At 49.8% G+C, this 239,834-nt stretch overlaps 8 protein-coding genes and 2 pseudogenes across 42 annotated transcripts; 4 read left to right on the forward strand and 6 right to left on the reverse strand.

The window, feature by feature from the left end:
* Window positions 1-597: 597 nt before the first annotated feature.
* On the forward strand, window positions 598-55,513 carry PARD6G (par-6 family cell polarity regulator gamma). The gene is made up of 3 exons (XM_081078628.1): window positions 598-705; window positions 17,580-17,802; window positions 52,944-55,513. Exons 1-3 carry the CDS (start codon window positions 634-636, stop codon window positions 53,762-53,764), a joined length of 1,116 nt encoding a protein of 371 aa, XP_080934754.1. The 5' UTR covers window positions 598-633; the 3' UTR covers window positions 53,765-55,513.
* A 15,148-nt stretch (window positions 55,514-70,661) lies between these two features.
* ADNP2 (ADNP homeobox 2) lies at window positions 70,662-88,343 on the reverse strand. 2 transcript variants are annotated; one of them, XM_081078277.1, is made up of 4 exons: window positions 88,228-88,343; window positions 81,601-81,721; window positions 79,422-79,511; window positions 70,662-75,571 (listed from the first exon to the last, which is right to left on the reverse strand). In XM_081078277.1, exons 2-4 carry the CDS (start codon window positions 81,706-81,708, stop codon window positions 72,299-72,301), a joined length of 3,471 nt encoding a protein of 1,156 aa, XP_080934403.1. In that variant the 5' UTR covers window positions 81,709-81,721; window positions 88,228-88,343; the 3' UTR covers window positions 70,662-72,298. The 2 variants fall into 2 exon arrangements, with proteins under 2 accessions (XP_080934403.1, XP_080934402.1); XM_081078276.1 differs by lacking the exon at window positions 88,228-88,343 and adding an exon at window positions 83,157-87,815.
* Window positions 88,344-95,867: 7,524 nt separating this feature from the next.
* On the reverse strand, window positions 95,868-110,335 carry RBFA (ribosome binding factor A). Its single transcript, XM_081078629.1, has 7 exons — window positions 110,158-110,335; window positions 108,788-108,830; window positions 107,959-108,135; window positions 107,289-107,401; window positions 102,629-102,713; window positions 101,171-101,244; window positions 95,868-100,126 (listed from the first exon to the last, which is right to left on the reverse strand). The coding sequence occupies exons 1-7, from the start codon at window positions 110,316-110,318 to the stop codon at window positions 99,751-99,753; spliced, it is 1,029 nt and encodes a 342-aa protein (XP_080934755.1). The 5' UTR covers window positions 110,319-110,335; the 3' UTR covers window positions 95,868-99,750.
* A 1,233-nt stretch (window positions 110,336-111,568) lies between these two features.
* Window positions 111,569-127,468, reverse strand: LOC308510090 (glyoxylate/hydroxypyruvate reductase B-like). The gene is made up of 6 exons (XM_081079012.1): window positions 127,354-127,468; window positions 121,449-121,833; window positions 119,893-120,064; window positions 118,383-118,561; window positions 116,513-116,609; window positions 111,569-112,119 (listed from the first exon to the last, which is right to left on the reverse strand). The coding sequence occupies exons 2-6, from the start codon at window positions 121,828-121,830 to the stop codon at window positions 111,963-111,965; spliced, it is 987 nt and encodes a 328-aa protein (XP_080935138.1). The 5' UTR covers window positions 121,831-121,833; window positions 127,354-127,468; the 3' UTR covers window positions 111,569-111,962.
* A 1,163-nt stretch (window positions 127,469-128,631) lies between these two features.
* LOC308509938 (cofilin-1-like) lies at window positions 128,632-130,984 on the forward strand (annotated as a pseudogene). Its single transcript has one exon. The product of its transcript is annotated as a cofilin-1-like (transcript).
* Window positions 130,985-131,136: 152 nt separating this feature from the next.
* Window positions 131,137-155,987, forward strand: TXNL4A (thioredoxin like 4A). Of its 14 annotated transcripts, none has more exons than XR_013995277.1 (6): window positions 131,137-131,834; window positions 132,232-132,404; window positions 139,820-139,923; window positions 144,449-144,659; window positions 151,649-151,766; window positions 152,859-155,987. XR_013995277.1 is itself a non-coding variant. In XM_081078616.1 (5 exons), the coding sequence occupies exons 2-4, from the start codon at window positions 132,252-132,254 to the stop codon at window positions 144,618-144,620; spliced, it is 429 nt and encodes a 142-aa protein (XP_080934742.1). In that variant the 5' UTR covers window positions 131,137-131,834; window positions 132,232-132,251; the 3' UTR covers window positions 144,621-144,659; window positions 152,859-155,987. The 14 variants fall into 14 exon arrangements, 10 of the variants coding, with proteins under 10 accessions (XP_080934742.1, XP_080934738.1, XP_080934737.1 ...); XR_013995278.1 differs by lacking the exon at window positions 151,649-151,766 and having other exon boundaries at window positions 152,859-153,014; window positions 154,236-155,556; XR_013995279.1 differs by lacking the exon at window positions 151,649-151,766 and having other exon boundaries at window positions 152,859-152,890; window positions 154,236-155,556.
* Window positions 155,988-156,014: 27 nt separating this feature from the next.
* On the reverse strand, window positions 156,015-156,393 carry LOC308509942 (protein dpy-30 homolog). The gene has a single exon (XM_081078627.1). It carries the CDS (start codon window positions 156,300-156,302, stop codon window positions 156,018-156,020), a length of 285 nt encoding a protein of 94 aa, XP_080934753.1. The 5' UTR covers window positions 156,303-156,393; the 3' UTR covers window positions 156,015-156,017.
* Window positions 156,394-162,760: 6,367 nt separating this feature from the next.
* Window positions 162,761-190,543, forward strand: SLC66A2 (solute carrier family 66 member 2). Of its 17 annotated transcripts, XR_013995292.1 has the most exons (8): window positions 165,369-165,497; window positions 165,874-166,192; window positions 170,667-170,800; window positions 174,576-174,626; window positions 181,338-181,554; window positions 183,010-183,041; window positions 183,877-184,736; window positions 186,148-189,078. XR_013995292.1 is itself a non-coding variant. In XM_081078840.1 (7 exons), exons 2-7 carry the CDS (start codon window positions 165,990-165,992, stop codon window positions 183,978-183,980), a joined length of 741 nt encoding a protein of 246 aa, XP_080934966.1. In that variant the 5' UTR covers window positions 165,369-165,497; window positions 165,874-165,989; the 3' UTR covers window positions 183,981-189,078. The 17 variants fall into 17 exon arrangements, 15 of the variants coding, with proteins under 15 accessions (XP_080934963.1, XP_080934964.1, XP_080934966.1 ...); XR_013995291.1 differs by lacking the exons at window positions 174,576-174,626; window positions 183,877-184,736 and adding an exon at window positions 189,093-190,543 and having other exon boundaries at window positions 186,148-186,277; XM_081078840.1 differs by having other exon boundaries at window positions 183,877-189,078.
* Window positions 190,544-192,232: 1,689 nt separating this feature from the next.
* KCNG2 (potassium voltage-gated channel modifier subfamily G member 2) lies at window positions 192,233-234,130 on the reverse strand. Of its 3 annotated transcripts, XM_081078826.1 has the most exons (4): window positions 234,006-234,125; window positions 224,373-224,510; window positions 197,757-198,430; window positions 192,233-193,254 (listed from the first exon to the last, which is right to left on the reverse strand). In XM_081078826.1, exons 2-4 carry the CDS (start codon window positions 224,404-224,406, stop codon window positions 192,430-192,432), a joined length of 1,533 nt encoding a protein of 510 aa, XP_080934952.1. In that variant the 5' UTR covers window positions 224,407-224,510; window positions 234,006-234,125; the 3' UTR covers window positions 192,233-192,429. The 3 variants fall into 3 exon arrangements, with proteins under 3 accessions (XP_080934952.1, XP_080934953.1, XP_080934951.1); XM_081078827.1 differs by lacking the exon at window positions 224,373-224,510 and having other exon boundaries at window positions 234,006-234,130; XM_081078825.1 differs by lacking the exon at window positions 234,006-234,125 and having other exon boundaries at window positions 224,373-224,619.
* LOC308509750 (large ribosomal subunit protein eL34-like) lies at window positions 224,701-225,052 on the reverse strand (annotated as a pseudogene). The gene has a single exon. The product of its transcript is annotated as a large ribosomal subunit protein eL34-like (transcript).
* Window positions 234,131-239,834: the final 5,704 nt, after the last annotated feature.

Below are 239,834 nucleotides of genomic sequence, written 5' to 3' on the forward strand. Positions count from 1 at the left end.
CTCCTTACCGGCCGTGCTGGGGAAGCGGGGCGAGCCCTGGAGAGAGAGCGCGGGCACGGCGGCGGGATGAGGTGCCCTGGGTCGGGGGAGCGATGCGTGTTTTCCAGGCTCAGGATTGCACGGAGCAGAGCGCTCAGCCTGGGGGCGGGTCCTCGGAGGCGGGGCGGAGCGCGTCCTCGGGGCGCGGCGCAGAAGGGGCGGGCCCTCGGGGCGCGGGGCGGGGTTTGGAGGAGGGTCCTCGGGGCGCGGGGCGGGGTTTGGAGGAGGGTCCTCGGGGCGCCGGTCCTCGGGGCTCGTGTTGCGGGGGCTCGGGGGCAGGTACTCGTGGGGCGGGTCCTCTGGGGGCGGGGGCTCGGGGCGCGGGGCGGGGATTGGCGGCGGGGGCTCGGGGCGGCGCGCGCCGGCGTCCCCCGCTCCTCTCGCGCGCGGCCGCTGAAGTCCCCGAGGCGCGCGGCCAGCCCAGCTCGGGCCGCCGCACTCCGAGCAGCCCCGCGGCCGGGGAGCGCGGGCCGGGGCCGGGGCCGGGGCCGGGGCCGAGGCCGAGGCCGCGGCGGGGCGCGCCGCCCCCAGCGTCGTTCCGCGGTCCCTGGAGCGGGGGGCGAGGGCCAAGACGGGGTGCGCGGGGCCGGAACCATGAACCGGAGTTTCCACAAGTCTCAGACCCTGCGCTTCTACGACTGCAGCGCCGTGGAAGTCAAGAGCAAGGTGAGCCGGGGCCGGCGGTCTGCGCCCCCTGCGAATGAATGGGCGCCCGCGGGGCTCGGGGCGGTGCGGGGGCGGCCGGCGTCCGCGACGAGGCAGGCGCGCGGGCGCCATCTGGGAGATGCAGGGTCCCGCCGTCTTTCCCGCCCCTCTGCGGACACAAAGCCCGCAACCCGGTGAGGCCAAGGCACCCGGAGGGCCAGAGCCACCGGCCGGGCCGCGCGGGCTTCGGACCCTCCGCGGGAGCGGCTCTTTTGTTCCACGGGCGGGAAGCGCACGGCGAGCCGCACGGTGGCGGGGCCTCGGGGGCCCGGGACGGGGGCGGGCTCTGAGCGCGTCGCCTCCCTGGCGGAGAAGCGTCGGAACCGGCGCGGGGAAGACCACAGGCGGCCCCCGCGCGCCCCAGGCCCAGCCTCCCCGGGCGCGCGGGGCCGACGGCTCCTCCCGCTGCCGGCGCCCGGCCCGAGCGTGCCCGAACTTGCGGGCAGCTGTGCGCGCTTGGGCTGCTGGCTGATAGGATCTGGCGCTTCTGCTCTTTGCGGGGGCGGCTCCTTCGCCCCAGACGCTTTTGTCTGCAAGGGTCTCTGTGGGGTACCCCACAGGCAGATAAAAACCTGCAGTTGTTTGGGGTCCTGGAGAAGGGGGCCCTGCGGGCCTTGGGCTGACTGCTGCTTGGAGCCGGCCCTCCCTTCCTCTCGGCGCCCCCTGCCCGCCGTAAACCTGGGCGGAGCAGCCTGAGTGCTGGGAGGGCGGGGCCGGACGGTGGGCTCGGATCCCACCTGCGCGCACCCTGGAGACGCCGCGGGGGTGTGTGTACCTGACGGGTCTCTGGGGAGAGGAGTCCAGCGGCCCCCGGACCTGGGCTGCCCCTTCCGGCATGGCGGGGTGGGGGTCCTCCGGGTGGGTGTGTGGGTGTGGGTGTGGGTGGGTGTGTGTGTCAGTGTCAGTGTCAGGGGCGGGGGGTCGAAGCTGCAGTGAGTTGCTGGATTTCATTCTCATCTTCACTCTCACGGATTTTTTATGAACCCCTAGTTTCTAATAAGGTCGCACCGTTCCCCCAGTGCTAATTCTGTGACCCTCGCCCCCCCTTTAGCCCGGGAGTGCCCCACCCCCCATATCACATGGGCCTGCTGAGTCGCGTGGGAAAAGAACCGCCAGGCATGAGTGGGAGTCCTAAATAATTGTCTGTTTCTTTAGCTCTGTGGGAATGTGGCTTCTTAGAGCTCCTTGTCCACTACAATAGCCACTGAGCACGTGCGGTGATTAACTTTTTCACTTTTTACAAATTTCGAGATCATAGATTCCCAGACAGTTGTGGGAAGAAAAATAGGGAGACTCCTCAAAGGTGACATCAGTGTCAGACCCAGGATCTTAGCGGACGTGTTGGCATGTGCTGAAGTCAACACTTTTGTCGCATGCACATTCCTGTTGAGAGACGAGGGCTTCTGTCACAGTGGCCACCTGATTCCAGCCTGCGCTCAGTTGTCGTAGCCACATTCCCGCTGCAGTGCAGCTGCCTGATCAGACGCACAACTCCAGGGGATAAAGGTGGAGGAGACGCCCTTCCCAGGCCTTGTCAGGCAGCTCTGGACTGCTGGCCCCATGCAGGCCGCTGGGGGCTGGAGAGTAAGCCTGTCTTTGCCTCTCCTTGGGGGCTGGGGGCTGTGGGTGTGCTGGTGGCCCAGTGGGGTGTCTCAGGACACCCTGATCCGGGGTTCAAGTTCATTTGCTGTGAATGCTCCCCTGGAGGTTGAGTAGCAGAGCCAGAGTTTTAGTTGAATTTGGGACCACCCCTGCAAGGGCCACAGGGTCCCGCCCTTGCTAGGCTGCTTGGTTCTACATCCCCTACCCCTTTTGGAGGATGGGTTTGCCTTACTACGTATCCATAGGGTTCACATGGCTCTTCCCTTGGTAACACCCTTCCCCAGAAACTGTAAGAGCTAATATTAGCTCCCATGCAGTCCATCTCTGCAGGGATCCTTTACTTCTGTTGTCAAAATACAGGACGCAAAACTTTACAACAATGATGTGTTCGCTTAACCTAAGTGTAGCTCCATAACACATTGATTTGTATGTAGGAAAATGGTGCTAGGGGGCTGAGTCCAGATGGTTCTGCTACCCCTACCCTTGTGAGCTTTCAGGCAAGTCATTTAACTTTTCTCAGCCTCGGTTATTCATCTGTGAAATGGGCATGTACCTGTTCTGCTCCCTCCCAAGACCAGATGGGATGACGGGTGTGAAAGTGCAGCACCTACAGTCATAGAAGTGACTCACCTGTGTGTGTCAGCTACAGGTGGCTCAGGGCTCTGCTGAATTTCAGAGCAGTGAGTCTGAAAAATCACCTCTGATTCTCTCAGAATGTTTGGTGTCAGCCGTCTGACAGCTGGTCAGTTCCCAAAGCCTTGGGGACATTATCTTGACCTGGTTTCTCTCCACCATCGTGTCACTTCTTACACTTCCCCAAACGTTTCTGTCTTACTCGCTGCGATCCCGATTCTGACATTAGGGCCACCATTTCCCCATTTACTTTGTCTTCAGCCTCTGCTCCGGGAGACCTGCAGTAGGAGGAAGGGGCTGTGCAGGTGTCTGGGGAGAGTGTTGCAGGCCAAAGGGAGCAAGTCTTGGCCCACCAGAGGGTGGAAGGAAAGCCAGTGCTGGGGGAGGGTCTGCAGGGGTGGAATACCTGGGGACGACTTGTCATTAGAGGAGAAGATAGAAAGTGACACAGTGGCCCTGAGAATTTGGCCAGCCTTAGCTACATGAGTGCCTGGTCAGCCTCACCAGCGTCTGCGCGGCCGGAAAGCTACAGGGAGGTTGTCCTCCCGTCTCAGCAGTGTGCTCCACCCGGATCCACCCTCTGCTTCGGGCCGGGGATTTGGTCCTACACCGATCTCATCCACGGTCCCTTGCTGTCCCCAAAATGCTTTGTCTAAGAGTTTTCCTGTCCTGCCGACTCTCTCCTGCAAAGCCCACCCCATGCCTTCCCCAGGCCGACTTCCTCTGTCCTCTGACCCCATTTCTATGTTTCCCTCATCTTGAGGCTCTTGTCACAGTGCTGGCACAGGGTTGTTTTTCAGAGCAGGGACCCAGGACCGTGTTTACACTCACAGGGCTTGTGGCTATTGTGTTTGGGGGAGAATAGCACTAATAGAAGGTTTTAATGCAGGTTTTGTTGCTTTGTTTAAATAACGTTGGAGGCTTGTTTGGATTCTAAACAAATACATTGTCCATTGGAGAAGTATTAGAAACCATTTCAGGCGCAAAGGGACGTAATTCTCCTGTCCAAAGGTGAGTCGCTGTGCAGGGCTGCCCCGTGTCCTCTGCACCCTTTTCATGCTCTCATCTGTGTTTTATAGAAACAGGGTCAGATATCGTAGGCGTGTTACTCTGTGGCCCTCATTCCCCCTTCAACTCAACAGTGTAGTGCAAATGTTTTCTTCTGTCGTAAATATTTTTAGAAAACATATTTTTAAAATGACTACATAGTATTCCATCTTACATGTAAACCATAATTAATTTAACCAATATCCCATTTGGGTTATTTCCAATTTTCTCTATAATAAACAATGCTGTGAATAACATCTTTATATTTAACTCTTTATATAAATATACAAAGTATATAAAGAATACCGATTCTATTAAAGCAGTGCAGAGCACACATTCCTAGAAGTGAAATGACTGGGTGAACAGTATGCGTGTTTTTAAGGCTTTGAATACACGTGGCTGAGTTTTCTTACAGAAAGTCTCTCTCACGGTTTATACGCCCCGTCCCGCACCTGTGCCCCCGTCTCTCATCTCCCTCCAGCACTACTTTTCCGCTTCTTTCCCAATCAGATCAGTGAAACGCTGTCCCGTACCCTTGATTTGTATTCGTGTGTACGAGAATTGAACGTTTTCATGTCTGTTTCTTCCCTGCCCCCTTCCTTCTGTTTGTGCTCATGTTTTTTCTGCGTTCACGGAGCTGCTTGTCCAGTCGGTACAGGTGCTTGTAAGTCCGTGTGTCCCCCGTCCCAAGTCTTGTCTCTGGCTGAGGCTGTTGGCTGCCTGGACACGCCCTCTGTCAGGTGGGGTGGCTGCGCCCTTGCCTTCTGTGGGCGGGTTGAGAACTGCCTGACACAGTTTGACTCACCTGTGTGTGTCAGCTACACCCTTTTAAGGTCACGGTTTTCTTGTATCTGTGCATGTCTGTGTTCAAACAGGTTCGGTGACTATATTTGGGAAGTTGTACCCTAGGAGACCACTCAGGGACCAGGTGGAGGTGTCATGTGGGCACTGCAGGGGTCGCTGGCAACCTCCCTGGCCTGTGAGCAGCAGAAAGGCCTGTGCAGCTTCCTGGGGGCACCCCAGCTAGCCAGCAGTTCCAGCCCTTTCCTGGGACCCATGGTATCTCAAGTCTCCCAATTTTAGGGAAGGGAAGGACTGTCAGGAATTGGAAGATGCGACCATTAAGGTATGAATCACGTCCAGAAGGAGCAAAAAGGGAGAGTATCCTGACCCTTTCCCACGAAGGACCTCCTGGATCTTTAGGGGAAGCAGGGAGGGGCTGGGATTGATGACAGAAGCACCCACGGCAGGTGGTCAGGTGTCCTGAGGGGTCTGGGAGTCACCTGTGTCCAGTTGGCTGTTGACATGTTGACTGGCTCCCCACTTCCTTTTGGCAGATTTCTAATGGCAGCCTGGGGCAAGGTGGGAGCTGCTATGCCCCTTTTAGCCCCAACACACACCCTGTAGCCCTCCCCTGAGGCTGTTCCTAGGTGTAGAGATGGTTCACAAGTATTTCTTAAAATTTTTTTAACCGCCCACTCCAACGTATGTATTTATATGCCAGGCACTGTTCTAAACACATTGTGAGTACAGGTATAGTTCATTAATCCGTGTCACAACACCATGATACAGGTTCTGGGGTCAGTCCCATTCCACGGGAGACAGCCATGACATCCAGGGCATCTCACTAAGCCACCCAAGGCAGTGTGGATCCAGGCCTCTCCACAAACTGCCTGCAGCCCCTGACCACGCCTCCCCAGACAGCCATGGAGACCCCAGCTCACGCTGCGTGTGAGACCCCAGCCGTCTACGTCTGCCACCATCTCGCAGCACGGCCTGAAGGCACGTCTTCTACCCATCAATCGCTCTAAACGTCTGCTCTACCATCCAGTCTTTTATTCACTTGCTCAACAAGTGCTATGCACCAGACCTGGGCCTCATGCTGGGCTGCAAAGTGGCCAAGACCGACAGTGTCCCCACCTTAAAAGATATGGTCCAGTGAAGGTTCGCTCGGGAAATGACCACATTTGTTGGTTAATAAATCAAAACGAATCAGGAAGAGACTCTTGGCCTCACAGAGCGTAAGGTCCCCACCACTGACGTGTGAAGGGCTCTCAAAGGCGTTTGACGCTGTGGTCTGAATCGCTGCTCTCCTTCTGTGCTTGGCTTTCCTCTGTCCATGCCAGCTGCTGTGGGCCCTGATGGTGGCTGGTGGGCCAGGCAGCGAGGAAGGTGGAAGCGTGGGCCTGGTGCTAACTGACAGGTTGCGGGACTGATGACGGTGGGCAATCTTCCCTTTAAAAAGTGCCTGAGTTTCCCACGTGGAGTGGAGACCACCACCCCCAGCAGCCTCAGGCGTGGTGCATGTGGAGACGCGTGCAGCCTGGGAGTTGGCCTGTGTCACCCGCAGCTCACACCTGTGCACACCTAAGCAGGTTGAGGGTCACTGTGCAGCGGACTCCTGCTGAGGGAGCGTCACACTGTGACTCTCGTCGGTCAGACCAGGCCACACAGCTCTCTGTGCCTTTACTGCTGAGGCATGACATGGAGTACTGATTGGTCCAGACGTTCCCCCTCGAGTCTCTTTTGGGGACATGTGCTGTTAGTTGTGGAAGAGCCCACAGGTACCCAACAAGGGCTGTGGGAGAGAGAACTGAGGGTCGTCCAGGTGGTGAGCTGTGCGGGAGGACTTTGGGGACTGGAGTTATGTCAGCATCCTGTTTTCCATGGTGCCCCATCCACAAGTCCTGACCTCACTTCCCTCACTGGTCTGGACCGATAACGGGGTGTTGCTATGGGAGAAAACAAAACTCTGCCGGTAGGGGGTCTGTCACATGGTGGAGGAGGTAGCACTTGGGCCCTGGCCTGAGCTCTTCTCGGGCCCACCAGCAGCCCACAGGTGCAGGCCTGAGAAGGATGCAGGTCCCAGCTGCACACGAACGTGCTCCCTTCATGTGCGAGCTGGCGCAGAGGCTCTGTGTCTTGCCACACGTTGCCCAAGGAGTGCTTTTGTGTGACACGTGTGCTGGGCGAGCCCCACCCCACTGCTCCCTGTGAGCTCAGTGTCACCTGTCCCATCCACCCCTTCCCAAGCTGGGAGCAGTTTTGCAGGGACATGGCCACACTGCTTGTCAGCGGAGCTGTTCTCAGCCCAGGCGGCCCTCAGCACCTGTCCCTTGAGAGTGGACGGGCTGTGTGTGTTTCTGGGCACACAACCGCTGCGTGGAGCATGGTGAAAGCAGCTGCCCCCGGCTCCCATCTCGTGGAGCAGATGCAGGTGGTACGACCTCTCGTCTGTCTCAGTGACGTGTCACGGCTTCGTTGCGGGGAGCATCAGTTTCAAGCCGGGCTTCTGCCAGCCATGCTTGATGCTGCGGACACCTCACGCCTGGGCTGTGGAGAGGCGGCCTGGCGCGTGAGCAGGCTGTCCACTCTCCTGAGCAGGGTGCCAGCTGTAAGTGGCACAGCCAGGTCTCAGACCCTCGGTGCTCCACCTGCTCCATCTCATCCTCATGGTCCTGGGACAGACAGCACCTACCTGCTCCAGATACGCCCTGAAGTCTCGTCTTGACTCCCTCCACCTTCGTCCGCAACCCCCTCGCCCCCAACTCCTGCCACTCCAGGTACCTCTGCCTGAGTAGGTTTCTGCTTCAGGACTGTCCCCTGAAGGCAGCTTCCTGTCCACCAGCGCCCCCCTCACAGCACTTTCCCCCTAGCTGCTAGGTGTCCCAGCTCTGGCTCACACCGCACCCCTACCCCCTGGCCAATGGCCTCTCTGCCCATGCTGTCAGCTGTCCCTTCCCCCATGGGGTGTCCCTGCCCCTGACCTCCCAGTTGGAACTCTCACCCCACCGTTGCAGCTCTTTGGGTTTCATCGGAGTCCCTCCTCTGTTAGCCTCAGTTTCCCTTCACTAGCCTTTGCTGTGGCAGCTTATTGGATCATACGAGGTCTCAGGCTCCTGTTTTCTAAAGTGGTAACGGGGCCACCTCTGGTTGCGTCTGTTGGGGTTACAGACCAGCATGCAAAGCCTGCTGCTGGTCATGCCTCTCCCAGAATGCAAGAGGCCACAGACCATGTTCCCAAAGCTGTGCCCTCCACGCTCAGCCTGCCCCCCACGCCTGCAGTGCTGGGTCTCTGGGTGCAGATCACACGTGTGCCCATAGGCAGCCTCTTGCAGGACGTGGGGCTTGCCTGAGCAGTTCTACAGGTGCTTACGGCTGTGCCATCATCACTCTGCCTCGCGGTGGGTGGATGGGCACAGCAAGGGGCCAGCCCTGCTGTGAGCCCCACCCTGTCTGACTCACAGGTCTGTGGCCCGATGTTAAATTGTCCCAACGTGTCAGCCCGGAAGTCATCCCATGACAGGGTCCCACGCTCCGACAGATGCAGGTGCCTTGTTGGGTGGCAGCCTGTGCTTCCTGATCGTCCCCTAAAGGGAGGTCATTCTACAATTCTCTCTGTGGCGTGGTGTGCATGCATGCTCCTTGGCCCTGTCCCGAAGCCGTCCCAAGGTGCTGGTGTTGACCTACAAATTCACGCTCCTTACATCTTTTCTGATTGGATCCATCCCCCTTTCTGACAGAAGCCCCGACCCTGCTTGAGGTTGCAGGGCTCTGATGGTCTCAAGGGAGTCCATTCTCTGCAGTGATTTGTTCAGAGAGGGCCATGTGACCCGCCCCATTGAGAGGGAGGGTCCTCTTCATCTGACTGTTGTGATCCAGGAAGAGAGAAACATCAGAGCTAACAGCCCACAGAACCATCCAGCACTGTAGTACCTGACGACCCAGAGGCACAGTGAGGTCCTGCTAGTGTGGCCATCGCCCTCGGCCCTGCTGTGGGGGAACTGCTCCCACCCTCTGTCCTTAGAATCCTACCTGTGTCTTGCCGTCTCTCCGTTCGTAATTGCACATTTGCACGTATGATTGCTATTCACCATCGGGCTTTCAAACCATCAGCCCCATGAAAACACCCAAATTAGTGCAAGGCCCTGCCCATAAAATTCTGTTGAATGAATGAATCCTGAAAACTCGCCCATAGCGTGACTGCTGGGTAGGGAGCTGGGCCAGTGGAACGGAGCCTGGGCCCAGCCCCAGATGCCCCTGCCTCCCGCCCAGTGCCTCCCTGGGCTGCTCTGCTGCACCCAAGCATTTGTCGACCTAGTTGGGATCGCACTGTAGATTCAGCTGTAGATTCAGCTCCGTGTCCAAGATACAGCTTTCACTTCCTGTCCTGTACAGGCTTTCTGAGGCATTAGCTCTGTTGGCTTCATCATATGTCACCCCGGGAATGAGCCCCGTCTGTTTGGTGAGATTTTACTGTTTCCATTTTCCACTGTCGTAAATATTTGGATGAACATTTTCCATCGGAATGCCTGTGCTTCTGATGACCTACTACGGTTGCTCTCACCTGGCAGGCTGGAGCTGGGGCTGCACACAGTCGCCCCGTGGGCGGGAGCCTCTGTTGGGGCTCGGCCTTGGTGGGGGCGGCTGGCGCTTCGGGTCGGGGCTTCTGGGCCGTTCTCCCAGCAGCGAGGGCTCGAGAGCTGCTGCGGTCCCCAGAGTCACGAGTGTGCGTCACTGTAGCCCTGTGTTGTAAGACAGACTTCAGTTCCCGGGGCGTCCATGTGAGGAGGGCCTCGCAGTCCCCTGAACGCCCCTCGGGAGCACCTTTTATCCGAGATAAGCACAGCCTTTGACAACCGGGAGACCACCCCAGGAATCCAGTGCCCAGGCCATGCCAGGGAGCAGTCGGAGGGTATCGGAACAAGAAGATTGAGTGTCCAGCACCCTCCTTGGCCCCTCGAGATTAGGGCAGTTTCAGGACAGCTGGGAGGACTCTAGCCCTGAGGACTTTTTAAATAAAATACTGCAACCCCAGGAATTCTGTGGGGAGTCAGGACCAGCTGTGTGGCCGTTTGGCAGGCAGTTTCCTGAAACCTCATGGCACGGGGCTGCAGGTGAGGTAACAGGCCAGTCCCCTAAGCCCCATAGCAGTATTGCGGAGGCAGCCCTCCAGAACGTGCAAGGAGACCCCGGTGGCCCTGTGTGGTGATGGCCTGTGTCCCTGGCCCTCCCCTTTCCCCAAGCACTTACCACCTTCTTCCTGTATGATTAGGTATTCGTCGCTTTTACCGCTTATTGTGTCTTCCACACTAGGCTCTGTGCACTGAGGACAAGCGATTTTCTGTTTTGTTCACTCACTTGCCCACTGTGTAGAATAATGCTGGTGCTTAGAGCCCTTCGGTCAAATGTGAGCAGGAGTGAAAGCAGGGTCACAGTTTGCACTCACCATTCCTTCAGCAAATGTCTTTAGACCGCCTCCTGCATGCCAAGGTCAGTGGGGGTGACATGAAGACCACACTTTTCTTTTACAACCGTAAAGGCCCGCACAGGCCAGTGTCGGAAAGCATATGGTCAGTAAGTTCCTTCTTGGCAGTGTGGAGAAGTGAGGTCAAGTAAGAAGACACATGTCACTTAACGCGACACTTTTGTACAAGTGTAATGGTGCTTTGGTCGTTCTTGGTGTCTCATGTGATTACACTTCCTTCTTGGGAAAGTCATTTGGAAACAACCTGTTTTTTTTTTTTTTTTCCAAGAAAATTCTCAGCACCTTCAGGTAGCCACTGAGTTTCATTGAGACCATGTGAGCCTTTGTGTCTTTCAAACTGGCACTTACGGTGGAGTGGTGATGTATGAAATGAAGTCACAGCCAGTGCCCTGCTGGCTTCCTGCAGACAGTGGGGTTTATAAGCTTAAAGATCCTCAGGTCACCCGTTTGCTCTTCTGTTCACAAAGATTCACTGAAAGCCTTCTTGGTTGTGCCTGTGAAAACATCTTCACTTCTGTGCTGACACGTGGCATTTGCTTCAGATTGATGGGACCAGGCGGACGTATGCAGAGCAGTGAGGTGCTGGCAGGTGCCGTCCCTGACGCCATGCTCACGTCTCCTGACTTCCTGTTCTGTGACTGTCAGCCAATGCTAATCTATTTAAACCATAGAGTTCTATTTGAAACTGAGGAACAGAAATTTAAGTGGTTAATTCCTTGAAGATTTGAGTGCTTGCTGTATACCAGGGCTGCACCTGGCTGGAGCCAGCAGGCTGCTCTCACTGGCGGGTCCAGCCGTGAGCTGTGGCAGCTGTTCAAAGAGTAATTCAACATTGCTGCTGCTTGGGGTTGGGGAGGTGTCGTAGAATGACCCACTTACTAAGTAGATTTTAACTGGTAAGGGCTCTTCCGTAGTGCCTCGCTCCCGTGGCCTTGCCTGGTGAGTCACCAGGAGCCAGGTGACTTAACCTTTCTCAAGTTTAGAGCATCTGTGAGTCAAAGATACCTTCTCCCCAGGAACAAGAGCATCCAGCAAAAGGATGTTTTCAAAAAATAGCCGATCAGTGAAAAACTCAGCGTAGAGTGGTGAGGACAGCATGCTACTGGTCATGTAGAAAAGCTGATGTACAGATATGTACACAGCTCACATCTGTAGTTTCATGTGCAGCGTGGGTTCCTGTGGGGAGGGCGGTGGGGGTCTTAACTGAAAAGCTTTTGAATTTTGAGCTGTGCGGTTCTATTCCTACTCAAACAAAAAAGAGCTGCCCTAGGTGGGACTGAAACGGCCCCAGGACAGGTGAGCTCTGGGCTCCAGATGGCCCCTTAAGTGTCATTCCAGACACTAGACCTTGTTTTTCTTCCTGGTTTCCTTTTTTTCTATCACAAATCCTCCTGGTTTCTCCAGGCTGTGTCCACAGACACATGTGCTCAACTTTTCTGACCTTGGTTTGAGTGCAGAAGAAAGAATGCTTTTTTTGAAAACACCACAGTAATTCGAGGAAGTGACAGAGGAGGATAAAAACTCAGAGTTGGAGGTCTTTCCTCCTCTGGTTTGATTCCGTTTTTCTGTGAAAATCAGCGTGAAGGGGGAGGTGAGCTGAGGGCACTTGTCTCAGACACTGTGGCAAAGTTGACTGCGAGTGATTTCACCTGTTGGTTTTAGTTTTGGCTGTGTACCTTCATGAAGAGGACAGTTCATCTCTCCCAAGAGGTTTGAGATTACAAATGATGTGTGTGTCTCCTGTCCCCAAGTAGCTGTTAGAAATACAACCACGTGTGAGCGTTTAGTTCTCGCCTTTTCCTCAGGTGACAGAAACAGTGATTAGTTGGTGCTCCCAACCCACCTTTAGGAAATCAAGGGACATCACATGGGGTTCAGGCCCTCAGGGTCCTCCCTAGTTCCAAAGACAACAGTGAAAGGACATAAGTAACAAGAAAATACTATTTATGATTTCCCTCCTCTCCCCTTTGATATTCGTGGGACAGGAGGAAGGCGGCTGCTTTGGCTAACTCAGAAGTGGCCCTGCAGCCTCCTTGGGGCTGGCACTGGGAACGTCTGCATCTTAATCACCACACATGTGCCTGCCGTTTTATCGTTTGTATGTGAGTGAGTTTAAGAGGAAACCTGGGGACCATTTTTCAAATGGAGGATGGACCTTCGGGCTGGCTAGGAGTAGGAGCAGCGTCATGTGCTGGTGGGGCACTAAGCTATTTCCAGCTTGAAATGCAGGAGCTACCCGGCCCTGGACAGGTGTGCCCTCTCTGAGTCCACACGTCCAGCGGGGCAGCTTGGGGGTGGTCGTGGGCATGAAGACAGTGGGTCAGATCTGACATGCGCACAGACCAAGCCTTTCCAAAGTGGATTTGCTTGAACATATGGGTAAGTGGAGAGAGACTTCCTGAGGTAGCAAGGAAAAGAAAAGTTTGCATCCTTAGTATTTTTAACCTGGAAATAAGAAGTGATCATGGTAATGACTCATTCCTGGCGTCACATGACATTGAATGATGAACACAGGTTTCTATTGCTAGAGCCTTGGGCCTCAGAAATAGTCATCTGAAGTTTTAGTTCCAGACTTGGACCAGAGGGACTGAGGCCCTTTTGCACTTTGGGGTCAGGGCGGAGATGGGAGTGTGAGAGAAGGCACCTTGTACGCTGCTCGGAGCGCCTGCCCTCTGTCCTCCTTAACCGTCAACACTGTGGGACCAATTGGAACTGGAAAAGCTTGCCCTGCCGGCTAGGACTGCTGTCACTTCCTGTTTGTCCTCTGCAAGGCCCAGCGGTAATGGGGGGCCTTCCCAAGTCCTTCAGTCGTCGCCTTCTAAACTGATGTGTGCTGACAGCAGAGGGTTGTGTCCTTGGTCCTCGGGGTACCGTTCTGGAGACACAGCAGCTCCTCTGCCTACCTGCCTACCTGCTAGGGTTCCCGTGTTTCTGATGATGGCCTTCAGTCAGCCTTCAATTGGCTATTGCAAAAAATTATTCTTTAAGGTGAAAAATGGAAAAAAAATAGCTCTGTGAGCTCTAACTGACATAAAATAAAAATTATCCCTTTGGAGTATAAACTCAGTAGTGTTTAGTACCTTCACAAGTTGTGTGGTTGTGGCCATGGTCTAATTGTAGAGATTTCCTTTACCCCAAAAGGAGACCTCGTACCCATTAGCAATCATTCTCAATGCCTTCCTACCCCCGCCCCTGGCAACCACTAGTCTCCTTTCTCTGTGGATTTGCCTGCTCTGTACATTTCATAAAAATAGAGTCACACAACATGTGGTCCTTTGTGTCGAGTCTCTTTCACTCAGCGTGACGTTTTCACAATTCATCTTGGTCGTGGCGTGTGTCACTGCTTCATTCCTTGTTCCTGCCAAATAATATGCAGTCATAAGGATTCACCATGTTTTGTTTATGACAGGAGGTCATAACCTCATTGTTTTGCGTGTAGGTATCAAGCCAGCACCAGTTGTTAAGAAGACTTGTTCTTTTCCACAATTGAATTTTCCAGGCATTCTTATCAGAAATCAATTGGTCACAAACGTAAGCTTTTTCTTTTACAGACTCCCAATTTGAACCTAGTGATTACATGTGTATTAATGCCAGCACTGCACTGTAAGGTTTGAAACTGAAAAGCGTGAGTCCTCCAACTCTGTTCTTCTTTTTCAAGAATCTTCTGAATTTTTGGGATCCCTTGCGTTTCTGTAAAAATTTTAGGAATAGCTTTCCAATTATTGCAAAAAAGACAGCTAGGATTTTAATCGGTGTTGAATTGAATCTGTGATCAAGCTGGGGAGCATTCCATCTTCACAATATTAAGTTTTCCCATCCATGAACATCAAATACCTTTCCTGGTTTTAAGGCCTTCAGTGGTCCTTCTATTCCCTGAAGACATCTGCTGGTATCTCGGAGGAAAGTACTTGGAAAAGGGGACTTACTAGATACCTGTAGTTAGTATATTAGAAACGAAGAGTGACATGGCCAATATTTTGACAGGTTTACTTCGTGAATGAAAGGCTGTTCTGTTTTGGTTTATCCTGCTCAGATGTCCGCAAATGCACTCACATCATTTAGGATGCCTTTCATTTTTCAACAATGTTCTGTACTCTGTAGTTTTTAGTGTACAAATGTTCTCCCTTCTTTTGTTACATTTATTCCTAGGTATTTTTATCCTTTTTGATGACATTTTAAATCATATGATGTGACAACTCTGGAAATACGAAAATGGAAACACATACCAGACATAATAGACTTTAAAATAAAGGCTATAACAAGAGAGAAAGGACGTTTCATATGCAGTAGCCAAGATGTGGAAGCAACCTAAGTGTTATCCATTGATAGACAAATGGATAAAGAAATTGTGTACACACACACACACACACACTGGAATATTACTTGACCATAAAAAAAGGAATGTTACCATTTGTGATAACATGGATGGATCTACATAGAGGGTATTATGCTGAATGAAATAAGTCAGAATGAGAAAGACAAATAGCATATGATCTCTCTTATATATGGAATCTAAAAAAACAAAATAAATGAACAAACAAAACAGAAACAAACTCAAATACAGAGAGCAAACTGATGGTTGCCAGATGGGAAGGGGCTGGGGGGGTTGGGTGAAAAAGATGAAGGCATTAAGAAGCACCAATTGGTTGTTACACACTAGTGATGGGGACGTGAAATACAGCCCAGGGAACATAGTCAGTAATATTGTAACTCCTGTGTGTGCTGTCACATGGGGCCTAGACCAATCAGGTGGGGGGAATCACACACAAGTTACGTAAATGTCTAACCACCACACTGTATACCTGAAACTAAGTATAATGTTGAATGTCAACTGTATATGGAAAAAAAAAAGCAGTTTAAAGGAATGGTTGAGGTGGTAAATTTTATGTTGTGCATATTTTGGTACAAAAAGAAATTAGGAAAAAAATGCTTGTAGCATATCATATTTCACACCTTGCTCCAAGCTTTGGAGCTCATCAGGAATGTTCCCTACATGACTTGACTGACAGAGCTGACCTCATTATCAAGCAAATCAGAAGTGCTTTGTGTCAGGAAAAAGTCTGAATTCGTTTTCATTTCCAATCACTAGCTTGCATGCCTCAAACTAATATAACCAATATGAGACTGTATGGCAACTGAACTTCAATTTAAAATAAACTTGAAAAATTAACATGGTAAGGCGTATTTTCAGGAAAATTATGAAAAGAACTGAGAAACAAATTGAGGTGCACCTTAAATCAAATGGCAAATGCAGTTGTGACGAGAATATCGCAGATCTGAGTTATTTAGTGATCGCCGTTGGTCATTACCGAGGTTGCAGGATGTGACACAGGCCTAGCAGACGTGTGAGGAAGAGCGGAGGGGGCTTGTGTTCCTCATGAGAATGAGTGCATTGTGCCTATTTGGGGAATCAACTATGAAGTGTGTTTAAAGTCAGAAACACTTGCTAGTTTTATTATGCTTGATTAAACTCTTTAGTTGTAGTGCAGAAGGCACATACTAATAAAAAACGAATTGCTGTGGGAGTGAGCATGTACAGTAGTACCATGGTTTTCGAACGTCTCTGTTGAACATTTCAGTTTACGAATGCCGTAAACCTGGAAGTAAATGCTTTGGTTTCCAACACGCCTCGGAAGTCGAAAATGTCACACAGCTTCTGCTGAGTGCAAGATCCTGAGGCCTAGCTGTCGGCTGTTTTTGAACGTTTCAGAACTTGAAGGTCTTCCGGAATGGATTACGTTGGAAAACCGAGGTACCACTGTATTAGATATATGACACGGGAAAGGAGACAGTTGACTGTCATTGAAATTAACATACATGATGTGAATGGATAACAGAATCTGAAAATAGTCACACTGAACTCATTTGTAGGCTTGATCTCTTGTGTCTTGAAAAGTTCTGCAGCCGTGTGGGCCAGCCAGTGGTGCACATTTGTGATAAACGCCGAGAAGGAAAATGCTGCTTATCTGAAATCATGGAGGGCTCTGATGTGTGGCGCGCGCACACACGCCCTCTCCCCTTAGCGCAGGCAGCCTTCTGGAGCTGTGGGGAACCTTCTAAGTGGCTTTTCCCAAAGCAGTACTTTACCTTGTCCTAGGTTGTGTGCCCGGGGCATTGCAGGGAGGGTGAGGACTTTGTTTCATTTGCTTTTGAAAAGGGGCAGGGACTGGTTCTCAGACCTCTGTGCCAGTTGAGGCTCAGAACTCGGCTGCCTGCCCTGAGCGGAGGGCCACGCCAGCCTGGTTTGAGTTGACTTGCCCTTGACTGAGTGGGATAATGTACAGATGATATAGTGACTAGATATGTGTAAACATTAAGCATTTCATTTTTGTGTATTTTGGAACCAATAGAATTGTTTTTAGTTCCACTGACAAGCACAGCATCTGTCCAGCCTGGTGAGTAAGGTCCCCGTTGCCAGGTGGGGAAACAACAGTGGGGCCTGAGCCAAACAGGCTGAGTTCTTGGTCCCTGGAGAGCTCAGCTCGTGGGAGGTGACCAAGGGTCCTCGCGTCACAGGAGGCCGAGGGCTCTGGAGGGAACTCCGTGTGCATCTGGGCCAGGACTGAGCGTTCCCCAAAGCAGGAAGAGGGCACTGCGTTTTTGGAGAGCCCAGCTCTGTGTTTGGGGCAGTTCAGAGACCAGGCTCAGGTCTCCCTGATATCCGTGAAGCTCCCTGTTTCCAGGTTCCTTTGGGCTTTGTGTGTTTTGCTTGCACAATGATCCTTTTGAAGTGCCACTACTTGGTCCTTTTTAAATGCAAATCATATCAAGTTTCTTCCTTACTTACTATGTTTCTCCAAAAATAAGACCTAACCAGAAAATAAGCCGTAGCATGATTTTTTTCAGGATGACATTCCCTAAACATGAGCACTAATGCATCTTTTGGAGCAAAAATTAGGATAAGACCTGCTCTTACTTTTGGGGAAACACAGTAAAATTGTTCCAGCATTTCCCTTGCCCTCAGCAAAAACTCGGAAGTTCTGATGTCCTTGCTAGTATCCTGTCTCTGGGGATCCGACGTGCCTCAGGGTGCTTTGGACATCTGCCCTAGGGCCCTCAGCAGGTGCTTGCAATTGCCTGTGACCTTGCTCCCCGCAAAGTGTCCTGACCTCAGGACGTGCTGAGTGAGCTGTGCTCTCACCGTTGGTCCCTGGTGTGCTGGCATGAGCTCCGTGAGGACGGGGACGCTGGTCGCTGCTGTGTCCTGGGCCGTGTGGGCTCAGGACACACTTTGTCTCTGGTGGCCGTCCCCGCTGCTCACTCACCCCCATGTCTTGCGTTGTAGTTTGGGGCTGAGTTCCGAAGGTTCTCCTTAGACCGACAAAAGCCGGGGAAGTTCGAAGACTTCTACCAGCTGGTCGTGCACACCCACCACATCGCCAGCACCGAGGTGACCATCGGCTACGCGGACGTGCACGGCGACCTGCTGCCCATCAACAACGATGACAACTTCTGCAAAGCCGTTTCGAGTGCAAACCCTCTGCTCAGGGTCTTCATCCAGAAACGAGGTACCTGCCCAGGGGGCCGGGCGTGCTCGCGTCACTGCCTGAGTTTGCAGTCTTGCCAGCAGAGCCTCACGGTTCTGGGTGTCGCCTGTGATGAGGGTAGAGACAGTAACGCTTGCTGGGTCAGCATGAACCTCTCAGGAGGGCTTACAAATACCTCGCTGATTTTCCACTTAGATAGTGTTGACTTGTGATTTTTTCGGTACTGAAGAAAAACAAATATTGATCCTTTCAGTATTTTAACTACAAGCAGCTTAATTCGGTAACCCAAAAATGCCAGTAAGTTTTGCACTGTCTTCTCAGAGTTGGAAAAACATGTTAGCTTTAAATTCTTCCTTTGGTTGACGTTGGCTCTGACGCCCAGTGTGCTCTAAGTAGCAACAGAGTCATCTTACGTGAGAACCAGTGACAAAGTAGGTTCCTGACTGAAAGGAACCCCACTCTGCTGTCGTGGCAGAGTGGGGCCCGGAGCTGCTCAGAACCACATTCGAGACTCGTTTTCTCATCTCCAAATTCGGAAATCCTCCACGTTTCAAAATAACACAGTTGACCCTTGAATAACAGGGGGGCTACGGGTGCTGACGCCCCCCCCCAACACAGTCGAAAATCCATGTATAGTTTGACTCCCCAAAAACTGAAGTTGTCCCTGGGCACCCTCGGGAGTGGGTTCCAGGACCCCCCCAAGGTAACCAAATCCAAGTGCTCAAGTCCCCACAACCAGTGGCGAGATCAGAGCATAGTCGGCCCCCCACGTCCGCGGACTCCCAACCACAGATCAGAAACACACAGGTATTTATTGAAGTGAGCACGCGTACCCGTTCAAACCTATGTTGTCCGAGGGTCAGCTGTACTGAGGGAAAGAACCACCGAGGTGAAGCTGGATGTTCAGAAAGTGGTATTTTGATTGACGTGCTGATGACTGTCCCTCCTGTCCCCGCTGGCCCTCCAGGAGCACAGTGGCCATGGGGACACTGCACAGCGGCAGTCACAGTACCGTAGTCACTGCTGGCAGGAGGGAGACGGGTCTCAGTCTCTCTGGGCAAGCAGGGTGGCTTTGCAGAGGGACAGCCTGAGCAGGGACTAGAAATAGCTGCAATGACGTCCAGGTGCAAGGCCCTCGGGAACGTGAGAGACGGGCCCAGCCTGGGAAGTGTGTGGAGGCCGGGCCTGCTGTCCATTACCCATTCACCTGGCAAGTCCCCATGAGGCGAGTGAGCGGCTTCCACAGGGCGCCCAGGTGGTCTGGCCACTGGTCAGCGCTCTGCGTGCTGGTCACTGCTGTCCTCTTGTTTGTGCTGATGGCAGGGAAAGTGCAGAGAGGTAACGGCTGGTCCCTGACCTCGCTTTAGACTGTTCTCTGGCACAAGATCAGAGAGCTTTGCATCTGCCGTGCCAGCTGAGTCTAGCTGTCCTGCCGATGCCACCGAGACATCGACACAGCTGTGACTTCCTCACAGAGGCATCAGGACCCTCCCCTGCCTGCACTGCAGCTTCCGTGCCCCCTATTCTTTTCCACATCCCCTGCTGCCCTCCCATCACGTGGGCATGTGTTCACTTGCCACCCTCTCGGGAGGGCCTAGCACCACTGAGCTCGAGTCCCCTCTGCCCGATGTCCTTTACATTTATTAATCACTCTCAGGGCTGCCTTGTCCCCTGCCCCAATCCTGCGTCTGCAGCTCTGCCCTAGCCACCCCAGCTCATGGCGCCTGCTCGTCAGGGCCGTGTCATCTGTGCTGCAGAAAAGCAGCCTCCACTGCATGTGGGGCGCGACAGAAGGTGCTCTTTGCCCTTGGAGAGGACTTACTAGTGACACTTGGCACCCTGTGCTGTGGATTCACTGAATCTGAGGGGACACAGGAAGCTCTAGGTTTGTGTTTGCAAGGGTGACTGCGTTAGCTCCCCATGGACCGCTCAGACCACGCAGCCCCTCCAGCGAGGCCCTGCACCCTTTCCTCTCTAGTGACTTAGTGACGTCCCTTCCTTCCTATGCCATCTGGGAAGAATCCCGAAGTTCGGCGACCTGACTGATGGTTCCTCACCCTCTTGTTTTCAGCATGAGCCTGTCGCTTCCAGCCCCTGCCTTTCTCTGTCACATGACAGCCAGGAGCTTGGGAGACCTCAGGTCAGACCTTCCCTCTAGCACCTTCTCATTGGCTCAATGAGCAATGAGCCCCATGTTCTCATCTATAAAATGGGAGAGCAGCACCTTCATCAGGGTGTTTTCAGGCTTAAATACCGTTTCCCCAAAAATATGACCTAGCCAGACAATCAGCTGTAATGCGTCTTTTAGGATAAAAAAAATTAATATACACCCGGTCTTATATTTTAGTAAAATAATTCTGGGTCTTATATTAATTTTTGTTCCAAAAGACGCATTAGAGCTGATTGTCCAGCTAGGTCTTATTTTTGGGGAAACACAGTACAAACCAAAGTTAAAGTAATTCTAGATTAGAGAATAATAATCGTTTGTTTCTTTAAATTTGCTAATTTCTTAAATCATGTAGAGGACAAAAAGTGCAGTTCCAAACCACTGTTACCATAATACCGGCTTTTGTAATTGCCCAGGTATTTGCCTTTACTGAGATTTTTATTTCTCCAGTCAGCTTCCAGTTACTGTCTAAGTCCTCTCATGTCACCTACGAGACTCCCTTATGCATCTCTTGGAGGGCAGGTACAGTGGTACAGACTCCTCAGTTTTTGTCTATCTGGGAATGTCTGATTTCTCACCTACTTTTGAGGGACAGTTTTTCTGGATGTAGGATTTGTGGCTGGCAGCTTTTTCTTTTCGAGCTTTTTCTTTTCACATTTTGACTGTATGGCCCACTGCCTTCTGGCCCCTAAGTGTCTGATGAGAAATGGGCAGTTTGACCAAGGATCCCTTGTATGTGATGAATTGCCTTTCTCTTGCTGCTTTCAAGATTCTCCCTTTGTCTTTGTCTTTTTGAAAGTTTGGTTATAGTGTGTCTCAGTGTGGGTCTCTTTGAGTTCATCGCACTTGGAATTTGTTGAGCTTCTTGGGTTTTATATTCACGTCTTCAGTTTTCGAATGTTTTCAGCAACATTCCTCAATCTCTCTGCCCATTTTTCTCTCTCTTCTCCTTTTGGGACTCCCACAATTCACGTGTTGTTCCTCTTGATTTTCCACAGATCCCTGAAGCTCTGTTTATTTCGTTTTCAATCTTTTACTTTCTGTCCCTCAGCTTTGATGATGTCCATTGTCCTATCTTCAGGTTCACTCATTCTTTCTTCAGCCTGCTCAAATCTGTTGGAATCCCTGTAGTGACATTTTCATTTCAGTGATTGTAGTTTTCAGCTCCAGAATTTCTTTTGGATTTCTTTTTAGGTTTTCTGTCTCTTTACTGATATTTCCATTTTGTTCAAATGTTGTGTTCTTGAATTTCTCCACAAGTTCCTTTAATTCTTTGTGTACCTTTGGAACATTGTTTTAAAGTCTTTGTGGATATACCTGCCATCAAGTCTTTTTCAGGGACAGGTTCTTTTTGATGTGGCCTCCGGCTTTGCGCCTCTGTGACCAGAAGCAGCGGGCAGTAATCACAGCACAGGCCCCTGATACTTGGAGAACAGGGTCCTTTTTGCACCCCATTCCTGCAAGCTGCTCCAGGACACATGCATGGCTGCCTTCCACAGCTGGGTGAGGGGACAGGTAGCTGCTACTGTGGTAAAAGCTGAAACTGACCAAAATTGACTAAAATTACTGTCCAGTTCTTCCCCTGGACATTGCAAGTCTTCAACAGACTCCTGAGTTCAAAAATAGTTATATCAGACAAATCCAACCCCTGCACGTGCTGTCCAGGTGGGGGGGGGGGAGATTCATGGTGCTTGCTGCTTCACCATCTTCCCAGAATTCTGTGCTTTTCTTTGTGATTTCACTGTGTAAAAGGCCCCCCAAGCACAGGGCTGGAGTACTGTCGAGTTTTCATGAGCACAAGATGCATGTGATTACACAGAAGAATGCTCTTGGCTGTGAGTCAATGTTAATTAATCAATAACACATACTAAAGAATTGATTGTCTTTAGCCAGAAACACACATGGTACAAGGTTCTGTCTTCGTGGGTGGATGGACGTGTAAGCAGAGGCTCGCAGAGAGCTAACCCTGTGTCTGTCCAGGAGCCATGGTTCAGTGTTCAGTAATTTAGTGTCCATGGAGACTGTAGAACAGAACTGTGCTAAACAGTGAAACGTCCTGAATGGGCAAATCCACAGACTGGAGCAGATTTGTCGTGATGGGCAGGGAGGGGGGTTGGGAGGTACGTTTCCTTATTGGATGATGGACGTGTTGTGGAATTTGACAGTGGTGCTGGTCGCACGGCTCTGTAAATGTACTAATAACCATTGAATTATTCTGCTTACATGGGTGAACTTCATGGTATATAAACTAAATCTCAGTAGTGCTGTTAACACAGGAAAAGAAGATTCAAACCTGACTCTCTGAGTCTGAACCTTTGCCCTGGATGAGGTCATCTGGGCTCGTCTCCAGCCTTTATTTACAAAATTCAGCTATTTTAATATGTATGCATACTTTGACTTTTTAACTAATTCATTTGTTGAAAACTTTTTAAAAAATCATCTCTTCTCCTGGTAAGAAACTTTCAGTGATCCCAGCTGTGAGCCGCGCCTGGTGTATCAACATCAAAACTCGAAACAGCACTCAGTACTCTTGAGGGGCTTCTGGTGAGGGAGGGGGACATGAACACATTAGGATTGTAAGTGGCACTGCACAGTATGATTGGCAGGACCAGGAATTAGTTACCAATAGAAATCATAGATATTTTCACAGCGTGAAGTAGTGGTAGCCAGATATCTTGAATATCACTTACAGTCAGTCATTACTTTAAAACAGTATTGCAGATTGTTATTTAATGTATTAGTAAGAACGCACATATGGGCAGTGGGTTCCGCATCCACAGATTCATCCAACTGCAGATCAAAATATTTTTTTAAATGTTACATTGTTGCTTACCTATACTGTGTAGTTAGCCTACAGTATTTCGTGCATGCACTAAACATGTGCAGACTTTTTTCCTTGTCATTTTCTAAACAGGACAGTATAACAGCTGGTTACATGGCATTTACATTGTATTGGGAATTATAACCTAACGTATGTGGGAGGATGTACGTGGGCTATATCCAAATGCTACACAATTTTACACGTAGGGCTTGAGCGTCCTGGCACCAGTACCCCCCAGATACCAGGGGACATTATTGTGTACACATTTGGATTAGTATTGTGGTCATTGTTTTCACAGTGATTTATTTTCTCTGTACTCTCATTCTTTACTCCTTTAAGCATGTTATTCCCAGAGGAGTACCCCAGCGTCACATGGTAGCTGGGGGTCGAGGGGCATTCGGCGTTAAGAATACAGTTGTAGGCAGTCTGCATTTGGGCGCTCAGGCAACAGGCCAGGAATGGTTTGGGTTCCTCCCTCCAGGAACCCAGTCAGGGGATGTTTCCTGAGGACATTAGATGGCGTTTCTGAGGTGGAGACCACACCTAATTGAATTTCAGTTGCTCTTCTTGCCCTGGGGTAATCCCGCCCAGGGTGTCAGAGGAGCCTGACGTCTTAATCGTACCCAGAGACTTTCAGGACAATTAGAGCACTTTGAATTGTTTACTTTTCAACTGAACATAAATATTGTGCACTTGCATGTATCTGTTAACTGTTCTGGACTTTCTGGCATACATTTGTGTTTCTAGAATGAAAAAGACACGTTTGTAAACTTTCTGATTTATCAGAAGTTGCATGATTCGGAACCGGGGTGGGAAGGAATTGCTTGTGATTTCATTTAAGTGAGTTGCCAGGAAAAGTAATTAAGGCGTTAAGGGGTGTTCTTCAAAGAAAAAGTTAGGTTTATTGACAATTTGGTTATAGACCTTTGCGGAATCTTCAGGTACCAGGCAGAAAAATCCAGTTGTGACTGCTTTAGTTGGACTCCTCATTAAAAGTAGCAGGAAGTGTGTTTGGTTTTAAGTTAAGGATTTACTGCGTAGCAGAAAGTGCTCAGGGTGTCTAACTTTTTAAGCTGCCACATTCAGTGTCTGTATTTTCTGCCCGTTTTATTCTCTTTCCTCAGAGACTGCCAGGGTTTCAAGGCTGTGTGGGTGGAGGGCAGGAAAGGTGTAGCTTTGCTGAGTGAGCCTCGGCTGTGTCCCACTACAGACCTAGGCCCAGGGGTTTCACACCTTCTGCTTGTGGAGCTTTCACGAGACTCATTTGCTTCTTTAATTGCTGGGAATTCCTGGAAGTTTGTGTGTTTGGAAAATTGCCTTTTTTTTTTTTAATTGGAAAAAGAGGGCAGAAACTCTCCCACTGCTCTACCGTGGGAACAGAAAACAAAATGACTGAAGCCTCATTCCCCCTGGAGTGGGAGTGACAGGGAGAGAGAATGTGCTGAATCGGCTCATTAAGAGGAAAACAAAGCCGAACCACACAGGGTCCAGAAGCTTCCAGGGGCACCTCCTGCAGGCTGGGTCTGCACCTCCCCTCCAGCTGTTCATTCTGTCCCAGCAGCACACCTGTGTTTACTTGATAGAATTGGGCTCTACTTTTATTAATTTTCTATACATATGTACTTTACATGTTCAAGCCCATAGTTTATTTCTAATTTGGATTGTTGCTTTTTAAAAACCTACGGTCAAAACCATATCCTATGTTATTAAACTCTTTGTAAAACTTTGTTATTAAAAAGTACTTTCGGGTCGGCCCGGTGGCTCAGGCGGTTAGAGCTCCACGCTCCAAACTCCAAAGGCTGCCGGTTCGATTCCCACATGGGCCAGTGGGCTCTCAACCACAAGCCAGTTCAATTTCTCAAGTCCTGCAAGGGATGGTGGGCAGCACCCCCTGTACTAAGATTGAACACGGCACCTTGAGCTGAGCTCCCCGATGGCTCAGTTGGAATGTGTCCTCTCAACCACAAGGTTGCCAGTTCGATTCCTCGACTCCCGCAAGGGATGGTGGGCTGTGTCCCCTGCAACTAGAACAGCGTCAACTGGACCTGGAGCTGAGCTGCGCCCTCCACAGCTAAGATTGAAAGGACAACAACTTGACTTGGAAAAAAGTCCTGGAAGTACACACTGTTCATCAATAAAGTCCTGTTCCCCTTCCCCAATAATAATAATAAAAAAAAATCTAAAAAAAAAGGAAGTATTTTCTGTTTATAATATATTTGTAAAAGAAAACTCAGACAACACGCAATTAAACAGCCCCACCATCCTGAGGTGACCACAGTTAGCATTTTGGTACAGGCATAATTAGTTGGACATATTTCACAGAAACAGAGTCATAATACACGCACTGTCGAGATTATTTTAACCTAGCATTACATTTTTTACTTTTTGTATATGTGTGTAGAGACATACCACCCTTTTAATGGACATACCAGTTGTATGGATGTAACAAAATGTAACCAATTCCTTATTAGTTTGTATTTAGAATTACACATTATTACAGAGTGTTGTGCACTTTTTTTTTTTTTAAGATTTTGTTGGGGAAGGGGAACAGGACTTTATTGGGGAACAGTGTGTACTTCCAGGCCTTTTTTCCAAGTCAAGCTGTTGTCCTTTCAGTCTCAGCTGTGGAGGCGCAGCTCAGCTCCAGGTCCTGACCTTGTCAGGACGTTAGAAGACTGACACTTGAATTGGATCTTTTAAACACATCTTTGGAGGCTGTCCTTGAGTGGCGAGCAAATGGGTGCGCTTTGAATTTACCTACTGAATGAGGTAGTGAAGGCCGGGAGGGTCTGGCCCAAGGTGGGGGGGGAGGGCTGCCACCCAGCTCAGGCCACGTGGAGCCGTGAGTTCAGGAGCTCAACCAGTCCTGCGGGGACTGTCCTCAGACACCTGGGGTTTGGCTACTGCCTTCAGGGAGCTGTCAGCCTGTCCCATGGGTGGGTCCAAGGTTTCTGCAAACCAACCAACCCAACCGGCGGAATCGACTTGGTTCCATGGAGGCCCCGTATGTGTGGCTGAAGCGATCCTGTCACGGCAAGGTGGCTCGCTGGGATGCAGGGTTCGCTTGGCTGGCTGGGCTCGCTGGCACTGAGGGTGAGCTCAAGGATTTCAGGTTTGATGGGAGATGAGGCTAAATATGGGCTCAGTGTGGGGCCTTCTTTGGCCAGCGAAGCTGGTCCTCCCTAGGTGAGGGACTGGTCAGGCCGCCTGTGTCTCTCTCTGAGACAGCAGCGCCCCCCTCCCAGGGCAGCATGCTGTGTCTGTTCCCAGGATGAGGTGGCATCACCTGCTTTTAGAACCTGGGGACTCTGCAGCTTCCCGGGAAGTGAGTGCCCCACACCCCGTCCTCCCTCTGTGGTGCCTGGAGCTCGGGGCAGCAGGGACACAAGGGCCTGGTCCCCACCTCCCCTGAGGGCCTGCAAGCATCCCGTGCTCCTGGGCCCCCGATCCTTACACCCTCCCATGTGCCGTGGCAGGCAGATCAGCTCCATTCCTGCTGTCTGACCGTAGGCCTCCCTGGGACGTGGGACCTGGGGCATCAGGTGCGGCCCAGGGCGGGGGGCAGCAGCATAGGTGGGGCCGGGGCCTCTGCTGAGTCTGATGGTGACGATGGGGCTACGAGCCCAGGCTCCTGCGGCCAGACGGTGCTTCCTCAGGCCAGGCCCCTGCTTGGCACCCTCGCATACATGGCCGGTTTGGAGGCCTGCTGTGCCCGCAGTGGGTGGAGTAAAAGTCTGAATTGATGTTTTATTAAACCTCATTTAAGGCTGGCAGAAGCAGGGCTCTTTGGTGAACAGGGGCTGAGTTGGGCTTCATGGCCCTTGTTGGGGGTGGGTGGCCACACTTGTGAGCACCGGGTTGTAGGCTGTGATCTGCCTTTTGGCGCCTTCCAAAAGTCAGGTCCTCGCTTGCTCCCCCTGGACCTGGATGATGGTCCCTAGTTCAGCCAGCGCTAGCTTTGCACAAGATGCAGCTCCCAGGCCATCATCCACTCGGCAGCTCTTTGCTACTTTTCTCATTCGGTTAATGTGACTCGTCGATGGGCTCCCCAAGCCTGCGTGGCTGTGCCCCTCTGCCTCGTACCTGGACACTGAGCAGGTTTAGTAGGACAGCCAGTTGTAGGCTCACCTCGCTTACAGGCACCTGTAAGTCCTGGGGACACAGGACAGGTCATGGCTGCTGCCCTCAGGGCACCTGCAACCCCACATCCTGGTGGGAAAACCGCGACCCCGGAGGGGATGTGCCGTGGGGACTGGGAAGGCCTGTGTTGGACATGGGCCCAGGAGGGCTTCATGGGCAGTGGTGCCACAGCACGGAGTCCTCTGGGGCAGCTTGGAAAGCGAGTGCGAGTCATGGAGAAGCGAGTGGTCGGGCTCAGTTTGCAAGTGCCAGGCGAAGTGTGTGTGGGGAAGAGGTGCTGGGGAGTGACGGGGGGCTGCTGCGGCCCCTGCAGGCCTGGTGCTTGTGTGTCCTTACCTGCGAATAGTAGGTGCTCACTGACTGCGTTGGGAAGCCCCTGGCAAAGGGCCTGCAGACAAAGGATAGGGCAAACAGGAGATTGATAGCGCTGGTGACTGTGTCACATGTCACGGGACACCTGTATCCAACTTGCCCTGAGTGGAGACTTCAGCACGTTTGCAGTGGCTGGCGAAGGCACCTTCTGTGTAGCTGAGAAGTAGTTGGTGGGCATTAATTTTAAGTTGTGTTCTCTTAAGCATTTTGCATTTGAGGTATCTTTGCTAGAAAAATGCACCAGGATGGGCCAGTCTGAGTCTGATCTTAGGGTTACCAAGCTGGGAAGCTGTTTACATTTCTGTCATTTTGAGCCCAATTATTTGCCATTCCATTCAGAGGACAAACTTTTTGGGAGAGAATGGAGGCTTCTGGTGGAGAGCCTGTAGGTGGTGTTGGCCCCGAAGAGGCCCCCAGGAGGGGAACCTGGCCCACAGCACACGGACGGGCTCACAGACACCCTCCTGGGACAGGCTCCGCCAGCTCTCTGTGGCCATGGCTGTGTAAAGAAAGGGTTTCTCATTCAGATGACAGCTGCGGAGACGCAGGGTCTTCAGCTGTGCTGCCTCAGCAGGAGTCACCGGACAGGCAGCTGAGAGGGAGGGGTGCGCGTGTCAGAGATGCTGAGTGGGGCTGCCCTGCCGCCTCCCGGCCTCCATGCCAGGCCTCCAATCGCAGCTTCCATGCTGGCTTCCTGGCGCCTGTTTCCCTCCCTTCACTGCCCCCAGCACTGCCGACCGTCCACCACGTTTTGCTCACATGTCCCCCTGTTGCTGAGCTGCACTGGACCGCCCGTAGGACGCACGGTGGGCGAGCAGGTCTTTTGTGGCCCCTCCCCCTGCACCATGTCTCGTTCCGGTGCAGCCTGCACACCCACTGACCCTGCACACAGCTCGCCCCAGTGTCTCCACGTTTCTGCCGTTCCCAGCTCAGTGACTGCGTCTCGTTTCCTCTGACACCCACCACTCCCTGAGGTTCGCCGGCCACCACCTGACTCCAGGAGCCCTTGGCCATAATTCCCACATGGCCCCAGGATGGAGGGCTTGGGGGCCAGGGTTGGGGTCTGGAGCCAGAGCCCTGGGGAAGCCCGTCCAGTGGCTCCTGCACATGGGGCTTACGAACCACGGCCTGACACTCATATTCCCCCTCCGCTCAAAGACGCGTGCTCATTTCACTTTCACTGCTCACCGAGGACCTTTCAAATTATCATGGGACTGTCATAACAAAGCAAGTGGTAGAGTTATTCTCATATTGCACGTGATGAACGGAGGCTTCAGAAAACCCCACATGGCAGATACAGCTCTGAGCTGCTGCCATTGAAGTCCGCTCGATGGAGGCTGGTAAGGCAGGGCCCTCCCAGCACCTCACTGCAATGATGCCATGTGTGGCCGACGAGCTCAGAACCAGGTACTGGGTCAGCTTTGGGGACTGGACTCGACTCACAGGACGAGCAGACAGGATGGCCTGCTCAGGACACGGGGGACCCCATGATTCCTCCTTCCATCCGCGTAGGCGGTTTGCTGAGGGGACGATTTCCCGCGCGTGTTTGGAGTCCAGACAGAAAAGTTTCCACATTGACCTTTTTCTTTTCCAGAAACGGAAGCAGATGTGGGTTTCCTCTTACACGGGGGTCTGTCTTCCTGTTTTTGCCTGAATCTCTGTCTGTTCTTTCCATCCTCTCCTGTGGGAAAATGACTCAGCCCGCGGCCCCACTGGTACCCCGCTTGTCACAGACCCCAAACATTCATGGCGTCTAACAAATGCAGATAGACAGTTGGACTTGGGGCCATTTGCTCCTAAGCTGTTTCTTGTGGGGGCGCAGCTGCCTGGCCTCACTCTGCCTCCCCTGGACCACAGGCTGGAGCTGGGAGTATTGTACCCCGTGACTCTGTGAGGGTCAATTTGTACAGTTTATATAAACAAGTAACAACAGCATTAATACAATTTAATGAACCAATAATGACAGTGTTAATACAATTTACATGAGCCGATAATGACAGTATTATACTTTATATGAAGCGATAACAGTATTAATCCAATTTATATGAAGCAATAATAAATGCAAATTTTTTGTTGTGGGAAACATAGGTAAGAAAATTTACCATTTTAACCATTTTCAGTTGTGCAGTTCAGTAGTATTAGGCACACTCAGGTTATCGTGGAACCACTATCCATCTCCCGAGCTTTTCCATCTTCCCAACTGAAACCCAATGCATTAAAACATTATATGTTCTGGTGAGTTAAATTAGGCTCCAAAAGTACCTCTGTACCTGTCAGTATAGATTCCGATAGAATGCCCGTGCGCACACTGACAACCGATAAGTGTCTGTAGTCTTGTTAGAATTTTCAAATCAAAGGGTGAGAAGTTACACTTTTTCCAAAAGCACATCATTCATGAAATAATGGTCTCTTGTGAGTGGAGTCTTCATACTCCTGCCGAGACGCCAGACCCCTGGCTGCTCACTTCTGGTCCCTGCACTGACCACACCTGGACCCGGCTGGCCGTGCTGCTCGGACATCAGGTCGCCTGTGGTGAGACTCCAGTTAAATTGCCCAGGAACAAGCCCCGCCCAGCTCCTCTGAACACGTTGGGCCATCAGCAAAGACTCTGAGGGATTGGTTACCCTAACCTGTCCCCCACCTGCGTGAAGTACAGAGGGGAAGCACGTTATCTTTTTGAGATGCCAGCTCTCGGCTGTATATATGTGTTGGGGTGGCAGAGCCCTGACAGCTCCACGTGCAGCAACAGAAACGCTGCAAATCTGCTTTCCTCCAGACATCTCTCCTTTCTCCTGGTGAGAGGAAACCTGGTGATGGCCCAGCTCCCACAGTCCCCTCCCTGCACTGGTAAAGCCCAGGAGGTTCTGTGCTGACGCAGGCAAGAGCAGAAAAGTGGGGAGCCTTGGGGTTGGCAATCCCCTCATCCCAGGTGTGTGCTGGTGGTGTCGCTTTGTCCTCCCTCCCGCCCACTCGTCTTGGCGCTTGGTGGGCCCTGTGCCAGTGGGTCCCATGGCACATCCTGTGTGCGTCCTCACCGCCAGCCACGCAACCCCAGAGCCAGCTCTCAGCAGGGTTAGACCTGCTGTCCCCTGGCCTTGGCTCACTTGGGTGCTGGGCTGCAGGGGGGCTGGACGGTGGGTCGGGGCCTCTGTGGGTTCACACACAGATTGGCCCCACACGGCCCTCGCCCATCCACCCTATGACCTCAGTGGGGGTCTGCCTCAGAGACCCCCGCAAAGGAGTGTGTGTCCACGCTGCTTGCCTTTCAGGAGCATATGCCTGAGCAGGGCACGGTGTCTGCACTGTCTCTTCTGTGCAGCAGAGTGTCACAAAGGGTTTCTTTTTAGGGTCATGAGAATTCCCGAACCAGGCAATGGTGATGGTTGCTTAGCTGTGAATGCACCGAAAGCTGCACGATTGTGCACATCGGCGAGTGGACTGGTGGTGGGTCAGTGGTGCTCCACGTGGCATCTCGATCCAGCTGTTCTGAATGTCCTCTGGAAGCCGTGCTCCCCCTGGCTCAGCCTCGTCCATCATGAACACTAGAGGAGTTCTTGGTGCTTTGTTCCTTCTCTGGAAGGAGGTGGGAAAAGAACCTCTGACTGAGGGGTCTCCAGGGCTGCCAGGTGGGAGCAGAGGCAGGGGACAAACAGTGGGCGCCGAGTGTGCTCGGGAGCCGCCAGCCCAGGACGGAAGGTAGCTAGGGCTGGCGGGATTCCCCGGGGGCTGAGAGGAGCAGACATATCTGCCCATCGCCCAGGGGCCTCTCCTTGGGAAGAACCTGCCCCTGTGTCTGTACTGGGCTCAGCTGACGGGCGCTAGGCACTGGTGGTGCTGAAGAGGCCCAGCACAGGCGGAGCCCTGGTTACATTGGGGAGGGAGGAGGAGCTGGCTGGCACTCCGCCGGGCCTCTGTGGGGTCCTGCGATCTCCTCTGAAAGGAAAGAAGATGGTTGGTTTGCTGTGCTGGCTACGCAGGGCTGCTAATGTCAGCCGAGAGAGTGGCTAGAGGGTCTGCTCTAAGTATGGGTTTTTCTGCCAACAGTTATTTCCAGCTGCTTGGATTACAGTTTTCCTTTCTGGTTACCACCATTGCATCCTGTAAATACAGCCCAGGCTGTGGAGTCAGGGCTGGAGGGTGACACGTGGACAGCCCCACTCCTCCTGGAGGTGACGGTGGCCTCATGAGGCTTTAAGTAGAGTCTCTGAGGAGACAGCCTGTGGAGGCTGTTCTTCCCACAGCCTCTGCTCATTTACGGAAGTTGCTTGTATGAGGCCCCCTGTGACCGGGGGACACATAGCTGCAGAGGTCACACACTGCCCTGACTCTCCGACGACCCTCCAGGTCTGAACTCATGTGGGGACAAGCTGCCTTTTACAAAATGCCTGTCATCTGTTCTGCCCCCACTCAGCAATCCCAGACAGAATGAGGAGGCAGTCCTGGCAGGCTCCTGAGAGGCCATGTGAAGTCTATCCTGCATTTTCGTGGCAAACTGGGGGGTTCACATTACCTTTCTTTTCCCCATCTCCTCTCTCCTTCATCATAAAAAAGATTTAAGTGTGAGACAGTGGGACATGGAGAGACCTCTTGGCAGACTTCCAGGAAGACTGGTCAGCAGGGGACTGAAGCGTCCTTAACCACCAGCAGCTTGATGGGCTGGTGAGATGAGAGTGGTGGCTTTTGGGAATGTTGTGCCATGGCCATGGGACCACAGGCCAGAGCCATGTGGCTTGCTGACTTCCCAGGTGGGGAGGGTGACAGGAGGAGCTGCTGAGCCCCTGGATTTCCTGGCCTGTGTGCCCTCGGGTCTAGATGGCAGGACCTGGGTTCGATTTGGGACAGACACCACTGTGTCTGCTAGCCGCCCACGCGGGCTCACCAGCAAGGACTCGGACCACGAGAACACCTACGGGAGCTCACCTTACTTCCCAGGATTACTGAGTCTGGGTCGGTGACTCAGGGTAAAACGGTGGTGACTTGGCCCAGCACAGATCGGAAGACGCAGCCACCCTGTGAAACAAGAGACGTTGAGTGAGGCCAAGGCATTCACTTCTGGCTCTGAGTGTTGTTAGTTAAGCTTATTGTCTGAGATCAGCTCCCAGAACATGAGTTTCATTCCATCTAGTTCCCTTTGAACCAGCAGCCCTCTGTCTCCTCGACTGCTGTGGTCCTTGGGCGAGGCAGGGGTCAAAGTGAGCTGGTTCCCCAGCTCACCAGCCACATGGGCTGTGGGTATAGGAAGAGGGCTGTCTGGTCTTTCAGCAGAAGCAGGGAGGGCTGGGGTCCACTGCCCAGCGCCTGCCCTGAGAGCCCCGAACGCCCCTCACAGAGGCTGGTTGTCAGGCACACAGAGGCGTTGTCATGACCTGTCCTGTCTTGTGTCCTGCTGGTGGTGGGACACAGTTTCTTCCACTCTGGAGCAGAAGCGAAGAGCACGTAAGCCCAGTGCTGCGCACTGGTTGTCACTGGTTGTCACTAGGAAGGAGTGTGCTGTGCACAGCCTGAGCCAGTCCGCCGGCCGTGCAGGAAGCCTAGCGCTTAACAATAACTCTTGTGGGATTCTTCCTTGATTTCTTAAGATGATTCTGAAGACCAGAGAAGATGAAGACATTGGTCATGAAGTAGATTTCAGGGATTGAGGGTAAAATTTTGTGTGTTTTACGAGGGGAAGGAGTAGCAGCTACAGATGAAACGCTTATAACGTTTGATTTGACATTAAGGGTCAGTGGCGTGTGTACATGTGCGTGTGTGTGTGTGTGTGTGTCCCATTGAGCCCTAGGGTCTTTGGTGTTGTGCCTGGAATAAGTTCACCTTGGGCTGCTGTGACTTTGTCTTCAGATTTATCTAGATAGGAAACCCAGTGAAAGTTAATATACTCTTATTAAAATCAGGCTTAAAAATCACTTCTTCCTGATGCAGTAGAAGTTAAATCACCTTCCGAGGCTATAACTGGCCATCCCGCATGGATTTCCAAGTGGCGACTCTGTGACTGTGTCACCTGTACGGTCAAGGAGATTCCTGCGCTTGGCGAAGCCGTTCAGCACTTACTAGGCTGTCAGTCAAGGCCAGTTACTGCACAACACATAGGCCCAAGCATGGTGACTGCGGGACCTTGTGGTCCCTCGTAGATAGGATTTTCTAACAGTACACCAAACAGAAGAGTTTCCTTGAGTCCAAAGCAGAGCGGGAGGACAAGCCCTCTCTCGACACCTTATGTTCTCACGCAGCACTCTGCGCTTGACCGTGTCCTCCGACCCTTGTGCAGGGAGGTCGCAAGCGTGGCTGTGTCTCTTCGGCTGCGCAGCAGGGAAGCTGCTGTCTGATTGGGTGTCGGCTCTGCCTCTGCCGCTCCTGCTTTCTCACCCATCTGGTGTCCGCTGGGTCAGAGGGTCTCAGTAGCAGCCAGGATGAGTGGACAATGATGTCAGTGGGTGCAAGGAGCAGGCACAGGGCCTCGGGCTCCGCGAGGTGACAGAACTTCACTAACTGTGAATTCAGAGGGAACAGAGCCCTTGTCTCGTTTGCAATCATCGTCCAGACTTGCGTCAGCTGCTGCTGTGTCACCGTAACCTCTGATCTCTGCAGAACGAAGATGAGATAACTTGTCGGTTCTTACCAGATAAAGGCACTGAGTTAATGAAATACTGTTGGCAGAGAACCCTGAGTTTCCGGGAAGTGAGGTCCCATTTTTGAAGGGTCACTGAAGCTACGACAATTGGCAGGCTCACCCTCCACTCGCCTCTCTTTCCGCGGACTGAAAATGAGGGCGGGTGTTTGGGATCACCCCTCGAATTGCTGCTCCTTCCTCTGCAGAGCCTGCATCATCCTCGCTGTGACCACCCAAGAGACCTCACAGAAGCCAGGACAGGAGTCTTCAACAACCACAAGCTCCACATTTGTAACAGAAATGAAAGCAATTCAAAATAGTCAGGAAAAGAGCCACCAACAGAAATGGACACATCACAGATGAGTTCGGTTGTGATTCGTGGTGCATCAGTGGTCTGCAGTCGGCCAGGACACCACGGGTAGTGGTCTCGGGAGCCCAGGGGGACCACCGCTGTCCCTGCCCGCACGGGGCCCTCATCTGGGACACACGCGCCCATTGTGAGCCTGTTCGGAAATGGAGACCATGAACTTCCCTGGGATGAAGCTAGGCGTGTGCTGGATAGTGTGGAACAGGCCAGACCTTTCAGGCTTTCACTCATTGATTTTGGTGTCGGCCTGATCAGGGGGAAGAAGAGTGTTGAAAAGTGGGGGAAGGTTAGACTCACAAATCTCGCTCTTAAAAGACATTCTGAGCTCGCAGCAACTAGAAAAGCTCTGTGCCATCAGGTCTGTGGGAACTGCTGTTTCTTTTTGCTCCTCCCAAAGCTGGAAGGAACCATTTTATTTATTTTAATGAAAATTTTATTGAGATGTAATTCATATATAATATAATTCACCCACTTAGTGCAGTTGGGTGGTTTTCAAAGTGTTCAGAGTTGAACAACCTCAATCAGTTTTAGAATATTTTCATCGCCCCAGAAAGAAGCCCTGAGCCCATTACATAGTCTCCCCCAGCAACCACTGGTCTTTCTGTCCGTGTGGATTTGCCTGTTCTGCACACTCCACGTAAGTGGAGTCTTACGTGTGCGGTCTTTGGCCCCTGGCTTCTCTCACTCAGCATAACATTTTCAGGGTTTGTCCTCGCCATCTGGAGTGTCAGTGCTTTGTTCCCTTTTGTGGCCGAATGATGTTCCACTGTGTGGATCCACCACATTCTGTTTATCCATTCCTCAGCTGATGGGTGGTTTCCGCCTTTTGGCAATGAGGGTGCCGCTGCTGTGGAGGGGTATGCTCAGTTCAGTCTGGCAGTTCCTCAAAACCTTAAACATAGAGCTGCCATGGGACCCAGCAGTTCCATCTTGGACATCGTTTTACATCTTTCTTTTCCACCTGGATGCCTGTCTTGTCTTTTTCTTGCCCAGTTTCCCTGGCTGGAACCTCCAGTGCAGTATGAAGGGAAGATCAGGCGTCCTCAGCCAGTGCTGATCTTCGGGAAAAGGCACCCAGTCTTTCATCAGTGAGCACGAGGTTTGCTGTGGGTGTTTCGTGAAACCCCCATATCAGTTTGAAGACCTTTTGTTTTCTTATTACGTGAGGGGCAAATACATCTGGAGTGTGCTCTTAATTCCATCTTGTTCGGGCCTTAATTAAAAAGACCAAAAAAACAGAGCCACCTGACCACTAACGTAGTTATACCAAGAAATCCCATTAAAAACAAGAGTTGAAGCACTTTTAGCCGTGTCAACATTCACTGCACATGTGTTGTTGGAATTAGAATTTCGGTTTGTGTCTGTACATGCAGTTTCCCTGCGTGCCATGTACTCTCAGCCCACACTGGGACTCAGAGTTGATTTCCTGACTTGGGGGATTTCAACTTTAGACTACAGCTTCATTTAGAGGATTTGTTGTATTTTCCATTTCTTTTTGTTAAGTTGCATGAAACGTCACTAAGGCTGGCTTGGATATAGAAAGCTCATTATGACTGGTTTTACTAAGTCCGTGTCTCCATGATCTGGGGAACAGTGGAGTGCTAAAGCTGAAGGAATGTCTGCAGAAACAAATGAGGGGTTTCTCCCAGCTTCTCGGGAAGTGCTTGTTATTCATAGCACAGAGATGGAGGCAAAAGATGAAACAGACTCCTACCCAGATTTGCCTGATGCCGGGGTTTGTGTGTGAGAGCTGGCTCAGCTGTGAGTGGGGCTCGCTGGTCAAACCCTGCTGTGACTGGGTGACCAGCATGCTCCCTCAGGGCCACTGAGTTTTCTGACTGTAAAATAAAGGAGGGAGAATGATGCTGGCAGTTTTTGTCTTTGGATTGTTTCAGTTTAATTATTTAGAATCACCATTGGGAAGACCAGCATACTTTTCCGTCCTGGCTGTTATGTGCACCCCACCTACCCCCCATTCATGGCCTGTCTCTCACACGGCTAACTCTCCCTTCTTCCTCAGTTTCCCTTCAGATGCCTCCTTCAGATAGAGAGCTCGTAAGGGCCGGCTGCGGTCTTACGAGCAGCCTCGGTCTTGAGTGTGGTCCTCCCGTCTGTGAGGGAGGTCTCCCAGGCACCCAGACTGGCACCGTCTGCCCACCTCGCGAACACCTCTGGGAGGCTTGGCCACCAAGGCAGAGGGAACTCTGGAGGGAGGACAAGGTTCTTCAGCTTTTTGGCACATGTCACATTCAGCTAAGTGTCAGCTAAGTGTCCAGCCTTGCACCCAGAGCTGAAGTCTAAAAGTGTGACTTTGGGTGAAAAGGTCTCCGTGGACGTTTGTCCTCCCAAAATAGCAGTTGTGATAGTTGAAGGAATTAATCCATGCTTGGTCAGCTCTGTGAGGGTGCATGTCCGACAATTACTCATGCAGAATGGACTACGGCTGTGTGTCATCTCCCGGATGATATTGGGTCATTGAAAAAAGTGTTGGATTAGTACCTTTATTTTCCTGTAAAAGCTATCCGAATGCAGTTTATACTTGTCTCAGAACGCTTTGGCTAAAAAACGTTACCTTAAAAGATGAATTAATTTTTAGTGTGTATTTTCGGATGTTATTGGAAATAAATTCAAAGTTGAGGTGCCAACACCTGGGGATTGATTCCTCAGCCATTAGCAAAGACAGGGACAGTGTTTATTATCAGTGGACGCCACTGGTTTTTGGTGCAACCCCGCAGTGCAGAATTGGCCACCAGCCGTTGCTGCAGCTCACACCTCGCCTGCTGAGTTTCTGCGTGTCCTGAGGACAAGGGACGCAAAGCGGGTGGCAGGGGCTGCCGTTCTTCTTAGCCCTTAAACAGAGGCTGCCCAGGTGGTTCGGGTGTTTCAGGAGAGGGACACAGCAGTTCAGGGTCAAAGGTGATGTCACATTGTGAATGCAGCAGGGCCTTGGGGGCCTAGGTGATGCCGGACTCCAGCCTCAGTTTCCCTCCTGACCCGGGGCAGAGGCGGTGTCAGGTGTGGTGCATGTGTACTCCAAACCCCACGGGGCTTCTGGCCGTAGGTGCTGTGGCTGCAGGTCGTGCACAGGGACGTGGGCCAGGCCAGCTCTGTGAGGCCCTGAACCCACGCACAGGGCCACTTCGCTTCGTTCTGCGCAAGGCGGGAGGCACAGCAGGCAGCCAGCAGCCCCAGCGTGTGGAGCGTGTGGAGAATGCCAGGCCACACGTCCCGTGCCCGTGGCCCAGGCTGCGCAGGGCTCTGGGTGGGCAGGGTCTGAAGCCACGAGGGGAACACTGGGATAGAAGGGTCACTTCTCCAGGCATCCGTGTGGGAGCTCTGTGTCCCCAACCAGAACCGGGGTCGGCAGGCTCAGAGGTCTGGTGTGACCCGGTATCAATGTGCCAATGCCCGTTAGCATCCAGCCAGCCTCTGGCCCCCCACCCTGCGGGGCTTCTGTCCGCTGCAGACGCAGTGCAGGGGCGGTGCTCTCACCCCCGCCCGACTGCCAGTTTGGGTGGATGGCTCTTTGCCCTGGGGCGTCCTGAGCACTGTGGGGTGTTTCTCTGCACCCGTGGCCCCACTCACATGATGCCAGTAGCACACCGAGTTATGACAACCACAAACGTCTCCACCATCACCGTGTGTCCCCTGGGGGTCAGAACCTTGGGGTCAGTCATGGCTCGTCCCAGGGCTTGCCTTCCCAGGAAAGGCCACCCTGGGGGCGGGGGGCGGGTAGGGGGTTTGAGGCATGTGAAGTGTGCAGTGAAGTGATAACAACTGGGCCAGACCTCCTTCTTACCATGTTCGAGAGTTCCTGTCACCCTCGGCACCCCTGTCATTGGTGTGACAATTAAGCTTATAACTGAGATGACTTTTCTGGAAATTTCCGGGGCAGCTGCAGGCCCCAGCCATTGGGTGGTTCCCAGCTCTGCTGCAGTTAACATCACAAGAAGTTCGTGAAAAATAAGGACACTGAGTCTGGCTGGATAAGTCTGCCGGCGTGGAGGGTATGTGAGGGAGGCAGTGCCAGGGCAGCAGGGTACGGACCATGGTGCAGGGTCCCTCTTGCTCTCAGGGCTGTTCCAGGACCTCACAGAGCCCACTCTGGGCCGCCAGCTGTAGTGGCACACAACCCTTTAAGGAAAGGAATATATCCCAGGGCCAGGCAGCGTGGGCAGAGGTGGCCAGCACCCCAGCATGATTTCGCTTTGCCTGACTCAGGCAGAGAAGTGCCTGAGGCTGCTTCACTAAAACACTCCTGAGTGATTTCAGCTCCCGGGATTACAGAGTGAAAATGTTCCTTCTGGTTAGAAATATATGACTGCAGGCATCCCCCCAGGCCCTTCCCTTTTAAGGCACTTGGGCCACGGCTCCTGGGCCTGGCCGTGGGCACAAGGCCGGGCTGTTGGCAAGAAGTCCTCCCACGTGGTCTTGAGGTGGGAACCATGGGTTCTGATTGGTGCTTTGTAATCGGCACCCCCTTTGTGGCTTCTGCAAAAATGTAGGAAATTAGATGGTTGGCTCTCCATTTCCCTTGACTCGGCATGTTACCCATTAACTGTCTGCCCAGGTTGGCTCTTCCCTCATTCCTTCCAGGAAGAGGCACAAACAGCATGAAACCATAAGGCTGTTTTCCATTCATCCTGATCCCGAATGTGGGAGGGACAGAGCTTAGGGACTGACATTCAAGGAAATCATGGTAGAGGCCCCAACGCCAAAGACGGTGGCCCTCAGCTTTTGTCCTAGACCCACGTCCCTTTTGAGCGGCACAGAACAACCAGCCCCTAGCACCCTTCCACAAACCCCTTGCCGAGGCTGGGTCTCCATCCACCCACAGTTGTTGACTTTTGTTTTCTGCTGTGTGTATTATGGAGATAAAGACTCTTAGGTTTCCCAAAAGTGCCGTGATAAGAGGGTTGTGCTGAAAATGATGCTTCTTCCAATGAAGTGCCCTATCCTGCCGGCCCCCTTGAGTATCACTGTCCCTGGGTGGGCTAGGCCCTGGCCGGAGCCTGTGTGGTGTGATGTGGGATGCAGGGTGGGCTACAGTGCTCCTGGAAGCGCCCTGGGCTCTCAGCACCTGAGCTCGTCTGTGCGTCCCAGGGAACAGAAGGTCTGGGGGAGCGTCCTGCCGTGGGTGCAGCGGGAGGACGGATGGGGTGGGGGCCCCGCAGTGCGCTCAGACTCACCATGGAATCTGCCTGATGCCCCAGCCAGAGCAGAACTTACTGGCTGCCTCCCCAGTGGGTGGGCACATGACAGCCCCTTTGAGCCGGGGTGGCGATTTGATTGAGGTTGTTTTTCGTGATGATTGCAGTGGTCAGACATCATACACAGATCCCTGTGTCCTGTGCCCAGTTTCCCGCAATGGTGACGGTTCACAAAGCTGTTGCCCAGTATCGCACACTTAAGCCACCTGCCATGTCACTGAGCTGCCCCAGTGCTACGTTCACTCCGTCCTGTAGTCATGTGTGCTGGTGTGGTTTTTAGAAGCAAGTCACAGCAATACCTGGCAAAACTGTACGCAGAAAGTCACTCCTTCCCGTCTCATGGCAAGATGTGCTGTTTCATCAGACTGAGGTATTTCCCGTGCATGTTTCCTGTTTTCAGAGCTTGGTGAAGGGCTACTTACATGACTACATATTTCGCCTGCGGCCCAGCCTCCTGAGTGCCTTCCGCCACGGGGGACGGTCCTGGGGTCTGGATCCCACAGCCAGCGGGTCTGCTTCTGGAAAGACCACAGCAGAAGCCCAAGGCTGACGTGGGCTTCTCTCTCATTCTCCTCCGGTCCCCTCACCACCAGAGACTACATAGGGGCTAAGATGCCACAGCAGTGGCCGGTTTTGTTTTTTGGGGGGCACTGGGCATTTTGTTTTCAGTTCTGAAGGGAATAGGAAATACACATTATAAGTAGGGTAACTGGTTCTGAAAACAAATTACGTTCTAAGTTCAAACTTAACATATGGGGCACATCCATCGTCTGTTCTGCGTGTGTGGAAGTTTTCCAGGTGGGGACATTAGAGAACCGTGGTTAAAAAGGGCGTATGCACTATGCACATGCTATAAGACTGGCCAGGTGTCTGCTCACATTTCTGTTTTCACCTGTCCCGTTATCCACTATTCCTTCCTCTTTCACATACTTCTGTTACTAAAACTTTCCAGGTAAAATGGGAATTCCGACAGTTTCGAGAAGTGTCCTTTAGCCCCCACCCCTCGTCCCCTTTGACCTCCTCTCGCCTTTCTCTCCTCGTCATGACTTGTAGCTCTTCTGCCCTCCTCCACCTTCTGGGCGTAAATCACCAAGCCTGTCCTCGTCACAAAGTGCCACCTCTAGGAAGTCTCTCGGGATTTACTGTCCTCCGGCCAGAACATCGCCTCATGTTGCTGGGGCTGGTGAGCAGTTGGAGTCACTGCATTTGGAGAATTGTGCCCAGAAATAGGCTTGAGAGTGTCTCGTCCTCTATGCTGACTTGGGCCCAGCAGCCCCCCTCCAGGAAGAGCCCAGCCAGAAGCATGGGCACACGATGGCTGGCAGACAGGGCCATCCTGACATGGAAAGTGCTCACGGTGCAGAGATGGGGACGGCTGTGCCTGCAACAGTGCTGGACTGAATTGTCCCACCGTCTCCCCTGAAGCGCTGACTCCAGTGAGGCTGTTAGGGGCATTTACGCTCAGATGAGGTCATGAAGGGCTGTGTCCTTGGAAGAGGAGGAAGAGCCCGTGTGATTTGCCATCTGCCTTGAGGACACAGTGAGAGGCTGCGTCCGCAACCAGGTCTGCAGCCAGGAAAAGGCATCGCAGACCCGGCACCCTGCGCGTGGCCTCTCCGCCCCCAAGGTTGTGAGACGCACCCAGTCTGAGCTGTTGTCACAGCCGCTGGAGCTAACTAGTCCTATCCCAATTCTGCGACAAAACCTCTATTAAACTGCTATTGTATACATTATCTGTCTACGAGGCTATGATGGGTAATTGCAGGTGTCAACCTGACTGGCCCAAGGACGCCCAGATAGCTGTAAAACATGCCTTCTGGGTGTATCGGGAGCGAGTTTCAGGTGACGTGAGCACTGGACTCAGTACACAGAGTACAGCAGGTGGGTGTCCCCAAGGAGCTGGGCCCTCATGGGACAAATGGTGGAGGGAGGGTGGGTCTGCTGTCCACCCTGGCCTCGGACGTCGGACCTGCTGTTCCTACAGCTGCAGACGGCAGCTTTGGGGCCGTCTCACTGGCCATGATGCCTGAACCAGTTCAAAGGACACGTCCCTGTTGGCTCTGTTTCTCTGGAGAACTGATGAACACATGTGGGAAGAGCAGGATAACTGGGGCATTTTGCTGCTGTTTGGCTTGTTTAACCCATTTGACCCACTCTGTTTACTGCTCTGCCCTGACACATGGATCCAAGCATCTCCTCATGTCCTTCCGATCACTGAGTGGTTTTCGCCATGACACTCACTTTCCCAGGAGCACACGCCCTTTGGCGTTCTGCGTCTCCCCCAATGCAGCATTCCGAGCTCCTTGGTCATCACCTTACCTATGCTGCCCACCTCTCGTCTCAGTTTCCCCATCTGTCACAGGATGGTGTCACTGTCCTCAAGGGCCGTGAGGACCGAGAGGAAGGGGGTTGGAGGCTGTCACCTGGGCCCAGCTTCCAGGAGCTGTGTTCTCAGCCGACTTTGCCTTAGGGCCCCAAGGAAGTCCAGGAATGGCTGCCAGACCCTGCATCTGCCCTTCTCCGGGGACTTGGGGGGATGCTGGGCTGGAAGGTGGGCCCCGGGCCACTGCTGAGCACTCAGAGTGGGTTATGGTTGCAGAGGCCCATCTGGCGATGAACTTGCTGCCAGGCGGCATTTGCAGGCATCGTTGCGTTTCGTGCTCAGGAGCCCAGGGAGATGTCACGAGCGGCTCAGAGACAGGACCAGGCTTCTCCACGTCTCCTGAAGCGAGAAGCTGTGAAGAGCAGATTCAATAAGCCACCCATCACTCACCGAAGGGGTCTCCCCAGCAACCAGCACCCTGAATCTCAGAGCATTTGGGGGCTGCCCAGGAGCCTGCGTTTGTCTCTGTGCACTGTGACAGAGCTCAGCAAAGCCTTGGGGAGTGGCCGAAACCCCCCAGTACTTGGGCACAGCTTCCTGTGGACAGAGAAGGATACTGCAGAGTGGACTTTATTTTTACTTTGAGGTGCTTTCAGGAGAGATCTGCTGTTTGAGGAAACTTAACAGAAACAATGCCGATGGGTTTGTGCTTTCTCCCCGGGCAGGTGGTGTCTGCCCATCCGCCACCCTTGCAGGCTGCACTGGCTCCTGGGCATTGGGTGGAGTCTCGTCTTCTCCATAACAGACTGCAGCCCAGAAGCAGCATACGTCCCCGGGGACTGGTGGCAGGTACTTCATCTCTTAAGTGAGGACTTTCTACAGTGAGCAGTGTGTGTGTTTTTACATCACGCTGATTCCAGACGAGGTCTATTGACGCCTGGTGCTCTGGGGGTGGGCCTCTGCTGCAGACACAAACTCCTGAGACCAGGTCCCAAGTGCATACTGTTGTTTATATTTCTGGTTTTTTAATACTGGGGCCACAGGTACTTCTGTTTGCCACTTTACCTAGAAATTCACAGTGATGTGACCTTGGATTAGGTGATGGTTTTCTAAATATAACACCAAAAGCACAAGCATCGAAAGAAAAACTAGATTAGTTGGACTTCAATCAAAATTTACAACTTGAGGATGTCACAGGACAGTAAAGAAGGTGAAAAAAACAACCCACAGAACAGAAGAAAACAGTTTCAACACATGCATCTTATAAGAACTTGTGTCTAAAACATACAAAGAATACTCACATCAACAATAAAAATAGAACAGTGGCAAATGGGCAAAGGATCTGAATAGATATCTCTTTGAAAAATATGTACCAATGGCCAACATGCAGGTGACAGAGACAAACAAAGGTTGAGAGTATGGAGAGGGTGGACCCTCAGACACTGCTGGGGGGGCATGACACTGCAGTCACCGTGGAGAACAACATGGGTTCCTCAGAAAGTCGGAGTGACCACGTGACCCAGCAGTTCCACTTGTAGGTACTCACCCAGGAGAAGCGAGCACACATCCACAGAAACCTGTGCACAAACTTCCATGGCAGCACTACTCACAATCCCAAACAGTGGAAACAAGTCAAGTGTCCATCAGGAATTCAGGGATAAACAAACTGGTCCATCGACACACACAACACTTCAGCCATTAGGAAAGCTGACTCTGGGTGGTGAGCACACAATGTGAGATGCAGATGATGGATTACAGAATGTACACCTGAAACCTATGTAACTTGACTAACCGTTGTCAATCCAATAAACGTAAAAAAAGAAAAAGAAAAAAGAACACTTCTGCCATGACAAGAAACGCTGCCCTGACACTCGCTGCACGGACGTTGAAAATACTGTGCTGAGCAACACGGCAGAACCAGAAGGCCATACGGCATGTGATTCTGCTTCCGTGGAAGGTCCCGCAAGGGCTGCGCTGTTGAGAGGTTAGTCCTGCTCTGGGCCGCTCTGAGGGCTGCTAAGTGCCCCCAGCCTGCCCGCCCCGCGCTTCATTCAGGAGTGGTCGGGATGCTTCGGGGCGACCGGGCGCCTGCAGGGCCCAGGACGGAGCGGTGGGCTGCCAGGTCTTACACGTTTCCTTTGTCGTTGGAGCTGTTGCTGCCAGAGGTCCTAATGGACTGGCTGGCCTATGTTGTATCCAGAACCAGCCCTGTTAAGAGCAGCCACAAAGCAGGACACGCATGTGGAGCCACTTCCTGAGACGCGTAGGCCCATGTGCCATGGGGAGCCTCCCAGTCTCAGGCAGCACAGCCGAAAGCCTGTGCTCTGAAGCTGGGAGAGAACTAACCCAGCCGCCTCCTCAGAGCGCCACCCTCATGCTGAGACCTACAGCCGCAGGGGACACGGCTCTGACGCCCATGAATCAGAAGGGGAGGGGGGGCTCTGGTGGCTCCAGGGAGTCTTCTCCTCCCAGAGTCAGTGTCGGGCACTGTGTTGACTGGGGGTTTGAGGGGAAAGCAGTATGGACTCAGGTCGTAAGACTTCAAGACAAAGTTGGGGGAGAAAGCAGACTGCTGGGAGTTTTGGATTCCTTTGTAAAACATGGCACATTTTGTTTTTCAATTTGTGTGGCAGACTTGAATAATGTAAACGTTTCCGGGGCCTCTCAGAGCACAGTCTTGTTCTGACTTGTTTCTGAGCCTGTGGAGCAGTTCTTCCAGGATGTCTGTGTGTGTGCGTGTTTGTCCAGTTACGGGAAGGGACAAGCTGAGAGCCGCCGGCAGTCCCCTGTGGTGCAGATCCAGTGACAAGCAGTCCTCCCCTTCTCTCCTTTTTTATTTCTAGAGTTCTTTGCTTTGAAGCCGGCAGCCATTGCTTGCACCACTTCCTGTGTCTTGGCCCCGTGACTCTCCCAGGTGACCCGGGGGAGGGGCACCCAGCGGCTCATCCTGTGACCCTGAAGGAAGTTTGGCTGATAGTATGCTCTGCTTGTCTTGCTGATGCTCGAAGATCAGCCAGCTGGCCCTGGGAGGCAGGTCCCGGCTCGGCAGCGGCGGGTGGGTTGGACATGGCAGGCCAGGCCAGACGGAAGACAGGGGGCCTGTGGGGCCATGTCCCCCTGCTGCCCTCCTCCGTCTGGCTCTATCAGAAAAGCACTGGGGCCCTGTCGAGCACCCGCTCCTTGGTTTCTGCTCGTCCAGCTGCAAGAAGCAAGCATGTGGGTGCAGCACTGCCTGAGGGTGTGGCTTGGCCAGCTGTCACTGCCCTCCGCACCCTGGCCACCACGCAGGGTGCCTTGCCGGCGTTTGCTGTCCTTCCACACAAATCCTGGCTCTAAGCTGTCGTTTCTGCTTCGAGCTGTTTCTTCTCAGTTATGACAATTGATGTATACACACGACCATTCCTGTGATTGCAAATTACAGCCACTGTGGGTGCCATTTTCTCATGGCCGTCTTCATGTTGTCCCCGGTTATAAAAATGTGCAGGGTGCAGGCGCACGTCCAGACTGCAGTCACTTTACAAAGGACAACGAGAGTCCCGATGGTGCCTCACCAGCTGGCCGTGCGAGTGCACGTCTGGGCATCGGCCTCAAGGGACCAGAGCTGTTCACACGGAGCCGAGACCCGCACAGCCACCTCCCTGCTGGTGGTCAGACTGATGCTGAATGCACAGTGGGTAACTAAGCGGCTGCGAAGCTTAACGTTGAATACATTCAGGCAGATCCATACATTGGAGCCACATGGAGGCTTTAAAAGTCCCTCAGAGAAGAAAGTTCACTGAGCACATGTTGTTACTCTGCAGCAGTCCTGGGAAAACCATCACTCCAGACACACTGCCTGACACACTCATGCACACACGCACGCACGCAAACACACCCTCAACCACACATGGCACTCACCCACACATGCATGCTCTCACACATATGCACACTCACGCTTGTATGCTTTTACACACAGGCAACACCAAAAGGTCAGAAAAATTATCCCAACTGATAGGGCCAGATGGCTTTGTTACGTGGTGTGCAAACAGCTTGGAAAATTGAGCAGTGAGCTTGTACTATTTCTGAGGTCGGAAGACACATTTCACCTGCATCCCAACCCACAATGATCCAAAAACAGGACTGCCCCAGGTCCCGCCTGGCCTGTACACTCAACAACTGAGCTGAGTGAATGGTGGCCAGGAGTCAGGCGACAAATATTCCAGGTACACGCTCTCAGCATTAAATCCCCGTGTTCCTGTTAACTCAGCAGTTACTCAATTTGTAAAGTTCAGACTTTCTTTGACGTCCCAGCCAGCTCCTGTCGTTGCAAATTGTGAAACAGATGTTTAAGCAGGAAGGTGCCTCCTGACTGGTGCGGGTGACGAGCGTCTGTGGGTACTGTGACTGAGGTCTCATCTCCCGTATCCTGTCGTGGAAGCGCCTGATACACCTGGGGAAGCCATGCGGGGGGCCCCAGTGTGCCCCTGTGTGCAGGCAGAACCGCCACCTGTCCTGAAGCATCCGTGGGATGAAGGGGAGACGTTCGTCTCAGTCATTGGCCCACAGGCATCATGTTTAAGCAGGTTTGCGGTCACAGTGTAAGTAGTGTCCCCGTGCTGGCGGATGTGAACTAGGAGGGAGCAGGGGCCGCTGGGAGCTTCTTCCAGGTACCATGGAGTGACCGCGAGGGGCATGGCCATGGAGCAGTCACCACCCACGGTCACACGGGAGGCGCAGCGGCCAGGGCAGGCGTCTCTCAGGCAGCCCACCCGTGGCCTCACTTCTCTTTCCTAGGTGATTTTTTAACTCACCTTATTTCAAAGGTCCATCTGGATCTTGTTTCATCAATCTGGAATAAATAATGATGATTTTGTTGGTTGATGGTGTGATCGACTGATTGATCGATTCAGCTGAAGGCTGACACCGGGTCCTGGCTCCAGGGCCGGGTCCTGCCATCATCTTGGCCTGCAGCCTGTCCCAGAGGGCCTCTCACCGGCCTCACTGCCAACTGCTCTCCACATGGAAGTAATTCTGGGTCTGAAGTCCTTTCCCGAGCTGTGACCATGTTCTCTTGAAGAAACGACAGGGCGGGGAGCCTGGCGCCACCCAGCGGCCCTGGGGTTGTGTTTATAGGACTACATCTGGGCAGGACCAACGTGGGCCCTTGGGAGGGCGTGTACTGGGTTCCTATAATAAATCCCATTTGGTCTTGGTGTGTAATCCATTTACTATGCTGCTGAATTCCTTTTGCTAGAATTTCGTTGAGAATTCTTGCATCAGTGTTTATTTATAGGGAATACTAGTCTGTAGTTTTCTTGTGGTGTTTTGTCTGGCTTTGGTGTCGGGGCAATGCTGGCCTCAATTGTTCCCTCCTCTTCAAATTTTGGGAAAAGTTTGAGAAGGATTGTTATTCTTTAAATGTTTTAAAGAATTAACCAGTGAAGCCGTCAGATCCATGGCTATTCTGTTTGGGGAGATTTTTGATTACTTAACTAATCTGCTTACTATAGGTCTCTTCAGATTTTAATGTATTTTTTTCCTAAGTCCACTAGTTTCTAAAGTTGTACAGTTAAGTTGTTAATTGGAGATCTTTCTTGGTTTTTAATGCAAGCGTAAATTTCCCCCTTACTACTGCTTTCACAGCTTCCAATAAGTTTTTTGCAAAATTATGTTTATGTTTTCAGTCATCTCTAAGTATTTTCTAATATCCCTGTGATTTCTTTGATGCATTGGATGTTTAATAGTGTGTTGTTTAGTTTCCACATTTTTGTGAATTTTCCACTTTTCTTTGTGTTGCTGATTTCTCACTTCAGAGAAGATACTTTGTATGATGCCTATCTTTTTTAATCTACTGAGACTTAATTTGTGCCCTAACAGATACGCTATCCTGGAGGAAGGTGTATCCCTTGTGCACTTGAGACACCTGTGTACTGCTGCCGTTGGGTGGAGTGTTCTGTGAGCTCCGATTTACATGGTCCATTGTATCGAGTCCTCATCTCCTGTCTGGTCATTTTATCCATTTCTGTCAGTGGTGTACTGAAGACTAACTATTGTTATGGAACTGTTTCTCCCTTCAGTTCTGTTAGGTTTTGCTTCATATATTTGATGATCTGTCATTAGGTGTGTAAATGTTTGTAATTGTTATATCTTCTTGGTTTATTGAACCCTTTTATCACGCATAATGTCCTTCTTTGCCTTGTATAATTATTTTAAATTTAAAGACTAATTTTGTCTGCTATTAGTACAGCCTCCCTTGCTTTCTTTCGGTTAATTTTGGCAGGGGATGTCATTTTTCCCCCCTTTCAAACACTTCTCTTTAGATCTCAAGTGAGTCTCTTGTTGACTGAGTACAGTTGGATCATTTATCCATTCTGCCAGTCTCTTTTGATTGGAGAGTTTAATCCATTTACATTTAAAGTAATTACTGATTAAGGAGGGACTTCTGTCATTGTGCTATTTGTTGTCTGTGTGCCTTATAATTTTTCTGCTCCTCATTTCCTGCATTCTTGTCTTCTTTTATTTATTTGGGTTTTTTTCCCCAGTAAAATGTTTAACTTCCTTTCTCATTTCTTTCTGTATGTATTCTATCACTATTTTCTTTATTACCATGGAGATTACATTTATCTTCCTAAAGCGATAACGTTCTAACCTCAATTTATAGCACCTTAACTTCAATAACATACAAGAACTCTGCTCCTTTACAGCTCCCTCCCCACCTCTTCCAGCTGTTGATGTCACAAGATTACATCATTATACAGTGTGCCCCAGAATATACACTAATAATTTTTGTAAATGCATTTGTCTTTTATGTAGAAAACAAAATTTTAAGTTACAGACCAAAGTTACAACAATACCACTTTTTAGCACAATGATTTTTGCCTTTTTCCTTATATGTGTGTCTCTTAAATCATGTAGAGAACAAAACGTGCAGTTCCAAACCACTGTTACCGTAATACCAGCTTTTATAATTACCCAGGTATTTACCTGTACTGAGATCTTTATTTCTCCAGTCGGCTTCCAGTTAAGTCCTCTCCTGTCCCTTGAGCATCCCTTGCAGGGTAGGCCAGTGGTACAGACTCTTCAGCTTTTGTCTATCTGGGAATGTCTGATTTCTCACTTACTTTTTTGGGGGGTGTATATTGGGGAACAGTGTGTTTTTCCAGGACCCATCAGCTCCAAGTCAAGTCGTTTTCAACCTAGTTGTGGAGGGCACAGCCCACTGGCCCAAGTGGGAATCGAACTGGCGATCTTGGTGTTATGATCTAACCAACTGAGCCAACCGGCTGCCCTGATTTCTGACTTACTTTTGAGGGACAGCTTTGCTGGATGTACGATTCGTGGCTGATAGCTCTTGTTTTTTTTTTTTCCGCACTTTGAGTGTATGGCCCACTGCCTTCTTGCTTCCAGAGTGTCTGATGAGAAATGGGCAGTCTTAACCAAGGATCCCTTGTATGTGAAGAATTGCTTCTCTTTCTCTGCTTTCAAGATTCTCCTTTTGTCTTTGTCTTTTGAAAGTTTGGTTATAATGTGTCTCGGTGTGGGTCTCTTTGAATTCATCGCACTTGGATTTTGTTGAGCTTCTTGGATGTTTATATTCACTTCTTTCATTAAATCTGGTAAGTTTCAGGCATTATTTCTTCAAATATTCCCCTCTGCCCTTTCTCTTCTCCTTCTAGGACTCACGTGATGTACATTTTAGTTTCATTTACCTAAAAATAAAAGGCCTTTCAAAGTAAGAAGGAAACAAGCGTTCCTTTGAGATCAAAGAACAGCTATTCGGGCAGCACTGATTCAGGCAGATGCCCAAATAATGTTCCGATGAGGAGACAAAGGCAGTGGGTATTTATGAGAACGGGAAGGGAGACAATTACATCCATGGAAGGAAGGCGTTGCTATTGGTGGGAATAACATAGTGATGCTGATTCTAAGCAATGTTTTCAATTTTCAGTCTGGCAGTCATAATATCTGCTTTCTTGTTATCTTTGCAAATAGTTCTTTGAGCTCAAGGTTGCTTAGATCCAGTCCAAAGATTATTTTGCCCTGTTTTTAACATCCCAAAAGTTTTAGGCATCAGATGTGCCAGGAAGTTCTTCTGGGATGGCAGCTCCTGCTCCATTTTAAACTGGCTTCGTTTTTATTGTTTACAGTTTGCTCACTGGTGTCACACAGGTCCTTTAGGCTCTATTCACTCACTTTTTTTTTTAATTTATTAGTTTCAGGTGTACAAGACAAGGTAATATTTAGACGTTCATCATTTATATCCCTCACACTGTGAACCCCCCTCCCCTCATCCACTATCCCTCCGACCTCACACCGAGCCATCACATTATATATATAAAATTATAGTTGGCATTCATTAATGTTTATCTATTCATTCACTTTTATTTCTTTTTCTTTTCTTTTGGTTTCTCAGACATAATTTCCATTATGCTATCTTCAACTTCACTGATTCCTTCTTTTGCTTGTTCATATCTGCCTTTGAATTTCCCTAGTGAATTCTTCATTTGCTATTGTACTTTCCAGCTCCAGAATTTATATTTAGTTCCCTCTTAGGTTTTCTATTATTATTTATTTTAAAGATTTTATTGGGGAAGGGGAACAGGACTTTATTGGGGAACAGTGTGTACTTCCAAGACTTTTTTTCCAAGTTAAGTTGTCCTTTCAATTTGTGGAGGGCACAGCTCATCTCCAGGTCCAGTTGCCATTGCTAGTTGCAGGGGGCGCAGCCCACCATCCCTTGCGGGAGTTGAACCGGGAACCTTGTGGTTGAGAGCCCGCACTCCAACCAACTGAGCCATCCGGGAGCTCAGCTCAAGGTGCCGTGTTCTATCTTAGTTGCAGGGGGCGCAGCCCACCATCCCTTGTGGGACTTGAGGAATTTAACTGGCAACCTTGTGGTTGAGAGCCCACTGGCCCATGTGGGAATCGAACCAGCAGCCTTCGGAGTTAGGAGCATGGAGCTTCAACCGCCTGAGCCACTGAGCTGGCCCTACTATCTATTATTGATATGTCAATTTTGTTCACGTTTTTCTTGTCCTGTTGTTTCAGGGACAGTTCCTGTTTTTTAATGGGCCATACTCTCCTGTTTCTTTGAATGTCTTGTGATTATTTTTCCTGAACACTAGACGTTTGTATCTAATAACATAACTCTGGAAATCAGATTCAACCCCTTCCCCAGGGTTTGCTGGGGGTTTCTTTGTTTTGTTTTTTGTATGTTCTCTCTCTGCCAAGGATCAGCCTGAGGTGTACAAGGTGAAAGTTTAAATTTTAAAAAATACAATAAAAGACACATTGTCATTAATTACCCCTCACAATACTCCCCGTCACTTCGAACACACTTATCTCGTTGTTCTTGCCACTTTCTGAAGCAGTTCTGGAAGTCCTTTTTCATTACGGTCTTTGCTTCATCCTGCATCATGACAACACTCCGTGTCACACATTACTTCTTTTTTTTTTTTTTTTTTAAAGATTTTATTGGGGAAGGGAAACAGGACTTTATTGGGGAACATGTGTACTTCCAGGACTTTTTTCCAAGTCCAGTTGTTGTCCTTTCAATCTTAGTTGTGGAGGGAGCAGCTCAGCTCCAGGTCCAGTTGCCGTTGCTAGTTGCAGGGGCCGCAGCCCACCATCCCTTGCAGGATTTAAACCTGCAACCTTGTTATTGAGAGGATGCGCTCCAACCAGCTGAGCCATCCAGGAGCTCAGTGGCAGCTCACCTCAAGGTGCTGTGTTCAATCTTAGTTGCAGGGGGCGCTGCCCACCATCCCTTGCGGGACTCGAGGAATTGAACTGGCAACCTTGTGGTGAGAGCCCACTGGCCCATGTGGGAATCAAACTGGCAGCCTTCGGAGTTAGGAGCATAGAGCTCTAACCGCCTGAGCCACAGGGCCGGAACACACACATTGCTTCTGATACAGCAATTTCTGTAGAATAAAAACGTTGCCGTATGTCCTCATCCACTTTATTCATTGGATCTGGCATCATGTGACTTCGGGCTCTCCCACACTGTCAAAACTACCGTTTAAGGTAAACATTTTGAATTTATTCCGGACATCGAGGCAGTCATGACAGTGCAACTAAAGACACAAAAGAGGACTTCCAGAAGTGCTTTAGAAAGTAGCAAGAACGATGGGATAAGTATGTTTAAAGCAAGGGAGGTGGGGGGCATTTTGAGAGGGATTAATGGCAATGTGTCTTTTACTGTAATAAATTTGTTAAATTTAAACATTTCGCCATATTTTGTGGTCACACCTCGTAAAATAAATGTGTCCTCAGGTTTTTTCTGAGCCATTCCCTGGGCGTGTGTGGTCACTTCCTAATTTCCCCTATATAAAGTTGGTTTTGAATGTCCTAGTCTTTAATATCTGGCTCCCAGTGGGGAAAAAAGTGACAAATGAAGGTGTTAGAAGGGACTGGTCCTTTAACTTTCCTGGAAGTACTTGAGCCAGAGGGGGAGGGGCTTGCTACAGTGTGTGGAGATGCACCAAGGGCTGCCCACCTCTTTATCTGCATCTTGTGACCAGCAGCAATAGTCAGTGATCAGAGCACAGATTCTCCAATATTTGGAGGATAGACCTTTTTTGCCCATGTTGGCTCCCACATTCTGTGTACAAGCCGCAGCAGGAACACGTGCACAGCTGCCTGTCTGGTGCTTCCTGCTCCACTGTCTTCCCACAGTCCACTCAGGCACTTTTAAACTTTCCATGCATTGTTAGTTCTCTGTATTGCAGTCTCTCATTCCTACCTGTTAACCTTTCAGTCCTGTCATTGGTGGCTGGGGGTCAGTTTGGAGATTTCTAGAAAGTGACCTTTAGGGAGGCAATCCCAGTGGAACCGGGCCTCTAATTCGCCTGGTGAATGCTGCTGGGCCCGGTCAGCAGTGGCACCATCGTTGTGGGCGCAGTGACACAGCTGCGTTTGTGTCTCACCCCGGAGGCTGTTTGATACTTTGCAGAGCAGTGAAGTGTGAGACAAGGGGTTGATGCTTCAACTCCTGGGCGGGGAGACCTGTAAATAATTCCTGGAAACGCGACTTGACGGTGGCGCGCACCACGTGAAGCTTCGCCGCGCTCGGTCGGGTGCGCGCCCCGGGCCGCCCCGGAGCCGCGGGCTCCCAGGAGCGTGTGGCCGGCGCCCCGCCTTGGCGCCCGTGCTGACCGTCCCTTGGCCCTTGCAGAGGAGGCGGAGCACGGCGGCGCGGCGGCCGGCTCGCTGTCCCGGCGGAGGAAGGCGCTGGCGCTGCGCGAGGAGAACCCGCGCCGGCGCGCGCACCTGCACATCGGCCTGCCGCGCGACTTCCGGCCCGTGTCCTCCATCATCGACGTGGACATCCTGCCCGAGACGCACCGCCGCGTGAGGCTGTACCGGCACGGCTGCCAGAAGCCGCTGGGCTTCTACATCCGCGACGGCACGAGCGTGCGCGTGGCGCCGCAGGGGCTGGAGAAGGTGCCCGGCATCTTCATCTCGCGCATGGTGCCCGGCGGCCTGGCCGAGAGCACCGGGCTGCTGGCCGTGGACGACGAGGTCCTGGAGGTGAACGGCATCGAGGTGGCCGGCAAGACGCTGGACCAGGTCACGGACATGATGATCGCCAACAGCCACAACCTCATCGTGACGGTGAAGCCGGCCAACCAGAGGAACAACGTGCTGCGCGGCGGCCGCGCGCCCTGCGGCTCGGGCCGCGCCCCGGACAGCTGGGCCGGGCGCCACAGCCTGCCCGCCGCCCCCGCGCCGCCCGGCCCGCCGCCCGAGGACATGGACAGCGACGACGAGGCCGACGTCGTGCTGGAGGCCGAGCCCCGCCCGCTGCCCAGGCCGCCGCTGGCCAGCGCCGCGCGGCTCAACGGCGCGGGCCCGGCTCCCGCGCTGCTCGGCCCGGGCCACGAGGGCGGCGCCCGCGCGCAGCGCCTGCTCAGCTCCCTGCGCGCGCACCCGCGCCACAGCCTGGCGCTGCCCCCGGGCGGCGTGGAGGAGCACGGCCCCGCCGTCACCCTGTAGGCCTGGCGGCGCGGGGGCGGCGCGGGCAGCTGCGAGCGCGCCACGCGGCCTTTCCGCCACTGCCCGCCCCACCCGTGTGTCAGCTTGGGGGGGATGACGATCCCCCTGGCGGAGACCCCCACGAGCCCGCGGGAGGGACGCGCGCGCGCCGGGCGGCGCAGGTCCGAGGGCCTTGGCCACGTGGGGGACAGGGTCTGACCGCGCGCAGAAAAGACGACTTTGAAATGTTTAAAAGGCTGCATTTTTCAAATGAAGCTGTCGAATTACTCTCGGAAGAGTCGGGTCGCGCGTCCAGCCGACGCCGGGCACAGACGCCCCGTGGGGGGCCAGCGTGTGCACCGGCCTTGCACGGACCCTGCGGCGGAGGGAGGGTCCCACAGGTGGGCCTGGCCTTAGGAACGGGCCCCGGACCTGCGACAGGGCGGACCTGCGACAGGACGGCCGTGGACCACGCACCGCACACGCCGCGCTCCTAGAGCCGAGCTCCCGGGGGCTGGGGACGCCGCCGGCTCCGCCGGCCGGAAGGTCACGCTCCGCACGGCCGCTCGTGACCAAAACCCGCTGTTCACTCGACACGAAAGCGTCTTCGTGACGCGATTGACTTTGAGGGCCGTTTTTAAACGTTTCCACGCATGGATGGGTCGGCCCACGGCAAACTTCTGGCCCACCTCTGGAAGCTTAGCCATCAGGGCGGGCAGCTTCTGTTACCTTCGTTTTAAATATCGGCCCATGGACCTTGACGATTTTTAACACGTTAGATTCATTGTCACTTCTCGTTGATCTCCCAGCAGTATTTGCATACTGAGTAATTTTCAATGTTTATTCATGTTTGTACCAATTAAATTTTATATGAAATGTATTTTGTTTGAATCCGATGTGGAGGCAAAAGTGTTACACTTATATTTTGAGAACTAAACTCCGACCAAATAAAGCTTTCCTGTGAACACAGGCGAAACTACTTTTCTAGGTGGCCTTTCTATGCAGCTGCTTCTCTGTGGTGCGGGGCCCCTGCTGGTCAGTGGCAGAACTGTCCTGACTTCATGGGCGTCGGGCCGCTCCCAGCTGGGAAACGGCCTTTCCGTGTTTTCATTGTTTCCTGAATTCGTTAAGTGAAAACCAAATTGTTTTACTTTTGTGCAGAAACTATTTATTGTTCATAAATAGCGTTTATTCAGTAGTCGTGGTTTCCTGCGCCTCTGTTTATGTTGTTATTTGAATGCCAGGCTCTTTTGTCTGTTTTGTTCCTAGCACAGGGAAAACCAAAGATGCTCCCTCTTTGAGGTCTGAGCTCACACTTCCAAATTTGCGAGCTCCAGAAACTGTACCAGCATCGTGTTTGGCACCACAGCAGTTGGAAGCTTTCTTTACTACTACGAGTATTACAGAAGCAGAATTCTAGTGCTAATTTACTATCACAGAGGAAATGTTCGTTTACTAAGTTATTGCTGGTTAATGAGTGTCTTATTGAATAACTGGGTCTGTTACCAAGAAGGAAAGTTATATTTCTTACCATGTTTTAAGTTGCCGAGCAAATGTGAATAATTTTCTTAAAACAAGACAGGCTTGCTCAGATTTGTGCGCTATTGTTCATAAGTTTAGGATCATGAGCTGCTTGGAACACCTGCTTGAGTGTATTTTTCTACCCAGGTCTACACTTCTGCCATTTCTTTCATAAAACAAAGACAGAAGCAATGTTGTATTACATGGTAAAGTTTTCTTGGTTTTATATATCAAAGAATAAAGATGGTTGCTTCTAATGCCATTTTTCATTTGTGTCCTAAATAACGAAGAGACTGTCATTGCTAATGATTACAGGTCAGGATGGAGAGCCTGTAACACCAAGTGCCCTTCATGTGTCATCTTTTCTCACTTAATCCTCACACATTCTCCATGAGGCAAATAGTAGTATCCCCACTTTGCAGGTGAAAAACTGGGCCCAAACTCAACCACGTAGTAAGGCATTTTAAATGACCAAATTATAGTCATATTTGATGGGTGATAGATGTGTCTTAGGTTCTGTTTACCATGTTTCCCTGAAAATAAGACCTATCTAGACCATCGGCTCTAATGTGTCTTTCAGAGCAAAAACTAATGTAAGACCCAGTCTTATTTTAATATAGGACCAGGTATAATATAATATAATAATATAATAAAAATATCAGGTCTTACATTTTTGCTCCAAAAGACGCAGTAAAGCTGATGGTCTGGTCTTATTTTGGGGGAAACACAGTAGCTCCTTTTTAGAACCTTCTTTTGAAGTATTTTTGAAAAAGCTTTTCTGAATACTTACTATACAGCTCTTCTTAAATATACCCTGGTTTCCAAAATTAACACTCTGTCCTCCTGAGATTATTGCAGAGCTTCACCAGACACGCAATCAATAAATTACAATTTTATGGAGATTGCAGGGAGCGCCAAGAACTCCTGGAAGGATCAGGTACACGTAATGGACTTTACGAGCATTCATCACCCACTCGGTCCCCTCGATGACACTGAGCCATAGGCAGCCCTGTTCAGTTTCAAGCTGGGGAAACAGTAGCTGGACAGTTATCGTCACAGTTGGATGAAATGGTGCTGAGGCAGATGGTCAGGTACCAAAGCTGGATACCTGCTCTCAACTCTCGTGGTGCAGTCAGGTGCACACCCCTGGCTGCTGGCCAGCTGCCACACTCAGACGAGCCGGCCATTCAGCGGCCGATGGGACTGTACACAAATCAGTAAGGTACTGTCGTATCTCTCAGTTTCACACAGAGCGGTCACAGACAGGGAGTGGGTTCTCACAGCAAGTTGCAAAGGCATTTGAAAAATGCTGATACTAAAAAAATCCAGCTGAGCCACAATTTTGAGGTAAATCTCTCAACAGAAGCTATTAAATTCCTTTCACGTATCCATCAAATTTTTTTTTTAAATGACTGAAAGATTAACCAAACATGGTAGAAATTCCCCTTTCTAATGCTTGCATGAAAAAATAGCCCCTGTAATGGATGATGGCAGGTTGTTTTGTGGGTGAAAACTCCATAGCAGGAGTTAGGACCAAGTTTTCTGTGGCAGCATTAAAAATCAATCACAACGGCCTGAATAGGGCAGCTTACAAGTCAGGCTGAACTAGTAGCCCAGTCCTACACGCACAACAGTTTCTACAGGAAGTACCTCCTCCTTAGCTGACTGCCAACTCAGCTTATCTTCCAGGGAGCTAAGCTGCTCCTCTAAGCTCAAGTACTTCCCATTTCACTCGGGCTGGCGGGCGCTCTCTCATCTTGACCCCAAATTGTGGGTTCTGTCACAATCAGCCAGAGTGTCTGGCCTGGCACCCCCAGAGGCTCGGACTTAGCTATTCTGTGGATGGAACTTGAGGGTCGTCAGTTCTAACAAGTTCCCAGATGATATGGAATCACACTTTGAGAACCATTGGCTAATTCCCCTAAAAATATGGCCAAGAAAGTTACAGAATTTACCTCTGAGCTTGGACTTAAGGAATGCAGGGACCAAACCCACAGGCAGATGAGCTGGCCAGCAGTCAAGGTCTCCAGCTCCTTGGGACGCTGCGTGCAGGCGAGCAAGCCTGCAAGGTGATCCTCCCGTAGAAGTTCTCTGTACCTTTATAACCTCGCTGCTTCTCCGCCTGTGAGCAGAGCGCCGCCCCTCTGGCCAGCCGCCCCACTCAGTAAGTATCAATAAACCTATGTCCACGTGCAGCTACCTGGTGTGCTCTTTGGACTGGTGGCGTCTCAGGCAAAAATCTTGGAACAACTGAGACTCTGAACAATGACCAAGGTTCCAGGATTTTCCTCTGGTCTACCAGGTACCCGTATTGAGACATGAGGTGACATGAGGTGACCTAAGTAAGTATTTCCTGATGTGCAGAAATGCAGTCCGTGAATCTTCTTATCCCCCCTAAACTCTACTCCTATCTGCCTCCATCAGCCTCCTAAGGATTTTACCCGGAAGACATCCTAAGTCTTTATACACATCGTTTTTTTCCTTTCCTCATTTTCCTTGTTCTACTTTATCTTCATAAAAAGAGAACTTTTGCCAATGAGAACTTTTCATTACTGACCCACATTTCCAAGGAAAGGTATCAAGTATTATGTTAATAAAAAGCAAACAAAGTGACTCAGCATTGGTCACCCCAGCCCAGGAAACAAGTGCCGTTTCCACACTCCCTCCCCAGTGAGCTTTGAAAGTAAACACATTATTTGTGACCTGAAGCCTCCTGACCTCAAGCTAACATGCCAGGGGAAGAGTGCTTTTTTAACATGAGTTTCAGCTTTGGAGCCCATCACACAGTCCACTAAATGTGTGTGGTGCTTCATGGCCAAGGCGGTCCGAGGGTCCACCCTCAGCTCCAGACCAAGTTATGTGGCCTGTGTGACGTTCTCCTGAAGCCCAGAACCCAGTCGTCCCCACAGAGCCCCTGCAAGGCCCTGGAGGGAAGCCTGCAAACCCTGCTTGGCGTCATTGGCTGCCATTTTGGTTTTTTGAGTTTTGTCTCCGAAACCAGCAAAGCTCTTTTTTCAGAGGTTACGTTCTCTACCCTCTGTCCAGCTATTATTCAGTGAGTGTAAGCACACACACGTTTCCATGGACCTTATGCTTCAAAAACATCACAACAGATGAGGACACCATGCAGTATGTCATTTGCCAATAATGACTATGTACAAAAACAACCGGAAGGAGGGTATTGTAAATCTTGACCATTACTTTTCAAATGAGGAAATGAAAACACTGATGTTTCCAGGATTCCACCGCAGTTTTCAGAGCCACAGTTCACACTGTGCTGACATCCAGGACTCTACCCACCTGCTTCCAGAAACGCAATGTCTGTCAGCACACTTCTGGCCAAAGAAACACACCCCCTCCTGCCGTGAAGTACGCGGGAGTGGCTATAAGCCTCCATTCTGTCTGACAGGATTGTCATCCAGCAGGAGAGACTTCGCATACGTGAAATGAAGGGCTGCTCCCTGTGAAGAGTCACTCAAATGGCTCTTTGAAAATACTGAAGGGCAGTTCCCTACTGTGGCACATTGACCCACAGGAAGGAGACAGTGACTTCTCACCTTTCTCCTCACTTTCTCCGAGTCGTGATTCTCGTTTGTGAAAGTATCTTAGAGAATGAATGCTGCTGCAGTGGGAACCGGAGCCAGAAGTCTCGTTGTGCCTACCAGTAGCCAAGCTGCCACGACTGGGCTGTGCCCCCGGCCACATCCCCCAGGGCCCCTGACACAGGAGTGGCTGTCACCTGATTGAGAGCAACTTGGCAAAGGCTCCCAATGTTGAACAGCTGTACTTACTGTGAAATTTAGACAAAAACTAAGTGCCCTCCCTGTAAGCACTGCACATTCTTGCTAGTCTGTCTGCTTCGGCTGCTGTCCTCTCATTGCTTTGTGAACACCACTCCTAAAATGCAGTGTCCCAGGCTGAACTCGGTACTGCATGTGCTGTCCGGCTGATTGGAGCCCAGGGAAGGCCACATTTATGGTCCACAGGCAACATCGTGCCACGGCAGCCTGCAGCATCAGTGCCGGGAGCCACCAAACTGCACACAGGCCACGCAAAGCCCAGTTTCCCCAGCCCTGCACTTGTACAGCTTGAAAGTTTTTAGACTATAAATTTAGATTCCAGTAGAAATTAACATCAAAGAACATGAGTGCATTAAACAACACAGTAACTAAGGATGCATTCCCAGGTCCTAGTGCCCTCCTGCTCCCTAACTTAGAAAGCACACGGGCTAGTGAGCGACGCCTTGCTAGACACAAGTAGAGGCCAGCTTTGTCCACACTGGTAGGCAGCAAGCGACTTCAGGGCCCACCAACCACACTGAGCACCGCTGGGTGGTGGGCCTGGACCCTGTACAAGGGTCCACTGTCCCTGTGACAGGAGGACAGGTCACCTGGCAGAGGGACGACTGCGTCTGCTACCTGGCAGGGTGGCATGACTACAGGGAAACTAGCACCACCGTAAGTTACTGGTGGTTCGCCCCCACCCCGCCGGTGACCTGTGGTGCTGAGGTAGGAGTGCCAGCTGCTGAGTCCCAGGACACTGGCTCTCCTGAGGGCTGTGCCAGGAAGAATGGAGGATCCAACCTCTTGCCTCAGCAGCCTGCCTCTGGGCAGGGGCACCAGCCATCACCACCTGTCACTCCAGCAGCCCTGGGGGCATCTGCCTCAATCTCTTTCCTCTGTGGATCCCAAAACCAATGCAGTCAGTTCTCCCCATTGAATTTCCTTCGTCTGAGACATACGGCAGTTTTCATTTTCCTAACTGGACCCTGATTGACAGATAAACACGTGTGCAACCCGGAGTTGGGAGTGAGAAGAGGATGGGGGCGGGGGAGAGTGTAGAGGCGTGCCATTGGTGGGGGGGGGGTGCATGCACAGAAGCAGGGCACTGCCACAGAGGCTGGCAATTCCTGGCACCCCCTTGGAGTGCCCAGCCTACTCTGAGCTGAGGGAGGAAATGGTGCTGGAGTGGGGAGCGTTGCTGTCCCGGGATAGAGGCCTTTGCTTTCACACTGCACCGCAGCTGTTTTTCCGGCTTCATTTTGGTTATAATAACAGCTCACAACATCCATCAGAAGCCCCCATGGACAGTGTGACCCTCACAGCACCTGTGAGGAAGGTGGGAGACACAATTCTGCTCAGCCGCTTGGCTGCTTGCAGCTAACAGACCGAACCAAGGCTCCCAGACCCCAGGTTCACATTCTGCTCCTGCGCAGAGATAGCACCAGCTGGCGCCCTAAGAGAAGTGCTCCCTGCCCCAGCTCCCACACAGCCTCTCCAGGTGTCCAGCGGGCCCGGATGCCAGAAGAAATGGTAACCAGCACCCACCAGAAGTCCCCACCAGGCTTCCTGGTCCCTGATGCACTTCCCAGGTACACTCTGCTCATCCCCTTGACACATGCACCCACCCAGTAACCCACAGAGAACTTTGGAAAGTGTGACCCACGGAAGTAGGATCCTGAGGAAGACCTGGGCATCTGGACATTTCAACACGAGCAGACCATGAAGCATAGACCCCTAAAGGCACAAAGGCCGTGACAGTGGTTGTCAGGGAACGGGCTGACAGACTTTCCTTTCTAACTCTTTAAGATTTTCAGAAAAATGCAAACAACTAATTCTGTAAGCAGAAAAATATAGATTCTTCCATTTTAGAAACACAGTAAAAATGGGGCAAATGAGGGTGATAGACATAAGCCCTGAGAGTACCAGGCCATACGGGGTCTGACGAGTGTCCTAAGGCCTCGAAACCTTCGGCAGTTTCCAGCAGACAATACGGTTGTGTGTTGTTTTTAACCTTAATTTTGTTGTGACTATAAAGTTCATAGATGCTCATTCTGAAATTATGAAAACTATCGGGTGTATGAAGAAGAGAAGCGCCCACAATACCTTCCTACCAGGTGGTCACTGCTGCAGGTTAGGTTCCTGCTTAGACGCCGTGGGACAGTAATGCAAACACGCCAGGTGAATACACACCGTGACCATACATCTCACTTTCTCAAGGAACTTATCACAGGGATTTTCCCATGGCCATAAACATTCTGCCAAAACTGTATTTCTAACAGCTGAAAGTAAAACGTGGATATGCCTAAGTTAAATTTGGCATTTTCCTGATGGATAATGGGTTTTTTAGAGTATTCATATTACAAAAAGCACAGAAGCTTTATGCATAAATCGGGTTAGATTTCTGGTTATTTCCTTAAGAAACAGTCTTAGGATTGAAATCACTGAATCAAGGGCTAGGGATATTTTTGAAGTTCTTTCTTCTTTTTGAAACACTCTCACAGAGAAGTACAGTCAAACGCTTCAGAATATGCTGTCAGACCAAGGCCCCAGGACCCTCAGTTACACTGTTGCTACGAACAAGGACCGCTGTCCCAGCCAGAAGCAGACCAGCAGACTCCAAGCTCACCTGTTCCCGAAAACCCTCATCTCCAGCTGCTCGGGGACAGTGTCCTGAGTGGTACCTGCAGACTAGCTGTACAGCTGCTTCATGCACACACACCCGTAGACGAGAGCCTACCAGGCCAAAGGGAGGCTAAGACTCAGGCACCAAACACACGCGACCGCAGTCAGGAAGGACCCAGAGTCCTGTGCAAAGCCTGTCTACTCTCCCCCGAGCCACCCCACTCCCTGCTCCCCCACACGCACGGCCTGGATCAGGGCTGGGCATTCCCACCGGGCATCACCCCATTTACTCCTGCTGCATCCCCAGCATCGGGGGGCTCGCACGCAGTGGGACCAGTGGACAGATGGAAAAGACATCACGAGGGTCACAGTTTCAGGACAGACGGGACCTGTGGCTCTGCAGGGGCCTGGGCCAGCCAGCAGCTGCATCAGTGTTTTTGTCAACAATCAGAAACCAATATGTTTGATGTCCTCTTGCCCTTTGCCTGTCCCAGGGCCACTTCCACACCCCCAATGGCCCCCATGGGTAAGGGCAGGGGTGGGCACGGGGGCGTCCCCACCTCCATGGACAGCCTGCAGCTGTTGGGGGTTGCTAAATGTAAGCAGAGTGGGAAGAGAACAGTTCAAGAGCTCTTTCATGAGGCCCTTTGGCAGGAGGACTGGCTCTGCATGGCGCTGCGTTATGCTTCCTTGCACTTGAGCTTTAAAGGTGAGAAAGACATTGGATCCATCTGTTGACCCTAGAACTTGGCTTTCTGTGCTGTTTGAACTACAAGCGTCAAACTTGTGCAGTCGAGCAGCAGCTCATTTCAGCAGTGACAGCCACAGCTCCATGAACACTGATTTAGTGGGTCAGCTGATAACACTGTTAGATGACACACACTTATATATTTTTAGAGAACTGAGTAAATACACATTCATTTTATAAAATTTGTAAAATACAGAAAAACAAGAGAATGACTCCTGGCCTCCCTGCAATGTGGCCTGGGGCCTGCCTGCCCGTGTTCCTGTGACACATTCCCCTCGTGGCTGAGCCACACTGGGGCCTGGGCGTTCAGAGCATTAACTAAAAGCAAGTGAGCACAACGGTTCACAGCGTGTTCACACAACAGCTGTCCCAAAGGCCAGGATGTGGAAGAAACCCAAGTGTCCAGGCATGAGTAGGTGGAGAAGCCGGTGTGTGCCGTCTACACAGTGGAATATTACTCGGCCTGAAGGAAGAAGGAAATCCTGGTGCTGCTGTGTGGACGAAGCTGGAGGACCTTGTGCTAAGTGATAGACCCCAGACACAAAAGGACAAATGCTGTGCGATTCCATGTATGTGAGGTCTACAGTCGTCAACATCATAGAGACAGGAAGTAGCTGGCGGTGCCAGAAGCTGGGGGCGAGGTGAGGGACTGTTTAATGGGGGCACAGTAGCAATTTGGAACAACAGAAAGTTCTGGAGGTGATGGTGGTGACGGCTGCACACACTGAACACACTGAAGGCTACCGAAATGGACACATCAGTGGTTACGATGGCCAATTTTATGCTATGTGTATTCTACCACAAAAAAAAAAATTGGGGAAAAAGCAAATGAGTCCAAACATCCAGCTGTAAGCACTCTGGAAATACATTTTAGATTCCTACCTGATTTGTTCATTGAGGTCCGTCCCTCTGCTCAGGGTGCCGTGCACAAGCATTGCTTTGCACACAACTGTCTTGTGGTCTGATAACCCTCAGCACCCAGTTCACATGGGGCACAGTCCATGTGGGGTCTGTGTTTGAATGGACCCTAAAGCCCACGCACCAAGCCTTGACGCTCCGTGGTCACAGGCAGACCTTGCTTATGGTGCTTCGCATGAGCACGCTTCGCAGCTGTTGCGTTTTTCACCAACTAAAGGCAAGACCCTCCACCAGCAAACAAAGATCTCACTGTGTCCCAAGGTCTGGACAAGAACCGGGACAGCTCTGAGGCTGCCCCGCATTTACTTCTTGCCGGCATCCCAGCCGGTCCTTCGTTGCAAGAAACACAAATGACTCGGTCATCTGAGTGAATGTTGCAATGGGAACGGTGAGGGCAGTGGGGTCGAGACAGCACTAATGTGAACATCGTGTTTTCTGACCCAATGTGAAACCAGTCCCCAAAGGAGACACAGAGCAAACACTGCCCCTTCCACAGAGACGGGCCCCAGGCACCGCTCACCAGCTGGGGTTTGGAGCCAGGGACACTGGCAGGGGACAGGGGCGCACCACTTACCTGGGCAGAGCAGCCAGACTTGCAGAGCCACGTTCCTGGCTTCCAGAAGCATTGGAGGGCAAGGCAGGCAGGCTCAGCGCTGTGTCCCCACAGCATCACTGGGGCCCTCACAGAGGTCCCCACCCTGACTCCTGCCCGTTTACTTTCTAAGTGGCTGAGAAAATCCTGAGCTACGCCTGCTGCGGCCTGTAGCTATAGCTGTGGACGCTGGCTGATATGCGACAGCAGCTGGAATCATCTGGGCTTCAGGACTGCCCGGCTTTCCAAGCGCCTCTCTCCAAATCTCCTTATCTCGCATTGGCTTTAATTCTCTTCTACAGGATCTTCTGTGTGTCCCAGGTTGAAAGGCTATCGGAGAATGTGAAAACCAGCACAAGCTGAGCTTCTGGTGGGGCCACAGCCACCCGTGGCAGCCCGTCACCACTCCCGACACCAGCTGCCCTCCGGCCAGGATGCCCTTGGGCTCTGGATTGATGGCATTTAAGCCACTGTGGCTGCCTGCCCCTTCCTTCTCACTGGGGAAGTGCTCACCGCATAGCTGAACCCCCCACTCTTCCTTAAAGACTTGTGTTTGCGATCATGTAGACAAGAAGTCAGTCAATCCTCCGCCTTCAACTTGGGTCTGGCTTCTCAGAGCCACTGCTCCACGCTCAACGCCATTTAACCACCTGAGCGGGTTTGCGTGTCTGCCCCTCCCAATGGATCGACAGGGATGAGATTCAGGTGAGCAGACTGGGTAAACCAGACGAACGCAGACTCCCAGAGGCCACATTCTGTTGAAACGCCAGGACCACACCTGCTTCAACCACACGGTTGCCGGTTCAATTCCTCGAATCCCACAAGGGATGGTGGGCAGCGCCCCCTGCAACTAGGATTGAACATGGCACATTGAGCTGAGCTGTCGCTGAGCTCCCGGATGGCTCAGTTGGTTGGAGCACGTCCTCTCAACCACAAGGTTGCGGGTTCGACTCTCGCAAGGGATGGTGGACTGTGCCCCCTGCAACTAGCAATGGCAACTGGACCTGGAGCTGAGCTGCGCCCTCCACAACTAAGACTGAAAGGACAGCAACTTGACTTGGAAAGACTCCTGGAAGTACACACTGTTCCCCAATAAAGTCCTGTTTCCCTTCCCCAATAAAATCTTTAAATTAAAAAAAAAAAATGTACTATACGACCCAGCAATCCCTCTCCTGGGTATCTACCCAAAAAATCTGAAAGCATTTCTCTATAGAGACACGTGTACTCCAATGTTCATTGCAGCTTTGTTTACTGTGGCCAAGACATGGAAACAACCAAAATGTCCTTCGATAGATGAATGGATAAAGAAGTTGTGTACATATACACAATGGAATACTATTCGGCGTTAAGGAAAGATGATATAGGAGCATTTGTGACAACATGGATGGATCTTGAGAGTATAATGCTAAGTGAAATAAGTCAGACAGAAAAAGCAGAGAACCCTATGATTTCACTGATATGTGGTATATAAACCAAAAACAACAAAAGAACAAGACAAACAAATGAGAAACAAAAACTCACAGACACAGACAATAGTTTAGTGGTTACCAGCGGGTAACGGGGTGGGTGGTGGGTGATGAGGGTAAAGGGGGTCAAATATATGGTGATGGAAGGAGAACTGACTCTGGGTGGTGAACACACAATGGGATTTATAGATGATGTAATACAGAATTGTACACCTGAAATCTATGTAAATTTACTAACAATTGTCACCCCAATAAATTTAATTTTTTTAAAAAAATTGCTTTTAAGGAAGGCTCACTGACCACCCAAAGTGGCAGAAGCGTGAGTGCCCCACACCCACCTGCATGAGGAAGCCCAGGCGGAGCTTAGGAAGGAAAGCTGACCGGTCAAGGAGCAGACCTGTTCATCAGTGTGGGGCGGCACTGCGGGCACCAGACCCCGCTGAGGCTGCCATCAGCCAGTGTCACGGCACGTGAATAACTGAAGGAAAGGGAGGAGTGACAGCACAGGGCATGAGTGGCTATCACCATCTACCATCCCACACCTAGCCAGGCGCCTTGCACGTCACGGACATGGCTTGAACGTGTGCACTTTGCAGTTAACACACGTCAGGAAGCCCCTTGGCCGGGGCTTCAGGGCTACTCTCAGGTTTTACAAATGGCAGTAATAGAAACAAGGAAAAACGAGTTAATCACGTTGAATTCATGGTTACTTCCATTAAGCAACTTCTGTCAACTTAAAAACATAAGTATTTCTGGGCCTGCCCGGTGGCTCGGGTGGTTGGAGCTCCATGCTCCTAACTCCGAGGGCTGCTGGTTCGATTCCCACATGGGCCAGTGGGCCCTCAACCACAAGGTTGCCGGTTCAATTCTTTGAGTCCCGCAAGGGATGGTGGGCAGCGCCCCCTGCAACTAAGACTGAAAGGACAGCAACCTGAAGCTGAACAGCACCCTCCACAGCTAGGGTTGAAGGGAAAATAGCTTGACTTGGAAAAAAGTACTGGAAGTACACAGTTTCCCAATGAAGTCCTGTTCCCCTTCCCCAATAAAATCTAAAAAAAAAAAAAAAAAAGTTAAAAAAAAAATAAAAACATAAGTATTTCACATGAAAATAGATTTGCTATTCAAGTTATCAACTTAATAATCAATGTACTCTTCTCAAAGCTTTTAAAAAAAATTATGCATCAATTAACTTCACAAATATAGTTATTCGTAAACTAAGGTTTCTTTTTGCAGCCCAAAGCTCGACATGAGTCTCAAAGACCTGACTGGAGCTGATGAGTTTGTGGATATGTTACATACGGTGTTTGGTGTTTGTCCCAAACATCGTCGTGATTTAAACACTACCATGGAGTCATATATTTGGATTTTTAACTATGCTGTGCACATATTCAGATGCCAACTTAATCTGCAACAGAAAAAAATCTATTTGATCTATTTCCTGTCTTTTCATTTCAGGTTATAATTTTGTAATTAGCACCTGACAAGGGATCAAATGTTAGAATTAAAGTTTTAGGGCGGTCCATGCTTTCGGCCAATAGCAACATCACAGCAGCTCGTATGTGGGAACTAGTGAAATCTGAGGACAAAATGGGGGAGGGGCTGAAGCACCAGAAACAGATCCAAGTCACACATACTTGTGTGTACCCTGCAGCCTCCAGCGAGGAGGGACTCGGTCATTTGAACCGTTTGGTGCAACATTAATGACTAAATTTGAAAAATTTGAGAAATTTGGACTATGTAATGCAGTAGTGAAGGCCACAGTTACCCCAAATTTTGTGCAGACAGAGCTTGGGGATCCTGCACTTTGGTTTCAGACCCCGAGAAAGCGAGTTTGGCAGAAGAGTCACGCAAACGTCTTGGTTTCCCCGAACACACAGCAGTTATGTTTACACTGTGCTGCAGTCTATCACGTGTGCGATAAGCATTATGGTTTTTATGAAGTACATACCTTAGTTAATAATGCCCCATTGCTAAAACCGTCAGCTGAGCCTCCGCCAGTCGTCACCTTTCTGAAGGTGGTGGAGGGTCTCGTCTCCATGTTGAAAACACATCTGAGAAGCACGACCAAGAGAAGCCCAGTAGGCAGAGTAGCTTATTGTAGCCGCACCCTCCTTTTAGCTTTTAGAGTTGTGGTGACTCTGCACATCTTGTAAATTAAAGCCGTTGACATGAGGCAGATGTGAGCTTGGCAAACTTGAGGCTTTGATACATTCTGAAAGATTCACGTGAACGGTTGACACCAGTCAACTCACAAGGAAGGTGCTCAACAGCTGAAGTGAAGCAACTCACCCTGTTTTATTGGTTCCCAAGCTGCCCTTTGTGGTTTTTTTTAAAATAAATTTTATTGGGGAATATTGAGGAATAATGTGTTTCTCCAGGGCCCATCAGCTCCAAGTCATCCTTTAATCTACCTGTGGAGGGGACAGCTCAGCTCCAAGTCCAGTCGCTATTTTCAATCTTTAGTTGCGGGAATTGAATCGGCAACCTTGTTGTTGAGAGCTCGCGATCTAACCAACTGAGCCATCCGGCCGGCCCCTGCCCTTTGTATTTTTATTAGCATCTTTCTACCCCTGGACATGTCATCTAATTTGGAATCACCTTTGAGAGGCAGACAAATGTATAGAACACATTCCAGGGAAATTTGGTCCAAAGATACTTTACTGCTTTAGCAAGAAAAGTCAGCAGAGTTATCTGTATGGTGAGCTTTTTATAAAACCATTTTGCTGATAATTTTAAGAGGGTGCACACAAATTGTGTTTTACTTTAATGAGAAACAGGGCGCTTACATAATCTCCAAAGCCTTCCACACAGTTACAAAGGGGAGAGGAGCAGCCCGGCAGACACCACAGCCAACAGAGTGACCCAGGCAAACCTCAGCAACAGACACATTAGCAGCATTTCACTCAGGGCATTTCAAAACTCCCTGCATCACTTACTGCAAGCTGTCTCACTGGTGTACCTAGTCACTCTATTTAGTTACTCAAAAAGTATTTATAAAATCTACACAAAATTAATTTTTTAAAAATAACCCCAAATGACCTCCTCTGTAAAATGCAGTTTCTTTAAAATGATCTCTTTGGAGTTTCCCATTGTTTTCAGAAGTCTTCCACAAGAGAACAGCAAACCGTGCACGAGAAGACCTTAACTCGAAATCTGCCTGAAAACTCTTCCCAGCATTCATAGGGAAATTGTCTTCAGAGAAACTGCTGACTCCATTAAAGCCTTATTATCATTCATTGCAACCAGTATTCCATTTTCTCTAGTTTACCTTTAGGTAAATGGTAAATTATTTAACATTAAACTGTCCATATTGAGAATTATAAACGTTAAGGAAGTGATTTCTGAAAAAATACATTCATTCAACTAATTCTGAATTTGTATTTGAAAGTATAACCACACAATTTTACTTTATTCACAGCACACACGCCTATACGGTTTCTGAAGTTTGATTTACAATTTCAATATTAATAACATTAATATTTTTATGGGAACACTTTCCTTCTAAAAGGATGTTACGTATTTTTGGTTTAAAAGTAAACAATAACAGTGCTGATTTTTTGTTTTGATTGGAGAAAACGTGGTTTAATCAAAGGCAAACCCGATTTCTGCAGCTGCAGCTCTTGCACAGACCAAAACAAAACAAAGCCCAAAAGAAAGCTGACTATACAAAACCTGTTTCTGATGGATCCTCCTGTCCCTCATACTCTGAGGATGAGGGGAGGAGTCTCTTTATCCTCCCAACATAGAATTCTCACGCAGAAATGGGGTTGCAGATGGACCTGGGAGCTTCTGAGAGTGAGATGGGAACCTGGGTAGCTGGTCTAGGGTGCAGGAATGTACACTGCTCGTGATTTGTGGGTGGGATACAGAAAAGAGGTTTGAGGAGCCCCTCCCTTAAAAGTCTGTGAAAAACTAACCTTTGATATTATTTAACAGCATTCTGCACATATTGTTTCCTCTCAAAATGTGTAGCTACATCATTTGTGTGGACGACTGGTATTAGAGTTGTTTGCAAACAAATCTACAATATGGTGGATTTAAAGATCATCATCAGATACAACAGAGTTTTCATCTATTTTATAAGGCGGCCCTTCCAGATAGCAGACCCTAACCAAGTGTATGATTTAGACTGTTCTCATGTGTCATTATCACAAGTCTTTGAGGGGGACAGTGCAGGTAAATTCTCATCATACTGTGAAAAATCTAATAGTAATTGAAACAAACACTTTTTTCGATGTTTACACTTTTTACTCAGATGTTTCATGTGTCACAAATTAAGAAACCTTTAGAATCTGAAAGAAAGTAACCATGGGCAGAACTATGTAACAGCTTTATCGCTCAAATGATTTTGATACTTGTAGTTAGTTACTATAAAGACTAAGTAGTAATGAGTACAAACTATCAAAAATTAGTCTAAAGCTGCACTTTACTAACTGCATAACAGAAGTCTGAATCCCAGAGTTGGCAGTTATGCTACAAAGTAAAGCTTCCTGTTGAGGAATGTGTGACATCTAGCTGTTTATTGTCACCAACACGGAAAGGGAACTGGTCTGAGAACATTCAAGTTATAGAAATCAGTAAGAGAATAAACCTCAGCCTAAGTTTTTAAAACTAAAATGTTTTATGGCAGAACGAAATTTTCATTCCCAAATCGATAGAAGTTCAGCTTATATCAAATTTTGCCTCAATTTGTAAGCCTAAACAATTTTTTCATTACAATTTTTTTTTCTTTTTTTTTTGTTGAGAGCCCACTGGCCCATGTGGGAATCGAACCGGCAGCCTTCGGAGTTAGGAGCACGGAGCTCTAACCACCTGCGCCACCGGGCCGGCCCCAACAATTTTTTAATAACCAGTAATTAGCATAATCTAAGAAAGCTCAGCATCAAGAGTGGAACTACAGCTACAATACAATTAGATCAGAATTCCTTTCACAGCAGTACTCGTCTGGCTGATTTTACCCCCCAGGGACACTTGGCCATGACACTTGCGGCTGTCATGACTCACAGACTTACGGGGAGAGCAGGTGCTGAATGGGGAGCATGGGACACTGCTCCAGTCCTGCAGCAGCCAGGACAGTGACCCCCACAAAGAATGATCAGGCCCCAGATGCCAACAGAAACCCCCTGATTTGCATGAATACAGGAAGGTGGAAGAAACCAGGGACAGCCACTCCCTGTGCTGGGGCAGCCCGACCTGGCCTCCACTCAGGAGCCCAGCCTCCGTCCAAAGGCAAATTCCTTTTTGACCGTTTGGGGGCCACGGTTACAGACTCGAAAGTCTAGACACATGACCCTATTTCATGACCCTGGTAATTAATTAGCCCTCTGGAGCGATGCTGACTTATCTTCACAATGACAAATAATGTTTTTGAGAAAACAAACATGGCATCTATTTCCAACTTGAGATTATTCCTATGAGTGACAGTGACGTTTTAACTGTTAAAAGAATTAAACAGTTCTATTTGCAGTGGTATAACAAATTTTAATTCAAAATAGACACTCTGAAAACAATAGGTAAAAAAAAAAAATAAACTTCAACAAGCTCTTTTTGAATTTACAACAGAGTACACCAACAACCACAGACCAGGTTCACAATTGATTCAAAAATGCACATTATAGCAATCACATGCAAGTATATTTTTAAATCCATAGAGTAGCATTATCTTATTTCCCAGAGACAGTCATACCTTCTGAATACATCGCACAGGTGCCTCTGTGTATCCCAGCAGTGATGTAAGGTCTAAACTGGCTGGTTTCCATCACTGGTTCTGGCGGTTTAAGTTATTTTATATTGTGTTATTACGTGAAAGAAGTAACAGAAAACGAGGTGTAACGGCCCAAAGAACGCTAACACAATGGAGTCCGTTAGCCTGACACCGGGCTGTGTGGATGCCTATTTACCCACACGAACACGCTCACTTCTAGAAAACCATCAAAAATTAACAGACCAACCATGGAAACTTCCTCTTGCCCCAGAAAACCTATGCTTACATTTCAGCACCCACACTCAGGGGTAAAAATTTCATTCCTGAGTAACACAGTTCTTCCCTTTCACTGGTTCTGAACAGTTAGGTGAGGAGGAAGGGTGTGTGTGTGTGTGTGTGTGTGTGTGTGTGTGTGTGTGTGTGTGTGTGTTCAGTGTTTATTCTAAAGGCACTAAAGATTTGCTGTCTTACCTTTGACTGGAGAAATGACTTAATCACCATATCAAAAAGAGGGGAAAGTCTACACTGAAAAGTGTTTCTGTAGCTACAGAATTAATTTATTTGTAAAACAACTCTTGCCTTATGAGCTAAATACTGGACTTCAGGTTCAGTGTATTTTTTAACAAATGAAAACGTGGTTTTTTATGAGTGATAATCAAAAACAGCTGTTAGGTCAAACCTGAAAAAAAGGAAAAGGAAAATCAGAGTCCAAGAAGCAAATATCTTACAAAGAAGAAAGCAGCCTAAGTTACTGCAGTGCGCACTCGCTTCTCTAAACATTTACTGTCTCATTTGCAGCTACGTGGGAAGGGAGGGAAGGGAGACCTCAGCTCTCATGTGCAGTTCATTAAGTATTCTGAAACAAGCTGAGATTTCCTTAAATGAAAAAACAAATATACGTACATTTGTTTTTATCGTATGATACTGACACTACTGGGAAAACAAGGCGTGCATGAAATATCAAAAGATTTGATTTACCTGACCGAGGAAAAGACTAAAATTAATTATGTCAAAATCAAACCGCAGGAAACAATAACTTTGAAAAAGAACTATCACTTCTTCACACGGAAGTCCTGCAGAGCACCTGAAATACATCTAAGGAGCAGCATAAAGACCACTGAAATTGATTAGTTCAACATACAGTGAGGAAAATAACATTTCTTAAATCTCAATTGAAAAAAACTACTAATATCCTACACTTTTTACGAGTTTTGTGGTTCGTACTCAAAGTTCAATCTGTGTTTAACATTTTTAAGTTCAGACATATCAAAGCCTAAAAGCACAGAAGGCTTGTGATTTCTTATTGCTTTCATGCAAATGTACCTCCTTTTTCCAAAAAATGAAGCCACGTCAATTTTCCACACCCATAACAGTGAAGATAACAGTTCTATTTCCTTTTTACTAGGATATGGCCTCTTGTGGAAGTAATCTCTGAGGAACTGCTTCTTTTCTTCATAAGAACGATCTTCGTATTTTTTGGGGTTTAACGCTAAGATCTGAAGAGCGTCATCGTTAACTGCCAGTGGTCCTTCCGTCCTGCTTTCATTCCTTTGTCTTTTGAAGGGCATGACGCTGGTCGTCTTTTCGGGAGCCGGGTCTGCATCGGTGTTTATGACCAGAGGCCGTTCCTCCACAGCCCTCTGGTCTTCGGGCCCCAGGTGGCCATCAGGCAGCTTCCTCTTCACAGAGAAACTGGTGTCGTGTATGACCTCGCCGTTGACTACAACCAGGTCACTGTTGTCGATGAAACTCGGCTGCGAGTGCAGGTCAGGGCTGCTGTCCTTCGGGGCACTCCTGCAGCGCAGCAGGTGGATGGCGATGGCGGCCAAGGTCATGTTGCCAGTGTAGACCCCACAGCAGTGGATGCACTTGAACGCCGGAGACTTCAAAATCGTGTGCACGGTTGGCGTGATGTGGTGCCTGTCCTTCAGGTGCAGCTCGTAGGCCTCGGGCGTCCCAAAGGTGCCAAAGCAGAAGGGGCAGGTCAGCGCCCGCCGGCTGGGGCTCCCGGAGGCGCCCTCGGGCTGGGGCCTCACGCGGATGTACACGGGCCCCAGCGACTTGGTGTGGAGGCCCGCCAGCACCGCCAGGTGTATCTCCCGCTCCCCGAGCTCCTCCCTGGGCAGCGTGGTGACAAAGTCCAGGTGGGGGAACAGCAGGTTGCCGTTGGCGTCGACGTCCAGCTGGAAGCCTCGGTCACTGTACTCCGCAGGAACCTTCTTCCTCCCCGGGTGCATGGTCCTGCTGTGCTCGCAAAGGCCCCGGAGGTCATGGAAGGTGCTGGGGCAGAGCAGGCAGCCCAGGCCATGCATGAGCACGTGCTGCATGAGCTGGGGTTCCGACACCGGGCATTTGCAGGACAAACAGCGCACCGCCTTCTCCCTCACCCACTTGAGGAAGGGCGCGCAGGCGGCCAGCCGCTCCGGCTCCGGCTTCTCGGCAGGCTGCGCCTCGCTGTGCTTGTGTGCCACCTCCATATGCACCTGGTACACGTTGGAAGGGAAGAGCTCGTTGCACACCGGGCACGTCTTCCACTGCTTGGCCTGTCGTAGTGCCTGGCCCGCCTCTGCCGCCGAGGCGGCGGCGGGAACAAGCGCGCTCTGAGCGGCACCGACCAGCACCGGGGGCGAGGGCGCACCAGCCACAGAGCCTGCCACCTGAGCAGCTGCGCCCGACGGCAGGAGCTGAATGGGCACCTGTGGGGGGGCAACGGTGGCCACGCCCGCGGCTGGCACAGGCAGAGTGACAGACACCGGGGCAAGCGTGTACGTGGGGATGCCGTTCACTTGTTTCCCTGTCGGAATCAGCTGTCTCAGAATGGAGCCCGACGTTAGGAAAGTTGTGTTCTGGGAGGCGCCAGGTCTCACTGGCTGGTTTGCAGGCAGAATGCTCGGATTCACAGACTGGTGAAGCTGCAGGACCCCGGGCCGCACCGGCTGGCTCACAGGAAGGACTCCTGACATGACAGGCTGGCCGAGCTGAACCACACCGGAACTCACACCCTGGTTCACAGGGAGAATGCCTGACGAGACTGTCTGGCTGGGCGAGAGCAGCCCCGGCGGGACCACCTGCCCTGCAGGGAGAACCCTCAGGGGGACCGTCTGGCCAGGAGGGAGAACCCGTGATGGCACCGTCAGCCCCGGGGGCAGAACTCCCGATGGGGCCGTCTGGCCAATGGGGAGAACCCCTGACTGCACCATCTGGCCAGCAGGGAGCACCCCAGAAGTTGCTGTCTGTCCCGAAGGGATCACCCCAGCAGGGGTCGCTTGGCCTGCAGGAAGAACACCCGACGGTACTGTCCGACTCACAGAAATCAGCCCTGGTGAGACCGCCTGGAGAACCCCGGGGGTGACTGCGGGGCTGACGGGAAGGATGGCAGAGCCAGCAGGTCTGTTCACCGAGACAACTCCAGAGCCAGCAGGTCTGTTTATGGGCCCAACAGGCTGGGTGAAGGGTGGAGCTCCTGGGCGGATGGTTGGGTTCCTGGAGAGGACTCCAGCTCCAACAGGCTTTGTGACAGGCCCAACTGGTTGCGTCAGGGGCAACACAGGAGGATTTGCTGACTGATTCAGTGGGACTCCGTGAGAAAGAAAGACAGGTGGAGGGGCTGCGGGCGGCAGAGTGAGGCTGCCTTGGCCAACTGCCAGGGGGCTGGGGACGAGAGTCACGTGGGGCTTGGCCACAGCAGGCGGGGAGGGGGCGAGGCTTCCAGAAGCGCCTGAGGCCACCGTCACGGGCTGGATCGTGCCCTGGCCTGGCGGGGCGGCCGCTTGGCTTTGACCACTCTGAGGCAAGGCAAGATGAAAGCAAGGGGATGTGGCCGGGATGCCCGGGGCACTGCCATTTGGTGGTGTGGGCACTGCTGGTTTGGGGGCAATGTGCAGCTGCTTCCAAAGCCCGGTCTTCTTAACGTGCTCCGAGATCACAGACCTCAGCTTGTTCTCCAAATCTCTGTGCACGTCTGACGTGAGGAGGTGATACATCAGCGCATCCTGGCTGCTGGCGCTGGCCTCGCACTTCTTGCAGTAATACCTGTCGGGAGGTGGTGTCTTCTCGGCAGAGAGGGTGCCATCGGCTTTCGGTGGCTCAGCCAAGGCCTCAGTCCGAAGGCCGAAGTAGGAGCTGATCAGGTGGTGAAAGTGGGCAACCAGAACGTGCTTCTTCATGCTGTAGTACAGGGTGTTGGAGAAGTTACACTTCAGGCACGTGAAGCTTATCACATCGCCCCGGGACGAGCGGGTCTCGCCCAGGATGCTCACTGTGTAGCTCTGCACCTTCCGCACAGGTGCGTGGAACATTCTGAAGTGCCTGCCCACAACCTTGGGCTGGGAGGAAAAGACACAGTTTGGGCAGGGGATCAGCAGCTCCTGGTCAGCCTCTTCCTCATGGTAACGATGCAGGTGGTTTTTGAATGACGTAAGCACTTTGGTGGAGTACTTACAGAGGCCACAACAGTATGGCTTCGTTCGGTATCTCTGTTAAAAGAAAAGAAAGTCACACATAGTTTAACACAGTCACTGGATGGACATCACTCTGACAGTTCAGTGTTTGACTCTTTCTTCGAACGTGCGACAACCTAACACCATCACTCTCAGAGAACATCTGCTCTCAGCCAGGGCAAGCTTTTTCTTCAAGGGCCACCACTGAAGAATATTCTAGGCTCTGTGGGCCACCCACACAGCCTCTGTGGTGAGTCCTTGGTGCTGCCACATTAAACTAAGCAGCGCAGATGATACACACGTCCATGAGCATGGTTCTGTTCCAATAAAGCTACAGACACTCATTGACATTTCAAGCAATTTTCACGTGTCAGAAAATGGTATTCTTTTCACATTTTTTATTCGCAAACATTTAAAGATTTAACAACTATTCTTAGCTTGTAGTCCATACAAACATGAGGTGGGCCAAAATTCAGTTTGCTAACCCATTTTCCAAACCATCTGCTACAACCACAAATCTCGTTACTTAGTACTACACTTTGAGTTAACCTCACAATTAAAATAAACTTGCTTATTCTCTGCAAGACAGTTATTTTCTCCCCTTCTTGTCCTATTTCTCCACTGTTGTTTTTAATCCAAATTCGAGAATCTCTAGAGTTCATCTACAAATAACTTGCAAACTGTGAAAGCCATCATTACTATTTTTTACTTCCCCCATTATAGAAACTTGTTAGGGAAGGTGAGAGCCAAATGGACAGTGCTTAGCACGGGTAAGTCCAGCCAACTCTGAAGCTATGTGACAAGCAGTAAAGAAAGAGGGGCTGTGCCTGAGTCACTGTGAAGAATCTGGAGCTAAGATTCGGAATATAGCACTGACAGTCTACAATTTCTCTTTAAAGCAAGTCTGGGGAATTCAACAAGCAGGAGGCATAACAGACACTGGAACCACAATTGGCCACCTGGGGAATGAGCCCGTTCTAACATCCAGTACACCTTGTTGGTCAGTGACAATGGAAGGGAGTGAAGTCTGTGGTCCCGTGATAGTCCCCAGACCCTGGAGCCACTCACCAACAACACAGCTGGCCCTAGTTTCCTTTCACAAGGACAACAGTGAGACCTGGACAGACGAAGCACACACCCGTGTCCCCAACAAGGCTGTACCGAGGTCGCCCCACACTGGAACACTGCTTCATTACACAGTGGCCACAGGTCAAGTCCCACCCTTCCAGATCTGCGCTCTGATGATCCGTCTCTCTCAAACACCACACATATATTCCCATTCTGTGACTGTCACCCAATCTGTCCAGGTCATGCAGGTTTTCCTCTTGGGTCACAGGTCAGAGAAATCATCCAAACACATTCAATAGCATGTTGCTACCTCTGAGCAGTTAGGCTTTGGTATTTCTGGTAGGATCTATAACAAACCTACGGCAACAGCAAACCACAGGCTAAAAACCCATATTTCAATGATTCTGACCCATTTTTTTCCATACTTTAACACCTCTGAAATCTAGGTATACTTTACAACTGATGGCTCCGTGGTACCGTTTAATTATCACTTGAGTTTTCTTAGGGGACCATTAAAAAATGGTGTGTCTTAATGAAATACTGTACTGAAAACCAGATACTCAGTAAAAATTACACTCAATCAAAGAGCAGACAGAACCTACCAACAACTGCATGTTATTATCTGTTAGTATTGAATAGATCTTTGGGTTGGGGAAAATCTTAACTGTGACACCATAAACATGATCAGAGGATAAAATGACAAATCGGACTTCTTCAAAGTCTGAAAGCTTCTGTTCTTTGAAAGACACTGTTTAAAAAATAAAGATAAGCCACGAGCTAGGACACAGTATTTGCAAATCACACATCTAATAAAGAGCTCGTGTCCAGAATATAAGTTATGGACATGTTCAAGTCAGTAAGAAAACAAATGACCCAATTTTTAGAAAACGGACCAAAGATCTAACACTTTACCAAGAGGGTATTGGAGGCCAACCAAGGACATGCACAGATGCGTCGCACCCTCAGTCAGTGGGGAAGTGCAGACTGACTCAGCACACTACACACCTACTGAAACGGAAATAAACAGCTGAATCCGCAAGCACCCTCACCCGACAACAAGTCTGGCGAGGCACAACTAGAGCTCTCACATTGCCAGTGGGAAAGCTAATGATACAGCCACATCAGGAAACAGTTTGCTGTCTGTTATAAAGACAAACATATGCTACTTCCCAAATACACCCAGCAATCTCACACCTCGCATTTACCCAAGAGAGATGGAAGCAGAAACCTGGATGCAAATGTCCTAGGACGGCGATGGATCCGAAGTGACATGAGTGTGAGGCCGTGGCTCCCTGGTGAGGGACACAGCCAAGGAGAGAAGCAGAAAGAAGTGAAGTCGGGTACTGGGCTCTGGGAGAAGTCTGGCCCAAGAAAGTATGCTGCCTCTGACAGCGCCGTCACCTCTGGTAACCTCCGCATATCTCTGTCCCCAAGACTCGAAAGGCTAACATCTCATTTCTCTGAGCCCCTAAGGGTCTCCCGGTACCACAACCAACAGAATCCAGTGTGGTCACCACAACTTCTCTGCTGTGTGGCCTGACTGTCTCTGCTTGTAAATCATGGTTTCCCACAACAGCAGGCAGACTACCTGAGGAACACAGAGGAACAGGAACTGAAGGAGCAGGCCACACGGTCTCTGCCACACCAGACCACAGCAGCTTTTTCTGCATACAGTATCTTAAATAGAAATTCCAATACAAATTCACTCTCTACTGTCTACTATTTCATATTGTCAGTTAACATTTGAGGTCTAGGCCCTATTCACCTCAACAAAAAACAAACTCCTTGAGGAAAAGAACCCTCATTTTTATCTCTGGATCAGGCACTCAAAAAGTTCTACCTACTTTTTATAGCAGGATTTAAAACAAATGTTTGTGGATGAAAAGCACATAATTATATATGATTCTGCAGGTGATATGTTTTAAGAACTGAGATGAGAACAGCCGGTGAGGCCTGAGAAGAGATTCATGAAGTTAAGGTTGTCCACACGAGGCCTGCTGCATAGCCACAAGCTGTTCTGAGAACTGTCACCACACCGAGGGGGCTGCAAGGACTCTGCTTCTGATGGTCACCGGGAGTGTGAGGGCAGGGAGGGCAAGACTACAGGTGGGACGCCAGATGGGCAGAAAAGCAGCTTCAGGAGGACTTCAGGAGGCTGATCACAGCAGGTTTGGAAAGAAAATTTTGACCGAACAATGATGGACGAGTTACAGGAATTTTCTTTAAACCAAAATTTCCACGGCCACCATGACTTGAACCAATAGGAGGGGGAAAAGGGAACGTTCAGGCTGAGTGTGACACTGACGAAGGTGCCATCCTCACAGCTGCGTGGCAGGCAAGGCTCCCAAGAAGACACTTCAGTGAGGAGAATCCAGCAGTGTTCCACATGCCTTAGCTTGAACTTGCTCAGGTTTGAGGTTTCAAATTATTATAAACTGTGTTACTCAATTCAAGATCCGTATTTCCATTTTAGTTTCTGAAACCAGGACGCACCTGTATTGCACAGACTTAATGTCACGGCATATCTTTTTACTCAGAATAGTTATAAATCCAAGGCCCTTCTTAGATCAGTCATAGTGACATGCGTGACAAGTAATAGTTTCATTGTTATCACTTAACTTTATATACAGAAAACTCTCAAAGCAGCAACAGTCCTTTACCACAAAACATGTAACTTTGTTTTCCTTTGTTTCCTGAACGTTTACACCTCCCCATTAATGCATCAGCAACCCCAACACGTGTGATGTTCCTTAGGATTAAACTGACCCTCATCCCCAACCTTTGAGGAACCATGAAAATCAAATACAAAAATACATACCACTTTCTTTCCAGAAGGTTCCCAGAGAGCAATATCTCCCCACGATGTGTTATAAAAGTACTTCTCTCCTGGATCAAAGCCTTTAAGGTCCTTTTAAAAAGGGAGAGAAAGAAAAGAAATCATTATGCAATTTCAGAAGATAAATATTGAGTTAGAACCTGATATGGTTACTAGTCCCTGTAAAATCTACGTGGTAAAAATGAAATAAAAATGCCATCCATAGGCAGACTGTAGGAGAGAGCCCACTAAGTATGAAAACTGAGGAAAAGGGTGAAATGATCCAAGTTAAAATTAGGTTTATAAGAAACAAACATGACATTTCCCACAAATAATTTTTGGAAGAGGGAAATGGCGTGAGTGGACACCACTGCTGCCTGAGGGTTCTGGAGGAGAAGTTTGCATAATGAAGCATCAGTGGGAGCTCCAGGCATGTGTGTGTGGGGGGCGGGGGGGGGGGCAGCGGCATGCGATTTAGAAAAGGGCGGGGCTCACATGCTTGGGCACGAGAAGCCCCACGGGCCGGGGTCACAGAGATCCCAGCAACCAAATGCAGTGGGGTCTAGACTGAGTCCTGGTTCAAACTTACCAAGCCTAACAAATGTTGGGGGAAAACTGGAGACTGTGAATATGGACTGGGTAACAGGTAAGACAAGCACTGAGTGACACAGAAAGATGAAGGTAACTAAAAAAAGGAAAGTACTAAAAAAGCATGATCAATATGAACTCATTGTGGTAAAGACCACAGACACACACACACACACATATGTATTTATACACACACACGACAAGGCTAAACAATAAGATGTCAATAGTGGTAATCTCTGAATGGTAGACATGTGGCATTTTAAATTTTATTTTCTACAGAAATAATTACCTGTATTTTCTCTTCCCCAGTTTATTACTGTTTTTATAAAGTTTATTTTTAATATGTTAAAAAATATTAGTTAAACCAGAGAAAGACAGTTAATATAACAATTGCCTTTGAATACACTTTTCCAAGGCCAATAATACTTTGAATCAAATTCTTCACAAGTTCAAAAAATTCAAAGCAGATCTGGTCCCTATTTCAATAGCTATGAACAAAATACACATAGAATTATCAATGGTTATAAGGACACACAGCATGCCTATTTAACAATTTTCTTTACTAGATATGCCAGCTCTATGGTCTCAAGTTATAAAAAAGGATATAATTATGAGAACACAATTTATGTGTGTCCGTGACGTTAATTTTTAAGCTTTTGCAAGACTACATGTATTCAATTAAAAACTCAGAAAAAATGGGGCCCATTGGCGCAGGTGGTTGGAGCTCCATGCTCCTAACTCCGAAGGTTGCCGGTTCGATTCCCACATGGGCCAGTGGGCTCTCAACCAAAAAAAAAAAAAAAAAAAAAAAAACTCAGAAAAATCAACAGCCTATCATATAATGGGCGCATCCCCATTTGTTAACAGTTGACAATACTGAGAAATTAAGTTAGGGTCTTCTTTTGCCAAAGTAAAAATAACTCAACACATTCTCCTCAAAGATCAAAACCACATACACGGTTAACCCTTGAACAACGTGAGGATCGGGAGCCCAACCCTCAGCCCATCCCACCCCCGCCCACAGTCGAAAATCTGCATGTATCGTTTGACTTCCCAAAAGCTGGTTGTCGTTGAGCACCCATGGGAGATGGGTTCCAGGACCCCCTGTGGATACCAAAATCTGCAGATGCCCAAGTCCCCACACAGAATGGCACAGAACAAGGCACACCATCATGCCCCCACCCCCATGATTCCCAACCACAGATCAAAAATCCTGGTTCTCATCTACAGTTGCTTGAATCCGCAGATGTGAAACCCAGGGGTACAGAGGGCTGACTGTGTATTTATTGAAACAAATTGCTAAGTGGACACATGCTGTTCAAATCTGCTCATGGGTCAAAAATATTTTTACACTGACTATAAAAAACTCCTCATAAAAGTAACTTTAAAACTTGAACAGTTTAACCCAACTCAAGTAGAAAGACATAAATAAGAACTAATAACGCTCTCATGCAGTCATTTCAATGAGCAATTTCCACCTTGAGGAATCTTACCCATTATTCCAAAACCCCCAGTTCAAATGTCACCTCCCAAAAGCCCACTCTAGCATCTCCAATGTTACTGTCTTCTCTGAACCTGTTACTGATCCTCTTACCTTCAGCAACTCCTTGCAGCTGTCAAGCCCAATATCCACAAGAATGTCTTTCACCTTTTTTCGTACTTTCCTGATGTTGTCAAGATTTTCCACAGGAATTTGAAACATTTTTGAAATTTTCCTTACAAGGGAAGAAAACAGAACTGTAGTAAATACGTGTGTATGCACACGTGAATATGTGTGTGTGTGTGTGTGTGTGTGTATACGCATTTTTTTAACAGAGTTGATAAACACTACGAATAATTTTCAATGAATGATGCTGGAACAATGGGATATCCACACGCAAAAGAATGAAGTGGCAGTGTTTCCTTACACCACTCACAAAAATTAACTCAAAATGGGTCACACACCTCCATGTACAAGATAAAACTTTCAGAAAACTCTCAGAAAAAAACATATGGGTAAAGCTTCATGATCTTGGATTTGGCAATGGATTCTTAGACACAACACCAAAAAGCACCAGCAACAACATGAAAACCTACGTAAGCTGGACTTCATGAAAATTAAAAACTTTTGTGCTTCCGAAGAAACCATCCAAAAAGTGAAGAGAATCCACAAAATGGGAGAGAATATTGAAAAACCGTATTTCTAATATGGAACTTATACCTGGAATATATAAAGAACTCTGATAACTCAATAATTAAAAGATAAATAACCCATCTTAAAAAAGTGGGCAAAGGATCTACACAGATACTTCTCCGAGGACAATATACAAATGACAATAAATCACACGAAAAGATGCTAAACAGTATTAGACACGTGGAAATGCAAAGCAAAACCACAATGAGATACTACTTCACAGTCACTAGGATGGCTGTAGTTTAAAAAAAAAAAAGAAAACAATTAGTGTTGGCTACGATTTAGAGAAACCACGTCTCTCCTACACTGCTGGGGGGGGGGCGGTGGTGTAAAGTGGTGCAGCCAGCTTGGAAGACAGTCTGGCGGTTTCTCAACAGATTAAACATACATGTGCCATATGGACCAGCAATTCCACCCAAGAAAATTATAAACATGCATCCAAACAAACATTGAACAAGAATGTCCATAGCAGCATTATTCTTAATAGCCACACAGAACAAATAACCCCAGCATCCACCAAATAACCACTGAATGGACAAATAAAATGCGGGATAGACATACAATGGAGTGTTATTTGGCCCTAAACAGAAACGAGGTATTGACACACGCTATGATGTGGGTGATCCTGGGGAACATGACACTGAGGGAAAGAAGCCAGACACAAAGGGTCACAAGCTATACGACTCCACTTCCGTGAAGTGTCCAGGACAGACAGAGCTCAGAGGCAGAGAGGCGAGTCCTGGGTGCCTGGGGCTGTGGAGAACTGGAAGGTGCCGGCTAAGGTGCTCGATTTCTTTTTGGAATACTGGCATTGTTTAAAACTGACTGTGATGATGGTCGCACAACTCTCTGAATATACTAAAAGCCACTGAACTGTACACTTTCCATAAGTGAATTGTATGGCATATACATTACATCTCAATAAAGCTGTTTTGAAAATATCTGAAAGGTGTAAAATTAAAAAAACTCTGTTATACCTGATTGGAAAAGAAGGTACAGGTGTGACCTTATTGCTTTTAATATGTGCATAGATGAAAAATAAAGTTGTAAACGTGTGTCTATTCCATAGCTCTGTCCACTGAAAGAGCCTTGAAGCAGTTACACTGCCCAGGAGCAGTGGACACTCCTGGGGCCCAAACCTCATTTTATAAACACCACTCTGCATGAAAAAGAAACCGGGCTCCTTGGAAAAATGGCTCACTCTAGGGATGGAGCATGGAAAAGGCAAGCTGAGCCTAGAACACCATGTGCTGGAAAATAAGGAAATTAGTCAAAGAATGGAGAGTATATGTGAAAAACACTCAAAAGAAGCCAACTTGAAGAAGTGGCTACAAAGCCAAATATGGGGCAATTGGCATCAAATAAATAATGACCGGAACGGATTATAACCTGTGGCACTGAATTTTCCAAAGATAATGCAAAAATATATCCCATCCCACGTGCTCTTAAAATATGACTTGGACACTCCTCCCAGAAAGTGAGGGCATCCAGACCCCCACCCTTAGGACCTGGGCAGAACTTGTGGCTGCCTCACCCAATAACGTGTGGCAGAAGAAATGCCATGTGACTTCTACGGCTAGACCATAACAACGCCACACTTCTGCCCGCTCTCGGGAATCCAGACACCACGTTGAGTAAGCTCAACTAGCCCAGTGGAGACTATATGCAGGGGTCCCCCATCAGTCAACAGTGTGTGATGCAAAGTCCTCCAGAGCTCCCCGCTGCCCCATCACCCCAGGCTTTGAGTCTCCCTACATCAAGGCCCCAGACTCTGGAAGAGAAAGAAGTCATCTGAACTCCCACCTGGACTCCTGACACAAAGAATTATTGAGCTGCTTAAATAAAATGTTTCATTCCATAGTTCTGGGGAGGTGTGGTAACATAAACTTAAGTCTCTGATGATTTACTTAAATAGATTGACAGTTTGATGAGAAAGGGGATATTTTCATGGTTTCCAAGCACTTCCCCATGAAACACTCACTGATAACCAATGAAAAAAGAGTAACTCACAGAAGTCTGGCATACAAGACCAAATTAAGAGACGCTGTAAAAAAAATAACCAACTAGCCTGTAATTAGAAATGTCCGGATCAGACAAGGTAACACTACTCACAATGGCCAAAAAGTGGAAACCACACAAATGTCTGTCACTGGTGAACAGATACACAAATGTGACGGATCCACACAGCGGAATACCACTGGCAATAAAATGCATTAGGTACTGAGTCGTGCTGGAACTCCAATGGACCTCAAAAGATGCTGTTGAGTGAAAGAAAACAGATGCAGACGTCCTTATACTGTCTGACCCATTTCTATAGAGTCCAGAGAGGACAAACGTACAGACAGAAGGTAGACTGGGGTTTGGCCAGGGGTGTGAACAGGTACTGACTGCAAATGGATTTTGGGGGTGCATGCTGGGAATGTTCTAATACTAGATTGTGGTGATGGCTGCACGACTCTGTAAATTTACTAAAAATCAATGAATTACACACTTTGAAAAAAAAGATCATGGAAGGAAAAACTAAGGATCTGTTCCAGATTGCAAGAGCCTGAATAACTAAATATAACGTGCAATTCTAACTAGACTCTTTTACTGTAAATGTTATTGGAACTGGCAAAACTTCGATGGAGTCTAAGGATTCAATGGTAGTGATGTATTGATTACATGATTTTGATGGCTGTGCTCTGGATATATACCTCATTTCCCCGACAATAAGACCTAGCCGGACAATCAGCTTTAATGCGTCTTTTGGAGCAAAAATTAATATAAGACCTTGTCTTTTTTTGTTTGTTTGTTTCACATATTTTTTTTTTTTTTAAAGATTTTATTGGGGAAGGGAAACAGGACTTTATTGGGGAACAGGATGTACTTCCGGGACTTTTTTTCCAAGTCAAGTTGTTGTCCTTTCAATCTTAGTTGTGGAGGGTGCCGTTCAGCTTCAAGTTGTTGTCCTTTCAGTCTTAGTTGTGGAGGGTGCAGCTCAGCTCCAGGTCCAGTTGCCATTTTTTCTAGTTGCAGGGGGCACAGCCCACCTTGCGGTTGAGAGCCCACTGGCCCATGTGGGAATCGAACCGGCAGCCTTCAGAGTTAGGAGCATGGAGCTCTAACCACCTGAGCCACCGGACCGGCCCCAAGACCCTGTCTTATATTACATTACATTATATAAGACCCGGTCTTACAGTAAAATAAGACCGGGTCTTATATTGATTTTTGCTCCAAAAGACACATTAGAGCTGATTGTCCGGCTAGGTCTTATTTTTGGAAACACGGTAGGAGGCTCTTTGCAGGAAAGAGACAGTATTTATGGTAATGTAACATCTTGTTCAGCAACTTTCCAATCATTCAGGGCAAAAAATTCTTTGATTGGGCTTGCAACTTTCTATAAATCTGAAACTATCTCAAAAAAAGTTTTTTAATGTGTAAGCTATAAAAGCAAAAAACAAAATTGATAAAATTCGAGATAATGGAACACCAAGTGAAATAATATCCATTTTTTATTATCAAAACACTAACTTTCAAATATTGATAATATTCACTGGTAGTGAAGGTAAGTAAAAAAAAAATTGTAATTTTTATATGTTTAGAGGGCAATTTGCAGTACCTCCGAAGATTTTAAATGATGATTTCTGAGTCAGCAATTCTACTTCTACAGCACTCTTGTGACCCCTCCTCCCCAAGAGTAAAATTGGGCCTCCCAGAGATCCCAGGGTAACCAGTCTATACTTCTCTCATTTGCACTCACCTCACTATGTCACAGTTATCTGAGGATATTCTTATTTCTCCTAGTGGACTACACTTCAGGGCAGGAAATATGTTTCATTTGCATGCCTGAGGCCTTAATAATCCGTATTAAATGTTCATAATAAATGAACAAAAGGTGTAAGATAAAACAGGGCAAGAATCTTAAGACATGTACAAAGTGCTATGGAGGGCTGCAGAGCTGGTACCCAAAACATTCCAGGTGAAGAGCTCAGCATCAAAAATGACTGAGGTAAAGGAGGAAAAGTCTGAATATATTTGGCAAAAGGTAAATTAAACCAAAAAGGAAGACTGGAATCTAATTGGAGAAGAGGAGGGAGGAATTTGGGATGGGTAATAAGGAAACATGAATTTTCTTAGAAGCTGATTTGGAATGGGTATGTTTTCAGACAAGTTATCTATGTGAAAAGTGGTCTTAGGCTCAGGAGGAGAGATTCAATGATCATTTAGTATTTTAGAAATGGGTAAAAATAAAATTACTAAAAATACAATGCACTGAATTGGGCTCCAGGCTTCAAAAGCACAATCGAACAGAGGAGCTGTGAAGCAGCTCACGATGGCATCCTCAAAAAACTAAGCTCAAGGTCACTTTCAAGCCCGACCGCCTTCTTTAGCCAGAGCAAGCCTCATCAGAAATGTCTTAGATGCTTTCTAGTCATTCTATCAGAACTGCTTTCATTTCCTCCTTAGAGTTCCACTACCCTGTCTATCCTTTGGGGTTTCTTCTTATTGTCCAAGGTGTGGACCATCATCCACATATATCTGAAACAAGCTAAATTTATTGCTTGCAAAAAAGTGTGGCCTTATGCTGTGCAAGCTGGTCTTATTACAGGGTGTCGAGAAGCAAGGCCAGCAGGGACTGGTGGGCTTTCAGACTTTCGGAGCAGCGGTTCAGGCACTGGCCGGATGCAGACTGGCTGAAGCGGGAGGAGGTATTGAAATGAGCCGTCAGTGAGTGGGCGAGCTTTAAATAGGCTCTATCGTTGCTCGTTCAGGCTCAGGAGTAGGGCCAAGAAGCTGTCAGCCTTCTCCCTTGAACTGGGAGAATAGGAACTTTCTATTCTCAAGTGTAAGTGCCCACCTTCCATCAGCATGATTATTGTGCCCCTGCCCCAAAACACACAGACCCCTTATTTAAGTTAAAAACACTAGCAGATCCCTCCCAGACACCTGCCTTTCAGCCTCCTCCTAGGCGCACCCTGCTGGGCACTCAGCCCCCCAAGAGCGACTGCAACCATCAATTCACCAAAAGCACGCTGCACACCAGACTTCAAACTAAGGCGTTCCAGGATCTCTGCAGCTGCACGTCTTGCCACGTCCCCTGTGAGAACCAGAAGCGCTAATGCTAATGCAGCCATTCTTCCCAGACCCTGCTCTGCTCCCGGGCGCTGCGCACCCCTGGCCAGCGCCATTCCCCGCCACACACGGAGACGCGTCCCTCGCCTGCGTGAAGACCACGGCCCAACAGAGTCCCAAGTCCCAAAGGACACTCGCCAACTCCGAGTTACCCTCGCCGGACTGCCCTGCAGCCAGGGGTGAACGTGCGCTTCCACGAGCCCTCCCCCGGCAGCTGCTACCCAGGCGCCAAGCGCCGCTTCGGAGCTAAAACCCGCGCGCCTTCCAACGACAACGCGTGTCACCGGCATTCAGGCCAGCCCCTCATTCAAAGGCAAACAAACTACGTCGAGTATTTAGCCACCCGCCGTTCCGCAGCTGCGCTCCACCTGCCCTGGCAGGTGGAATTGCTGACATTCCAAAGGCAAATGTCACGCATCTTGCGAACAGAAGTGACGTCAGGGCAGCGAGCAGCGCACACGCAAGTTAACGCGTTACCGTCGACAGCCGCATCTCCGCCCCAACATTCCCACGCGAGGCTTCCGGGGCAGAGCCGCCACGGCGAGGCCCCGCGCGGCCCCGTCGCGCCCCGGCCGCCCCGCGCGCCCGCCCCCGGCCGCCCCGCGCGCCCACCCCCGGCCGTGCCCTCCCGGCCGCCCCGGCCCCGTCGCCCCTGCGGCTCGGGGCCCCGCCCCCCACGCCCTCGCCCCGGCCCCGTCCGCCCATCTCCCGCCTCGGACCCCGGCGCGCCCCGCGGCGACCACCCCCGGCCCCTCGCGACGCCCAGGGGCGCCCGCCGTCCGGGCCGCGAACCCCGCGCCCGCAGAACGTCGCGGCGTCCGCCCGGCGGCCGCGGTGTGGGCGGGGCGGGGCGGGGCGGGGCCGCCGCCGGGCCTTGGCGGGCCGGGCCTGGCCGGGGGCGGCGCCGCGGGACCGGGCCGGGGTCGTACCTACCCTGGGCGCCCGAGCGCCGCCGCGTCTCCCGCCGCCTCTCGCCGCGCCCCGCCGGGGCCCGCGCTCCCTCCGCCCCGCGCGGCGGGACCCCCGCCTCAGCGCGCGCCCACCCCCGCGCGACCCTGTCCCCTCCTCCCAGCTCGGCCAGAAAGAGAAAATGGCGCTCGATTTGCCTCCGGAAGTGACGCGCGCCCTCATTTGCATGCTGGTGCAGCTAGCCAATGGGAGGAGAGTGTGCATGGGACCCCTGGGCAGTGCTCCACAGACCCCTTGGGGCCCCTGCCTAAAGCTGGGCTGCAGGCTCTACAGTGGGAGTGGGGTACCCCTGCTGGAGACCCTGGATTGACGCCCCCTCCTTCCACAGTGGGTGGGCCTACCAGCCCCTCAACAGCATCTGTGCACACTCTCGTGAGAGTTGGAGTGGGTGATGACGTCATTAAAGGGGTGGGGTAATGGAGTCCTCAACCACGTGACTAATCACGTGGGCTCACCAGAGCTTTGAGCTCATTTGCATGGAATGGGGGTGGAGCTAGTGGCTGCCGCAGGAATGGGTGGCCCCGCCCACATCTCAGAGCCAATAGGAAAGTAGCTATGAGGAGAACCCTGCCTGCCATTGGAGAATAGAACTTGAGCTTTCAGAACTTTGGGAAGTGTGATCTTGATTGACACATCTTGGTGAGCTGACTGGATAGGGTCTCCTGATTTAATTACCTTCTATGAAAATTAATGTCACACCTTTCCTTGAGAATTCTGATTTTTAAGTTATAGCCACTATATATTGTGTAGGGAAAAGGTTAATTGCATACATTTCGTAAAAACTCCTCTGGCCAAAAAGTTCACTTTCGCCCAGATTAATTAAAAATTGTGAAACTATTATATTTCTCTAAATGAGTGGAAACATGGAGTAAGAACTTTCAAAATGGCTGTTGTCTTCATCCATTGAGTCCAGCGCCCATGGGGAAGAGAAGGACCACCCCACCCTCAGGAAGCTTGCAGTTTAAGGAGAGGCCAGGTGTATGCAAAAACACCTACTTTTATGTGTCTGGTCCCTGTGGTATTCCCGCTCCTTAATGACTATGCCAGGCCTTTCCCGCTTCACCGCAGTTCCCTGGGTAGCACCTGTCCCTCAACTTCCCTTCCCACGAAAACCACGTCTCCTCCCCAGGGCACCAAGCCTTGGCCTCCGGACCTCCCCATCCCCACATGCACACGGATTTCCTCAACAACCACGCTGACCTTAGAGCTCGTTTCAGAGGGTGTGTCTGCCCACGTTCAGGGCCAGTAGGTCCGTCGTCGGACCTTGTCACCCTTGCTCTGTCCAGCACCTCATTGTCCATTCATTCCTCCCCTCTGCCCCCTAATTTCAGCTTCTCCCTACAGTACCTTCCATTCCGTTTTAGCCTAGCAACTAAAAACCTAACAGGCACCAAATAAATGTCTGAATTAATTTAAAGATTACATTCAATGCTGGACTGATGTGATCTGACCAGTTTGATTTTTCCCTACAGAAATACAAGTCATAATTGAAGGGCAGTTTGTACTTTATATTTATTTATGCATTGTGATTTAATTTGATCATGAATGACAGCGGTAAATGGGTATGATGTCCTTATATAGCTTCCTTTGAGAAACTATGGGTGTGATGAAAAGTGAAGTCGAATTGAAGCCTTGCAGTTCTGTGATCCAGACCCAGACACTCCAATGAGCCTTTTATCACACTTCTCCATCCATCTCCTCTGCTCCCTTCGCTCCTCATCCTTGTGCTCTCTCACCCCCACCATCATCACTCTGTAGAATCGCCTTGGTCACCAGTGACCTCCTATTTGCTGAATCCAAGAGCAGATATTAGTCCTCATCTATTTGTAGCCCGTCTCCCTTCCTGCCCTTTTAATCTTCTCCACCCTCTCTGATTGCTCCTTGCATCTTTGTCAGCCCCCCTTCCTCAGCCCATCCTTGAATTTGCTCTCCAGGATTCTGCCCACTTCCATGGCTTTTTCACCCATACTCACTACCCATGTCCTACCGTGTTTCCCATAAAATAAGACCTAACCGGAAAATTAGCCCAATCACGATTTTTCAGGATGACATCCCCTGAACATAAGCCTTAATGTGTCTTTTGGAGAAAAAGTTAATATAAGACCCAGTCTTATTTTCGGGGATACACGGTATGTGCCAGGCACTGCACTGGGTATTGGAAATCCCATGCCTCTCATTTAGTATTCTGCATTCTCTTCCTTGTTCATCACAACCACAGATTCAAATTGTTATTTCACTTTCAAATCAATATATCCAATGCTTTCCCAAGTATCACTTCTATTTTTCTGGCTGCCAACTGGTCAGCTCCTCTTGGGTGTCTCACAGGCACCTCAAATTCAAAATGTTCAAAAGCAAACCTATCATCCCCTCAATAGCCTCTCTCAAAGTAGGCAGTGTGCTTACCGAATCTTCATTTTTCCCATTCCCAGTTCTCCAAGTTTACATCCTAAATGTTCCTCAACTCTGTACCCTCAACTACAGCCCTACTACCATGTGTACATTCAGGACCTGTCCTGGTTGGAACACCAATAGCAGCACCAGCATTGGTGCCTCGCTGCCTTCTCCAGTCAGCCATCTTAGCATCTTATCAAATCTGACCCTGTCATTCCCCCTTACCTTCAGCCATTCCAAATCCCCCACAGGATCAAGCCCAGAGAGTCATCATGGCATACAGGCTCTCCAAGGTTCCAGCCCATCTCCTGTTCCTTCAAATACCACACAGCGTTGTTCATTGAATCTCTTCCCTCCTCATTCCAGAACTAAATTCTATCCCATTGCCCTTCAAGGCTGAGTTCTGCTGGCCTCTCTTCCAGATAGACCTCCCTGACCACAACCACCATACACATACACATGACAAAACGTGGGTACTCCTCCATATCCCTAGAATATTCTGTGTCTTTTGCTGCACTCACTCTATTATCATTTTCTGCTAATGTGTTTCTAAGAGTGCTGTTACAAAAGGGACCGTATCTTCTTTTTTATTCTAGTCTCCCTCATGCCTTTGTTACTTAAATATATGCAAGTATTTTAATAAATAGAATAAAACTTTAATGTTGAATGGTTTTCCTCCAACACATTATGAAAAATTTTGAATGTATTTAAAAGTTGAAATAATTGTAGTGAACACCATCACCTCGATCTTACAATTAACATTTGCTCTATTTGCTATATATCACCAGCTATCCAACTATTCATCTCTGAAACATTTTTTTTAATGCAGTTGAAGAAAATTGCAGACATCAGTTCACTACGTCCATAGACACTTCAGCATGGACATATAATAAATGACATTGAAAATGACATTCAACAGCTTTGATGTTGAAAGGATGGTACCTCACCATGAGCAATCTGACTCAGTGGCATTCATCAAGATTATTTTCAAGTTTCAGGAAAGTGCATGACACAGGTGTAATCAAATCATTCAAAATCAGAAGTTAGACCTGAGGACCTACATGCTGGGCATGCCAAAGCACACAACCTACTTGGCATCGGTATGAGTATTGATGCTTTGATTTCAGTTGTTCAGTTGGGTGGAAAAGTGAAGATGCTGGGGCAGCTGGATGGCTCAGTTGTTTAGAGCATGAGCTCTGAGCAACAGGGTTGCCGGTTCGATTCATAAATTGGCCAGTGAGCTGCACCCTCCCCAACTAGATTGAAGATAATGAGCTGCTGCTGAACTTCCAGAGGGGCAGCCGGATGGATCAGTTGGTTAGAGCGCAAGCTCTCACCAAGGTTGCTGGTTCAACGCCCCCTGCAACTAAAGATTGAAAACAGCAACTGAACTTAGAGCTGAGCTGCGCCTTCCACAACTAGATTGAAGGACGACTTGGAGCTGATGGGCCCTGGAGAAGCACACTGTTCACTAATATTCCCCAATAAAAAAGTTAAGAAAAAAAGAGTTAAGATGCTGCAGTACCTTTCCTACTCTCGCAACTGGTCCCCCAGAGTCAGCATCAGTATTTGTGAAGATAATCATCCTGCATAAAAAGAGCACTCTGGGTGACCACGGAAGAGACAAATCTTAAACTGGCCCCAGTGCCTGATGTGTCAGCTCAAGACACCTTTGTAAGCTTTGGGTGAGTGATCAAAGTGCTAATACAAAGTGCCAGCCTCACATCAGGGCACAGACCTGGGCAGCAGAGTGGGCTGGATTTTAGTTCCCACTTCCCTATCTTGGCTTGTTTCCATGTAGAGTACGCACACTAGACAACTACACTCAGTAGCACAGTTTGGTGTACTACAAAGAGAAACTGTACACATGCTCATCTACAACAACATAAATTGCTAAGATTAATCTAAAACCACTGAAATTTCTAGGGGAGACAATGATTCTTTGTGAGCTACGTACTTACATGTGATATTGGCTTTCTCGCCTCTGTTCTACATCTGCTTTCTGTGTGTCCACTATGTGCCAAGGAGACAGTCTGAGCAGAAGACAAAAGCAGACTGATTCCTGCTTTCCTAGAGCTTATAGTCCAGCGGGGAGAACACCATCAATTAAATAATTACACAAGGAGATGTTCATTATAAACCGAGGCAAATGCTCCTGGAACGTGGGCTCCCCAAACATCTATGACCAAGACAACGGCTCTAGACTCGCAGTGTTGAAGGAAGACACACCAGAAGGACAAGTGGCCATCAGCAGATCAAAGCAAAGAGGGGTGGTGAAGGGAGATGTCCCCAAGCACCAGGAACAGCCCTACAAAGGTCCTGTAACTGGGGGAGCAGGGCACAGTCAGATGGAGCAAAGAAACAAGACTGGAGTAGAGAGCACAGGAAGGAAAATGTCATGAGGGGAGGGGAGGGACCAGATCAGGAAGCTGTTCTGGTTCTTTGAAGACTGATGAGAAGCCAGTGAAGTTTTAATAAGTGGGTTGATAAGAATCAGGTTTGCATTTGAAAAGTACAGCTAGCTGTAGTGTGAAGGAAGGAATGGTGATGCGAGGAATGAAAATTAGGAGACTGTTCGAGTGGTCCAGGGGAAGATGATGGTAGTTTGGAACTGAGATTAGTGTAGTAGCACTGAAGCTGAAGAGCAGCAGACAGCTTAATCTCTTTCACTACTTTAATTGATTTCAAGTTTTTTCAAAATGTGTCAAAAATCTACAAAAAAATAAAACGTTGCTATTTTGAGTATTTTATACATTTAATAACGTTTTGAGGGGCTTTGTACATAAATGACATTTTTATTTTAAATCTTTGTTGTATGGTAATAAATTTACCATTATGTTGAATTTTAGCAAGAAATACTTAAAACATACTAAGTGGTATCAATTAGACTTAAGTGTTATTTTACTATAATATAAGATCCAGTCTTATATAATATAATGTAGTATAAGACTAGGTCTTATATTAATTTTTGCCCTAAAAGCTGCATTAGAACTGATTGTCCGGCTAGGTCTTATTTTCGGAGAAACACGGTAGATAAATTAGAATCTATGGCATTGAAGACATAAAAAATTTATGACAAAATGATACACAATATGGCATACAAAACATCTTTGTTGTTGATAGTGCAAGACATAGGAAAACATATCTGAACATCGCACCAAAAGAGTTACGAGATACTTGAGGTGAAATGAACAAGACTTGATAATAGTTTGGATGTGGCCATGAGTCAATGTCCAGGATGACGGCATTGAGGATGGGTAGTGCAAACACTGGAAAGAGAATAAGGGGATCACAAGTTTGGTCTAAATCATGTTAAGTATAGCTGTTGAGACTTCTAGGTGTTAATAACAAACAGATAGTTGGGAATACAGGTCTGGGTCTAAGAAGAGAGCCTGGGGTAGAAATAGAAATAAGTCACATAATATGCATTATAATTTAAGCCATGAACATGGATGAGAAAACAGTGAATCAAACACAAAGGGATGCATTAGATGGAGTGTGCTTTCCGAAGTCACTTCTACACAGTGATTCTATTAATTTAATAGAATAATAAAATACAAGTCACTTTACAGACATCTTCCTAGGTTTATTATGACAAATAAGATAATGAAGTCTTACAATCCATGAGCATGGGATGTGTTTCCATCTATTTTTGTCTTCTTAATTTCTTTCAGCAATGTTTTGTAGTTTTCATTGTACAAGTCTTTCATCTATATGGCTAACTTAATTCCTAAGTGTTTTATTGTTTTGGATGCTATTGTAAATGGAATTGTTTTGTATTTTCAGATTGTTCATTGATTGTATGTAGAAATGCCATTGACTTTTCCCATTGTCTCTGTATCTTGCTATTTGTTGAATTCATTTATTACATCTAACAGCTCTTACGTGGAGTCTTTAGGATTTTCCTATACATAAGATCATATAATCTGCAGAGAGATTTTACCACTTCCTGTGTAATCTGGAGGCGTTTTATTTCTTTTTCTTGTCTAATTGCTCAGGCTAGAACTTCCAGTACTATGCTAAATAGAAGTGGTGAAAGGGGACATCCTTGTCTCATTCTTGATCTCAGAGGAAAAGCTTTCAGTCTTTCACCACTGAGTGTTTGCTGTGGGTTTTCATATATGGCTATTATATTAAGGTACTCTCCTATTTTTATTTTGTTGTTCTTCATAAAAAAGTGTGGAATTTCGTCAAATGCTTTCTCTGCACCAGTTGAGATGATCATGTTTTTTCCAATCATTTTGTTGATGTGGCATATTATATTGATTTTTCAAATGTTGAATGTTGCATTCCAGGAACAAATCCCACCTGATCATAGTGTATAATCCATGTAATATGCTCCTGAATTCTGTTTGCTAGAATTTTGTTAAGAATTTTTGCATCAATGTTCATAAGGAATATTGGTCTGTAGTTTGCTTTCCTTGTGTTATCTTTGCCTGGCTTTAGTATCAGGGTTATGCTGGCCTCATAGAGTTAGGAAGTGTTCCTTCATATTCAACTTTTGCAAAATTTTGAGGATTGGTAGTAGTTTTCTGTAAATGTTTGGTAGAACTTGACAGTGAAACCAGAGGTCTAGGGCATTTTGTTGTTGTTGGAAGATTTTTGATTACTGATTCAATCATCTTACAAGTTATAGGTGTATAGATTTTCTAATTTTTCATATTTTAGTCTTGATAGGTTTTGTGTTTCAAGAAATTTGTCCATTTCAGAGAGAATGAGATGGAATGATAGAAGTAAAGGTTGGAGTGATACAGGGCCACGAGCCAAGGATTGTGAGCAACCTGTACAAGCTGGAAAAGGTTAGGAAATGCATTCCCCCTACAGCCTCAAAAAGAAATGCAGCCCAGTGAAACCCATTATGGAGGATTTCTGACCTCCATTACTGTAAGATAATAAATTTGTGTTTTTAATTCACTAAAAAAAAAATCTGTCCATTTCATTGACGTTTTCCAATTTGTTCATATTCTCTAATAATTCTTTTTATTTCTATACAACTGGTAATCATGTTTCCACTTTCTGATTTTAGTAACCTGAATCTTTCTTACTTGATGTAAAGGTTTATCAATTTTATTGCTGTTTTGGAAGAAACAACATTTAGTTTCACTTATATTCTGTACTGTTTTTGTATAGTTTCACTTATCTTTGTTCTAATCTTTATTTCCTTCCCTCAGCTAGCTTTGGGTTGTCGAATGGACAAATAATTTTCCAGGCAGTCCATCAAAAGAGTTTATTCGGGAAAAGAAAAAAGCAAAACCAGCGTGGCAGTGAATGAGCACCTTCAGCCAGCCGCCAAGTGCAAAAAGTGAGTCTCCTCCCAAGATGGCCCCTATAAATAATCCCTCCGCCAGGAAGTTAGAACCATACAGTTTTAACAGGAAGTCAGGACTAGAGAGTAACAGGAAACCCAGCTCCATCCACAGACCTCCCAGTTCTTGGGTTAATTTTCTTAAAATCCCAGTTCACTTTTATCAGGGTTTAGTTTATTCTTTTTTGTATTTCCTTAAATTGTAAACTTAGTTTGTTGATTTGACATCTTGTATTTTAGTGTAAAAATTTATAGCTATAAATTTTCCACTTAGCACTGCTTTCACTGTGTCCCATAAGTTTTGGTATGTTGTGTGTTTTCATTCATCTCTAGCATTTTCTAATTGCCCTTGTGGTTTCTTCTTTAACCCACTGATTGTATAACTATGTCTTTAAATCTATTGAGACTTAACTTGTAGCCTAACACAGGTTCTATCCTGTAAAATGTCCCGTGTGCACTAGAAAAGAATGTGTATGATGTTGTTGGGTAGTGTTCTGTATATTTGTTAAATATAGTGTGTTAAGTCCTCTATTTCCTTACTTATCTTCTCTCTTGATTTTGTATCCATTGTTGTGAGAAGGGTACTGGTCTCCAATTGTTATTTAAGAACTGTTTCTCCTTTCAATTCTGTCAGTTTTTGCTTAATATATTTCGATAGTACACCATTGTGTGTGTGGGGACAGAGTCCCAGAGAGCAGTTTCCAGGCTCTTGGCCTCACGTTGGGAGGTGCTGGCTCGGGTAGTGACTGGCCATCAACTGTGATTGGTTGGCCATCAGCTGTAACTGGTTGGCCAATTGGCTACTGGGGTGTAGCTGCGAGGCTGCGTTGATTGGTTGGGTGGTTGGCAGGCAGGGAAGTGAATGGCGGACTGCGGATCATGTGGCTACTACTGCATGTGTCTCGCCCAGGGCCAGAGAGAATATAGTGGTATGACTCCCCTATTTATGGCTCCGTGGGTGTTCCTTTTTGGCCTAGCCATATCCTGAGTTCTTATGGGGGGAGCAGGAGCAGAGGCCCCGCAGGCCACCCCACACTACATGTATCTAAATGTTTATAACTATATCTTGTTTTATTGAAACTTTTATTAATATGTCCTTGTCTCATGTAAACTTTTATATTTAAAGGCCTTTTTTTATGATTAGTGTAGCTAACTAACCCTGCTATCCTTTGGTTACTATTTGCATGGAGTATCTTTTTACATCCTTTCACTTTCAATCTATTTATGTCCTATGATCTAAAGTGAATCTCCTGTAGACAGCATATAGGTGGACAGTGGGTTTTTTTTGTAAGGTTTTTTTGGACAGTGTTTTTTATCCATCCTGTCATTCTGTCTTTTCATTGGAGAGTTTAATCCATTTATATCCAAAGTAATTGCTGATAAGGACTTCTGCTATTTTGCTATTTTTCTATATGGCATAGTTTTGTCGCCCATTTCCTGCATTACTACTTTTTGTTTTTGTGAGGGGTTTTCTGTTTTTGCTTTTTGTAGTGAAACATTTAAATTCCTTTCTCATTTTCTTTTGTTTTCTTGTATATATTCTATAGCTATTTTCTTTGTGGTTACTATAGGGATTACATTTAGCATCCTAAAGCTGTAACATTCTCATCAGAATTTGTACCTGCTTAATTTCAACACACAAAAACTCGTTTCTTTAAAAAGAACACTTTTGGTTGCTGATGTCACAAAAGTACATCTTTATACACTGTGTGCCCAGCAAATAAACCAATAATTCTTTTAAATGCATTACTCCCTTAAATTACATAGAAAACAAAATGTGGAGTTACAATACTAGCATTTAATGATTTTCAAAATTGTATCAGTCTCTTAAATCATAATCAAAAAATGGTTACAAACTATTGTTGCAAGAAAATTAGCTTTTATAATTGTCTGTGTATTTACCTTTCTTCAGATCTGTATTTCTCTATACAGCTTAGAGTTATTGTCTAAGTCCTTTCATGTCACCTACTGGATTCCCTTGAGCATCTCTTGCAGGGCAGGCCAGTGGTACAAATTTCTCAGCTTTTGCTGAGAAATGTCTGGGAATGTCTGATTTCTTGCCTACTTTTGAAGGACACTTTCGCAGAATATAAAAGTCTTGGTTGAAAGGGATTTTTCTCTTTTAGCTCTTTGAATATATCAGACCACTTCTTCCTGAGAAAGAAGGTTTCTCCATTTCTGAGAAACCTGTTAATCTAATTGAGGATGCCTTGTGATGATTTGTTTCTCTCTTGCTTCTTTTGAGATTCTCTGTGTTTGAATTTTGAAACTATGATTATGTGTCTCAGTGTGTGTCTCTGAGTTCACTGAACTTCCTGGATGTTTCATTAAATCTGGAAAGTTTTCAGCCATTATTTCAATATTCTCTCTACCCCTTTCTCTCTCTGTTCTCCCATACTGTGTATGTTGATCTGTTTGATGGTGTCCCACAGGTCCCTTAGGCTCTGTTCATTTTTCTTCAGTCTTTTTGTTTTCGTTCCTCAGACTCAGTAATTTCCATTGTCTTACATCCCAGTTTGCTGTTTCTTTCTTATGCGTACTCAAATCTGCCTTTGAATCCCATTAGTGAATATTTCATTTCAGTTATTATACTTTCAAAATTTCTTTATGGTTTCTCTGTTTTCTATCACTTTATTAGATCCATTTGGTTCATACATCATTTTCTTGACTTTCCTCTTTTCTTTAAGACAGTTTTAAAGTCTTTGTCTAGTAGATCTTCCATCAAGTCTTTTTTCAGGGACAGTTTCTGTTGATTTTTCTTTTGAATCAGCTATAATTTCCTATTTCTTTGTATGCCATGTGGGTTTTTGTTGTTGTTGAAAACTGCACATTTGGATCTAATAATGTGGCAACTCTGGAAATCTAATTCTTCCCATTCTCTAGAATTTGCTGTTTTATTGATGTTTTGTTTTGTTTTGTTCCTAGTTGTAGACTGTCTGTGCTCAGGATCAGCCAAACCTCTCCCCAGGCTCTCTCTCAATTCTCAAACACCCTCCACCTTATCAGAAATGTACAAGGACAGGGGGGTCCCCGTATCTACAGAGAAAGGTGTTGGCGGCCTGCCAGCATCACAGATGTGAGGCAATGTTCTCCCTCCTGAAATGCTTTACAAAAATGGAAATGACATTCCAGGTTTCCTTGTTTCACCTTAATAGTGCACCTGCTTATCTGAGCTGTTAACCTCGTTTGTGTACTTCAGGCTGATGGTACTCAGTGAGTGCTTCTCCACGCAGAACTAAATGATGATGCACTTGACTTTCTCCATCGGCACTCTCGTGACACCCCCCAACATGTGTCCCTTCTCTGAGAGGCTTATCACGGCCACACTACGGACACTGAGCAGTACTCTAGCTGCACACGGGGCCATGTTTAAATAATTAAATCACCATCAGAAGACACAAAAATGTGGAAAATGTAGCACAGCTAGATTGTGAAAGGCACAGTTGGTGACAGTACGAGAGGAAGTGAGAAGGCAGTGACACCTTGTCTGAACTTGACTGATTTCACCTCTGCACACATTGAGAATGACCGTGAAAGCACGAGTTACAAAGACATTTCAGTGAGTCTGAAAATAATGAGCCACCTGAGTACCATCAATCTAAAAGGTTTTTATGCACTTTCCACACACCGTCTCACTTCTCATAGCGACAGTGACAAGAGTGCTCAGTGAGGACAACTGCACGCCACACAAAGGCTTCCCTGTGAGACACTAGAAGTGGCTGCGCTGCTCAAAGCAGAGGTTCCATAACGTGCAGCCTTCCCGTCCACTCCCTGGTGTCCTTAACAGTCCCTCAGCCCTTTCTGTTGTCACCTCTCTCCACCTCTGGCAACTGCTCTGCCTCTCGGAGCTGCCACTCGTGACCTGGGACGGTCTTCTCGCCATTGTCCAGGTGCTCTTCACTTGCCGCCCCCACGGGCAGTTCCTGGGAGAGGTCATTGCCTGGTTGGCGCTTGCACTTCTTCCTCTTTTTCTTCTGCTTTGTCAGCTCAGCCACCTGCTCGGGCCCCGACCACACTGGGCTCACGCCCCCACGCCCCTTGTCCTTCCTCCTCTTGTACTCCGCGATCTGCCTACTGAGAGCCTCATGATCAATCCCGCTCAGACTCGAGGACACAGCGGGGCCCAGGGTGTCGCATGGCGGTGGGACGTCTGGGGCCTCAGGGTCCCTGCAGGGCAGAAGCACTGGTGACACACCCGATCTACTCTGTGGGGCTCCCAGGGTAGTAGGCACCTCCCCACACCCACTGTCCCCTGTGCACGGTCCCCATGCCCTCCGAAGGGACACTGAGAAGACAGGACGGAGGGTGGGTCTGGGGCTAGCATTCTCCAGCCCAGAGCCACTGCGCCAACACTGCATGCGCCTGTGTGGCACGGGCCAGCCCAAGTCTGATGCAGCAACCTGCAGGTCACTGAACACATTTCAACGCTCCCAGGTACACACTCCAGTGCACCAGGCGCCAGTGACACACACTATGGTTGGGGCCTTTTACATCCATCACTCACATTCCCAAATGATGAGCCAAAAAGAATGAATTGTCTAGTGTGAAAACCAAACCAGAGTGATGCTTTCAAAACCCCAATCTGGGGGTCACAGCTCGGAATCCCCTAACACTTCACTCAGGAAGGTTCCATGCCGCTAGGTCTGCCTCCCCATCTGCCTCCTTGGTGCTGCCTGGAGCCTCCGCTCTGGCTCAGTGGCCCTGCGGGCTCCCAAGGCCCTGACAGTGCGCACGCGAGGGTGATGCAGCCGGCTGCATGCAACTCCCGCACATGGGACGGCCCTTCCACACACAGCCCTCGAATCCTCACGTGCCTTCCTCGGAGGCAACGCTGCCCCCCACTGGGTGTCTCACCCCTCCTAACACACGACTGACTTCTCCATGATGGTAACTGCTTCCTGTCAGTCTCCCCAACAAAATGCAGGCACCGAACACACCACTGTCCTCCGTTCTGGCCTGTCCCCTAAGTGCAAGGACAGGGCCTGCCATGCACTGACTACAAGAAGAGGTGATGGACACGCGTGTCCTTCACCGACACCACAGGCACTTCTGGGTGGACCTGAGGACCTCGTGAGGCCAGGGCACTGTCACCAGGCTGCTACCACAGCACAGGGCAGGGCCCGGCCGCAATGACAACTGGAGGCGCCATGGACATGCAACCCACACCTGCGTCTGTGCCGAGAGCACCCAACACATGCCCATTTGCATCACCTGCAGCTGTTCTGTATGCCGTCGTCCTTTTCATCAGCGGGGCCAAAGTCAGCAACTGCCAGTAACCGGTCAACCTGAAAGGGAGCAGACCGAGGATGACTCAGCCACACCTCCCGGTGCTTGTGTCAGAGCCTGGATCCAGCTAACCTCAAGCGTCACGTGTCCCCGGGCTGGCTCGGCCGGCACTTCACTGTTACTCCTTCCAATAACACTGTCCAAATGATGAGACCTGTTCCAAGCCTGTGCTTTCACACACCTGTTATTTTAACAATTACATTTTCTCTCATAACAAACAGTTTTTAAAAACTACATTTGAAACTTGTAAATGTTAGTCAAATTTATGGGAGAAAGTTAGATATTAACTGAATTAAATAACTAATATTTACTGATTTGTCAAATGCTTGCTTTGCCATAGAATTCGTTTGGGGAAAAAGCCCCTCACATGGCCACATAAAGTCAGTTGGGGCCACGTCGAGTGAGCCCAAGGCAGCTGAGAGGCCCAAGCTGCAGGGCTCTCAAGCTGCCCACCCGAGGGCCTCACCTAAAGGGCGCCCTGCTCCCTGCACACCCAGGGGCGGCTGACACATCCACCTGCCCGCTCCACCCGCCTCCTGGTTGGTTCACCAAGACTGTGCGCTGAGGGCCGACCTCAGCGACCGCTTTAGTGCAAGCCAGGGTGGGGGTGGGGGTGGGTCCTGCCATTCTGCAGCAACCAAAAGCACCACACCAGTGACCATTACAAACGTGGACAGAAGTAGAACCAAAAGAAAAACCAGTCCAGACTCTGGGTGGTGAACACACAATGGGATTTATTGATGATGTAATACGGAATTGTACACCTGAAATTATGTAATTTCATTAACAATTGTCACCCCAATAAATAAATTTAAAAAAAGAAAAACCAGTCCACAGAAAATACCAGAAATAGGACTGACGATGCCACAAAACTAGGACAAACTGGACTTCTCCAAAGTTAAAACAGGAAGCAAAGATTCTCAGCACACGTTTCTGACAAGGGACTTCGACTGGGTACATAATGAAGTTACACACATCAACAACAGCACAAATAAAAACGGGTAGGATCTGAACAGAACTCAGAAAAGGTGTGACCCACGGGCAAATGAGCAAAAACCCAGGATCGTGAGGCAGCAAGAAAACACACAGGAGGAAATCTGGGGAGGTGAGAGGAGGTGGCTAGCACCAGGGGTCGGGGGCAGTTCTGACTGCCTGAAGCTTTCAAATCGAGGAATGGAGATTTGGTTCACTAGGTAAAGTGACAGGGATAGCCAGAAAATGAGGTTATCTCTGGCAACTTAGGCTTGGAAGGGGCAAGGGAGCCCTACTCTTCATTTGCGCCCTTCTAAGTCTACCTGTTTTAAACTGTATACATTATCTTTTTAAAAACCTTACTCCTGTAAAAGTTGACATCATTAAAAGTTTATTATGTAAAGGCCTCACCTCGGCTAGGGCTGCATGTCCTTTGTCCTGAATAAACACAATTGGCGGTACGTTCCTCAGAGTCTGCTGGGACATCAAAAGATGCCTGGAGAAAAACAGGGCAGATTTACACTGTGGTAGGTGACACTTAGTGCAGAAGTGTGACAGTGTCAGGAACAGAAACATGACAATCTTGTGAAAACGTAAGAAATAAGATCCGTTATCACATTATCCTAAGATAAATATATCAGTGGGCAATGTCTTCTTTAGCCAATGGCACCTTACGAAAGGGTAAGAAATACATCATCAGCACGACGGATTTTACTTTTCTAAATGCAGCTTGTGAGGTCCCTATAAATAATTGGACCCGAGTGCAGATAGCCTCCTGGACTCCACGGATGGGCACTAGCCACCTGTCCATGTGACGTCCTCCACTCAGCCGACATTCAATGGCCCCAAAGTGCAACACAATCCCCAAGGATCCAGATCTCAGATGTGGGAGTGATCCCTGTACCACTGACACGTAACTCAGCAGACATAAGGCAATCTGGGTGTCAGTACCCAGTGAAATGGGGCTGCAACACACAGCAGGCCTGCTCAGTGACTCACTGCCTTTCTTTGCAGTTATGGAAAAACCCTTACACTAAGCCCTGCGTGATCAAAAGGGCTGGGAAAAGGGACATTCTGTTCAACTGAATTTTCTAACTATCTAAAAATTAATCAGAAGACATTATCTCGATAATTGTAGGAAATCTCTCATATTTCTGTTAAATGTAAGAAATGAGGGCCAGACCGGTGGCTCAGGCAGTTAGAGCTCCATGATCCTAACTCCGAACGCTGCCGGTTCGATTCCCACACTGGCCAGTTGTAGGGGGCGGGTGCCTATAAGGCACCATCACATAACTGAGAAGCATGAGATAGAGGAAGTTACTTGGGTCTTTAGATAACACCCACATTTCTGTAGGGGGTGTCTGGATGGCTTAAGATGCTAGCCTGGGGCAACCCTTCTTATGTTAATGCCCCTCCACCCAGCAGAAGAATGTATATAACCCCTGATTGAGCTGCAATAAAGAGAGACTTGATCAGAACTCCTGTCTTGTCTCCGGTCTTTGTGTCTCCCATTTTCCTCCCTTCTAGGTGCTTCGGGGTCCCTCGTGTAGTGTCCCGCGGGTCGGGACAGCCAGTGGGCTCTCAACCACAAGGTTGCCAGTTAAATTCTTCAAGTCTCACAAGGGACAGTGGGCAGCGCCCTGTACAACTAAGATTGAACACGGCACCTTGAGCTGAGCTGCCGCTGAGCTCCCGGATGGCTCAGTTGGTTGGAGCGCATCCTCTCAACCACAAGGTTGCCGGTTTCGACTCCCCCAAGGGATGGTGGGCTGTGCCCCCTGCAACTAAGACTGAAAAGGACAACTTTACTTGGAAAAAAGTCCTGGAAGTACACACTGTTCCCCAATAAAGTCCTGTTCCCCTTCACCAATAAAATCTTTAAAAAAAAAAAAAAAGAAATGAAATTAACTGACAATTGCTCAGACACAAGTTTACACTCCCAGGGATGACGGCAATGGACGTCACTGACCACACTGTAGGCCGGCTAAGGACATGGTGTGAAAATACTAGTTCTGTGTACTACTGACTTTGCAACATCTGTCCCCTGCCCCTGACAATGAAGGATGATGTACGGGGAGGGGCAGACGGGACAGAGAGAGGAGAGGGGAGCAGGAAGGACAGACTCAACTGTGAGGGTGCAGATAATGGGGTTTCTGCATCTTTTAAGCCTGAGGAGAAAACTAACCTCTTTACTGTCACCCAGCTCAGCAGTTCTCAAAACATCAGGACTCCTTTACACTGAAAAAATTACTGAAGACCCTGAAGAGCTTTTGTTTATGTGGGTTGTGTCTACCAATGTTTGCCGTACTAAAAATTAAAACTAAGAATTCGAGGGTGGCCGGATGGCTCAGTTGGGTGGCCAGATGGCTCAGCTGGTTAGAGCGCGAGCTCTGAACAACAGGGTTGCCGGTTCAATTCCTGCATGGGATGGTGGGCTGCGCCCCCTGCAACTAAGATTGAAAACGGTGACTGGACTTGGAGCTGAGCTGCGCCCTCCACAACTAGATTGAAGGACAACGACTTGGAGCTGATGGGCCCCGGAGAAGCACACTGTTCCCCAATATTCCCCAATAAAATTTAAAAAAAAAAGAATTTGAAAAATATGTATGTAGTAATGCATTTTAAATAAACCTACTAAACATCCATATAGACATTTTTAATGAAAAATAACTATTTTCCCAAAAAAAATTTATTGAGGAGTGGCACTGTTTACACAGTTGCAGACTTCTTTCCTGCCCAGCTTAATGGAACCCAGCTGGGTCCTTATGACTGCATCCGCATTCAATCTGTTCCGATGTTATTTTGGTTGAAATATAAGAAGAAAATTTGGCCTCATACAGATCTGTAACTGGAAAATGGAGGAGTACATGAATATCCCTCAGAAAAGTGTGGATTTTTTTGTTTTTTTAAGGAGGCGCAGCTCACAGTGCCTCAAGTGGGGATCGGACCAGCAACCTTGGTGTTATTAGCACCACGTTCTAACCAACTGAGCTAAGTGGCTGCCCCAAGTGTGGATTTTTTTGACACTAAACAAAAACTCAACAAATGGTAGTTTTTTAAAAGTTAGTTGCAATGTGGAATCTGAAACCACATCAAGATCGTGTCCTACTCTGTCACGTGAAAATCCACTGGTCTCCTGCACTCTGATCTTCCCCGATGCATGATTCTGTAACCTCACGCACTCTTCATCAGGAAAGACTGGGTCACCAAGCTACAGTTTCAGAAGGTTGACAAATTTTACTACACGATATTGCACTTAATATCACCACCAATCTTATCCAGAGTCCCTAAGTATTAGAAAGCTGTCAACCTCACAGTGGTAGACACAAGTTTTCTAAAATTCTGATTGTCACTTGAAAGCTTGAATGTTATCACTAGCAACAAGTATGGTCAGTTGTTGACCCAGCAATCCTTCTGCTGGGTATCCACCCAAAAAAATCTGAAAACATTTATCCAAAAAGACATATGTACTCCAATGTTCACTGCAGCTTTATTTACAGTGGCCAAGACATGGAAACAACCAAAGTATTCTATAATAGATGAATGGATAAAGAAGTTGTGGTATATTCACAACGGAATACTATGCTGCCATTGGAAAAGATGAAAGAGTGCCATTTGCGTCAACACAGATGGACCTTGAGATATAATGCTAAGCGAAATAAGTCAGACAGAACTAGTAGAGAACTATATGATTTCACTGATACGTGGGATATAAAAACTGAAAGCAACAAATGAACAAGACAAACAAATGAAGAAACAAAAACTCATAGACACAGACAACAGTTTAGGGGTTACCAGAGGGTAAGGGGGGAGGGGTGCTCTAGAAGATGGTAAACAGGGTCAAATATATGCTGACGGAAGGAGAACTGACTCTGGGTGGTGAACACATAATGTGAAATGTAGATGATGCATTACAGAATCGTACACCTGAAATCTATGTAACTTTACTAACAATTGTCACCCCAATAAACTTTAATTTAAAAAAAAGGGCCAGCGCGGTGGCTCAGGTGGTTGGAGCACTGTGCTCCTAACGCCAAGATCACCGGTTCAATCCCCACATGGGTAAGTGAGCTACGCTGTCTTCAGCTAAGATTGTGAGCAACAGCTCCCCCTAAAGGTGGGCTGCGGAAAGCAGCCAGGGATTGGCGTGCACTGCCGTGTGCTGCTATGGGATACTGTGTGCAGCTGTGGGCTACCATGTGCCACCAAGAGTGTGCAGCGTGAGTGGTCGGCAGTGGGCGAGAGCTTCCGTGCACTGCTGTGAGCAACCGACTGACGACTGGCTACTGACTGCTTTGGGGGGGGGGGGGTGGCGGCACAAAACTAATAATACCAGCATGGGCCAGGGAGCTGTGTCCTACACAACTAGACGGGAAAACAATAGCTTTAACCAGAGTTGGGGGCAGGGAGGCACAAGAAAGGAGGGGGGAAGTATAGTCCGTTGTTTTCCCTTAAGTGACAGGCTTACTTGTGTCATTTGAAGAACCGTGTCAGTCGAATACCCAAATCTGAATAACTACAGTTGGTTCACTTGCTCCTCCGAGTGAAATGGTGTCCTTCTGCTCAGTCTAGCTAGCCATCACCACATTCTGCCAGGGGCAGCCTCCCCCTCAGCCCTTAGCGAGCACTCCACCATCCTGCTTGCCAACAGACTCAGACCCAAGCATTGAAATTTAATGACATTAGTAATTTCTGCTGGTCCATCAAGGCTACTCCTAAATACAACTGGCCTTGATTTGACTGAGCAAGTGGCATGAAGCTCCACTGACCACCAGGCCACCTTGGCCAGCAATTTGACCCACGTGGTTTCAGTGCCATTGTGTATAGTGAGAAAGGGACAGAACATGTTTCTGGGGAAGCAGCTTTAACCTCACAAACCCCTGAAAGGGTCTTGGGGGGCCAGGGATGCAGGACCACTCTTTTTTAGAGAACCACAGACCTAGATTACAGCTCATGTGAGAAAATAAATTATACTCTGAAGTTCAAGAAAATGCTTCCAAAATTTTCGTACTGAAGCAAGGTGGGAGCTTAAGTTGCTGCAGAAAGCACCCCTGGCAGCCAGCGTGCTCACCTCAGCTGCGTGGAGCTCCTCTGCAGGACAGCCTTCGCATGTGTGTCCCTCTCGGCAGACAAAGTAGCCTTCCAGTACACCCGGCACGCGGAGAAGTCCCACGTCACAGACACCTGAGTCCGCCCGGCAAAACACTTTCAGCTCACGTGGGCTTTCCGACGAAAACCCAAGCGACGGCAGTCTTCAGCAATCCGCCACCTGAGAGCGGGTGCTCAGGCGGGTACACTGCCACAGTCCACCATCCCCACCACACACCCAGACACCAAACCCTCAGCGCCCACGCCACCTCGCGGCTCTCGTGACAACACCTGAACTGCCCGTGTATCCTCATCATTTCCTTTCAGCTGAACTTACTCTAAGCAGATAGACGGCAGAAGTCACCTCCCTCACCTCTACACAAAGACAAAGACAGAGGTGGCCACTTCTAACTTGGCCCCCAGGCCTCCCAGGTCTGCACTTCCTCACACTTATTGGGCGTCTCACCACACACTCCGTACTGCCTGGTCAGGGACCCCGTGTGCAGCAGGAATGTGCCTCCACACCGCACATGTGGGCTTACACTGGCACACTCAGCACCATTCCCACAACGCAAACTAAAGACCTGGCGAGGGACACGATCAGGCCTGCAGACCTCAGCCCCAACACTTCCCGATGTGCCCAGGCCGGCTACCTTGGAGAGCTCCACGTTCAGGTCATAGATCTCTTGGCTCACTTGGGGGGTGCACAGCAATTCGGTGAGTGCTTTGTAGAGGAGGCCGTTCAGGGCCCTGAGGCGCACGTGGTCTTCCTTCTTGGTTTTCTTTGAGGTGTTCTTGGTTGGGAATTCCAGCTGGGATGGCTTGTAAATCTCCATGAGGATAGCACACACAAAGGCCAACATTAGACTGTATATTAAAACTGCACTAACTTCCAAAAGGGGGCAGCTAGGAAGGACCTGAACACCTCACAAACAAGAAACAAATGTTACTCTCACCTATCTTAGCTTTCATTAAGATACAGTGTATTTTACAGAGCTGGATCATTCCAGATTTTACCCAACATCCCTCCAAGATTAAAAGTACTGCCACTATGTAGTTTTTTCTAAAAAATATTTTATTGAAATATAATCTACATATCATAAAACTCCCTCTCTTAAGAGGTTCAGTTCAGTGGTTGGATACAGGGTATTTTTTTCCAACAAGAGCCATTCATTATATAAACGTTTACAGTATATCTACACACGTGTTTCACACACACACTCACACACACACACAAAAAAAACTGAATGGACATTCCCATATTAGAATTTGATCATAGATATGCCATTCTGGAAAATTTATGTCAGGTTTGTTTGTTTAAATCAAAATTCTATGTTACCAATGCATCTAGTCCCACCCCTATAGACTTTGTCCCCTTCAGTATGGAAATGGAAGGACTGCCAGGCAAGAGCTTTGCCGACTTTTGGAACCTCATGCCCATCAAGGTTCTAAAGTGGCTCATCGCTGCTGCTGTCTACTTACCAAGTGAGGACCCAAGGAAGGACCTTCATACCAAAACTTTTTTCTATGGGGAGAAAATAAAACTATGTTGGATATTGATAGAAAATTAAAGAAAAAAATGTTACATAAGCTAACTTGAGATTATGATACCACAACTGTATCTGAGAGCTAAACAAAGTCTTCCTCTAGTCCAAACGGTAGAGAAAGAGAAACTTAAAAATACGTGAGCCAAACTGCAGATGAACACTGTGCTTTGACAAAGCTGTTTCCCGGGGGCGGGTAACAACCGACTCACACAGGTACTGGGGTCGAACAACTAAGTAAATAGGTGGTGGGTAGGGGAGCCAGGCTTTCCATGTTGCAATGGGAGGTTACAGAAGGGCAAAGAAAGGAAGCTAGAATGATCCGTGTGGTAGTGGAATAAAATTGGAGATCTGTATGATCTCAAGTTTCATTTAATACAGATACCGGTGGTGACATACAGAATCGTTTACAGTGAAGTGTATACACATGGGTTAATGCACACACCAACTTTTTGCTTTGTCACCTCCAAGGGCCTAAGAGACAGACAACAAGCAGCAATGAACATACTGAGCTGAGATCATGGTTTCTAACGCCATTCTCCACTAATGGGAAAGAGAGCTCCATGGAGAAATGGCTGATTCATCGACTTGAATAATACTCTATCAATACTGGCTCATTAATTATAGCAAATGTGCCAGAACAACGTAAGATGCTAATACAGGGGAAACTGGGTGTGGTTTATGGGAACTCTGTACTATCTTTGCCAATTTTTCCATAAATCAAAAACTGTTTTTTAAAAATAGTCTACCAACAAAAATACTCTGAAACAAAAACAAAAAAACTCACCACATATACCTACAAAAGTAGCATGGAAATCACCATTATACTTACCTCTTATAAAAATCTACCCTGACAAGCTTTCTTCGTTCCTCAAATCAATCCCACATGCAAAGAAAATTTCTCATGGTTTTCAAATTTCTGTCCTTATTTGATGAAACTACTCTCCTGAAAAATGCTTCTAGTAACAATAATCAATATAAATGGACACATCACTTTGCTGATTATGTTCATGATATACTATTATTTTTAAAGAGACCTAAAGCTATGTTATCTCAACTGTAAAAGACCAGAAAGAAGGTGGGGTGGGAAAAACAGCAAATGTTAACAGGGAGCGTGGGATGGGTGGTGACCTTTCAATAACCACGGATCTGACAAGCACAGTCTGAGCCTCAGGCCGAGTGCTGGGAGCCAGGGCTCTGGGATCCCCGCCCTTCGCGTGGACGCGCGCCCCGTGGGCACCACCCTGACCCCGTACCCTCGCGTGGGCAGCCCCATCCCCCCGCCCCGCCGCACTCGGGGTGCGTTACTTGGTTTTCGAGGCAAATTTCTTGAGCAGGTTCTTGCCGCAGGGGATCGGCGAACCGTGCAGGCCCCGGGCGCCACCTGAAAGAAGCCCCGCATGGCGGCCGCCAAACAGTGCCCAGAGCTCCGCGCGGAACCCCCACAGTCCCTGGACCACAGGCCACATGGCCGCCGAAGGAGCGCCGGAGCGGGATGACGTACAGCGAAGTCACGTGGGGCGCGGCGACGTGAGCGGGGCGGGGCCTGGAGGACGGATAGGCAGGACCTGAAGGGGCGGGGCGGGGCCTGGAGGATGAGTGGGCGGGGCGTGGGGCGGCGGGGCGGAGCCGTGTGTTGAGCGGTGCGGACGACGCGGGGGCGGGGGTGGCACGGGGAAGGGCGGGGCCTGGAGGACGGATAGGCAGGACCTGAAGGGGCGGGGCGGGGTCTAAAGGATGGGTAGGCGGGGCGTGTAACGGCGGTGCGGACCACGCGGGGCGGGGAGGGTGGGTAGGCGAGACGTGCAGCAGCGGGGCGGGGCGACGCGGGCGGGACGGAGTCCGGAGGACGGGCAGGCGGGACGAGAAGAAGCGGAGAGGGGCGACGGGCGTGCGGAGCGGTGCCGACGCGGGGCGGGGTTTTGATAAGGCGGGGCCTGGATGACGAGTCGGCGGGACGTGACGGCGGGGCGGGGCGACGTGAGTGCGGAGCGGTGCGGACGCGGGGCGGGACAGCATGGGGAAAGGCGGGGCCTAAAGGGCGGGTGGGCGGGACGTGGCGCGGAGGGGCGGGGCCGAACGGCACGGGGGAGGTCACGTGGAGAGCGCACGGACTGATCGGCTTCTGTGAGCGCAGGAGGAGGGATGAGGTCTCTGTAAATACACGAAGCTCACTGAGAAGGGTTCGTGGCAACTCCCCTACCACTAAGTAGCAAATGACGGCAGGGAAGTGAGAGCTCTTCGCAGGGTGGTTTAAATGAAACGGGGGCCGCCCGGAGAGTTGCCCCTGCTACTTACCGCAACCAGGGAGGATTCATGCCTCTGCCTGTTTATACTGCCATTTCGTTTACTCACGCCTGAATATTTTCTCCCTGCACTACGACCTCACTAGGTTACCTGGAAGAGGACGCACATTCCAGAAAGGAGGCACACTCATCCCAAATCCGTCGCCAGCGGCCTCCCTGATAACTCCTGCAGCGAACTAGGCACGCTTCCTACTGATTCCGCCTCCCGCCTTTGCTCAGCACTGGCTCACCCAGATAATGGCACTGTTTGGTGTTCTCCCCACTAGGAAGTAAACCCCCTGAGAGTGGCGACTTTGTTTCCCAAAGTCGCCCCAGCACTTAGAACAGGACTTGGCACCTAGAAGGTGCTCGGTAGTCATTTTTTGAATGATTGAAAAAACCGAATGAACAGGGATTAGAGTATCAGCGAGATTGTAATCCAAGAAGCTATCAGAATTTAATAGCATGGAAAGCAACAGCCCACTGGAAAATCCACAGACCAGCCCTGTGTTTGAATCCAAATTCAAATGTTTGCAGGCTCTGAATGTTAGACAAGTACTTCTCTGTGATCAGTTTCATGGTAAATGATAATAGAACTTCCCTCATAGAGCTGCCTTGAGGACGAAGTGAAAATGCAAATAAGGCACTGAAATTAGCAAGCTCGCAATAAATGGCAACTATTATTACTATTCTTAAAGTTTTTCACATAAAATAACAGTAAACCAATCCACACAGTGGACTCTAACAGAAATAAAATACACAAAATAATAGTTTTTTTTCATTTAATCTGCCATGTGTTCATCCCTCTGCATTTTCAGCCCACATAAATCATTTAAGTAGCACTTCATTAGGAATGGGAAGGCCATCCAGAGAAGCCCGGATGCTTTCAACCAAGTTTTCCTTCATCTGTAGTCTGGCTTGATGAGTTGCACTTCCAATGTGAGGAGTCAGAGTGATGTTCTTCAATTTCAACAAAGGATGATCTCTGAAATACAGATTGAGGGAAACCATTCAGAGCTGTTTTGTCTCTTGAACTTCATATTCTAGTTTCATGTCCCACCCTGAGATGGGGAAGGTCCAGGAGGCCTTATGGCATACCCTAAGTTACACCTAGTTGTGACCACCACTCATCTTACCCTACTATGTGGGACCCTACATTTTTGGGTGTAAAACACATACCTTAACTGCATCCAGGACATTAGTACACAACGGCACAACATGCTGGTGGATTAAACACAGGCTCACAAGACAGAAAAGGGCCTTAGGGGAGACAGGTTCTGGCCCCGGCATCACAGGACAAGCTGAATGCACCTTTATTGAGGACTGGCATTCAGAGGGAAAAAGATTTATTAACTAGAATTAGCAGAGTAGAGGGAGTCCTCTTCCAGGAAGAAGGCAAGGATGGGAGTCAGCCCATTAAAGACAATTGTTGTCATGCAGCTGCTTGCCTGTCTGTCCCCTCGTGCCTACCCCTAAAAAGAAAGAAGAGTCTGTGAGACTGTTCCTTTTAGGGACTTTGCTTCACGTTTGTGCTTACATCTCATGTCTCTCTCTTTGGCCCCCAAAAGATGGCTGGCTAGCCAATAACGGGTAAGACTCCTCAAGAGCCGAACGACCTAAGACAGGCACAGTCACGTGGGGACCACCAGAAGACCTCAAGAGGGTCTAAAGAGGTGGGCACAGCCCTCCACTTTCCCTCGTCTAAGGAGAGTGTTTGCCTATGTGGCTGTATTCCTTCCCACAACCTGCTTGGGAAGTGATTCTTGATGTGATAACATCAGTTTTCCACCTCAGCAAGTTTCAGCATAAAAGTTTTGTCCCCTGGGGAGGTACAAACAATAATTACTAATACATCATGGGACTTTCGACAGACAAGGGTGATTGGTTTGCACCAGTTTTCTGGTATGGTATATGAGACTCACAGACCCTAGAAAAAACAATGCTACTTCCTTATATGCGCATCAATAAAAGCCACAAGGTGGCCCGATTCGGGGCTCTCACTCCTTTGAGGCTGTGAGACCCTTGGCCCATTTCAAAACTTCCTTGATTTCTGTTTCTTTCTTAACCTTTCGCTGTCCCTTCTCGTTCTCTCGCTGCCCGTGTTGCACTGGACGCGACAGATAATGAGGTTTTAGTGAAGTGGGTCAGGCAGACTAAACATAATGATGGATAACACTATAACCCAACACTGGGAAACAGCTGTAACCTGACCCAACAGGGCCTCCTATTTTAATGCACAGGCCAAAGTGGCCACGTGACAATGACCCTCCACCCTAGCTACTGAGGCTCACACTTTGGGAATCTTACAGACCCCTAAACCTATGGAAATCTCTGGGGGCACTCGTAACTTATCAAGGCACTATGACTGCCCTAGCCTCTGGGACTGATCCAAGTAAGACATATCCTGCAGTATAGTTAGCAGGGGTGAGAACTATTCTGAATAACGCTCGCCCTCCTCATGGAAGGAGGTGGGCGTTACTACATAACAGCACATACTGGAAACCAGTCTCAGGAGGATGCTGTGAACTGAAACGGGGTTACTGGCTTCGTGACAATGGACTTGGAACCCAGAGATAACTGATATGGCCAATTGTAACAATACCTGTCCATAATAACATCTGGTATATGGGCAAGAGCCAATTCTGTTGAGAAGGCACAGCACATACCTCTGTAATTATTAGTGATGTGTTATGTGATGAAATTGAATTACAGCATGACCAATATTGTGATACGGTGTAACCCTGGCATTACTGGTAAATTTAACTGCTTTGTGTAAATACATCCTATGATAATACTGACACTGAGGGTAACAGTATTGGGAGATTGAGTTAAAGCCTCCTCAGAACCTGATACCTGTAGGAAATGACTGGCCTGAGGAAAAACTAGATTTAGCTAACCAGCAGCTAATTCATACACTAAAGAGCACTTCACAAATCCCAATAATGGTAGATCAGTGGGCAAACTAGAACAAAATACAAAAAAGTATGTAATGGCTTTATAGGGTGGTTTAGTTGCTGCTTTAAATCTACTCCTGCCCTCACTGGCTGCTCCGCGTGCCAGGCAGTCCTACTGATAGTCTTGCTGTAGCCGTCACGTAAATACTGCAGTAAATGCAGCTGCTCCGGTACATACTGTCATTCTGCTGTAAGACTGCTCTGATCAAGACGGAATGGCCGTGGGGTAAAGGACTGACTCTGCAGACAGGCCCGAAGCATCACACCCAGCATCTGCCCACGACAGGCTCTGGGTGATACACTGCCTGTCAAGTGTCGTCTTGTTCCTGGGGCCATGAGGAAAGCCTGACAGCTAATGCTAAGACAGTCATTCCTGGTGAATGCCTACTTTGGCTGACCTGGAGCCCTGGGCCACTCTGCATCATTCTGACCTCTGGAGGGGCTGGAGACCAAGTAGCGAATGTCAAACATGGTGGCCCTCCATGGCGCCAAGTCTTGGGAGAGCTTCCCTGGTTAGAAATATTTCAAGTGTGTTGTCAGACATCACTGCGGAAGTCGTAACTGCTGCCCCTCCAACTGCACTGGGAGAGGACAACTGCTGTCTCTAGGGTGCAACTCACCCACTGTCTGCCTTTACTGATTTGAATCTGTACACTTCCACTATGATAAACTATAAGTGTGAGTGGAAAAGCTTTCCTGGGTGTCTGTCCAGCAAATCATTAAGCTTGAAGGTGATGTTAGGGGCTCCTTGCTCTATTGGCAAATGAATTTTTTCTCTTTAAAATAATCTTGTAGTAAATCCTTTTGTAAGACAAAGAACACTTAAGTAGTATGATTAAATAATCCCAAATTTCTTACTTAAAAATGTTTTTACAGTAAACAGCAACAAAATGTCTGCCCCAAAAATCAAGATGAAAATTTAAATATATCTGATACATAGATTAGAAATTAATATGGATATCTAAAGATTAAGCTATTCCGAAAATAATAGCTAAATCTCTCAGCCACAAAAATGAGTTGAACTGGGACACTGGGAGCGCACCACCTACACCACCTATTAGGATAAACTAAACTTTGGGCTTTAAGCCAGGTATTGGCCCTGAGACTTGTTAGTGAATCTAAAGAAAAGTTCATTTTAGCAGACGAGGCGACGGGTGATCATGTGACTTCTAGGTTTCTGAGTAAGTGGACAACTGTCTAAAATGCTCATGTGTCTTAATTTATATTGAAATTATTTTTTGTTCTAGATTAGTGGTTCTTTAAAATTTGGTCTCAGAATGTCTTTACACTTAAAATCTGAAAATGCCAAAGACCATTTGTTTACGTGGGTTATATCTGTCAACATTTACTGTATTAGAAATTACAACTGAAAAAAATTAATACAGTAATACAGAAGCACACATTTCCTTAGCTAAGAGTCATCGCATGTCATTTGTCTCTGGAAAACTCGACGATACTTTTGAGAAAACATGAGTGGAAAGGTAAATCACATCTTACAGTATTATGAAAATAGTTTTGACTTCACAGATCAAAACTGTTGATCCAGATAACCTTCTAAGAAACACTGTTCTGAATAAATTATGTGTCTCAGAAATGTCTGTAAGTTCTATGGTCAATCTTAATAAATTTAGATATTAAATTTGGTTGTAATATCATTCAGCTGCCTGTAATTTGTTTACTGGATAGAAATCAAAACTGGAGGAATGAAAGCTACCGTAGGACAGCTAGTTTAAAGGATAACAGCATCAAGATTTCAAAATAAATGACAAAATCAAGGCTCTAGCCATAACAGCCTGATCTTTGGGTCAAAGCACAGAAGCAAATGAAATTAAATAGAAATAAATGTAAAATTCCACACATACACTTAAAAAACAATTGAAGGAATAACAATTTCAGTTTTAGCTAACTAAAAACTTCATGAGCTAAGGGTGCCACAAGGCCTCTGAAAACACATGCTGCCAACATAGACTTTGGGTGACTTTTCTGCAGAGTCCAGGTCACAACACAAATACTGTGTTTGGTTCTTGCGAGAACCTTAAAACAGAAGAGCTGGAGGACAGTCCCAATGAGAAGGTGTCTAGAAATGCCATTATTTAAGCTAAAATTGAAAATCTCGGAGGTATTTAGCCTCAGAAAAAAGACTAAGATGAGAGAGGAATTGTTTTAGAATGTGTAGCAGTTAATAAAAGGGAAGAAAACCAAAGTTGGCTTCCACGCTGCAGAGCAGATCAAGGTCAGTGGGAGGGGGACTATTTGGTGCCAAAGCCCACTGAGCCCTGTCCCTGGAGGTGTCAGCAGATGCCAGCCTGTCCCCAGGCCTGCCTGCACAGGCCCCTCCCAGGCCGAGACCTCGCAGTCCTGGCCGAGCACAGCTGTCTGAGGGTCATGCCCACCCCAGGGGCTGTGGGCTGTGTGGCTCGTCACCTGGGCAGGGGTTCTGGGTGTGTCACATCTAGCGCCGCTGCCTTGATGACCCCGGTCTGAAGCGCTTCCAGCAGTGCGTCCTGATCCACTAGCAGACCTGAGGCAACGACACAAGGCCTCTGCGGTTACCACGGCGAGGAGGACACCGGGAAGAACTTGGTCACATCAGCTACTACTGCAACACGTGTAGGGCCACCAAAGGCCTGACACGGTAACCTGTGAGAGTCAGGAGGGCACGGAGCACGGTGACTCACAGTCACTCAGGGCGCAGACGTCACACCCACTGAGACTATGCGGCTCCAGTGGAGACAGCTCACACACATATTACACCTGTGCTGCACGTTACACACACATCACATGTTACACGCATCACGTACAAGATCAGACAATTAAGTTCACAAACTTGTTGCAACGCTGTTGCTAACCTTTTTTGATATCAGAGGAATTGTTCGCTATGAATTTGTACCAACTGGACAGACAGTTAACCAAGATTACTGTTTGGAAGTGCTGAAAAGGCTGCGTGAAAAAGTTAGACGACCTGAACTTTTCGTCAACAATTCATGGCTCCTGCATCACGACAATGCACCAGCTCACATAGCACTGTCTGTGAGGGAGTTTTTAGCCAGTAAACAAATACCTGTATTGGAACACCCTCCCTACTCACCTGATCTGCCCCCAATGACTTCTTTCTTTACCCGAAGATCAAGGAAATAGTGAAAGGAAGACATTTTGATGACATTCAGGACATCCAGGGTAATACAACGACAGCTCTGATGGCCATTCCAGAAAGAGTTCCCAAATGGCTTTGAAAGGTGGACTAGGCACTGGCGTCAGTGCATAGCTTCCCAAAGGAAGTATTTCGAAGGTGACCGTAGTGATATTCAGCAGTGAGGTGTGGAGCACTTTTTCTAGGATGAGTTCAGGAACTTAATATGTCACGAACTTAACATATGAGTTCATGACAAGATCTCATATGTTACACATAGATCACATGCATTATACACACATTAAGACTGCGTGCTCCCTACCTGCAATTTCAAACGCACACAGTAGGCAGAGGCAGGAGGGAGCCCTGTCCTCCAGCCCAGGGGTCCTCTGCTGGCAGCCTGCACCTTCTCCCTTTTCCCCTCCCCCAGAGTGTCTCTATTTCCAGAGTCTACTACTTTCCCTGGCTGGCGTCACTGAAAGCACATAATGCACTCGTGCTTCTTGCTCGCTTAGAGGGTCTGAATTTTCAGACAACTCTCACATATTAACTCAGCCCTGTGAGTTTCCCAGAGGAGGGACATGGATGGCGGCAGGCAGCACCAGGTCTCATGCCCTGCGTCCCCAACCACGAGAAGGCCCAGCCTGGATGTTTGGCTTCAGTGTGCTGTCACTCGCCGGTGTTCAGAGGACTCTGACTCTTCTTTATAAATGCCACACTAGCCCCCCACGATATTAGGTTATACCACGTCCTGTGTGTAAACACAAACCACACTACCTAAACTTCAAAGCCACGCTAACACTGGTTACTCTTCAAAGTGAAGACTCAGAAAATTCATCCCCATAAATTTTGCTTAATTGCACCTGGAAAACCAAACTGTGAAACACCTTTACCCAAAGTACCTGCCCAAACCTGGATTCCAAAACCCCCACATTGCAGATTTTCACTCTTTTTACTACTAATTTGAAGTCAAAAGATGTGAAAACAAAAATCAGAAACATTTCTAAATAAAAAGTAAAATCCCTTTAACTTATGCTCCCCACATCTAGTCCAAGTGGGGTTTTCAGCCCCTCGAAGAAAACGTCCACAGCAAACGCTGGGACCATGAGGGGTTGTCCTGCATGGTTGTCCAGCCACCTGGCCACACAGAAGCGGAGCAGGTACCTCTGCCAATGTTGACGAGAATGGCGGTGGGCTTCATCAGCCTCAGCTCCCTCCTTCCAATCAGGCCGTGGGTCTGGGGCGTCAGGCTCACAGCCAACATCACAAAGTCCGATCGCTGAAGCAGATCATCCAGCCTCTCACAGTATGTGGCCCCAACAGCCTCTTCCTCCTCCAACGTCCTATGAAGGGAACAGGGAAGAAAAATCACGTTCTGTAGTCAAAATTTCATCAAGTCGCCCCAGGAAGGAGTCTCTGAGGGGAGCCAGGGCCTCGGTCTCCCCTCCATGTGGGGCTAGGCCTCAGCCATGAAGCCCCATGGGCACCTTTGGGTTGTCCAAGCAAGCCCTTGGCGTCTGCAGGGTTCCACACCGGACCCAGAACTCCTTGGGGCCGGGAGCTTCCTCTCACTCTTCTGGAACCGTAGAGTCTGGTACAAGCCTGATCGAGCGTCAGACGTGTCAGAGCATTACAGGATGTGGGAAACACATCAAAGTTTTCAGAAAACAAACAGGAGAGGGCCTGGGAATGTTCTGTCAAACAGAAAGTGAGGATCCAAGGGTCTGGTGCGTTCTGTTTTGGGACCAATCTGAACCCCTGCTCCGGCCACCCCAGACAGCTGATTACTCAACGCAAATGCAAGCTCCAGGTGGCCACAGCATCTCAGGTGGCTGCCACCGCCACAGACACAAAATCCAAAATTATAGGAAGTCTCTCCTAACATGAGTCTTGGCGGGGGACCGCCAGGAGGGAAGAGAAACGCCCTGCCCACACCCCACACCTATTCCTGTAAGAGCCCGGCCTTCACGTTTGCCCCTCATCACACTGAAGCTGTGACAGCTGCCTAAGCCAATCCACTGTCCACTGTGCAAATGCAGTGGCTGAGAAAGGGCACCGTTCGCATGTAACATTTCCCAGCTCAGCACCAAGCACAGCTCCATTCCGCGTGCCGTAGGAAGCCACTGACAGCTGATGCCCAGTGGCCGTCGTATGACAGATCTGCAGAGGGGGCTGGAGTTCAAGAGCAGACAGGCAGCTCCTTAGAGGGATGTGTGCGGATGAAGTGAGAGAGAACAAGCAGGTCTGAGGGTTGTTTTGGGCACGGAGTCAGTAGGCCTGTGTGTTGGGCTGAACTCTATATGAAAGGAAATGGGTTTCAGAATGAATAAGGGAGTGGATGAGCATATACCTCAGAACTGAAGGAACCAGTACAATCGCTCAGTGGGTGTGGATAGCATCTCCCATGATCAAAAAGTCACTTGAGAACTAAAACAACAATTATAGGTGAGTTAAAATCTTTCTGGTGACTTTTTCAGTGGAAACAAGTCACAGCCACGTTTCTAGGTAACCATAGAAATACCATGGTCCCTTTCTGTACCATCAGCCCTACTTTCTAGAGAGAAAGAGCCAGGGAATCTTAGGAAACATGGAGGGATCCACATCCAGCCACATTTAAGTCACTGATGGTGTCAGTGCCGCCCCATGCCCTCCAAGCCCACTTCGCGAGTCCTACCTGCACTTCCTGTTGTGGTACAGAATCTTCATTTCGAATGCCCTGGCCCTCTGAGCGACCTTGTAGCCGATCCTGCCCATGCCCACAATGCCCAGGGTGGCCCCCGTCACTTCCTGGCCCAACCAGTTTATGGAAAACTTCTCTGTATCCGGTGAGATGGCCAACTCATGACCTAAGGTATACAACATGACACTGAGAGTGGAGATGGTACCACGCAGAAAACCCACAGCCCTTCCTGGGACCTTCTGACAAGGTTACGAGGGTAGAGAATGCTGGTGGCCGACCACGGCTCTCACGCTTTTTATTCTGACAACAAACACGTTTCTGCAAAGGAAAAAGGGGGAACAGACGGCAGCGTCCTCATGACAGAACCTCCTGGCAGAATGCTTGAAAATAGCAACTCTTTTCACATTCAGGAGGAAGTTTTGGTTAAAATGTGTTGGTTTTGGCGTGGGTGTCTGTATGTGTGTGGTTTTACGTGTGCGACTATGTGTATGTACGACTGTGTATGTGTGTGGCTGTATGTGTGACTGTTTGTGACTATGTGTGACCGTGACTGCATGTGTCTGTGTGACTGTATGTTACCATGTATGTGACTGCACGTGTCTGTGTGTGACTGTATGTGTGTGTGACTGGGTGACTGTGTGTGACCGTGACTGTATATGTATGTGTCTGTGTGTGACCGTGTGACCATGTGTGACTGCACGTGTCTGTGTGTGACTATGTGTTTGACTGTGTGTGACCATGTGACTACACGTCTTGTGTGACTGTATGTGTGTGTGACTGTGTGACCGTGACTGCATATGTGTCTGTGTGTGACCATGTGTGTGACTACGTCATGTGTGTGACTGTGTGCGACCGTGACTGTATGTCTGTGTGACTGTGTGACTGTGTGTGACCATGTGCGTGACAACACTCTATGTGACTGTGTGTGTGACCATGTGTGACTACACATCTGACTGTGACTGTGTGAACGTGTGTGTGACTGCATATGTATGTGTATGTGTTTGACTGCATGTGTGTGACTAGGAGTGGCAACCAGCACACACAGAAACAGAAGAGCCTGGTTCTTGCTTCTCTTTCCTCAGCCCCTCACTCCCAAGCTCCATCGGGATGGGCGAGTGCTGACTTCCTGCACGGCCTTTCCTGGGGTCACTCCTGGGGACGACCCAGAGGTGTCCAGTGTGTGGGCAGATGGACCTCTGCCTACTCACTTGCAGGCCTTAACCCCAGGGCAGCATGCCCACGACTGGCCAGTGCCAGGCCCACAGGCACTTCCACGGTGGCGCTGCAATGATGTCACCGCACACACCTTCCCACCTGTTCCATGAGTGGCATGTGGTGGGGGAGAAAACGGCTGCCGTGAGGCAGGTGCTGGGCTTAGGCACAGGCTCGCTACAGGGGACCGAGACGGGCTCCTTCCCCAAGTGCTAGGTGCACTGGGGAGAAATCAGGACAGAAAGACTTGCAGTTTGAAGGTGAGGTTATTCTGTCATGTGTGTTGTTAAATGTCCGCAATCTGACCTCTGGAAAACCAGCATCTCAACACCACGTACCTTCCACGACTCTCCGGGCTGCTGCTAGCAGTAAGGCCATCCCCATATCGGCCGTGGGGCCGGACACAGCCCATGGTGTGTTGGCCACCTTTACGCCAAAGCTGGCAAGGAGCTTCAGGTCCAGGTGGTCCAGACCGGCTCCTGAGCTGGCAACAATCTTGAGGGCGGGCAGGCCCTGCAGAAGCTCCCGATCAATGGCAGGCTTTCCACCCCAGATATACACAGCGTGAATCTTTGGACCCAGCTGGGTTTTATTTCCCATGAATTCCTGCATTGTAATGAGCCTGAAGTGTTTCTGTAGGTCTCCAACATGCTCTTCACACACCCCAGCTGGGCCTTCAAGTGCAGACACCAGAACCCCTGGCAGGTCCTGCTCTCCCATGGCCTGTGGAACAACAAACATGACTTCTGAGGACAAAACAGTCTTTAAGGGAACCACCTGCGAGCTCTTTTGCTGCTCCTCAGATTTTCTAAATTACAAGACCAGGATGCATTTCAGGTCTTGGGTAAATTCCTAGAAAACCTGAAAGACAATAGACCCAGACTTCTGAAGATAGCAATGTCCCATCATGCCTACTTTCCTCCCTGCCTCACCTGCCCTTCGGCTGTGGTGCAGCCTCTGAGCTGCCTCCAGTGACACCCTCGTGATAGCCATGCCCCACCACAGTGGTGTGACTCCAACCCTGGAGTGTGCTTCTAGATAAGAGAATAGGACAGAAGCAATGGGTGGTCACTGCTCCCTCTTTCCCTCCTTCCCTCTTCTTCCCCCTTCCTCCCCCCTGCCCTTTCCTTTCCCTCTTCTCCCTTCCTCTCCCTCCCTCCCTCCACCTTCCTCTCCCTCCTCCCTCTACTTTCCCTCCTCTCCTCCCTTCCTCTCCCTCTCCCCTTCCTTCCCCCTCCCTTCCCCTCCTCTCCTCACCCTCCCCCCTTCCCCTCGCTCTTTCCTCCCCTCCCTCTCTCCCCCCTGTTCTTCCTCCCCCTTCTTCGCTCTCCCTCTCCTCCCCCTCCGCTCCCCAGTCTCTCCCTCTTTCTCCCCTCCGTCTCTTCCCCTCTCCCATTCCTTCTGCAGCCTGTGCAGAAGCCCTGAGTGAGCTGGAAGCACATCTTAAGAGGCCCGCCAACCACCAGAGGAGCCTTCAGATGACTGCCGCTCTGGTCAACATCTGATTCAAATTTCATGAGACCCTGAGCAGAACTGTCCAGGTCCGCCAGTCTTGGATTACTGACCTTAACACCTGGGAGATAACAGATGTTTGTTTTTTCTAGCAACTAAAATTCAGGATAATTTATTATGTATGCAGCAATAAATAACGAATAAAATTGACTGTGGACAAAAGAGGGGTTCTATGGAAAGTCACCTCACTGGGTGATCCGACCATAAATTCCAGACTCCGTGGGTCGTGGTAGGTGGGTGGTCACACCCAGGTCTGTAACTTTTTTAGTAAAAGGTTACCTTGGCATGAAACAGTTCTGTGCTCACACACCTTTGAGACGCCAGATTAATCCTATTCATGAGGTTCAGATCCCTGCAGTGTAACCATCTTCAAGAGGACACATGGTTTTGTCAGCTGTCCTGTAATCCATCCCCACCTGCTATCTCCCATTTTCATTTAATCGTCCTCAAATTCCCTTGATTCCAAATGCTAAAAACAAAGCTGCAAACTGTCCTTCAGGGAGCACTTGAGATCTTGCCTCCCAGCAACTGTTGTGAATTTTGGATCAGATAAACTCCTATAGAAATTCTCTACAGGTTTGGAAGTTCTTACATCAACATGACCATTTTCTACTGTGAAAATAAAAGATATTTGTTATCATCTGCCAAATGAATTAAATAAGGTTTTACGTTTCTTGTTACTAATTAAAAACATCTTTAACATTTTATAGCTGCCCTCCAAAAAGAAAACCTGCTTTGTTTCAAGAATTGAGGCTAATTAATGCATTTTTATCTTTGGATTATGAACATAGTTTAAAATGTTTAAGACTCATTTAAAGCTCAGAGCATAATTGGTTAAAATCTTTTTTGGACTTTGAGCAAAAGATTAAAAGAGCTCTATTCAAGATAAGATTTCAGTTGATTTTCGCACAGAGGCTTTATCTTTGACTTCCCATTGACCTTGACTTCCCATTGACCTTGGTTGGAGGGCAATGCATATTTACCCATCACACCACAGGCTACAGATTTCCCACAGGACTCCAGGACTTTTGGCTGCTGCACATGCTGAAAAGGAAGGAGACTCACAGCCAGGCTGAGAGGGAGCCCTAGGCAAAGGCTGGGCTCCCACCTTTTTCTGTCTCTTTCTCTCGCTCTGTAATTCCTTTCACAAGCATAGAATTTGACCACCTCCAGTCACAGGCCAGGAGTCCAGCAAAGGAACACTAAATATTGGCTGCTGGCACCCAGCCCTGTGCTCAGAGGCGTCGGTGGCTATGAAAGTCTTGGACATCTATCTGCTCTGGCACAGCTCTGTGGCTGGTCAGTGGTCTCTCAGCTCTCCTGAGTTCTTGATGCAACTGGAGTAATAATAACAGGAAGTGTGTTATAGTTGCACCCAAAGATCCCACTTCCCTCTTCTCCTCCAATTTCTGTATAAAGTGTAAGGCTTGCGGCGAGACAATGAGGCTAAGAGAGTCAGGCGGGTTGAGAAAGGTGAGTGCTTTAGTCTGCACTCCCAGGTGAGGTTCACTGGTCCGCAGACAGGGCCGGTGACGTCGCGCCCAGGGCAGAGCGAAGGAGGCATATAAGCGATTTTGGGGTGGGGGTGGCTGAGTGAGGTGGCAGATGGGCAGGCCCCCCAGCGCAGTTCGGGCGCGCGTGGCTGCATCCGGAGTTGTTTAGGAGTTGTTTATCGCACAAAGGTCTGCTGCCTCTTGGGGGGGGGGGGCAGGGGCCCCAGTTTCCGTCATGGGAGGAGGGGTCTGACTTGGCTCCTGGCCGCTCTGACCATGCCTGTAGCTGACCTAACATAAAGAGAGCTAAGTAGTGTGCGCCTCTCGTGCTGTTCTTGGATGGGCAGTAGCAACATGAGGGGTAGGTTGGGAACATTCTGGCAAGGAAGGAGCATGCAATGCAGTGGGTGTACTGTCAGTCACTTGCATCCAAGTCAAGAGATAAAGCCACACGTGAAGTTTGGAAAAACCAGATTTTACAGCTTTGGTTTTGCCTAACAGTGATAATTCAGACATATATTTTCTAACTGCTGTGTGCTTTCTCCTCATGAGGTTCCATTTATACTGCTAAAATAGATTAAAAATTTGTATTTTCTTCTTGCAAAATGACTGCTTAATTTTTTTAAAAAACTACTGTTTTTGAAATTGCCTTCAACAGATCCAAGGCTCTAAATTCAGGATTTTCTTCTATTGAAGCCCCTATAAACTTGAGGCCCAGAAAGAAAAATGAAGTAAAATAAACTTCCAACAGCTTGCTTCAAAAGACAAGTATGACTGACATTTACACAGTAGTCATGGAGGAAGGGCAGGGAGTGAGGAGTGCAGACCCACTAGTTCTGCAACCCCAGGGGCCCTGTGACAGCTGTGCTGGACCAAGGGGGCGAGGGGGGGGCCACGGAGACTCAAGGGCAGAGCTGCGGAGATTCAAGGACTTCTTCAATTTGCAAAAGGAGCGGAGCAATAAAGAATGTGTTTTCTAATTTAAAAAGCAAAACTGAAAAACAGAAAAACCAAATGCGACCAATAAAAGTGTTTTAGTTTTGGGGATAGAAAGAGAAACAACCAAAATGGGGTGAGGGCAGGAAAGAGGACAAATGAAAAGAACAAAGCGGGAGGGCTCAGGCCAGCTGCTGGGCTGTGCTTCCCTCTGAAACTCACTTTCCTCCAAAGTAAAGTGAGGGTAACCGACAGCCCTGCACAGTGGCCCTGAGCGTGAGAGGTGAGGAAGAGAAATAAAATGGAGTCCCTGTGGCTAAGCTGTTACATTCCTAACTTCAAGCAGCTAGGCATAAGGAAACCATCACTCCTGCTGACAGGCTCTGACAGCCCAATGTCTGAACTTCCTAGGCCTGCGCCCACACCCGGACACATCACTATGTTGTTGTGCGTGAACGCTTGCTTGAACATTAAACCTTCAGTTAGTCATCTGACGACCTCAGGAAGGAAATGTTCCACTGTCTAGACCACCGGACATCTGATGAATATCATCTTGGACTGATCTAGGGGCTCAGAATGCAGAACTGAGTCTTCTTTTGACTAATACTCTCAGACTTTTCTTGCTCCTTTGGAACACTCTGGGTTTTGCCGATTTGCAAGCCCCAAGACTTTTGAATAAATATTCCTCATTTATTTCTAGCTAAAGCCTCCTGACTCCTTTTGAGTATATCCCACAGAGATAACATGCAGAGCCCAGAGAGTCAACTATAAGCTTTCAGTGTATGCAAGTTACTAACGTTTAAATCTGAGCAATTCAGATATTAATATTTACCCGTCTATAAAAATGAACAAAATTACACCAAAGAGGGAGACTGAATTCATAAAACACAGTGAAATTCCTTAAAATCCTATTCCTCACACATCTTCCACTCTTAATATTTGACAGGTGGGTCCAATATACCCCAAATCACCCTCACTTCCCCAATCTACCAAGACTTGCCTTAAATCAGCACCAGCTGGCTTTTGTCTCCCCTCCCTGCCAAACCTGCCCTCTTCTCCTCTCTCCAACCCCTTTCAAAGTTTATTCTCATCTCACCTACAGTAGTTTTCAGCCCCAATCACGAGTATAAAATCAAAACTGTTTGCTCTCTGTCTCTCACACAGACTCCTGGCCAAAATTGTGCAGAAGAGATTAAGAAAAGAGGCTGAAACCCCTCTGCTTTCTTATCATCCTTAGCATGATATTATCTTAGCATGGAAAATTATCTGATCAGTACATGACTAGATAAGGGGACCTAAAAGATTCAGCTATGCCAAAGAGTTCACAGATTCCTTGATCTGTTTGCTCATTAGGGATTAATGAAAACTGAACTGTTTTCATCTTTTGTGATGTTTCTTTAGTCACCAGGTATCAAGCCCAATATAATTTAAAACCACAATGTGTCTCAGCAAAAACAGGTGCTACACTCCTAAAAAACTAGATTCCTATAAGGGAATAAACTATGAGCTGAAATCTGATGTGAGTGTTAGGCCATATTTAGACCAGAAACAGGAAGCTTCTTATCTTAAAAGCCATCTCGCTCTGCTTTAAGACCTTGTACCTTTCTGCTAGGAGAAGCTGCCAGGAAAGGACAAACCATCTTATCCTGTCTTGCTTTGTACTTTGTCTCCTAGGGCTTGTGATCAGTGGGCCTGGGCAGACGGAGGCCTCGGGGCCAGGGTGTGGAGCCAGCAGGAGGGCTTGGTCATGCCCTGAAACCCTTTGTTGCTAGAGACAATGCAACAAAACCCCCCTGAAGCATTGAAGGGGGAAAAACTTTGTTTACCCCCACTTATAAAATTCCATACCCCTTTTTGCTGGGGGAGGTTATGATCTTTTCTAGCCTGACCTCCTGCAGCTCAAACATGCCAAATAAATTCTATAGACCAATTTTGGTCGCTGGCGACTCATTCATTCCGCCAGCCGTGCCTAACGGTGAGTACCTGAATTTTACCCATTTAAAGCTTAATCTGCCATTGCCTATAGCTCAGAAAAATAACTACCTGTACAAATTGACCTTTAATTTCTGGCAGAGTCCCTGAAGCCACCTTAAACCTCTGAGACGCGGCAGGTATAAATAATGACGACGTTGGGTTTTCCCTGATAAGTCCATCAGGCTCTTGAAATGCGGGTCAGGATGCGTGTTAGAACTCTGATGCGGCCCACCTATGCCAGGTGAGGTCTGGGGTCCCAGCCCCGCCCACGCGGCAGAGCTCGGTCCAGTCTGCCGCCCACGCCATGACATCCTAGGGGCACGCTTACCCTGTAGGAGGATCTCAGATGTGAGGGACGCTCGGGTGGAAGCCAGCTCCCGGGGCAAGCCCACAACAGGGACTGCCGCAGGGCAGAGCGCGCGGCGTCCTCCCTCCCACCTGCCCACCACGCCCCGCCCCGGGCCCCAGGCCCCGCCCCGGGCCCCAGGCCCCGCCCTCTGTCACGGGCCGCTGCCCGCTGCCCGCTGTCCGCTGCCCGCGCTCCAGGCACCGGCCTCCGCCCCAGCCCACGCCCCGGCCGCAGCCCGCCCGCCTCGTGCCCGGCCACGCCGCGCTTAGTGCCGCGCTCGTCCGGCCTCTCCCGGGGCCAGCAAGCTCGGACCCCGGACTAGGCCAATCCTTTTCCCCGCCCCTTGGACCTGGCCACGCCCCTACCTTAGCTTCCCGCTGGAGGGCAGCGGAAGTGGCGGCGGGTCGCACCGGAAGTGCACTTGCGTGCCCGTGGTCGCCGGCCAGGGCTTGGGATGGGTCACCCCCAGTAACGTTGGAGAAGCCCCCGGCCCGGGACCGGGGCCTGGGCCGTGGGTGTGTGGGGCCTGCGTGGTGGGGAAAGGGCTGGTGTGGGTTTCAGCATGGCCGGAGTGAGGAGCGGGGGTGTTCCCGTGCAGGTGGGGGGTGGGGACTGCACACCTCGGCCTTGGAACCCTGCGGGGTGTTGAGAGCAGGGCAGCTCTTAAGTTGTGTGTAGGTTTAATAGGATTTGGATGCCACATGTTTACGAGTTAGTTGTTTCAATACACTTGATCATGACAAAGACAAAAATGTTGCTTGGGTGTAACAATGAAGTAAGTCGTTGACAACTAAGCGGCCCAGCAGCGGCCCAGTGCTCCCTCTGGGGGCTTACTGATAAGAGGATGTGGAGAAGCCACTATGGCAAAGGGACATTTAAACTACAAACACTGTGAATTTGTAAGGGCTATTTTGAGAGTTTGGGTTTGGATGAGAGGACTCTTCCTAACCTGAAATCTCTCCAGAAGACCCCTGGGGCATTCCCGCCATTTCAGCATCCTTCCTGGACAGCGGTGATAAACCACTGGGAAAAATGGATGGCATTCTTCCTCCCAACACTGCAAGGTTGCAGAATGCAAGATCAGTATACAAAAACCAATTGTATTTCTACACACTAGTTATGAATAATCTGAAATTATTTAAAATAATTCCAGAGAAGGGGCAGCCGGTTAGCTCACTTTGTTAGCGTACGATGCTCATAACACCAGGGTTGCCGGTTAGAGCCCCACATGGGCCACTGTGAGCTGCGCCCTCCACTAGACTGAAACAACTATTTGACTTGAAGCTGATGAGTCCTGGAAAAACACACTTAAACAAATACAAAAGTTTAAAAAATAATAATTCCATAGAAAATACAGAAGACCTAAATAAACAGAAAGACATCCCATATCCATGGACTGGAAAACATAATATTAAGATAGCAATACTCCCTAAATTGGAGTACAGATTCAACATTTCCTATCAAAATCCCAGCTGCCTTTTTTGCAGAAATTGACAAACATCCTAAAGTTCATATGGAATGCAAAGGACGCAGAAGAGCCAAACCAATCTTGAAAAGGAACAAAACTGGAGGAGTCACTTCCTGATTTCAAGACTTACTACTATAACGTACATGAACTTCATTTCTTTAGCATGCATATTGCTTTAATCCAAGCAGGCTTTGTGTATCCTGATAAAACTATGATTCACTTGCATTCTTTCCCCAGACCCTCCTACCTGTACATATGCTGTATGTGCACCCCTTTTAATCATTGAGCCCTTAGGACACTGGATTTCAACAACAAATTCACTTAAGAATAAAGTGTCAGGTCTACCAATCACGACTAAGATACAACCACCAAATCTCAAGATAGAATAAGGTTTGAGTCAAACAAGGATAACACCTTGGCCTCAGTTGTTTCAGCTCTGGACTCATGAAAGCAGATCAGCCCCACAAACCGCATCTCCTGCGAAGTGGACCGAACAAGGCCATGAGTGACACCAGGACCCGCAGCCATGACCAACTGCTCTCTGTTTGGCCCCGACCAATTAGTGGAGTCCACAACCCCCACTCCCATAGAGACCACGATTAATGATTGTTCCTGTAACCTGGCTGCTAGAGGCATCAGGGAGCCAGGTCTTTGAGAGCAATAGCTCACCTGTGTCTCTGGACTTGGTGCCAATTCCTTAAATAAACCTTCTCATTCTGTGCTGCAAACTTCTGCTCATGTTTTCTTTTGGGTTGGACACAACCCCTGGTGTCAGCGGTAATGCTACGAAGTTACATTAATTAAGATAGTGATACTGACATAAGACTACACAGAGAGATAGATGAATAGAATTAGCACTACAGAAAAAAATCCTTATATTTAAAGTCAATTGATTTTCAACAATTTGGTTGGGAAATAACCTTTCCAATAAATGGTGTGGGACAACTGGATATCTACATGGAAAAGAATGAAGCTGGGGGGTGGGTGGTTAGCTCAGTTGGTTGGAGCGCGGTGCTGATACCACCAAGGTTGCCGTTTTGATCCCCACAAGTGCCACTGTGAGATGGGCCCTCTTTAAAAAAAAAAAAAAATTAAGCTGGACACCTACATAACAAAATACACAAAAATTAACTTAAAATGCTCACAAACCTAAATATAAGAGTTAAAAGTAAAAAACTATTGGAAGGACACAGGAGTAAACATCATGAACTTAAATTAGGCAATGGTTTCTCAGATATGACATCAAAAGCACAAGCAATAAAGGAAAAAAATACATAAATTGGGCTTAATCAAAATTTAAAACTTGTGCTACAAATGACACCACTAAAAAGTGAAAAGTCGGTTCAGTCGGATCCCAGCAGCAACTGCAGCGGCTCTAATCTTTTGTGGCTCTCCTTGCTGTCGCCTTTTTGCTTCCGGAAACATGGCCTCTGGTGTGGCTGTCTCTGATGGAGTCATCAAAGTGTTCAATGACATGAAGATGCGAAAGTCGTGGACACCCGAGGAGGTGAAGAAGCGCAAGGAGGCCGTGCTGTTCTGCCTGAGTGAGGACAAGAAGAACATCATCCTGGAGGAGGGCGAGGAGATCGTGGTAGGTGATGTGTGCCAGACTGTAGACGACCCCTACGCCACCTGTGTCAAGATGCTGCCGCACAAGGACTGTCGCTGCGCCCTCTGTGATGCAACCTATGAGGCCAAGGAGAGCAGGAAGGAGGACCTGGTGTTTATGTTCTGGGCTCCCGAGTCTGTACCCCGTAAGAGCAAAACGATCTATGCCAGCTCCGAGGACGCCATCAAGAAGCAGCTGACGGGGATCCAGCTTGAATTGCAAGCGGACTGCCACGAGGAGGTCAAGGACCGCTGCGCCCCGGCAGAGCAGCTGGGGGCAGTGCTGTCATCTCCCTGGAGGGCAGCGTTTGGGAGCCCCTCCGGCCAGGGGGCCGCAGCATCTGGCAGCCCCAGACCGGCCCCGGGGAGCAGGCTGCCCGCTCCCCGCCAGAGCGGAGGGCTGGGGTCCCAGCGGGGGGCACTGCCCGCACCCAGTCCCTGCACCCCGAGGTTCTGGCCTTCCCCAGCCGCTTTCGCTCTTCCGATTATTCTCGGGCTGAAAAGACCGAGTTCCCCCGGGCACCCGTTTGTTAACGACGTCCCGACTGCCCACCTGCTCCTCCGTCTCCCAAGCTGCCGACTTCTAACCGCAATAGTGACTGTGCTTGTCTCTTTAGTTCTGTGCATAAATGGAAGGTGTGGAGACGAAAGAAAAGAAGTGCCGTCGATCCCCAGAACGGGAGGGAATAGTTCCAGGTTACGCGGTGAGAGGAGCTGGCGCCACAGCCCTGGACGGCCACTCTCCGCGGGTGTCACGTCCCGGGCCGAGCGGCGGCGGCTCAGCACCGCGTCGGACAGGCCGCCGCCGGGACACGGAGCCGGGACGGGATTAAAGCGGCCTTTCCGGGCCTGACCGCGTGGACCGGGGAAGGGCGCGTCCCGGCCGACGACGCGCGGGCACCGGAGTCCACGCACTGGCGTGCAGCACTTTTGTTACCGCGCCGCCTTTGACGAGCACAGCAAACCGCGCCCGTCTGCGAAGCGTGGGCGCCGGACGCCGAATCGGGGCCCCGCGTGCGAGCGCCGGGGCCGGGCCTGCCTGGGGCGCGCACGCCGCGGAGCCGTCCCCTCCGTCCCCGCCTCCGCGGGGCTCCCGGCGTCCTCTCAGTGCAGCGCCGCCTCCTGCCCGGCCGCGGGACGTCGCGGGGAAGCGCGGGCGCGCCGACGCTCTGACGGGACAGACGACAGGGCTGACAGCCCACCGCCGTCACCCGTCGCAGCGAAACCCGCCGCAACCTGCCCGACCCAGCGCGAGGCCTCCATGCTGCGGACACGCGCACGCACGGCGGGCGCGCACGGCGGACGCACGCTCGGCACACACGCGCACGTGCACGTCAGTGCGCGTCAGTGCGCGTCCGCGCCGGGGGTGACCGCTTCGCGGGAGGTGCGTGCGGGCCGAGGTGGAGGAGCGTGGTGCCGCGGGGAGCGGGTTCGGCGGGGATCGCGGCCCGGAGTGGGGTGGGGGCCCGGCGGGGAGCGCGTGGGGCGGGGAGCGCGTGGGGCGGGGAGCGCGTGGGGCGGGGAGCCGGGCTGGGCGTGTGGGCCGGGCCGGGCGGGGAGCGGGGCCCGGCGTGGGGTCGGGGCCCGGGTCTGCGGGAGCGCGTGGGGCGGGGAGCGGGCCGGGCGTGGGGTCGGGGCCCGGCGGGGAGCGCGTGGGGCGGGGAGCGGGCCCGGCGTGGGGGCGGGGCCCGGGTCTGCGGGAGCGGGGCGGCAGCCCCCGCCAGCGCCGCGCGCTGTGACTGAGGCGGAAGGAGCTGCTCCACCGAGTTCCTGTCGCGCAGGGGCCGGTGCAGTCGCCAGGATGTCGTACATGCTCCCGCACTTGCACAACGGCTGGCAGGTGGATCAGGCCATCCTTTCGGAAGAGGACCGAGTGGTCGTCATTCGCTTTGGACACGACTGGGACCCCACGTGCATGAAGATGGACGAGGTTCTGTACAGCATCGCGGAAAAGGTAACGCAGCCGCGTAGCTTCTCGTCGCGATCCACCGGCCGCTCTGCCAGTTGGCAGCAGAATTGTGCAGTGAGGTTAAAAACTGCATTCTGTGTTTATTCTCAAGGCCTTAGTCTCTAATATGCGGCACCGCCTCCAAACAGGGAAGACGCAGGAGTAACACGGACAGGTTCTTGCCTTGGGAGGTGAGGATGTGCTCCCTGAAATCGTACGTAATAGCACTTGTCTCGTTCTGGGACACCTTTCCGTACATTTTCACATTTTAAACAGGTTCGTGATCCCGCTCCTGAAATAAATTAATAAATCCTAGGGTTAGGGTATTTTCAGACTACATCTGTAGCACCATGAACAAAACACGCGTGCAGACTTTGGCGAGGGCGTTGGAGCTTATTTTAAATAGCTTGGTTGAAAAGGATTGTCCTTTTTGGGGGACTGTGTTTATTTGTTGGATTTATAAAGCAGAACGTTTGTGTTAATAGCATAATAAATCCTGTTCTTTTTCTTTTTGTCGTTTTTCTTTTCTTTACCCTACCATGCTCTTTGTAAGTCACTTGATTTATAGCTTAGAGTGATTTAAATGAAGGGCCTGGTAGACCAAAGTAGAATTGCGCTTCGTTAGAGCTAGTTTTCCTAATTTTTAATGTTAGTAGACTGGTTTGTCTGTGGCACTTATTTGCTGGCGATAAAAGTGCAGTTGTAGGGCACTATTGTATAACCAGCCACGTAATTCTTTGGTTTATAATTTCCTGGTGGCGATTTTAAGTTAGCTTTGATTTGTATTTTTGCAATTGTAGCAAGAGGAAAAAAGGCAAATATATTAGGGTGTTCGTGAAATAATTAAATTATTAATATTCTATAAATGATTTGAGAGGGCATTCATTTTAATGAACAGTAAAAGTGGAAACACTGAAGGCATCTTTCATGAGAATAGGAGATGCTAAAATAAGCTGGGTTAAAATAACACCTTTGAGTGAGTAGTATCAGATGTAAGGACGTATTTTGAATTTAAGAAAGGAAAAGCTATCTGACCTGCCATTGCTAGTTTTTACTGTCCCATGTTTGGTAGAAGAGTGAGGTGTTCGTGGTGCCTTGTGAGCCTTAGGGACCGGCTTCTGTGTCAGTCGTCATAGGTACCACTTGGACTGCTTACCAAATGGCATAACATTGGTTCTGAATCTGGAGGTCTGGGGTGAGGTCCCGAAACTGTCATTAAGAAGTTCCCTTGGGAACTGTGATATGACTCTCAGAAACCCCTCGACAGAGGTCAGGGTTAGCCAAGTAGGAGTGCCGTGTTTATCAGCCATCCCCTCCTCTTCCTCTTGGACACCAAGACATTGAGGAGCTTGAGGAGGTGCCTGGGGAGCTCTGGAGAGGCCTGTTGGCTTGCACTAGGGGCCTCCCAGTTGGGGTCAGAGGTCATGAGTCAGGCGGTACCAGGGAGTCATTTATTCATTGTTTAAGCTGTAGAGGTCAAGGGCAGCTACTGCTGACTTCAGTGAAGACGGCCAAGCACTTCTCCAATAAGCAAATCGTTAGCTTGTTGACTTTGAAATAACTCAGGGTGTGTGTTCTCGATTCTGCCTCACAGGTGGCGGCATAACCACCAGGTGATGTCCGATCCTGCTGCCCTCAGCGCGAGGCTAGGATGGATGGAGAGCTGAGGGTTGGTTGGCTCTTCCTGTCTGAGCAAAACTCAGCAAGATGCTCTTAGCTAGGAGGCAGATATTGTGAGTTAACGTAAGTGTTCAGGGACTTTCACCAGAGTTGTTCTTTCCTAATCCCTTCTGTCGGGTACAGACTGAATTGCCGAGTCAGTAGTAAATACATTCTTTTTTTGTTTTGTCTTGAACCTGTTCATCAGGACAGTTTTAATTGGGCTCACTTTGAGTATTTTTGTTTGGTCTTGAAGTAACTCTTTTTCTTTTGTCCAAAAATTTGGGTTTTTATTTTAATAAACTTTTAATACTGTATTATATGCAGTTCAAAATGCAAACTTGAAGTGCATTCCAAGACTATTAATGTTTTAATTTCTTCTTAGTATAAGTGCAAAATAAGACTGTAATTCTGGACACTCTCTCTGGGGAAGCTTAACAGGAAGTTTTAAAATCGAAGGCTTTAGTGTAAAGAACAATTTAACGCTGTTTAAAAATCTCCCTCTGCAGAAATGGCAGACAATGGGGGATCCTCCTCACCTTGTCACGAGCCCTGTTTGGATATCCCAGCTGTTCTGAAGTGAGTAAAAGTTCAGTGTTGAGGCCAAACCTGATGTTTCTCCTGGAATGTGGTGTATTGAACTTGACCTTCCAGGGCTGGCTGGACTCATTTGAGCTGTCCTGAGATGGAGGTTGCTTCCAGACTTGACAGATGTCTGGAGGTTGGTGGAGTGATAGAAACAAATAAAGCCTGTTTAGCAGCTCTTTTTATGCACAGCTTCGAAGAGATGCTATTTTGTGCACCCCTGAGCTGTCTTGCCATTTTGCAGGAGCAGTTTGTCACAGCTCTATGTCACCTAACTCCCACAATGGGTAAGAATAAATGGGACATTTCATTTTTGTGTGTTAAAAAGCCCAGACGAATAATTTAAAACATTCAGAACCTAAACGATGTCAACTCAGGATCGTACATTCTACTCAAGGTGCATATAAGGCAAATGTGTGTGTGGAACTCTAGGACTGACGTAGGATTGGTCTTAGCATCACGTGAAGTAAGTCAACCAGTAGGAGGTGCTTCTCAGTCCGTGAGGAGTCTGACAGGAATCGGCAGAATGTGCTTGGTTTGGGTCCACTGTGCATTTGTGTCTTTGGATCTAAGAACTTCGCAGCTAGTGGCAAGCTGTGAGGGGCAGGATGGAGCGGTGGTTAAGGCACAGACCAAGCTGTATTCTGCCACTGACTACCTGTGTGAGCTTAAATAATTGTTCCTGCGCCGCATGTTGCTCAGCGGACGGAGGGGTACCAGTGCCTAACTCACAGGGCAGCGGTGAAGGTAGAATTCATATAAAGGCTTCGAGAACACTTCCTATTACAGAGCAAGTCTATTTGGTAATCATTACCTACCATTACTATTACTCTCACATCACAACATTTGCAAGAGTTACTCTAGGTAGAGCTAATCAGGGCACGTAGTAGTTTTAGAAAATAGTTACCTGCAGTTTTTTTTATTTGAAATGAATTACCTACAAATGTAATAATTAGCTCTTGAAGACTACACAGTGCCAATTGTGAGCCCAGAACGTTTTTTCTGGCGTATCTGGTGGATTATTCGCTGGTGGAGGCGCGCTCTACAAAGGTGGGCTGGTGGTTGGCATCACGTACCGGCCTGTCTTAGTGGTCTGCATGAGTCACCTGATTGGAGACAGTTTGGTGGCATGCAGAGAGATTGCTGGATAGCTGAATCACTGACTTGCTGAAGAAAAAGAACGTGTGCTTATGAATATGCAGACAACAGGATTGGAAAGGATATTCACTACTGTAGGTGATCAAAAGAGTGTGTACGTTAAAAACAACTTAATACAATGAAATTTCTACATGTGGTTCTTAGTTTAAAAAATACTATTCAACCACCAGTTAGGACTACTGCAAAGACAGTAGGCAGTGTATATTTAAATATGAAAGTCTTTATGCAAATAAGCTTAAAGTGCCATTTTAAAAGATGACTCCCATGCATAAATGGGCAAAGAACATGAAAAAAAGAAATTCCAGTGGTTCAGTAAGCTTCAAAGAAACAAATGTTAAAATAGTGCTCTGTTGTTCTTTCAGACACATCAAAGAGAAAAGGGTATTTAATTGTTGGGGTATGGTGAAAGTTGTATAATCAGAGGGGAGTAAAACTGGTACCATTCTTTTGGGAAGCGGCCTGGGATTATATGAAAAGCCTTATGAACAGTCACCTTTCTCAGTCATCCTGCCCTTAGGGAGGCAAAGGTTTATGCTCCATGACACCATTGCTGTGATTCACAGTGAAATGAGAGGCAAGCACAGCATCTGGTGACAGCGCCCAATGCTGGCCCAGTTTCTGAGCACTAAGGCCAGTCACAGCGCCATATAGGAAATGACCCCCCATGTGGTCCTGCACAAGTCCTGTGCGGGCACTCCCAGCCATCTGTCTTGGAAATCAGGCTTTAGCCTGGGAATGTCCATCCCACTGAGTGGACTATTACTTGGCCATGAAAAAGGATTTTCTAAGAGCTTTACGGAATAATGTGGGGAAACGTTTGCTAGTGATGTCAGATGGAGAAGAGCAGCGTATACAGTGTCCTCACAGCAAGCATGTGAGGACTTTTCACTTTAACACACTCATACTGCTGATTAATTTTGCCTGTCTTACGTTTTGTAAATTACATATATCTGTTTGAAAAGTACTGGGCTGGATACAAAGGAGTGATTTTTCCATTTCATTTCTATATTTTCCAAGTGAACATTTTTTTTCTTTGTAAAATTTTTTTTAATTTATTGGGGTGACAATTGTTACTGAAATTACATAGATTTCAGGTATACAATTCTGCATTACATCATCTATAAATCCCATTGTGCGTTCACCACCCAGAATCAGTTCTCCTTCCATCACCGTATATTTGATCCCCCTTACCCTCATCTCCCACCCCCCACCCCCGTTACCCTCTGGTAACCACTAAACTATTGTCTGTGTCTATGAGTTTTTGTTTCTCATTTGTTTGTCTTGTTCTTTTGTTGTTTTTGGTTTATATACCACACATATCAGTGAAATCATAGGGTTCTCTGCTTTTTCTGTCTGACTTATTTCACTTAGCATTATACTCTCAAGATCCATCCATGTTGTCAAAAATGTTCCTATATCATCTTTCCCTAATGCCCAATAGTATTCCATTGTGTATATATACCACAACTTCTTTATCCATTCATCTATCGAAGGACGTTTTGGTTGTTTCCATGTCTTGGCCACCGTAAACAAAGCTGCAATGAACATTGGAGCACACGTGTCTTTATGAATAAATGTTTTCGATTTTTTGGGTAGATACCCAGGAGAGGGATTGCTGGGTCATATGGTAATTCTATTTGTAATTTTTTGAGGAACCTCCACACTGCCTTCCATAGCGGCTGCACCAGTCTGCATTCCCACCAACAGTGTATGAGGGTTCCTTTTTCTCCACAGCCTCTCCAACACTTGTTGTTATTTGTCTTGTTGATGATAGCCATTCTGACTGGGGTGAGGTGATATCTCATTGTGGTTTTTCTTTGCATTTCTCTGATGATTAGTGATATTAAGCGTTTTTTCATACGTCTATTTGCCATTTGTAAGTCCTCTTTGGAGAAATGTCTCTTCAAGTCCTCTGCCCATTTTTCAATTGGGTTGTTTCTTTATTTGTTGTTGAGTTTCATGAGTTCCTTGTATATTTTGGATATTAGACACTTATCGGAGGCACTGTTTGCGAAAATCTTCTCACATTCAGTTGGTTGCCTCTTTATTTTGTCGATGGTTTCTTTTGCTGTGCAGAAACTTTTAAGTTTCATATAGTCCCATTTGTTTATTTTAGCTTTTATTTCCATTGCCTTTGGAGTCAAATTCATAAAATGCTCTTTGAACCCAAGGTCCATAAGTTTAGTACCTATGTTTTCTTCTATGCAGTTTATTGTGTCAGGTCTTATGCTTAAGTCTTTGATCCATTTTGAATTCATTTTGGTACATGGTGACAGATAGCAGTCCAGTTTCATTCTTTTGCACGTGGCTATCCAATTCTCCCAGCACCATTTATTAAAGAGGCTGTCTTTCCTCCATTGTATGTTTTTAGCTTCTTTGTCAAAAATTATCTGTCCATGTTTATGTGGTTTTATTTCTGGGTTCTCAATTCTATTCCATTGGTCTATGTGTCTGTTTTTCTGCCAATACCATGCTGTTTTGATTATTGTAGTCCTGTAGTACAAGCTAAAGTCAGGCAGTGTGATACCTCCAGCATTGTTCTTTTTTCTTAAGATTGCTTTGGCTATTTGGGGTCTTTTGTGGTTCCAAACAAATCTGATGATTTTTTGTTCTATTTCTTTAAAAAATGACATTGGGATTTTGATGGGGATTGCATTAAATCTGTATATTGCTTTGGGTAATATGGCCATTTTAACTGTGTTGATTCTTCCAATCCATGAGCATGGAATGTCTTTCCATTTCTTTGTGTCTTCTTCAATTTCTTTCAAAAATGTCTCATAGTTTTCAGTATATAAATCCTTCACATCCTCGGTTAAGTTTATTCCTAGGTATTTTGTTCTTTTTGCTGCAATTGCAAAGAGAATTGTTTTTTGTATTTCTTTTTCTGAGATTTCATTGTTAGTATATAGGAATGCAATGGACTTTTGTACGTTGATTTTTGTAGCCAGCAACTTGACTGTATTCGTTAATTGTTTCTAACAGCTTTCTGGTGTAGTCTTTAGGGTTTGCTATATATAGCATCATGTCATCTGCAAAGAGTGATATTTTAACTTCTTCATTCCCAATTTGGATGCCTTTTATTTCTTTCTCTTGCCTGATGGCTCTGGCAAGGACTTCCAACACTATGTTGAAAAGCAGAGGTGACAGCCCTGTCGTGAACATTTTCTTAAAGGGAGAATAGGTATCTAGCTTAATTTCAGTTTTATGTAAAAAAATACACAGGGGTTTTAATTCACTGCAGGTTCGTTCATGGATGTGACATGTTTAGGAAAAACAGTTCAGGCCTTGTGGTAGGCTTCATATCGGTCCTCACAGCCCACACTGGAGGAAACTCTGACCAATGGCAGCTTCTCCAGAGGAAAGAATCAGGGAGGGGTCAGAGTTAGAGGAAGGCCAGTTGGTTCTGTATTGGCGCTTCCGCATACAGCTGCCCAGAGGAGATAAGGGCCATCTAAGGTGGTGGCCCCGCCTTCACACCAGAAAAAATGAGAAAGTAGATACTAAAACATTTGCAGCAGTTATCTTTGTGTTGCGATTTTATCTAGTTTTCTAAATCTTTGATGAACTTGCAATTCAAACAGTTAAAGAGAATTTTATATACAATATTATATTTGGGATACTAGTCTGTTAGTATTTACAAGAGTTCAGACCTAAGTGAGTGAGGGATGTATGGGTGATCTCTAAAGGCATTCTTTAAAGCATGTGATTAAGGAGCTGTCAAAGTGCAAGTTGCACAAGTTCACGTAGATTAGCATGAATAATATATCTGGACATTTTCTGCAGGGCTCGTATAACTAGCTGTTCTGCAAAGTGCTAAAGTGAGGTGTGAACAGCCAGTTCAGCGTCCTGGCGTGTTGTTTCCCTGTGCATTACCTTTACTGGGAAGAATGTTGGAGAGTTAGTTGGCAAATTTTTGTGTTATACACAGATTGTTGTTTTTGGTTTTGAATGTGCTTTTACAGAATGAAAAATTGATTGATTTTAGGTTTTTCTTTTTTTTCCCCAATCTTTACTTTTAGGTTAAAAATTTCGCAGTTATTTATCTTGTGGATATTACAGAAGTACCTGACTTCAACAAAATGTATGAGTTATACGACCCGTGTACTGTCATGTTTTTCTTCAGGTATGTCTTCTTAAAGTTATTTAAATTGAAATTGTTGACCTGGAAATGTAATATAATCAAGATATCTTTAGATTCTTTTATTTAGAAGGAAGTCAGTTATACAGTCATGTCACATACAGCTTGTATCACCAGATCATCAGTGTTATCTTTTAGATAATTTTCAAAGTAACAGTTCCAGTTTTAGCATTTTCTTAGTGAGAAATTACCTTTTTGAAATAACTGCCCAGAAACCTAACCTGAAATGAATTAAATAGCAGACATTCTTACTGACATTTAAGATACCTTTAAATGTAATCTATTGATGAAAATGTCTGTTTTAAAGTGACTTGCTTTTAAAATATGATATCAGTAACTCTGTTTATCACCCTTCTGTGCTACCCAACAGGAAAACCTGTACTTAATTTCTTTGCTTATAAGTACAAGGTTATTTTATCAGCTAAAGCATTCTGTTGCAGACTGTCGTCAATCAGTTACTGGCATGAAGAATAGAATTTCCCTAGTTGTCTTAGATTAATTTGTATCCATGACTTACGGGCTTTGTGTCAAAGGAAAACATGGGGGTGGACACTGGCCAGTACACAAGCGTTGGGTGCAGATGGCATATACGCTTGGTGGTACTTATGTAATAAAGTTAAGTAACATTATGAGTAAAAAGATAATTCTGTTGTGGAGGTTTAATTTGCAAAGAAATCACTGTTTGACATTGTTAGGCTTGTCAAAATTCCGTACTGTTACCACAGAATCAGTGAACAGCAACACTGGCGACAGGCGACCCACTAAAGGCCGAGCCCTGCTGCGACGGAAGGTTGGGAGGCCTGCACAGGGAGTGTGTTAGCTTTACATTCCGTATAACAAACTAGCACGGGCTTGGATGCGCTCCAGGTTCTGAGGGCCAAGCCCGGGCAGGCTCAGTGGGTTGTCAGGGTCTCCATGTCACAAGGCCGGGGCCGTCAGTCCAGGAGGAAGTCACTGGGCTCACTCAGGTTGTTGGCTGAATCCACCGGCTGGAGGTCGTGGGTCTGAGGCCTCGTGCTCGCTGGCTGTCGCTGGGGCTCCTCTCTGCTCCTAGAGGCCCTTCAATCTTTGAAGCCCTCAGTGGCAGGTTGAGTTCTTTTCATATAGTCTCCAACTTCCTATTCTGCTTTTAGAGGGCTTGTGTGATTAGATTACACTCACCCAAGTAATCCAGGATTACCTCCTTACTTTGAAGTCGATTGATTAGTAACCTTAGGGACATCTGCAGGGTCCCTGTGAAGTGTAATGGAACGGTCTCACCATGTCACAGTCTCAGAGGTTCAGATGGGAAATCCTGGGGTTTATTTTAGGGTTTTTACCTACTGCAGACTGTCCTCTGCCACCCATGTGCAGAATCGATATGGACCCACAAGCACAGCTCCTGGACCCCCCTCCTTACCTGTGTTCCCAATTCTCCCAGCATGCAGTGTGGGGCAGGCAAAGGAAACAGGTCTGGGTTCAGGAGGGGCTGGAGGGTAAGGGGTCTGGTGCCAGGCTGGGCTCCTGGCCGACGCCCGCCCCGAGAGGGTTCTAACCCGGTTTTCCTGCCTTCATGAAAGGTGTTTGCAGCTGGGTCATTTCTCAGCCTGCTTCCTGCCAGCAGCATTTGGGGTTTCATCAGCTCCTTTCACTGTATCCTCTTGTCCTCTCAGGCTGAGCCGGCAGTATTTCTGTCCTGCGCATCAAGGACGCCCGCTGTGTGACAGTGGCTTCCTGGGGAACATGCATGATGCACACCTTTCCTCTGACGGAGTGGCCTGACTGGCAGGTCTGTTGTAGGTTTTAGCAGAAGGTCGTGTGGTCTCTTCCTTTTCTCTGTGCCACATGTCCAGGAGCCATTTGTGGATTTCAGCATCTTTTGCTATCTGGAGAGTCTAAGAATTTATTTTTTCTGTTACATTTTGTAAACCAGCTTGTTTCTCATTTTACTCTAAGCAACAAGAAGAAACCAGGTGGCATCCTCAAAACTTCGCTTGATATTTCCTCAGCTAAATGTTCGAGTTTATCACTTACGACTCCTGCTTTCCACCAGTTGCAGGACGGCATCGCTGACACTCTACCTCCATTAAGGACCCCTTCCTCCATTCCCACTGACGCGTTCCCCACTTCCTTCCGAGCCATCATCGGTGGTGGTCTCAGAGCCAAGGCTGCCACTAACAGGCGACTCATGGCAGTCGGGGCCTTTTCTTCATGCTCCTCCTACTCTTCCCCCATCCTTCAGGTGGGATTTGTGAGGTCTGTCTAGGGTCCTGGCCCCACTGCACGTGGCCAGCCAAGGGCAGGAGGTGCTATGACGGAGACGGGGTTGGGGTCGGTGTGGCGGGCTGCGTGTCTTGGTTTGGGGGCTGGGGCTACACTCATGAAAGGGTGGAAACCTCCTGTCTGCGACCCCCAATTCTACGACAAGCAGTGTCAGCATGCCAGTTAACTTGTCCACCGGTGTGTATGCTGAGTCCTTCCAGGTTTTATGGTCCAGTGCTGGGACATTAAGTCAGATAAGACAGGGTTCCTGCTGTCGCAGAACTTCATCTGATGGACTCAGCAGAATTTGTCAGCCCAGGGAAGCAGGGAGAGGGCAAAGGACAGGTAGTTACAGACAAGACACCAGGGCAGCGGGGAGTGTGGGGTGAGCCACGTGTAAGCACTCCCCCAGGGGCAGAGGTACAGACGGTATGCGGTGTGGAGACCTGCAGGAAGGTGGGCTGACATGCGTGACGGGCTGCAGGAGGTATAAGAGGGCAGGGGTAGGGCAGGTCCCCAGGTCCTGGCAAGTGTGAGGACTTGGAAGCTTGTCCTGGGGGTGAAGAAGGTTTGCAGCAGAAGTGACATCAAGTTTGTCTGTTCACGCTTGCTCTGGCTGAGAGGAGGCCACAGCAGGAGCTTCAGGATGGAGCACTTTCTGTGGGATGGTGGACTAAAACCACGTGTCCAAATTTGTGCCGTGAAGGCTTCAGGCACTAAAATCATCTCCAACAACCCAGGAAGATTAGTGCATAAGCACAAGGGTTCATACCTTCATTCTATAAAGTGCACCTGTAAAAATGAGCCTTCTGTGAAGAATCATCTGCTTCCTGAACAGACATACTATCATATTCACAACCAGTAATTTCACTATTAGTAGGACTTCTAATAAAACTTACATTCAGTACTCACAAGAGCATCATAAAAAACTCATACGTTGCATTTTTCAGGTAAATGAGTGCAACCTCCTGGGAAACAATTTGGCTTTCCAGGCAACTAACCCTGGAGTTTCAATGTAGGATACTTGTCCTAGGGAAACATACAGAAAGGCTAGTGGACAGTCCATTGAGTGTTTTTTTAAATAGTATTTAGTTTCTATATTAGAATGCAAGACCTTAAGAACTTCCTCCCTGGATGCAGTAAATTGGAATCTGGTTACTAATACTATGAAAATGGTAGCATAGGGCAAGTAGCCTGGGAAGTGTAGAAAGGGGACGAATGACTAGTACCAAGGATGAGGTTAATGAGGTAAAAAAGTAAAATTTACCTACCCAGGATGGAACTGAGAGGATTGAATGGGTCTGCTAAAAAATTCATTTATTTTTATATAAGCAATATTATATCCTCACATATAGTCACACTTGTAATTACTTTAGAGTAATTGTAAAGCAACAATAAAATGTAAGGCATGCAGAAAGTGATTAAATGGATTTTTATTTGTAAATTGCCACTGGGAAGATGACAAAAATATTAAGTAAATATACTCAAGGAAAATACCTTTAAAGCTGAATGACCAGCAACTATTAAGGATTTTAATTTAGGTAATCTACATGAACATATTAAAATGTACTACACAAAAATAAATAAATAAAAATAAATAAAATAGTAGTTAGGCTCTTTTCTAGTCTCCTAAATCATGGTGTAGCCTCTTGACTGTGTGTGTCCTTGTCTCAAATGATTTTTTGAAGGTTTTACATGTACTCTTTATTCCTTCAATGATGCCCTGTTTGAAGGGCACCAGTGCTGTCACCGGGCCTCAGTTAGGAGTTGGTTTTGAAAGAACTCTGCGTTCCATCCCTGGGTGATCACTGGCCTCTGCACTCCTTTGGGGTGACTGCCAACAGGACGGGGTCCACTGTCCAGCTCCTAATGCTGTGTGTGGCTGTGTGCTGGCTAAGCCAGCGTCCCCACACTTGTCAGGGGAATCAGGCATCCCTTTCTGTGGCTCTGCTTTGCCGTTGTTTGCTGAGTGTGTCAGATTCGGAGATGAGACGACTTACTGTGTTTGTGGTTGAAGGAACCATCAGGAAGTGGCAAGTCCAAGTCTGAGGTGGGGGTGGCCAGTTAGCTCAGTTGGTTAGAACGTGGTGCTAATAACACCAAGGTTGCTGGTTTGATCCCCACATGGGCCACTGTGAGCTGCCCCCTCCATTAAAATGGGGGTAGGGGGAAAAAAGAGACCCAAGTCTGAGGTGATTTCTGATAGGTGCTCATAACAGTGGGGACACTTAGGCTCTCCGTGCCTGTTGACCCTGTTTCCTCTTTGTAGGAACAAGCACATCATGATTGACTTGGGGACCGGAAACAACAACAAGATCAATTGGGCCATGGAAGACAAGCAGGAGATGATCGACATCATCGAGACTGTTTACCGAGGCGCCAGGAAGGGTCGTGGCCTGGTCGTGTCTCCCAAGGACTACTCCACGAAGTACAGATACTAGGCCTTCGTCCCAACAGATACTGAGCCCTTGTCCCAACAGGTACTGAGCCCTCATCCCAACAAATACTGAGCTTGCCCAGGCTGGGTGTGTGTGTTGTAGAGTCATTTCCACGTGGGAATATTCTGAACTATTTAAAGGGTTTGAAGAACAGTAAGCCCACGGAGCTGGAGGGCCTTTACAGTATGGGGCACATGGCCTCAACTTGGAGTCGGCCTGGCCACTGTATTTTTATATTAGCAAATATCTGTAAATATTACGCTGAAGTAAATAAAATACTTGTTGATGGGAACAGTCCTAATCATTTATTTCTTAAGAACCTGGATGTATAGATTTCTGATTTGGGAAGTCGAAACTCAACTCTTACCGTTACCATTGGAGTGAAGTTCAGGCATGTGTCCTGTGGGCCACTGTTTTACACACATGGCAGTGGGATTCTGAGTGTCCTGGGGCAGCTGTAACAAATACCACGGCCTGGGTGCCTTAGCAGAATCTGTCCCACAGGCTGGGACACAGGAAGTCTAAGCCAGGCATGTGTTCCCTGCCCGTCTTCCAGCTCCTGTAGGTGTCTGGCAGCTTCAGTAGCTTCGGCACTGGCGTGTGGATGCCTCTTCTTCACGTGGCTTTTCACTGTGGGTCTGTCCAGATTTCCCTCTAGTAAGGACCCAGTCATTGGATGACGGCCACTCGACTCCATTGTGACCTCGTCTTAACCAATTATATCTGCAGCAGCCCCGTCTCCAATTAAGCTCACCTTCTGAGGCCATGGGGTTAGGACCCCAACATGCCGATTTGGGGGACTGCACAATTCAACCCAAAATAGAATCCAAAGGCTTGAATTCAGAAAGAATACACACATAAGGAAAAATGTTTCATTCTTCTGGTTGTAAAAACAGTGCAATAAAATAATGATTTTTGGAACCTTTTAAATGTAGAGTACGAGCTGTTCCTCATTCCTAAGAGAGTGTCTCTTCTCTGTATACAGTGTGCTTCATGCAGTAGTTTCCTTATCAATCTCAGGTTTCTCTTCTGAGTGTAGCCCTGCAGCAGGGCGATGGCTGTGGGGGTCCTCAGAGCACATCTCTGCACAGATGATGAAGAGCGTGCGTGCGAGGCTCAGGATGGGGACACACCTGGTTCCAGAGCCCACCTCTGCCACCTACTCAGAACCTCGGGCAAGTGGCCTCCTGGAGCTCCATCTTTGGAGTGAAGGGGTGACAGTCACCGGAGAGAAAGTCTGAGATGTTCTAAATTAAGTCACAGCAGCCAAAGTGAGAGCAAGAGACAAGAGTAGGTGACCAGTTCATAGCTGGGCCTGCTGACAGAAGACCGACCACTCCCATTCCGAATGTGTGTTGGAGCTTTGAGTCAACCCTCAGGTGTCTAGCTGCTGACCACTGGACGTCACTGCATCCTGCATACACATGGATGTTCTGGACCGTTGTCTGGAACTAATGAAGAGTCTAAAATGTTTCTTTCAGACTGCATCGATTGCAGGGCTGTCTCCTGCCTCTCCCCCACCCTTTATCTGTAACTAGTGTAAGTTCTTTCAAAACAAATTTTTCCTTCGCCAAAACAGTGTATAAAAGTGCCCCCAACCCCAGGGCTGCAGGTATGCTTGTCTTTTTCTCCCAGCCCCACTGCTCTGCTGGTGGTTTAGACTACACGCCCGAGGACCTGGTCTATTTCTGGCTACCCTGTGGCTCAATAAAGCCTTTCTTTAAAAAAAAAACTTTTTAGCAAGGAGAGTTTTTTTGTTCAGCAATAGTGTTTGCTGTGAATCACACGTGTCCAGACCACTCAGAACAGTGCATGGTGGACTCGGGCGTGAACGTGCTCACTGCCGTGGTCACCTTGATTGGTCATCTTTGACACATGAGGCATACTTCCCAAAGATTGAAACCAACAAATACAAATGAGGGTGTGGTTTTAAATGGATTTAAAATTCAATTGCATATCTGCAGTTTGATCTCATTTTAAAATTTTGTCAAGTTTCGCGTTTACAAACAACGAGATACCAACTCGTGAGGATCTGCGTGACCTCAAGTCCCTGGCATATAATAGTCAATGTTATGCTTCTGACATTTCTTCAAGATAAATGCAAATAACTATGTGAAAAGAGTGTCACTGTCATTATCACGAAGAAAATGCAAGTCAAAATCAGGAGATGTGACACAGGAGGGTCTGCATAAACTCAGGCAGGGACCTGGAGAAGCGAAGCCTTGACTGCTGGTGGGAAGGGAAAACACTGCAGTCACTTTGGGAACCAGCTTCGCAGTTCCTCCAAAAGTAAAACAGTTATCATGTGACCCAGTCATGACACTCGGAGGTACATGCCATGTCAAGAGTACTGAACACGCACGTCCACACAAACACTTGGACACGAACACGTATGTCAGCGTTAAAAGAGCTCAAATCAGTGAACAACCGACCGACATGTCCATCAGCTGCTGAAAGGAAACAAAATATGCTCCACCCATACGATGGAATATTATCCAGTATGAAGAAATGAGGCTACAACATGATGAAACTTGAAAACACGAGAGTGTGTGAGAGAAGCCAGCACCAAATACAGTACGATTCCACTGATGTGAAGTGTCCAGAACAGGCACGTCCACAGAGACAACGCAGATGAGTGGTTGCTTAATACGGGGGCAGGGGGGCAAGGAGGTGATAGCTACTGGGTACAGGATTTCTTCTTGAAATTGGTCGTGGTGATGGTTGTACATATCAGTGACTGTACCAAAAACCACTGACGTGCAAACTTTAATTGGATGAATTGTGTGGCATATGAATTACATCTCTTACTGATAAAGCTTTATTAGCTGTTAAAAAAACACTCCACATTTGTAAATTTAATTCATATTGTCAATTTGCTGTATCGATAAGTTGTAATAAGTTCCTTCACATCTGACTTGAATAAGTTTCTTTTTACTGGTGCTTTGTAGTTGAATATATTGCAGCTTATAGACTGCAATATAGATGAATTTACTATGAGTGGGTCTCCTCATTCCAAGTTTACATCTCATTATAATGTATCTGCTGTCTGCCTCGCCCTGAACTAAGTGATTCACAAGCCATTTTCTCAAATCCTTCCACCCACCTGCTGGGCAGAGTTTGCAGGAAGGAAACAGGATTAGGTTGCACAGCTGGTTGCAGACGGCATGAAGCCCAGCCTAGGACAGCTCATTGCTGTCCTCTGTCACTTTAAGTTGGCATTAACTAATGGCCAAGCCTGTGGACATCCCGGCTCTGAGCCCTGCAGGATCTGTCTCCCGTCTTTCCCAGGATGGCTTTTAGGCCAAGTCCAGGAAGGAGTCCTTCCCCTGACAGAGGCAACAGGAGGTAGCGAGCATATCCAGGAAACCAGTAAGTGACCCAGTACCCCAGAGACCCGGCACACACAGGAGGTGCAGGCACGTTCATCGGAGCATTATTTGGAAACGTTAATCGAACGGAAAGTAGGTAATTCAGAGGGTGACACACGCAGCAGACGAGTGGCCTGCTGCTGGGGAAGGATACTGGGTGTATCCTACAGGCCGCTTTCAGACATTCAAAACAAGGAGCCCACACATTACAACAACCAACAACAGCGTGTGCAGTGGGGCCGGGCTCCTGAGCCCTGCAGGAAGGAGGTGACACCCACAGAGTCCAAGCACCCACTCCCACAACCGCCCTAAAACAGTCTCACTGGTGTTTCCTGAACCCACACCCAGTCAGGTGTCTCAGGTTGATCAGCTAACGGACAGGTGCACTTACGGCCTCACCAGGTGTCTTACCTTGAAGCTCAGGTGCTAACTGGGAAAGACTGAGATCTCAAAATTCAGAATGGAGGGCTTACTTTATGTGGCTGCCATCTTGAATAGGGTTCCCTGCAGCGTTTTTATGAATGGCTTTGAGAAAGCACCAGATCGTAGCATTCTTGTGGCGTTTTTACATTTATCATCAAAAGCTAAGCAGAGAACACCGACGGTGCCCTAGTGGGACTGCTGCTGTGCAGGCTCAGGTGGGTGACACGCTGTCTCCCAGTCACTGCAGTTCCACCCCAGTCCTCCTTCTGGCCCTGAGTCTCCTTGTTCAGTAAAGGGATCGAGCTCACTCGTCTTCATGGGCAAAAAGCATCAGACGAAAGACTGCAGAGTGTCCTGAAACTTCAAATTTTTCTTTTAAAAAAAATGTTTGCGTAGCTCCTGTGCCCCAGGGATGGTGCCAGCACTGGGTACACAATGGCAAGCAGAATCGTCTGGTGGCACTTTATGGGGACAATTGATCACAGAGAAGCATGACTGTGACAGTTGGCAAATAGAGTGCTATGACATCGTACAGAAAGAGTGGCCAGAAGTCGACCCAGGGAAGGCTCTGCAGAAACTGTTTTCAAGCTGAGATCAGATATAAAAAGAGGTAACTGGGCGGGTGTGGGGCCCCCTTCCAAAAGGGGACCTGTGGGGACACAGCCCCCGTGGGGGAGCTGGTGGAGCTAGGCGCAGTTGGGGGAGGGGTCGCACAGCGCAGGGTGGCCCTGACTCGGGAGGGAGCGAGGTGTAGTTCTGAAAACATCTTTCTGGGCCCAGCTTAGAGGGGCTAAAAGGAGATTTGGGGAGAGTTAAAATTCTGTGGGGCTAGATCAGGCAAGACACCAGGGTTGTAAAGAAAGGAAGTCATGTGTGAGAATTTAAGGCTTCAGACAATTGCACCCAGAACTTCTGCCTTACACATTTGACTCTTTACTAAGCTTTTCCTAAGTTTCATAACTTGTATTAGACGAGTTTTAAGTTACAGGTATATAAATATAGTATTTGATATTGAAGTAACTCCGTTTTATTTAAGTATTCTGTGAATAAACCGCTTTCTATTGAAGTATATTAATGTACTTTAGGCTAGAAGGAAAGTTTAAACAAATGTAAATATATTACTTCCCCTCTATTCCTATGGAAACATCCTGATTTAAATATATGTAAAGGGTGCAGGGGAAATAGCAATCATTTATAAAAATGTCAGAAAGATATTGAAACAGGTATGATTTCATACCATGTCAAATAATCTCTTCAAAGGTTTCAGGGAATAATTGCAAGATTAAATGTCAGCCTATAAAAGGGGATCAGCTTGGAACTTTCTCTAGAAAGAAATTAGCATATTTTTGACAGTATCAATGTTTTCATTTTAGTTAATAACTAATAGAAACTTTCTTCTCTACTTCTTAAAAATCCTGAATTTTAAACTGTTCTGTGTGTTCATGACAACTCAGATCTATTTGGTTTCTTCAATTCAAACATACCAGGGGTGTCAAAAAAATGTGTACAAGTGGACATGTTGGTCAACCTAGCTCAAGCAGTAGTTTGCCGTCATCAGAAGTGTCTGGACGGGGCCGGCCCGGTGGCTCAGGCGGTTAGAGCTCCATGCTCCTAACTCCGAAGGCTGCTGGTTCGATTCCCACATGGGCCAGTGGGCTCTCAACCACAAGGTTGCCAGTTAAATTCCTCGAATCCCTGCAACTAAGATTGAACGCGGCACCTTGAGCTGAGCTGCCTCCCGATGGCTCAGTTGGTTGGAGCGCATCCTCTCAACCACAAGGTTGCCAGTTCGATTCCTCGACTCCCCGACTCCCACAAGGGATAGTGGGCTCCTCCCCCTGCAACCAGCAACTGGACCTGGAGCTGAGCTGCGCCCTCCACAACTAAGACTGAAAGGACAACAACTTGACTTGGAAAAAGGCCTGGAAGTACACACTGTTTCCCAATAAAGTTCTGTTCCCCTTCCCCAATAAAATCTTAAAAAAAAAAATACCCCCACGCTTATGATCACAATCTCTGGCCTAGCATTTTTTCCAAGTTACTGTCATCACTGCTCCTGGGTTGATGACCACAAAGGAGAGCCACATCACCTGAGGGAAGGCTCCATGCAGACCCCCATAACCATCATGTGGCGTCTGAAGGAATGCCCAGATTTTCTCAAATATCCCAAGCTGGTCTGAGAATGTTAAGGCAGTTCTTGAAGGTGTTACACCGGTGCTCTGATAATAAATGCTTATTCTACTACCCAACTCCTGTGTCTATCTATTGGCTAAGTGGCTCAGGCAGCACAAGCCCCAATCTCGACTGGCCTCCAGTTTCACTATCATGATTTTAAATCACCAAGAATATTGAATTTAAATGATGTAATTAAAAAACTTAAAAAAAAAAAATCTTTGGATGACGAAAGACATGCATCACTGTTGGGAGTATAAAATGATACTTCCTTTCTTAGATGCATTTTGCTAAATGTTCTTGACCGACTCTGAGCCTTATGAATTGTCATACTCTGAGCCTAATGAACTGTGCGGAGAGAATTCATGGATGAGAATGTTCATTACAGATTATTTATAATAGATGAAAGTGGTAAATGACTCAGTGTCCAAGGAATATTGAAGGGAATGGTTAAATTATTAGACATATGGGTGGCCAGTTGTCACAGAGGTTAGAGCGCAGTCCTCATAACACTAAGGTCGCTGGTTTGATGCCCACATGGGCCAGTGAGCTGTGCCCTCCACAACTAGACTGAAAACAACAACATGACTTGGAGATGAGCTGCAACCCCCAACTAGATTGAAAAACAATGACTTGACATAGAGCTTATGAGGTCCTGGAAAAACACACTGTTCCCCAATATGACCCAATAAAAATTATTTTAAAAATTATTAGACATACGATAGACACTCAGTCATAAAAAAGTGTGTATGAAATTTTCATCTAGGAAAAAAATTTATGAAGCGAAAAGAACAGGATATTAGATTATAAACAATATGCAGAGAAAAATGTTGACAGTGGTTAATTCTAAATTATGTAATTATGGTTGACTTTGACTTTTGAATGAAGAGTATGATTTGTTTTATATGCAGGAATAATGTTATTTTTTTACAATGAGAGCCTATAACTGATCCCATTTTTAGGTGATTGAGTTTATTTTACTCTGGCTCGGAGAGAGGGGAGTTGGACAGTTATTAGACAACATTTCTACATAACCTACAAAGACCTGATTGCAAACTACCTCCACAGGGTGGGACTGTGAAGGGGACCACGGAAGTAAACATGGAGCTCCTGGGTCACCTGCCTTCCTGGTTTTCATTTGGTTTGGAGAACAGTGCTGTCAAGATGTTAAATTGGACAGATTAAAGTGAGTCTTCCCCAAAACTGTGCAACTGGAAATGTGGAGTTGGAATGCAGTCATTTAAAAAGCAACTTCTGGGGGGAGGGAGATAAGGGTAAGGGGGATCAAATATATGGTAATGGAAGGAGAACTGACTCTGGGTGGTGAACACACAATGGGATTTATAGATGATGTAATACAGAATTATACACCTGAAATCTATGTAATTTCACTAACAATTGTCACCCCAATAAATTAAAAAATAATAAAAAAATAAAAAGCAACTTCTATCAGAAAACTGCTTACGATCTTTTTAAAAGAGATCTTTGCAGAATTTAATTCAGAGAAATTTTGACATCATAGAGCTTGTGCTTTTCCTCCATGATTTACGAGAATTAGGTGTGCATGGAAACACGCTGCCGTTTAACAGCTACCGAGTTTCCCCCAAAATAAGACCCACCAGGAAAGGATGACATCCCCTGAACATAAGCCCTAATGCATCTTTTGGAGCAAAACTTAATGTAAGATCAGGTCTTATTTTTGGGGAAACACGGTATGTCTTCAGTGGTTAATTGCCTTCTATGTTACAATCTTACGACATTGCCTTTGTTCTTTTTTTAAATTTTTTAAAAAATTTATTTTAAGTGTGGTTTTCCAGGACCCATCAGCTCCAAGTCAAATAGTTGTTTCAATCTAGTTGTGGAGGGCGCAGCTCACAGTGGCCCATGTGGGGATTGCAACCTTGTTAAGGGCACCACGCTCTAACCGAGCTAACCAGCTGCTCCCCATTGCCTTTGTTCGTTTTGCTGTTCATTTTATTAAAATGAATTTTTAAATTAAATACTACACATCAGAACTCAGGTCATGTAGATTATTACTCAAAAAGTACACTTTTTATTTTATTACATTTTCAAGTGACTGATCTGCTGTCTTTGGGTCTATAAGAAAAAAAATTGGAAAAGAGGTAATGATTGACTTATATACCGATTAATGCACAGTTAAGTAAAGTGGAATCCAAGCTTTCAATAATTATACTATGTTTCCTGTAATTACTAAAACGTTTTTATATAGGAAAAATTCAGTATATAGAAAAATAAATGTTTTATGATTTCATTTCAGTCAGATGGAGTTGATGTGGACTCAAGACCAAGGTGAGTGAACAGTGAGCTTCGTGTCAACATCCCATCACCTGACTAATGTCACTGGCGATGGGAGAGCACACTGGGTGACAACGTGGCTGTCTATGCTGAACTAAACGTGGGAAAGGGGTTACAGGTACGGTTTGATGCGGAGACTGACAAAGTGCCATACCTTTCAGAATATAGAGCAGTACTTTTAACTTGTTGGTGTCATGGACCCTCCTCCCACAAATAGACACACAAGTCTAGGGGGCTAGCAGAATCCCCTGAAATCTACGCACAAGCCTGACCTAGTGTCACCCACAGGGACACATTTAAACTTAGGTCTTTCTTTTAACTTAAAAGATATTAACAGCCTATAAAAAAAACTTTCAGATGTCTGAACTTCTCCCATGCTGCTTTAAGTAATGGCTGTATCTGCATTAAAAAAGTGAGGTTTCGATACCGTTGAATTTGACGCCTAATATTTCGTGGATTTTTACCAAAATTAAAACAGCCAGATGAAGTATGGGTTGTACAATAAAGGGAAGGGACTTACTGCACCGCCATCCCATGCCTGGCAGTGTGCCGAGACCCGGCCCACTGGTACCTGCCCTCAGGCCCTGGCTTATCACCAACCAGTCCTCAGAGGGTGGCGACCATAGTGCCCAGGGAGGACAGATGGGCAAGTGGGCCCTGCCTCATACAGCCAGGGGAGGGGAAGTGGTATTTTCCCCCTAGGAACAGAATTTCAGAGTGCCCGCCCCTGTGTTTTCCGGCTTGTGTGTAGCAGGACACAGGGTACGGTTGTCTTTTTTACTGGAATACCAGATGCAGGTATTTATACGTCTCTGGTGGGTGCACCCGCTCTGATTTACCAGAATAAATATGGATAATTGGCCAGCTGACTTAGGGTAACAATTGTCAAAGAAATGGGAAAACAAAGGCATCTATCTAATTGTTCAACTAAAGCACGCTCATACAGTCAGAATTTCATGCCGGTAATAAAAGGATACGTGTCTTAAGTTTGTATATCCATATACGTTGCATGGACTTGAATCCAGCCTGAGACCTAAAGCTAAGTATTTATTTGCATCTTTAAGCTTAAGTGCAAAATTCCACTGGAAAAGAGATGCTTGCTTTGTGGGGGGAGCCGGGGGGACCCTCCAGATCACTCTCAAACGTACAAGTGTCTTCTTTAAATGGTTCCATGAACATGTTGTCTCAAACAGAAACTGCTAATTATAATCCCCAATCTCTAACTCATCATGATTTGTGTTTTGACTGAAGACTAATTTGAAGGGTGGGGTTGAAAACTACTTCAATAAAATCCAATTTTTAAATAATAGTTTTTTTATTTAAATGTGCACTTTTGAAGGTTGGTGTATTTGGAAAAGAGCATTTGAGAAGGACTTTCATTATTCCTAAAGTTTCCATGTAGCACAGAGGCAGTGATTCCGCGGTGGACAAACATGGGATTGCATTCTCCAAGATGAAAGAGTCACAAACTCTGCAGAAAGTGAGCTTCTCTGTTTCCTAACAAGAATGGCAGACAGCCTTACCGCTTGCTCATTACCGGAAGTGTTGGTCCCAGCTTGCACCATTAAGTCACTGACATTCTTTTTTAAGTCCCCGATTTGAGTCCCCATTTCTTCCAGTTCCACATTAAGGACAGCTGCACGTGGAGTGCAGAGCTGCTCACCAGAAAGCCCCAAGGGCCCAGCTTCAAATCGTGCCTGCTCATCTTGGGACCTGACCCAAGGCTCCAGCAGTTCGACTTGCGACGTGAGGGAGTCAGGAGATTCAGGAGACCTGGCACAAACTAACACCTGAAGGTCCACAAATGCTTCCCTGAGGTTTTTGTAGTGTCTTTAACCTTTGAACTGTGAGCTCAGCTCTGAAAACTTGGCTCCTCTTGGCTGGACACAGATTCAGGGGTAAAAAGTACTCTGGTATGTTTATATCTTTAACCAAAGTTTAATGAATATGTAAATACAATGGAAATGAACTCAGCTTAATTTTATCATTTTTGAGAATCTATTTTTCCCTGTGAGAACCCATCTACAGAACCAGAAATTCCAAGTTAATGGTTAATACTTTGCACATAGCTTTAAGGGAATGAATTTAATTGTGTGACATGATGTGAGCTCAAGTCTTAGGGCAGAGTGACGCTACCCTTGTCTGGATTTGCTCAAATGACACAAACATTCTCTCCTAATTCTGTTTGAACTCATGTCTTAATAACAGTGAACTGCTCAAGTTATTAAAAAAAAAAAACACAATAAAGGTGGGGAGAGCCATATATAGCTCCCTGTGTTGGAGAACTTCTGTGTCATGTCTGTGGGTTTCTGAATGCCCAGATTTATTTAGGGCTTGATGGAAAAGTCCCATTGGGTGATACCATACATTGTGTCCTTGTATTTACCCTTGCCGTACAAAATGCCCTGCACTGCCAGTCAAGCAGGAAGCAATTACCTGTGAGTAGTAATTAATACATCAGGATGCCATGTAAAGCACATATGGAAACACCAGGAAATCCTAGGTCAATAATTATCCACTAAAAAGACATTCCAGGATGATTCACCAGTCCAAAAGCATCACAGTATTTGCTAGAAGATAGAAAAGGGTATTTCTGAGGCTTAATGTTGTAGTCAGAGCTTGAAAATGTTCTTGAAGTTCCTGGAATAGATTTTCTGCCTGAAAAAAAAATGAACCATAAGACAACTGAATATTTACTCTCGATGTGGGGCTTTTTGAGCATCATGGACTAGAACCATCCATTTATACAGATTTCTGACAAGATGCCAAGACTTCCATTCAGAAGATAAGAGGAGCCTTTTCTCTCTCTCTCTCTCTCTCTCTCTCTCTCTCTCTCTCTCTCTCTCTCTCTCGCTTTGAAGTTTTTACAGTTTATTTTGAAGTTCATTTTAAAAACAAAGTTAAAGACAGAAAAAATTGCACAAAATACTCATTAAATAAGTATGGTGATTAAATCAAAATAAAGGAAATATGTTTTCTTCTGCAACTCCAGTAATGAGTTGTTGTCCTGAAGGTTCTTATACTTCCAAAAAGGGATGGGGGAAAATCATAGCAATTAAAGCTGCCTCTTAATCATGTAAATGTACAGTAGAAACCAAATTTTTCTGTTCTTCCCAATAAGTCAGTTCCTATCTTCAAACTGTGCCTTGTTTTTAAAAAGATATGACGCTAGAAATTCAATGGGATTTGGTGGCCTTTCCTTTGCACGCACAGGAAGTTTTTGTAATAAGATAGGCACCACTGTCTGATCTAGGTGGGCACGAGTTGGCAAAGACTGGAGATCCACTTTCTGTTTTGATGACTTTTCTGCATTAATCTTCTCATTTTCTACTATTCTCTCGCCGTTATCTGTGAGGCCGTACTCAGAGTGAGGATTTTCTGCAACCTGCGTCTGTCCCTCCAGCATGTGCTCCGGCTCCGTGGCAGACCCTGCCAGCCGGTCCCCGGTACCAGCCTAAGAGCCCCGCCCCGCGCCACCAACTCCCAGCACAAACCGCTCCGCCGTAAGTCTCTTTCTTTTTTCACACGTAGAACAAGGTAAGCGTGTCTTTGAATTTTTTGTTAACCCCAGACCTCGTATTAAGGAAAGCCTTCTCCAGCAGCAGGGCCGGGACGATGAGGGGGCCAGATGCGTAGCTGCCGGCAGAGCAGGCCTGGCCCTCACCCCACAGCACAGACGCCAACTCTGCCTGACCAGAGCCTCGCAGAAGCTCCAGATCTGGCGCGTGTCCTAAGGTAACGAGCAGAAATCTCCGTACCGCGGGTTCTCGGAGCGTTCTCCGTGGGGCCGACACAGCTCACGGCCGGGGCCTCTGCCCCTTGCCCTGGTGGGCCTGCGCAATCCGGGCGCTGACCACAAATGTCCCTGCTGTTGGGGACACGAGGACACGCTGCTTGGTTCACAAATGGAAGCTCGGAGTGCTGACCGTGTAGCCCTTGCACCAGCCAGCACCCTCTGCGTGATGGAGGTGCGGAGGGGCGGCGGGGGTCCTTCAGAAAGCGTCGCTGCAGCGGCGTTGTCTCCTGGCACCTTTCTCAGAAAAGTCGTTCAAGTCTGCGACATCCGCCAACGCACCCCGCCTTTCCGTGTGGCCTCCCGGTCACTACTTGTCCGCTCTCTGCCTGCGGGAGGGTGGCTGGCGGCGCCTCGGGGCTGCTGTCCCGCGGGCGGGGGCGCTTTCTGGGCGCCTCGGTTACGGGCTCCAGCTCCCGCCCGCATCCCGCCGCCCCCCCCCATCCCGCCGGGCGCATCCCGCCCCCCGCATCCCGCCGCCCGCATCCCGCCGCCCGCATCCCGCCGCCCGCATCCCGCCGGGCGCATCCCGCCGCGCGCATCCCGCCGCATCCCGCCCCCCCCCCCCCCCCCCCCGCATCCCGCCCCCAGCCCCTTTCCAGCGCGGAGGGAGGCGGAGGCGGGCGGGGCCCCGCGCCCCCGCGCCCCGCAGCGCGTCCCTGTCCCCGTGGCCGCCTGCGAGCGGAGGGACTGACACCCGCGCTGGAGGCGCCGACAACCTCGGCGCGGCCGGAATTCCTGGACGGGGCGGCGCCCGCGGCCCAGGGCCCCCTCCTGATGCGGTTGTCACTGTCCTCTGCCGGGACAAGGGACAAGGCCGTGGTCGCAGTGCTTCCGCAGCTCTGGTCTGCTTTGTTTCATTGCATGGGACGTAAAAAAGAGCGATCTTTACTGTAGTAACTGTTAAATACACACGACATACAAATGGCCCGTCTTAGCCATTGTTAAAGGCACAGCTCGCGGTGAGCACACTCGGTGCTGTGCGCTGTCGCCACCTGCGCCCACAGCGTCTCCCGTCTGTCGCCCTTGTACACTGACCCTCGGCCCCCGGCTCCATCTTGTACTCTCGGTACCTACATTCCATCCGTTTTGATGCCATGTTGTCCCCTCTCCTGAGCGGAAGGAAGACTGTCGTCTCCCTCCTCCCTGCCCTTCAGGCCCCTGTGAATGGGCCTCACGGGTCACTTCGTGGGCGGTCCCCAGGCACCTGCTTTATACCCCTGTGCGATGGAAGCTCTGGGGCCGGGCTGCGCGTCTGGGTCACCCCGGTGTTCCGGGGCGCAGCTCAGCAACAGCACGTGTGTTTGTGAAACTGGCACGCCTGCAAAGACGCCCAACGTGGTTCGTCAGGAGAATGCAAATCAAAGCCACGCTCCAGAGCCCATTCCACACCCGCTGCGCGGCTAGGATCAAATCACTGACAGGTGTTGGCCAGGAGGTGACAGACTTGCAGCCTCACTCGCTGCTGGAGGGAACAGGAAGCCAAGCAGCCAGTGGAGAACACAGCCTGGCAGCTCCACAAAAAGTTAAACAGACACACAACCCCAATCCCACCTTTAGGTGTCTGTCTGCTCAAGAGAAACGGCAAGTGTCCTCACAGGAACGTGCACACAGATTCCCAGTAGCGTCACAACGGCCATAGGAGGCGGGGACCCACCAAAGTGTCCATCAGCAGAATTTGCCTGAGCAGAATTGGTGTGGATGGAGTCTCAGCCACAAGGCGTGTCGCTCACTCCTGCCGAGGGGTGACCTTGGGAAGGGATGCTCAGTGAGGAGTGTTCATACAGGGCCACACGTCGTAGGGTTCCATTGCTGGGAAATGCCCAGAATTGGGGAGTCTGTACACGGGAGGAGTGGCGGTTGCTGAATCTGTGGGAGAGACTGATGAGTAGTTGGGTTTCTTTTAGGACAAAAATACTCTAAAATTAGATGGTGGTGATGATTGCACAACCCTGTGAATATACTAAAAACCACTGAATTGTACACTTTAACTGGGTGGATTTTCTAGTACGTGAATTATATCAAAGTAAAGCTGTTAAAACAATAACTTTTGGAAAGGATGGCCATTTTGCTCCCTTTCATGTCTTTTTAGCACCTGCCTGTTTCCCCTCCCACGGGGGCTGAGGTGGAAGGCAGCGCTGAATGGCACTGCAGTGGTCGCGGGTGGGGCAGGGACACTGCCTGGGCCCCTTCAGGAAGAGGCCCTTGGGGTTCCCGGCTCCTCCTCACGGATGGCGCCCCGTGAGGAATCCTGCCCGACAGCTTCTGCTTTCGTCCGAAGGAGGCGGAGGCCATCTGCCCGGAGGGAGGAGGCGAGGCAGCGGAGCTCCCGGCGGGCCCGCGGGAGGAGGCGCCCCGGGAAAGCCTGCTGGACGCGAGCGGGAAGCCGTTCAGGCCCGACGCGTGGGTCTCAAGGCCCAGAACCCACTCAAAAACTTTACAGAAAAAGCAGGGGAAGTCAAAGGGTCACTTCTAGGAGCCACCTGCTGAAGCCCCTCCAGGTTCCTGGGAGAATGTTCTGGTTCTGGAGGTGGGCGGTGCTGGGCGCGGTGCCCCGTCGCTTCGCAGGGGTGTCCTGGACCCCGCGCCTCCCTGTTATGCGTTACTGTGCCTGGGGGTTGTTGGCTCACGACAGGACCCGCCTCGTGGGCCGAGCTCAGGGCCGTTCCCTTGTGGAACCAGACAGCCGGCTAGAGACCACGCGGCAGTCTCACCCCTTCAGGCCGGGCAGGCCGCGGGTTCTGGGCGCTAATGACTCCGGGAGCCGGCGGAGGCCGACTTAGGAGGGGAGGTGGCAGGCGCTCCCGCAGGGGACCTGGGACCTTAGCAGCCAGCCCTGGTGCGGGCTCAGGCTGCAGGGCCCGGCCTTCCTTGTTTGTAACTACAGACGCGGGGGGTGGGGGGCAGGCAGGGCCCGGCCACAGCAGCCTGCATTAGAGATGCAAAAGGTCGTCTGTGAGTTCAAGCTTCCTGAACAGCTTGAGCAGGGCCACTGGCCTCCGTGTACCCAACGGCTGCTGCGGGGAAGTAAGAGTCAGTTGTGAAAACGAGGCCCCAAGCCCCAGCCCAGAGAGTGGAGGTCTGTGCCGATGGCAGGGGTCTCCCCACCTGGATCCACAGAGCCTCAGGAAAGGAAGTCCAGCCAGTCTGAGGCCTGGCGGGGCTCCCAGGGAGGGGCGCCGGCTCAGGACCGGTCCCCTCACGGAGCTGGGAAAGCGGGAGAGCTGGAGGCAGCGGGAGGTGAGGGCTCACTCAGGCCCCAAGAGAGAGAGCAGGCAAGGTAGGAGGGCGCGGTACCAGGAGGTGTGGAAAGGAAGTTCCAGAAGTGGGGCTGTGGGGCTGGGAGAGGACTTTGATGTGGCCTGGAATAGAGGGAAAAGCTGGGAGGTGCGATGGCCTCTGTGTGGTGCTTAGAACAGCACACGCACCGCACCCAAGACCCAGCACCTCCATCGCCGGGGCCCTTCCCAAGCCCAGGAACATGCATTTTCACGGCCATGTCAAGGAATGCCCTGCACAACCCTGGAGCTGCACAGCTGGGCCAGGTAGAAGTGGGCACAAGGAAGGCTCACCGGTGGGAGTGGGGGGGTCCCAAATGCTACAAGTCCCCAGGTGCTCTGCGCGTCTTAACAGGATACAGTGGGCACAAACAAAGGTATGCTCAGTTTACCTGGGAAGATAGGACAAGGTGCATGAAAAGGGGGCACCCAAATGCTGTTGCTGGAAGACGGACTAATATTATTTTCATTACTGTGTTCATCTGCATGATAGCCCACGGGAGGCCGGCACTGTTGCCCGTTGTACACCTGGCGCCTCGGACTTCACTAGGCCGCCTGACACCACAGGACAGGGTGCAGCCTGAGGGAGCACCTCCTACCCTGTCCCAGCCTCTGCCTTCAACCAGTGGAGCAGGGAGGTGCAGGCTGGTCTCCCCTGTGTTCTCTGTTACATGTTAAGGGACCTGGGATCCGGACACACCCCTGGACCCACACCTATCTGTTCCAGCTCAGGAATCTGGGCCTCTGGGGTGACAGCACGCATCCCTAAGTCATGGTTTGTTTTATAAACCATGACTTGTTTTCTTTGGCCTAAAAGTACATCTTCCCCAAACTGGATATCCACATGGAACAAATGAAGTTGGGCCCTTACCTAACACCACATACAAAAATCAGTGCAGAAGAGGTCAAAGACCTAAACGGAAGACTAAACCCATAGAAGTCTTAGAAGAAAACATAGGGACAATTTCATGATAATGAGTTTAGCGATGTTTCTTGGATATGACACGAAAGGCACAGGCAACAAAAGACAAAACATAGGTGAGCTGTACTTGATCCAAATTCACAGCCTCCATGCATCAAAGGGCACTATTAACAGAATGAAAGGCTACCCACGAAACAGGAGAAAATACTTGCACATCATATATTTGATAAGGGATTGGTATCCAGAATACATGGAGGACTCCTAAAACTCAAGAACCTGATTAAAAATGTGCAAAGGACTTGAATAGACATCTCTCCAAAGAACATACACAAACAGCTCATGAAAAGATGCTCAACATAACTAGTCATTAGGGAAATGCAAACCAAAACCGCCAGATATTACTTCACACCCACTATGATGACTACTATCAAATTAACAGAAACAAGTATTGGAGAAATTGGACCCTTGTATCACTGGTGGAAATGTAAAATGGGGCCGCCGCTATGAAGGATGGTACTGCTGAAAAATTCAACATAGAATTGCCATATGAATCCGCAATTTCACTTCTGGATGTACACCCAAAAGGAGTGAAACTGGGGACTTGAATAGATATTTGCACACCATGTTCACAGCAGCATTACTTACAATAGCCAAAAGGAGACAACCCAAGTGTCCAGCGAGAGATGAATGGATAAACAAATGTGATACACACAATGGAATGTGTTGTGCAGTGTGTCATGTGGGGTCTCTGGCCCCGCTTCCCATATAAGAACGCAGGACATGGTGAGGTCAAAAAGGAACACCCAGGAAGCCATAGATAGGGGAGTCATGCCACTATAGTCTCGCTGGCGGCCGGGCGGACACAGGCAGAAGGATCCACAAGATCTGCAGTCCGCCATTCCCTTCCTCTGCCAGCCAACCTACCAACCAACCAACTCAGTCCCGGCAGTTACACCAGCAGCCAAGTATCAGTAGACCGACTACTCCCAGTGTCAGTAGACTGTAACTGGCCAGTCTTACCAGTTACAACTGACAGCCAACCAATCACAGTTGGTGATCATTCCCTACCCAGAGCCAGCACCTCCCCACCGAGGCTGAGAGGTTGGAAAATGCTCTATGGGACTCTGTCCCCACGGAATGTTATTAAGTGTTAAAAAGGAAGTTCTGACACACGCTGCGACATGTGGATGACCCGTGAAGGGGTCATTATGCTCAGTGAAATGAGCTAGACACAAAAGGAATCAATGCTGTATGATTCCACTTATAGAAGTACGTAGAGTACTGAAATTCATAATGAAAGACAGTAAAATGGTGGGGTTTCCATTTGGGAAGATGGAAAGTTCTGGACCTGTTAGTGGTGATGGCTGCGTGCACTGTGAATGCACTTCGTGCTACTGAACTGGACACCTCACTGGTTACGATGGCCAATTGGACATTACGTATATTTCACCACAATATGTATTTTTTAAAAAGATTTTACTGGGGAAGGGGAACAGGGGGAACAGGACTTTATTGGGGAACAGTGTGTACTTCTAGGACTTTTTTCCAAGTCAAGTTGTTGTCCTTTCAATCTTAGTTGTGGTGGGTGCCATTCAGCTTCCTTCAAGTTGTTGTCCTTTCAATCTTAGTTGTGGAGGGCGCAGCTCAGCTCCAGGTCCAGTTGCCGTTGCTAGTTACAGGGGGCGCAGCCCACCATCCCTTGTGGGACTCGAGGAGTTGAACTGGCAGCCTTGTGGTTGAGAGCCCACTGGCCCATGTGGGAATCAAACCAGCAGCCTTCGGAGTTAGGAGCATGGAGCTCCAACCACCTGAGCCACTGGGCCGGCCCTCCCTTTGTTTTTTTTTTTTTTTTTAATTTATTTATTGGGGTGACAATTGTTAATGAAATTACATAATCCTTTGTATTTTTTAATAGGTGCTTTATCTTTCTCAGCTGGTCCACTGGAAACCTACCCGGAAATTATCTGGTGATCCTGAGAACCCAGTGTTCATGGGAGAAACAGGATCTGTCATTCTGCACCAAGCTCCTGGATATTTTCACCCATACTGCCTGGTCAGGGATCAGATTCTTAGCTCTGTGGGAGACAAATTTTTTAATATGGAAGAGACAGTCACTCAACAGAGACCCATTTTGTTGAGGACACTGAATTTCAGGAACGGGATTTGGGGGAATCCTCTAAGCAACTGATCTAGGCAGTCACACACACCAGCTGTGGGGCTGTGGTATTGGGTGTTTTGCTGGTGAAAGGACTGATAGATTGGGAAGAAAACAGAGTCTGAGTAAGAAGTGCATATTTACGGAACCAAAGACAAGATAATAAGAGCAGAAGCTAAATGTAAAACAGAACTTTAAAGGAGAAAACCAAATTTTTAATTTTGATTTCCACCCCATGGAGCATAAATGGCAGGGGGAGAGCCCCAGACACCAGGCTCCACGTGTATGGTCACATTTCTAAGGCTTTTACTCTAAGACACTGCTGATTTTAAGATGCACTGTTACTGCCAAGAAAGGGAGAAATGCTGTCAATTAGAATGTCCTGTCCAATTTTTATTTTATGTTCATTAAAAGAGTTCTTGTATAGTTATTGATGCTGGATGATGGCTACCCAGCCTTCACCGTGCTACAGTCCTGCTTTTACGTGTTTCTAAATTCTCATTTAAACATTCTGTCAGAAAAGAAGGGTTCTTTGGCAGTATAGATTTGGGTATACAGATTATGGAATTTTTTTGCTTTTTTTTATTCTAAAAGTTGCAATATTTTCATAATTTTAGCTTTCATTTTTTAATACAATATTATCAACTATTTTTAAATCCACTAATTACTTACTATGCAATTCTGGCTCCATTGATAGCAAGTGGCCTTTCTTGGAAGCAAATTATCCTGAGTCACGAGGACTTCCTGTATCGGGTGTGCATTTTAAAACAGTGGCTCTGAAACATGGCTGCACATTAGAGCCACCCGGAGGCTTCCATGGGCTGCCCAGACTTTAGCTGCACTCTGGAGGTGCTCCCTACACGCCCATGGGTCCTGAACCACAGGTGGCTGAGCGCTGGCCACCAATCTGCCCCGATATGCCAGAAAAACAGGGCCAGCAGCAGTGATCCCAGGTGCTCCAGAGTCAGGAAGGAAGACTGTATCCTTCCTCCAACACCCAGAACAGAAAGAATGGAACATTCTAGAGGCTTTAGAGCTGGGACAGGAAGTGGCTAAGTAGGGACACCTCCTTGCCAGTCTGTCTACCTTCTCTGAGTATTGTGTTTTTGTTTCTCTCTGTCCTTTCCTGTGGATACTCTGAATAGAGACTTCCCAGAAGTACCTAAGGTCTGTCCCAGAGGTTTGAGAGGAGAGAGAGCAACCCTGTGTGCCCCTCCCCCAATCACACCAGGCTTGCTGGGGAGTTGTTCTTGGCAAGGCTGTAACTGTTCTTGTGATTTCCCGCATAACCTACCAGGTAGGAAGCAGGCGGCCAGACCTTGGGGGAGGGGCAGGGACTCTGTGGTGCGCAAGCTGGGAGCCACGTGTGTGCCCCTGGGGCTATCCTTTCTCATTCACCAGGCCTCCCCTTTTGGGGTGCCTCGGGTCTGCCTGGTTGCCAGGGGAGCTCTGAGGACAGCTCCTCTGCAGATGGAATCCTGGGGTCCCTGAGCCGCACCTACCAGGGCTCTGGCAGGCAGGGCTGCTGGCTTCTCACAGGGCCCCCCGTCACCTGGGCACTGGGCTCCATGCACTCCAGCCGTCCAGCATCTCTGTCCAGAGCACCGACCCTAGGGCCCCTGTTGGGTCACCTTGGTCAGGAGACACCGCAGGAATTTCTATTTTGTGTCTGTAAGGGTTCCCTATTGATTCACGTCACAGAACGCGTGGCCTGGGGTGCTTGCCGTGGAAGGGACACTCTGAGGAGCTGCTGAGGCTGCGGGCTGCGCGGTGCGCTGCATTTCCCGGGTGAGCCGCCCCACCCCACGCGGCTAAGCTGCCCGGACACTGAAAACTTCCTAATCCTGCTCCTCGGGTCTCCGCCTGGATCAGGATGGGGGGGGGGCGTGACTCCCACGGTCAGAGAATGACCGCTTGGAAGGATCCCTGGACTCACCTGGGGGCGCGCACGTGGCGACCCACTCCCCCTGGTCCCCACGAGGGGTGACGTCCCTCCACCCGGACCTTCCCCGCGACAGGGTCGTCTGCCCACCCGGACCCTCCCTGTCCCCAGAAGGGGGGTCCCCAGGCCTCGCGCTGACCACCGTGAGGCGACAGGACACCGTCCTCCGCCCCTCGCGGCGCAGTGCGGCCTCTACAGGGCCACTGTCCCGGGACAGTGGAGAGAGGGGTCCACGCGGGCACCTGGCCATAAAGGAGCGGCCCTGCCAGGCAGGAATCTGCTGACCCGAGCGGAGCGGACGGCCGAGGAGTGTCCGCTGGAGAGCTGAGCGCCCCCGCCGCCCCGCCGCCCCCACCCCCACCCCCGCCGCCTGCGCTCTCTAGGACCCGGCGGCGCGCGTCCGCCCGGCGTGGGCGGGGCCCGGCCATTGTGACGTCACGCCGAGGCGGGGCTCCGGGCTGCGTCAGACAGACAAACGGACGCCCCGCGGATCCGCGAGCCCGCGCGGCGGGTGAGCGCCAGGGCGGGGTCCGCGGTGCGCGTGGGCGCGGGGCGCGGGGCGGGCGCCCCTGGACGGGCCCTGGGACCGAGCCCCGGGCGGGTCCCCCAGGTCCGGGCTCCGCCGGGATCCCCCTCGGACTGCGCGTCCGTCTCCGGGACCGAGCCCCGCGTGTCCCCCGCCACCGCCGGGCGGAGCGTCCCGCCCTCTGCCCCCGGGGATGCCGCTGCGCGCGCCGAGGGGTCCCTGAGCCGCGCGTGTCCGAGGAGGGGTCGCGCCCCACCGGGAGCCCGGGTGCGGCCTCGGCTTCACGTGTGTCCTGCGCAGCGCGCTCCCTCGGCTCGAGCGCCCTGTCCCCAGCTCTTTATCTCTTCTCCGCTCCTGCCAGGCTCCAGGAGGACCGCACCGGGCAGTGGCGGCCATGTGGGGGTGACAGCCAGCGCGCGTCCCGGGAGCCCGTGGAGCCAAGGGGACTTGGCCTGGTGCGCGGCACAGGTGCTGGCGATGGACGCACAAGGCTTGGACTGGCTTTTGGTCCCGCTGCACCAGCTGGTTTCCTGGGGGGCAGCTGGGGCCATGGTCTTCGGAGGGGTGGTGCCATACGTCCCGCAGTACCGGGACATCCGGAGGACTCAGAATGCCGAGGGCTTCTCTACTTACGTGTGTCTGGTGCTCCTGGTGGCCAATATTTTACGGATACTCTTCTGGTAAGTAGGGGGCTCTCTCACTGTGGGGGTGCTCCCAGAGAGATGGCTTGCTCTTGGGGTTTCTGAGTGAAGCCAGGAGGTGGAAGTGTCTGTACTTCTTAAGAAGCAGCTGGTAAAATGGATGAGAGTATTTCCCAGGGAAAATGGGACTGGAGAATCTCACACAGGATGTCAGTCACATCCTTCCCCAGGCCTTTGTCCTAGGCCTGGCTCCCTCAGGGTATTTACATGATGGGGGGAGGAGGAGGAAAGAGAGGCGAGACGGGGGGTAGAAAACGAACTGAATCAACGAATGTGAGTAACAAAAAGCCATGAGCAGCAGGAACGGCTTTCCAGTGTCCAGTGGAGCCGCTCAGGAGGGGACATGGGAGCCTGTCAGGAAGCCGCTCCCAGGCCTCCGCCGGGAGGGGCACTGCCTTCAGCCTTCTCTTGTGTGTGCGCGTTTCATGTTTAAGTAGGAAGTCAGCTTTCTGGATAACACTTAAGAGACTGTTGTTTCTTGCTCCTCCGAGCCCAACTTCCCCTTATGGTTTGCATTCTGGTGAGGAACTTGACATTAATTTTAATAGTTGCGGAAGCCAGACATAATTGGGACAGTGAATTTTCAGAGGAAATAGGAAGAGCTCTGGTAGCCTCATGCTAAGGCCCCCAACGTCTGGAACTTCCCTTCCTTCTGGTCCCAGGCACCCCCCCACTCCGTGTCAGCAGATAATGAGGAAGGTTTCTCGGGAAGCAAGGGGCTAGGGCTTCTGGCTCTGACTAATTCTGCTCTTTTGCTAATTGATTTTTAGTCAACCTTATTGGGATATGAGTTTCATTAACTAAATCACCCATTCTAAGTGCACAGTTTGATGCGTTTGGAGGTACAGCCCCGTCCCCCACCGTAATCACCATCACAATCATGATGCAAATTTCTGGAGTCCAGAAGTTCTGTCTGCTCTTTTGCATTGTCCAGCCCTCCCTCCCTCACTTTCACTGTGTATTAGTTTTTCCCCTGTCTGGGGTTTTTAAAAGGTGAGTTGGTGAGTCTGTCCCATCACGAGCTTTGTCTCTGGGCCAGCCAACTTCTCAAGGAGGGGTAGGCAGGACCTTATTTTTTTTGGCACAAGTTGAAAAACTGCATTTTGAAGATTGATCTTTTCCCTGTGGCTGAGGGCAGAGATCACCCTGTGAGGCATGACTCGTTGCTTCCATTTTCTAAAACGGCCTTAAGTCTGAGATTGAACAGATGCAGGTTGAAATACTGTTGTTGACTCTGAGCACACTGGAGGGGGTGCTGGCCACCCAGGCCCACTGTGGTAGGTGGGGACCACGTGCCCTTTAGTTATGGAGTAAGTCTTCTCCCACAGTGGAGGGAACTGCCTGGGGTTGGATTACCTTATGGGAAAATAGTTCCATTTTGAGGTCTTTCCCCCCAATATGCTTATCGTTCAAAATTGCAAAAAGAAAATAGAATATCTAACCTACATCTGAGTATCTTGTTTGGAGGAGTCAGACCAGTTTCTTGAATGCCATCTTGTCCATGCCCCTGGATTTAATTGGCATCTGAGGAGGTTGGGCCCGATGTTCTCTCTTCACTGTGCGGTCTGAGACTTTGAGAAAGAGTCCTGAGCTCTCAGAGGGCTGCCTTTTGTGGATTCTAACCTTTGTCCACTGGCAAGTCTGTTTCTGCATATCTGGTTGGTCCTTCCCCATACATTCATCTCCCTGAGCTGCCCTGGGTCACTTCAGGGGTTCTGTGGTTACCGCGGGAACACACAGGGCTGCCTTCAGACAGCATTCCAGAAGACTGTGGATGTGTGGGATGAAGGGAGTGCTGGCAGAGGGCATGGTTCCCCTCGAGGGTCTCTGGCATGGGGGCACAGTATCCCTGCATTTCATGCCAGCAGAAAGGCAGGCCTCCATTTACAACTTGTGCAAGTGTGCACCTCTGCCCTCCTGGTCCCAAGGCCCCACTGCTCTGAGGGTGAGGCAGATGCTCCCTTTATTCCTCTCTCACTCCTGGGTCCCCCTCTAAGCTCCATTTGATTTAATGGGCTTTTGAGGTTTGGAATGTGCCAGACACTGGGTCAGCAGCTGCGGGGTTTCCCCTGTAGTGGGAGCATGTCATGAATGTACCATACATGGATTGTGGGTAGTGCAGCGGGGAGAGGGCACAGACCAGGAGCTGTAGCAGGCTCCATCCAGGTGAGACGGGAACTGGCTCTACACGAGAACAGTGGTGGTCTTAGGAAGTGCTGGAGAGTGCATGTCCTGAGCTGTTTGGGACCATGTGTTCCTCAGAGCTCCAGTCCACCTGGGAGGCCACTCGGAGATTTGTAGTGCGAGGCGTGTGAGTTGCTCAGCAGTCTGCAGGAAGGCCAACTGCACTGTACAAAGCCAGGGTTCTGAAACTGGGAACTCCTGTTTGTTTTTAATCCTTACCATCCTCTTGCAAAACTAGCTGTCAGCAGATCTTAGTACATAAAATGCTGAGGTACGGGATTTGGCCCTTGTGGTGTTAGAAGCCAGGAGAAGGGCTATGTGAGGCCTTGTAGCTAATATTTATTTATAGGCTTGTGATTTTTGTAGAGATGAAGGGGAGGGCAGGGGCCAGGGTGCGAGGATGGTGTTGCAGGACTTTCTGACCCAGACCTTCGTGTATTCATGGAGTTAGTTCCCAAGGCCCATCCCTATTGGATGAAAACACTGTATCGGAGATATAGTAGCATTGTATCAAAGGTACAGCAACACTGTCTTGGAGGTCTGGTAACACTGTATTGGAGATGTAGTAACATTGTATCAGATGTAGTGGCGCTGTAATAGAAATAGTGACACTGCATTGAAGATGCAGTAACATTGTATTAGAGAGGTAATGACGCTGTGTCTGAGATGTAAGTGTATTAGACATACACTATCAGAGATGGAGTGACACTGTATCGGACATGCGGTAACATTCCGCTACTAACCATAGTTGTCAGTGGCACAGAGAAGTAGATGCACACCTTCTTTGTCACTTGAGCTTTTTTCTGTTACTTTGAAGAAGTAGAGGAGATGGTCCTTGTAGAGACCTTTGCTTGGACTTGGTGAAACATTGCACATTCTCTGCAATGTGTGTCTCCTTGGAGACGAGACACATACACACTGCAACCAAGAGAGAACCTGCTTTGACTGGCTTCCCTGGGCAGCAGGCCTACACCTGTCAGGTGGGCTGTCCCAGTCGTTTGTAGTAGAAGAGGCTGTGCCAACCCCCATTCTCGGGCAGGGGAGGAGGAGGAGACACTCTCATGACATTCCGCCAACACAGACTGTTAGCATTTAAGACAGAAAACACTTCCAGTTTGATAAATAAGAAATGGTATCTTTCCATTTTAATTAGCTTTTAAGAATTACTAATGATATTGAACTTTGTTTCATATTTATTTTGTCCCTGTATATTGTTTGTGGAAAGTTGTACTTTTCGAAGTTTTGTGTCTTGCTTAGCCGGCCTTCACCTTGAAATCAGTTAAATATTCACCTCTGCTCCCTCTCACTTCACTTTTTTTTTTTTTTAACTTTTATTTATTTAAGTGTTTTTTTTCCAGGACCCACCAGCTCCAAGTCAAGTAGTTGTTTCAATCTAGTTGTGGAGGCGCAGCTCACAGTGGCCCATGTGGGGATTGAACCTGCAACCTTGCTGTTAGAGCACTGCGCTCTAACCAACTGAGCTAACCGGCTGCCCCTCACTTCACTTTAATGGCCTCATTTTTACTTAAATATTGAGTTCATCTAGATTTGATTTTTGGTGTGGTACAAGGAGAAGCTGCAAACCTTGATAGTTTTTCCTCCAGTTTTTCTAGTCACTCGTTTCTGTTGAACACAGAACTGTGTTTTTCAAATAATGGCCCAAATTGCACATGTTCAGCCTGGGAATGAGCTTGGTGGGCAGGGCTCAGTGTGACTGAGTTTGTCGTGATGCCGGCTGCTCAGGGAGTGTCTCCAGCCTCCTCAGCCTGACAGAACCTTCACTGTCCCCTTGTATTACCTCTACCCATGCGTGAGTCAACCTCCGGGATCAGTTAGGTAGCCAGTGGGGACCAGTTCTTAAAAATGACTAGGAATGTCCCCTGACGGTCTTAGGGGTAGTATCTGCACTTTAGAGAAGAGATGAGGGGAGGCGATGAGTCAGGGGCCAGCAGGCCTGGGGCTGTGTGGTGAGTGGAAGCCCGTGTGTGACCCCCTCCCTCCCATCTGGGCTCCGTGGAGAAAGCCTGGGCACCATACCTCTTCTGGCAGCAGCTTCCCCTCATCCCGGACTGGTTCATCAACCCTGGCTTCTCCCACCCGTTAGTGGTCCCTGGGGAGCCAGGCACGTGATTCCGAGGACCCCTCTGCTCCTAGCTCCGTCCCACCGTGGCAGTCATGGGCCACCATGGCTGTGAGAGGCCCCGGGCTGCTCTGGGTTGGCTGGCGGGACACTGGCGTGGGCACCTTATGACGTGCGGTGTCTCCGCAGGTTTGGGCGGCATTTCGAGTCCCCACTGCTCTGGCAGAGTGTCGTCATGATCCTCGCCATGTTGGTGATGCTGAAGCTCTGCACCGAAGTCCGCGTGGCCAACGAGCTGAACGTCAAACGCCGTCTCTTTGCAGGTTGGTGACAGCAACGTGGGGGTGAGGCCACTAAATCTGCCAGCACTGTGCGCCTCGCGTTTGTGGGTGAAGCGAGAGCCACTCCAGCCCGTCTAGTCTGAGCAGCTCGCCTCCCGGAGGACAGCCGACTGTGAGCGCGGTATAATGTGAGGCCAGTTGGCCACTGGGGTTCGGGCCAGGTCTCGACTGATCTCAGCGTAGGATTCTTCACCTGATCTCGCTACACACGGTTCCGCATCGGAACAGGAGGCCCGTTTCTCTGGCCCCCTGTCCTGCTTGATCTGGTCTGCGAAAGACATTGCCTGAGGGGGCAGCTGGATCTGACTGTGTGCGGCGTACAGAAACCCGTTGCCAGTGGCCCAGTTAACTGTACTTTTGTCACATGCCTGATTAAAAATACTCCTGAAGCCATGCTTGTGTGTCCCCAGCTGAGTGCCCGCCTGCCTGGAGTGGGCAGGTGGGCCACACGCTCCGCCTGTGCGTGCCTTGACTTTTGGTGACTCGTGAAATAGAAAATGCTTCTTGTTGCTTTTGTCCTCTCTTTTGGAAAGCTCCTTCCTAGCCGAGGCTCAGGGTTTGAGCACTCAGCTGACGGGCTCCTAGCACACAGGAGAGCTGGTGCCTTACTCCTGGTGTTCTAATTACTACGTCCACGGCAGCTCTCACTTGGATTTTGTCCGCGGTTACGTGCGTGGACAGTCTCAGGTGTTGCTGAGAGAGCATTTTCTGCACAGTGTGCTCAGCTGTGGGACTCTGGTGGCCTGGAGGTCTTGCCCGGTCCTGTGTTTTCGTTCCTCACGGTGGTTCTCGGTTATCTCCTTCCCTCTGTGTAGCTTCTGTTTTTCGAATGAGAGGAATGTATGCTAATTTCAGTCTTTGGAGAAAGTAGGTCAGCCTTCAGCTCTGATGCGGAGCCTGGATCAATCAGTGTCACTTAAACTGTGAAGTGACTACCCTGCTCCTGGTGAGTTTTGTTCTTTGTTCCTGTTGAGGCCATCTCTCATCCACAGATCTATTCTGTCCCCCTGTCCTGATTGAGGACACCACAGGGGAGCTGGTGCCGGTCTTGCCTAGAAAGCAGGGCCCTTACTGAAAGGAGGTGCCTGCCAGGCCCTTCAGTTTTCCTGGGGTGAGGGCTTCTGCTCGGGCTGCCACCCGCCTCTGTGTCCTGTGCCCCTTTGAACCTCGCCTTTACTTTGGCACAGGTGCTCCTGGCCAACTGCAGAAGGGCATTCATCCTTGGCTGGGAGAGACACTTGGGCCACAGCTCTGAAACAGGAGACCAGGTTTTGTGACCTTGTTTGAGGTGGGGCATGGACTCTGATGATGTTGGTTGCCTGACACAGCAGGCGTTGCCAGGCGTGCAGCATGTGACAGTTTAACATTTCCGTGACCTTGCTGAAATGCAGGCGTGCCTCCCCCCGCCCCCCCCCCCCGGGTTTTCCCAGCACGTCTTCAGGGGGCGTGGGGGGTGGGGGGGTGACATCAGTGGGGACTGTGAGCGGGAGGCTGAGCCTCCTCGGAGCCTCTCTCAGGAAGGTTCTGGATAAAGTGCGTGGGATGGTGGAAGTCTGATCATTCTCTCTCGGCTTGCTGTGCTCTGTGGGAATTCTTCCAAAAGGCGAATTTCTGTTCTGTTACGTTCACTTGGGTTAAAACAGTGAGTCTCCAGTAATAGGTCTGGAGTCTGAAGTTTAGCAAGTGACCGTTTATGTGGTGAGCACAAAAATGCCCCCCATGTCCACACCTGGCAACCTGTGATGTTAAGGATGGGGCCTCAAGGGGTGGCCCGATGTCCTCACAGGACCCTTAGAGGAAGAGGAAAAGACAAGAGCGGATCAGAGACATGGAGCTCTCCACCTGTTGCTGGCTTTGCAGGTGGGTGGGGCCTGCTTCTGACCCTGGATGGCCGTCAGCTTACAGCCAGCAAGGACACGGGAACCTCAGTCCTCCAGCCATAAGGAACCATTCTGCCGACAAGTTGAATGAGAAGGAACCTGCAGTTTGGGCAGAGCTTGGCAGGGAAGCCCTGACAGTTGGCCATTCCTGGGTTCCTGCCTCCCTCTCTCTTCCCTCGCTCTCACTCATTTACTCCTTGCTCACCTATCTGGGTTGGTGCTGGCTGTCAGTGGGCACCTCAGTGGGCCTCTGCTGGGACGTCCACACGTGGTCTCCTCTTGTGGCCTGCGGCCCAAGCTTCGAGGGTGTGTCAGAAAGAACTGGGTGGATGCTGCGTCTTTTTAAAGATCTAATCTTGGGAATCATATAGCTTCACTTCTGCAGACAGCAGTGGCCACAGGCCCACCCACAATCGGGGGACAAGGACACCGCCTCCTGGTGGGGCACAGTGAGGTCCTGAGGGAAGTGTGGGCCTGGCCTGCAGTGTGTTCAGCACAGACCTGCGGAATGACAGTGCTGCTGAGGACATTTTTGACGTCTCTCCTCTAGGCTGGCCCACAGACATGCTTTTCTACCACACAGGTCTGATCAGGTTGCTTTCCAGCTAGGAAGCCGGAGGGCACAGCAGGAGTCTGGCAGGGCTGTGCGTGCCCCTCCCCCAGCCTGTCCGTTCACCCAGCACTGCTGGCCATCCTGCGCCCCCCACTCTATCTAGTCCTGCCAACACTGACATTCATCACACTGAGTGGCACGATCTGGCCACTCAGAGGAGGGACTCGGTCTGCTCGCATCTGAGCTGCAAGCAGCTGAGCTGAGCTCTCTCCTACACTCCTGCCCCCCTCCCCCGCTCGTCCCTTTCCTTCCCCTTTTGGGACCTTGATCTTTAGAAGAGGTGCCAATGAATGCTGAAATTGGTCTAAGTCAGAGAAATAGAAGCGGAACGCTGAGAAATCCAGGGAGGCAGACCCCTGAAGACCAGGGGTGGTGCTGGGGAGGGAGGCGGGTGAGGGGACACTGCCCTGACACCTCACACTGTCATCCCATCCTGGCCACTGTCTGGTGTTTGCTGTTAGCTGTCCACTTGCAAATTTCCATTTTCAGGTAGAGTCTACATTGCCTGGGGCAGGACACAACCTTTGATCCCCCCTTCCGCTGTCTGATCACAATGACTCATTGAGTCTCACTCTTCTGGTAACCATCTGCCACCAGAGACCCCCCTGCAGGCTCTCTGGCTGTGTCGTGGGGCCTTGGGCTGCTGTTGTGGACAGCGCACAGTAGGAGTTCTCAGGTGGGGGTGGGCTGGGGAGACCGAGGTGCCTGAGAATTGAATCATTGCCCCGACATCAGGGACTCCTGGGCTGGGTCACCTCCGTGCTCGTAGCATTGTCTCCGTGCCTGTCATGTGCTGTGTCGTCCCAGCTCTCCTCTCACCACGCATTCCGCAGCCCCCTCAAGCAGCTGCCTGCAGGCTTTGACCCTGGGTCTGGACTGCAGCCGAAGTTTGCTCACAGGTGTGTTTCTGGGGTAAAGTGGAAGCAGGGTCCACTGGCTCTCTTTCCGTCAGCTCAGTGGACATGTGGTGGGCTTTATGCCACCTCTGACCTTAGAAGTTAAATGAAAATGGTGACTTCACTTTTGGCCCCAAATTTCCTCCCCTTCCTCTAAACACTTATTTTGGAAGGGGGTAGGTTTGGTGAAAAATAGTTCAAAAGTAGATTTCCTAATGCACAGAAACCAAAATCTTATGGTCTTTCTGTTCCAGTTTTTTTAAAAAAAGAAATGCAAACAGGACTGGGAGACCCCGCTGCTTATCAGTGTTAAAACCCATCTGTTTTGTCTTTTCTTCCATTCTGTTTCTGTCTCTTTTTAAATGTAGCTGCAGATAAGGATGAAGAAATCAAAGTCGCCCCCAGGCGGTCATATCTGGGTATGTACGCACTGCATGCAGCCGTCCACTGAGATGTGTGTTTGTTTCATTTCATTGCAGCTTCGTTCCTCTGTGTCATCACTTTCACCTATGCGGGCATCTTGACATGTACGTGACTCATTTTACTGAGTGTGGCCATGACTCCAGCAAACTAACCAACCATAGCTGTTGTCAAGCACGGAGGAGTTCCTGTGTCTGAGAGGGAGGGAGCGAAGGAAGGATGAAAGGAATGATCAGAGTACATACCAGCTTTGGAATTCTCTTGTTAAACTTACTCTGAAGTATTCTTTTTGATGTTAGGGTAAATGAATTGTTTTCTTAATTTAATTTTGGATTGTGCATTGCTACTTTGTAGAAATCAAATTGGTTTTCACATATTGGTCTTGTATCCTGCAACTCTGATGAACTCATTTATTAGTTCTAATGGCTTTTCAGTGGGTACTTGAGGATTTTCTATGTGTGAGATTTTGTCATCTGCAAACAGAATTTACTTCTTCCTTTCCAATCTGGATGCTTTTCTTTTTCTTGCCTAATTCCCCTTCTCCGGAAGTGCTGGGAGTGTACATTCTTGTATCATTCCTGGTCTTAGGGACAAGGTGTTTAGTCTTTTACCACTGAGAGGGTAGATTTTACGTAGATGCCCTGGATTAGGTTACACAGCCACCCTCCGCCCTGAGCTTGTTGGGTGTTTTCATCACGAGAGGATGTTGAAGTTTGTCAAATGTTTTTCTGAGTCTTTTGAGATGACCATGTGGTTTTCCTCCTTGATTCCATTACTGTACTGTATCCCATTGATAGATTTTTGTATGTTGTGCCACGCTGGCATTCTTGGGATAAATCCCCTCGAATCAGGATGTATTATCCTTTTCAGGAATTTCTAGATTCCGTGTGCAGGGGTTATGTGTCGGTGTTTGTGTCCAAGCACATGACATACTGATCTTTTTTCTTTTTGTGATGACTTTTAGTATCAGGCTAGCTAGCATGGGCCTTCGTTATAAAACAAGTGGGCAATGGGAAATGTTCCTTCCTTGCTGTATTTTTTGAAGACTTTGTGAAAAGTTGGTATCAACTATTAATTAAAATTGAATTGAGATGTCTGGGATATACAACGTTGTGTAAATTTAAGGTTTTTGTGTTAATTTGATACAGTTATATGTTGTAATATGATTGCCATTGTAGTAATAATTAGCACCTCTCATGTTACATAAGCATTTCTTTTTTGTGTTTGGAATAGTAATTGATTTTAGTCTCTTAGTTTCATGACTACACTACAGTACTGGTGCCTCTGGCCACTGTCCCGTGCAGCTGTAGGGCTTCTTTACTACCCATGCGAGTCTATCAGTTCTTTTAAATGTTTGGTGGGAAGCTTTTAAATTACTAATTCAATCTCTTTATTGTTATAAGTCTACCCAGATTTTCAATTTCTTCCTGAATTAGTATTCACAGTTTCTTTCTTAGAATTTGTCCATTTAATCCAAGTTACCTCATTTGTTGAATTATAGCTGTTTTTAGTATTCCCTTATAATCCTTTTTATTCCTATAAGGTTGGTAGTGATGATCCCTCTTTCATTGTTGACGTTAGTAATTTGAGTCTCCTTTCTCTCCTTTTTCTTTTGGTCATTCTAGCTCAGACGTGTCCAAACGTTTTTTCAACGTTTTTTACCAAGGGCCTTGTGCGGTAAAATACACAGCCAGGCCACTCAGTCGAGGTGAAGTACGTATTGCCTCACCTGGTTTATTTAAGTAAACTAAATATGTTTTTGGAATTTGCTGCGGGCCAATTAACAATGGATTGCGGGCCGCAGTGTTGACACCCCTGGTCTAGCTAAAGGCTTGCCAATTTTATTGATTTTCTTTCAAAGAACCAACTTTTGGTGTTGACTTTTCTTTACTGTTTTTCTTTCTGACTCCATGCTTGATGATTCCCAGACACGCTCATCTCTACTTCCTGAAAGCAGGGCTGTGCACCCTGTGAGCGCACGGCGACATCTTGGCCAGACAGGTGGACACACCCTGGCGTGACTCCAGCATGTGTCACCAGTTTCTCCTAATGTGGGCGAGGATCCGGTCAGAATCGCCTTGCGTTTCCTTTCTGCGGGAGCAGTTCTCTGACCCACGCCTCCAAGGGGCAAGTCCATCAGCGGTCCTGGGGTCCCTGGGCGGCTTTCCGTCCCAACGCCTCCGGCCTCCAGCTCTCGCCTCCACGTGGGATTAATCCAGTTCTGGAGGCACTTTGAAAGTATATACAGCGCTGTCCTCCTCAGATTTTCACCATATTCCTGAGTTTAATGTCAGCAGTAAGGACACAAGGGCTTCCTGCTTCATTTAGTGAATAAACCTGTTTGTTCTGCCCCTGAGTCTGGTTCGTCCTCAGGCAGCTCCTTGCGTCCTGCCCCCTCAGATGGTCCAGGCTCCTGATGCAGCCGCTGCCGGCTGTGGGAGGAGGTGTGACTGCAGATTGTGAGGGCGGATGGTGACCAGGGCAGAGCCTGGGGGCCGTTGTGCTGCGTGGGAGGGTGGCCTGCGTGGCTGAGGCGGTGTGGAGGGAGGAGCCAGCGCCGGGGTCCCCGGGCCTCAGTGGGTTTGGTTCTCTGTAAATGGGACGAGGCAGGTACCCTGCTGGGCTCAGTGGGACTGAGAGTTGGTGAACTCTCATCCCAGAGAAATGTAACCGTCACGGGTGGAGCTGCGGCCAGGGGAGCTCAGCCACTGGGTGGGGGACAGAGCCCAGCTGATGTTGAGCACTCAGCATGTGTCAGGCTCTGTCGTGTTTCCTGTGAAATTGCTTATTTAATTCTCACGTCAGTTTTGCGGAGAGGACTGTGATTTCCCTTGCTTTACAGATGAGGAAACAGGCACAGAGAGGTTGGGTCACTAGGCAGATGGCCATGCAGCAGTGAGCAGCAGGATGGAGCCCAGAAGCTTTGTTAACACTAGGCCCCACCGAAGCACAGGGGTGTCCCCTACTGTGTCTGGATGTCACCTTCGCCCGCTGCTCTGCCAGCTGCGCCCCCTCCCCACTCCCTTGGGAACCCAACAGGATGGCCATGCCCCCCGCCCCCCTTGTTGGCCCCTGGCTCCTCGCTCGGCCCAAGTTACTTGGCACCGTGCTTGCCATGGACCCTGGTGGGCAAGCCCCTCCCTTCCCTGGGTGGTGGTCTTTTCAGGAATCCCCTGGGCATTTTCAGCTGCCCTCTGGGAGGGGACAGGAGCTTGGGGTCCACAGGCGGCTTCTGTGCGACTAGAATGTCCAGGTGGTCTGAGCCCTCCGCACTCGCTGCCCCCTGGGCCTTCTGAGGATGGGGCCATCCCGAGGGTGGTCTCGCTCCTGAAAATGGAGCACATGGAGGCCACGTGGCTGTTCGTGTGGTCTCCTTGGGGTTCACACCACACACCACTATCCCAAAGGGTTTTGGTCGCTGCCATGGCCACTGCAAGCTGCCACTGGGGGGGAGCCAGCTGTCCTCCGCCAGTGCTGCCTGGACGGGGTGGGGGGTGGTGGGGGCCGTGGGTGGGGGTGGGGGATTCTCTCTGCTTTGGGAGCAGGACACACTTGAACTGATGGGGACCACTGCACGCGAGTGCTGCAAGCTTGCTGGTCAGAGAGCTGCCTGTACATTGCAGGAGCCAGAACCCAGCTTACGTGACTGTGTGTTGACAGTAGGGTCTTGCTTGGAGCTTGATAAGAATGCATGGCCAGAAACTACCTGCCAGGACAGCACCTGGTGCAGCTGGACGTGGTTTCCTCCGTCCCTGCCCAGGGGTGGCCGAGCTCTGTCACTCTTTTCAGCCTGGGGTGACACTGACCTGAGACATGGGTCCTCGGTTGACCAGCCCTGACATCCAGTTGCTGTGCTGGCCCCACCCCCACCCCATGGTGGCAGCGGCAGAGCTGGGCCACGCACCACACAGCACCAGTGCCCTCCCAGCGCCTGTGAAGCCACGTCACTGCCTGCCTGGGACCTGTGTGCCCCTCAGAGAGCAGAGGTGTGGGCAGGGCTGTGAGGAAGGGCTGCCTTCACGGTCCAGCTGTCTGAAGAAGGCTATGAACACAGGCGTGCAAAGTCTGTTTGACACTCTGCTTTCATCTCTTTGAGGCATATACCCAGAAGTGGAACCTCCACACTGTTTTCCCCAGTAGCTGCACCAATTTGCAATCCCACCAACAGTGCACGAGGTTCTAATTTCTCTGCATCCTCACCAACATTTATCTCTTGTCTTCGTGATGATGGTCATTCTAAGAGGTGTGAGGTGACATCTCATTGTGGTTTGGATTTGCGTTTTCCTGATGATCAGTGATGTTGAGTGTTTTTTTATGCACCTGTTGGCCATTTGTATGTCCTCTTCGAAAAAAACTCTATTTAAGTCCTTGGCCCGTTTCTTGCTAAGTCAGATTATCTTCTTGCTATTGAGTTGTATGAGTTCCATGCTATAGTTTGGATATTAGCCCCTATGAGATAGTTTGCAAGTATCTTCTCCCACTCTGTAGGTTGCCTTTCGTTTTGCTGATTGTTTTCTCTTGCTGTGAGAAGCTTTTCAGTCTGATGTCATCCCATTGGTTTATTTTTGCTTTTGGTGCTTGTGCTTTTGGTGTCAAAACCATAAAAATCGATGCCAAGACCCATGTCAAAGAGCTTTTCCCCTAGAAATAAAAAAGTTCAAAATATTGATGAAGTCCAATTTACCTATTTTTTTTCTTTTGTTGCCTGTACTTTTGGTGTCATATCTAAGAAACCAGTGGTAAATCCAATGTCTGAAGCTCTCCCTGCATTTTGTTTTTCTAAGAATTTTATAATCTCTTCCATTTAGGTCTTTGATCTATGTTAAGTTGTATATATGGTCATATAAGGGTCCAACCTCAGTCTTTTTTTTTTTAAAGATTTTTTTTTTTTAATTGGGGAAGGGGAACAGGACTTTATTGGGGAACAGTGTGTACTTCCAGGAGTTTTTCCAAGTCAAGTTGTTGTCCTTTCAGTCTTAGTTGTGGAGGGCACAGCTCAGCTCCAGGTCCCGTTGCCATCATTGCAGGGGGCGCAGCCCACCATCCCTTGTGGGAGTCGAACCGGCAACCTTGTGGTTGAGAGGACGCGCTCCAGCCAACTGAGCCACCCAGGAGTTCAGCGGCAGCTCAGCTCAAGGTGCTGTGTTCAATCCTAGTTGCAGGGGTAGAGCCCACCATCCCTTGTGGGACTCGAGGAATTGAACTGGCAGCCTTGTGGTTGAGAGCTCACTGGCCCATGTGGGAATCGAACCGGCAGCCTTTGGAGTTAGGAGCATGGAGCTCTAATTGCCTGAGCCACCGGGCCGGCCCCAACCTTAGTCTTTTCACAGCAACTTTTTAATAAGGATTTATGTTAGTCATTTGCCACTTGACTTGCTCCTTGAGAACCTAAAATAGAAAGGCTTCTAACAGATGGACATCAGACCCAGTTTTCTACGTCCCTGGACCTTCCCCTGCTGTCCTCAGTTCTCCTGTCCATGTGCACCCTGTCCTGGCCTGTGTTCCTCAGCTCAGACCACGTTCTCTCCACAGATACAGAGCAGGGACCTCAGCCAGGTCTGAGATTCTTCCTCTCGACTCCATCTCTTGTGACCTCTGTCTAGAACCCCTCTGGTTTTGCCCCCAGTTCTGTGTCCTCAGTTCCCCCAGCACATTCAGGACGCCCCCGTCTACAGCTGGGGCTTCTTCACGAAGCACAAGTGGCTCACACCCTGCCATGCTGTGGGAAGTGACGCCCAGTCTGATGTGGCCTCAGACCTGCAGACGTGTACCCCTTTCTGCAGCCCCCGCCTGTACTCTCCCTTTCTAGCTCAGAAGCTGGCAGTGTTCTCACATGGGGTGAGGGAGTGGAGCTGCTGGGTGGCCCAGATCTGGAGGGCTGGGAGGACAGGGTGTATGTGTGCAGCTTGGACACCTCCCCTCCCCCCACGGCACTTCCCAGCTGCCTGGATGGCCAGTGTTGACACCTCATATCCTTGCCCACACCTGGAATCCTTGCTGGGCCTTTTTCCTGACGGGGTACCTGGCTCCAGAGCCTGTCAATCTAAGTGCTGGGTCAGGGTCAAGTGCCTCACACTCCTCCATTTCCCTGACCTTCCCCGAAGCTGCCTTTGTCCCCAGGACTGGCCATGTACATCTGCCAAAGCCTGTGAACTTCCTGTAATTTGCTGATTTTTGTGGGTGCCTCTGAATTTGGTTTCTGCAGGACGCATCTATGGACAAATGATAATATTCTGTCAACTAAGAGTGTAGTGATAGTAATTATATACTTTTATGGGGCCCTTATCATGGGTGGGACACTTTATAAGATTCATAAGGTTCACTAATTTAACCATTAAAACATTATTAGTAACATTATTCCTCTTTTGCATCTAAAGAAATGGAGACACATTATTAACAATCTAAAGTTGTGGAGGGGAAGAATGGGTGTTCTGACCCAGGAAAGAGATTCCAGAGGTTCTGGTATGATCTTGCACTATGCTAATTCTCAGTCCTGGTTTAGGATGATTGAGGGTTTAGCATCATTTATGTTGAGTTAATATTTGTATCGAGGTGCCCTCAGAAGTGCCTTAGTTGATGCCAGTTGGAGCCCTACAGTTTACATCCCTCTCCTCATGCTGACCTTGACCTGTTCACTTAGTTCATGTCTCTCTTCACACTGACCTTGACCTGCACATCTAGTTCATGTCTCTCTTTCCCTCTTGCCCTAGACTTCGACCCTCACCACTTCTGGCACTGGAGCAGCTTTGCAGACTATGTGCAGTGTGTCCTGGCCTTCACGGGCATAGCAGGCTACGTCACATACCTGTCCATCGACTCGGCCCTATTTGTGGAGACCCTGGGCTTCTTGGCTGTGCTGACTGAAGCCATGCTGGGCGTGCCGCAGCTGTACCGTAATCACCGCCACCAGTCCACGGAGGGCATGAGGTAGGCGCGTGTGTCACTCCTGCCGTGCCTGTTGGCACCAGTGTGCCCCCCACGTGTTGGGTAAAAACCATTGTACAAATCTGGCTGCTCTGTTTTCAGTTATATTTGTAAAACTGCCAGTTCCAGAGCAGGTCAGGTTTGACCACCCTGGGCCTTGGACCTCCTGATGTGTGAGCATCGTCAGTGTGAGCAGATACTGAGACCCCTCGTGAAGCAGATAACGCGTTGGGTTGCAGGGTCTGGGAGCCTGAACCTTGGAGTGGGAGGGAGGTGCTGAGTGTGGGAGCAGGGACGGGAGCCCAGCAGGCTGTGCCCAGAGTGCAGAGGTGTGCAGAGGCAGTCTGGTGTCGGGGGTGTCGTGAGCTGGGCTGGCAGGATACACATCCAGTACATCATGTTTTATTAAATTTATATCAAAGTATTTCATTTGCTTCTGAGTGATTGTAACTGGTATTGCATTTTTAATTTCATTTTCCATGTTCATTGCCAGTATACAGAAATATAGTTAATTTGTATGTTTATCTTGTATCTAGTCACCTGACTGAACACATTAGTTTTCATTTTCTTGTAGATCCTGGATTTTTATGTTAACAATCATGTGTAAATAGGGACAGTTTTATATCTTTCTTTCTGATCTGTATGCCTTTAATTTCTTTTTCTTGCCTTATTGCACTAAAGACTCTCCGGCACTATCTGAGTAAGAGCAGTGAGAGTGGACTGGTTGCTTGTTCCTGATCATAAGGAGAACGCATCCAGTATTTCACTATTAGGCGTAATATTAAGTGTAGAAAGTTCTCTATTCCTGTCTTTCTGAAACTTTTTATATTAAAGGACTGTTGGATTTTATCTGATGGTTTTCCTGCATTGACTGATATGATCATATGATTTTTCTTCTTTAGCCAGTGATAATTACATTGATGATTTTCAAATGTTGAAGCAGCCTTGCTTCCCTGGAATAAAGCTCACTTACTTACTCATGGTGTGTGTATGTATGCATGTAGGTGTGTATAAATAAATATAAACAAATAGCTGAATTCTACTTGCTAATATTTTAAGGATTTTTGTGTCTGTATTTATGAGGGATATTGGTCTGTAGTTTTTCCTTTTTTGTAATTCTTTGGCTTTAGTATTAAGGTAACACTAGTTGCATAAAATGAATTGACAAGTCTTCTATTTTCTGGAAGAGAATGTGCAGAATTGCTGTTACCTCTTTTTAAGCATTTATTAGAATTCTGTGATGAAACCATTTGAAACTGGATATTTCTTTTTTGGGAGTGTTTAAATTATGGATTCAATTTCCTCAATAGTTCAAGGGTTATTCAAATGATCTCTTTCATATTGGGTGAGCTGTGGTAGAATGGACTTTTTGAGGAACTGGTACATTGAATCTATGTTGTCAAATTCAAGTGTGTAGAGTTTTCATACTATTCCTTTCTTGTTTTTTGATATTTGCAGGGTCGGTAGTGATATCTCCTGTTCCATTACTGGTAATTTATATATTCTCTCTTCTAGAAGTTCGTCAACTTATTAATCTTTTTAGAGAATCAGCTCTTTGTTTTGTTGATTTTTCTGTCTTAAATTTCATTGATATTTGTTCTTATCTTAATTTAGATGATTAATATGACTTTCTTTTTTCTAATGTAAGCATTTAGTGCTATACCTTCTTAGTACTGCTTTAGCTGTGTCTCACAAATTTGACGTTTCATTTTCATTTTCATTCATAACTATGCACGTGTATTTCTTTTAAGACTTCCCCTTTGACCTACAGATTACTTAAAAGTGTGTTGTATAATTTTATCTTTTTTATCTTTCCATTATTTATTTCTAATTTGATTCCATTTATTTCTAATTTGATTCCATTATGTTTAGACTACTCACTCTGTATGATTGCAATTCTCTTAAGCTTGTTGGAATTTGTCTTATGGCTCAGAATATGGTCTGTCTTGGTATGTGTTCCGTGGGTAGTTGTAAAGTATATGTATTCTGCTATTGTTGACTGGAATGTCCCCTATTAGATTCTTTGTGCTTATGATGTTGTTGAGTTTCTGTATTGTTGCTTTCTTGCTGAGTTTTTCTATCACAGCTCTCAGAATAGCTTGGCAATCAGAGGTCAGCCAATCTAAGTCTATGACCCTAAAAGTAAGAAGCTGAGTCCCTGTGCAGGTTAAAGAGTGAATTTGAGGGAGTGTGTATGCCTCCTGGTAAATAATCTCCTGTTCAGAATTATGTATTTAAGATGTGTACACACATGCATAAGCACTTATGGAAAGTAACAGAAGCCTGAAAAATGACAGCATGAAGTTTTTCTCTCTTTTTTTTGAGGACCAACTAGTACCAGTGACCGGAGCCATGGGAGATGTAAATGCCTCCTTGGATCTGGTTTGGGACACTCGGCCTCAAGTCATCTTCAGACAGAAGACCACTAGGGGGTGTGAATGGGAAAGGACTCGTGGACTCCTCCCTAAGTACACTCGCTTCACTAGCCTCCTAGCAGAACTCCTCACCGGACTTGTTTAAAGGACATAAGTACATACACACGCACATGCACACTCGTGCACGTGCATATATGCACACTCATGCACACAGCCACTTGTGCACACACACACTCATGCACACATGCCCACACACAAAATCATGCACACGCACCTACACACCTACACACACTCATGCACACACATCCACACGCCCACTTCTGCACACACCCACTTGTGTACATATGCTCACACTCATTGGACATGTGTATGCATGTGTGCAGTCATGTGTGCACGTGTTCACACACATGCTTTTACTGCCTTGAAGCAACTGTCAGAGATACTTTGAATGATTTCCTTTTAATATATAACATATTAAGTACTCGTTGCTTCTGAACCAGTAATAAAAAGCAATGGCACCTTTGAAGTCGCTGTACCACTTGATGCAGGAAGCCCTGCAGGCAGATTCTGTGGGTGGTCGTGGACCCTCCCTCCATGTTTTGTGCACCTGAAGACTGTGCCCTGGCACCTAACTGGGAGAGCCTGGTGGGTGGGACAAGGCAGAGAAGGCCCACCAGGTGGAGCCAGCGTGGGGAGAGGACAGAGAGCCACCAGGAATGCAGGACGATGTCACTGCCCAAATGCTTCAGAGGACGGCGTCAGCGGACGCTCACTACAGGCCCTGGTTGTGATCTCGTGGCATGTGAGGAGGTGATGAGCGTTGAGGGAGGCCGCTCTGTGTGTGTGTGTGTGTGTGTGTGTGTGTGTGGCACATGTCACAGCCATCGGGTGGCAGGGGACAGGAGGCGCAGGCCACCCACTGTGGCCGTGCTGGGCAGAATTTGAACCCACCTCTCTGGGGCAGCAGTTCAGGGCTGCCCATGCCAGCATTCCTAGTCCTAGCCCACTCGGTGTTCGTGCCTGACGGCCACACCCGCAAACCACCTCAGCTGCTCCCACTCTGGCCTTGCACTTGAACTCTAGAGCAACAGCTTGGAGTGATGGCTCCTTGGGACGTGGGAAGCGTGTCCCTGGGGTCACATCTGCCTCCCTTGGCAGCCCCCAAGTGCTTTTCTCTCTGCCTCCTCGACCCCTAACAGGCCAGGTAATTGTGGGAGTGGAGAATGTTCTACACGACGTGTGTGATTATGTGCACATGTGTGTACACGAACACACATGTGCACACACCGTCCAGTCAGCGGCCCAGTAAAGAGGAGGGCTTGCATAATTAGGGTTCAACAAAAGCCCTGGAACTCTTTAAAATATCTTCATTGAGATGTAACTCATCATTGAGAAGTAACGTGCACATTCAGAGCTGTGCTACTGTCATGACTATCTAGTTTGAGGGCACATCGTCACCCCACAGAGAAATCTTGTGCCATTGTCAGTCACGCCCCATTTGCCCTTGGCCCCAGCCTACCACTGACCTGCTTTCTGTCTGTGGGTGTGTCTGTTCCGGACACTTCATATAAATGGAATCACACAGTCCATGGGCTTTTGTGTCCGCTTCCAGCATAATTCCATCCATACACAATGTCTCCATGCCCCCTTCCTTTCGAAGGCTGAATAATGTCCTGTGTCCCGTCATACGGTACAGCACGTTTTGAGTATCCCTTCTTCAGTGACGGACATTTCAGTTGTTTACACTTTTTTTTTAATTATTGGGGAATACTGGGGAACAGTGTGTTTTTCCAGGATGTCAAATCGTTGTTTTTTTTCAATCTAGTTGTGGGAGGGCGCAACTCAGCTCCAAGTCAAGTCTTTGTTTTTAATCTAGTTGCGGAGGGTGCAGTGTACTGGCCCATGTGGGAATCGAACCAGCAACCTTGTTGTTAAGAGCTTGGGCTCTAATCAACTGAGCCATCTGGCCGCCCCCAGTTGTTTCCACTTTTAGCAATTGTGAATAGCACTGCTGTGGAACATTCGTGTGCAAGTTTCTGTGTGGACGTGTGTTTTCCTTTCTCTTGGAAAGGAACTGCTGGGTAACATTGTCACTCGATATGTAATCATTTGAGGCACCGCCAGACTGCTGTCCCTGTGGCCGCACCATCTTACGTCTCAACCAGCCGGGTATGGGGTTCTAATCTCCCCACATTGTCACCAACACTGCTTATCGTTCCAGCCGTCCTAGTGCGTGTGAAGTGGGGCCTCGCTGTGGTTTTGCATTTTCATTCGCGTTTCCCTAGTGACTAACGATGCTGAGCATCTCTTCTTGTCATTGTGGGACATCTGCACATCTTCTTCAGAGCAAGGTCTGTTCAGATCCTTTGTCCATTTTAAAATTTGGTTGTCTTTTTTATTGAGTTATAGTGTTCTTTAGCTACTTTGGAGACTAGAACCTTTTCACATAGGTGATTTGCAAATCTTTTCTCCCCTTCTGAGGGTTGTCTTTGCCCTGTCTTGATGTTTTCCTTTGCAGCACAAAAGGTTTTAATTTTGATGGGAGTCCCATGTGTCCTTTTTTAATTGCCTGTGCTTTTGGTGTCATACTCAAGAACCCAATGTCTAACCCAGGGTCACAAAGACATACTCCTTTGGGATGTGTGGATTTTGAATTATGGGGAACTTTTGATGGGTGGGAAGAACAGCAAGGTCTGGGCAGGCTGTGAGGCAGGAGTGACGGGTGCGTTGGCCGCCTGCAGGGGTTGACGTGTGGGAGCCTCCAGCGGGCTGTTGGGATAGGCGCAGGCGTCTGGCTCTCAGCTCCCGGGCTCTGGTCTGGGAGGGGCTTTCTAGGCTGCCGGACAGGCCACGGATGAAGCAAGAGGTATTTTAGGAATAGTGATCTGGCAGCCCAGTTGGGAGGCAAAAAGCTGGAGCCAAGAATGAGGTCATGGGAGCTGGGGTTTTAGTGGGGTACGGGGGGAAGGTCCCGTGCAGGAGGCGGCAGCTGGAGTTGGCGATGGCCCATGGGGACCTAGAAAAGGGAGTCCAACTCCCAGGCCACCAACCTGAGCTGGGAAAATGTAGCCTGGGGCCTGGGAAGTGACAGTCTACCCTCCCACCCAGACTAGCCCCATCTGCAGAGTTCTCTGTGTTCCGTGGGTGGGCTGTCCATACTGTCGGGCCCTGTGCTGGTTGAATTTCCTCACTTGAGGACGGGGCTTCCTCCGGTGGGACTCCCGCAACGAAGACGGGGCCAGACCCAGCCACTTGCAGCGGCCCAGTTTCAGACTGAGTGTCCATTAGCACGTCCCGGGCATGTTGAGCAGCCATAGCAGAACCCCTGAGGCTTGCCCGCCCGCCCGCCTGTCGGTTCGTTCGCATCACTGTTGAGGTTGAGGGTTACAGAACAGCCATGTCAAGGAAGAATGGGAATTCATAGCTTGTTTAAAGTCCCAGGAGACGTGAAGTGAATACCTGGAGTCTGGCAGACATCGGCAGGGCACTGCGGGGACTTGTGGTGACCAGAGGGTGCCAATAAGGAGTTGTCATGCGTCTGGGGTATCCCTGCCCAACGTACCCGGGCATTCCCTCTGATGAGCAGAGCCTCAGGGCCTGGGCAGGAAGAACTTCAGTAATGTCTGACTTGCTCTGCCCCTGCCCTCCCTGATCCTTCACACAGGCGGCTGGTCGTGGGGCCCCAGCCAGGCTCTCAGATTCCTGTCCCCGTGCAATAGATAGATGAGTGAGGGCCAGGGCCAGGTGAGGTGTCTGAGCAGCTAAAAATGTTCCTGTGTGTCAGGCAGAGCCCAGCTCTGGCAATGACCTCACATCTGCACTTGCCAGAGTGAAGTGTGCACCTGTGCGTTCAGGGCCCCGGGGGACACTGACCAGGCAGGCACCAGACAGGCGGCGCCAGGACAGGCAACAGGTGGTCCTGGGACCCAGCTCCAGCTTTGTGCTCTGCTGCCCCACCCCATCCCTTCCTGTCCCCCGAGAAGCACCATCTATGTGCCCTTGGGTGAGTCCCTTCACCTTTCTGTGCCTCAGTTTCCTCCTCCATGAAAGGGGTGCCACACAGGCCATCTCTGGTTTTGGGATGGGGTCGGGTCCTGGCAGCGCTCTGCATGTGGCCATTCCTGACGCATGCATACATGAGGGTATGAGGTGGGCGGGCTGCCTTTCACACGGGGGCCCTCAGTTCTAGTCGAGCAAACCAGGCCCAGAGCCACACAGCATGTCCCGTTTACAGCCCCTGGCTGTCCTCACTGTGGCCGCCCGGCGCACTGTCTGACCAGGACGGCAGCCAATGGCTCTTAGGGGAGCTGACAGCCCAGCTCCTGCTATTCCCCCACCGGCCTCCCTGGTGGCTCTCAAGAGCTGGGTCTGATCCCCCCAGGCTCCCCAGTACCAGCACATGTGCGACTGGATGTGTGAGTCCAACTTCGGGAAAGGACTTAGGAGTCAGACATCAGCTGGAGCCCTAAGAAGAGATAAATGCAGATGCGTCTTTGTGTGGACAGTTCCAAAAGGAACCTCCCATAAAACTGGGCAGTCCGTTTACTTCCTGTGAGTGTGGAGACCAGTGTGCCTGTGATTGCAAAATGGGTTTGGCTGAGCGTCTAGGTGGTAAGGGGGAGTGTGCTCTGTAGTCAGTTTGCAGTGGGGACTGGGTGTCGTGCCATGTACTCCACTCTGATTGCAGTGTGGACCAAGCAGTGGATATGAAGCGTGGGCAGGCTGTGCTGGCTCCCGGGGTGTCAGACACCGTAACTCTGGGATCAGCCTGAAAAGCGACTCCTTTCTTTGGTGCCTGGGCTCTGTGCACAGAAGAGAGGAGGTGACAGAAGCCGCAGTGTAGGGCCACTGGGAGGTAGGGATTGGGAAGCAGTGGGAGGTGACAGCAGGGCGCTATCTGGAGGAAGGTCTGAGGCATCTGTGTCAGCACAGGGCTCTGCAGGTAGGTCTAGGGGGTGTTAGGAGGGACACGCTGGGGTCTGTGTGTCCCCTGACTCCTGGAAATGTCTCTTGACCCCTGGTGTGCCCCCTGACCCTGGGTGTGTCCCCTGACCCCAGACGTGCCCCCTCATTCCTGGCATGTCCCTGATCCCAGGCGTGCCCCCTCACCCCAGGCATGTCCCCTGACCCCTGGCATGCCCCTGACCTGGGCTTGTGTCTCTACAGCATCAAGATGGTGCTCATGTGGACCAGCGGCGACACATTCAAGACGGCATACTTCCTGCTCAACGGCGCGCCCATGCAGTTCTCTGTGTGCGGCCTGCTGCAGGTGCTGGTAGACCTGGCCATACTGGCACAAGCCTACACATTCTCCCGCCACCCCCCAAAGCCTGCCCCCCACACGGCGCACCCCACCAGTGCCAAGGCGCTGTGAGGCAGCCCAGCGGATGAGGACATGCGACTGCGGGCCTGAGACAGGTGACCAGGAGCCCCAGGATCCAGTGTGTGTGATCCTGGGCCCGGCATGCAGGGCCTGCAGTCTCAGCGGCAAGGGCACTTGGAATGGCTGGGTCGAGGGTGTGCCCAGACACATGGGAGGGCAGTGCACCAACACAGGACCCACGCCCTCGCTCCTCTGGCCAGAGCTGGCCTGTCCGGGGCCACCTGCACGCGGCCACCCCCCAGGGTTCAGGACGGGGCCTTGGCCCTCGGCCTGGCAGCTACATTGGCCTCCTCCCTGGGGGTGAGAGGACACGTCCCGGTCCGTACCAGGCAGGCACTGGCCAGAGCAAGCTCAGGGGCTTTGAATCAGAGCCTGAACTTTTCCACAAGTCCTAGAGGGGGGTGGCCAGGTACGAGTGGTGCACGAGCTCCCCGACGTCCGAGGGCCCAGGGCTGGGCCAGCAGACGCACACGGCCACCCCCAGGAGGGCTGCACATGCAGCGTTTCCCCTCATTCTGGGAACACACCTGCAGCACATGGATGTGATGTCCATCTTCTGGGACGGAGACAGGTGAGGCAGGCCTCCCTGTGGCAGCCCCGAACCCACACTCCACAGCTCCCAGGCCTGAAGTGACTTCCAGGGTGGTGGGCCATGGCCTGGTGAGGGGGTCTGTGCTCACTGTCCTGCCTGTGCACCGCTCTCCATGTCCACTGCACCTGGCTGTGTGGGGGCCTCCGGCCTGACACCAGGCACCCCACGTTTGTTCCCCCTTTCAGTATTACATGAGCATCTCCACCGTGCCCAGCAGCCCTGTGGCAGCTCCCAGACCCCGAAAGGCCAGGTGTTCCAGATGTTTCTGTGTGGCTCCCACAGGCAGCGCTTTCCCTTCTGCTGGGTGGAAGGGTGGCTCTCAGTGCCAGAGCGCGAGAGGGACCTGGTGGCCGGTGGGGCATCCCTGTGGTGGCCGGTGAGAAGCTTTCAAAGCCAAGTCCTCCTCCTGAGTTTTCCTCAAAAACTCCTGAATGTTTTCAGTGAGGATCCTGCTTAGTTCTTTGGCCTGAAAGATGCTTTGAAAACATTTATTTTAAAAAATGAAGGCAGATGTCTGTAGCAGTAATTGCCTTTAAACTAAAACGTCACCGATGGCAGTGGTGACCGAATGTGCCAGGTGTGGGAGCACGCAAGGCTCTGCCAATATGGTGAGTTTAAATCAATAAACCGCTTGCGGATCCAGTGTGGCCTCGTGAATGGAATCCCAGTGGGGCCCAGGAGAGTGAAACATCGGTCCCGTCATTTCACCTTGGGGGTCCCCAGGGAAGGGCCCACACACGTCCCCTCCCAGGGCACACATGGCCTGCCCTGTGAGACTTGGGCTGCAGCTCATATCCCCCAAACAGTCGAACCCTGAGGACAGTGACCGCAGGAGCCATGGCCGATGCCTGCCTAGGGATCTGGGCAAGCCTGGCTGTGCTCACAGGTGGGGTGGCAGGTGGTGGCCAGGTGCCGAGTCCACCGTGGACGCTCCATTTCCCCATCTGATGAGCTGACGTGAGCACCCTGGAGAAAGCAGACAGTGGGAGACAGGCTTTGCCTTCCAGTGGTTTGTGGACCCTCAGCTCTGTTTGAGCCCTGGTATGTTTCTTGGTTGCTGTTAAGACCAAGTTATTTCAGTTCCCACTTCCCAGAGCTGCTGTCCACTTGACAGTGACCGACAGACTCGGTAGGTGGAGCCCAGGGGTTCCTGCACACACGGGGAGTGAGGAGGACACGAGGAAACCCAGGCTGCCTTGTGGAGGCCCCTGCAGGGCGTGGGGCAGTGTATATCCCACCGGGGGCGCCCTGGGATCCAGCTGTGGGTATGTTCCTGGCCCCACCCTGGGGGGAGCAGCGTCAGAATGAGGCTGGGGGTACTTGGGACTGAAGGGACACACCTGGCTGTGCATACATGGACACTGTCCAGGTAGAGGGCCCCACACACTGCATGTCCTGACTCCTTGTGGTCACAGGGAGCGCCTTCCTGGCACCCCTGACCCCTGTGCTTTGGGGAGGACGTTGGTACTGCCTGAGAGGGAGAAAGCCGTGCAGGAGAGGTGGCACGGCAGGAACGTCTGCAGAGGCCCCATCCTGGCTCCCAGCCGCACCCTCCCCTTCCTGCTGGCTCGCCCTCCCCGCCCCAGGACAGGCTTTGCTAAAAGCTGGGCTGGATGGTGATGGGTTGGGTGCCTGGCATCAGTGGGGTCTCCTAGTGGTGTGGCTCCTCTTCCTGCAGGGTCTGTGGCAGCAATGTTCCAGGGGTCCTGGCTTGGCTCTACAACAAAAAAGTGCAAAGCAGCATGCTTGGGAAAGTTCCATGCTCCATCTCCAGAGGGGAAAAGGGCCAGAACTCTGTGACGACAGGCTTCCACCAGCTACATGCCCAGGGTCCCTGCCCCCATCTCCTCCCTGAACCTCCTCCAGGCCTGGAGAGGGACGGAAAGGTTCCCCCAGGACACAGGGAGTCCCAGGAGGCAGAGTGCATGGGCAGAGGCATTTCAGGGGAGAGCTGTGAGGAGGTGACCAGAGTGAGTGCCTTGGAATGAGGTCAGAGGTCAGGGCTGTGCCCCCAAAGGAGCATCAATGTCACACTTCTGCCTGTCACTTGGCAGGGATGAGGGCTTCTGCAGAGCTGGATGCACAGGGAAGGCCTTCCACGGGGACAGCCCACCTTGGATGTGGCAGGAGCAGGGACTGCCCCTCCTGTCCATACTGTTCCTCCAAGGACTGCCCCTCGCAGGCTTAAGAGCAGGGAAGTCAGGCTAGGCCTGGGGACAGTATGGCCTCGTACTGGGTACAGGCTTGGAATTTCTGGGACTTGTTGAACTTATTTTTATCTAGCCATAAAGTCCAAACTTCAACAGGAATAAAAGGAAGAACAGGCTGGCGGTGCCTTCAAGGAATTACTTTTACTCAAAGCACAGGGTGGCTCTTGTCCCTACCTCCAGTCAGGCGCGCCAGCCTGGGCGGAGTCCTGGGGCAGCGCCGGTCAAGCAACATGCACGTGGACGGCAGCGGGAGCTGCTGCCCCGGGGCGGTCCCTGTCCCTCTGCAAGCGGCGGGAGGGAACGGCTGCGGTTCCATTTCTACAGCTCACGAGGGGCAGCCTCCTGTGCCGGCCGGCCGCGGCCACCTCTGGGCCCTGCGCGCACCCACTCGCGGTCCGTGGAGTCCCCGGCCGTGCCGGTGCCGTCGGGGCCCTGCGAGCTGTCCTCGGTGGCGCTGGCGGAGCGCGTGCTGTCGTCGCGCGGGGCCGGCGCGGGGCTGGCGGCGCGCTGCTGCTGCTCCTTGAGCTCCGAGTAGGAGCGCGAGAAGGTGTGGAAGATGGAGGTGACCGGGAAGGCCATGAGCAGGATGCCGCTGAGGATGCTGCTCAGCGCCACCACCTGGCCCGGCAGGCTGCGCGGCACCATGTCGCCGTAGCCCACGGTGGTCATGGAGATGACGGCCCACCAGTAGCTGGCCGGCACGCTGGAGAAGTCGCGGCGCGCGCCCAGCTCGCGCTCGGCCAGGTGCACGAGCGGCGCGAAGAGGGCCATGGCCACGCAGAGGAAGAGCAGCAGCAGCCCGAACTCGCGCGCGCAGCGGCGCACGGTCAGGCCCAGCGAGCGCAGCCCGAGCGAGTGGCGCGCCAGGCGCATCACGTGCAGCACGCGCAGCGCGCGCAGCAGCCGCAGCCCCAGCCCCGCGCGCTCCAGCAGCTTGTTGCCGCCCGCGCCCGCCGCCAGGCCCACGAGCAGCGACACGTAGAAGGGCAGGATGGCCAGAATGTCGATGATGTTGAGCGGCGTCCGCAGGAAGGCGCACTTGCTCTCGGCCTGCAGCGAGCGCAGCAGGAACTCGAAGGAGAACCAGGCCACGCACACCGTCTCCAGCACGAAGAGGTTGCGGCACTTGCGGGAGCACTCGCCCTGGAGAGGAGAGGGACACGCGTTGGGGGCAGGGAGGCCTGCGCCCTTGGTTCCGCGGGATGGGGGGATGTCACAGCCAGGCTGCCCCGATTCCGACCGCAACCCATGCAACTGTGCCACTGCAGGAGGGCCAGGGGTGCCCACTGAATGGAATGCCCAATTCCTGTCAAAAAAGGACTCAATTGGAGAGTGGCTTGAGGAATGAGCTCAGCTGATCTGCTCCCCAGCAAAACTGGTGCAAATCGTTAACAGCCATTCGGAGCCTCTGGAAACAGTCCTGCGGGCAAGCAGCAAATGCAACATCAAGAGACTCTAAGAAAATTCGTGAGGGCCAGAGTCCACTCTTTGAACCAAGACCCCCCCCCCCCCCAGCCCCAGCTCAGGGAGGAGACTCCGCTCCAAAGGCTGCAGCTCCCTCCCAGCTGGGGCTCTCTCCCGGCAGGAGGGGGTTTCAGTGTCTCTCCTCCGGCCCCCAGCTGAGTCCCAGGTGAGGGGGGTTGAGAAGAGGGCCACCTCCCGCCCCGCCCCCACTCACATGCCCTGAGAACACTGGGACCCCTGCGCCTTGCCCTGGCTCAGGACGGGGTTTCATGCCAGGAGGCCAGCAGGGGGAACTCGGCCTGTGCCTCCCCCTCCCACGGAGCACGAGCTCTGAGAATGGGGGTCACCAGAGAAAGCAGCTTGCTACTGTCCCCTCCCAGGTCCAGAGCTCCCCATTTCTTCCCAAAGGATCTGACTTTGTTTGCAGCAGAGTGTGGAGAAGTTCAGGCCTAAAAGTGCCCTCAAGAGCAGTGGAGGTTGTGCTGAAAGAAAGTGGGTCCAGTGACAACGGGCCTGGGCTGCAGGGGAGAGCTGGGGTACAGGATGGAGAGGGGCGCCCGGCTGGGTCAGAACAAGTGCCAGACTCGGCTTTAGAAGCCCCACTTTGATCAGATCTGTTTGTAGAGGAACTGGCAGTTCCTCAGGGCTGGTGGGGGCTAGGGCACTGACTGTTACAGGCACAGCTCTCTTTGGGGTGATGGGAATGTGAACGAGCCTCTGGTGAAAGCTGTACAACCCTGTGAATACACGAAAGCCATGTACACGCGAATGGGTGGAGGGTATGCAAGCAAATCATGTCACTAAAACTATATTTTCAGAAAGACTTCATTTCTGAGCAAACCCCAGAGTATGGGGCAGGCTGGTGTGGGGACAGCAAGCCTGCAGAGACGCTGCTGGGAGTCCTGTTGTTGGCAGCTCAGATCATGGCACATGCAGACCCCTCAGTGCTGCCCAGCTGCGGGCAGGGTGGCCTGGCCACGTCTCACCCTTGACTGTGAAGCCCAGGCGAACCCCCTCCCCAGGTTACATCAGGGTTGAGGAACTGCTAACGTCAGGACACGCAGGTTCTGCTGATGGTCACCGCACAGTGCAGTGTCCGAGCTGTTTGCCAGAGCAGCAGTTTCTGTCCACATTTGGAAGGCCTCTCCTGGCCATCGAGAGCACACACAACCTCGACTATTGCCACTCCAGATGTTCTCTCAGGAGCAGCAGCACTCACTTCCCTCACTTCCACTTTATTCCACAGTAACTGGGGTGCTCGTCACACCTGCGGCATCCCTCGAGGTGCCCAGCCGCAGGTGAGAGGGGTAGAGAGCGAAGGCCACACACGCACTGGAGACCCTACAGCTCTGGCTTGGGGCTCCAACAGTGACGGGGGCTGGGGGCTTTGGGTCAGCATGGCCTCTCTGTCCAAGAGCGTGGAGCAGCCCCTTCAGAGAGCCTCCGTGACAGCATGACCGCACCAGTTAGCTCTGACAGCTCCTCACTGCCTCCAAGCACCAGGCATCAAAACACCTCTATGGGCCGAGGTTCGGGGCACTGCAACCTGGCAGTGAAGGATGGGGAATGTCTGCGCTGTTATTACTGGGGTCACTTCTCCTGGGAGCCCTGGGGAAACAAGGCTCGCACTGGGCATGTCAGTTTGGTTTAGAATGTACGTTTCGGGGTCAGAGAATTCAGCAGAACTTGCTGTGGATGTTTAGGGTTCGGGTACTTCTAACTTTTGTCCTTTCCTTCCTGGGAGGCCACGGCCGCTCCTGAATGGCCCACCATGGACCCAGGACTGGCGCCGAGGTGCAGGCCTTGGACAGGCCTGGTGGATCCTGAGTGCATGCCCTCTAGGTCCCGCAGCTGGGGCACACGGGGTGGGGACAGGTGGTGGGTGGTCTTGCTCCCCTCTCTGACTGGGTGTGCCCCGAGGTGCCCACAGTGAAGAAGCACATTAATTTCACTGAGGATGCTTTGTTCTTCGGTTCTGAAAAGCTGTTGGCAACACATGGCAAATGTTTTGCTCAAAGATAATTTAGGATTGAGTGTGTGCCACAAGGTTTCCGGGTGTGCTTTCCAGCTGCAGGTGGGCACATGTGCTCGACAATAGGCCTTTGCTCCTTAGATGTTTCATATTATCTCCAAGCCACTGTGCTTTCCTGCAGATTGCAATGGCCAACTCTGGTGTTACAGCACCAAGGCACCCTGGCGTTTGAAACCCCTCAAGCAGGAGGTGGACTTCCTTAAGGAGAAAGAAATATCTCACATCTGCTTAATTTGAGACTGTGAGCACAGCACAGGAAGTGCGGGGACAGTGGCATCCCCAGGAACAGCACTTGCAGTGAGTGGCCCCGGGCTGGAGGCCTGAACGTGGATGAACCTGGAGGACATTATGCTGAGTGCACAAATTATACAGAGCACAAATATGGTGGCGTCCAGCTATGTGAGGTATTTGCAGTGGTGAACACCCTAGAGACAGGAAGTAGACGATGGGTTCTGGGGCTGGGGAAGGGCATTGGGGAGACCGAGTTGCAGTTTTACAAGATGAAAATTGTGTGCATGGATGACGAGGTGGCAGCACAGTGCTGTGGGTGCATTTACATCACGGAACAGCACACTCAGAAATGGACAAGAAGGCAAATTTTATGTATGTTTTACTTCACACACGCATACAATGCGGGTGAAACATAACTTTTGCTCCTGAGGTACTGCCAACACCCACCCTTCTCGGCACCTATGCCGTGCAGTGGCCCGGGTTCACCAACGCCCCTCATAGCGCGGTGGGCGGCACGTGGCCATACTCACCAACCCTGCACGACAGCCCTTTAACCTGAACTGACCTGGAAAGACAGTCCTATGTGGTGTGAAGTGGTACTTCAGGAAATGGGGAAGGGGTGGGGGTAAACATGAACGGTGGATGACACGGACACACCAGGACACCAGAGAGGATTCTGCAGGGGCTGGCTTGGACTCCGGGATGCTGTCACTCGTTAAGTCCCTAACACCTCCTGTCCCCTGATCCTTATGTAAATGACCACCCTCCGGCATACTGCATGCAGTTATTGCCACTTAGAAAACCCAAACACGTCAAGTCAAGTATCTTTTTAGAAGCAGAATCCGAAACTTGGGCCTGGTTAAGACAACTGGAGACAGCTCAGGCATCAGACAGCCCAACAATGAATTCCCTGAAATTTACAAACTGAACCTGTAGTCAGGGTTGCCATTCCCTAGGGCACATCAGCTAATGGCAAGTGTTCCTGGAGGACCTGGGACATTTCCCTTCAGCTCCTCACTGAACAATGAACCAATACCTGCGAGCTCGGCAAAACCTCTGGGGCTGAGCCACTCGGCCTGGCCGCAGCCTGTGCCCAGCTCCTGGCAGGCGGGAGCAGGGCACCATCCTGGGGAGTGGCAGGCAGATCACCCCCCCACCGGGAAATACAGGCGACACTCTCAGGGCAACACTCAGCTGCACCCTTCAAACACTGGAGCGTCCTCTTCTCTTCTAAGCCGCCCCCTCGGACCCCACAAACGGCAGCCTTCCTGACCATTTCCTGAACATTCCACAACACGCTCTGCACAAACGCTGATCCGACGATGACATTTCTGCCCACATTCCGTGCTGGCATTGTCCCAGGACAGAGCAGGGGCGAGAAGTCTACTGTTTGCTCAGAAAGGAGCCCCGGCTCCCGGACGCAGCCCCTGCCGGTGCCTGGCCCTCCGCCCTGGAAAAATGTGCAGGTGGCACCCCGCGGGTGACAGGACTCGAGCAGACAGCCCTTAGGCCTTTCCGACACTGAGTGTTTCAGCCCCAAGGTGCCCGAGCGTCAGGGCCTGACCGCTGCAGAGACGCGGTGCAGAAGGTCCTCCGGCCAGCGCAGCCCGCCGAGTTCTCCGACCTGGCCTCTGCGTCCCCGCGCAGCCCCGCGCAGCCCCGCGCAGCCCCGCGCAGCCCCGCGCAGCCCCGCGCAGCCCCGCGCAGCCCCGCGCAGCCCCGCGCAGCCCCCGGGGCTCGCCCCCGCGGGCACCTTACGCAGAGCGAGGCACGTGGCCCCGCCTGTGCTTTCGCCCACCACCCACAGAGGGGCGCCCGCCCTCAGGGGCGCTCCCTCCACGCGGCCGGGGCCCTGCTGCGCCCAGGCCCGCCCCGGCCCCCGGAGGCCAGGCCGCGGCCGCCCCCGGCCCGCACTCACCCGCTCCTCCTCGGCGCGGATGTCCGGCATGGTGCTCAGGCAGAGGCCGACGGCCGTCACGGCCACGAAGGCCACAGACACGCAGGCGAAGAGCTTGCCGGCGAGCCCCGCGTGCGGGCCGTGCACCACGTCGCGCAGGCGCCGCCGGCCCCCCGGGCGCGCGTCCCGCCCCCGGGCGCAGCGCGGGCTGTCGGGCGCCGCAGGCTCCGCAGGCTCCGCAGGCCCCGCGCGCGGCTCGGCCGCCTCCTGCTCGCGGCGGTGCAGGCGGCGCAGGCAGCAGCGCTCCAGGCGCGCCTCGTCGATGCCCCAGTAGGCCAGCTCGTCGCGGAAGGCCAGCGCGCACGGGCCGCGCAGCAGCCGCAGCTTGCCGGCGCGCAGCAGCGCCACGATGGCGCGGAAGGCGCACGGGCTGCGGTCGAAGAAGAACTCGTCGCGGCTCACGTCGTAGTCGTCGCACACGCGCAGCAGCTCCTCGTGGCCCCGGCAGGCCCGCAGGCGCTCGAGGCGCGCCAGGGGACAGCGCGCCAGCGCGGCCCAGGCCAGGCGCACCCTGCAGCCGCCCACGTTGATGATGACGTGCCGGGCGCGGGCCCCGAGGCCGCCGCTGGGGGGCTCCGTGGGCCCCCGGGGCAGGGCCATGGCCCCATGCGCAGGGTCGGGTCCGGAGGCTGGGCCTGGGAAAGGGGATGGAGCGTTAGGCTGCGCCGGGAGCTTCGCCACACCCGCCCAGCCACTTGGGTCTTCCCTCCTGAATACCTGCCGTCTACAGGCGACCCAAATAGCAGACCACAAGCTCTCCAGCATTCCCCAGTTAATTGGGCTCCTCAATTTATCTCCTAGAGACCGGGCACCGGCCAAAGGAGGCCTGCCCTGGAGAAGCTGCCTCAGCAGAGCTGGGCCACGCCAGACATCAGTTTGTTACCTGATCGTCTTCAAATAACAGTCAGGAGGGAAGAGGGCTGTTATAAATCTGAAAGAGGCTTTATCACCCCAACTTGGACTCGCTCAACAAAATACTAGCAAATAACCATGTGGTCCTTTATCACAGGAATTTACCACAGGAATGCAAGGGTGGTTCACCATACAAGAATAGAGGTACTATACATATTTATAGAAGGAAGGAAGTAACACACGATCATCTCATAGATGCAGAAAAAACATTTGACAAAACCTAACATCTTTCCATTGTAAAAAACTCTCAATAACTACAGTGTTTCCCCGAAAAATAAGACCTAGCCGGACAATCAGCTCTAATGCGTCTTTTGGAGCAAAAATTAATATAAGACCTGGTCTTATTTTACTATAATATAGGACTGGTCTATAATATATAATATAACATAACATAATAAATATAATTAATATAATGTATAATAAAATATATAATTAATATAATATAATATAATAATACCGGGTCTTATATAAATTTTTGCTCCAAAAGACGCATTAGAGCTGACTGTCCAACTAGGTCTTATTTTCGGGGGAAACAGGGTAGGACGACGAGGGCACTTCCTCAACATGACAAAGGCGATATATGGAAAGCCTACAGCTAATCTCAGACCCAATGGCGAGACTGGAATCTTTCCCCCTCACTATGATCAAGAATAAGACAAGGAACAAGGACGCCTTTTGTCATAATTTCTATTTCTTGAAAAAGCAAAGTTGGAGAGCTATAACTCACTAAAAAGCTACAGTAATCAGATGAGTATCGTATTGGTGTAAGGAGTCCTACAGATTGATGGAATAGAATTGAGAGCCCAGAAATAAATCCATACATTTGCAGTCAATTGAGTTTTGACAAGGGGACCAAGACCATTCAATGGGGAAAGGGCAGTCTCTTCCACAAATGGTGCCGGGACACCTGGATGTCACATGCAGAGGAGTGAAGTTGGATCCTTACCTCATCATATCATGTACAAAAAGTAACTCAAAATGGACCAAAACCTAAAAAGAAGAGTTAAAACTCTAAAACACATTTAGAAGGACACGTTTAGAGTAAATCTTCATGACCTTCGATTAAGCAGTTGTTTCTGAAGTATGACCCCAAAAGCATAAGCAACAAAAGAAACATTTATCAAAATTTTCTTGTACATTAAAGGACACTATCAAGAAAATGAAATGACAACTCACAAAATAGGAAAAAAAGATTTGAAAACCCTGTATCTGATAAGTGTCTAGTATTCCGAATATATAAAGAACTCTTACAACTCAACAAGAAGACAAATCCAATTAAACATGGGCAAATACTTGAATAGACATTTCTCCAAATATATATATATAAATGACCAACAACAAGCACATGAAAATATGCTCAACATAGTCCTCAAGGAAATGCAAACGAAAACCATGAGGCACCACGTTGCATATATTAACATGGTGATAATCAAACAAATGGGGGGAAGAGGTGCTGGAGATGATGTGGAGAAGCTGGAGCCCCTATAAACAACTGATGGGAACATAAAATGGAGCTGCTGCTGTGGAAATAGTTGGTGGGTCCTCAAATGGTTAAATGTAGTCCCGTATGACCTGCAATTTCACTCCTAGCTATAAAGCCAAGCAACATGAAAAATATGTTCATACAAACACAGGTACATAAATGTTCACAGCAGCTTTATCCATAATAGTCAAAAGGTGGAGACACCCCAGCTGCCCATCGACTGACAATGGGTAAACAAGTGGTGTGTGCACACACTGGGATAAAATTCAGGCATGAAAAGGGAGGAAATGCTGACACATTCTATAGTGTGGATGAACCATGGAAACCATGGAGGTGAGAGTAGCCAGACAGAAGAGGTTACATATTGATGGATCCATTTACAGGGAATGTCCACAATGGGCACATTTGTAGGGACAGAGGTAGGTTAGTGGTTGCCAGCGGCTGGGGGCAGGGGAGATGGGGAATGCCTGCTAATGGGTGCAGGGTTTCTTTAGGGTGGTGAAATGCTCTGGAATTAGGTAGTGGTGATGGCTGCACAACACTGAATATAGTTAGAAACACTAAATTGTACACTTTAAAATGGTTTAAATTGTAAACACTATGTTATCTGAATTTTATGTCAATTTTTAAAAAATTAAAGAACTTCTGAACGACTAGGTCTGGGGTGAAACACGGTACTGTGCATGTAGTGAGCTTGTCTAGTGCATGAAGTCTGAGAACTGTCTGGTTGTTGTTGATTTCGTACTGTCACCATTGCCAAGTGAAGCTGAGACCTGTCACCAGGTGACTCAGGAACCATGAAATAGGCATCGCATGGCTGTGTTCAGCATGTAGCCCAAAGCCTGTTGCCACCTGACCCAGGAGTGGGACTCACCTGGGGTTGGAGGGGTGGTGAGAAAGCCTAAACCAAATGCAATTAGCACAGACTTGCCACCGACAAGCAGGCACTACTTGCCAATAAAGAATTTGAGAATTTCTTCTGAATTTGAGAAAAATTGCCTTAGGAGGTATAGCTGCAATGAAGGGGGTGGGGTGGAGGGTTGTGGGGAGCGAGGAGGGCGGTGCAGGGTTAAGAAAAGACAATAACCACGAATAGAGTGAAGGGGGGGGGGACCAGCAGCCTCCAGTCTGAGCTGTGGTGCCTGATCGGCCAACACATTAGCTTTTATTACTTAGATGGGGAAGTAAAGGAGATAAAGCTTGTCAATCTCAAGATCTGTGAATCCCACACATCATAATAGGAAACTGATTCAAGCCAGGCACCTTTGTCTGCAGGCAGCTGAACCCTAAGTCTCAGGATGCATGTCCTTCCCCAAGGGACAAAACCTGTATGCATATGAATAGATGGAGAGCACATCACTGAGTCTCTTCCCTTACAGGTTGTGAGAAGGAATGCAGCTGCTGAGGCAGAGGCTCTCCTTAGCCGGGGGAAGATAGCGGCTGTGCCCACCTCTGTGAACCCCGTGGGTTCTCCTGTTGGTCCCCACTCGACTGTGCCTGGCTTGAGTTGTACCCCCTCATGGGGACTCTTACTCGTCATTGGCTGACCAGCCATCTTTCTGGGGCCAAACTGGGAGGCATAAGGTGGAAGCACAAAGGTGAAGCAAAGTTCCTGAAAGGATCCGTCTCACAGACTCGCCTTTCTTTAGGGGCAGGTACGAGGGGACAGACGGGTAGGCTGCTGCGTGGCCAAGTTTGTGGGTAAGTTTTCAGTGATCAACAGGACAGCATGTGCTTTGTCCTCTGAAGCCAAGTTCATTGTGTGTTACTGGGGAGAAAGTGATCCGGACTCAATTTTGTGTGTCCTTATGCCCCAAGTCAGTTCAGCACTCAGTAAAAATTTCATCAGTATCTGCTGTGCCAGACACTGGTGCTCTGGACGTGGCTTCTCAAAGCTTCCAGTTTGGGGGCACCGGTCACCCAGCACCTTCCACACAGCAAAGTCAGTTCTACAACAGGGACAATAGAGGGTGCTCTGGAGGGGCCCCCAGGGGGCTCCTCAGGGATGGCTGGTGGCTGGCCGGATGTAAGGTTGGGGGGCATTTGGAAGAAGCAGTGACAGAGGGAGGTTTTGTTTTACTTCAAAGTGGTCATTTAGGCAACAGAAGGAGGTTGCCGACATTCCATGAGCGTCTTCCTCACATCGAGGACTCGAGGACTTGGGTGGAGGCTCAAGGCTCTGAGAACCCCCGCTCATCAGACCCCCGGAATCACAAGACAGAACTTCCCTAATGAGGTGGTGAGAGGACATTGAAGAGATCGACGGCAGTGCTTTGCCAAGGAAGGCTGGCATGGCCTGCGTGTGGCACTCTCGGGGACACCCACAGGGCCGGTCCAGAAGAGGCTCTCACAGAGGAGCCCCTGGGCAGAGGCTGAGGTGTGGTTCTGCTGGCTGGAAGGCGCCCACACCCCCTTTCAGGTGGCTGCTGAAATCAGAGCTGAGAGAAGCAGTGTCAAGTTTGGCCATAAGGGACAGTGATAGCCTGACTTCTGTGACAAACATGCTGGAAAGCCTGCCTGGGCCACATATGGATTTGACCCCTCCACGTTTCCTGTCCCCTTTGATCATGTACCCAATGGTAGCGCAGGCTGGTAGCGCAGGCCTTTTATAGCCAAATTAAATGTGTATTCCCTATTCTCTGTAGGCAGGAATCGTCATTAAAACAGTCCTCCAAAACTGGATAATTAGCTGAATATGGAACTTCTGCTGTACAGGGTTTTCTCTCCCAGATTATACATTTACAAAATACACATAAATTATATGTAGAAAAGTGTTTTTGTTCCCCCTCCCCTTACTTCTGCCTCCCCACCCCCCGAGCCCCGTTCAAGCCGTTGTTTCTCAGTGTAGTTGTGTAGGACACAGCTCCCCAGTCCATGCTGGTATTATGATTCTTGTGCTCTCCTCCGGCTGAGGCAGTCGGTCACCGGTCCTCGGTCGGCTGCTCACAGTGGCTCATGGCAGTTCTCGCCGCTGCTGGCCACTCACACGGGCCACCAGCCATTCATGGCAGCACACAGCAGCTCACGCTGGCCACAGGCCGCTCATGGCAGCACACAGCAGCTCACACCAACCTCCAGCTGCTCGCCACAGCCCAGCTCCAGGGAGAGCTGTTGTTCACAATCGTAGCTGTAGAGGGCGCAGCTCACCGGCCCATGTGGGAATCGAACCCCTGACCTTTGGCGTTAGGAGCACTGCAGTCCAAATGCCTGAGCCACCGGGCTGGCCTGAAAAGTGTTTTTAAGTTAACTTCTTGTTCACCTGAGAGACTGCAGTTACTTCTGAAGCTCTTCCCATGTCCTCACGTGGAACATAACAGACATTGAAGTGTGGTTGATTTTAAGAAAAAGACTGACAGCTCAGTAGAAGAAATGTGCAAATTGCCAAAGGAAAAAAAGCATTTCAATGTGAAAAGATGCTTATGTTCATTTATAATAGCAAGAGTAACATTTCAAATGACCACAGGTATTATAACAGATGAGAGTTTGATGACACACACAGTGGTCAAGGGTGTGGGTCTGTCTGACTTGTCCATTTCTAACGGACAGTAAATTGCAGAACCCTGTGGCAGGAGATAGAGAGTCTGAACTAATCCTACAGGAAGCAGGGACCCTGAAGGGCTGCACCCTCAGTGAAAGGGTACCTAGGGGGAGAAACGTCTACCTGCTGGTATAGGAAGGTTCTAAGATTTCTCTGTCTGCTGTGTTAAACATGAGAGTGTGTTTAAAGCCGACCTACACAGTGGGTTTGAGGTTGGAATTTTAGCCTGTGAAACTCAAAGCTAAGAAATTCTCCCCATAAAAAGTAGCGTCAGGTGGGCAACATCTCTGAGGCATGTGTTAGAACCAAACACACACTCCGTCTGGGGCAGTGCTTCTCAACTGTGGTGACTGCCCGCAGGGGCATTTGGCAAGGCCTGGGGACATTTTTGATTGTCATGACTGGGTATGAGTGGGTACAAACTGGGGTGCTGCTAAACCCCACAGTACACAGGACAGCTCCCCAGAACAAAGGGATATGCTCTCAATTCAGGCCTCATAGGGTTCCCACAGCTGAAGCCCCAACTAAGATGAATTTACAAACCAAAATTCTAAAACACACAAGACAAGAACCCACACAAGCAAATACCAGCAGACACACACATGACTAGTAGGATTAGACTCCTAGGAAATTTAGATTTATCAAAAATAAAGACACGAAAGAATTACAAGCACAAGAGGAAAAAAGACATTATCAAAAACATGAGGAGGATGTGAATAAAAAACAAACCTTCCAGAAATGAACCAACACATCCCACAGCTGCGACTACCAGTGGAGACGGTGACACGGTGACGCTGGGCTCCGTGCAGGCACTCTCTCCCAGGCCCCCTCAAGGGGTCGACAGGAGTCACCATTTCCTATCAGGACTGCTGCAACCATTCCTAGCAGCTCTCCCACTTCTCCCTCTGTCACTCGTTCCCAACACACAGCCAGGGTGGCCTCTAAAGCCTACCTGCCACCCCTCTGCTCAAAACTCTCCGTTTCTGCTCTCACAGACTAAAACCCCAGCAGGGCTAATGCAGTCGGTCCCCTCCCCTCCCTGATCACTCTCCCAGCCCTCCTCCCTGCTGCTCCTCCCTCAGCCTCGGTACAGCCTGGCTGTCCCCCTGCTGCCCTCATCCCTGCAGTGCTTGTTTAGCTCTTGCCTCTCGTTGAGACTCACCTCTGTCACTCACCTCTGTCACTCACTTTATACTAAAATTCACACCTGTGCCCTCCCGACCCTTTTACTTGACTGAGTTTTCTCTTTTTTTCCATAGCACTTTTCTCCTCCTAAAGGACTAATTGACTTATTTGTCACACGTGCTGTTTATTTGCTATCTGCTCCTGCCAGAATATAAGCTCCACGAGGCCATGCTGTTGAGTTTTGTCCTCTGATGTGTCCCAAACACCCCAACACAGTCCCTGGCATAGAGTGTGTGGTCGGGAAACATTTGCTAAAGGACAAAGGAGAAAATGAGTGAGTCTCAGATTCTCCCCTCACATCACCCATGGCCTGGAGCACTGTCCAGCACAGAGCCTGGCACCGTTTTGGGGTTGAACTGGTCTGAACTGACACAGGTACCCAGGAACATGGCCCACATCGTTCCCCAGAAGAAACCACACAAGTCCTAATGAGGCAGAGCCTGAGCCCACACCAGCGTGGGCCAGGTGGAGCGCCTGCTGGGGTCAGGTCCGTGTTTAATATGGCTCTGTCACCGGGGACCGTCGAGAAGCCACTGGCCTCCTGTCTGGTCCCCACCAGTAAGATATTGGTCCAGCTGTGACCTTCCATAGTCCACTCCTGGCTGGGGACCCCTGATAGGCGTGAAATGTGGATGACAGCGATCCCAGGAGGAATGCAACTCTCACCTATGAGGGAAAACCTAAGCCCCCGCTTCCCTGAGAAAGGAGCCCGTCTGGTCCCCGAGAGTGCCTGGCAATCAGGCTCAGTGCTTTCTCCTCTGATGCTGTTGGGGGCATGTTGGCTCAGGTTCTCAGAGACACGTCCCCTTCCTCATTAATTACAATCTAAATCTCTCATGTGTGACTCCACACGCCCACACAGCACACAGGCTGCTGGACATTTGCTGGTAGTACAGAAATAGAGCAAAGATTAAGTTGAATGCAAAATGTTCTTGGGGACTGAAGCATTCAGGCCAGCACGTTTGTTATTAGATGTAACAACACCGTCCTCTTCCAGGCACCACCCTCCTGAGAAGGGAGGACACTTACTTGAAGGAATGTCATTAGAGAGCAGTGGTACCACCCAGGCAACTTTAATCCCAATTCCAGCCCCAGGATTCTTCCTGCCCAATCCTACTCCCTTCAAAAAAGTAAGACGGTCCTAGGAAAACAATGACTATTTTGTATAAATCTGGCTGAATACTTGCGAATTCATTAACTGGCTCTAGGACCCCTCAAGCAGTTTAAAATAAATGTGGCTTACATGAAATCATGGACATAATTCCATTTGTACTGAATTGTCTGCACTCAGATCACAATGTGCAGCCCGAAACCACTGTTGCATGAAGTTGTCCAGGTCCTTGTGGCAAGTGTGGGTTTTCCTGTGTCTGGACGTGTGTGAACACCAGAGGGCTTCCTGGTAAATGTGATGAAGACAAGTTGCTGGGATACAGTATCACATACGTTCTGAATTTCATCACCTAGAGCTTCTGTAAGTGCTCACTGGGGACGCTCAAACACACCAAATGCCTGACTCGAGGTGTGTCTGTGGATGTGCATGGGCACTGCCAGGACGTCAGACAAACTGCTCCAGGAAACATGATCAGCATCCTCAAGGAGAGAGCTCAGGGGGGCCTTCCAGATCAGGGGTCCGCTGTGCCCCCTCCCTGCCACAGGGGACACTGCTTGTCACGCCTGGGGGCTACTGGCATCAAGTGGGCGGAGGACAGTGTGCTGCTAAGCACCCACAGGGCACAGGATGCCCAACTCAGAGTCACCCAGCCCAAATGTCAGTGTGCTGACGGTGGACCTGCTCAAACGCATCTGTCGCACTGACTAAACACTCATTAAAGAAGCCATGCAGGAAAAGGAGTGACAAAAAGCTAGATTTCAATTTAGAGGCTGGTAGTCATCACACGGCTATTGGGGGGCCAGTCGTCCCCAGATGCATGGGAGGCTAGCAGGCTGCCATCAAAAGGAGGGTGTCACAGTGAGGAGGAAGTCAAAGAGTGGTCTGACCTCAGCTAAAAAGGTGGCTGTTGGGGGCCGGCCCGTTGACTCAGGCGGTTAGAGCTCTGTGCTCCTAACTCTGAAGGCTGCCGGTTCGATTCCCACATGGGCCAGTGGGCTCTCAACCACAAGGTTGCCAGTTCAATTCCTTGAGTCCCGCAAGGGATGGCGCTGGCGGGCAGCGCCCCCACAACTAAGATTGAACACGGCACCTTGAGCTGAGCTGCCTCCCGGATGGCTCAGTTGGTTGGAGCACATCCTCTCATCCACAATGTTGTTGGTTCAACTCCTGCAAGGGATGGTGGGCTGTGCCCCCTGCAACTAACAATGGCAACTGGACCTGGAGCTGAACTGCAGCCTCCACAACTACGATTGAAAGAACAACTTGACTTGGAAAAAAAAATCCTGGAAGTACACACTGTTCCCCAATAAAGTCCTGTTCCCTTTCCCCAATAAAATGTTTTTTTTTTTTTTAAAAAAAAAAAAAGCCAGCTGCTCTAGGATGCTAAATGTTTCCCACGATAGATGTGGTGAGATAATTCATCTAGCAGTTACAGGCTTTGACAAGTGGTTCCCTGCCTCCATTTTGGTTCACGTGTTTTCGTAACTTTGGTTACACTCATTTACCTATTCTTGGTCTGTGGTAAGAGGGAACCACGCCTCAGCTTCACAAAGATGACTCTACATGCCATTCTGCTCTTGGTCTGGTCACTTTGCTTCACAGTCAAAACACTTACCCTCTGACATGACACAGGTTCCAAGAACAAACACGTGACACAGACTATGTGGCAATAGAGAAAACGTGGTCTAAATAAGACATGCTTCTCCTTAACCAACTCACTAGCACTGATTGCGGCTGAGAGGTTAAAATAAAGATACACCCGCGTCCTGACAATAAGGAGGCTGCTGCACTTGTTTGCAAGTCTTACTGTCCTCTCAAGACAAACTTCATAGGAATTACAATAAAAATCACCGAGGGGGTGAAAACAAAGAGCCCAAGGTAAATAACTCATTTTAAAAACAACATGATTCTTTGGGAGGTTTTCACAGTCTTAAAATAAAGATAAGAACTATTAGGATCATTTCTATAATTTCTTTTGGACTGTTAAACTCATATGTGTTCAATCATTTTGTTTTGAAATAGATTTATTTTCTATATGTCAAAGTTATGCAAATTACAAAGGCTTCTAAAGTGTGTATATGAACAAAACTGAAAACTTGCTAATTATATCTATTTTTAGCTGTGTTGGTGACAGAAATTGATGATTTTTTTCAGTTATGATTTATGAGAACCACATAATCTCCAAATCTATGACACATGAAAATTTAATAACTAATAACTCTTATCCAGAAAAGCAAGGTGTATGGAGCAGAGCTGCATATAAATTAAACTTTTAATTTTGAGACTGCATAGATCTCATGTGCCCCTTACCCAGTTAGCCCAACGGCAGTATCATGCAAACTGCAGTCCAGTCTCACAGTCAGGATGCCAACTGGCATGGTCCAGACACACTACTGACTCGTCTAAAACAACTAATCTGGGCTTCATCTCTATACTTCTGTCATTCCAAGAATGGTATAGAAATAGACACAAGTGGTTATGTAACCTTTTAGGACTGGATTTTTTTATTCGGTGTAATTCTCTGGAGATACATCCGGGTTGTTGCTACACCAATAGTTTGCTCCAAGGGCTCTCTCATGAGATGCATGTGCCACAGTTTGCTGAACCATTCACAAGTTGAAGGACGGCTGGTTTGTTCCCAGGACATGGGTATAATGAACAGCACTGTTATAAACATTTCCATAAAGGTTTTTCTTTCCTCTGGGATAAAAGCTCAGTGAGGCAAAAGTTTTTACTTTTGATAAAGTCCAATTTATCATTTCTTCTTTTATTGACTGCTTTTGGTGTCAAGAATAATTTGCTTAGGACAACATCCTCCAAATTTTCTATGATTCATTTTCTAAGATTTATAGTTTTGAATTTAAGGCCAATAAATTCATGTTGAGTTAATTTTTGTGTAAAGTGTGGGACATAGGTCAAGATTTACCTTTTTGGCCAAGGGATGTCTAATTGTTCCAGCACCATATGTTGAAAAGAGTAGCTTTCCTCCATTGAAGGTTTGTCAAATATCATTTGGGTATGTTCGTATGCATCTATTACTGGGTTTTCTATTCTATTCTGTTGATCTATGTAAATATCTATCCACCAATACTACATGGTCTTAATAACTATAGCTATAGCACAAGTCTCAAAATTGGATAAAGTGATTCCACCCACATTTATCTTCTTTTCAAAACAATTTTACGTATTTGAGTGCTTTTCTTTTCCTTCCAAATAAATTTTAGATTATTTAATCTACATTTACAAAAAAATCTCAAGGTTTCCTCAGGTCAATACTGTCAGAGTCACCCTGGGTCTCCTCACCTACAATCCTGTCAGGGTCACCCTGGGTCTCCTCACCTACAATCCTGTCAGGGTCACCTGGGTCTCCTCACCTACAATCCTGTCAGGGTCACCCTGGGTCTCCTCACCTACAATCCTGTCAGGGTCACTCTAGGTCTCCTCACCTACAATCCTGTCAGGGTCACCCTGGGTCTCCTCACCTACAATTCTGTCAGGATCACCCTGGGTCTCCTCACCTACAATCCTGTCAGGGTCACCCTGGGTCTCCTCACCTACAATCCTGTCAGGGTCACCCTAGGTCTCCTCACCTACAATCCTGTCAGGGTCACCCTGGGTCTCCTCACCTACAATTCTGTCAGGATCACCCTGGGTCTCCTCACCTACAATCCTGTCAGGGTCACCCTGGGTCTCCTCACCTACAATCCTGTCAGGGTCACTCTAGGTCTCCTCACCTACAATCCTGTCAGGGTCACCCTGGGTCTCCTCACCTACAATCCTGTCAGGGTCACCTGGGTCTCCTCACCTACAATCCTGTCAGGGTCACCCTGGGTCTCCTCACCTACAATTCTGTCAGGGTCACCCTGGGTCTCCTCACCTACAATCCTGTCAGGGTCACCCTGGGTCTCCTCACCTACAATCCTGTCAGGGTCACCCTGGGTCTCCTCACCTACAATCCTGTCAGGGTCACCCTGGGTCTCCTCACCTACAATCCTGTCAGGGTCACCCTGGGTCTCCTCACCTACAATCCTGTCAGGGTCACCCTGGGTCTCCTCACCTACAATCCTGTCAGGGTCACCCTGGGTCTCCTCACCTACAATCCTGTCAGGGTCACCCTGGGTCTCCTCACCTACAATCCTGTCAGGGTCACCCTGGGTCTCCTCACCTACAATCCTGTCAGGGTCACCCTGGGTCTCCTCACCTACAATCCTGTCAGGGTCACCCTGGGTCTCCTCACCTACAATCCTGTCAGGGTCACCCTGGGTCTCCTCACCTACAATCCTGTCAGGGTCACCCTGGGTCTCCTCACCTACAATCCTGTCAGGGTCACCCTGGGTCTCCTCACCTACAATCCTGTCAGGGTCACCCTGGGTCTCCTCACCTACAATCCTGTCAGGGTCACCCTGGGTCTCCTCACCTACAATCCTGTCAGGGTCACCCTGGGTCTCCTCACCTACAATCCTGTCAGGGTCACCCTGGGTCTCCTCACCTACAATCCTGTCAGGGTCACCCTGGGTCTCCTCACCTACAATCCTGTCAGGGTCACCCTGGGTCTCCTCACCTACAATCCTGTCAGGGTCACCCTGGGTCTCCTCACCTACAATCCTGTCAGGGTCACCCTGGGTCTCCTCACCTACAATCCTGTCAGGGTCACCCTGGGTCTCCTCACCTACAATCCTGTCAGGGTCACCCTGGGTCTCCTCACCTACAATCCTGTCAGGGTCACCCTGGGTCTCCTCACCTACAATCCTGTCAGGGTCACCCTGGGTCTCCTCACCTACAATTCTGTCAGGATCACCCTGGGTCTCCTCACCTACAATCCTGTCAGGGTCACCCTGAGTCTCCTCACCTATAATCTGTCAGGGTCACCCTGGGTCTCCTCACCTACAATCCTGTCAGGGTCACCCTGGGTCTCCTCACCTACAATCCTGTCAGGGTCACCCTGGATCTCCTCACCTATAATCTGTCAGGGTCACCCTGGGTCTCCTCACCTACAATCCTGTCAGGGTCACCCTGGGTCTCCTCACCTATAATCTGTCAGGGTCACCCTGGGTCTCCTCACCTACAATCCTGTCAGGATCACCCTGGATCTCCTCACCTATAATCTGTCAGGGTCACCCTGGGTCTCCTCACCTACAATCCTGTCAGGGTCACCCTGGGTCTCCTCACCTACAATCCTGTCAGGGTCACCCTGGGTCTCCTCACCTACAATTCTGTCAGGATCACCCTGGGTCTCCTCACCTACAATCCTGTCAGGGTCACCCTGGGTCTCCTCACCTACAATCCTGTCAGGGTCACCCTGGATCTCCTCACCTATAATCTGTCAGGGTCACCCTGGGTCTCCTCACCTACAATCCTGTCAGGGTCACCCTGGGTCTCCTCACCTACAATCCTGTCAGGGTCACCTGGGTCTCCTCACCTACAATCCTGTCAGGGTCACCCTAGGTCTTCTCACCTACAATCCTGTCAGGGTCACCCTGGGTCTCCTCACCTACAATCCTGTCAGGGTCACCTGGGTCTCCTCACCTACAATCCTGTCAGGGTCACCCTAGGTCTTCTCACCTACAATCCTGTCAGGGTCACCCTGGGTCTCCTCACCTACAATCCTGTCAGGGTCACCCTGGGTCTCCTCACCTACAATCCTGTCAGGGTCACCCTGGGTCTCCTCACCTACAATCCTGTCAGGGTCACCCTGGGTCTCCTCACCTACAATCCTGTCAGGGTCACCCTGGGTCTCCTCACCTACAATCCTGTCAGGGTCACCCTGGGTCTCCTCACCTACAATCCTGTCAGGGTCACCCTGGGTCTCCTCACCTACAATCCTGTCAGGGTCACCCTGGGTCTCCTCACCTACAATCCTGTCAGGGTCACCCTGGGTCTCCTCACCTACAATCCTGTCAGGGTCACCCTGGGTCTCCTCACCTACAATCCTGTCAGGGTCACCCTGGGTCTCCTCACCTACAATCCTGTCAGGGTCACCCTGGGTCTCCTCACCTACAATCCTGTCAGGGTCACCCTGGGTCTCCTCACCTACAATCCTGTCAGGGTCACCCTGGGTCTCCTCACCTACAATCCTGTCAGGGTCACCCTGGGTCTCCTCACCTACAATCCTGTCAGGGTCACCCTGGGTCTCCTCACCTACAATCCTGTCAGGGTCACCCTGGGTCTCCTCACCTACAATCCTGTCAGGGTCACCCTGGGTCTCCTCACCTACAATCCTGTCAGGGTCACCCTGGGTCTCCTCACCTACAATCCTGTCAGGGTCACCCTGGGTCTCCTCACCTACAATCCTGTCAGGGTCACCCTGGGTCTCCTCACCTACAATCCTGTCAGGGTCACCCTGGGTCTCCTCACCTACAATCCTGTCAGGGTCACCCTGGGTCTCCTCACCTACAATCCTGTCAGGGTCACCCTGGGTCTCCTCACCTACAATCCTGTCAGGGTCACCCTGGGTCTCCTCACCTACAATTCTGTCAGGATCACCCTGGGTCTCCTCACCTACAATCCTGTCAGGGTCACCCTGAGTCTCCTCACCTATAATCTGTCAGGGTCACCCTGGGTCTCCTCACCTACAATCCTGTCAGGGTCACCCTGGGTCTCCTCACCTACAATCCTGTCAGGGTCACCCTGGATCTCCTCACCTATAATCTGTCAGGGTCACCCTGGGTCTCCTCACCTACAATCCTGTCAGGGTCACCCTGGGTCTCCTCACCTATAATCTGTCAGGGTCACCCTGGGTCTCCTCACCTACAATCCTGTCAGGATCACCCTGGATCTCCTCACCTATAATCTGTCAGGGTCACCCTGGGTCTCCTCACCTACAATCCTGTCAGGGTCACCCTGGGTCTCCTCACCTACAATCCTGTCAGGGTCACCCTGGGTCTCCTCACCTACAATTCTGTCAGGATCACCCTGGGTCTCCTCACCTACAATCCTGTCAGGGTCACCCTGGGTCTCCTCACCTACAATCCTGTCAGGGTCACCCTGGATCTCCTCACCTATAATCTGTCAGGGTCACCCTGGGTCTCCTCACCTACAATCCTGTCAGGGTCACCCTGGGTCTCCTCACCTACAATCCTGTCAGGGTCACCTGGGTCTCCTCACCTACAATCCTGTCAGGGTCACCCTAGGTCTTCTCACCTACAATCCTGTCAGGGTCACCCTGGGTCTCCTCACCTACAATCCTGTCAGGGTCACCTGGGTCTCCTCACCTACAATCCTGTCAGGGTCACCCTAGGTCTTCTCACCTACAATCCTGTCAGGGTCACCCTGGGTCTCCTCACCTACAATCCTGTCAGGGTCACCCTGGGTCTCCTCACCTACAATCCTGTCAGGGTCACCCTGGGTCTCCTCACCTACAATCCTGTCAGGGTCACCCTGGGTCTCCTCACCTACAATCCTGTCAGGGTCACCCTGGGTCTCCTCACCTACAATCCTGTCAGGGTCACCCTGGGTCTCCTCACCTACAATCCTGTCAGGGTCACCCTGGGTCTCCTCACCTACAATCCTGTCAGGGTCACCCTGGGTCTCCTCACCTACAATCCTGTCAGGGTCACCCTGGGTCTCCTCACCTACAATCCTGTCAGGGTCACCCTGGGTCTCCTCACCTACAATCCTGTCAGGGTCACCCTGGGTCTCCTCACCTACAATTCTGTCAGGATCACCCTGGGTCTCCTCGCCTACAATCCTGTCAGGGTCACCCTGGGTCTCCTCACCTATAATCTGTCAGGGTCACCCTGGGTCTCCTCACCTACAATCCTGTCAGGGTCACCCTGGGTCTCCTCACCTATAATCTGTCAGGGTCACCCTGGGTCTCCTCACCTACAATCCTGTCAGGATCACCCTGGATCTCCTCACCTATAATCTGTCAGGGTCACCCTGGGTCTCCTCACCTACAATCCTGTCAGGGTCACCCTGGGTCTCCTCACCTACAATCCTGTCAGGGTCACCCTGGGTCTCCTCACCTACAATTCTGTCAGGATCACCCTGGGTCTCCTCACCTACAATCCTGTCAGGGTCACCCTGGGTCTCCTCACCTACAATCCTGTCAGGGTCACCCTGGATCTCCTCACCTATAATCTGTCAGGGTCACCCTGGGTCTCCTCACCTACAATCCTGTCAGGGTCACCCTGGGTCTCCTCACCTACAATCCTGTCAGGGTCACCTGGGTCTCCTCACCTACAATCCTGTCAGGGTCACCCTAGGTCTCCTCACCTACAATCCTGTCAGGGTCACCCTGGGTCTCCTCACCTACAATCCTGTCAGGGTCACCTGGGTCTCCTCACCTACAATCCTGTCAGGGTCACCCTGGGTCTCCTCACCTACAATCCTGTCAGGGTCACCCTGGGTCTCCTCACCTACAATCCTGTCAGGGTCACCTGGGTCTCCTCACCTACAATCCTGTCAGGGTCACCCTGGGTCTCCTCACCTACAATCCTGTCAGGGTCACCCTGGGTCTCCTCACCTACAATCCTGTCAGGGTCACCCTGGGTCTCCTCACCTACAATCCTGTCAGGGTCACCCTGGGTCTCCTCACCTACAATCCTGTCAGGGTCACCCTGGGTCTCCTCACCTACAATCCTGTCAGGGTCACCCTGGGTCTCCTCACCTACAATCCTGTCAGGGTCACCCTGGGTCTCCTCACCTACAATCCTGTCAGGGTCACCCTGGGTCTCCTCACCTACAATCCTGTCAGGGTCACTCTAGGTCTCCTCACCTACAATCCTGTCAGGGTCACCCTGGGTCTCCTCACCTACAATCCTGTCAGGGTCACCCTGGGTCTCCTCACCTACAATCCTGTCAGGGTCACCCTGGGTCTCCTCACCTACAATTCTGTCAGGATCACCCTGGGTCTCCTCACCTACAATCCTGTCAGGGTCACCCTGGGTCTCCTCACCTACAATCCTGTCAGGGTCACCCTGGATCTCCTCACCTATAATCTGTCAGGGTCACCCTGGGTCTCCTCACCTACAATCCTGTCAGGGTCACCCTGGGTCTCCTCACCTACAATCCTGTCAGGGTCACCCTGGGTCTCCTCACCTACAATCCTGTCAGGGTCACCCTGGGTCTCCTCACCTACAATCCTGTCAGGGTCACCCTGGGTCTCCTCACCTACAATCCTGTCAGGGTCACCCTGGGTCTCCTCACCTACAATCCTGTCAGGGTCACCCTGGGTCTCCTCACCTACAATCCTGTCAGGGTCACCCTGGGTCTCCTCACCTACAATCCTGTCAGGGTCACCCTGGGTCTCCTCACCTACAATCCTGTCAGGGTCACCTGGGTCTCCTCACCTACAATCCTGTCAGGGTCACCCTGGGTCTCCTCACCTACAATCCTGTCAGGGTCACCCTGGGTCTCCTCACCTACAATCCTGTCAGGGTCACCCTGGGTCTCCTCACCTACAATCCTGTCAGGGTCACCCTGGGTCTCCTCACCTACAATCCTGTCAGGGTCACCCTGGGTCTCCTCACCTACAATCCTGTCAGGGTCACCCTGGGTCTCCTCACCTACAATCCTGTCAGGGTCACCCTGGGTCTCCTCACCTACAATCCTGTCAGGGTCACCCTGGGTCTCCTCACCTACAATCCTGTCAGGGTCACCCTGGGTCTCCTCACCTACAATCCTGTCAGGGTCACCCTGGGTCTCCTCACCTACAATCCTGTCAGGGTCACCCTGGGTCTCCTCACCTACAATCCTGTCAGGGTCACCCTGGGTCTCCTCACCTACAATCCTGTCAGGGTCACCCTGGGTCTCCTCACCTACAATCCTGTCAGGGTCACCCTGGGTCTCCTCACCTACAATCCTGTCAGGGTCACCCTGGGTCTCCTCACCTACAATCCTGTCAGGGTCACCCTGGATCTCCTCACCTACAATCCTGTCAGGGTCACCCTGGGTCTCCTCACCTACAATCCTGTCAGGGTCACCCTGGGTCTCCTCACCTACAATCCTGTCAGGGTCACCCTGGGTCTCCTCACCTACAATCCTGTCAGGGTCACCTGGGTCTCCTCACCTACAATCCTGTCAGGGTCACCCTGGGTCTCCTCACCTACAATCCTGTCAGGGTCACCCTGGGTCTCCTCACCTACAATCCTGTCAGGGTCACCCTGGGTCTCCTCACCTACAATCCTGTCAGGGTCACCCTGGGTCTCCTCACCTACAATCCTGTCAGGGTCACCCTGGGTCTCCTCACCTACAATCCTGTCAGGGTCACCCTGGGTCTCCTCACCTACAATCCTGTCAGGGTCACCCTGGGTCTCCTCACCTACAATCCTGTCAGGGTCACCCTGGGTCTCCTCACCTACAATCCTGTCAGGGTCACCCTGGGTCTCCTCACCTACAATCCTGTCAGGGTCACCCTGGGTCTCCTCACCTACAATCCTGTCAGGGTCACCCTGGGTCTCCTCACCTACAATCCTGTCAGGGTCACCCTGGGTCTCCTCACCTACAATCCTGTCAGGGTCACCCTGGGTCTCCTCACCTACAATCCTGTCAGGGTCACCCTGGGTCTCCTCACCTACAATCCTGTCAGGGTCACCCTGGGTCTCCTCACCTACAATCCTGTCAGGGTCACCCTGGGTCTCCTCACCTACAATCCTGTCAGGGTCACCCTGGGTCTCCTCACCTACAATCCTGTCAGGGTCACCCTGGGTCTCCTCACCTACAATCCTGTCAGGGTCACCCTGGGTCTCCTCACCTACAATCCTGTCAGGGTCACCCTGGGTCTCCTCACCTACAATCCTGTCAGGGTCACCCTGGGTCTTCTCACCCACAATCGGGTTAATCTGTACAATCTCAACATGCACATCCTCAGGTATTAAGTACATCACTGTGCCTCTGTGTCTAAGATATTTATGGAGAATATTACATTCTAGTACAATTGTAGCTGCCAGATCCATTTCAGTGTATAGGTAAGAGAATTATAATTAGTGCATTTGTTTGCAAATGTACTGTTAAACCCATTTTTTCTCTGAAGTAGCTATTTACATGAGTATTTTTGCTTCTGGACCCCAGAGATGAGAGATCCCATCTACCCACCACAGTGAAGTACTTCTAGTTGTGGCCATGGCCTATGGGTGTTGGCGTCACCCTTCTGCTTACTGGTGGGGCCGGACCAGCAGTTTTAGGAGACGTGATTCCCGACGGAGAGTTAATACTCCTGGGAGTTCTGTCTTTCCTTCCAGTAATTCCAAATCTATCCTGAATGTCTCTTATCTGTTCTCTAGGGTCTTGGGGACAGTGGACGGGTCCTCAGGGTGTCAAGGAACCCCAGGGACGGGGCCCCCATCAATTTCCAACAGGGTGATGGTTGTACATACAACAAACATAACACAGCTCTTTTGGCCTCAATAGTCTTATGACTGAGAAGTGTGAGAGCTGCTGTCCTAAACTACTGAATCCCCACCCCTGCTCTGCTGTGGAGCCTGAGACCTTACTGGGCCCAGACTCCTTCCCTGCCAAGAAGCCATGGCTCTGGCCCAGCCTAGCCCTGAACACCACTCAAACAGACGCGTTTAAACAGAGCCACTGGAATTGCAGGGGAGCATCAAGGAGACTTGGTTTGAAATTCTTGTGGATTCCAGGAGTTATCCCTCTTACCCTCTGCCCACCATGCAGCGGTTGGAGGGAGGGTGCCCCTGTGTGACCCAGTGTCCCGGCACCTGAGAGGTAGCTGGGCTGCACTAAGGGGAGAAGGAAGTCTGGAGCAGCCGCTAGACTCTTCCATGCCCCGGCTCCGTGTCCCCCAGGATTCTCTGAGCCTCAAGTGAGGGGCCAGAAGGGGGCCTGAGACATCCATTGTGTCCCCATAGAAGTCCAGCAGGTGCCCTCTGAGCCCAGAAAGAGCAGGCTGGCTTCCTTGTAGGTACCAAATAGCACATCTCAGTTACCCGAACAGAAATGTTCAGAAAAGCAAATGTTCCAGAAACTGAATTCTCACTTTTCAATCATGACAACCCTTAATTGGTCTTTTCTTTTCAAATCAATGCTATTAAACAAGTACCCACGTGGGACAGAATGGGCTGCACATAATGTAACTTTCCATGGAGAACTGCATGACAGTTGTCACATTTATCATGCTGCTGTCAGCAGCACGATGTGGGCCAAACAGCAGAATGCCACCGTGGGCTGGATTTCCCTGAGAAGCCCGAGGGCAGCCTGGTTTGTATAGAACTTCCTCCCCAAGGGAGCCAGGCACCTCCAGGAGGCCTGCTGCCACCTTTCTGCAGAAGTAAGAAGTCCGTCTTCAGTCCAAGGAGCAGAAGCTACCTGCTCGTGAGGCCCTCATGCTGCAGATACTGTCTCCCGGTCTGACTATGGACACAACCCCTGATGCTTTACTCAAGATCTACAGCTTCTCCTGCAGGGCCTGTGCCTTTTTCTGCAGACATCTTCTTCAAGTCTGGGAAATCATGCCCGTAACGTGGTGCTTGCCAGAGAAAGCAGGTTACAGAACAGCATAGTGTGACAGTATGTGTGTACACATGATTTCCCTCTGTGGGCAGATGCATAAAGAAATTTCTGGAAGGGACGTGATCAACAGATTAATAGTACACAGGTTTGGGCAGTGGAACTTTAGGTAATATCTGTTTTCTTCATTACGTCTTTCTTAGTCTTTTTTAAAAACAAAAAGTATAAGTCATTTTAGTAACTAGAAAAAGGAATAAAACTATTCTCATTTTAGAGGGAGAAATCACATCATATAGTTTTTTTATATGATGAGACTGAAGTCTCCTGAAATGACAGTATAATAAATCGACCTTTGTGTTAAATCCTTATTGGCATTTAACATCCTGAGAATTAAGCTCTGTAAGTCAAACTGATATCAACCAGCGCTCAGGGAATTGGTTGAAGCCTCTCGGTCAGTAAGCCTGCTCCTATAATTCTCAAGCAAGAAAACCTTTTCATGATGGGCAGCTCCCAAACCAACAGCACAGATGGACAGAAGAGATATTTTTGTATCACACATCAATCAGCTAACCTTTGAAAACCTGGGAAACAATACTCTGCAACATGTTGCTTTGCAAACAATAGGTGTAAAATTCTAGGATAATGATATTTTCCAGACACTCAATTTTTTTCATTTTCCTTTTTTTAAACCATGTGATTATATTAAAGACATTTAACTTTTGAAACAGAGAATTAAAAAACAAATCATAAGATATAGTTTGAAGTCTTCCATGAAATTAATGTGAAAACCTTGGTGAAATGGAGAATTTCCCAGGAAGCATAGACTACCAAAACTGGAGTCCCTGCAGCTGCAACAAGACTGAGGAAGATGTATACACGCAGCGGTTGGTTCCCAGGACACAGTTATATGCAGAAGCTTCCAAAGATGACAGAGGATGCGACACTGGGGGCAAGACAGCAGGTATATACAAACCTGCAGGTGTCTGCCACATTGTGCAGGACAAGTTCAGGAAGGATAGACCAGAGACAACAGAGATTGGTCCCTAACAGGGGGTGGTGGGAAAGGCGTGGAAGGGAGGACGGAGCAGCAGATGACCTCCTCTGAGTCCCTTTTATGTGCCTGTGACCCTGAGCACCACTGTGTGCTCCACATTCCCCCACATGCTACAGAAAACCCAAACCCAAACGGAACGAAAAACAGTAGCACATGAACCTGGACTTATGGCAGATAAGAACCTCACTGAAGCCGTGGGAGAAAAGAACCAGCCTGAACAGTATCTGGTGACATGCTGAGAGGCCACAGACAAAAAACGCGGTGCACGAAAGATGTGTCGTCAGTTCTCGCAGGCTGAGCATACTTTCTTCTAAAGTATGAGCATTTCTTTTTTCCCCTCCCCCTTCTTCCACCACCCCCCACCTCTGGTTCAAGCTGCAAGAGCTGCCGGCCACTCACGGCAGCGCACGGTAGCCCACTGCAGCGGCTGCTCAGGGCAGCCCACCTTCAGGGAGAGCCATTGTTCCCATTGTTCACAATCTTAGCTGTAGAGGGCACAGCTCACTAGCCCATGTGGGAATTGAACTGGTGATCTCGGTGTTAGGAGCACGGCGCTCCAAATTCCTGAGCCACCAGGCCGACCCTAAAGTGTTAGCACTTGGAGAGGCAAAGAAAAGCTGGAGCTCTGTCACAGGAGGCAGGAGACGAAGGAGAAATACAAGTTCAGCATGGTGTATATGCTGAACAGAGCCCTGCATCACAAATGTCAGTGGGAATGGGTACACTCGAGGGAGGGCGTTAACCTGGCTCGTGCACAGGACCAGCGTTAAGTCCCTGGTGGGGTCACTGGTGTCAGTCACGTAAGATTTTATTATGAGGTGAAGCTGCGTCAGGGATATAGGAAACTCAGTGCTAACTGTGCAGCTTTCTTCTAAGTCTAAAATAGTTAAAATAAAAAGTTTTAAAAACCTAACTTTTTCTTCTTAAACCCTGGGGCACTGAAATGAAAAGCACCTTGAGTCTGAATTTGACAAGTTTTAGTGAAGCCTTCACACCCTCTCCCCCAAATATTAGTGCTGGGATTTCCTTACAAGCAAAACCTAGCAGAATGTTCCGCCCACTTCTAGGATAACCTAAATGGAAAAACACATCCTAAAATTAACATGGAATGTCAGGGACTCTGAACAGCCAAAACAACCTCGGAAAAAGATGAGCAAAATTGGAGTTCCCTCCTGATTTCCAACAAAGCTATAGTAATCCAGAGTGTGGCCCTCGTATATGGCTAGCCGGACCAATGAACATAATGTAATAGAGAGCCTCACATAAATGATCAGTTGATTTTTTTTTTTTACTTTATTGGGGAACAGTGTGTACTTCCAGGACTTTTTTCCAAGTCAAGTTGTTGTCCTTTCAATCTTAGTTGTGGAGGGTGCCATTCAGCTTCAAGTTGTTGTCCTTTCAGTCTTAGTTGTGGAGGGCGCAGCTCAGCTCCAGGTCCAGTTGCCGTTGCTAGTTGCAGGGGGCACAGCCCACCATCCCTTGCGGGAGTCAAACCGGCAACCTTGTGGTTGAGAGGACACGCTCCAACCAACTGAGCCATCCGGGAGGCAGCTCAGCTCAAGGTGACGTGTTCAATCTTAGTTGCAGGGGGTGACTCGAGGAGTTGAACCGGCAACCTTGTGGTTGAGAGCCCACTGGCCCATGTGGGAATCGAATGGGCAGCCTTCGGAGTTAGAAGCATGGAGCTGCAACCCCCTGAGCCACCAGGCCGGCCCAACGATCAGTTGATTTTTGACAAGGATGTACAGACCACTCAATGTGGAAAGGACAGTCTTGTCAACAAATGGTGTTGGGGAAACTGAACAGCCACACGAAAAGGATGAACTTAAAACCCTACTTCACACCACAGATAAAAACTTAACTCAAAATGGATCAGTGACCTAAATTTAAGAGCTAAAACTATAAAACTATAAAATTCTTAGAAAACACAGGGTCAAATCTTCACAACCTTAGATTTGGCAATTCTTAAATATGACACCACAAGCATACATAACAAAAGAAAAAAACACATCAATTGGACTTCATTAAAGCCAGGCTTAGTGCACTGACGGACCCTATCAACACAGTGAAAATTTAACCCACAGAATAAGAGAAAGGGAGAGCCAAGATGGCGGAACAGGTACAAGCTATGCCTGCTTCATCCCCTGAACACATGAAAATTAAAACCAGACTAGAACAATCAACATGGAGAACCATCTGAAATCTACCTGAGCAAAAGTCCTATAACTGAAAATATAAAGAAGCCCTGGGGAGACTGGTAGGAGGGGCAGACATGCAGAACTGGCTAAGTGCACACCTCCGTGTGGCAATTGAGAACTGGGAGGGATATCTCGGCCATGGATATCCACCCGTCCCCCACAACAGGAGGGACCCACACCAGCCTCCCCCGCCCAGAGTACTGGTGCTGGGAAGAGGAGCCCCCACAACATCTGCCCGTGAAAAAATGTGGGGATTCTGACAATCCTGGTGGGACGGAAGGCCGTGGGAAACCCAGGCATCCTCTGAAAGGCCTGGCGCACAGATTCTCTCACTCCCAGGCACTCACCTTGTGCTCCAGTGGAGGGACAGAGATTTGGGGAGCCTCAGAGACATACGGGGAGCAGACTGAGTTGTGTTGCTTTGGGTTGAGGGCTGGAAGACAGTTGCCATTTCTCTGTGAGGAGGTCCTTCTCCTGTGCAGCCGGCAGGCCGACGCCATCTTTCCTATGTTGAGCCCACCCCCTACGCTTCCGGCCAAACCTGAATCTGATTGGTCTGGTGAGCTCCGCTGCTCTGTCATGTTGACTCACTGGGACCCCGCCCCACCCAACTCCAAAAGGCACTTTCTCTCAAGCAGCCTTTCTGGGAAAACTATCAGAGTCAGACAGACCAAAGACGGGCGGCAACTGGCCTTGGTGTGCTCTGAGACTTTTGCTGAGACTTACTCGTAACGCACAAGGCGTTATCTGTAGCTGAACCTTAGAGGAGCCTGCAGGTGGTAGCAGACCTCCAGTCCCCTGGCATTTCGCGGAGCTACCCCAGGCCCAGTACTAGTGTCAGATGTTCTCAATTCACAGCTTGGCTTCTCTCACATGCATCCAGGGTTAGCACAGGCAGGGAACAACTGCGGATAGCTTTGTAGCTCCTATCAGGTAGTCCCCGGCCAATCACAGGTGACTGCACCAGAGCCCCTCCCAAGAAGCCCCAGAACCAACACACTTGGATGTTGGCTTCAGACCACAGCAGAACACCACCCAATTAGCCCCACAAGCAGCACACACAAAGGGTGGTCTCAGCAGGCACCAGAGCCCACAGAGGTGAATCCTACTTAGTGCAGTAAGCCTGTAAGCTGTGGACGTGGCCAAACCCCACAGCCAGTCAGCCTGAGGGTCAATCCCACCCACCGAGGTGCCAACAGCCACCAAGGCTCAACTATAACAGGAGGGCACACACAAGGGACACTCCTGAAGTACATGGAGCAGGTGACCAGGGAGACTGTGCCACTGGGCCCCACAAAGCACCTACTACATAAGGCCACCTGACCAAGACTGGGGGACGTAGCAAATCTACCGAATACATAGAAACAAACAGAGAGTGACAGCCAAAATGAAGAAACAAAGAAATACATCCCAAATGAAACAACAGGAGAAAACTCCAGAAAAAGAACTAAACGAAATGGACACAAGTAACCTACGAGACACAGAGTTCAGAACAATGGTTATAAGAATGCTCAAGGAACTTAGCATTCTTCTCCAGCATCTATCTCCAACAAGGAGATAGAAAGCATTAAAAAAAAAGACATCGAATCCATAAAAAAGAACCAGTCAGAAGTGAAGAATACAATAGCTGAAATGAAGAATGCACTAGAAGGAATCACCAGCAGACTAGATGAAGCAGAGGATCGAATCAGCAATTTGGAAGACAAGGTAGCAGAAACCACCCACTCGGAACAGCAAAAAGAAAACAGAATGTTAAAAGATGAGGACAGTTTAAGAGACCTCTGGGACAACATCAAATGTAACAATTTGCATCATAGGTGTACCAGCAGGAAAGAAGGCAAGAGATTGAGAACGTAGTTGAAGAAATAATGACTGAAAACCCTCCTACCCTGGCAAAGCAAACAGACATACAAGTCCAGGAAACGCAGAGTCCCAAACAAGATGAACCCAAACAGGCCCACACCAGGACACATTATAATTAAAACAGCAAAGGTTAAAGATAAAGAGAGAATCCTAAAAGTAGCAAGAGAAAGGAAACTAGTAACTTATAAGGGTCCTCCCATAAAACTATCAGCTGATTTCTCAACAGAAACTTTGCAGGCCAGAAGGGACTGGCAGGAAATGTTCAAAGTGATGAAAAGCAAGAAGCTGCCACCAAGATTACTCTGTCATTTAGAATCAAAGGACAGATAAAAAGCTTCCCAGACAAAAGAAAAAAGCTAAAGGAGTTCATTACCACCAAACCAGTATTACAAGGAATGTTAGAGGGACTTCTTTAAGATGAAAAAAAAAAAGAAAAAATATGAATAAAAAGGCAATAGCTGCATATCTATCAACAATTACTTTCAATGTAAATGGATTAAATGCTCCACTCAAAAGACGTAGGAGGGCTGAATGGGTAAGAAAACAAAACCCCTACATATGCTGCCTATAAGAGACTCACTTCAGATGGAAAGACACACATAGACTGAAAGTAAAAGGATGGAAAAAACTATTTCATGAAAATGGAAATGAAAAAACACACACAATGCTGTGGTAGCAACACTTATACCAGACAAAACAGACTTTAAAACAAAGGCTGTAACAAGAGACAAGGACCCAGTAATCCTACTTCAGGGTATTTACCTGAAGACACCCAAAAACACTACATTGAAGGGACATGTGCAATATGTTCATTGCAAAACTGCTTACAACGGCCAAGATGTGGAGGCAGCCTGGTGTCCATTGATGGATGAATGGATAAAGAGGAGGTGGTACATGTATCCTATGGAATATTGCTCAGCCAGGGAAGGGGATGGGTTCTTGCCATCTGCAGCAGCATGGATGGACCTGGAGAGTATTGTGTTGATTGGCGTGTCAGACAGAGAAAGACAGATGCAATGTGATTTCATTTACATGTGGAATCTAAAGAACAAAATTAACAAACAAAACAGAAACACACTCATAGATACAGAAACTTTTTTTTTATGGCAGAACAAGCCTTTTAATTGTTTTTATTACTCCAAAAAGCTTCATTTTTTTATTTAGCTTTCTGACTCTGTGCTTGTGCCTTCAAAACTTTCACGATTTTCTGCACCTCGATAAGGAAAGCACGCTTGATCCTGTCACGGACACGTTTAGCACATGATTTCACCATAGGCTGTGCTGACGCGTTTTTCCGTTTTAGACAACCTCATCAGAACTTTAGGTCTCACAGCACGAACTCCACGAAGTCAGCGTGGGCACACGCCACACACAGATTTTGGTGCTTTCCCCACCTTCTTGGTATAAAGGTAAACAATTCTATTACGAGGGGTTTGGGACAACCTAGTTTTGTTAGAAGCTGTATTGTAGGACAGCCTCCTACGGTATGTCAAACGCTGGACCATTATGAATGCCTGTAGACACCATCCCCGGAAGAGGAAAAGGGATACAGAAACATTTTGATGGCCGGATGGGAGGGGAGTTGAAGGGGTAGGTGAAAAAGGGGAAGGGAGTAAGAAATACCAATTGGTAGTTACACAGTAGTCATGGGGATGTGGGGTGTAGCATAAGGAATATAGTCAATAATATTGTAATAACTATGGTGTCAGATGGGGACCAGACTAGTCAGGGGCATCTTCTTATTGTATAAATGTCACCACTATGCTGTACACCTCAAATTAACATAATATTGAATGTCACTGTAATTGAAAAATTAGAAAAGGGATAAAAGGTGAAGGTGAATAAGAGGTCCAAATTTCCAGGTATAAAACAAATAAGTCATGGGGATGTAACGTACAGCATGGGGAATATAGTCAATAATATTGTGACAGCTGGGACGGTGTCAGATGGTTGCTGGTCTTACCATGGTGATCACTTCTTTAGGAATATAAATGTTGAATAACTATGGTGTCCCCCTGAAACTGATATAATGTTGTATGTTAGCTACACTTTAATAAAAATTAAACAAAGAAGAGGAGAAAACATTTGCAATCACATATCTGATAAGGGTTTAATATCAAGAATATGAAGAGTCCTACAACTCAGCAATAAAAAGAGAAAGAAATAAGTCAGTTTAAAAATGGGCAAAGGACCCCAACAGCCATGTCTCTAGAGAAGTTGCACCCATAGCCAACAAGCTGTGCAACGATGCTTGGCTTTGCTAGGCAGCGGGGAAATGCAAGCCAGACCGTTCGTGTGAGCTCCCACTTAGCAATCCTGGGATCAATCTGAAAGACAGATAGTCGCCAGGCCATCGGGCTGTGGAGACACGAACCGTGTGCACGGCCGGTGGGGACGTGAAGCGGTGCAGCCGCTGGGAGATGAAACGCAGAATTAGCACACGACCCAGGTAAAGGGAGCCAATGTCCACAGCAGCCAAAAGGGGGGCACCCACCAACAGACAGTAGAGAAACGAAAGGTGGGATATATACGCAGTGGGGTGTTTTTCAGCCACAAAAAGAAATGCAACAGTGACACCTGCTACAACATGAGCAGGTGAACCTTGTTAACACTGTAGGTGATATAAGCCCGACACAAAAGGCCCAATATTGCATGAAACATCTAGAACATCAAAGGCATGTAGACAGGAAGTAGGTCAGAGGTCACCAGGGCTGGGGGCGGGGTGGTGGGGTGGGGGTGACTGGGGAGTGACTGCTAACAGGCAGAGGGTTTCTGTTTGGGGTAAGGAAACAATTTTGGAAACAGTGATGCCAGCACACAGCTCGGTGAGTGTAGTTAAGGTCACCGAGTGGCTGCAGTGGCAGGTTCTACGTCTTACACGGTGCCTGGGCTCCAGCTCTGGCCTGCCAGCTGTGTGGGCCCAATGAATCCTGCCCGTCTGGAAAGCGGGGCTCAGACACACTCCACAGTCGTCCCCCAGATGGCTCACGGCTCACGACCCAGTGACGCAGCCCCACCGGAGCAGACACCGCGCAGATCAGGAGCCCAGTGCAGCGCCACGTGTGGACCGTGATGGGGACGTGCGGGGGTGGTGAGGGGCCGGGGCCTGAACAGCCCTCTCTCCCAGTTCCCCACCCTGACCTGAGCCCCAGTCACACCTCTACAGCCACATGAAAGGTTCTAAAGACTAGTGAGGTCACGCCTGTCACAAGGGCTCCATGAGACCAGCCCACACTGCCGCCGTGTCCTGAACCACTCCTGGGCACCGGCTGACCCGTGTCTCCTGTGGGCTGCTCCACACCTGTGGCCTGGACCTCCAGGCCCCCCCTGTGGCCACCGCCCCCGCTGGCCTAGGAGGATCAGGGGTCCATCCCGGCCGCTGCGTCACGCGCCCCTCTTCTCTTTGTCCTTACCCTGTTTCTGTCACCTCTTGACTAGTCACACACCTGCATTTCTCATTCAACACAGTGTCCACTGAGCATGTGCTTCCACTAGGCATGGGGCTGGGCCCTGGGCTCTGAGCGGCTGGGCTGTGTGTCCTCGGGGATCCCAGCAGCCTGGCCGGTCCTTGGGGCCATGCCGCTTCTCCGCCTTCTGGGGCAGTCCGAACACCTGCTGACCGTACAACAGCGTGACAGCCTGTGTGACAACCTGTGTGAAGTGTCAGCCATGTGTGATGTATGTGACAAGTGCATGTGACAATGTGTTTTCACGGCTGTAAGCAGAGCTGACGACCTCTGCAGCTTGGCTGTAGCCCCCAGCCTGCACCCGGGCATTGCTTGAGGACAGTGAGCTTGCTGTTCCGACCCGGCTTAGTCCTCATGGTGTGCAGGCCCCTTGCTGCTCACCCACATGCCTGCTGTGCGGAGGGGCGTCCCTCACTCAAGGGCAGTGACTGCCCCCAAGGCCCCTCGTCAGGCCATGAGAAGGTCTTTATGGGGTGATTTCACATTGATGAGGAAGAACAAATGACGTATCTCTCCCGCCACATGCATGCGTGTTGACAGCCTCTTATTCAGTTCGAAACGGCCCTCTTCCACTTCAGGAAGAAAAACAGTGATGTGAATTTGAGTGTCTCATTCCTGTGCCATCTACACGCTGAGTAATGACCACTCGGCATCCAGGGGACAGACGAGAGCAGAGGAGGCCAGCCTGGGAGCTGTGTCAGTCGGGGTTAGAGCTTTTCACGTGGGGCACAGAAATGATTTCCGGCATCCTGGGTCACCAGACCACAAGCCCGGGGGGTTCTGCCTTGACTCCCCCTGAAGCAGGGCCCCACAGGCGCAGCACTACTGGGCTAATTTAGCCAAAATGGGTCATCATGTCAATCTACTGAGTTGGCTTCCCATAAGCGAAGGGAGCATGTGCAGGTTGTCCCTTCCGGAAAACACCACATGGGACTGGTCAGCTGCTGGGTCTGGAGGGACAGCTTCCGGACAGATGTCACACTTCCCTACACCGTTGTGTGCAGGCTTCAGAAGGACGTGCTCTGACATTTTGCTTTTCTATGTCCATTTGCCTAAATGAGCCTTAGATGTTATCTCATAAAAAATAAGGCTTTAATCATAAAACTAACCCATGGGGAAAATGCACAATTGGACAGTACGATAAATAAAAGGAAAAATTACCTCTAGTGCCATCACCAGACAACCACTGCAGATTTTGGTGTTTTGTGTAGTTCTAAATGGGTGGCTAAATTCTGACACTGGTTGGACAGCAGCAGAGGCAGGAGCTGCTGAGCTCCTGGTGGCTGGAGTGGCCGGTTGCACAAGGCAGGGGCGGGGGGACGGCGTGGGGCGCTGCAACGGCGACTCCCAAGTCAGGGAGGCAGTGTCCTCAGATTCCATTTGCAAAGTCCTCCTCTTTTCTTCCTCCCATGGGAATTCAACCGTAAAACAGGTTCGGAAAGACTTACAAAGAGAAGAGGTTAGGTTTGTGCTGTGTGGTTGGCCAGGGAGGGTGGGCATGGAGGTGCCAAGTGAGAGTGTGTGTGTGCGAACACGTGGGGTGAGTCTCACAGAAACACTGAACGAGACAGAGGAACTGTCCTAATAAATTAGGAGCCATTACCTCTGGAGACTTTGAAACACTTATGCTTCTCTTCAATCCGTATTTCCAAGTCTCCTATGATGAAGTGTACTTTTATAAGGAGGAAAAGCAGCAACAGGAGGTTAAAATTGCATTTGTTATATCTGGAAATGTGACGAATTATCTTTCCACTTGTCTCTCAGGCTCAGTGCTGATCTCTTCTTGATGTCACATTCCGTTGGTGTGACACAATCTCCTTACCGTTCACATAACAGGGTGTCATCTGCCAACTCCGCTGGGACACATGGGCCTGTCCTCAGCCTGGCAGGGCAGGAGGCCGGTGCTTCCCGGGCAGTGACGAGCAACCCAGGAAGCCCACCAATGTTGCAGTTTCTTAGAAAATGAAACATCACGATTCCCAGAGACAACATCTAAGTTGTTTATCCTGAGTGTTGCCCACCAGCTCCCACACGTCTGTATTTCCTGAGACTCCAGAATTTTCTATTTCTAATTCGGTGAGTATTAAAGAAGCCAATGATATATATTTCCTATCTTTCCTCATCTAAAAGATGTCCTTTTTTCCTTTGGGCGGAAAGAAATCAAAGAAATTTGTTCAGTCAGAAACTGTCATTTTCTCGAAGTAACTGAACGAGCTAAATGCAGGTGGATCTGTGTGCAGTGCTGCAGGGAGGGCTGGGGACACGGGCTGTGCCTGCATCTAAAGGCCAGCACCCGCCCCACCCAGGCTGCTGAAGTCTGCCCCCTCCAGTTACTCAACGGATAATCGGCATTACGGACTTTCATTTTTAATGTATTTCATTTCACTGACACATTGCACTCCAGTGCATTAATTGCTATGATGTTAAAGAAAACATACAGATGTAAAACTTGTCACCCACTGTCCTCCTGTTACTGTACACGCATGGGAGCCTCTCCCATCCCAAAGCAAAGAAACCAGGAAGGGCACCCTCTCCCTGGCTGTTATGCACGCGGGTTTGGCCAGTTCAGGGAGTTGGTCAGACTCCACTGGGCAGTCAGGCCGACTCTATCCAGAGGGGATGTGGGGGCATCGCACCTGGGCTGGGGGAGGAAGACTACGGGGGAGGGGTGCCCGCAAGGTGCCCCCTGGGCTGGGGCAGTGGGCCTGCTGGCATCCTCCTCCATGAACCGCGCCCCTTCGGCTTCCCAACTAAGTGTTTCTGGAAATTTCTAAACCCACTCAGCTGAGTGCAGAGTAAAGGAGACCTGGAGGCCTAGGCTGGGTGGGGTCTTTCTGTTATTTTGAACCCACAGTAAGAAATACGTTTTATGTGGTAACCCAGAACACCAAACTATGCCTGTGGTATACACAAGGCTGATCCTTTCTGTTCTATTCTACCGTTCTACCGCGCTACAGAGATGCAGGCACAACCCGCAAACCAGCATTTCCCGCCTTCTCAGTGAGGAGACTCCCACGAGAGCCTGGTTAGCACCCTACCAGTGGGAGCGCCAGTCAGCCCCAGGCACTGACTCTAGGCACAGAAGGGCAGGGGGGAAGCCTGGGGATGCGCAGTTGGGCCAGGAGCCCTGGAAGCCACACCAGCTGGAGGCAGGCCGGTGTCTGCCCACACCCGCCCTGAGGGCGGGTCAGGGACACAAGGCCACCAGCCTTTGAACAAAGTCTTCACAAAAGTAAATTAGCTTCTTCAAGCCAGAACTCAGTAGAAACATCGAACGTCCACATTAGCCTGGGGTTTGAGGCTCTGCTGGGCCCATAGTTCCAGCCTTTGGCTGTCACGTGCCCAACACCACCCAAGGCTACTCTACTATTTAAATACACCATTTAAATATCTGAGAAGGTTAAAAATATCCCAGTAGTGGGGGCAGCTGGATGGCTCAGTTGGTTAGAGCCCTAGCTGTTAATAACAAGGTTGCCAGTTCAATTCCTACATGGGCCAGTGAGCTGCGCCCTCCACAACTAGATTGAAAAACAACGACTTGACATGGAGCGGATGGGTCCTGGAAAAACACATACTGTTCCCTGATATTCCCCAATTTAAAAAACAAAAATATCCTAGAAGGCCAGTAATTCTGGGAACCGCTGCCTGGCTCAGCCATGCCTGCTCTCTTCTGCCTTCCTCACCTAGCTGGTCGTCCTGAGGACAGCACAAGTGAGGCCTGGGGGGTGCAGCAGGGAGACCAGGGAGGCAAGGGGATGAACTGCCAAATCAAGAGACGCCCGATTTCCAGCTGCCGTGTGGGGCTGGGGGCTGGGTGACAGAGCACCAGGGGACTCAGGAGCTGCGCTGGGAGGAGGGGCCTTGGCCGCTGCTTTGCTCTGTGAATTCTGTCAGGGCCTAGCTTCCCTGATTTCAATAAAGCACCACAAAGGTCCTCTGTACCATTTATACATTACATTTCAATTAGTCTTTTTCTAAACACAATCACATTAAAATAATGGGTGTTTTCATTTAGACTGACTGTATTCAACATCCTGTTTTCAACACAAGTCTCTCCTCTGAAAGTCAGAGGGACAAGACGTTGGTCCGTCCAGACTTCTCATCTGACATAGAAGGAACAAGAAGATATGGATTAACAGGGAGTAGGGGGGTCGGGGGCGTTTGCTCATCTCCGGAGATGGAGCACCTGCCCCCACCGGAAGGCGCCCACTGGTTTAACAGCGGCGCTCCAGTAAGCAGTTTGTGCACTGCTGGTCAGCCTGCTGTCACCTGTCACATGGACGGGCTGAGCTGCACCATGGCTCTGAGCAGACCCTCGCAGCAATCTATTTCGACTTGACATTTGGTTCAGTTGCTTCCCAAAGTTTTCTTACAAACAAGCTGGGTAAGCAGAGCCCAGGGAAGGCTGCAGGCACAAAGGTGAGGGCAGAATGTCAGCACCAAGGGCCGGCCCATCCTCCCCAGGCTTCAGCTGGCCTGGGAAGAACTGTCAGGAAAGAATGGGGTGGCCACAGGACGTGCTGGTGCCTGCCTGACGTCCATGTGGCCGAGTGACCCAAGTGCTGTGCAGGTCAGTTCCTTATTCAAAGGCAGGTTCCATTCCACTAGCAGGTGGGGCTGAGGGCCTGTGTCCCTGACAAGCTCTGCAGGCTGACCCTTGGTGGTGGGCTGGCGGTTAGCTGGCTCCCTGCACTGCACGGCTGCCCTCCTGGGCCCAGGTCCCTTGGCTTCCTGATGACACCTCTCTTCGGTGAGTGACCTCGCAGGCAGTGCGGGGGGGCTCCATGACTTCAGCCCTAAATTGTCCCTATTCCTCACGCTGCCCATCAGTACATGGGTGCCCAGACAGTTAGACATACATGCCACTCTCCTCAGACCCCCTGGGCTCCCCACCGTCCTGACCTCACAGGTCCCCGGGCGTTCCTTCCTGGCTCATCTGACCCCCAGCACCCACACATCCTGGCTGCCCCATCTGCTCCCCTTCACTCCCACCCCCACATATCCGCACGCTGCAGAAGCAGAACGCCCTCCCACTCCAAACACCCCTCAGCCGGCCCTGCCCTCCCGGTGCCTGAGTAAGAGGCGCTTCCCAGGAAGCGCAGCCAAACCGTGGGCTGGGAGGAGGGAGGGGACCGGCTGCCAAACCCCCGGAGATGCTTGAACCCCCTGCCTTTGCCAGGGCAAACCCAGCATTTTGTCATTTCCTGCGAACCTATGTGTTCTGCCTGACCTGTTAATTACGGCACACACACCTGTAATTATGATAACGCAGTTGCAGCCGGACGCGGGGCAGCAACTAGCGAGTCTTCATTATAACTCAATTAGCCCAGCAGCACATGTTTTCAGAGCATCTGGCAGTGCAGGCACTGAGAAGAAAAACTGCACAGCCTCCCGCTCCGTACCAGCGAAGCACTCGCTTCCCTCCTTTTCTTCCCATGCCGACAAAAACACCCAAGTTTTTTCTTACATTATGGAAATCTCAAGGTATAAAAAAACCCACTGTGCAGTGGAATATATAAATCGAAGAGGAAAGGGATCAGAACACTATTTGGCACTGGCCTCAGAAAGAATCTGACGGTTGTTCTCATAATGTGCCCCAGTTGAGGCACAAATATAACAGTCTTGGCAATCCTGAGTGTGTGTGTGGCTGGTCTGCACCCAAGACCCACAGCCAAGCAGAATGCACCCCCAAGTGTGGCACGGTGCCCCAAATTCACCATCTGAGGGAAGCCTGAACAACCCCAGCCCATCCACTAAGTGGGAAGAATGAACCAAGTGAAGCCTTGGTGGCCAGTGGTCCGCTCTGTGAGGCCTGGACGCGGACGCACTTCCTTCTGCTTGAAGCTGTCTGGGGTCTGCAGGACCCCTGCTGCACTTGTCCCTACACAGGGAAGCCTCTCCCAACTGGGCGCGCTGTGCCTCCGCCGCATGGCAGACAGGATGGCCTAGGGGAGCTCACCCAACCGACCCGCTTTCAGCAGCTGGCCTGAGCAGGGCCAGGAGTGAACGAGCCCCGGCACTTGGGGGTCCTGAGAGACCACCTCCCAGCTTCACCCCCATGCACCAATAGAGCCAAAGGCCACGTTACAACACCGGCTCCAAACACCCGCCTGTGACACACTACAGAGCCAAGGGGGGGAGAAAGGCGGTCCCAGGGAGGGGGAGAAGGACTTTCTGGGACTGTAAAGGCCTCGACAAATCCATCCAGCCCACACCGAGCTCTGGGCTGCGGTTTTGGAAGGGGTGACAAAGGGAGTCGCAGCCCATGACCGACTGCAGCCCTGTTCCAAGTGCCAGAAAGCAGAAACCGAACCCGACAGGGAGCGGCTCCAAACCCGCCGGAGCGCACACACGTGCGATCAAACGGACGCCGCGGCGTCGCCGAGTCCAGGGGACTCGCGGGCTCGGGGGCGTTTCGGGGGCGCCGAGAGAGCGCAGCTCGCCCTGTCCGACGTCCCTGCCATCCGCGCGGCGGCTCAGGTCCTCCTCAGCACCCCCTTCGTCCCCAGGGCCACTGTCCCGACCCGGGTCTGCTCCCTGCGCCCCGGACCCCGCCCCCGGCTCCGCGGGCCAGCGCCGGGGGTTGGGGAGGCCCTGGGCCGGGGTCCGGCAAGTCCGGCTCCGAGTTGGCAGAACTCGCTGCTGGGGGAGCAGGGCGCCCTCTCCCCGTTCAGGTCCTCGCCACGGTGGGCGCCAGGCCCGGGAGGGCGCCGCGCGTGCACATGTGAACGCGCGTGGGAGTGTGCGTGAGTACGGGTGCGCGCGCGCGTGTCCGTGTGTCTGGAAGCGGGCGGCGTCCCCCTCCCCACCGGGGGCAGCCGGAAGGGGTGAGGAAAGGGCCCCGGCGCCCGGGCCTCCGTCGCGTCCCGCCCCCTCGTCGCGGGAGCCGGGCGCACGCGGACCGGCCAGGGCGTGCGCGGGGAGCCCGGTCGCCCCCCAGGGGCCCCCCGCCGCCCGAGGCGCACGCCGCTCGCCCCTCCCGCCTGGCTCGCACCTGGGCTCCGGGGGCTCCGACGCGGACAGACGGCACGGAAGCAGGAAGCGGGCTCGCGCGGCGCCGGCACCACGGGGAAAGCGCCCGCGGCGGCCGGGGCCCGCGCCTCCCTGGGGGCCTGGGGGCGGCGCCCAGCACAGCCCCGCCCCCGTGGCCCGGGGGGCGGGGCCCGGGCGGGGCGGGGCCCGGGCGGGGCGGGGCGGGGGCCGGGGCTTCAGACGCCCCCGTCCAATGGCCTTCGCCCCCACCCGCCGCGCGACTGGGTGGGAGCTGCGCGCGCCGACCTGCCCCGCTCCGGCCGCGGCCCTGCGAGTCCCGGGCCCTCCGGCGTGGACCCGGCTCCACCGCGGCGCAGCTGTACCTCGGGCCGGGCTCCGCGGGCTGCCTCTCGGCTCGGCCGGCCGGCGGCCTCCTCCGGGGGAGCGCGGCGTCTCCGGCCCGCAGCCCGCGGAGCCCAGCACCACCCCGCGCCGCCCCCGCCGGGCCGGGCCCGCGGATCCACGTCGCAGCGCCGGGCGGGGGCCCCGAGGGCGAGCCGAGCCCGAGCCGAGCCCGAGCCCCGGGCGGTGTCCACTGGGAGCGCCCTGTCGGGGCGCACGGGGCGCGGACCCCGCGCTGCGCACCGCGTCCACCAACGCGACAGGCCCACGGGCGCACTCACACTCACACACTCGTGCTCGCACACATAGTGGGGTGGAGGCATAGAGCCCCCTCTCACAACCAAAGCCACCCGAGGGTGAAAGGCAGACAAGGGGCCTCCACGTGGGGAGCCCACTTGGGGTCTGCAGTCACTCGCCGGCTGCGGTGCGGGGCCCGCGATGCCCGGGGGCCCCGGGTTACCTGCCAGGCTCGCCCTGCTGAGGGATTTCATCGCTTCATTCGCAAGAGGGAAGTGAGTGTTCTGCCGCTTGAGCTGAACACCCAGGCCCCGGAAAGAAGGCTTTTCCTCCATAGATACTCTAATGGGATTAGAGTCGGAGGGACCTGGCCACCCCGCCTGGGACACGACCTCACCTCCCTCAGGAAGTGTTTCTGGCGCCAGTTGGCGAGTCTTCCTCAGCGGTGCAGAATCTGCCTTTCCCAGCGCTCGCAACCCCCTGAATGGGTATTGGTAGCTGCCCGGCCAACTAGGCGACATTCCCCTGAACACAGAAGCCCCCCGACTCTGACAAACACTGGCTGGAACGTAAATAAACAAAATAATCCACTGACGGCACTGGACAGTGCCTGCATACTGAGTGCTATGCTGCTGCCAGTTTTAGTTACATAGGTGAGGATGTATGATTTCTTGGCTAAATATTCCCCAGTCCCTTACTGTTCTTCACGGGAGGAAATTTCCAGACCCAAGTCCACCCTGGCTGCCTCTTGCAGGCCCTGCTCCTTGTGTCAAGTCCCTGGATTGCTGTGGCCATGCAAAGGGGGCCAAGCCCATCACCTCCCTTTTCCAGACACTATACCTTTGTATATCCAGCCAAAGTGCCCGCCCTACTTTTCTGGCAGCACATCACATTTTCAGTCAACTTTGGCTTTTCAATCAACAAAAATCTCTAGATGTCTCCAGTCTCACCTGTGCAGTTGTTCTTTTAGTTTTCCTGATCCATAATTTTCAGTTACATGGCTCTTTAAAATCTAGGTGCAGCACATTACAATGTAGTCCTAGTCAATTTGATTTTGTTAGTTTTGTTGGGTTTTGCTAACCTTTTCAGTGAGTCTGTCAGGTGTTTCAGAAGCTTAACACTGTTGTGCAGTGTGTGAGGGCCTTCTCAGCGGGGCATGGCATCATCCTTAAGCCCAGGTCATCGATACAGTGTCCTCAAAGGGCAGCCTGGAGGACGGGCGGGGCTCTCCGCTGCTCTGGTGCTGACCATTAGCTTGCCTGTGGCCTGATCTCTGCCCTCATCTAGAAGGTTCTGACAGCGCACATTTTACACTTTTGGGGGGGCAGTGTCAATGGAGACAGTGAAAGGCCTTTCTGAAATCAAATATAACCAACCAGACGTCTGAACGGCAAGTCCACCAATAGAACCAAATAAAAAGGACAACAGACGTGGTCTGTTTAATGACTGTTTGTAGCACTGGACTAGCAGTCCCCCTTTCTTTCTGGAGCAGTGCAGGATGAGCCGTTCCCCTGGCAGCACACCTTCAGGGCCATCACTTAGGGGCTGCTGTGCTGACCAAAGCCCTGACTTGTCTGTGCCTGTTTCCTCATCTATCAAGTAGGACTCATAGCAGAGCCTGCTTCACTGTTTGTTTTCCTAATTGAGTTACTACCAGGACACATGTGGCCCATGGTAAACAAACCAATTATCATGATTATTTTAGGCACTTGCAATGATCGAGAATGTTTCAGGAATGTTGAAATGAAATACTGAACATCTCTGCAAACTGAGGAGTATTGAAATATGGGCCCCAAGAGGCCCTTGCTGAGGTCACACACTCCAGCTTCCCATCCAAGGGCTCTGCCAGGTACCTGCAGAGGACGCTGACAAAAACGGTCCCACGACGGCCTGTTTCCCCGAAAATAAGCCCCAGTTAAGATCGTCAGCCAGATGGAACTATTTAGTACGTTACAACGATGTTCCAGAAGAAGACATGACTGTATTTGAATAAATGTAGATTTTTGTACATGAAAATATAAGACATCCCCTGAAAATACGCCCTAATGCGTTTTTTGGAGCAAAAATTAATATAAGACCCGGTCATATTTTCGGGGGAAAACGGTAATTCAGTGAGCTCTCCCACATAACCAAGTACGTATGTCCAATGTCTTGAGGACACACAGGCCCTGTGTGCACTTCCTTTCACGTTACTCTTCGTATCTGTGCATTTCTCATCTCTAAAGCCCTTATTGTCCCTCGTGTGTGTCTCGTTCCTTTCTATTATTTTTATTGCTTTCTTTCTGGACGTCTGGACGTTTCACTCTGCATTTCTGATTGTTTCCGAAATCCCAGTTAGGTGGCATCAGTAGGGACCTACTGGCAGCCTCGTGTCCTGGGATCTCAGCCCTGGTCACAAGGACAGGGCAACCCAGGGACAGGATGGCAGATGACGTTCGTCGTTCCTGGTGGACTATTGCATTTTCTAACAATACTAGACTCTCGTCCTAGCTGTGCATGTGCACGTTGTGTGTCTTCTTTCTTGGGTCAGGTCCGCCCCCAGGCCACCTTTGCTGGTCCCTAGCATAGGGCCTGGCACCTGCGTGTGTTGGCAGGTGTTTCCTGAGCATGTGCAAGTGGGGAAGGGAATGGACGCAGTCACAAACGCAGATGTCTGATCACTTTTTTTTATCAACGTTTTCCAAAGTAGTAATTTTATTCTTGATATTTAACTATAATTTTCATTTCTTGGCTGCTTTTCAAAACCAGATGATAATTCACTTCTTTTTTTGTGGTCACAGCTTTATTGAGATAGAATTCATACAACATACAATTCACCCATTTCAAATGTGCAGCTTAGTGATTTTATGGATGTTCCCAGAGTCGTGCAGCTATCACCACAATCAATTCTAGACCATTTCACCATCCTGAAAAGAAACCCTGGGCTCTTTATCACTGCCCAGCTGCCCCCAGTCACCAGCCCCTGCGTAACACGGACCCATCTCTGTCTGTCTGTCCCCCTCTTGGTTCATTGGTACTTTGGAGCTGGGAGGAACGGCTGGGTTTCCTCTCCCACACGGGCAACGCTCCCAGTTCCCACAGACTCTGCTCCTGGCTCCCTGGGCCCTTCAGGCACGTTCGTTCTTTTGTTTGTTTATCTGCCTGGTTCTTAGCTTTCTTTTTCTTATTATTCAAGGATAAAGGTATCTGTTTCTGAGTTCTGTCACCTGCGCTCTCTGCACGGGGAGGCCAGCCGAGACGCTGCTCCTCCGAGAATGCTCCTCCGGTCTCATTCCACCGGATCACTAGCTCCCTGTCCACTGCTTCCTTCAGCTGTACCTGGAAACATTTTTTCCTGCATTTCTGTTCTATGGTTGTTCTTTCTCTCGAGTGTTTGCAGCATTTTATGTCTCCAGGTCATTTGGCAGTCCCCAAACGCCCAGTGATCTGTATCTCTCCCACGAGAGTGTTTAGCCATTCCTTATCGGTTTCTTGCTCATCTGCGTTGTCATTCTGCTTTGACAGATCAAACATTTCCCATCACAGGCATGTCTGGCTCCCTTTGAGCCTTCTCAGAGTTCCTCCTTTGTTCATACTTTTCATCCTCTGCCCTAAGTTCCCTAGCCCTACATTTCTCTTCTTCCAGTTTCTCATCGTCACTTGAGCTCCAAATAGCGAAGCAGTCTGCCCAGACATAGACACGGGTCCTTGAGTGTGTCTTCCGGGCTGCCACACGCGTCCCTGCCGGAGCAAAGTCACTCTGGTCTTCGCCGCATAGCTTTGTGGTTCCAGGAGAGTATGACGTCTGCCGAGGTGCAGAGGTTTTGCGCATGTGATGTTTTTGTATGTGGGTCCTGGAGGGTGACTGTGACTAGAGGTCCTTGGGGCTGCGTAGTGTGAAAAGCTGCTTCTTCCTTAGCTGTTGGCAAGGGAGCCGCTTCACACTTGGAATCCCCTACCCCAGGTGTGTATGCGCACTGAGGCACCACTTCTGCAACGAGGTCCCTCTCTTCCTGACCAATAGACTGACTGACCACGTGGCTGTGGCCAGCGCCAGCTCGGCGGCGGTGTTGCTGCACAGCTGGAAACGTTCACAATCGGTGTCTTTGTGGGCAATGGACATAACACTTCTCAGTATCGCTCCTGTTACGTGAACGTCCGGACCCAGTAAGCACCACAGTGTTGTTTCAGGAGTGTCACTTATCATTTAATTTAAATCTTCAGTGGAATGCAAGAACCTTCTGCTTCCTCTACCAACTTTGTGCTTATGAGTTTAACTCTCACCTCTGCTTGTGTCATGCTGCTCAGCAACAACCTCAAATTCGATGTGACAACATTTAAATTAACGGAATTGCCTCATTCTGTCTGGCATTCTGGAAAGCGATTTTGGGTGTTGGGACTTGCTGTGTTTCCAGAGTTATTTGGCGTCAAGAGCATGCTAAAGCGATATTTCTCTTGGTGCTATGGACAGAGTGGGGTCCTCAGCTGTTCAAGTGTCGGGGAACAGACCACTTTCCTCCATGCAGCTCAGTCAGTATTTGTTCACACGTCAGTTGAGCACCCACTCAGGGCCACGTGTGCTGGGCCCCCCAGCCTAAGAGACGCATCAGACCCAGAGCTGCCCTCAGGGCCTTGAAAGTGTGTTGAAGAAGAAAACGGCCTGTGCAGTCAGCACCACTAGCAATCAAACCCGGGGGACAGGTCAACAGCAAAGCTGAGATGTCACACATGAAGGTGGATGGCTTATCCGTCTCGGCTCAGCCTCTGAATGAGCCTTAAATTCTTCCTCCTAAAATATGAGTCACCCCACACCCCCATTCTCCATCCCCACTTCAATCTCCACAGAAAACTGATGGCTCCGATCATAGAGGCAGGAGTGAGAAAAAGACAGAGAGACACGGAGAGAAAGCCACAGTCTTCTCCCACACACAACAAACCCAAATAGAACAAAGAGCCATTCTAGGATTAGTGGGTGACAAACCTTCCCCAGAAAACAAAGAATCAGAGTAATTGTATGGAAAGGCCAAGCATTTCCTGCAAGTAATAACAATGGTGCAGGCAACATGCAAAGAAGGTTCACAGCGTGGGTACACACACCGTGATGAGGTGGGATGCAGTGCACACAGGCAAGGATGGTTCAATACCCACAGGCAGCCGATGTGACACACGAACGAAAATCACACGAGCATCTCAATAGGTGCAGGAGAAGCATTTGACAAAATTCAGTATCTAC

Source organism: Rhinolophus hipposideros, assembly GCF_964194185.1.
Source record: "Rhinolophus hipposideros genome assembly, chromosome: 17".
Lineage (NCBI taxonomy): Eukaryota > Metazoa > Chordata > Mammalia > Chiroptera > Rhinolophidae > Rhinolophus > Rhinolophus hipposideros.

Bases quoted from the DNA above. Each gene is read 5' to 3' on its own strand.
- PARD6G (XM_081078628.1), top strand. From the start codon at position 634: ATGAACCGGAGTTTCCACAAGTCTCAGACCCTGCGCTTCTACGACTGC. The intron at 706-17,579 runs GTGAGCCGGGGC...CTTGCGTTGTAG, and splicing joins CCGTGGAAGTCAAGAGCAAG to TTTGGGGCTGAGTTCCGAAG. The intron at 17,803-52,943 runs GTACCTGCCCAG...TGGCCCTTGCAG, and splicing joins GGTCTTCATCCAGAAACGAG to AGGAGGCGGAGCACGGCGGC.
- ADNP2 (XM_081078276.1), bottom strand. From the start codon at position 83,344: ATGCAGAGTGGTGTTTATAAAATGAGGTTTGGGCCCCAGGAGTGTCCA. The intron at 79,512-81,600 runs GTAAGAGGATCA...CCTTTTTAAAAG, and splicing joins GCTGCAAGGAGTTGCTGAAG to GACCTTAAAGGCTTTGATCC. The intron at 75,572-79,421 runs GTATGTATTTTT...TTCTTTTAACAG, and splicing joins AACCTTCTGGAAAGAAAGTG to AGATACCGAACGAAGCCATA.
- RBFA (XM_081078629.1), bottom strand. From the start codon at position 110,318: ATGTGGCCTGTGGTCCAGGGACTGTGGGGGTTCCGCGCGGAGCTCTGG. The intron at 107,402-107,958 runs GTAGCCGGCCTG...GGGCGGACTCAG, and splicing joins TGAACGTGGAGCTCTCCAAG to GTGTCTGTGACGTGGGACTT. The intron at 100,127-101,170 runs GTGATGCAAATG...TCTGCCCTGCAG, and splicing joins GGCATACAGAACAGCTGCAG to GGACCCTGAGGCCCCAGACG.
- LOC308510090 (XM_081079012.1), bottom strand. From the start codon at position 121,830: ATGGGAGAGCAGGACCTGCCAGGGGTTCTGGTGTCTGCACTTGAAGGC. The intron at 116,610-118,382 runs GTACCTGCTCCG...TCGTTGCCTCAG, and splicing joins TCTCGTCAACATTGGCAGAG to GTCTGCTAGTGGATCAGGAC. The intron at 112,120-116,512 runs GTGACGAGCCAC...TCTGTATTTCAG, and splicing joins CACCCAGAACCCCTGCCCAG to AGATCATCCTTTGTTGAAAT.
- TXNL4A (XM_081078616.1), top strand. From the start codon at position 132,252: ATGTCGTACATGCTCCCGCACTTGCACAACGGCTGGCAGGTGGATCAG. The intron at 132,405-139,819 runs GTAACGCAGCCG...CTTTACTTTTAG, and splicing joins TGTACAGCATCGCGGAAAAG to GTTAAAAATTTCGCAGTTAT. The intron at 139,924-144,448 runs GTATGTCTTCTT...TCCTCTTTGTAG, and splicing joins ACTGTCATGTTTTTCTTCAG to GAACAAGCACATCATGATTG.
- LOC308509942 (XM_081078627.1), bottom strand. From the start codon at position 156,302: ATGCTGGAGGGACAGACGCAGGTTGCAGAAAATCCTCACTCTGAGTAC.
- SLC66A2 (XM_081078828.1), top strand. From the start codon at position 165,990: ATGGACGCACAAGGCTTGGACTGGCTTTTGGTCCCGCTGCACCAGCTG. The intron at 174,627-181,337 runs GTATGTACGCAC...CTCTTGCCCTAG, and splicing joins CCCCAGGCGGTCATATCTGG to ACTTCGACCCTCACCACTTC. The intron at 181,555-189,092 runs GTAGGCGCGTGT...GTGTCTCTACAG, and splicing joins CAGTCCACGGAGGGCATGAG to CATCAAGATGGTGCTCATGT.
- KCNG2 (XM_081078826.1), bottom strand. From the start codon at position 224,406: ATGGACACCAGGCTGCCTCCACATCTTGGCCGTT. The intron at 198,431-224,372 runs GTAAGCAGTTTT...CCCCTTTCCCAG, and splicing joins GCCTCCACATCTTGGCCGTT to GCCCAGCCTCCGGACCCGAC. The intron at 193,255-197,756 runs GTGAGTGCGGGC...TCTCCTCTCCAG, and splicing joins TCCGCGCCGAGGAGGAGCGG to GGCGAGTGCTCCCGCAAGTG.